Raw genomic sequence first — 288,358 nt, forward strand, 5'->3', positions numbered from 1 at the left:
GAAGAGGCAGAGACAGTGGGATCCATTTGCAGCTTTATTAGAGAGTAGTCAAGACAGGCAGGGTCAAACACAGCAGACAGGTGAACAGGCAAGGGTCGAGGCAGGCAGCAAGAATCAGGAATCAATAGACAATCCAGGTCAGGGCAGGCAGCAGAGAATCAGAAACGATAAACAGTCCAAGGTCAATAACAGAAATCAAACACGGGAATAAACGCTCAGAAATGATGGCCGGGGCAGAATCAAGACTTCGCATTGAATGTGTGTGTGGAAGTGGTTTATATGAGTGTGTGTAAATGAGGTGCAGGTGTGTAACGCAATCAGTCCCAGGTAAGCGGTATTATGGGAAATGGAGTTCAATGAGTAAAGTTAATATTCCGGAGAGGGTTCCCTCCGGTGGTGAAGAGGAGGCGGTGCGGAAGCCTGCTCTGTAACAGAGCCCCCCCTCTGCGAGAAGCTCCTGAGGCGGGAAGGCAAACGATGCCGGGGTCTTCTACGAGGTCGAGGGGCCGGTTTTTCCGGATGCATCCAATGAAACTCTTCTGTGAGTGTGGGGTCTAGGATATCTCCAGCGTTGACCCAGGATTGCTCCTCCGGACCGTACCCCTCCCAGTCAACCAGATACTGGAGGACGTTACCCCGGCGCCTGGAGTCCAGCAACTCATGCACACGGTACGCCTCCTCGCCATCAACCAGGATGGATGGGGGGTCTGGAGCCGCGACTCCCTCCTCCGACTCTCCTCTCGGACCACCGGCAGGTTTCAGGAGTGATACATGGAATGTAGGAGAAATACGGTAATTAGCGGGCAAATCAAGTCGAAAAGATACAGGGGAAATTTGTCTGAGAATTTGGAACGGACCAACATACCTGGGACTGAGTTTGCGACATGGAAGTCAAAGTCTGAGATCTCTGGTAGAGAGCCAAACCCACTGGCCGGGTTGATAAACTGGAGCGGGGCGACGGTGACGATTAGCCTGGACTTCTTGACGTCTGACGGCATGGAGGAGATGAGTGTGTGCTTGATCCCAGACCTCTTCACTCTTTTGTTACCATTCTGTGATAGATGGTAAGTCAGTGGGTTCACCGGACCAGGGGAAAAGTGGAGGTTGGAAGCCCAGGATGCACTTGAAAGGAGTGATGCCTGTAGCAGGTTTGACCAAAGAGTTCTGAGCGTATTCAGCCCAGAACAGATACCGGCTCCACTCGTGTTTGGTGTTGTTGACAATAGGAGCGCAGGAAGCGAATTACATCTTGATTAAGACGTTCTGTTTGTCCGTTGGACTGGGGATGATAACCAGAGGTAAGGCTGATGTTGACATTGAGGTGTTTGAAAAAGGATGTCCATACCCGGGAAGTGAATTGGGGTCCTCGGTCAGAGACTATGTCGTCAGGAAGGCCTGGGAAGCGGAAAACCTGGTTGCAGAGTAATTCAGCAGTCTCTAATGCAGTGGGGAGTTTGGGAAGAGGGATTAACCGGCAGGCTTTGGAGAATCGATCTACTATGGTGAGTATGGTGGTATGGCCTTGTGAAGGTGGTAAGTCTGTGATGAAGTCGATGGCTATGTGAGACCAGGGGCGTTGAGGTGTAGGCAGAGGAGTTAAGAGACCTGCTGGGAGTCGTCTGGAAGACTTGAAGGTATTACAAGTTATGCAGTTCTTGATGTGAGTTATGGTATCTGATTGTAAAGTTGACCACCAGAAGCGGTTCTGAAGTAGATGGATAGTAGCCGTGATTCCGGGATGTCCTGAGCTGGGTGCAGAATGTACTTGGTCGAGTAGTCATGAGCGCAAAGGTTCTGGAACATACAGAAGGTTTTCGGGGCATTCGGATGGAAGTTCTGCTTGGTGGTTGAACTGTTCAATTTCTGTGATTATGTCCCACTGTACCGGGGCTACCAGGAGACTCTCAGGAATGATGGTGTCGTTGGGGGGAAGTTGAGTGGGTTCTTCTGCTTGGCGAGAGAGAGCGTCTGCTTTTACGTTCTTTGATCCTGGTCGAAAGGAGACAGTGAATTGAAATCTGGTGAAGAATAGAGCCCATCTAGCCTGACGAGGATTCAGACGTTTAGCTGATCGAAGGTATTCAAGGTTCTTAAGATCAGTGAGGACAATGAAGGGTTGAGCAGCACCTTCCAGCCAGTGTCGCCACTCCTCGAGGGCGAGTTTCATGGCCAACAACTTGCGGTTTCCCACGTCATAGTTTCTTTCTGCTGAGGATAGTTTTCGGGAGAAGAAGGCACAGGGAAACATTTTTTCTGGGTTACCTTGGCGTTGAGACAGAATGGCTCCGACCCCGGTATTGGAGGCATCCACCTCCACGATGAATTGACGTGTGGGATCTGGGTGTCGAAGAATGGGAGCGGAGGTAAATTGGGTCTTTAGCTTTTCAAAGGCTTGTTGAGCTTCAGGGGACCAGGTCAGACGAGACGTGTGGCGTTTGGTCATGGTAGTTAGAGGAGTGGCTATGATGCTGAAATTTCTGACGAAACGTCTGTAGAAGTTGGCAAACCCTAGGAATCGTTGCAGTTCTTTGACGGTTTGGGGTAATGGCCATTCCAGTACCGCCTTGACCTTCTTATCATCCATTGCCACCCCTTCTTGGCTGATTACATAACCCAGAAATTAAGTGCTGGTTCGATGAAACTCACACTTCTCTGCTTTCGCGTAGAGTTGGTATTGTAGCAGATGTTCTAGGACCGTTCTGACATGGTGAATGTGTTCTTCTAAGGAGTTTGAGTACACCAGGATGTCGTCGATGTAGACAATCACCCATCTGTCCAACATGTCCCGGAACACGTCGTTCATGAACGATTGGAACACTGAAGGACTGTTAGCCAGGCCGAAGGGCATAACCAAGTATTCGTAGTGCCCGCTACTGGTGGAGAATGCAGTCTTCCATTCGTCACCCTCACGAATCCGAATTAAATTGTATGCATTGCGAAGATCCAACTTGGTATAATATTTGGCTTGTCTAAGTTGTTCGAGAGCAGCTGGAACCAAAGGTAAAGGATAACGAAATTTTACAGTGATGTCATTCAGTCCACGATAGTCAATGCAGGGTCTCAAACCACCATCCTTTTTCTTCACAAAGAAAAACCCGGCGGATGCTGGAGAAGTTGATGGTCTAATGAAACCCTTGGCTAGTTCCTCTTGGATGTAAAGTTTCATGGCATTAGATTCGGGTTGCGACAGGGGAAAAATTCTACCTTTGGGTGGTGTGGAACCTGGAGTGAGTTCGATGGCACAGTCAACAGAGCGATGTTCAGGAAGTTGAGAGGCTTTGTTTTTGCTGAATACTTCAGTGAGGTCTGCATATTCGGAGGGTAGTTTTACTTCTTGGTTATCAGGAGGGGACACGATGGAAACAGGTTGAGAAACTCGAGTGATTTTCGAGAGACAGTGTTCATGACAGTGCTCACCCCATTGTGTGATCTGGCCATCTCTCCAAGAAATGTGTGTATTATGGGTGCGTAACCAGGGTAGACCGAGAATAATAGAGTGATGAGGGGCCTGGATGACATAAAACTGAATGGTTTCTGAGTGCAGGGTACCGACGTGCATCTTGATCTCTTCAGTCAAACGATGAACTTTTCCTCCTCCGATGGGATGGCCATCTAGCGCCTCCACTGTCAGAGAAGACTCACAGGGATTTAATTTTAGTTGATGTAATGACGTGAATTCATGAGAAATGAAGTTTCCTGTGGCTCCTGAGTCGAGCATAGCAGTAGTGACAATAGTTCGGTTTTTGATGTGCAGGCGAATGGGTAACAGGATACTGGATGTAAATAAATTCTCTTTGGTGTGAGAACTCACCGATTGAGGTTTGCTGACAGGACGAACAGGGCAGGAAGCTTTCATGTGACCTGGTTGACCACAGTACAGGCAAAGACGGTTCTGCTGGCGACGCTCTCGTTCTTCAGGTGAAAGATGAGTAAATCCCAGCTGCATTGGTTTATGCATTGTAGTGGATTCGTGAGCGCTGTATAGAGGTGTTCTGACTCGGCGTCGAGAATGCATGAGATTGTCAACCTGGATAGTGAGATTGATGTATTCGTTCAGGCTCCTACCTTCATCTCGGCAGGCCAATTCAGACTGTAATTCGACTGTGAGACCTTTTCTGAACAGAGTTTTGAGGGTATCCTCTATCCAGTTGGTTTGTGCAGCGAGAGTGCGAAAAGTGAGAGCGTAATCAGCAGCGGTGTTCCTTCCTTGAGAGAGTTTTAACAATTGTTCTCCCGGATCTCCTTCTGCTGTGGAGTGTTCAAAGACATTACGGAATTGTTGAAGGAATGCTCTGAATGAGGAAAATGATGAACCCTCTGGTCTCCAAAGTGCCGTGACCCATTCAAGTGCCTTTCCAGTCAATACTGAACAGACAAACGCGATGCGTCCAGCATCGTTAGAGTATAATGAAGGTTGCTGATCGATATAGAGATTGCACTGTAACAGAAACCCCTTGCATTTAGTGGGATCACCGTCATACTTCTCCGGGAAGGCAAGACGAGTGTTGATTGAAGTCTTGACGGGATGTGCTGATGCACTCTGTGCTTGTTCCGAAGAAGCGTGACTAAAAGTTCGGAGAGCTTGTAGTGTTTGAACGAGTTCCTCAGTGAGGGAGGTAAGACGACTCAGCTGATGATGAGATAACTGTGATGCTTGAGCAGATAGTTCAGTGGTGATCTGCATGACTGCTGCTGGATCCATAAGTGGTGAAGTCTTCTGTTGTGAAGAGGCAGAGACAGTGGGATCCATTTGCAGCTTTATTAGAGAGTAGTCAAGACAGGCAGGGTCAAACACAGCAGACAGGGCAAAGCAGGCTAGGCAGAGACAAACCAGGTGAACAGGCAAGGGTCGAGGCAGGCAGCAAGAATCAGGAATCAATAGACAATCCAGGTCAGGGCAGGCAGCAGAGAATCAGAAACGATAAACAGTCCAAGGTCAATAACAGAAATCAAACACGGGAATAAACGCTCAGAAATGATGGCCGGGGCAGAATCAAGACTTCGCATTGATTGTGTGTGTGGAAGTGGTTTATATGAGTGTGTGTAAATGAGGTGCAGGTGTGTAACGCAATCAGTCCCAGGTAAGCGGTATTATGGGAAATGGAGTTCAATGGGTAAAGTTAGTATTCCGGAGAGGGTTCCCTCCGGTGGTGAAGAGGAGGGGGTGCAGATGCCTGCTCTGTAACAGAGGTACTTCACTTTTTAAAGGGAAGTATTAAAGGGAACCTATTATGCTAAATTCACTTTTACATGGTGTTTGAACACTGATGTGCGTCCACAGTGTGCATAAACAACCACCCTTTAATGTTAAAAAAAAATCTTTAACTTTCTAGAACTTTCTAGGACTGTTGAGAACTTTCTGGAATTTTCTAGAACTGATTTTCTAGAACAATACAAATCTTGGTATGCATATATAGGAGAGAGAGAGAGAGAGCTCAACTCAACTTGATACTTTTTGATATGTTTTTCAGTAGCAATATATAATATCACACAATATATTTGAGACTACCTTGCAGAAGAACAAGGCCATCTGGACCAATAATCTAGTGAAATGTCAGCAATCACATCTTCCAGAAGAGAAAGTGTGCATATAGAAAAATCTTTACTAGAAGAAAAGTGCAACTTGGCTTTCCTCTGTCCAGCAAATAATTGTCTTCAAGTAGCAATACTGAGCCTTCTCCTAATTACCATCATTTTAATTGAGGTTGACAGATAGTCTGTTCTATTCTCAGATGTGTAGCAGAATTTTTTTATTTTTTTTATTTTTTTTTACATTTTTTTTAAGAATAGCTAGTGCAGTAGTAATCCAGTTTAGCAGAGAAATGCAGATTGAGAGTGTGGAGCTGGCTGCAGGGCAACTGAGGCAGTGCCCCCTTAAAAATAAAGCATTGACACACATTTATTAACACTACAAAACAATTATTACAAAAATGTGAAAAGGAAAGTTTATAAAGTATTGAAGTGATGTTGTCCTCTGCATTTAACCTATCCAACACACACACCTGGAGCAGTGGGCAGCCATTCACTACAGTGCCCGGGGAGCAATTGGGGGTTAGGTGCCTTGCTCAAGGGCACCTCAGTCGTTTCCTGCTGAGTTTCCTTCCAGAGTTTCCAACTCTCTAACACTCTCTAACTATCCTGTTCCTGGAGATCTACATACCTGAAGAGTTCAGATCCAAACTTGATCCAACACACCTGTGCAATTATGAGAATCTGAGTGCTCCTCAAAATCTTAAATAGCTGGTTCCGTTGTGTTTGATCCGGGATGGAGCTGAATTTTACAGGAAGGTAGATCTCAAGGAACAGGATTGGGCACCCCTGCTCTAACCATTAGGCCACAACTGCCCCTATTTAATAGCCCCTATTGCTATTCAACAGGGATGCAAAAAGTTTTCAGGGGAATTGAAAGTGTGACATGAATGTGAATGTGGTAACTTACAGGTGAAAAGGGAGTCAAATGAAAGGTGGAAAGGAATACCTCCACTGGCTCATTACCCAGTCAAAAAACATACAGAATAAGTTTAAAAACGTACCACTTACACTGGTGTGTGTTTCTATATTCTGTTATACCTGTGTAAAAGATTTTAACCCTGAAGGCACGGAATATAGGCCTCAAAAGTTAAGCAAGTAAATATTATATACTCCAGCACAACTCTATCGATGAAATCGGAACCGCGTACTACCATTGTAAGAGCCATTTTGTCTTTATTTAAACCTTATGTAAGTGTGTGTCCAGTAGGGGTCTCTCTTTTGGGTAATTGGTTGCTGCATATAGGTAGGAACCTTCCTTCAGGTGACGTGTTGCTGGAGGGAAGGTGCACACAGTTTTTTGACCGCTAAGCTATGCTACACTGTATGCCATGCTGAGGAAATCTGTATTGGTGAAGGACTTGGAACTGTGGATTTATTGACTGTTTGTTGGACTCTTGCTTACTAGAAATGAGGACCAGTCACGGTAAAATAAATCTACAATGTAAGCATATTAACTTGGTGTGGACATTGCAGTGAATAACACCCAAGCGAGCGCGTCCATTAACGAGCACCTTCCAGCAGCCATCAGCTGCTTAAAGTAATTGACTTGGCTGCTTACAATAGTCAAAAAACTGTTTTTACTCAAAAGGAACTGAGTTTACCTATTTTTGCATTGGAGTCTCATCATCTGTTGAACGAGATTGAGTGGAATATTGGAGGAACTTTGTATCGATTTCGTTTACATCTGAGATCAGCTGCGGCCACGACAGGAGGACAACGCATATCTGTGGATTATATGTGTGCGTCTTTGCTTTTGGGTCGGGGACCATCTACCAGCGCATGGAAAGACACTGGAGCTGCTCTACAAACTTCAGCAAAGGAGCGAGCTTTTGTTCATATGGCGCCCAACGTGAAGAGGTATGTTTAGTAGCGCTACTTATTGTTGAATGGCCATTTAACTTTCTGTGCACACAACATGGGGACATAAATCCAATGCATTGGTGGTCAAAGAGTATAACTAACTTTGCGAACTAGATTCACTGTTGCTTCGACTGTGCTTTGAAAACGGTAGATTATGGAGCCTGCTGAAACTGAGCACAGGCCTATGGAAGCGCTTCAGTTGAACAATGGCGTTTTTACTGATGTTGATGTTCAAATGGACAAACAAAAACGTGTTGTGAAATTAACTCCTAAAGCGTTTGTAGAAAAGGTTGAAAGGTTGCAGAGTGATAGAAAATCTGTATTAACTAAAGCTACTAATTTAAGGAAAAAGATACAAGGTCTGATGCAACAAAGAAATGTAAAAGAGGTGCAAAGTGCTTTTGTTGATCTTTTGGATTTGTGTGATGAAGTAAAAGGTATTCATGGTTCTTTGATGGGTATGTTACCTGAAAGTGAGAAGGAAAAACATGACACATGGTTTAAGGCAAAAATGATTGTAAATAATGATTTTATTTCTGAAATCAAAATGTGGGTATCATGTAATGAAAATGTTGAAATTACTACAACTGAGGTCATGAATGACAATGTTGATGGGGTCAATCCAGATGATAGTATTTCAAATGTTGGTAGTAGACATCCAAGTAAAATGAGTACAAGCAGTAGTGTTTCTTCTGCCAGAATTATAGCTGAGGCAAATAAGGCTGCACTGCTTGCTCGTATGCCAGCTTTAAAGGAAAGACAGGACTTGGAGGAGCAAGAGCAGATGATTAAGAGGAAAAAGGAGCAACTGGAACTAAAAGCAATGCTATTAGAATCCAATGCTAAACTTGCAGTTCTAAAGGCCTCTGAAAGTCGCAGTGTTTCTAATGCCTCTCATGTTGTGAAGTCTCAATTGGAAAAGGAAGAAGGGAAAGCATCTGCAACCATCTTAAATCCAATGGCAGAGGAGTTTGAACTTGTTGGCTGTAGCAAAACTGCAAATAAAGTACCGGCAGTGGATCCCTCTTTGATGTCTTCTGTGCCCTATCAGGAAATTCATCAGCAGCCTTGGCATGAATGTATGGACTCAGAAAGGTGGAATTCCCAGCATGCATTAGGAGACACATCAGTTCAACCTCATAGACCCTTTGTATCTGAAATGATTCCTCGACCCACATCAGTTCAATATGGACAACAAGCATCTAAAATGATTCCTCGACCCACATCAGTTCAACATGGACAACAAACATCTGAATGATTCTTCGGCCACAAATGCAGAGTCAGTATGGTGACATTGGCACTATAATGCAAAGGCAAAATGAAATAACATCAGCTCTTGTCCAACAGCAACGTTGTTCCTCTTTACCAGCCAGAGATATACCTTTATTTGATGGAGATCCTTTTCAGTATGTTTCGTTTATCAGAGCATTTGAAAAGGGAGTGGAGGAGAAGACAAGCGGTAGTGATTGTTTATATTACTTGGAACAGTTCACCAGGGGGCAGCCACAAGAGTTGGTACGTAGTTGCCTGCACATGACTCCGGACCTTGGATATGCTAAGGCAAAACAGTTGTTGCAAGAACATTTTGGCAATAAGTACAAGATTGCCACTGCTTATCTGGAAAGAGCCTTGTCTTGGCCCGCAATAAAAGGCGAGAATGTCAATGCTTTGCAATCGTATGCCCTTTTTCTGCGTGGTTGTTGCAACGTCACTGAGGAATTGCAATACCTTCAGGAGTTAGATATGCCAAGCAATATGAGAGCTATTATGTGTAAATTGCCTTTCAAGATCAGAGAGCGGTGGAGAACTGTCGCACATAATATTCTGGAAAATACTCAATGTAGAGCTTTGTTCAAAGATCTTGTGAATTTTATTGAAAGACAGGTGGGCATCCTAATGGATCCTTTGTTTGGTGACATTAGGGATCTGCCAACTATCACAAGACCTGTTAATCGACCAAGGCTATGTCCAGAAGGCAGAGTTAAGGGAAACATCTTTGCCACTAACATTGCACCAGTGGAATCTGGTGAAACCTCTAAGAATATGAGGACAGAATTGCCACCAAATAAATCTAAAGTGATTCCATTATGTGTGTGGTGTGCTAAGCATCATGTCCTGGAGTACTGTCAACAATTCAAAGGGAAGAAGCAAAGGGAAAAGATGGACTTTCTAAAGGAGAAAGAGCTTTGTTTTGGTTGCTTAAATGCTGGGCACATGAGTCGTAAACGGTTGACTTGTAGGATATGTAGTCGGCACCATCCCACTGTGCTTCATGTTGACAGATATACGGCCAATTCAGAGGAGGCGGATGCATGCAAGTTCGTAGGATCTGCCGAAACATGTGGTCATACAGGGGCCGGAAAAGATCGCTGTCTGCTTTCTATCTTACCAGTTCAAGTCAAGGCCAGTAAAGGAGATCAGATAATCCAGACGTATGCATTCCTGGATCCTGGCAGTTCTGCGACTTTTTGTACTGAAAGTCTTATGCAGCGGCTTAACCTTTCTGGTAGAGGAACTCAATTTCTGTTACAAACTATGGGACAGGAAAGAGTTGTATCAGCATACGCACTCTCAGGTTTGGAAGTGTCTGGTATTGATGGTAACATCTTCTATCAGCTCCCACAAACGCTCACACAGAAACAAATGCCTGTAAGTTCTGACAACATTGTGTCTAAAGGAGATTTGTCTAAGTGGCCTTACCTGGCAAAGGTTAAAGTTGCCCGCATAATGGCTAACGTTGATTTGTTGATTGGAAACAACGCTCCTAAGATGTTAGAGCCTTGGGAAGTCATAAACAGCCATGGGAATGGCCCTTATGCTATGAGAACGGCATTAGGTTGGGTCATCAATGGTCCTTTGCATGCAGGTAGCTTTGAGGCTGAAGACTGTTCTGCAGTGGTTAACAGGATTTCTGTGTGTAGATTGGAAGAGATGTTGTTTAAACAATACAACCATGACTTCAATGAAAGAGCTGCAGAAGAGCAAGGATTGTCAAGAGAGGATATTAGATTTCTGGAGATTGCAGAGAGTTCTGCCAAGCTTCAGGACAACCATTATACCTTGAAGTTACCCTTTAAAAAAGAAAATGTGTATCTTCCTAACAATTTCTCTGTGGCAAAACAGCGGATACTTGGATTGAAGAGAAGATTCCAGAGAGATGATCAGTTTCATCAAGAGTATGTATCATTTGTAAATGAAATGATCAAAAATGGATATGCAGAGCAAGTGCCCACTCATCAGCTTAAACGTGAGAGCGGAAAGGTGTGGTACATTCCTCACCATGGTGTACGTCATCCCAAGAAGAGGAACTTGCGGGTGGTTTTTGATTGTGGTGCTGCATTCAATGGAACATCTTTGAATCAAGTCCTTTTACAAGGTCCCAATTTCACAAGCACATTGATTGGAGTCCTCTTGAGGTTTAGGCAGGAGTCTGTAGCGGTCATGGGTGACATACAATCAATGTTTCATCAGGTTCGGGTGGCAGAAGAGGACCGGGACTTTATCCGTTTTTTGTGGTGGCAGAACGGAGATTTTACAAAAGAAGTGGCAGTGTTTCGCATGAATGTCCATCTCTTTGGGGCTGTCTCTTCTCCGAGTTGTGCTGCCTTTGCTTTGAGAAAAACAGCTGATGATCATCAATCTGAGTTCCGAGAAGAGGTTGTTCAAACTCTCAAAGAAAACTTCTATGTAGATGATTGCCTTAAGAGTGTGGCTTCTGAAGATGAAGCAGTTTGTTTAGTTAATGATCTTTCCATTCTTTGTCAGCGAGGAGGTTTCACTCTGACAAAATGGAGTAGCAACAAGCGCACTGTCCTGCAAACCATTCCCGAGGAGCACCGAGCCAAAGAGTGGAAGGAGCTGGATCTGGACAGGGACAGCCTGCCGGTTGAGAGAGCACTTGGATTGCTGTGGTGTGCTGAAACTGACTCATTTAAGTTCAAAATGGAGGTCCAGGAGAAGTCCTGCACAAGACGTGGGATGTTATCAGTTTCCAGTTCAGTATATGATCCACTTGGATTTTTGGCACCAGTTGTGCTGCCTGCTAAGATCATGCTACAGGAGTTATGTCGGAGGAATTTCGGATGGGATGAGACTGTGCCCTACGACATTTTGCGTGACTGGACAAGGTGGTTGAAGGAGCTGAATGCACTGTCTGAATTCAAAGTTGAGAGATGCGTTAAGCCCATAAGCTGTGGGTCTTGCATAAATGCTCAGCTTCATAATTTTTCTGACGCAAGTGAACAGGGGTATGGCACGGTCACTTACCTTAGAATCCAGAATAGCAACGGTGACATTCATGTTGCCTTCCTCATGGGCAAAGCCAGAGTAACACCTTTAAAGGTCATCACTGTTCCCCGTTTGGAGTTAACTGCTGCTGTGCTTGCTGTTCGTGTTGACCTGATGTTAAAGAAAGAGTTGAGACTCCAGTTGCAAGAATCTGTCTTTTGGACAGACAGCACATCTGTGCTCAAGTATGTCATGAATGAGGACAAGCGTTTTCATACTTTTGTTGCGAACAGAGTCTCTATTATCAGAGAAAGCACAAAGACATCACAGTGGCGATATGTTGGCTCAAAAGAGAATCCAGCTGATGATGCATCCAGAGGAAGGAGGGCTGGAGATTTTATTAAGAAAAACCGATGGATAGAAGGTCCCAAGTTTCTGTACAAACCAGAAGAGGAGTGGCCCAAAAACCTTGTACACACTGCAGTATGGGTTGACGACCTCGAGGTCAAGAAAGAAGCTGTTGTAAATGTGGTAAATACTCAGGGTTCACTGAAGGGTACAGATTAGCTGATGGCTTACTTTTCAGATTGGAGGAAACTTCGAGTAGCAGTTGCCTGGTTGCTTAGGTTGAAGAGGATATTATTGTTGAGAAGAATTCGCAAGAGGATGGAGGCAGATATTGCTGTTGCCAACAAGCAAAGTGCCTTGGTGCAAGAGAGTCGAATAGTTAAAGGTGCAACAGGAGGACAACCTTTGTCAGCAGAAGATCGTATGGAAGCTGAGCTGGCCATAATTTGCTACTGCCAACAGCAAAGATTCCCTGAGGAAATCGCTGCTTTGTCTTCTGGAAAGGATATAGTGAGCAAAAAGAGTACCATCTATAAGCTGGACCCATGGTTGGATGATGGGCTTTTGAGAGTCGGAGGGCGGCTGACACAAGGCTCTTTGCCAGAAGACACAAAATATCCACTACTCCTCACTAAAGATCAGCATGTGTCTACCCTCATACTGAAGGATTTACATCAACAGCTTGGGCATAGTGGGCGTAACCACATGTTGTCTACATTAAGGAGGAGGTATTGGATCACAGGTGCCACCTCAGCTGTTAGAAAGATCATAGCAGAATGTTGTTTCTGTAAAAGATATAATGGCCGGATGATGGGGCAGAAGATGGCTGACCTACCCAAGGAGAGGATTTTGCCAGACCATCCACCATTTACCAACACAGGTGTTGACTATTTTGGACCAATAGTGGTGAAGAAGGGAAGAAGCACAGCGAAGCGTTATGGTGTTATCTTCACCTGCTTGGCCAGCAGAGCAGTTCACCTTGAATTGGCTACTTCTCTTGACACAGATGCCTGTATTAATGCTCTGTGCCGATTTATCAGTAGAAGAGGACAAGTGGAGCATCTTCTATCAGATAATGGTACAAATTTCATAGGGGCAAAGAGAGAACTTAGGGAGGCACTTTCATCATTGAATCAGGCTAACATTCAAGGAGTTTTATGCCAGAAGGGCATTAAGTGGAGTTTCAATCCTCCTGCTGGGTCCCATTATGGTGGGGTTTGGGAGCGAGTCATCCGCATGTTGAGGAAAATCCTCACTGCAGTTCTCCAACAGCAGATGCTTGATGATGATGGTTTCCATACGGTCCAGTGTGAAGTTGAGGCCATCTTAAACGATCGACCAATCACCAAATTGTCTGATGATCCAATGGATCTTGAAGCTCTGACCCCTAATCATATTCTGTTGCTGAAAGGAAAACCGACATTATCTCCTGGATTGTTTGATGCACATGATTTGTACATAAAAAGGTGGAGACAGGTCCAATACATTTCCGATCTCTTTTGGAAGAGATGGGTGAGAGAATACTTACCTTTGCTGCAGGAGAGGCAGAAATGGAATAAAACTAAGAATAGCCTCAAGCCTGGAGACATTGTGACCATTATGGATCCAACGGCGCCTCGAGGCTCCTGGCCACTCGGAAGAGTTTTGGAAACATTCCCTGACACAAAGGGGTTAGTTCGCTCTGTCCGTTTACAAACTAAGACCAGTGTTATAGACAGGCCTGTAGCGAAGCTTTGTTTTTTACACGAGTCTATTGGCTAAGGGGTTTTGTTATAAGTATCACTATTTGTATTTACGTGTGGCTCTTTGTTATGTGTTGGGAATTGGTATGTTTGATTCATCCCAATTAGGGGCCGGTATGTAAGAGCCATTTTGTCTTTATTTAAACCTTATGTAAGTGTGTGTCCAGTAGGGGTCTCTCTTTTGGGTAATTGGTTGCTGCATATAGGTAGGAACCTTCCTTCAGGTGACGTGTTGCTGGAGGGAAGGTGCACACAGTTTTTTGACCGCTAAGCTATGCTACACTGTATGCCATGCTGAGGAAATCTGTATTGGTGAAGGACTTGGAACTGTGGATTTATTGACTGTTTGTTGGACTCTTGCTTACTAGAAATGAGGACCAGTCACGGTAAAATAAATCTACAATGTAAGCATATTAACTTGGTGTGGACATTGCAGTGAATAACACCCAAGCGAGCGCGTCCATTAACGAGCACCTTCCAGCAGCCATCAGCTTCTTAAAGTAATTGACTTGGCTGCTTACAACCATACTACTCTTGATTTTTACCATATCTTTCTATGGCAAGAGTTTTTGGTTAATAACTAAGAAAATATTTAATTACTACAATATTAGTTTCTTGCTAGAAATGACATCAAAAGTAAGAAAAAATTTATTAAAATAAGTTGGTCAAAAATGTACATTCACACAAAACGTCTTGGTTACGTATGTAACCCTAGTTCCTTGAAGAGGGAACGAGACGCTGCGTCGAAACGCGGTGGGAACGCCTCTGCGTGATTGCGTCATGAAGCACGTATTAAACCAGGTCCAATGGCGTGACCGAATGTCATGTGACGTCATCGACAAGGAAACTATAAAGCACACCTTAACCAAACAGTGTCAGCTTCTGATAGGCTGAAGCAAGTCGATCACTTTCAAGGGAACTCGAGCTGCGTCGAAACGCTGTGGGAATCTGCATTTGACACTGTCGATCATAACATACTTCTTGACAGGCTGGAAAACTGGTTGGGGCTTTCTGGGATAGTCCTAAAATGGTTCAGGTCATACTTAGATGGGAGAGGTTATTATGTGAGTATAGGAGACCATAAGTCTGAGTGGACATCCATGACATGCGGAGTCCCTTGAAGGCTTGATTCTTACGCCACTCCTGTTCAACCTGTATATGCTCCCAATGAGACAAATAATGAGAAAGAACCAAATTGCTTACCACAGCTATGCAGACGACACACAGCTCTACTTAGCCCTATTGCCTAATGACTACAGCCCCATTGATTCCCTGTGCCAATGCATTGACGAAGTCAACAGTTGGATGTGTCAAAACTTTCTTCAGTTAAACAAAGACAAAACTGAAGTCATTGTGTTTGGAAACAAAGATGAAGTTCTCAAGGTGAACGCATACCTTCACTCTAGGGGTCAAACAACTAAATATCAAGTCAGGAATCTTGGTCACTAGAGTCAGACCTTAGTTTCAGTAGTCATGTCAAAGCAATAACTAAATCAGCATACTATCATCTGAAAAATATTGCAAGAATAAGATGCTTTGTTTCCAGACAAGACTTAGAGAAACTTGTGCATGCTTTCATCACCAGCAGGGTGGATTATTGTAATGGACTCCTCACTGGCCTTCCCAAAAAGACCATAAGACAGTTGCAGCTCATACAGAATGCTGCCGCCAGGATTCTGAGCAGAACCAGAAAATATGAACATACAGTATCACACCAGTCCTCAGGTCTTTACACTGGCTCCCAGTTAAATTTAGGATTGATTTTAAAGTATCATTACTGGTATATAAATCATTCAATGGCCTAGGACCTCAATATATTGCAGATATGCTCACTGAATATAAACCCAACAGATCACTCAGATCATTAGGATCATATCAGCTAGAAATACCAAGAGTTCACTCTAAGCATGGCGAGTCCGCTTTTAGCTATTATGCCAGCCGCAGCTGGAACCAGCTTTCAGAGGAGATCAGACGTGCTCCTACAGTAGTCACATTCAAATCCAGACTCAAAACACATCTGTTTAGCTATGCATTTACTGATTGAGCACTGTGCCGCTGTTCGTCCGACAGTTTGTACTGTACTGTATTTTATTTTATTTTTCTAAACCGTTTTAATTATTCTTATTTCGTTTTATTATTTTAATTTCTTCTATGTAAAGCACTTTGAATTGCCATTGTGTATGAAATGTGCTATATAAATAAACTTGCCTTGCCTTGCCTATAATGAGGTGAAAACCGTCTTCCCCACAGAGGGGGAATATTTATATATATATTTATGGGTGAAAACTCCTGCCTAGCAAATTCTAAGACAGACAAAAAACACCAGGGACACAATTTCACATTAAGTTTGGTTAAGGTGTGCTTTATAGTTTCCTGGTCGATGACGTCACATGACATTTCGTCACGCCATTGGACTGGTTTCATACGTGCTTCATGACGGAATCATGCAGAGGCGTTCCTACAGCATTTCGACGCAGCTCAAGTTCCCTTGAAAGGGAACTGACCACTAACCACAACTTTCAGATGCCATTTCTATTTTATTTTTAGCTCTGTCATGTCATATCCTGTAACTAGAATGCGCTTCCTCATTAACTTTGAAACAGGAAAAAGCATCAAGAAGACTTAACCCTCACACCTAAATCTTTTTCATTTACTTCTTATATTTCTCTTTTTATGACAGACCGCACTGAAACCCACTCAAAAACTACCCTTACGCCTAAAACACATTTTAATCTATAACCTACATACTGAAACCCACCTAAAACCTACCCTTATGCCAGAAACCCACTCAAAACCTACCCTTATGCCTAAAACCCCTTTAAATTGGAAACCTACATACAACAAATCGAAATAGAAAATAGAAGAAAATAAACATAATCCTAGGTATGTATTTGAAACGGTGGCTAAACTAACGAAAAAGAAAGCTTCAAGCCCAGAAGTTTCCAAGCAACACAGCAGTAATGACTTTATGAACTTCTTCACTTATAAGATTGATAATATCAGGGAGAAAATTATAACTATGCAACCGTCTACTACAGTATCGCATCAGGCAGTGCATTGTAGTCTCCCTGAGGAAAAATTTGATTCATTCGTTGCTATAGGAGAGGAAGAATTTACTAAACTCGTTAAATCATCTAAATCTACAACATGTATGTTAGACCCTATACCGACTAAGCTACTGAAAGAAATACTTCCAGAGGTCATAGATCCTCTTCTTAATATCATTAATTCATCTTTGTCTCTAGGATACGTACCAAAAACCTTTAAGCTGGCTATGATTAAACCGCTTGTTAAAAAAACGCAACTTGATCCTACAGAATTAGTCAATTACAGGCCGATCTCGAATCTACCTTTTCTGTCAAAGATATTAGAAAAAGCAGTGTCTTCACAACTGTGTTCCTTTCTTGAAAGAAATGATATCTGCGAAGATTTCCAGTCAGGATTTAGACCGTACCATAGTACCGAGACTGCTCTCGTTAGAGTCACAAATGATTTGCTCTTATCATCCGATCGTGGTTGTGTCTCTCTATTAGTGTTGCTCGATCTTAGTGCTGCATTTGACACTATCGACCACAATATTCTTTTAAATAGACTCGAAAATGATGTTGGCATTAGTGGAATTGCACTAGCATGGTTTAAATCATACTTATCTGACCGTTATCAGTTTGTAGCAGTAAATGAAGAGATGTCTCATCGATCACAAGTTCAGTATGGTGTACCACAAGGCTCAGTACTAGGACCGCTGCTGTTCACTCTGTACATGCTACCATTAGGAGATATCATTAGGAAACATGGCATTAGCTTTCACTGTTATGCCGACGATACTCAGCTGTATATTTCTTCAAAACCTAACGAAACTTACCAATTCACAAAATTAACGGAATGCATAGCTGATATAAAAAATTGGATGACTCGTAATTTCCTACTACTTAATTCTGAAAAAACAGAGATTCTAATTATTGGACAAAAAACTTCCTCACGTAATAACCTAGAATACTGTCTAACACTTGATGGCTGCTCTGTCGAGTCTTCGTCGTCGGTTAGGAACCTGGGTGTGCTCTTTGATACCAATCTTTCATTTGAAAGTCACGTGTCTAGTATCTGTAAAACCGCATTTTTCCATCTTAAAAATATGTCTAAATTACGCCATATGTTCTCATTGACAAATGCGGAACAATTAGTTCATGCATTCATGACCTCAAGGCTAGATTATTGTAATGCTCTACTGGGTGGTTGTCCTGCACGCTTAATAAATAAACTACAGCTGGTCCAAAACCAACGCATTCTCATCCTTGGGCATCATATACTGACGCTTTTGACATTTCGTCGACATCGAACGCACATGGCACCCTTTAGCGTCAATATGACACGCACAGAGCTTTGTTCGGTTATGGGTAGGTTTAGGTCTGGTGTAGGGTTAGGGTTAGACCGCTAGGAGGCGCCTTCTGGCCCATTTCTATCTGCGTCTCATATTGACGCTAAAGGGTGCCATGTGCGTTCGATGTCGACGAAATGTCAAAAGCGTCAATATATGATGCCCTAGGATGAGAACGGGCTGTCCAAAACGCAGCAGCTCGAGTTCTTACCAGAACCAGGAAGTATGACCATATAAGCCTGGTTCTGTCAACACTGCATTGGCTGCCTATTAAACATCGCATCAATTTTAAAATATTGCTGATCACTTACAAAGCACTAAATGGTTTAGCTCCGCAGTACTTGAGCGAGCTCTTAACGCATTATAGTCCTTCACGTCTATTGCGATCTCAAAATTACGGCCAGTTGATAATACCTAGAATATCAAAATCGACTGCTGGTGGTAGATCCTTCTCCTATTTAGCACCAAAACTTTGGAACAGTCTTCCTAACATTGTCCGGGAAGCAGACACTCTCTGTCAGTTCAAAGCTAGACTAAAGACACATCTCTTTGACCTAACATTCACATAATACATTATAGACTTCTATAATTCAATGTTAGGCTGCATAGATTAGGTCAGCTGGAACCGGGAACACTTCCCATAAATCCTGATGTACTCGTTACTTCATAAGAAGAATGGCATCTACGCTAATTTTAGTGTCTTTGCTAATCCCGAAGTTTTCCCGAAGCCTGCCGGATCCAGGCCGTATCCAGATCTGATGAAGGACCTTCGTCTGGACACGATCCAACGCAGTGCTGAAGTGCCAACTAGTCTCTCCCTATGGAGGATCCCTTTACCACTCTACAGATAAAGCGTTGTCGGGAAACTCAATTCGCGTACCTACCCCGAATTGATCAAATCAAATATAATTCTGTATCAAAAATTATAAGGAAACGCCAGTACTTTGTTTAGGCTTGGTTTGTAGGGAATTCAAAACCTGTGCACATATATTCAAACGCACATAACTATAGAACCAATTCTTAATGCGCATGTGACCGCCATCAGCATTTCTCACAGGTTCGCGTTTAAAGTCTATGTAGAGAGAATGGTGTCGTCTTAGCAGCCCCAAATTTAATAACAAATGATCGTTGCGACGGAAGCAAATCAGTCAAAACTAACTTTAGCTGGAAAATAACTTTATTAAAGAACTGCTATAAAGCCAAAACAATCTCTGTTACCTTAAATTATACGTTTATCTCTGTAAAGCTGCTTTGAAACAATCTACATGGTTAAAAGCGCTATATAAATGAAGATGACTTAACTTGACTTGACAAATCGGGTTTCCGGGGCAGAACGGGGAATGGGAGTCACAAGGTGACATATTGGATACGTGCTTCTGACGTCACACTTGGATGTGGGCCGGGTTGGATGTCCACCACAGGATGCAACGAGCACTACTTGCAATAACTGGATTCGGATGTCCTACATCTGTATGCTGCCAACGGAGGCAGCCTTTTTCAGCATTCAGACACAGCCTATATCTGCCCATAATAGTTTGTACTTGTCAGAATTTCTTAAGTTTGGTTGTAAGAAAAATCTGAAATTTAACATTATTTCTGTAGCTATTCATCGGTTTTAAATGTACTGGTGGTGTCAAAACACATGTATTACACATTCTGTTTGTCTCTTGTGAACACACTTGTACCACAGCTCAGCTGAATACATGTATTTAGGCGTATTCGACTTTAGCTGGATGTAACCGATCAATGAGATTTGCCACTTGCAGTTGGTGAGAAGTTGAAAACGCAGATGTCAGGTCGGAAATTTTTTTTGTCAACTGCATTAGTGGAAATTAAGCTTAAGCATAAGTTCTGCCAGGAAGACTTAATTACTATGTCACTTATTACCTTCACATCTATCCAATCATGTCCTTATACTTGCTGTATAAAAGATCGGTACTCACACATGTTTGAGTTTGCAGATGCTGACGCAACAATCATTATCTAGTCCTGTGTATACTTCATTTAGCCAAGGTTGCAAAACCAACTCCCTGTTACAAATATGGTAGAGCTATCACTTCCACTATTAAAGATTACTTTATAAATAATCTTCCTGATCAGTTTCATACCAGCCATACCAGATAGCTTAGAATAACTCGGTTGCAACAGAAACTGTTGACTCTCTCTTTTCCAGCACTTTAGATACAGTTGCTCCTTTGCACTTAAAGAAAATTAAGTAATATTGTCCAATGCCGTGGTACAATGAGCACACTCTTGCCTTCAAAAGAGCAGCCCCGAAAAATTTGACTCTCTTAGAAGAAAATGAACACAACCCTAGATATTTATTTGATACAGTGGTTAAATTAACGAGAAATAAAGCTTCAACTTCAGACATTTGCAAACAGCACAGCAGTAATGACTTTATTAAGTTATTTACTTGCAAGATTGATGATATTAGAGAGAAAATTATAACCATGCAACCGTCTACTATAGTATCGCATCAGGCAGTGCACTGTAGTCTCCCTGAGGAAAAAAATCTTTGCTATAGAAGAGGAAGAATTTTCTAAACTCGTTAAATCATCTAAATCGACAACGTGTGTTAGACCCTATACCGACTAAGCTACTGAAATAGAAGCTTTTAGAGGTCGTAGATCCTCTTCTTAGCATCATTATATCTTTGTCATTAGGATACGTACTGAAAACTTTTAATCTGGCTATTTTTAAACCTCTTATTAAAAAATGCAACTTGATCCTAGAGAATTAGTAAATTACAGGCTGATCTGTAAAAAGCAGTACCCTCACAAACTATGTTCCTTTTTTTAATAAATGGTCTCTGCGAAGATTTCCAGCCGTGCTTTAGACCGTATCATAGTACTGAGACTGCTCTCATTAGAGTTACAAATTATTTGCTATTATCATCCGATCGTGGTTGTACTGTATCTCTCTATTAGTGTTACTGAATCTTAGTGCTGCATTTGATACTATCCTATTAAACATCGTATGCATTTTAAAATATTGCTGATTACTTACAAAGCACTAAATGGTTTAGCTCCCCAGTACTTGAGTGAGCTCCTAACGCATTATAGTTCTTCACGTCTATTGCGGTCTCAAAATTCCAGCCAGTTGATAATACCAATATCAAAATCGACTGCTGGCGGTAGATCCTTCTCCTATTTAGCACCAAAACTTTGGAACAATCTTCCTAACATTGTCCAGGAAGCAGACACACTCTGTCAGTTCAAATCTATACTAAAAACACATCTCTTTGGCCAAGCATACACATAACACAGTATAGACTTCTATAATTAAATGTTAGGCTGCATAGATTAGGTCAGCCGGAACCGGGAACACTCCCCATAAATCCTGATGTACTTGTTACATCATAAGAAGGATGGCGTCTACGCTAGCATTAGTCTCTCTGTTTATGGGAGGTTTACCGCAGTCCGCCGTATCCAGATCTGATGAAGGACCTGCACCTGGACACGATGACAATGCAGTCCTGAAGTATCAACCAGTCCCTCCCCTGTGAACGCCTCCTTCCCTTCCCTTTACCTCAGTACAGATAAAATATTGTCGGGATAGTTCCAGTTCGCATGGCTACGCAGATGCAAAAAAAAAAAAAAAAAAAGTTTATTGAGGGTTGATTTGTAAAGGACTACACGCCTGCGCACATATATATTCAAACACGCATACCTTTGGACTGAACACGTAATGCGCAACGTCTGCGTTTTTGCGGGTTTGCGTTTTTGAGGTTTGCGCAGAGATAACGGATAATCGTTTACACCTTCTAACCTATTTCAGGGAGTGCGTTCTCGAGACACCAGGCACTGCTTTGTGCGGATGGGCGGCTGGAGCGTGTTTAGGGTTTTCCTGTTAGAACAGTGCTGTGTTAGCAGCCCCTAAGTTAATAACTAATGATCTTCGCAATGGAAGTGAATCAATCAATCAAAACTAACTTCAGCTGGACAATAACTTTATCCTAGAGCTTTTGTAAAGCCTAAACAATCTTTTACGGTAATTTCCTATTATCACTTCAAAGCTGCTTTGAAACAATCCATAATGTTAAAAGCACTATATAAATGAAGGTGATTTGACTTGACTTGACAACATCCAATGTAATTGTTACATCGTAAAATGTCACTTACTTACTTATGCCTATCACCCTTGCCAGGGTATGGGCCCCCAACCGCAGACCTCTAGAGTCCTCTGTCCTTGGCCATTCTTTCCAAATTGCTCCAGGTGTAGCCCTTCTTGGTCGGCCTCTTCTCCGCTTTCTTTGGGGGTTCCACTTCAATGCCTACCTGTTCATGTTGGTTGGTGGTTTACGAAGAGTGTGCCCTATCCAGCCCCATGTTCTCTTTCTGATTGCTTCTTCAGCAGGGAGTTGGTATGTCCTTTCCCAAAGGTTGGAATTGCTGATGGTGTCAGGCCAGCAGATCTAGAGAATCCTTCTGAGACAGCTGTTGATGAAGGTTTGGACCTTCCTGATGGTTATCTTGGGTAATCCTCCAGGTTTCAGCTCCATACAGCAACACTTACTTCATGTTAGAGTTGAAGAGGCAGATCTTTGTTTTCAAGGATATGTCTCTGGAGCTCCAGATGTTCTTGAGCTGTATGAAGGCCGCTCTTGCTTTGCCAGTCCTTGCCTTGACATCTGCATCTGTTCTGCCCTGTTGGTCAATGATGCTGCCCAGGTAGGTGAAGAACTGGACTTCTTCCAAGGGACTTCTATTCAGCATGACTGGATCCTTGCTTGTGGGTTTTATCTTGAGGATCTTAGTCTTATCTCTGTTAACATCTCTTCCATCTGCTCTTTATAGATAGAATTACAAGGTGGTCAACAAAGTCCAGGTCCTCGAGCTGGATCCACTTGGCTCTCTAGTGGATTCCTTCATAATCCAGTCAATGGCTAAAAGAATCAGCAAGGATGAGAACAGGCATCCTTGTCTAACTCCTATTTTCACCATGGAAGCTGTTGGTGAGCTACCCTCCATGGATAACTCTACAAGACTCTACATCATAAGATATTTTAATCAGGTTAACCAACATTACTTGGATGCCATAGTGTTGAAGGAGCCCCTTTGGAAGCTAGATCCAAGCTGTCAAACGTCTTCTCATAGTCGACAAAGTTGATATACAAGGAGGAATTCCACTCCAGCGACTGTTCGACTATGATGTGGAGCATTGCGAACATATCATTTATTAATTCATTAATTCAAGAAGAATATTGGGCTGTTTGTCTCATCCTTAGGATGAAATATTTTGACTGGTTTCTTAGTTGGGAACATTTAATATTCAACAATATTATTGATCTGACTGCATTAACACTTTAAGAAAGGGAACTGAACTGAGCTGAATTGACAATCTTTACAATGGAACTGAATCAACACTGAACTGACTTCAGCTGAACAATGACATTATTTTCTATTTTAGAGCTGCTTTACACCAGAATTGAACTCTGCATCATTGAATGATTATCCTCCTGTTGATCACTGTAAAGCTGCATAGGATAGCGCTGCAACCAACCAGAGCACCAGCGGAGCTAATTGATAGATTAAACTTTTGCCGTATCTGGTCGGCAAAACTACGAACACATCTTCCTTTTTTAAAAATGACTTAAGTGCTGTTCTTTGTTCTTTTCTCAAAGAAAAGCTTAACTCCAAGTCCTCCAGAGTCGCGGCCAAAGCCGATTGGAAAGACCACTGTTCGCCAGCAGCAGCAGCCATTCTTTGTTTTGTTGACAACTGTCGTCATTATGTTAAGCCCGCCCACCGACTCTATAAACGATGTGATTGGCCTGACTAGAGTTTGATTTTTCCAGCTCGAAAGTCAACGGAGAGTTGCTAGACTACCCTGGCTGCAAAATAAATTTTGCTGCCGCTAGGGTGCGTCTAGATTTCTAGGCTAGTGGTCCTCTACATCATTTCCTATTTTGTTTTTTTATGCATGTTTTTGCATGTTGGTTGCACCATATGACTTTGATTTGGCAAATGTTAATATTTTAACAAAACTCTTTTTTTAAGAAAGAATAATAAAAATACTATGCCAACTACATTAACTTTCACGCATTTGCCAGATCACAGTGTACATTTTATAAGGTCATACATTCCTGATGGTCAGTGAAACCAGTCACTGTTAAAGTATGTGACCTACATAAAACATAATCTCCATGCTGAAGTAAGCAACAACCCTGCATATGCAGAATAATGCGTTATTCAGACCTAAGCGCACATGCTGATATCCATTAGTACATCTCAGAGACCTGTGCCATCAGAGGAGGGCCACTGGGGGTCAGCAGCTAATTAGGGTACTTCAACTCTATAAAAGTCATTTGATGACACTGATGTGAGAGATTGATATTCACGCTTCACCTCTCTCTCCAACCACTCGAGCGTGTTGTTTACCTCCCGAAGCAATTAGACACCAAACAGAGACAGCAACTTATTTGCATTGAAGATACAATGCACCACCGTCAGTCTATCAGCACAATCAACAGCTTTCTAAACACTTTTAACAATGTCAGTTTCAACACAACATCAATAAAGAAGTTTGAATTCACCATAGTTTCCTCTGAGCAGTGTTTATCTGGTGGTTTAGGGAAAACTCCACATGCAAAAGCTCTGTACATTTTAAAAATCAGAAAATGGAATCAGGTAAATATAAAGAAAAGTGATGCACAAATATCCTTAGAAAATCTCATTATTCAGGAGCTGCCTAATTTCACTCCATGTGAAGGAGTGTCATGATGACATTGTTTGTCTCTGTGAAAATGTAGACTTGCTTTCTTTTTCTATTTTTCTTTCATAGAGTTACAGTGTCCTCTAGTGACAGAATAGACTTTGGAGCATTGGCAAGACATGACAATGTGTTGACTTTAGACATCAAATAATCTGTAGGTTATAAGTATTTCAAATGTAGAAGTGCCATTGTACCAGATAGTAACATAATGGTACTTTGCTGCAGTACATATTTACACACAAAAAAATACATTACAAAAATGAAATATAGGCTTCTATATAGTATTGAAATACTATATGTTCTATATGTTCCATGGTTTTTAGAAGATACTTACATGAATACAATGGTACTACTACGATACATAAAATACATGATACTGCCTCAGAACGTTTTAGTATTTTTGCGTAGCAATGAAATGCATTGGAGCATAAGCAACATAATATTACTATCATAGTACCATCAAACAACAATCTTTTTTCTTTTTCTTTTTTTTTTTTTTTTTTTTGTAAGGGTAAAAAAAAATGCTGATCAACTCACTTTTTAAATTTGTTTACTGAAGCAAGACCTGAAAATGCATTTACAAAAAAAAAAGTAAAAGAAAAAAAAAAAAACATTGGTGCTACCAGGGGCTCCTACCATGATGGTAGTCAGGGTTACTGTATTAGTTTTGAGTTGACTAAATCAAACCAGTCCAATCAGACTTTGTTGGTACTATGATGCTGATCATTAATTTACTCTGTCAACTCAGGCTTTGATCCTGAGTTTAGTTTAGGAGTTCAGGTGTGACATCAGAGGTGAACAGCCAATCACATACAGTGAAACTGCAATTCACTTCTGAGAGAAGCAGCACTTCTCTCCTCTGCAGAATATTACGAGATTGAACAAATAAATAAGAACATAAACAAATTTACACTGCAAAAAAAAAAAAAAAAAAAAAAAAAAATGTATATGAAACTAAACAGAACATGACAACTAAAAGATGGAAAAAAAATCTTGCTAAATCAGTGCAAGTAAAAGTTGTGAAGTTAGTTTATATAGTTGATATAGAGCGTATCGAACATTTAAGCTCACATGTAGTCATTTTCATAGCTTTATCTATTGATTCTAATGCTTATCAGGGCCCAAGCCCTGAAAGGGCGAAGGCCCTATTGTTTCCGTAAGGATTTTTATTTTTTTATTTTTTTTTCATAATTTTTTTTTGCCTTTTTGCCACTTTTGGGGCCCTTAACATGCTCAAAAACTCTTGAAATTTTGCACACACGCCAGAACCTGCGGGGCTGAAGCTGGTACCGGGGCGTGGCAGGGGGGCTCGACAGCGCCCCCTGGAATGGGGTCCGAAAACTTGGTCCATAAATCAAACACGCTTGCATGTAATAATATGAAACTCAGTACACATATAGATCTCATCGGGCCGAACAACTTTCGTGCTCTAAGTTTTACAAAAGCCCAACAGGAAGTCGGTTATTATACGTTGTTTGGAAAACGCATACAATGGAATGTGAAATACTCCTCCTAGGGATTTCATCCGATCGCCACCAAACTCGGTGAGAATAAAGTCAAGACATTGAGGATGAATTCTTGCGAACGGATTTTTGATATCTCGAACGGTTTGGCCGTGGCGAGGAAACGAATTTATGGCGAATAATGGGACACAGGAAGTGTGTTATAACTTCTGCATACATTGACTGATCTTGATGAAACTTCAGCAGTGTATTCGTTGTAAGAGGCCGATCACATGGATGTGACTATTGTGAGTCAAAGTTATAGCGCCACCAACTGGCAGCAGGAAGTGTGTCATTTTCAAAATGCTTTGAAGTCATCCTCTTAATTTTACCCGATTTGCTTCAAACTTTATGTGTATAATGTAAACACACGGCAGATGTAGACCTGTGAAAGGATTATTGATATCTTAGATACTGTTGCCGTGGCAACGCATCAAATTTTAATATTCTTTTCGGATGCGTTTGAGACTCTTAACATGCTTGAAATTGGATGAAACTCGACAGACACATAAGACTTATTAGCCAGTAGACATGTGAAAAGTTTCAGAAACGGGCGTGGTGAGGGGCTCAGTAGCGCCACCTTTAGTCATAAGTGGGGGGGTTAGTTTTATCAACAGCAACAAAACTTGGTATGTGTATTGTTCTCATCAAGATGGACAACTTTCTAATATACATTAACGATCTCCGACCAACAGGAAGAGAGATATTTTGGTTTGAATGTGGATTTTCTGAAGAATTTTCTCTCTGTGTCTCTGTGTGTGTGAGGGGAGGGGGGGATTTGACTATTGCTTTTATATTGTTAATCAAGGTTTCAGGGGCTTTTGGGGTCCTTAACGTGCTCAAAAACTCTTGAAACTTTGCACACAAGTCAGAACCCGTGGCAGGGGGGCTCAACAGCGCCCCCTTGAACGGTGTCCCAAAACTTGGTCCATAGATCAAAAACGCTTGCCGTTATTAAACATCTCAAACGATATTAAACATCTCAAACGGTTTTGCTATAGTGAGAGACTAAAGTAATGTACAAAAAGGAAACACTAAAAGCCTCATCTTCTAAAAATGTTATTAAACACCATTTATTTCTATATAAAAGTATAAAAATATCACAACTAAACCCATTTTATTCTTTTTTTTCAATTTAATAAATATTTATAATTTTAAAAATAGTAATTGTACTATTTAGTCCCATAAAAGTCAAGTCATACATAGGGCTATACTGCCCTCTTGTGTTCAAAATCAGGTAGGCCTATTGTATCTACATAAAAATATGCTAGGTATGTGACGGTGAGAATATTTTACCACCGGTTAATCGACGTGTGACACCGCTGGGGGCTTTTGAATTGCCAACTTAAAAATGAAAGTAAAATATGTTCGTCCGCACTGACATTGATAGTGGTTGAGCGAGCGTTTCAAATGAATTCCTATGGAAGTAGAAATTAACTGAAAAACGTTCACTCTGTTCTGCTCGTTCCTCGCCGTGGACGCACACTGTTATGAATGCCCGTGCAGCCATGAGCATTTTAGTTTAATTTTAAAATTAGCGCCTTTCGGGGGTGGATTGCTTGAAATTATTTTAAAAAAGCACAATGTTGTGTTTTATTGCGACTGTACACAAAGTTAACACTTTGCAGTTTGAATGTCGTCCTGTATAATGACGGAGTATGTTTTTAAGTGTCCACTGTTCAATCGCGCCCACGCCATACACACACACCCACACACAAACACACACACGTTTTACTATCTTTGTGGGGACTCTCCATAGATTTAATGATTTTTATACTGTACAAACTGTATATTTTATCTCCTTACACTAACCCTACCCCTAAACCTACCCATCACAGAAAACTTTCTGCATTTTTACATTTCCAAAAAAACTCATTCTGTATGATTTATAAGCTTGTTTACCCATGGGGACCTCTAGTTAGGTCCCCACTGTGACACGAGTCCCCATGAGTCTGTGTGCATTCAGGTTAAAGTCCCCACCGGGATAGAAAAACATGAACACACATACATACACACACACACACACACACACACACACACACACATTCCAGCATTGCAATCTTGACATTGCAGCCTGTTCATTATAGCCTTAATAAAATATAATAATAAAATGGTCAACCTAACATATAAAAATTACACTGCTCTAAATAGTCAGTAGTACAATTCGTACATTCACAGTAAGTTCACAGTCCACTGTGAATTTTCCAAGCACATTTTTGCGCATGTGAAGAGGATAATTTTTCCCTTCGATATTGGAACGTGAGTGAAGTACAAAGCATATAATAAACAATAGTTTAGCATCCAAAAAAAGGTAATTTTATATATATATATATATATATATATTTTTTTTTTTAAGTGACGACAAAGAATATTACTTGTCTGATATATATATAGACACACACACACACACACACACACACATATATATATATATATATATAGCTGCGAGCAGCGATGGAGGGCCCAAGCCGGTGACACCGCCACCTCGGTGCCTTTAGTGTAACTAAAGGCACCAGGGTGGCGGTGCCACCGGCTTGGGCCCGCAATCGCTGCTCGCAGCTATATTTTAATATTACCTTCAAAGAGGGTAAAAAAATAAGAAGATCTAGCCGTTTTTAAGGCATTTCTGTATGCAATAGTGCTGCCTTTCCACAAAATGTGAAAAACTTCGTTTTGTTTTTTTCCAGCTGCGCTTCATTTTCATTTTTCTGGCTGCTCTCTTGAGGGCCCCAGTGTGCTCATTGTACCACACTGTTGGAGACTAGATAATGATCTGAGAAGTCATCGCTCTGCTGTAGAATTTCAACGGCATCAACATAGGGGTGTGCGATATCACGGTTTTTGATCGCGGACGAATAACATGTCTCCATGATCTGCTTTTGAAGAAATCATGCTTAGTATCATGCTACATTCTATCAGTTGCAGTTCTGACGTCTCCGTCTCAACATACTGTACAATGCGACATACATTCACACATCACATGTTAACGCAGCGGTTGAGTTACACTCACGGGACACTGCAATTTACAAAAGTTCATTATTTGCATGTGCTTTAAAGCCTTGCGGGTTAAACATTTTATTTGCGTGCTGATAAGCTGTTCTAACATGCGCTTTCTTGGGCGCATACACTCGAAGCGCACATGCACTAAACGCCTGTTAGTTTAGTTTAGTTTAATTTAATTTTTAAAGTTTAATTTGAAGTCTTATTGCGCTAATACTGTCAAATACATGATTGGTTATTGTCTAAAGTGAAAGCAAACATTTGAGAGAAAATCAAGCGCGTGTTACAGTCTATGTATTAGATGCGTTGTTACGGTCTTAAAGTGACAGTAGCCTATTAGCAAACATGCTGCCACTTGTCCTTAAAGGAATAGTTCACCCAAAAAAGTTTTTCCAAACCTTAATTCATTTCTTTCTTGTGCTGAACACAAAATAAGATATTTTGAAGAATGTGGCTAACCAAACAGTTGCTGGTCCCCGAAAAACTCGGGGTGGAATTCCACTTGGGGGTTGGATTTAAAGTAATGTAATCGTCTGGTTTTTAGCCAGGTTTCTGTCAAACACAGCACATCTAGGTTATGATCTGTAATCATATAATTTACAATAAGCGCTTTTGAAGAAAGGGATCATGTATTCTGCAACCCAAGCTTTATCATATGTTAATCTGATTAGCCAGTCTGTCTGCTTCCTGACCTTGGCCTCAGTTAGTCAAGGTTCAACTCTAAGACTACGTGCCATATTACTACTCCAGGAGGGATGAATACCATCTATTTTCAACATGTCAGGTCTGCCTCAAAACTTTTCCAATTGTCTATGAACTCCATATTTATAGCACATGGTATTTTTAGAAATATCTTAAAGTGCCATGCAAATAATAAGTGCTACGGTATAAAGCAATTGTTTAAATGAACAAGACTTAAATGGCTTATTTATGAATTTATTAAAAAAAATAAAAAAGGACAATATCATTAACAGTTCTATTACCAAATAAATGACGTGGTATAGAAAAAAGTATTCCAAAATCTACCCACTGCAACCCAGAATAAACATAAATAAAGTCACTGTAAACAGTCATATCTACTAGGACTAATCAAAAGTATAAAAGTAAGAATCATAAAAAAACAAGAATAATTCCTAAAGTTCAGTAAAAAAAAAAAAATTATATTTCACTAGCAAATAGAATTCACTGAATTCTATTCCCCCCACCCCCAATAAATTAACACAAGTACAACAATCCTACAGCAATTATGGAGTTCCCACACACAAAAAATACAAAACTTAAAAAATAAAAACATAGTTGAAGCAAAACCATTCACTCAACACAAACAAAAGTCGGGGCAGCATCTCTTTTGGTTTCATTAGAATTTTAGAATAACGCACTTGTGGTTTCAAAACAACAAGACCCTCTAATGTGAAAAACAGACAAATACAGTTATATAAATACATCAAAATATGTTAAAACTGTTATAAAACATTCTTAGTTTATAAAAACATTAATGCCAAATAAAAGCCTGTGTAAAAACTTCAATAATTTAAACATAAAAAAAGCGAGCACTCTCACATTGTTTCAGCCCTGATCACACAATTTTTCTCTACTTTTTCATACAGTTTATTCATTTTGTTCATTTGTTCCAGCATCCATGAGTAATTATGCAAGGTATAATTCACTACAATGTATAAATACTATAAAAATGTATGTACAGTAACCATTATTGTAAATCTTCAGATTTAAGTTAGTGTTAAGTAATTTACATTATTTACAGAATTGACTTCTGTGGAAATGAGACTGGAGTGGAAGATATAGAGTAGCAGAAACCACAGAAGTCACACAGCAGTTGCCAGTCAGAAATGACAGTTACTAAGGCTTTGAAAAGTGCCTGCATTTGCCAGTCTTAGTCAATGTCACTGAGGTCACTAACAGGTTCATCTTGGACATGAGTCAGATGGTTCATGGCGCGGTTGAAGGCGGTCTGAACAGCTTTGCGGACGGCTGAGGTGCGTCCCTCCATCATCTTAATCTTGTCAATGGTTTTATCAATACCGAGAGGAACCATCTTGGATTTAGAAAGCCACTGCCTGGAAAAGGGAAACAGCACACAATCCTATTTTATAAAACTTCCCCAGACACAATTTGTTGCACATTTGCACATTTTGTGTATATTCATGTGATGCTTGTGTTTTCAGTGATTGGATCACTCTACCCCAGTAAAAGCCAGATATACAAACTGTGACACACTGTTATCTGATAATGATTAAGTAACGGAAACCACATTTAGAGGTAGTCTGGCAAATATTTTGACCACATTTAATGAATCCAAATGAGCTTCCTTCATCTGCTGTCAGCCTAATAAGTAATATGTAATGGGTTAGGATGGAAATAAAATGTAATGTTTGTTTAAAGTAAAGTAACTTTGTTCTTATGTTATTTGTCCTCATTTAATTGTTTCCTTGTTTAATTGCCTTTAATAATGGTTGAACTTTATATTAATTAGGCTAGTAGTTCTTGCTGTGGTATCAAAATTGGAATTGTGAATTCTGAAATTTAATTGAGTAATATTTATCATAAGTGCTGTTCATTTCTTTGAGTAAAACTTTTCTAATTACTGAGAACAACCGCACAATTTGACATTGTTGTCTGTAAAACAAGAACAAGTTAACTGCAGATGTGCAATACTTATATTTAGGGGTTTGAGCAAACTTCTAACACTAAGGATTAGTAATAGTGATGCTTGACTTCGCAAACACTAATAAATAACCTCTAAAAATCTCACCAGCTGCGTTTGTTGTCAAAGAAGAGAACAAGGTAAAGTTTCTCTTCGGACTTGTACTGCAACTGTTCTCCGATCCGTAGCACGTCCAGCGGGGGCATTGGGATAGAGACTCCATTGTGCTGGCACCCCACACGTGGCATATGAGGGTCTATGATCTGTAATGAAACCGTAACATTAAAGAACATGATGACAATCCTGGAAACAGTAAAATGACTAGGGCTGCCCCCTAATGGTTGACCAAGCGTTAGTCGATGAGAAAAGGCTTGGTCGGCAAAATTTGAATTAGTCGATTGGTCACATAATAAAAAGGCTCCACAGGAAGTGGCAAAGTCATGCAGTCTGTGACGGATAAATCGTTCACACGGCTGTCCATGTAGTAATTATATCGGGTAGGAAATCCAAAGTGTAGTAGCCTAACTTGAACCACTTTACATGACTGCTCACTTTAACATTAATCTAGATAAATGTGCACTATTATTATAATACACATATCCAATTACACCATCAATTTATTGTAGTCATGGAGTTTCAGATTTAAAATTTGTTTAATATGTATTTAAACGTACATCTCCACATTGATAGGGGGGCAGCAGAACAAAATAAGCAGTCACGTGATATCTGGCGGGCAACAAAAGCGGTTTGTGCATCCAATCGCACAACAACTATCTGGCATGTCGTGTACACCTCAAAACACCAACTTTTGTATATTAAAACTGGCAACGTCCTGGCAAGATCCTTGATTAGTTTACTGGTTTTCATTGCTAGAGAATGACTTCTTGCCCGCCAGCCAGTACAACTGACGTCACGTGCAAAGTATCAATTGGTCACTTATTAGTTTATTGCGTTAGTATGACTACAGGGAAAACTAAATGATCGGACAAAGTGGATTAGCGTCCCAATACGTTGGATAATTACTTCTCAAAAAAAAAAAAAAAATGCTGATGGAGGGCAGGTAACTGAGCAGACAAGTGTCACTCATTCAGAAGATGAGAATTCCTGATGTGAGCCGTCAGCTTCGCTGCAATTTGGAGTGGTTATGGAGTGAGATCCAAATCCACGTGAATCCCATTGTTCAATGGCGCAAGTAAGAAAAGCGCAAGTAAGAAAAACTCACTGTTCAGAGGGTCAAAGCTAGTCAACAGTCTAGAAAAATCAAGAGGATTTAGCATTTCCAATTAATGGATTAAATTACTATTAGGCTACTTTTTTAATTAAATTAATATTATAATTAATTTGCCCCACAATAAATTAACAGCACATAACTGATGTGCTACGAGGATAATAAAAGATTATTTAGATTAGCTTACTCCTTTCAAAAACAACTTGTTTCACACAAAATACTTCTCTTCTCATTTTTGTCACTATGGGGGCAACAAGAGGAAATAAAAAAATTAATTAGATTAATCTCTCATCATCTCTAAGAGAATATACGCCATTAATGCAGTGTCAGATGCCAAAAGCTCAGTCACTTTTTACTTTCAGTTCCTGTAGTGAATAATTGACTGGGGTTTGAGACTTCACTAGCATAACTAGCGCAGTGGTCCTCAACCTTTTTTGGGCCAGTGCCCCCGAGTGTAAAGGGACATGTTCAGCACATGCCAAAAATATGCTGATGCACACTGTCCGATAACTGATAACTAAGTGTCATGGTTTAAAGGGGACATCAGATGAAATTTTCACTTTTTCAGCTTTTTTTGCATTTAGTTTGCTTTTATAGCCAGTTTGTCATCAATCAATCAATCAATCAATCATTTTATTACTAAAGCACGTTTAACAAACACGAGTTGACCAAAGTGCTTTACAGACCCAACCTTATAAAACATATAGACAAACAAAACAAAAAGCACTAAATAAACCACATGTAGCTAAGAACAGTTAAAAGCAGCAGAGAAGAGATGGGTCTTCAACCTAGATTTAAAACACTAAATGGAATCACAGGATTTAATGTGTAAAGGGAGACTACTCCAAAGACGCGGTACTGCTACTGCAAAGGCACAATCTCCCCTGTACATAAATAAAAAACACCTTTAATACAATCCCCTTAATGCCCACCCACTGACTCAGACGCTCAAGGAGAATCCCATGATCCACTGTATCGAAGGCTGCACTCAGATCCAGCAGCACTAAGGCAGCACAGTTCCCAGAACCTACCGACAAAAGCAAGTCATTGGTCACCTTAAGAAGGGCAGTTTCTGTACTATGCTGAGGTCTAAAACCCGACTGGAATGTATCAAAAGTATTGTTTTTATTTAAAAAAAAGTTGAAAGTTGGTTAAGAACTACCTTCTCCAGCATTTTAGCATTTTTGAGGTAAGAGAATCAGGAGGAGCTTGAAAATGGCTTTGAACCTGGACAGAACTAGAGATGCTCGCTCTAATAACGGAGATTTTATCCATAAAAAAAACTGCAAAAAAAAATTCACAAGCTCTCTCTGAATTATCGAAAACAATAGGGCATGCAGGATTTAAAACTGTATTAATCACACGACATAATATTTTAGGACTGTACTGATTCTTAGAGATTAAATCGGAGAAATGCCACGCCTCAGCCACTTTGACAAACTGTTGATAGACACCAATACAGATTGTATGTATCTCATAAAGTATCTTAAATGAGATCTGTAGTCTATCTTATCTGTAGTCTACCGCCTGCCTCTATTTTTGTCTAAACAGTTGACTCTCAATCAATGAGCCAGGGCTGAGATAGTTTTTGATTTTTCCTGTTTCCAGGGGGCAATACAATCCAAAATATGATCACAGCCCATATTGAAATCAGATACCAGCTCCTCTAAACCCCGAATAGATGGACTGTACTCAAAAACTGGCATAAGGGCATTGTACTGGTCAGAAAACTTAGAAGCAGAATCAGCATTGATAGCCCGAGCTCGACTGGCACGGGCCCCAAAGGGGGCCCAACAAATGTGACATTAAATATAATAACAAAATTATCTGAGAGCCCTATGTTCTCAATAGTCAGCTCACCCACCGGTACACCCCAGGACAAAACCAAATCAACAGTATGCCCCTGCTTATGCGTAGCACCATCGACAAGACTGCATGAGGTTGAAAGAATCCAACAGTAACAAAAAATCTTCTCAGGGCAGCAAATATGAATATTAAAATCACCATATATAACAAGGCTATCACAACGAGTAATCATAGAAGATAAAAACTCCCCAATAATTAAAAACTCCCCAATAAGAATTCCCCAATAAAGTCCTTGTTATAATTAGGAGGTCTGTATATTAGTGCACAAATAACTGGCCTAATCAAGACTACTTTAAAAACTTGCACCTCAAAACTAACACACTGTTAACAGCCTGCATTTAATACAATTCTTAAAAATTGTCTCAATCCCCCAGCCCCGCCCCCCAGTCCTTGGAGAGTTCAGAGAATTATAGTCTCCAGGTGATGCTTCAGCGAGGGAGTCCCGGTTACAATCGCTGAGCCAAGTTTCAGTCATTAAAAAAAAAAGTGTTTTGTTAGATCTTGTATTGAAAAGGGCCATCTTCGCAATAGTACAGGCCAACTCCCTTCATTTCTGTAAAGACGCCAAATACTCCAAAAAATGAAGATTATCCGGGTTAACCCCCCTCTTCTTAACACAACGTTGCAAAACTTTGATCACAGTTGACAACACTCGGTTCTGAGGAACAACTAGCCTGGAAATTCAGACCCAAATCTGAAAGATTAAGGGTCTGGCATTGACTAATGAAAATCGGCCAGTCGATCTTTCAATTTGCAGTCGGTTTCTATGTAGGTAGCTAGCTATTTGAATAAGACCAACCACGACTGCTGACTGAGCGAGTTGTAGCCATTTTCTCCAGGCCCGAGCAGCTGTAGTGACATGAATGTCTCAAAAGCAACTCTGGTGTTTTGTTGTTGGATGCAAGAGTGAACATAACAGTCTTAATTTACTCCTGACATTAGAGCCACTGAAGACGCAGTGGATTCGTTTTATTTTTGAAGGGAATGCAAGGGATCAATACAAAAGGACATTACAAAACAGGTTTTGCTTAGTTGGAAGTTGTTACTCGAGGATGGATCAGTACCAACTGTTCGTGTTACAGCTTATAGTCTCTGGATCGATACTGGTCACGACAGTCAAAAAAAGGAGAGCGTGCACTTTTTTACAGTTCATAGGAGTTGTTTTACGGATATAAAGTTTACCAGTTTATTAAGCACCAAAAGGCATAAGGTGTGTATATATTTGTCTACTGTTAGCTGTAACGAGTGCTTATGTGTAATTCGCTGTGTATGTTGATGATAATGCAAGAGAGAAATAAAGATATAGAATATGGAAGACTTTATTGTGCACTTCTTGTACAGTGTATTCAGCTCTATGGTGATTTTCTGAAGTGTAAACGGACGCTTCATCTTTTTTGTGATATACAATAAACTTCATAAAACTCATCAGTAAAGTTTTGGCCATCATTCGGACGGGGTCCACTAAAACAGGCTAAAACAGTAATAGTGGATTAAAGCAAGATGACCACAAAGTTTATAACTGTAATTAAACTAAACTATACGTGTTCTATCTCCATATATTCTCTGGCTTTGTCCAAATCCGGTTTGAACTGAACACCGCTAATGACAGTTTCTGACATTTTCAGTGCATGATATTGTCCTGTTTTGATGAGCTCTTGAAGCTCCGCCCTTTTCTTGAAAGGGGGCCGGGAGCACCAGCTCATTTGCATTTAAAGAGACACACAAATGAATGATGTGTTTTTGCTCACCTCCAAACATGCTTTAAAAAAATGATCTGTTGGGTATTTTTAGCTAAAACTTACATTCACACTCTGGGGACATCAGAGACTTATCTTGTAAAAGGGGCATCCGATGTCCCCTTTAAAATGTTTTGCCATTGTTTCTAAGGCTTTATAATCGCATTCTAAAATATTACATTCTAAGAAAAAAAAAAAAAAAAGGTTAAAACCAAAGTTTCAAGTTAAGTCAAGATAAGATTCCAGCCAAATGAGTATGTAATCCAGAACTATTAAGAACCATTGATTACATGACAGCTGCCTTATAAGCCCAAGAAAATTTCAAAGTCCAATTGTTATATTTTGAAATATTATAGAAAGCATGGGAGATGCATTAGGAATGACCCGAAATTTCATCCCACAAAAAAAGGTCATCCAAAATTGCGAAAAAAAAAAATTGGCTGTTTTTTTTTTTTTTTACAGAAACCATTTCTTTAAAATCCAATAACAAAAACAAATAACATAAAAAGGATAAAAAGTGTGAAATTATCTGTTTTATGTAAACAGTGACTTACAGTTGAGACAGGCACACCCTCTCTCTCTCTGTGTGTGTGTGGAGAGAGACTCGTGGAGAAATCCAAACAAACAAGTTCAACAGGACAAAAATTCATTAAAGCTTATGGAAGCATATCTGTAGTAAAAATTTACTTTAGTTTCCATTCCTAATCGTTATTCCTAAGTTATTAGTGCTTCAATAAAAAATAAGTGTTTAATCTCACTTGTGCAAAGGCTGTTTAACATTAAATAAACGCTATACGTGATAGAAAAGAAACAACGTCACATGTTTTACTTGTGTCTGTAATGTCAAAACTTTGACAATTTTCAGTAATAAAGAATAATAAAAAAAAAATAACATGACAATTTACATGACATAACATGAAACGTTTTTAAAAGCAAATTTATGTAGATGGGTTTCATGAGTATCTGTAGATAGAAAATAAGAAAGCTTACAGGATGTGAATAAGGGAGGAAGAAAAGAAGAGAGAGAGAGAAATAGCTAGTTTCTACACGTGCACAATCAGACTCACCAGGGCAGGGTAGGAGGGGTATCCACTACATTTAGCCCAAACTAGTTTGAGAGGTTCCAGCATAACTGTGGCAGCACTAGTGGCCATCCAAATACTGCTGTTGCCAACTTCTATGAAAGCAGGAATATCAACAAAACATGTTATGATGGCACAAACATTCAACCATGATACTGACAATAACTACATAGTTAAGACTATTAAATATCCATTAGGTCTTAGTGATTGCCAGAAAAACAAATCTCAATATTTTAGATAATATCGCATAGTATTTACTAGGGGTGGAACGGTACATGTATTTGTATTGAACCGAAACGTTACGGGCGTCACGGTTCGGTGCATACATTTACACGGAGAATACACGGTATAAAAATAAATAAAACTTGCGTGCAAATTTAATTAATGTAATGCAGAACTACTGTTAGATACGCGGGTTCTTTAGGGACACCTAATCTGTAGCCCGCCTTAGCTCTGAAGCAGGCTGTGTGTTGTGTGTGAGAGAGAGAGGCGCGGGTGCGATCGAAAAGTCGCAAAGTGTTTACTTATATTTGTGTGCGTGTGTGTGTCTGTGAGGCGCGGGCGCGATCGAAAAGTCGCAAAGTGTTTACTTATATTTGTGTGTGTGTGTGTGTGTGTGTGTGTGTGTGTGTGTGTGTGTGTGTGGGTGGGGCGCGGGCACGATCGAACAGTGGAAACCTAAAAACATAACATTACTCCGTCATTTTGTTTATACAGGACATCATTCAAACTGCAAAGTGTTTAAGTTACTGTTAATTACAATTTTAAGGAAAACAAATATATTAATCTGAAATGTAGCAAATTAATTTTCAAATTAATTTTAATTTTTAATTCATTCAGGTACACTTACCAAACATATCTCAAGGTCTTTTTGTTAATTTAATTAATAAACTAATTATATAAAACTATTGTCAGTGCACTACAAATAAACTGGCTCTATGCCTTTACTTTATTAATAAAACTTATTTAAAAAATACAAGGCTTAAGACATTTATTTTCCTTTGGTGGAACAGCCTGAGGCATGCACAATAAAAAAAATTCCCTTCTGCATTTTTGTTTTGCTTTCCCTCCATTGTACCGAACTCGTACCGAACCGTGATGTCTGAACCGAGGTATGAACCGAACCGAGACTTCTGTGTACCGTTCCACCCCTAGTATTTACACTGAAATGTCATGACTTTTTTTAAACACTATCAAACAGCAACGATAGACAATTAGATTCATAATGTTACATAAAACAAAGTTAAATGTTTAAAATAATCAAGGCACATTTTTATGCATGCGGACATTTCTAATTATTAACTAGACAAGGAACTAGTGTGAGTGTGTGTAGTTTGCGTTGTAGAACAAAACATCAAAGTATCGGCAAGTTATGTTTACCACAGGCTTTGCTTTACTCAGAAAAAAGAAAAGAAAAAAACTGCATAGGAAAATCTCAAAGAGACCACTGGTGCATTAGTCTATCAGGTTCTGACGTCATCCCTGAACCACTCTATTTTCAGTGGCAATGATAAATAAAATAGCCGACTTGCTAATTCAATACTAACTTGTTTATAGAATTGTTGAAAAAAAAAAACAATATCACACTCATAATTGTGAATATCAACACAGCTGTGATTACATTTTTCATTGATTGCAATGGACAATTTGCACAGGTGTTAAACACAGGTGGCAAACACATCAGTAAAAAGAATAGCGATGTGGATACCTACCAGCAGCTATTCTAGCAGCTTTGGCGAAATTTCTACTCTCGATGCAAGCAATAATCTCACTCTTGTCCTCCACTGTGTTCCTCCGGATGAGGGCCGGCTTTCCCTTCCCACACTTCGGAAGATTAAGTGCGATACTGCTAAAGACAGATGAGAAAACATGATGGTGTGATGTGGGAGATGAGCTCAAAAAATTACAACAACAAAAAACACACATGAAAATAAGAATAGTGCAGGGATGCAGGGATACAGGGATGTGCATTTGATATATTTCTTTATGTGTGTGTGTGTGTGTGTGTGTGTGTGTGTGTGTGTGTGTGTGTGTGTGTGTGTGTGTGTGTGTGTACACACAATTATTGGGAACCCTTCATTTAACACTTTGAGCACCCTTCAATTGCCAAGAAAACAGCTCTCAATTCCCTCTTATAACACATTAAGTTGATGAACACATGGCAAGGGATTTGAGCCCATTCCTCCATATAGGATCTTTCTGGATCCTTCAGAGGTTTTATACTTGTTGACTCTTCTTCATCTCACCCCACAGGTTTTCTATGGGGTTTGGGCTAGGGGACTGCTATGTCCATGGTAAAACCTTAATTTTGTGGTCAATTAACCTTTTGGTTGTACTGTAGTTGATTTTGAGGTGTGCTTTGGACCATTGTCCTGTTGGAATATCCTACCAGTTATGCTTCCTTACATGTGTTGATATCTACCAGAGTTGATACCATGTGTCCTAACAAGTTTCCCCAGGCATTTGAGGGGGGTGGGGGGATAACCAAACATAAAGGCAGAAAAAAAACATATTTGGCAGAAAAAAAAATTGAAAAAAAAAAATTGCCAGACTAAATTTCATGTAGTCCACATTTATTTTTTGTCTAATCACTTCATTTGAAGGTTTAATTTTTGTGAATTTTTTGAATCAAAGACTAAGAGGATAAGACTAAGACGTAAAAAAAAAACTCAGTTCAATATTAGTAGAGAACACTTTATATTGTTGTTGTGTATTGTAAATGACAGATTCTTTTTCTCAAAAAGGGATCTCAAAAACATGGACTGAATGTGCCTGTCACATGACAAACATTCCCAGAACAGAGCACCCATAAGCCAAGATGGCAGTCTGCAGGTTGTGTATATTTTCAGGTATTTAGAGTTTAATCCCTTGGAAAGTAAGTATAAGATAATACCAATTATTTTGTCTACACAAGTGTATCTACCATTCATGTAAAAAATGGTTAACAAAAAAATAGACTACATGAAATAAGCACAATGCTATTGAAAGGAAATGGAGTATGTCACTGTCACAACAGTAAACTACCCACCTGTTGCTGGAAGACATGCTTGATTCAGAAGCACACCTGCGACGAGGCTCCAACTGCCTGCTAGAAGACAACTCCTTCTCCTGATTCAGGCCAAACCCGTTTGACAGCCCTGACAGACACAAGGAAGAGTGAGAGGGAGCACTTTTGTAAAATTAATTATTAAATTATTATTTAAATACTATTAAAGGGATAGATCACCCAAAAATTTTAATTAGCCCATGATTTACTCACCCTCAAGTCATCCTAGGTGTATATGACATTCTTCTTATCCATCATAAAATGTGTTAACAAAAGGCCTTCTGAAGCGATGCGATGCGTTTGTGTAAGAAAAATAACCATATTTAAAACTTTACAAACTGTAATCTCTAACTTCGGCTAACTTTCGTACGCACGTTCACAAGAGACTTGCGTTCCAGCATATGACGTAGGACGCAAGCGTAGCGTACATTCCGGTGATGAATGCGGAAGCGCAGAGGATAGAGCAAAACAAAACACCCGTCGCAAATTAAAGTCTAAAACCAGGGTGTTTAAAGAAAAATGTAGCTCAAACAATTTAATTCTTCACATGGATGTCCTTCGATGTCAACATACTTGGTTCTCGCGAGAACTAGCATATTCTCACCGGAGCATCCTACGTCATACGCTGGAACGCCAGTCTCTCGTGAACAAGCGTACGACAGTTAGCGGAGGTTAGAGATTCCAGTTTGTAAAGGTTTAAATATGGATATTTTTCTTACACAAACGCATCCCTTGTTTCCAGAAGGCCTTTATTAATCTCCTGCAGCCGTGTGGGAGCACTTTTATGATGGATAGATGCACTTACTTCAAAACAGAAACGGCCATTCACTGCCATTATAAAGCTTGGAAGAGCCATATACACCTAGGATGACTTAAGGGTGAGTAAACCATGGGCTAATTTTCATTTTTGGGTGAACTATCCCTTTAATTTGCATTTATATCAATCACAATGGTCTTGCCCATTTTGACTCTCTTCCTGCAGATTCTACCTGAATCCAGCCGTTTGATGGGCGATTGGTCCTCGCAACTGTCTCCATTAGCACTCCGTGGCCTCTTCCTGGTGTGGAGCAGCGTCTCCAGGCGTGGTATGACAACTGACAGGAATGTTTTTGCACCTAACCGAGAACTGCCCTTGGGAGTTTCACCATCATCCACGGGCTTATGAGGGCTTGTGCTTTTTGATTTGCGGAAAAGCACAGAAGTCCGTCGGTTTACTGGGCTTGATGGCTCGGCCAGAGTTGACGTAGCTACCACACTGACATCGCTGTCCTCTATCTGCAGATGGGAGTGTCCATTGAGTGATTGGGAAATGCTATCCTTGCCTCGTCTGTGTTTGTCGGAGCAGGATTCTATAGGTTTCAGGGTGGGTGGCTCAGAGTGACTTCCTGCGTTCATGAGGGGCAGCAGTGAAACAGATGGCTCAAGCTTAGGTGGGACAGATTTATCACCTGCCATGAAACAAGGAAATACTGTCACACACTGTATAAATTGCCAATGCATGGCATTTTTACATTTTCTCAGAAAAATGCAAGCTGTATTGTAGGTGGCTGACAGGACGATGCTATTCAGTTGCTTATGTGTGTTTTCGGTGCTATGCCATGCAGCTACTAGAGCAGGGTTTCTCAACCATCCTGCTCCTGGAAGGGCCAGTCATGCAAAGTTTAGTTTCAACCCTGATCAAACTCATCTGCTTGTGATTTTCTAATAATCCTGAAGACCTTAATAGCTTGTTCAGGTATGTTTGATTAGGTTTGAAGCAGGACAATGGCACACCAGGAACATGATGTTACAAAATGATGTTCCAAAGGTGTTCCAAAGAGTGTTCCACAAAAACTTCTTCTGTGATGTACAATATTGCAATATGAAAAAAAAAAAAAGAAAGAAAAAAAAAACGGTAATTTTCGCCAGGTGACATGAATAGCTCTATTTGGAAATAATCAATCTGATTCTGTAGGTGAATGCATCTGTATATATTTTAAAAAAAGATTAAAAAAATGAATTTATGAATTATTTCATTAAAATCTGATAATCACACTTACAAAGCCATATCCCAATAATTATTTTATTTCAATATATCGTGCAATTGTTAGGCATTTGCTTAAGGCGTTACAAGTGGGTTTTTTCCACCTCATAGGAAGAACAGTTCAGCCAAAAATGAAAATTTCCTAATTATTTACTCACCCCTAAGCCATCCAAGATATATATGACTTTCCTTCCTCACCTGAAGAGAAATTAAAGGAATAGTTCACTTAAAAATGAAAATTGTCATCATTTACTCAGCCACAAGTTGTTTCAAACCAACAAAAAATACAATGGGGTCCATCAACTGTCTGGTTACCAATTTTCTTCAAAATATCTTCTTTTGTCTTCAGCAGAAGAAAAAAAATTCATAGAGGTTTGAAACAACTTGTGGGTGAGTAAATGATGACAGAATTTTCATTTTTAAGTGAACTATTCCTTCAAGGTTTTGAAGGAAAACATTCCAGTTTTTTTCTCCATCTGAGAAAAGATGAAGTGAATGGTGCAAAACATAGTCTTACGTCACGAGTAACCATCCCAATGTGCTCATGTCACATGCGAGGCTCTGAACTCAACCCTCTCGTCTTGAGGTGAGTAAATAACCAGGAAATTTTCTTTTTTGGTTGAACTATTCCTTTAACTGATGCACATACTTCAACTTGATTTCCTGTTAAGACTGGACTCAAGAACATTTACAGCAATGTGAATAAAACAATTAAAACAATTACATTAAAACAATAAATCTACAAACCTAGACTAGAGACAACAAAACAAGGGGACAGAATTATCTCTTTTCAAATGATGGATTCCATTGTCGGGCCAACGGTTGATTCATATAAGGTCTTGGGAGTCTCTACTAATCTACTAATGAGTTTAATAAGGTGTGTTTGATATAGGATTCATACAAAGCTTTTAGTGTTCTCCAGTGTGAACTTCAAGACCAGGGTTGGGAACCACTGTCTAACAAGGTGAAAAATTCTAAGTCTCATTGATTAGAAAAGCATTATCACATCAGGAGACAAACAAGTAGTTGTTTGTTTGTTTATATTAAGTGTATTTTGGGGCATTTTTAGCTTTTATTGGACAGGACAATTGGATAGAGGGGGTTGGGATCAGAAAAGCTGGGACTTTAACTTGGGACAATGGTGATATGTCAAAGTGTTGCCCACAAGGCTTTGACAAATGTTTAACTGGTTAATAGCAAGAAAACTTCAAACCAAGATTTTTCAAACAAACCTTTTTGAAGGATATGGCCAGCTTGTTCCTCAGCATTCTTCAGTTCAGCAGCAGGAAGAGCTTTCCTCAAACTCAGCTCCATCCTCACGTCACCAATGATTTTCTTGAGCAGCTTCAGTCGTCTGCTCCGTGACGGGCTACATTTCATTGCTGTAGTTAGATCCAACTTTTCTAGTAGCTCCCTCAGCTGCTCTTCAAATGACATCTGCTCCCGATTGGCTGGAACCAATAAGCGGTCCACTGAAAGAAGAAGAATTGTTTACTTATTGATTTGTTAAAAACGTAGGGATGGGAACTGCAAGGAATTTAATGGTTCTGATTCCAATTCTATTCCGATTAAAAATTCCATTAGTGATTCTTAGTTTCAAGGGAGCAGTTAATTGACCAGTACCAGTCAGTACATTTACGAGTGATATTTATCAAGAAATGCCATTGCTTAGACACAAAGACATGGGACCCTATCATACATTTAGCGCAATGCGGCACCAGGTGCGGTGCAAGTGTTTTTTGCTAGTTTCAGCCCGACGCAGTTTTCATTGTCACGTCCTGCATCAAGTTGTTTAAATAGCAAATGCATTTCCGCCCATTTGTGCTGGTCTGAAAACGAGGTGTGTACAGGCCTACAAGTTGGTAAGTTGCTATTTTGAAGCAACTGAAATAGACTGCGGCAAAAAAAATTATTTAAAGAGCGCGTTAGTAATATGAGCCTATAGGCGGGTCCACAATGCGCGTACAATTTGTCCCGTAGACGGTCTGCTTGCACGCTTTAACCTCACGCACGAGCAGGTCCGTTTTCTCGCTAGAGAAGCATTCAGTTTTTCTGCTTGCAAATTCTGCCATGGCGCCGAGCGCAACTGTCTTTTAAAGGGAATGGGAGATGAGACTCTGATTGGTTTATTGCATAATTCCATTTTTCATGCAGGTTCACGTCATTTTGATATTGCAAAAACATTGTGGCTACGATAAATTGCCACAAGCACAAATTGTCACTGTGGCTGGTGGACAAAAAAAAAATGTGTACCCTGGGTGACCAGTAAGTTTGTGCATTTACCATCTTCCCAGGAGAAGGGTGCGGATGGCTCAATCTTGGGTTGTTTAAGCAGGTGCATGCCAGTTTCAAAATCGAAGCCGATTGTCTGAACATCTCGACGAGTTTTCCTGAGCACAGCTCCACCCTGGTCTCTCAATCTAACAGCAGCCCTGTAGAAAAATGAATCCTTGCCATTGTACTTCATGCAGTTTTCAATAATGAGATTGAAGTCTGCTTCAAATTCATCTAGATATTTGTAGCCTTGTGCATCAATGCGTTTGCTCATGGTGGAAAAATCCATTGGGTGTATGATGTGGTCCATATAGTCAGGCACCTGTGAGCAACACACACAAAATAAGGGTGAAATTCAGATCAGTGATAAAGACTCTCAAGCCTCTTCTATTTACCTGTATTTTCAAGTCATAGATCAATAGAAGAAACTTCATTCAATTTTGTAAGTGCTCTAAAATCAGATATGGCTGATATTCAGAATTAAGTAATCGAAATCAGATCAGTAAAGGAAAAAGTGGTATCGGTGCACCTCTACTAATGATCGAATTCATCATGCAGAGTGTTTCAGAGTGTTAAAAGCACCCAAAAAAAAAGCAAAAGTGACGAAAGAGGAGAGAAATGGAGAAGGGGGGCAGAGCGAGATTAGGAGGGAGAAAAGGACAGGAACAGTGTCAGACTGTATGGCAAAAGATTGTGTGTGATCCAATGTGTTGATATTGGTTATATTAATATTTACCAAACAAAAATACTGAACTGCTCATTCAGCTTTAATCAGCAATGGTTGAATGGTTGGTTTAATTAAGAAAGTACACTAAACTGATCATGAAAAACTCCTGGTTTGCTAAAATAATAAATGAAATTAAATATAATTAATTATGTATATACATATATAAATATAAAAATATTAATTTTATCAGCATGAGGCCGTAAATACTATACTTGATGCAAAAAAGTGAACGTTGTAAAACGATTTGTCTTTCGTGTCAGAACTTGCGTTCGTGCTACGCGAGTATGTCAGAAACAGAATAGGTCGGTTTTGCAAGAGCTAGAAATTATCTTCTTAACTTAATTTTTTTAAACAAGCAAACACAATGGATATATTAAAATAAACTACACAACACTGATAAAATAGTAGGTAAAAAATTAATCCGAGATAAAACATGTAAGATCTTACTTCACCTTTAAAGGGTCACAAAACGCTAAACTACATTTTCTAGACTTCAACAAGGTGTTTGTGCTGCATATCATTTAATACAATGTTAGCTTTCATTCATTTTAATTGTTTTTAACAGCATCGGTATAGATGATACTGGCCTTTATTCACAATATTTATTAAAAAAATGTAATTAAAAAAGTACTTAAGTGAAAATATATTCATGAATACAAATTTTAATGTTGGGTGTGATTAATCATGATTAATTACAGAAACATGTGCGATTAATTACTTTGCGATTCACATCAGTGACATCACTATTATTTTCATCTTTTTCTGTACATAAACATTCATCATTCAAAATGAATATACCGGTAATACAGCTGGTTGGACGCTATGGGGTGCTATAGGGTCATTTTTGTAGTTCAATAAGGCAAGGCTGCTCAAGTTCGAACTGACTTTTTTTTTTTTTTTTTTTTTTTTTTTTTAATACATTAAATAAACTTATAATTAATTTATTCTAAAAATAAGTGCAGCAAGATTAAATGAAAAGTGCTGTTCACCAAGCCTCTACTGTTTCAAGAGTTTGGTAATTCCTTTAATGGTCTTCAATGCGGCTAGATTGATACCTTCACATGGTTCACTCACTGTATTATTAATTGTAACCGGATCATGACCCACTGACTCTTCTTAAATGTGTCTCTGACCTCGCACAATTGTTCACATCAAATACAAATATTTGTAATTTTATCATTTTGATACGTTGTTAAAGAAAATCTGACTTTCAATACATTCATTTAGCTTAATTTATCATGATATATTTTCCTTATTAGGTAACTATTCTTTATTCAAAGCTTTTTTATTCATTGAGCTATTGATAGCAGCTGCTGTTAATAAGTTTTTATTCATATTTGTCCACTTTTACCCAATATACAGTCAACCCAAAATTTATTCAGACACCTTCAACATTTCCCACATTATCACAGTTTATTCACTATAGTTTAGAAAATGGTAATAAAATATGACAAGAACTCAGAGTTATCAAATCAGGTGATATTTCGCTGGTTTTGGCCATCTTTCTGTTAGACTGTGTCACAAATGAATTAGGTTGAATAGCTGTCGGCTATTAAATGTAAGTGTTTGAATAATTTTGGTCTCAAATTTTTATAAATTTTACTGGTAGTCCACTCTATGAAGAATTTTTGGGTATAATGCGTGATGCTTTATTTTGTTTACTTTATTTTGCTATTCTCACTTACATTAAATTAACTATTGAGAATGAGGACATGCGTCACTGTCGCTTGCTGTCACGTGACGAATTGAGCCCGCCCACCATTTTGGGAGGATACGCTATCGGTTGCTAGGGGCAACAGTGTAAGAGCGATACAGAGACGGATACAAATTGTAACGGATATACGGATACAAATTACGAGAAAATTAAGAAGAAATGGATAAGAATGTGGCAAAAGAAAAGGGTCCTTACAGGGAGAAACTTACTACCAATGTCAAACAGAGGTATTTAGAGAAGCTGGCTGATATTAAAAACGTCGACTCATACGAGCTGCCTGCAGCTGAATGGAACAGAGACCTAGACTCTTTACCACCTTGCACTTATATGGAAATAGCTAATTACTTGGTTTTTGGCATCAGCTATAACGAAAAAACTGTAACAAATGGTTCCTACGGTTTCCACGACAATCGTGTGAGACACTGGAGCAGTTTTTTTACACAGCAGTGTTTTCCAGGCATTCTAAAAAATAGTGCGACAACTCTACTACCAATACAAACAATGCACGGTTCTGCCGCGGGTATCCTCCCAAAATGGCGGAAAGGGGAGGAGACGCGGTCTCTGGGGGCGGGGCGCTGTGTCATGACGACATCTCCTCATTCTCAATAGTGTCCTGCACCCACGAGTAAAAAAATATATTAAAAAATATATCTTGTGTCTGAATAATTTTTGGTTCAACCGTATATTGTGCACCCTGATTTAGCTTATAAAATTCTCCAAGCAGATGTTTTGCTTGAAAAGCGTGCTTGTGCTATGTTTCTTTAAAATTTGCATTCGTTTTGTTATTTTCTTTGGACCACTTAAGTTACATTAAAATGTATAAAATACTTTTTGTATGTAGCCAATCTATGCAAAGTGAAATGCCTTCCGACTTCTTTTAAAGTTAAGGAAACTGCAGACCAACCTCTTTAATGCTGACAGGCTCTGCAAAAATGTGTGCCTGGTCTTTCTCCTGTAACTGATCAAGCACAGCCCTCAGAAGGACTGTGAAAGGAGTGAGTTGGAACTCCATTAAAGTCTGCTGGAGCTTTATCTGCAACAGAATCACACGAGTCATCATCCAAGAACATGCACATGCAAACAGTTAAACATTAGCAATATAAAAGCTTTATCTTGACGTAGGAAAGCATTAGTGTTCTCATACCTCCTCTCTCTTGAGTTTCTCTCTCTTCCTAATGAGCTCCAGCAGGAGTCGTGCTCGCTCAAGGTCAAGTCTCAACCGTTGCCACTCTTTCAGCTGCTCCTTCAATGCTCGAGTCTCCTCCTCTGACTGTTTCTGTCATTACAATGTTTTAAAGTTTGAAATAAACTATTATCAATAGGGGTGTAATGATACCCTCATGTCACGATTCGATATATATCACAATACTGAACTCACGATATGATATTATCGCGATACTCCAAGACATATGGTAAAAGGTTAACAAAAAATGTTGTGTTGATTCAAATGCTAAATTTGATATTACATTGTGGGTGTAAATGAATAGGCTTGGACTTGGTGCTGGAAACCCAATGCACAGGACAATAGAGGCACCAGAATAAAAATATTCATGATTCTGAAGCTGAAAATACTGAATTATTTTAGACGAATATGCATCCACCCTGTCACTGACTAGATATATTAAAAAATAATACTCTTTACTGGTAACATAAGACATTTGGCATTATCAGGACCCACAAATATACCCCCTTTGCATTATTATACATTACATTCAACATTATATATAGTAGTTTATTGTAGTACTGACACTAAAACTCTGTAAACTTTTTCCTCACAGTAATTTTTATCTTGGGTGAACTATACAAAATACATAGTCACTATCCACAATACATTTTCGTACTGCGATATATTGTGACACAATATATTGTTACAACCCTAGTTATTAATATTCAAAAATGTGCTTAAGCATTATTTACCGGTTGCGTATTTTTCTGGGAATGTAGGCTAGTTTGGAGGCGTCTGTTGAGTGGCACTCCATTCCTTGACTGTCTTTTAAGGGTCCAATACTTCAAGACCAGTTCGCCAAATGCTGTCTTCTTCTGTAAAGAAACTTGATTGAGGATTGTGTTTAACCTGTAGGAGAATGACAGTGTACAATGAAGTGAAATATTTTAAACAATCTTGCAATCTAGTAGCTAATGCTAAAAAGAGAGCATAGCACTGAAATGGCTTAAAAGGGTCTGATGATATCTCAAAATCAACAGATTCAAACATACCTTTCAGATGAAAAGCTGGGTACAGACACAGAGGGAACTGGGGCTACAACATCTACCTCATTGTTTTTAAGTCTCTTCTGCTTTTTTAATCCTGTCCTGTTGCTTTTTTTGTCCACCGACTGACAAAGTCTGTAATTTGTCTTAATGTCATTATATATTGTAAGAGGTCTTTTAACAGAGCCGTTTGGGGTGTGGGCCCCACAGTAAGCTGTCTTTTTTACTGACAAGGTTGGTAAACCTGAGTCAGTCAACTCTTTAATGGGCTCCATCTTCATAAAGAGACCAGCCTTCTGCGCACAGCTGACATGGAAAGCGGTGTAGCAGTTGGCTTTGTGGCACTGGATACAAGCCCCAACTCCTTTTTCTTTACAGAGGTAGCAGGTAAGCTTCCACCGAGCAGGTGGGATGTTTGAGACACCATCGATAGGCTCAATGAAGACCGTATTGGAGAACCCAACCTCCGGAACCCATAAAGCACAAACCACGTGTCCCCATTGGTCATCTTCCGTCTTTTTGACCGCTCCTCCCTTGTTAGGGCAGAGGATGCAGTTAGCGGGTTGTGTAGGAGACTGAAGACAATGTCGGCAAAGCCACTGGCCCTCTGGAATATACGGAACACCATAACAATCCTGATGAACGGCTAGGTTGCACATATCACAGAAGAGGATGGCGTTGCTGTCCATGCAATCTCCATCCATACATATGCAGCAAACAGCATCTTCATCAATTAAGGACTGGAGATTCTGTTGGCCCTGACTCTCTAAGAATGATTCTTTTTCAAAACGGTCAAGAAGGAATTCGAAGGCATTGGGGGAAACCTGGTCAAGGCCTTCGCACTTTCTTTTGTCGTTGACCAGCTCAAGCCAGGCATAGTCTTCTTCGTCCATATCATACTCCACCTCCTCGTTCAGCTCTTCTGAAGTTTTCTCCTCATACTTGTAGTATGTAGAGGGTCTGTGTGGGATTGCTGGAAGATTGTAATCCACTGTGCGGAATTTGGGCTCGGGAAGTGTGCCATCTTGCACCGAAGCCTTTTGCGCTGTGAAAGCGGCATTCTTTTTCTGCTGGTTGTTTCTGAGGCGAGCAGTACTTACCAAAACCTGCTGGTGTTTTTCAGCGTTCTCCTTATTGCTGGTGCACTCTATAATTTCCTGCGCCATGGGATCCTCATCCGTTATGATGTCGAGCTTGTCAAAGATGCTGATCCGGTGCAGCCAGCCATCGACTTCTAGTTCCACCATCGTCCGGGCCTGGGCGCAAGTCAGCGTCTCGTGGTTTGGGGAAAGTTTGATGGGACAAGGCAGCCGCTGGGGGGTGTATACTTTGTTGGGCAGAGATTTTCTTTTCATTGGGGATCCTTACAAAGCTGAAAAGAGAGAACTACTGTTATTCCTAACACAAAACAGTGCAGCAGAATTAGTCAAAAGAAGTCAAACCACGCTTATTTACTTGACTGCTTCTAAATAACTTATCCATGTCATCAAGGAGAAAGTTATTCAAACTTACTGGGTTGTCATGGTACAATGATAGCAATACCATGATACTTTTAATACATACCACGTCAGTGCAATGTATTTCTAATTATACTGCAGCTTTACCTAGGTATTATTCAGGTACGACAAGAGAACATTGATTACTAATGCTTCAAATCGAAGCATTTTCGAGATCATAGGTGAGAGTTTAGAGATGTACGATTCCAAACATTTTGGTCATTATATGTGCATTGCAAACATTCGATTAGAAGCTTCTTTTTTAACATCAGGGCCGCGTTTAGGGATCGTCTATCCCTTTAAATGTTGTCTAGGCAGGCATTTCCTTATGTTTTGAGACCATAACGATGCACATTCAAACGTTATCGCTTTATAACCCCATGCATTATTAAAACAGGTGCACCCCTGCAAATCGCAAAACATTGACTGATATTTTAAGATCATATTACCTCTGATGGATAAAGAGAGAAGCAGCTTTCTAACACGATGGCGAGATGGCCTGCAGTGATTCCGTACACAATGTTCTCATCCAAAGCCCACTGATTTAGTTCTGCATGGATAAATCTGGAATGCGACAGAACCTTAACCACAGCGGCCGCCAGGACTATAATACTGGACTAATAATCACTAGGAGAACACTTGGTTTAAGTGCCATTCAAAGGCAGGGTCGTTTCCTTCCCTGCAACGAGCGGTAAGTCGATGCGATTCTGCGCCTGCAACCAACAACAATGCGGATGGTTCACTACGAATGGACGTCCTACCCGCAACGCGCTACGTCATGACGTACAGGCTACATTACTTCATTGTTATTATATGAACATGATATTTCATTAAAGAAATGCACTTTATTTATTTAATATAACTTTTTAAATAGTTTTTAGTCGATAAAAAAATTGTTCTAACTTTCCAAAGAAAGAAAGCGCAAGGAAGGGTGATCATAAAACGTGTGACTTAGTTTTATTAATTTCGTTTATCCCTCAAACCGTATTCACTTTACAGCCCTTAATTCTGTAATTGTGGACAAATGTGGGCACGGGGGTCTCAGGTGTGATCCAACAATTTTTTTTAAATAAATGATATATCACTATCTTCGATAAAATAAAAACTATCAATTTATGGTGTTTTTTTTTATTTGTGAGGTATTTTTGAATTTATTTAAATTAATAATGCCATATTTTCTATTTAAAATATGCTTATTTTATGTTATATTTAATATTTTTTTAACTTCAGTAAAAAAAATAATTTCATTCAATTCAGATAGCTAAAACTTAAAAAATGAGGTGACTTTTGTGACATCTGGTGTCTTATGTTGGTATAAAATTTACAAAAAAAGCAATAATCTCAATTATTTCAATAGTAAATATGGCTTTAGTACTCAATGGCTGCATATAGGCTGAACTCTATAGAACTGTTATAATAAATGTAAGTTTTTGACTTTATCACAAGTTAGAACTGTAATTTAATATATATATATATATCTGTGTTAGGTGAGACAATACAAAAATGCAAAATATGCTTAGACAAATATGACCAAATATGACCAAATATGACAAATAAGTAGTAGACCATTTATTGTATATTTTAAACAAAAAACATTAAAAAAAAATAAAAAAAAATGTATTGGTACAAAACTGGAAAGAATAAATTACTTTGGTGACACCTGGTGTCTTCTGTTGGTATAAAATTAACAAAAATAAATAAATAAATAAATAAATAATATCAATAGCCACTAGATGGCTCTACTAAAGGGCTGCATGTAGGCTCTATAACTCTATAAAACACTGTTATTATGAATTTAACCACCAAGTTTTTGACTTTATCACGAGTTAAAATTGTAATAATATATATAATATATATATCTTTGTTAGGTGAGACTGTACAAAGATACCAAAATATGCTTAGACAAATATGACCCATCAAATATGATGCTATAAGGAAAATACAAAGTAGTTGATCATTTATCATTTATTTTACACAAAAACATCAAATTTCAATAACTCAAAAAACTAATTGGTACCAAACAGGTAAGAATAAACAATAATAACTCAAAAAAGTAAGTGTTAAGTAAGAATAAACAGGTAAGAACAAACAACAATCATAGTTATAATGTGTTCATGCACTTGTGCGCATGTGTGTGTTTGTGTGTGCATGTGCACAGGTGATTTTAGAAAATAAAATTAAAATTCAGTCATTGGCTCATTCAATACTTTGTTTTTATATGTGTGAGTGACTTTTTATAAAAAAAAAAAAAAACAGCTCTGTTATTGGCTCATTGAATGCTTGCTTTGTGTGTGTGTCTGTGTGTTTGTGTGTGTTTGTGTGTGAGTGTGTGTGTGAGTGTGAGTGTTTGCCACAATGAGATTGTTCATTTGTGTGTATGTATGATATGCATTGTGTTGGATCTAATGATTTTTTTTTTTGACAAAAATAATCCCAAATACGGGATTAAGGAGTTTTTTTTTTTCACCCATTTAACATTCTTGAATCGAGTCAATTTTTTTTGTGTGTGTTCAGGTGGCAAACTTAGGAAAAGTAGCCAAGTCTTGTACCGCTCAGATTAAGGAAAGTATTTTTAAAAAATTAATACAAATTATTTTGCCCACATTTGTCCAGATTACGGTTTTAGGGTTATACTACTCTTTTTTTATTTGCACTATTTATTTCTAATATAGCCATGGTTGTTGTTTGTAATTTTATGCATTTTTAATTGTTTCAACAACAACAAAATCCCCAAATCCCAACCTATTTATACATATTTATTTACATGTACATTTGTATCACTATCATAAACAGGAAATATACACGAATAGAAAGCTGGCTAAGGACAATATAGAGTTTATCTTAATCACCAAAAAAAAAAAACAGAAATTGTTTTAGTTTTTGTTTTTACCACTGCCCTTAACACATTTAAATATCAAAGGGTGTTTTGCCCCACCCCTTCTGGTGCCTGACTACCCCTGAGAGAGACCCTCGGGTCAAGAAACCCCGTATGTTTGCTTGAGTGAACAAGCTCTACTCTTGTCATTTTGTAGTTTTCATTGTCTGTGTTTTGATTGTCTAAGTCTATGCATGAGCATGCAAAACGGGGCATGCAAAAAGCGCTTCGTAATTGTATTAAAAAGATGATGACTTTTATTAGCCATGGAATAGATAGAATGACTGTAGTTTAATTTTATTTTGTAAACCCCACCCACCACATCGAAAGCCTCTATGACGCCAGAGATCCCCAGTTTCTTCCGTCTGACGCCGTGTGGCGCTACTACTGCGCACTGTTTACGGCACAGGAGACAAAGCAGCCAACTCAATTACAACACTGGATCAACCATACGCTTTACTTAACCATTTCACAGCCGAAACTCACTTAAGTAAACCTCAGGACACAAAGGTAAGCGATACGCATGTCATTAATCGAGTGTTTTATTTCGTCTTAGGCGCGTGCATGATTCTGGTTTAGATCCAGTGATCCGGGTAGTTCGACGAGCTTCTCTGTTTTGTGCGACCAGGATCCGGTTCTGCCTCATCAGGTTATGTCCTGTGTGGCCTAACGTAGCCACACCATTGAGTTGTCACTAAGTCAAATATCCTCATGCTAGGTCTTTAAATGGTTCAGTGTAGGCATTTTAAATCAACAAGCAGTCGTGTTTACTAAATAAATAAGAAGGAAATACAAGGAAATATATCGTGTCGGTTATATTGTTACGGCAGGAGAGAAGTGTTTTCCTGTTGTTTTGTCTGCGAGCTAATGCACTAACGTTAGCCGCTAGCATGTGTTGCTAGAGCTAGCGCATACATCTCGTCAGGTCGCGAGAGCGTGTGAGTAGCTCGAGCTTTCACTGCAACTTCCTCGATAGAAACGCCTCAGATTAACTGTACACGTTTTTTTTTATTAAATCTATATGTACATATAATTGCATTGTCATTATTATTACAGTATATGGTTGCCCAAGTGTAAAATTCTGGTTATTCGTTTATTTACACCCTTATGTATCGTGACAACTGACAGGAAGCGTAAACGTTATTTATTAGATCCTTTACATTCATTCGAATAGTAATAGTTTATTCAGAGTAAATATGGTTATTGGGTTCCTCTTAAAGTCCAGGATTACAAGCTCTTTAATAAAAAAACAAAGCAATTCAAGAAAGTAGGTATGTGTGAATATTACAGTAACTTATAGCTTCCTCCTCTGTGTAGTGCATAATTCATTACTGATGTTTAGGCACCCATAGCAAACCTTATGCAGGTTCATTTAGGGCTGCTGTGGTGAAGGAATTTACCTTGAGTATTCCCGCGATATTATCACCATTTTTTGTTATGATTTATACTTTTTACGATGTGGTCAGCAACCACGAAGGAGATTAAAAAATAAAACATTATTAGCTTATTAATAATCCAATAAATCTGAATGAACACGCAGGAGAATAGCGCAATCCACACAATGCATAAACGTGAAATGACCTGAAACACAGTGCTATAAACGGGTAAAACAAAGGAAAGTAAACTAGCCATGTGAAAGTAATATGTAACTATAGAAACAAACAGGACATAATCAGTATCCAATGAAACTGAAAATAAACAGAGTGGGGAAACAGGAACTAAAGGAAACAGAACAGAATGTCAAAATAAGGGTCCACATAACAACATAAACCAGATAATACGCTTGTTGGGTTAATGTTAGGCTATATGTATAACTGTTAGTTCCGATCCTCGAATCTGACTCGACGAGAGGCTTTCTAAGACTGCTGATATTTCTTAATAGTATCAAGCATCTGCACTCACTTTTGTCTTTTGGGAGAAATTTATGTAAAATCTGACATTCTCTGGTAGCGCATATAAGCCCTAAACTTGGCAATCAACTACGATCATTATAAACTAGTGTTGTCAAAAATATCAATATTTCGATATGTGTCGATACTGAAATATCTGAAACGATTCCAATTCTCCTTTCTGCAGTATCGATACACCGATACCAGCTGCGCTTTCTTGCTCTCCTCTTCGACAGGTCTGAATTTTGGCACGGGATTGTGCATAATTCTACTAATTTCAGCAGGTTTCGTGCGTGCACACACATACTAAAGCTGCCTCTGATATAAAAGAGCCAAAATTAGCTATTTTTTGTGGGTTATTAATGGTCAAATATAGCCTGGGAAAACCCAGACAACTTCCGGCAAATTTAGATTTGCTCTGCAAGTAGCCTAAGTCTGGCAAAGAGCTCATTCAAGTCCATTTCCCCATGCCGAGAAATCAAGGCACCAATCAGAAACGTTGAAGCGGGCTTTACACATGACGATCGCTCTGATTGGTTTTAGGTCTAGCCTATCCAGAGGCATTTGAGCGACGTCCACTCCGACGTCCGTTGGTGAAGCACACCAACTTTTAAATGCATTATTATATTCAAATTGCAAACACATGAGGACAGTCTCTATGAAAGACCCACTGGCAGATGAACGTGTTACTACATTTCTCTCCGAAACGGTAGGAAATTAAATTAGATTTAATAGAGGATTTTAACTGTGACAAGATGATTGACAGGGCAGTTTACATGACGGGATGCACGCGACAGATCCGTCCGATAAAGATGACGAAGTAGTATATCCCAAAGTTGCCTACTTTTTTGCTACACATTCAAAAGTAAATACATTTTCTTCACAAAAAGAGTACATATGGCGTAGTGTAACCAAAAAATATAGGCGAATTGGGACGCAGCATATGGCTTTACACATGACAATCTCTGATTGGTTTTAGGAGTTTTAGGTCTATCCAATTGTGCCCAGAGGCATTTGAGCGACGTCCGTTGGTGACGCCCCTTTGGAAATGAGTTATTAAAGGAGCTTTGCCAGACCATATCTCAGTTACTACTGAGAATGGTCTGGTTTTAACCAGGCTAGGTCAAATACACTCAAAATTGAACATTTTAAACAGCTCAAAATGCACTTTCAGACAGCAGCGAGTGTTTGAAATAACTTCCTTGCGATCCGATGGGGATTCTGATCACCGTATGAGGCAGAAATATAATTATATGCGATGCTAAAGGCTACTTATGTTAATCATTGCGATAACAACTACACATGTTAATGGAAAATACCTAAAGACTGCTTAAAGAACGTAGACAAATCAAATATGATTATAATTTTGTATTAATTTGGTTCCATGTTTTATCTGTCTCTTCCCTCCCTGTGCCTTGTTGATACTGGACTAATGCATCCACATATTGGCCTATGTCACACACTCCGGTTAACTCGTATAACGATGGGAGAGATCGCTCAAACCTCCTTACATCGCATAATTTCATGGAAAATGAATAGAAATGCTCAGAAATGGGATGTAAACATGATATTTTATCAATACTTTTCTAAATGTGTAAGGCTTTGGACTTAAAGGGATGGTTCGGAGTAATTTCAACCTACGGTCCTTTGCACCATGACCTTGAGCCAAACACCCCACCAGAAGCCTTTTTTCCCTTAGTCGAACATTATTAAAGTTAGAGCTTATTTAGAGATATCAGCCGTATGGCTTAGTGTAGGCGCTAATGGATCCAAGGTTGTATCTCGTAAATTACCCCACCAATAATGCCCGGAATGGTACCAAACTTCTACAGTAGTACAAATAGGTTCTGTACTCATAAAACGAGGCATTGGAAAGTTTGTAAGTACATCAGGAGTTTATGTAAATAACACTTGCCTGATGGCTTATGCTACAGCTAACCCGTACGTCAAGGTTTTAGTTTAGTTTAGTTTATTTTTTTATATAGCACATTTCTACTGCCTCAAGTGCAGCCCAAAGTGCTGTACAATTCCATCAATAAAACCAAACAAAGAGAATACAAAACATAACAACATAAAATTAATATATTTAGGTCTCTCCTGGGTCGGAATTAAATGCCAAACTATAAAAGTGCTTCTTTAAAGCCGTTTTAAAAGAATGCAACGTGGGGATGGAGCGGATGGCAAGAGGTAAGGAATTCCATAACCTAGGACTGGCTATCGAAAAGGCTCGATCACCTTTTCGCTTGAGTCGGGACCGCGGTACCCGGAGCAATAATTTATCTGCCGATCTCAGATTCTTTACTGGCTGGTGCAAAATAATAAGATCAGATAGATAGGAGGGTGCGAGATCATTTAAAATTTTAAAAATGAATATTAAAGTCTTGAAATCGATCCGAAATCTGATAGGTAGCCATTGAAGGGATGTTAGAATTGGGGTGATTCTATCGCTCTTTCTCGTATTGGTCAATAGTCTGGCAGCGGCATTTTGAACCAGCTGCAATCGGTTCAGCAATGACTGAGAGAGTCCCAAATATATCACGTTACAATAGTCCAATCTAGATAGTATAAAAGCATGGATGAGTGTCTCCAAATCCCTCGATGAGAGCATAGGTTTCATTTTCGCTATCAGTCTTAAGTAGTAGAAACTGCTTTTAACCACAGCACTCACTTCTTTTGTAAAATTTAATTCAGAGTCGAAAAATACACCCAGATTTTTTGCACATGGGTGAACATTTCTAGATAGTGGCCCCAAATAAGTAGAGATCAGTGGTGAAAAGCCAAAAGGGCCAAAAACAACAACATCAGTTTTGCTCTCATTTAAGTGGAGAAAATTCTTTTCAGAATTTCAGAGGTCACACCCACTGATTTGGGAAAAGCCTGTAAAATTCCTGGCAGAAAGCGATGCATAAGGATGTAGTGTTACAACACCCAGTTCCAGGAATGCACTAATAATTTTGCTCGAGGTCATGGTGTAAAGGACTCTAGGTTGAAATTACTCCGAACCATCCCTTTAAAACCCTTAATGGATTTGTTTTGTGCATTCCTGTGATTGCAAATAAATGGAATCAGGTGTAACTGAATAGGTATGTGTCCTCTTTTTATGTTAAATGGTAAATACAAATTTGATTCAGCATGAGTGATGTGCACTCCTGACACATCGATAAATTACTGTTACTGTAAAAAAAATGGAATCTTAAGTCTTTAAAGCTACAATATGTAATTTTTTCGCTGCCAGAGGTCGCATTTTCAAAACAATAACAAAGATGAAGCTTGATGACGGTATGAAGGAGAGTTGGAACTATGGGAGATGTCGTTTTCACCATCCAGAGATGTATAGAATTCACAAATCCTATAAATTATATATCAGCTAATAAATTAGTTTTTATTACCTGTATGTTTGATCACACTATGTTATCATCGTAATGAATTAGCTGCCAGGAACGTGAAATGTAATGCTATATTAGCCTGTTACTAATATGTGACTATTTTGTCAAATGATTTGGTGGGTGAATGCTGCGCAGTTTTACATGTTTAAAACAATCGTACTAAAAGTACATTTGAACAAACCCACAGTATTTGCAAGTAATGGCTAAATATTTTTGTGCAGCACATACTTAATTTCACTGCCATAGACTTGGTCACCAGACTTGATAAAAAGCGTTACTGAAGTACAAACAAAGCGCAATATAACTGTGGTGTACAATAAATAATATATATTTGCTTGCCTATCTATTAACACATGCGAGAGCGAAGTTTCTGTCGACAGATTAATCCAAGTTTGTCACGAGGCTCTCCCCATCCTGAAAACGCCACGCTGATATGGATCCTTGTTTTATTTCTCCTTTTTTCCCAAAGCCTGCTTGCCTAAGTTGATCTATGTTTACGTTTTTTTTTTTTTCTCGATTTTCTTTACTGTAATCGTGAACCATGATGACTGAACGACACAACAGCGGTGTGCGAGATGTTGTATCATAGATATGCTTACGGAATGAGGAACCAATGTATTGTATCTATGGTTTCTACAAGCAGAAACCGATAGAGCTTAGATCGGGCCCAACAAATCAAGCCCGACCCTACCCGAGCCCGAGCCAGTTGTGTCCGAGCCCGGCCCGGCACGTTCACTGTAATTATGAGCCCGAGCCCGATTTAAACCCGATCATTTTTAATATGTGGGCCGTTATAACCAGGGGCTGCGCCAGAATTGTTTTTAACGCAGGTGCTGCTAATTTAGGCTACAGGGGGGAGCTGCGCAGTTATAGCCTATATATTATATAAATACTATTAATAAATGAGCAAAAATTGGCCACTCAATATTAAATATTAAATTATTTTAATTATCACAATTATTTAAATTTTAATAAATTGAACAAGCACAACATTCAGCATTCAATCAAATATTCTTAAAGATTAATTTTTATTAATAATGTTACTTCAACATATTGTTCTTTCAACATAATATGTGTGTGAGCAACAAGCAAGATGTGCATTGTTAAATTCGGTGACAGTGCGAGTTTCTAATGGTGTAACTGTGCATTCACACCGGACGCGAACAGCGCGTCAAATTCGCGCTTGCCGCGTCTAGTTATACGCTTGACCACTTTGTGTGCATTCGCGTGTCAAGAGCGAAATTGACGCGCGTAAAATCAAAAGTTTGAATCGAAATTTACGCGCGTAAAATCAAGTTTGAATCGAAATTTACGCGCGTCAGAGGCGAAAGTTTCGAAACCTGTTGGCGGCCATCTTTATTTAGATGTTTATCGAGCATTAGCATTAGCATTAGCATTAATCGAGAGAGTCACCGCTCGTATATGCTCTGGAGAGCAGAAACAGCAGCGTAGTGGACATCGTCGCTGTTCTCGGGTCCACCAAACCCTCCGGAGGGTTTCAGGGGTTTCACAATTTGCTCCAGGAGGTAGGTTTGGTGTAGCCTGGTTCTACCAGACTCTCGTACATTTCATTTGTACAGAGAGTCTGGCCTCGCTCCATTGAGAAACGTTTACTTCCTTGAAGGCGGGTTCTCTGTTAAAGTTCAAAACTATTGGATCTGCCCAGAGTCACTCAGGATCTGCCATAGCCAATCGCTAACGTGTGGTCGTCCGAATGATCAGAGGATTATGTTTAGAATAAGATGTCTGTCTTTTATAAAGTTTATAAAGCGACGAGAATACTTTTTGTGCGCAAAAACAAACAAAAAAAAACGACTTTATTCCACTATTCATTTCCTTCTCTCTGGGCCTCGAGTCTTGATAAAGCAGCGCGTCTGTGTGTTGTACGTCACACGTAGGCTCACTATTGGCCGACGCTAGTCGTGTGTGATCACATCAACGTCGTCGTTCTCAGCCACTCCCTCTATTCGCTGATTGGTCCTACAAAAAATGTGTTTCTGGAAACCTAAGAATATACAGCAGTCCCAGACGTAGTACTGAAGGAAAATGAAATTGAGCGGAAGTACGTAGGAGGGCGGAGCCAGGCTAGGTTTGGTGGACCTAACGGTGAGGACGCTGACGAGGAAAGCGTAGGCCGTATAAGCCTCGGCCTCGAGTGGTGGTCGCTGCCTGACGAGCCCGCGCTGTACAGCCCGGCGCGAGGTTCACCCTCGCCCGCACCTAATCTGTGATTTATTTTTGTTTTGATAATAAATGGAGCTGCAGCCTTCAAAAATGAAACCTGTCCTGTGATTTTTTTTTTTTTACACACTGACTAAATTGTGTTTGTTGTCTTTACATTAGATTAATAATGTTTCATATAATCTAGAATAGATATGGAATAAATAGCATTCAATACAAAATGAGTATCTCTCATATATTGAAATCGAGTTTTATGTTTTTATTTGCTTTATTGTGCATTTTAGTCATATTACAAAATAATTTATTGAGGCCAAACATAAAATAACATTATAAACTGTCACTTCACCACGTGACAGCAGCATGCAAGCAGGCTCCTGATTGGTTAACGCGGCGCGAATTGACGCAGAAGTTCAGATTTTTCAACTCGGGCGGCAGACGCGAATTCGCGTCAAACGCGTGAATGCACAAATAGCACTAATAAAATCATTCGCGCTTAACGCGCCAGACGCTCAATTCGCGTCATTCGCGCGAACTTGACGCAGGAATTTTTTACGCGCGTAACGCATCTTTGCATTGACTTAACATTGAAATGACTCGCGCCTGACGCGTTAAACGCGTCCGGTGTGAACGCACCATAAGTGACCGCGACGCGCCGGCGACTCCATGTCATGATTATATTTGTCTGCTAAATTGTTTTTATGTATTAAATCTATGCAATTGGTTGATGAAAAATTTATTAAAATTAAAATACAATTTATACTAAACGAAATTCACTTTAAAGAAAAGCTTTCTTCGAAACAAAACTTAAACTTGAAACTAAATGTGCTTTAATTCAATGGCTAAAACACGTAGACTCTCTTTTTGTACAAATTGCAGCTCATTCATTTAATTCTGAATTTTGCACATGTAATTTGAAAGGCATTTGTTTGTGCATAGTAAAACATATCTGTAACATTTATCACGTTCATAATTGTGCGTGCATTTATTAATTATTATCTTAATGAATAATGCTACAAGGAAGAAGCATGTAAACTGCGTTTGTTTTTTCAGAAATAATTGAATGGATCGGAAAAGTAACAAAAGAGGACATCGAGGGCTGAGGCTGACTACTATAATAATTTCTGTCATGGCAAGACTGCTTCATGTGTCTTTCAGTCCCCGTTTTTTTTTTTTTTTTTGCTGTCAAGGCGAGCAGCGAGCCGCATTTAATGCACCAGACAAAGCCAACACGTGCGGTCACTCCCCACGACTAGTTTAAAATGTTTCCATACCTCCAATTTTCCTCCAAACTTGTTCAAAGTTAATTCGCCTGTTTTTTTTTGTTTTTTTTTCTTTGCTTCTTCAAGCACTTAAGCTACAGAATAGTACAGCACGCACAGCAGGTGTGATGCGTCACGCGTGCGAGACTGCGAGTGCGAGTGGACGAGACGCTGCGCATAACACGTGACGTGCTTTATCAAGGGCCCGACCCGACCCGGCCCGAGGACAGTGGTGTTAAATATCGGCCCGGCCCGCGGGTCGGGTCGGGTCGAGTCCGGGCTCGGGCTCGGGTAGAGAATCTAAGCTCTAGAAACCGAGGAAAGCGTGGATATTACGTCATTGATAGGCGACAATGACCAGGGATTAGCCATTGTTAAAAACTGGAATTTCTCTGGATTTACAAATCTTTTTGGGATAATGTAAGTACACTGTGAAAGTGGTTTTTGAATATTTTATTACAAAAATCGTACATATTGTACCTTTAAGTAAAGACCAAACGTTCTCTTTTGTCATGCTCATTTTGCGATCTAGCTAGTTTTCAGTCAGTCAGTGGAATGGTGGGGTTGTGTGCCCTGTTGTTAGCCCTGGCTCGCACTGGCATGCAGCTGATCATGCCAATGAAGCTTTGACTCTATGGCTATTCTGTAAACCTGTCAGTGGGTGGCGATAAATGAGTAGGCTATCTGTTGTACATCTTATTAGCAAGTCATTGACTCAACTGGTTTGTTAAAAACACAGAATCATTTACAATGAAACCGTGGATAGAGTCATGAAGATGAAGCTTAACTGGCATGATTATCAGGCATTTACAAAACATATATGGTACTTTAAATATGAAAATAGATAATACACATGAAATGATGGTGGAAATAAAATGTATAAATTAATATAAATTTACTTAAGTAATTAATACTGAGACACTTATTTAGGCAAAGAGCAGTAATGAATTGTTTAAGATTTGAAGCTAAAATTTGAGGACTTGCAACTTGACTTGGACGTGCCTGTCTTGACTCGTGACTTGAATGCAAAGACTCAAGACTTACTAGTGACCTGCAAAACATTGACTTGTTCCGCCTCTATTCATTTCAATGTTGGGCAGGTCATTCATGTATTATACCTTAATACATAACGCTGGGATACAAGCGTATCCCATTGATGTGCAAAGCAATATGATCATTGTGACTGATCCTAAATATTTATGCACCAGTAGTGCTGGCCATGAATAGTTATTTTTGAACTATTCATAAAAACTTCTGTTTTTGTCAATGTGTTATATCATGCATTTATCACACAGTACTTTATACTCTTAATTGTATTTTTAATACAATCTTAATGTTTTTCTATCTCTTATCTAATTTTGCAGATTCTACAAATGAAAACAAGTGATTTACACTATCCTAAATGGAGGTCAATATGTCTGTTGCATCTGGGCTCAGATATAACATGTTAAAGTAAACATCTGGATGGAAGGAAGAGCCACACCCATGACACTTGAACAGTTAAAAAGCTACTTTGAATAGAGAGGTTTTTTGTCACTGCAGAAATTCTTTCTGCAATAATGGACGGAGAGGACAGCCTCTCACAGAAGACTGAGGATGCAAGCCACGAGCATAATGGCTCCAAAGATAACAAGAGAATAGAGGCCAAAGGTACCTGTTTAAAAATCGCAGGGAAAGATGGTTATGTGTTCAAATCATACAGAATTACTCCTCAAGAGACATTGGAAGCAAAACCCCATACCTGTCCCTCTGAGACACTGGTAAAAGACTCTTCTTTGGTGTCTTTGTCATTTGAGGGCGCAGAGGAAGATGGATCTTCTGAGGTCGATGGGCTTTCAACAGAGGATTCACCAGCAGAAATTTGTGAAAAGCACGACTCTCAAACGTATCCAGCTATTTCAAATAAGAGCCAGAACATTGAAATAAATAATTCAGAAATTGAAACAAGTGTATGTATCAAAGCTGAACCAAATGAAACAGGTGAAATCTCTCAGGATGATGAAAAGTTATCATTTGATGGAGCCTTTGGCCCCTTTGCCACTAGAAGTTATGACGACGATTATGGTAACTTGTTCAGTGGGTACTCAAGTACTCTTTATGACGTCGCAATGGATGCTGTCACACAAAGCCTTCTATCATCCATAAGAAGTCCCCTTAACCCTAGAAAAAAATCTCCTGCTTGGAACCATTTTTTCATATCACCACGTGATAGTACCAAAGCAATCTGTATGTACTGTATGAAAGAGTTCAGCAGGGGTAAAAATGAAAAAGACCTCAGTACTAGTTGTTTAATGAGGCATGTCCGAAGGGCTCATCCCACTGTTCTTCTGCAAGATGGTGATTCATTAAATAATTTGTCCAATTCCTCATCTTTAATACCTCCCAATATATCACCAAACAATGAAGACCTGTCTGTAAGCATCAAGCAACCTACAGACAACCATAGTCCACTGTCCTCCAGTCTAGCTGAGGCCACAGACGTGGTGTCCAAAGACTCTTTACAAAAGGTCAAACCAAAAGCAGAAAAGAGTGTCAAGAGTGATTCTAGTGCAGTTCCTTCCCCACATTCCTTTAACAACCATAATGACGATGCCACAGATTTGTTGACTGAATGCCCTGGATCAGCCCCTAAGAGCTCAAGTTCTCGGCGGCGCTCAGCAGTTTGGAAACACTTTTATTTATCACCTGCTGACAGCTCAAAAGCAGTGTGTATTCACTGCATGAATGAGTTCAGTCGTGGCAAAAATGGGAAAGACTTGGGGACGAGCTGCCTTATTCGCCACATGTGGCGGGCCCATCGAGACATAGTCATTGAAGAAAACGGACAGGGCTCAAGCATTCCTCCGCCTTACACCACTCCGCCAACATTGCTGTCTCGCACACAGGACTCCACAGAGGTTAAAAAGGAATTCCTCTGTATCTCACATCGCCCTGATACCATATCAGATGAAGTGCCCAATGATGACAGTGAGCACATGACTCTTGAAGATGAGGCAAATGATTCTACATATCAATCTGGACTAGAGTCCTCACTTGATGCATCTTTTAGACTGAAAGGGGAAAATATACCCATGTCATCTTCTCCAGAGGAACACACTGAGGGGCACAACGTATCCCAAGATCAGAGCTCAGTTTTTCAACAAAACAAGAAAATAATGAAACGGGTGAAATCAGAAGTATGGCATCATTTCATTGTCTCTCCTGTTGACCAACTCAAAGCTTTGTGTCGATATTGTCCCTGTGTGATAAGCCGTGGTAAACGAGGGGACTTTGGGACAAGCTGTTTAATGAGACATTTGATGCGACGGCATCCTGATGTTCTCAAAACCCAAAAAAGCACAAGTGACAAAGTTTCCTCGCCTCGGTCACCTCATTCAGCTCCTGCTGCAGAGGATGACATGACGACAAATGCAACGGACAGCCCTGTTGTTGAGAACAAACCACACACCCTGCCTGTTTTCAGTAAAAAGACTTCAAAGCTATGGAATCACTTTTCTATTTCCACTGCGGACCCAACAAAGGTGGTCTGTTTGCACTGTAGCCGCACAATTAGCAGGGGCAAAAAGACAACCAATTTAGGCACTAGTTGCTTATTTAGGCACATGCAGAGATTTCATGGGCATGTGCTTGAAAATAATAGTAATATCTCAGGTGATGTGTCATCTGCTGAAATTCAAGTTAAGCAGGAGCTCATGGACATTTCTACTTATGGGGAGAATGCAGAAAAGTTCAGTGAATGCCACCCAGCTGCCAAAAAAATTACCAAACTCATTGCAGAAATGCTTGCACTGGATCTTCAGCCATCAACTGTAGTGGAAAATCTTGGCCTGAACCGGTTACTGGAATACCTCCAACCACAGTATTCTTTACCTTCCTCATCCTACTTCACCAGCACTGCAATCCCAGAAATGTATGAAAGCGTGAAAGAAGTAGTTCTGACCCACCTAAAGGAGGCCGAAGGTGGAATCATCCATTTCACAACAAGTGTTTGGGTGAGCAGCCAAACTCAAGAGTACTTAATTCTTACAGCCCACTGGGTAACATTTGAGTCTCAAGTTCTGCCTCAGGGTCAAGATTTCCACTGCTCGGCCCTCCTTGGTGTTTCCTCAATTGACTGTGACTACAATGTGCTGAATATACAGAAGCAGCTTGAATACCTTTGGGACACCTGGATTGGTTCCTCAGGCCTTAAAATTGGGTTTACTGTAACAGATAATCAAACTATTGGAAGCATACTAGAGAGCAGTGACCACACCACCATGCAGTGTTTTGGTCATAACATAGACCTCATTGTTAACGAAGCCATAAAAAGTCAGAGGATGGTTCAGAACTTGCTCAGTATTGCCCGAAAAATCTGTGAAAGAGTGCATCGTTCTGCTAAAGCAAAGGAGAAGTTGGCAGAGCTGCAAAAAGCTTATCATTTACCTGAAAACCAGCTGGCTCAGGATGTTCCCTCTAAGTGGAAAACATCATACTTCATGCTTGAGCGATTAGTAGAGCAAAAGAAAGCCATTGATGAGATGTCAATAGAGTGCAATTTCAGGGAACTGATAAGCTGTGACCAGTGGGAAGTCATGCAATCGGTCTGCAATGCTCTTAAGCCTTTTGAGGTAGCCTGCAGGGAGATGAGCAATCGCACTGCAACACTAGGTCAGGTCATTCCACTCATTCACATACTCAACCGAAAGATAGATATGCTTTTTGATGAGACAATGGGTATTGATAATATGCTGAAGTCTTTAAAGGAGGCAATGGTGACTAGAATGTCCCCTACACTTCATGACCCCAGGTACATATGGGCAACCATGTTGGACCCGAGGTATAAGACCTCCCTCTTTACTGAGGAAGAAGCAGAGCAGTGTAAGCATGACCTCATACAAGAGCTTGAGGTGTCTGCATCTAATTCTGTGGAGACTAAGCCACCACTGTCAAATGGATGTAGTGAAATACCAGCTTCATCAAACAGCTTGGCCTCAAACAAAGAGAACCTCTGGGCTCTTATGGATGACATTAGACAAAAAATCAAGCAAGAGGAGAGACCAAAATCATTGGAGCTTGCTGTCCTGGAGTATTTGGAGGAAGACATTCTTGACCAGAGTTGTGATCCTCTGGATTATTGGAATCTGAAGAAGTTACTGTGGCCTGACCTTGCCAAAGTAGCTGTACGCTATGTGGGTTGTCCACCCAGCATTGTACCAGCAGACACACTTTTTAGCACATCAAGCGTCAACTGTGCTCTGAATCAGTCCAGACCATTGCTAGAAAATCTTGAAGGACTTCTATTTTTAAAGGTCAACCTTCCTTTGATATATTTTCAGTACTGATGATCATGTATTTATATTTGCAAGGATGTTTCTTAGACTCTGATGAACTCTGATGACCACTCGAGTAACTTTTCTGAGAAGGCCTAATTAACCACAATTCATTTTACTGCGGTTCATATTCAATACACAAGAGCATCTGAATATTTAACTGAATAAAAGACTGCTTTGAGTACTACTGTTGAGTACACTTGATAACTGGAGTCTTATTCCTGGTGAAAAGTGTTTTCAGGGAGGGAGGGTTATTTAGTTATAGGGGTAGTTATTATTGTTTGTTGCTGTACTGATTCTTTTTATTTTATAAAATGTATCTTTGTCTTCTCTCTCCTTGTGCCTTATACAAACTACTTCAGGTCAACATGCTGTAAATATTAATTGATGTGCAAAAGCAAGTCGTAGTCTTCTGATTTTAATGATTTTATAAAATTGAAACTACATGCTGAATACTGTTTTTATATAAATACATGACCCAAAATAAATGCTGTGACAGAGATGTTTTAAATGTATTTTATTTAATTCTTTTATTGTGATTTTTGTGGCTCATGGTACTGTTATAATTAGTTTTTTTTTTTTTTTTTTGCAGATGATTTTGTTTGTATTTGTTAAAAAATGTACATAATGCTGTACTTTCAGGTTGAAATCTATTTGAAAATTTGTCTCAAGCACAAATCTTTTTTTTATATAAATCTAAAGGGTTAAATTATGGGACATCAAGGAAGTGTACTGTACATTTTTTATAAATAATTTCTAAAATATAATTTGATAGAGGAAAAATTCAAACTGGAATAATTTAGGTTTTTTTTTTTTTGTGGTAATTTGTAAATAAAACTTTACACTTTGAAATCATGTTGCTTTTAAATTTGTTATTGTTTCAGGTTATTTTTCTTCTTCTTGTATAGTTTATTTATCACCGGATGCAGATATTTTCCAAATTTGGACGATCTTGCTAAATCTATTCTACATCTATTCTAATTCTAATCCAAACTGGGAAAAAAAATGTGGCGGTGTAATAGGGGAGGAAAAGGGGTATATTTTTTTGCCCTTTGTTGAGGAGGACAGTCTGACTGAAAAATCTGTATGACTTTCATTCTTCTGTGAAACATTAAAAATATATTTTTTTTGTCCATTCAGTGAATGGTCTCCAAAATGGTTTTGTGACTAACATTCTTAAAAATATCTTTTGTGTTCTGCAGAAGAAATTAACGCATGTTTGGAATGACACAAGGGCGAGTATATGGAAAAAGAAAATGTAAATGGGGAACTATCCCAATAAATGTATTTATAAATCCAGATTTACATTATTATTCATGCAAAAGATACAGTTGAGACAAACCACTGGGAGGCATAGTAATTGCATGTTAAAAAAAAAAAAAAACATTTTGAACAGATAACTGCCATTGCAAAAACCTGTTTGAGCAGCCTCAATAAATATCAGAAAACCCTTTTTTAGGGCAGTTAAAATGTATGAAATTAAACCACAGTGAAGAGTGTTAAACTGCACTTACAATAAACTCAGGAATGTTCCCCTCAGTAAAACAGACTAACAACAGAATTCAGATAACCACTTTTGGAAACATTTTATTCAGTTTATTGTCAATTTCACTCCAAAGCTTTCGTTATCTAGGTTCATTATTTAAATGTCTTTCTAGAAGCACAAGTTTGTCATTTAGCTTGATTTTGAGAGGTGGAAAGTGGGACATCTCAAATGCAAGGCTTTGGAATCCTGGGATGAAGACCAAAGGGTTGTGAGAGTCTTTGAGCAGCAATATCTTGGTTGCATTCGCTTCCATTAACAGGTGTGTATACGTTTTTATAACTGGATCTTCAAGGGTCAAATCCTCATTTTTGTCATATCTAGGAAATTAAAGGAAAAACATTGACAAATCACTCATTGCACATAATTATCAAATTATCTTTGATAGTTTGATGGTCACACACCTCCAGTTACTATTTAGCTCCAGAAACCGTGAGACTCCCGTTTGTGCAGCAAGTACATCGATGTGTAATAACACATCTGTGAGGCAAGTATGCAACTTAATGAGATTGCTTAGATTGCAATAATAATTCAATATTAAATGAGCAATCAAAATCAACTTACTTGCTGTTGCTGGCTTTAATCTATGTAGCTCCTGCATTGCTTTCCCTCCTGGGTAGTTGTGATGGGAAACATACAGAGAAACACTTGTGTATACTCCATTTAACATCAAATGTCCTACCACAACTATGGAGCCAATTTTATACATCCATGACTTGTGGTAGTTCTTCAAACTGTAACAAAACAAAAAAGAAAGTATAAACATTTGTTCAAATGAAATACTGTAGGGTTGAATATTAAGGAAGACATTTGATCTTCCATTTCAAAAGAAGCGGGTCTGCTAATTATAACACATTAAGTACAGCAGGGCAGCTGTTTAAATGTCTCAGATTTGGTTTTAATCACATGGCAAAGGAAAGCAACAAAAAAAAAATAAGATTGCAACCAATGATCTGGTCTCTCTTCTCATGCTCATGAATTCTGCTACTCTATCTCTACCAGAGCTTCCTGTAAAACTGGGTTTCAAGGACAAATTTGACTTTTTTCAATACATTTCTACTGTTGGTGTGCTAAGCAAGTAGCCAGATGGTGGTGATATAAACAGTATATGAGCTATTCATTAACAAGACCTAATATTATTCAAATCTGATAATAATAATAATAGTCAAATTTGATGCTAATAAATACACAGCATATATTTGCAAAATGCTGTCTTGGCATTATATACATATTCATTTTACCTTATACTATCCTGTAATGCATGAAACGTCACTATATCATAATTTGCCAATACAGGCATATTTATTGAAAATAAGCTGAATGAGCAGCGCAGGACCAATAAGAGCAAAACAGCCTAATCTAAACAGAATATCAAGTAAAAGTAAAAACGTATTATAACATATATGAGGAGTTGTGTTAACTGAAAATTGTCCATCATTTACTGAAATATAAAAAACACTGATGAATGTTTGAAACACTAATGGATAATTTCAAATGCTTTGTGACAGAAAAAGAAAACAGTAACAGTAACACTTTACAATCTCAATGGTTAACATTAATGTATTAACTAAAATTAACTAACAATGAGCAATACACTTGTTACAGTATTTATTCATCGTTGTTAACATTGTAATTGTTCATTTTATCTTTGTGTTAGTTCAGTGCATTAACTAATGTTAACAAATACAACTTTTGATTTTAATAATGTATTAGTAAATGTTGATATTAACATTAGCTAAGATTAACAAATGCTGTAGAAGTATTGTTCATTCTTAGTTAATGTAACTAATGCAGTTAACTAATGTTAATAAATGAAGCCTTATTGTAAAGTATTACCAAACGTCCAAAATGTCTTTTTTATTGTCATCTTTACGAGGTGCATAGTTTTTTTGTTTGTTTTTTTGGTCGAATTAGTTATTCATTTAATTAGCAGTAATGCAACAGGTTTTTTTACGGATCTCACTTTTTTTGTGCATGATCAGAAAAGGAATCTCCAAGTTTTTAATGACAGCATGATTGGATCTGCTCCATCTACAATGATCCTTTTGAAATCAGATTCTAAATTAAAATAGCACTGTCACCGGATCATCATGATGGCAGTACAGACACATCATTGATTCTAAATGCGAGTGAAACTCAAAGTGGTGGTTATGTGAAGCCATACGCATGTCGTATTAAGTGCAAGAAAGAGACTTTTCTTTTCATTATTCTTTTCCCTGTGAAGCTGCTTTGATACTATATGTGATGTACAAAGCACTATAAGTAAAACTGAATTGAATGACTGTGAAACAAATGCACTTTAATGGGGTCATGAAATGCAGTTTCAGATTTGTACACTGTTTCTCAAGGTTAGCGTATAAAGTTAAGGTTTTTTGCACTATGAAAATGGAACAATATTTGTAAAAATTATCATTGTCCATCCTCAGTTGTGCGTGGCAAAAAAAATATATATACTTAGCAGTGTTGCATTAGAAAACAAAATACTTGGCACTGTCATCTTTCCTTTTATTGAAAGAAATATTTTGAAAAAAACATGTTGAGAATAATCTCCCGATTTCATATCCATGCATTTCAGGAGGGTAGAAAAGGATCATTCAAATTTTAAACTGGAGAGTTAGTTTCGAGTTCTGAAAATTGCAGTATGTTTTATTGTAGAGTAACCACTTAAATGTGTTATTATCAAGAAAATTGATTCTCCAGTTCATGACCCCGTTAACAGGTACTGTCAAAACATGTTCAGCTTACATGTAGGAACAACCGCAGGCAGCAATCATGTTGAACACGGGGAAGGTGTAGATGATAAAGCGGAGCTCCTTGTGGGGCAGAAAAGAGTACAGCAGAATGAAGCCTACGGATACAATGAGCAGTTTTCTTGTCCGTCTGTCCAATAGGCCGAGTGGGATGAAAAGTATTGTGCTGCCGAGAGCTCGAGGGAGAGCAGAGTAAAAGTACCACAGAAAAGGGAAAGTTTGAGGCACAGAAGAAGTCAAGGAAATATACAACATTTTAACAGGAGACAGAATCATGAAGAAATACTTTTTTTTGTGTGTGTGAAATATTACCCTAGTGAAAAAAACCTATACCAAAAGGCATTTATTTCATACTAAGTATACTACAAACCATTAACATATTTACTGACATATCGCTTGAGACTTACTGATATAAATATTGTAATTAAACTTTATTTGGAGAACTTATTTATTGCACAATGCACCTTTCTTAATATTAAGCCTAAAATTTGCTTAATGTCACTATTAGTAAGGATAGTATGATTCCTGTATAACATCAGTCTTTAAATGCAAGATATTTAACGTGCACCTGAAGTATAATTGCAATAGTTCCACTTTAGCACAGTCAAATATACTAAAGTATAGCTTAAGTTGGACCTCAGTACTATTTCAGTATAACTAAAGTGCATTAAGTACAAAATTAGTTGTTCCAATTTAGCAGACTTTAAGTATACCAATTTAGTATACCAAAAGTACAATTGCAAGGTATTTATATTAAGTACATGAATATGTAAATGTATTTGTAGTATACTTAGCATTAAATAAATGTATTTCAAATGCATTTTACTATATTTATTTTTCACTAGGGTAGTAGGCCCAAAAATTAACATTCTGGGTAAATGGTGACAATCTCACGTTGCTCCATGCTGCAGTTTGCAAAAGGATATTCCCCAGTTGGAGCTTTTATTCATTACCGTGTTGTACCACAGTACCTGACCCTCAGGCCAGAGCAGCTTATTCCAGAAAACTGTGTCAACCATGACAGTGAGACCTACAAAAGAAATCAAACACACTTTAGTCTGTGTCCACGCTTTGATGAGAAATACAACATCCGAACATAGAAAAGTCTAAATTTAGTGTGTAGGCTACTAAAAAGTAGACAAAATATTAACAGAATTAACAGAATTTATGCATCACTGACCCAAAGATAAAACACCAGCAGGTATGGCATGGTAAAGCAGCTGCAGAAAATGGAGTTTCCTGCTCAGGAGTGACATCAACAACATCAGGCCAAAGAGGAGACACAATTCAGAGCGGAACACAATGATGGCCAAAGCAGAGAGCCAAATGAAGGAACCGTGTCTCTGGGCCAGCCAAGATGTGAACGCCAGCAGAGCTATTTAATAAAACACAATTTGGAGAAACTTTGGTATGCTTAAAGTGCATAATAATGCCACACATATGAATAGAAAAGGATGTTGTTACAATGCCATTTTTATGAATATGATTCTTATGGTGTTGTTTTAGCCACATACTGCAAAGGTCTGGGATTGACAACCACATTTCTAGAGTGAAGAATATAAATATTCAGATTTAGATGACTATATAAGCAGCGCTCATTATCGCAACAAATTAATTGATAAGCTCAGTCGATTACCTTAAAGGTATAGTTCACCCAAAAATGAAAATTAGCCCATGATTTACTCACTCTGAAGTCATCCTAGGTGTATATGACATTCTTCTTTCAGACGAATACAATCGGAGTTATATTAAAAAATGTGCTGGCTCTTCCAAGCTTTATAATGACAGTAAATGGCTGTTTCTGTTTTGAAGTAGATAAAAATGCATCTATCCATCATAAAAGTGCGTCTATCCATCATAAAAGTGCTCCACACGGCTCCGGAGGGTTAATAAATGCCATCTGAAGTGAAGTGATGTATTTATGTCAGAAAAATATTAATATTTAACGTTACAAAGTAAAATTCTAGCTTCCAGCCAAACGGCCATACGCAGTTTACTTACGCCTAAAGCGCAACTTATGATGTCAGAAGTAGCATAGTGCATCATGATGTAGCGTAAATATCAGCAGTACATCGCATTACTCGCACAAGTTGTGCTTAGACTTAAGTCGAATCTGTATGTTCGTTTGGCCGGAAGCTAGTTATTTTACTTTATAAAGTTTTAAATATAGATATTTTTCTTACACAGACTCACCGCTTCACTTCAGAAGGCCTTTATTAACCCCCCAGAGCTGTGTGGAGCACTTATGATGGATAGATGCACTTTTATGGACTTCAAAACAGAACCAGCTATTCACTGCCATTATAAAACTTGGAAGAGCCAGGACATTTTTTAATATAACTCCAATTATATTCGTCTGAAAGAAGAATGTAATATACACCTAGAATGAGGGTGAGTAAATCATGGGCTGATTTTCATTTTTGAGTGAACTATCCCTTTAACAAACAATTACTGTCCATTAATTATAATATAAATATTGTACTCAAAGCCTAACAAAGGACAATGACAATTCACGCAATTAGTAGTAAACATAAATGTGTTATATAAAGTCATGTTGCTTTAGCTTTGTTTTTTAAACAAAGGAATGAAATGGCTCCTAGAAAACTCTAAATATTGCTCCATGATATTGGCCAAACTCTACCTAAGAACCCTATTTACTGGCTGTGTTATATGCAGACTGTACCTAAAGGCAAAACGATCACATTTGGGAGGGTTCTGGAACTGTAAAACATCAGATGGAACTGACTAGCGCAGATGAAGCAAAACAGACTGGCCACCATTGACCCAAACTGCCTCCGGACCTCTCTCTGCATCTGACATAGTGACAGAATCACACATAGTCCAAGAACTCCTCTCACTGCGGAACAGAGAACAACAAAGTTGATGAAACTGGAACAAAAACAATGTTAAGCTACAAATTGTGATATCAGATATACCTAGGATTTGAGTGTAAAACTTTGGTGCTTGCAGGAGGGAAAGCACACACTTCATTGGTGCACTGAGTGCTGAAATGAACAGGGGTCCAAGAAACGTCCGTGGAACCACACCAGGAAACTCATGATGATCATACTGGAGAAACCGTAATAACAAGGAATTAATAGAGACTTGATGCACATCCAAATTCACGTACTTATGCACTATTCTACACCATTTTGTAGAATAAATAGAGTGAGTAGTGCATTCAACATCACACTGAAAAAAAAAGTGTGGAATGTTGTAGTATTAGTTTATATTATATACATGTCCAAATATACTTATTAGACCCACATGAGGAAAGTAGAAATTATCATTTTGGACATAACTTTAGTCCTCATGTGGGTCTAATAAGTCTAATGTTAAACAACATAGAATTGTCAATGTACTACACTGCAATAGTTATTTGGACATGTATACATACAAGTCTCTGGACATGTTCCACTGTAATAGCATGATTTTCTATTCAAATATTTGTATTTTCAAATAACGTACATTGTACACATATGGTATATGAATATAAATCAATCTAGAGCATATTACAATCTGATAGTACCATGTAGGCTAGCCTTCCTCCATAGTACTTTTCACGGAACTCTTTCACTAAACTGTTCAAAATCTATCTGTAATCTTACAAATATATGTAATCAAAAATCACGAGCGTCTTGAGTTTCACGCTCTAAAACACAACTTATCAAACAGAACACAACCCAGGAAAAGCGTCGCTTTTGATATGAGCTTACCTTTTCTAATTCAAATCCGTGATACAGAACATCGTGAATTGCTTGTAAATTAAAACTTTCTTCAACTTTAGTGTAGGGACAGGTAAACAAATGTAGAAATACAACACCGATCATAAAAATTAGAAGACGATGCTCATTCATCGCTTCCTTCCGCGCCATCATAGCGCGAATACCATGGCGAATACACGTCCTTCAGCGCGTGCGCAGACTTCTGAGCTTTAGAAATGAGTGGGTAGAATAGCATTTTGACAGCAAAGATTCTGAAATGGGCGGGGCTTATAGCAGACCGAAAGTTATTTGTGATTGATCCGGTATGTTGGATCTAAATATACTCTTTGCTTTTGTATTCAGTTCAGTGCATATTAAGGTTAGACAATTTCATGACATGATAAACATGATATATAAAATAGTAATACAAGTAAAAAAAGGGGGGAAAGTAAATAATATAAAAAGAAAAAGAAAAGGGAACAGGTATGAGATCATCATATAAATTGCATAAAAGCTTCACATAGAGACCTAGTGCGTTTTGCTTTACTATTTTTCAACCCAAGTAGCCTAGCAACTCAATATAATTTTTCATATCTATCTGAAATAACAAAAAGTAGTTTTTTCCTTTAGCCCATTTTTGTTTATTACAGTGCTATGCATAAGTTTAGACATCCATACTAAAGTTGACTAAAAAGAGGAATAAAAAATCATCTTTTGGAAACTGAACTTAATGCCTTAATTAAAAAAATTAGGAAAAATCCAACCTTCAAGGACACCAATTTTCTTTGTGAATGAATAATGTATCGTAAATAAATAAATGTTCTTCCTTAAAATACAGGGTGCATAAGTTTGGACACCCCTATGTTAAATTCCCATAGAGGCAGGCAGATTTTTATTTTTAAGTATTTTTTTTATTTTATTTTTAGGATACAATGCATCCTGATAAAGTTCCCTTGGCCTTTGGAATTAAAATAGCCCCACATCATCACATAGCCTTCACCATACCTAGAGACTGGCATGGTTTTATTTCAGTTAGCCTAATAGCTAGTTTGATTTGCATTGAGAGATGATCTTATGGAAAGTACCCCATGCCAATCTCTAGGTATGGTGAAGGCTATGTGATGATGTGGGGCTATTTTAACCCTTTCACGCATAGTGGTCACTACAGTGGACAGCTATTAAAAATGCATTTTCTTGAATTTGCACGGGTTTTTATGGCAAAGTTGCACATCAGCCTCTTCATTGGACCCTTGTGCATCATCCTATAAATTGCAACCGAGTGGCGAGCCTTTGTATTTCGATTTTTTCCCCCTCCAAACCAAGATGGCCAAGGGTCAGTCAGACATGCCAAGTTGCTCCAGAATATCCACCCATTCCTTCTAATCTAGGAGACTCTTGTAGGTAAAAAAAATATTGCAGCATCAAGCAATATCTAATGAGTCATATCACAGTAAAATTTTCCAAGTTTTGATTTTAGATTCAGAGAAAACTCTGATTAATCACATGTCCACTGTAGTGGACGTCATGCATCAACTGCTATATTTCAGCTACAATTCATAATTATAATGTGAATATTGTTTTTGAAATTTAAAACTTAAAAACTTAATCTGCAGTGACTTTTTTTACTGTAAATAAATGTATTTGTATTATTAGAAAATAATTTTCATTGACATCGAAAAAAGTCATGTGATTACATAATGTATGACACTTGTAAAGCATTACTTTATTTGTTAGATCAAAAAGTAATCTGATTTCGTAATGCACGTTATTGTAATGCGTTTTTTTACTCATAACATCAAAACGTAATCTGATTACGTAATGCATGTTACTTGTAATGCGTTTCTTTACTCATAACATCAAAAAGTAATCTGATTACATAATGCATGTTACTTGTAATGCGTTTCCTTACTCATAACATCAAAAAGTAATCTGATTATGTAATATGCGTTATTGTAATGCGTTTCTTTACTCACAACATCACAAAGTAATCTGATTACGTAATGCATGTTACTTGTAATGCGTTTCTTTACTCGTTACATCAAAAAGTAATCTGATTAGGTAATGCACATTACTTGTAGTTAATTACTTGTTAGATCAAAAAGTAATCTGATTAGGTAATGCATGTTACTTGTAATGCGTTACCCCCAACACTGATCATTTCAGATGAGATTGAAAAAAAAAACGTATCGCTAGGTTTTCTCAGAGGAGGGCTATGATAGAAATGTGCATTGTCCATCTTGAACATAATCAGAATTATCAGCTAATAAGGGTAAATCTCCATACTCTGGTGCACTGGAGGGAGCATCTGAGTGGTTTCCACACTTGTACCTTGACAGGCTGTAGAAAATTCTGATGGAATCACGTCCTCATGTTCTGATATCATAGATACGCGAAGTGCAACTTGTATGAAGTTGTATGAAGCCTTTGCAATATTTTGCATTTATATTTTTTGTATATATTTTATAGTTTTCACATGATTTGATATAATTGTATTGATTAGTTCGTTAAATTCACATACTTTATCTTTTTGATTATTGTCTTATTTAATACAGTATATCTTCAGTTTAAACCATAAACGCATGCTGTCCACTCAAGTGGACATCTGAAGATCTCTTTGAAAAATTTGTAAAAAAATAAAATAAAAATCAATTCTTGTTTTTCATGCCCTAAGAGCAATAAAAACACATAGGAAAAAAATCCTGACTGAGGATATCATAATGCATGCATGAAAGGGTTAATTCCAAAGGCCAAGGGAACTTTATCAGGATGCATAGTATCCTAAAAATAAAATAAAAAAAATACTTAAAAATAAAAATCTGCCTGCCTCTATGGGAATTTAACATAGGGGTGTCCAAACTTATGCACCCTGTATTTTAAGGAAGAACATTTATTTATTTACGATACATTATTCATTCACAAAGAAAATTGGTGTATGGTGTATTGGTGTATTTATAGACATGTCTATTCCGTATGTTTGGAAAATAATATTTATTCATATAATAAACACAAAATCACTTTCAACTGTAAGAACTCTCAGCGACTGTCTTCTTCTTGTTTGTTATTGTTTGTCAACTCTCCAGGCTATGCTGAGAATCCATTGGTTGTGTAACCTGCATATATGGGCTCCACGGATTGGTCCCCAAACCAGACCCAAAAAATTGGTGTTTAACACTGAGTACTCCAAAAAGCTTGGAAGAGCAGGGACATATTGACATTACAGAAGAACAACTTTCAAATGAATGAATGAAACTCAAGGTGAAGTTGTAAGATGATGTAACTTTGCTGTGCTTTTCACAATTCCATTGTCACAAAGCAAATTGACAACGACTTCAGCAAGACTTCCATTGCTGGCACTTTTGAAATTATTTTATAATGCAAAAACCCATATGTATTCATGGTTTAATTATAGGATTAAACCTTTCTATAAAAGAGCCTGGTATAGCCAGGATCAAATTAATTGAGTCTTTCTGATGTTCTAAACTCTAAACTCGATTCGCTTAGCTTTATCCTGTCGCGTTACGTGTGAAAGGGCCTTAAGGCTGCAAAAAAGATGTCTGCCCAAGTGAGGTGTGTTTTTTGCTTAGTGTTGTTGCATTTTTATTTTTATTTTCTCAGGTTGAGGCTTTGAGAAAACTTTTAAAGCAATGTGGCATAGACTCTAAAGGCTGTAAAATGGATCTTCTCCATTTGAGGGTGAGAGAATGAAAACAAGGAGCACTTGTTGAGAAAATTTGGGGAGAGTCTGGTATTTCATTCTTGATGTGATGAAAATTTACAGTACTGTATATCAAAGTCACAATGCTTCTAAATTTCTTTCCAAACTGGCACCCCTGTTCTTTTTTTTTTTTGTACAGTATATGTCCTTTTGTACAGAGCCCTTCTACCAGTCACTATAATTGTGTGTTCTTTTCCTATTTCCAAGTGGTTGGGCCTTGATAATGTTTCCTTGTGGGTTTGTGAACTCTGTAAAATTCAACATTAGAGCGAAAAGCCTACGAGATTATGCAGGTATGTTGTTGTCCTTGTAACATTTCCCAAATGTTGTGCACAGGGATTAGTTACATATACCAATTTACGTGATCCTGATGCTACCCTGGAAAAGTGAAACTTCATGTCAATTTACCATGGTTAATGTTGAAAAAAGTCCCACCTGATGTCAATGGTCATCCATCAACAGGTTCTGCTGAGCTTTATGTGCTGTATGATACTTCTCATCAGACAAAAGATAAAGATAAACACCACCACAATGAGCAAATAAATCAGAAGGCTCTGGAGGACTTCAAACTAGTTTGTCAAGGGGACCTGACCTTTGACTGTTCTGGGAAGGCAATTTTATGTGTTTATTTCATAATCGTTTTGATATTCTATCCCATTTTTGTTAAATGTGACAACACAGAACTCTTATTTAAATTTTTGTGCAGTTTATCCAAAAATGGGTGTGAGCATTCAAAGTCAGTATGTATCTAAAATTCTTGTAAATCGGACTAGGCTATCCACATTGCTAAGAGTTTTAAAAGTACAGTAATATTATATGTACTACTTGTCTGTGAATGCAGTAACTTTGGCTTCTGGATGCAGTGACAGGATGCAGAAATATGTGCAAGCCCTTTTAAGCCATTATGTTTTGCAACTTATCAGTTTTTTTCACTTTTTAAATGTTGGGTTGTGTTTGACTTCATGTTTTAAAAAAATATATTTTGATGTTTGGGTGAACTATGTTCTGGATGAGAGTGAAATCAGTGAAAGATGGTCATGCTTGATCAGAGAGGATCTCATTACATTGGGGAAAAGAAAGGAAATGGATTCTATGGTGAGTAATGAGTATGATGTGTACATTAACTTGTAGAGTTTTTTTTTTTTTTTTTTTTAGAAATGTGGGGAATCTCTCATCATTTATAGGTGCTTGCTTGAGGCTTGAGAAGGCAGTGATACAGAAGCAGGGAAGTCCAGCCTTTATGCTGTGACCCTTTGAGTAGTCGAGTAGTTGAGTAGTAAGTGCTTCCATATAAGATATATCTATACAATACAATTTCAAATTCAAATATGACCATATCTTTTACAGGACATTATCTTCTTTGTGATGGATATGAATATTTGCAAACATTTGATGCTGGTGTCAAACTCATTGCTTGGGCTGCTCTCTCTGTAGGTTATGAAGGCACAAAAGATAGACATTTTCTTTTCTTGAACTCCCTACATTCGATGCAGGTACAAGGCTTTGGACCTGAGCCTTATCGAATCATCCTAACACTCGCATGTTCCCCTGGCTTGTCAACACTGTTTAAACTCTTGTTATTAAGCGGTCATGTTCCCCTGACTTTTCAATACAAGTAATCACTATTTTTCCATCATGATCGTTTGTTGAAAGCAAGGTGTTCAATATATCTGTTTTCTTTTTTCAATTCTAAAACAGGTCTAAAAATGTGTTCAGAATTACTTTGGCTGCATACAGTATTTGACATATTTTGTATGTTTTTGACACTGATTTGTAACATTACCAAGGCTGTGGGACACCACCCGACTGGTTCCTGGACCATGGACAGAGTATTCTGGTCTGGATCTAAAGGTATGTAACCGTCATTTGCTGAAAATGTTTATGCAATTATAACCATTTTCATTGAACATGTAATTTCAACAAGAACGAAACAAGAATATGGCATTGACTAAAATTGGCAACCACCACTAGCTTTCAGTAGCAAAGCTGTGTTATTTGTACAACTCACATGGCAGAGGTTGAAAACAAGTTTCTCCTGAATGTTGTGTTTGCGCAATCTCTTACCAGAAAGTTACAGTATACAGGCACGTCTGCTTCATAATACATTAAAAAGCAATCTTTGTGGGCAAAAGTGCCACCCTCGCCTTGTGATAGCTTGGAATTTCAAGGGGAATCATATATATGTGTTTAGATGTAGGTCAGATATTCAGACATCAGATAGATTTCTAAACCTGAAGAGCTTAATTCGCTGGTTCAGGTGTTAAGCTGTGTTTATGCTGGCACAAAAAATCTTTACTTACATCTTTGGAATTTGTTGCACACGTGTAAACACAAAAATCAGCATGATTTTAATCATATATATCTGATATCTGAACATCTGACCTACATCTAAACACATATATCCGATTCCCCTTGAAATGTATGAATTTATTACACATACATATTGGTCTATTTTTTTTAAAACATCAAACATATCAACAGTTAAAAAAAGTTTAAAAGGTACAAACATAAAAGTAAAGGTAAGTATCAAAGTAGTAAGCTACATTCATGTTTTACCTTAAAAAAATAAGGCACAATGAGGTCTTTGACTTCTTGTTTTAAGCTTCACAGCTCAACCTTAAACACTTTACAATAAGGTTACATTTGTTAAGTTACTTTATTAGGTGTCATGAATTAACAATGAACAAACACGTTAAACAGAATTATTAATCTTGGTCAACGGTTCGTGTTAGTTAAGTGCATTAATTGATGTTAAAACGTTAAAATATATTAGTATGTATAATAAATTCATAAATACTTGTTCTAAAGTGGCTTAGTGTTAATTCATATGCTAACCTTAGTTTAAGAAATATAGGCTAAGTTATTGCTTCAGTCATGTTCTTTTAGAAGGAATGAAAGTTTTCTTAATCGATTTTTAAATGTATTGTTGAACATGGCAGGTTGAATACATAATTTGGTTGTATTTTATAGTCATCTCACCTCTAATATAGTACTTTATATAATACGGGTTGTTTCAAAGCTGCTTTACAGTGACAAACAGGAAAATAATGATTAAATGATGCAAACAGAATTCAGTTCATTTCAGTAGTGTCATGGTCAATTCAGTGTTGATTCAGTTAAGTTCAATACTTGTAAAGTTATAGAGAAAAGAATGATGTCATTGTGTGGTTATGATTTAAGGCTGCATCACAATTCACAATATTACATCTCCAGCTCTTTCTGCTTGAATATCGGGATACATCAGTATAGTAATGTAGTAAGTTAATGCTAAGTAATGTGATTCCAATTCAAGACTTGCCTGAGACAGTCATACAGCCTTAACGCTAGACGGCGAAAGTGAAAGGAGAAAAAGCGAGGAAATGGAAGTAGAAGAAGAGCGGTACAAGTGACGACATCAGCGATTCCCTAATTGGTTGTTTCGTTGGAGGGGGCGTAACTTGTAGGGGCGTGGTTTGTAGTGCTGCGTGCTTGACGCATTCGGATACGATTGAGCGTGGAGGCAATTCATTGGCTCGTACGTTGATGGGCAGGAAAACTCTCCAATTAGATAAAGACACAATGTTACCGAAGGGCTGACGCGGAAATCTGAATCGAATGTCTAGCTGGTGTAGCGGCATGGAAATATGTAAAAGTGACATTCTACACATCTTTATTATTAACGTGTCATAATTTCAGGCATTAGATGTTAATTCAGGGCATCTTAACTAGCTGGAGACAAGCCCATAAAAACAGCGTTTTATTACTGGACAGCATATGAGCTAGACCACACACTTGATGAAACCATGTTACTCTCATATAATATTTTTTACTTGATGTTTGTTATTTTGTTTCTATCACTTGGATCTACCCATACAAAGGACTTTAACGCATTATGCTCAACATGCAGACAATTAGTCGACAATTTTGACAAGGTATGTACTATCCATCTCCATACATAGCCTATCTAAAATAAAGATAGCACATTTAAAGCGACACATTTCATTAATTAAAGTTTGTTTTAAAATGATTAAACAATCCATACTGTTCAGAAAAGTGTTAGTTCGTAGAAAGTCTGGCATCAGAGATGCTTCATTAATTGAAATGGCATTCAGATTTGTTAAAATGGGATGCAAGTGTCCAAATATTTTTCTTTAGGTTCACTTTAGATGTTAAGTGTTAGCCTATGCATTTTTTGCAGGGTCTTGAAAAAACAGCGAATCAAAATTTTGGTGGTGGAAACACAGCATGGGAAGAGCGAAAACTCTCCAAATACGAGTCGAGGTGAGAAGAATAACGTTTGACAACACATCTCAAAATAACATTTACTTGTGTGCACTAATGAAAATGCACTACTGTAACTGTCATTGACTAAAATGTGTGTTTTCTTCAGTGAGATTAGGCTGATGGAGATCCTGGAGGGCGCCTGTTACAGCAGCAGTTTCGAGTGCAACCACATGTTGGAGGAAAACGAGGAACACTTTGAGACATGGTGGTTCAAGAGGTCAGGAACTCAGATGGAGAATTTGTGGCATAGTAACTGAAGACTTCATTCTCAAGGCTGAGGTATACTGCGTGCCGTCACGTCTCGTGCACTGTTGAGTAGGCAAGCCTTTCTGAGCGTTCTTCATTTGGCCTGTTTGCACTACAGCTGTTTTGTGATGCTAGAGCTGTTGTGTCAAGTATAGGTCTACCGCTCTCTGAAAGACAAAGCAGCAGCATCACTGTATACTTGGGTACGGTGACCAGCTGTCTTGCATTTTGTGATTAGGAGCCTGCATTTCAATTAGGCCTGTATTATTTTTTTTCTTCCCTGAAAAAAAAAAAAATTATTTAAAAATCAGTCTTTCTAAGGCTTCTAGGCTATAGTCCTCCTCAGTATTGAATGAGACGGTCTAGTAAGGGTGGATGTCATAAAGCTTTTCTTCCTCGGCAGTCACGGTACAAAAAAACTTTATATGAATTGAAATGAAAATTATATGAAACATTTTTAACCTTTATCCTTCCCTCGCACTTTTTAACAAATCTTTCCCTTGTAAGTCAAAATGACCCGAAGCTCTAAAATTATACTTAATTTTTTTGTTTTATTTTCGTCCAGAAAGCTTATTTTATTTTATTTTTATTATATATATATATATATATATATATATATATATATATATATATATATATATATATATATATATATATATATATATATATATATATATATATATATTTTTTTTTTTTTCATTTAAATTACTAGAATTGATCAATAATAAATAAATAGTAATTTAAGTACATTCCTCACATTCCTTTAACTTAAATTTAAACTAACTTTCAATTTCATGCATAAACCTTTAAATTCAGCTCAAAATATCTTACATTGGGTGTCTTTGCCGACCTCTTGTGGAAAAAAATTATATAACATGATATTTCATGACTAGTGCCACTAGACAGCCTTATAGCTCTGTCTATTTGGAGCAAATAAGCTGTTCCGCTGGGTCCTAGAGTCAGTTTCTTTCAGTATGCATTCAGGTACACATGTAGACATTATAAAATAATTTTTTGGTAAAGTTCTAGCATTTTTAGCTTGAATTTTGAGCATTTTGGGTTTTTTTTATGTGTTTCTGAAGCATTCCATTCATTCCTAAGGGGGTCAAATTGATCTGCAAGGGAAGGACAAAACTCCTAATCTGTTAAAGTTTTTTTTTGTATTCGTGGTTCAAGTGCGACAAGAGTCCTAGGGTCTTGGACCCTTCTGATGAACACTCAACTTAAAAAAAAAAAAAAAAAAAAAAAAAAAAAACTGTAATTGAAAAAATACTATACTGAAACTTACTACTGCTAAATAATTTTCCTGTAATTCTTTTTCATGAATTGGAATGTGTGCAAAGGATTGTGGGTGATTGGAGGAGCCTTTGTTTCACATCGTTCATTCAGTGCCAAGTCCTTCTCTCTGAATGATGTGAAACAAAGGCTGCCTTCCAAGGATCCTTAGAATTGAGACGGTCTTCAGTGTCTCTTGATGACGTTGTAACCTAGAAATGGAGCCTTACTAGGATGCAGCCTTCTGATTGAGAAGCATAAATTAAATTGTTTTAACAGACATTTTCTCATTAAGACCTGCTTCTTATTGTGTGTAATCATGATTGGCAGATCAGGTAAAAAATGTAAAAAATCAATAAAAACAGTCACCATGTTTTTACAAAGCTTGTCTGCATATTGACTGTCTGCACAGACTCTGTTAATGTCATTTTTTCACGAGACTGTACGGCACGCCGACAACGGATGTATACTTTGGACTTCGGTCTCATTATTGAAAGCATCTATTTATTAAATGCATTTTAGTTATTTAGTTAGTTATTAGGTTATTCTATCGAATTAAGAAATGAAGTCTTAACAGAATTGTTTGCATTTCTGTTGCAGAAAAACAAAACACCCAGATCTGTTTAAATGGTTTTGTATAGAGACCATCAAAGTATGCTGCCCTAAAGGCTCATTTGGTCCTGACTGCAACAGTAAGTGAATTAAGCCTGACTGTGTTAGGCTACAAACACTTGTATTTTTACTTAATTTGTACACTGCTGTTCAAAGGTTTGGGATCGGTACTTTTTTTTTTTTTTATGTTTTTAAAATAAGTCTCTTCTGCTCACCAAGGCTGCATTTATTTGATTAAAAATACAAAACAAACAGTAATATTGTGAAATATTATTACAATTTAAAATAACTTTTTTTATTATTTGAATACATTTTAAAATGTAATTTATTCCTGTGATGCAAAGCTGAATTTTCAGCATCATATTACTCCAGTCTTCAGTGTCTCATTATCCTTCAGAAATCATTCCAATATCATGATTTGCTGTTCAAGAAACATTTCTGATTATTATCAATGTTGAAAACAGTTATGTAAAAAAAAAATCAGGGTTCTTTGGTGAATTGAAAGTTCAAAATAACAGCATTTATTTGAAATGGAAAGCTTTTATAACATCTGTCTTTACTGTCACTTTTGATCAATTTAATGCATCCTTGCTGAATAAAAGTATTAATTTCTTTCAACAACAACAACAAAAAATTCTTACTGACCCCAAACTTTTGAACGGTAGTGTTTGTTACAAAAGCTTGATTTTTGTAATGCTACAAAAAATTTTTTCAACATTGATGATAATAATTATAATAAATGTTTCTTGAGCAGCAAATCAGCATATTAGAATGATTTCTGAAGGATCATGTGACACTGAAGACTGGAGTAATGATGCTGAAAATTCAACTTTACCATCACAGAAATAAATTACATTTTAAATGTATTCAAAACGGAAAACAGTTATTTTAAATTGTCATATATCACAATATTACTGTTTTTTTTTTTTTTTTTTTTTTTATAAATGCAGCCGAAGAGACTTATTTTAAAAACATAAAAAATCTTACCGATCCCAAAGTTTTTAACTCCAGTGTATATACTAAACATGTTCTTGGATTACTGTAATCTCAGTACTGAAGAAAGACAAAAGAGTAACCATTAAATCTGTAATCCATTAATCTTGATACAGGTAGCTAGCTATAAGCTGACGGAAATGGGATATAAACCATATTTCATAGCTTTTGCATCCAAAAGTTCTTGGAACGCATGCAATTGAATTTGTGTAGATAGAAGAGTTTCCATTCATGGACTTATGTTGTTGGAGACTTTAATGCTCAAATCTTGTGATGATGAAAGTTTATCTTGTAAAAAAAAAAATTATTATTACTTATTTTGCATTATTTTAAGGTTGCGTTGGAGGAGCGGAAAGACCGTGCCATGAGAACGGCAAATGTGATGGAGACGGAACAAGGGCTGGAAATGGGAAGTGCAGTTGTGATAAAGGATATGAAGGAGAGTTTTGTCTGGACTGCAGTGATGGATATTTTAGTGAACTGAGGAATGATACATTCTCCTTGTGCAAAGGTACACAAAATAAACAACTTGATTACCCTCATATGCAGTGGCTATAAAAAGTATACATACCCCTACTAAAACAGCTTGTTTTTGTGATAAAAAAAAAAATGAAACAAAGATAAATCATATCAGAACTTTTGTACCTTTAATGTAAAAAAACTGCAACCTATGCAATGCTACTGAATACCAAAGTGACACATTTCTGAGAAAAAAACAGCAAAAGAGATTTGCAGTACAGGAGAGTTTTTCTCTCTCAAATACTACACACACACACACACACAATTTGTTTTTTACACGTATACAAACCACACTCTGACATCCATACAAACACACACAATATACAGAAGCAGAAAACAGGAATAAAGCAAGTATTTGCTTTATAGGCCAAACACTGAGAATATGGCTCCATCTGGTAAAAAAAAATTGGAGAAATGTTATTAACAAATTTATTCACAAATTAGTCTATTAACAAAGACTGCACCATTTTATAGGTAAATGGCCCTGGGATTAAAATTTCAGTTTTTATGGGCTTCAATGGGGACCTAAAATAGATTTATTAAAGGAAATGGGGGTGAAAAAAACACAGGCAAAAAAAAAAAACAGAAGATGACAAAAATGTCCAAAAGGTCGCACAAGGGATAAAAGACTGGCATAAGTGCAAATAAAAAAATTAAAATGTACCTGTTGAACAATGTTAAGGTGGTTTTATCCACAGAACATCCAATGCCACACTAAACAAACGACATAGCCATGATTTTACACGCTGCAATATATTAGGTGGTGGTATGCACCTATTTTCTTGCAAGTGAAACGTCTCATCCGTCCTTCGGAAAAAGAGTGGGGGTGTAACCCTGGCATCCTGGCCAAAATTTGCCCCTTGGCCTCTATCCATCATGGCCTCCTAATCATCCCCATATACAATATATATACTAATTGGATTCATCACTCTCCTCTCCATCAATAAGCTGGTGTGTGGTGGGAGTTCTGGCGCAATATGGCTGCCGTCGCATCATCCAGGTGGATGCTGCACATTGGTGGTGGTTGAGGAGATTTCACCTGTAAAGCGCTTTGAGTACCCAGAAAAGCGCTTTATAAATGTAACAAATTATTATTATTATTATTATTATTATTATTATAAGTGTTCCTTGAATTGCCAACTTAATTTTTGTTCACTACTTGAAAAAAGTGAGTTGCCTATTGTGCTAGGAGAGTCAGTCATCCGCTGAGCGAGGAGAGCATGTAAAAATTTTACGGGCTCTACAACGGTTGTGATATGACGTCAAACTCTGTGGCACCTTTTAAAAATAAATAAATTCTACATAAACAATCCAGAATGTAAAAATATACAATCTACTTTACTACAAAAAGTTGCGAATTGATTTGAATAAATAATGACAACAACATATTTGACTGATCATTAAATAAATGTTTGAAACGAACAATGATGAATTTGGTGTAATTTGTTTCCAATTGGGACTGGGGAATCCCCGGGTGAACATGCGCATTGCGTGAAAAACAGTAAAAAATGTTGAACTTGAGACAGATATGGAGTCGTCAAATTTTAAACACAAAAGTGGCTTTCAAAAGCGCAAACGAAAAGAGGAATTTGATAAATTAATTAATAAATTAACAAAAATAGGAATAGGAAGCTTCTTTTAAAAGATGATTGAGATGGAGCAAGAGAGTGAAGCGAGGAAAGCACCTGAAGCGACCGTTGGTATATGATATCTTAAGGATATGATCGACAACTTCGCACAGAGGAAAGCCTGGAAAATGCAGCTATAATGTAAGCGAGCATCTCTTTTTAGCTATTTGGACCTAGGCCTATGTGTATATAGCAGTGACAGTAACAGTAACAATGTGTTATTATGGTGCGCCGTCACCAGCAGTTTTTTTTATTTTTATTTTATTTTATTTGGTGCGCGTAGCGTCATCGTGTTGTAGTAGGGGGGCCCGCCTTGATAATCCTGCTTAAGGGCCCGGTGTTGGCTCGTTACGCCACTGCATGAGCTTGTGTTTCCAACATTCGCATGCTTTTGAATGCAAGTCAATAAGGTACTGGCAATAATTTAGTGACTTCCCGTGACTAGTCATTAGTCTTAATTTTGACTATCTCCACTTGTTGATGATGATGACCATCTCCACTTGTTGATGATGATGACCGTCTTTACTGTGGTCCATATATCTAATGCCTTGGAATTTTTTGTAGCCTTCAGCAATGAGATTCCATTGATGCTTTGTAAGCTCATTGTGGCCCATGGATCTTGTAGTTGCATGCAACCAAGATTATGTCAGAAAAATATTACTAGGAAAAACTTATATACCTGTCTTCACCTGAAGTGACTATTCCACATTAGGTTGATGATTAGTGCAAAGTTGCAAAAGTTCTGATATGATTTATCTTTTTAAATTTTACAAACTAGGTATTTTAACAGAGAATTGTAGACTTTGTATATCCACAGTATGTTCTATTAAATGTTCTAGTATGTCCCAGTTATAATATTTAATATTATATATTATTATATATTAATATGAAATTGAGTTTATCCATATACTTTGGGTTCCAAAAGTGAGACCACCTTGAAAATATGGAATTTAAAATCTAAAATCTGGAAAAGGTTTTAGAATTTTGAAAAATCAAATACAAAAAATAGGTGAATTGGTGCATTCTGTTATTAAAGCAAATGGTAAAGCCATTATGATGTAAATTTGTCAATGCAATTTTTTATGATTTATGCTGATGATATTTGTGACTACTTTTTTTTGCAGTTATGTATTTGTAATTTTATTTATTTATTTATTTTTTGAGAGTGCCATGAGTCTTGTGTTACCTGCACTGGAGGAACCAATCAGGATTGTAAAGAATGTAGGAATGGTTGGGAGGAAGACCAAGGAGGAGCATGCATCGGTAAGAAAGCTTCTCATGATGGCCACAGTGAACCCATGACTTGGGGAATGTATTTTTTATTTATTTTTTTACTTTATTTAGTGCCTGCAAAACGCATGGAAAACTCTGCATGTGCTTTTTTCTAGTTCTGTTTTAAAATATTTCATTGATACAGAGAGTATAGTCATGTGCTGTCATCCATTTATTATTCTGACCCATTTATATATCTTTTTTTATTATTATTTTTATTGGAGACATTTGTACAGTAATATGATAAATTGTAATACTTTAAAATAAACGAAAAATATTTTTGGTGATTTCCTGATTTGTTTGTGAAAATGTTTGTACACCGATTTCACACACAAATTTGTGCGTGAAATCTGAATGAAAAATGTGACCTTTCTCTAAAAATTATGTTGGAACCTTGTAGGGCTGCATGATTAATCGCAATTAACATGGAAATCGCGCTTAACCGTTTTGGATTATTGTGATTATGAAATCGCAAAGGCTGCGATTATTTGTAATGCAGAGCTTGTCAGTGGCGTACGGCTCTGTGATCCGTAGTAAATGCTCCTCCATCTGAAAGCATGCAAGTTTGAGTCGCTTATAACGTGCATTTTAAAAAGCAACACGCGTCAAACATCTTTCCAAACATGAGAAGCATTTATGAACCTCTTGTCCAACAAAAGACAACATTTAATAAATCAATCAAAGCATTTCAATCTTCTGTTTATTCAGCTACAGCGATAGTATGATGCCCATAGGGATTTCCTGGAATGACGTGTGTTATGTACTTCTGAGGGACATATTTGGCGTGTTTACGCGAGAGCGCCTTCTGGTGTTCAGATGAAGCAGCATTTACTACCGATCAGCCGTGCTGCACTGACAAGCTGCGCAGAAAATAATTGCAGCCTTTGCCAAATCGCTTGCGGTTTAATTTCGATTAAACGTGCAGCCCTAGAGCCTTGTAAGAAGCCCAGTTTATTAAAGTCTTTGTACATTTTTAGATGTTTAATATTTGTGATTGTGTGATTCTACGTCTCATATTTGTCTTTACCTGTATTGGTCCTGCATTTTCCTCATTTTTCTAATTTTCTTTATTGCAGACATCAATGAGTGCACCAAAGAGTCAGCTCCATGCACAGATAACCAATACTGCTTAAACACAGATGGTTCATTCTCCTGTAACGGTTTGTTGAAATAATGATAATTATGTACCCTGTATTACTTTAGCTTTATCATTAATCACGCCACTAAAATAAGGTGTTACTGTTATTTTATATCCCAGCATGCAATACCAGATGCTCCGGTTGCAAAGGACCTGGTGCCAATAGCTGCCTCACCTGTGCTGATGGCTATAAGGATGAAGAAGGCACCTGCACAGGTATCACTTATCTTCATGCTCATAAACATTGTGTAACATATCTTACCTGGGTTTGCTTTGTCTCACATGGTAGAACTTTAATGGCAATGATTGGAGTTGGACCATTAGGGGTGTGCATTGGCACTGCCCTCACGATTCGATTCGATTACGATTCACCAGGTAACGATTCGATTCAATTCGATTCTCCGATGCATTGCGATGCATCAAAATTCTACTGCACACAACAAGGCAAAATTTTCATCAGTCATGTGGCAATACAAGCAGTCAGATATTGAACAACAGATTTTATTGGCTGCTATGTGTGTATTATCACTCTCCTGTATCTTTGACATAAATGTCATTAAATAAAATAAAATTGAATGGTTCAGGGTATTGAATATGGCATTTTCAAACCTGAAAAAGAAAGCATAAATCACTGCTTTCAGTGCTTTGAATGCGAAATGTTTCTCTTCTCTCTGCTTGAGAACCATTTGAAATTAAATTTCAACTTTATTGTCCAACTCAAGGACAGAAAATAAACAGTGTAGGGGTGTAACGGTTCAATACGATACACTTGTGTCACGGTTCGGTACGTTTTCGATACAGCAAAAATAAAGAAATGCCAGAGAAATTTCCTTGATTTTTTTTTTATTCTTTTTTTATTAGAGCTAACATCATAAAGTATGATATGTTTTTCTTTGAGCAATGATGGAGCTATAATTGACTACTCTTATGAGCATATAAAACAAAACTCCTTGGAAAAAAATAATTTTGTTTAGTTCAGATTAACATTTGAGGGCAGCAATGTTATTCATAATGTCGAAATAAATCCGACATAACGTTACTTGAAAGCATTACTTGCATTTAGCCTGTAAATAAAAGCATTAGCCTGTACTATTCCTGCCAAACTTCCAAAGTTGCAGTTAGTGTTAATATTGCAGATCTGTGGACACTGGATTGTTCATTCATGTCACAATGTTTCTTCCTGGCTTCCACGTCAGCGCTGTTTGATCCGTTAATAACGGAGAAATGTGAATGTTTCTCACTAGATCTCGCAGCGATGTTATTACTTTAGTGGCGAGTTCAAATGCTTTCTTTACTGGATCTCTAGCGCTGTGTAGTAGCCTATAAGATCGGCTCGCGCTGCGTTGGTCCAAACTGATAAACAGTCCGTCACGAGTAGCTCAGTTTCGTTCCGCTTACATTGCGTTTGCCATTTGATGTTGTGGTCGCGCCAGCGTCTACATTATGAGCGCGCTCGCGACGCGCTTACATTTGAAATAACCGTTCGGTTTGAAAATGCGTGCCTTGTACCGAACGGTTTAATACGAATACGCGTACCGTTACACCCCTAAAACAGTGACATAATCGATTATGGCACTTTGCCGCATCGATGCTGAATCGTGCATGCCCCGCATTGCGATGCGTCGCCGAATCGATTATTGTTGACACCACTATGGACCATACACTCTTTCATGCCTTCGTAGATATGTGAACAATTGGAAGCAGTGTGTATTATAGAACAGCAAGGAGTGTGTTAAGGTTAAAGGAAGCATGTGCTAGTGTGCTGCTGGTTTTAGACCAAGTCCACAGTGAATGTTCACTCTTGGTGTGAATAGCTACTTGCACTGTTATTATTTACTTACCCTCAAGTTATTGCAGAATACAAAATGTGATCATTTAATAGATATCCTTTTGGATGAATTCAATACAATTGCATTAGATGGTGACTTAACTTAACACTTACTTTAATAAAGTACCCATGAATGTCAGCAAAAAAAGTGTGATGGTATCGCTGATCATTTTCCAAGTGCATTGATATCAGGCTGTTTTCAACCAAATTTGATCAGAGCACATGGAAAACTATAAGCTGCATGTACTTTATTGCTGACAGTCTTGGGTGCTTTTAAGCGTTTAAGTGAATGTACTGTCATTGGATTGAATTCAACCAAATAAATATTAATTAAATGTATGGAAGTAAAATAATGACAAATGTTTTTGAAACAAAAAAGCTTGTTGAATTGCACTACTTGAAAAAATATGCATTGCATTAACCTTGCTTGCATTTTTATGGGCTGAAATTCAACATGGGTGTATATTTAAGCTGTGAATATTTTAATTCAAAACACTTCACACATGTTTTCATTAATAAAAATTCAATAATCCATATTCACCTTTCAGATTTCACTTCCAAAATATTCATTCTGTTTAAAAATAGAACCTATGATATTCGACAGGCAATTTTCGGTCCATTTTATGTCGCTTTACAAATTCGCTTCCACAAATTCAGTGGTTCAAATTCAACAGAAAATTCAACATTTCACATCCGGAAACGGCAGGAATTTAAGTAGATTCCCGATTGACAATCTCCATAGCTGTTAGTCGACCTCACCTGCAGGAGGTGCAAGCGGCTGTTGACGAAGAAAACTATAGAGCAAAGGGTGAGAGAGTCAGTCATTCATTCATAAAAACGGATTTACAGAAATGGAGCAAGCGGTAAGTATTTGTGATGATGATCAGGCCCGGGTATATAGAAAAGCTGATAAAGACACAAAGGCGGTGTTAACATTTAAGTCTTCACAGTTAGTTTTGCACATGTAAGCAGCCTCTACCGTGAACTAGATTATAATGTTATTCCCCGATGCTGATGTACAGATAAAACGTTAAATCTGAGGTAATAGACATATATTTCTCTCGGTTGTTTAGTTTTCTTAACTTTATATTGCGGTGATGTGCTGCAGTACTAGTGTTTCCCTCAATATGTCATTCTCCACGATTCCCCTGCGGTCAGGACACTTAACACTAAATGGACTAATACAGTAATAAAAAAAGACCAAACTCGCACCTTATTGGGGATGTAGGCTATACCAGATGTAGGAACAAGGCAAGTGGACTCAGAATATGAACGTACGTGCAAAGTTTCACGCTGAGTGATTCCCAGTGAAATACTGGCATAAAGTTGGCTTGACACCGGATATTCGACATTCGCACAGTTAGGGACCGTCTCTAAAGTTACATATGACATTGCTACACATGTTTCTAACTTCAATAGCATTTGAAGAGAATGACTTGGTCATAAAACCAACTGTAAAGTGCCAGGCATGATGCACACCTTCATTCAAAATATCTGCTGTGTAGTATTTCCCCAAGCTTCAACTATGCCAGTACCAGGATTATTTTGCCCTGCACAAGCTATATTTAAACTATTAACTATATTTTGATTAAAGAAAATTATGCTTTTTTATTTTTTAAAAAGGTTTTAGCATTGTGACCTTTTAATAACAAATAAAGAACCCTCCCCACTCAATGGGTCTCATTCACTAATAATTGCGTGGATTATTTCGTATTTGTACGAACAGGAGAACTTCTCACGAAAAATCTCTGCCCAATTCACAACACGTGCTTACGCACATGAATTTGTTCTTAATCTTGTTGTATTTTTAGTGAATTTGGAGTATTGTAAATGAGTGGCATGAGGTTAGTCATTTGCATAAAACGCGTCCAGACCATCTCTATATAAAGACTTTCTGCACAACCTTTCCTTTACAGCCTTTCGTCACTCATATCGTCAAACATATGCCGCTCTCTGCAGAGCCTCGACCAATGCCAAGTGTCATTCTCAAAACCAGTTCAAACACAATACTAAACACCTTTTTATACAGACCCAGATTGCAGACCTCTCATTAGCCAGCTGTACATGTGCATATATCTTTTCTTTCTCTTCTCTTTTCTTACTCTTTCACTGTATGATAAAATATATGAAAGATTGCTTTTTGCCTGTGTGGGGTTTCAGTTCCTAAAAAAAAATTCCCCCCATAAAATAAGAGCAAAGTTTTTGGTGAATCATGATTTGTTTGTGAAAATATTCGTACACCGATTTCAAATTTGCTGAATGAGACCTATTGATTTTGAGCCAAAATGTGACCTCACTCTTAAAATTATGTTGCAACCTTGTAAGAAGCCCAGTTTATTAAAGGTCCCGTATTATGCCCCTTTTCACAAGATGTCAAATAAGTCTCTGATGTCCCCATAGTGTGTATGTGAAGTTTCAGCTCAAAATACCCAACAGATCATTTTTTACAGCATGTTTAAATTGTCATTTTTTGGGGCTCAGAAAAACACGCTGTTTTAGTGTGTGCCCTTTAAATGCAAATAAGCTGCTGCTGGACGACACAGTCTCTCAGGACAATTTCATCTCACGGAATGATGATAATATCAGAAACTCTCAGTAACAGTGTTCAGTTCGAGTCGGACAATAATGCCTACAGAGTCAGAGTGCTGTATAGAGATGAAACGGGTATAGTTTAGTAGTTTAAGTACGGTTATTATAACGTATTTGTCATCTGCTTGTATGCATCCATTATTTATTAATAGCCTACAAGTCTGCTGTCTGAACGATGATCAAACATATACTGATGAGTTTAATAAAGTTTATTGTACATCACACAAAAGATGAAGCGTCAGTTTTACTTCAGAAAATCACCGTAAGAGCTGAGTAAACACAGGAAGTTATTAGAAGTGCGCAAGTACATAAACGAATTTCGGTAGAGTTGAGGGAGCATTCCTGTGGGCGGATGTTAGTCAAAAAACGGTTTTAATGACGTCATTAAAGAAGGAAGTAGAGGGATGTAGTCCAAACGGGCCGTTCGATGTAGTCAACTTCTGTTAAATAAAATATCTCGCTTGGCATTGAACTTTGAGCTTTATAATTTTACAGATATTATTTATACTCCAACAACAACATTACACACTAACTAAAGTTTGAAACATGGGGTCACGAAGAACGGGACCTTTAAACACTTCGTAAATTTTTGGATGTTTAATATTTGTGATTGTGTGATTCTACGTCTAATATTTGTCTTTACCTGTATTGGTCCTGCATTTTCCTCATTTTTCTAATTTTCTTTATTGCAGACATCAATGAGTGCACCAAAGAGTCAGCTCCATGCGCAGATAACCAATACTGCTTAAACACAGATGGTTCATTCTCCTGTAAAGGTTTGTTGAAATAATGATAATTATGTACCCTGTATTACTTTAGCTTTATCATTAATCACGCCACTAAAATAAGGTGTTACTGTTATTTTATATCCCAGCATGCAATACCGGATGCTCCGGTTGCAAAGGACCTGGTGCCGATAGCTGCCTCACCTGTGCTGATGGCTATAAGGATGAAGAAGGCACCTGCACAGGTATCACTTATCTTCATGCTCATAAACATTGTGTAACATATCTTACCTGGGTTTGCTTTGTCTCACATGGTAGAACTTTAATGGCAATGATTGGAGTTGGACCATACACTCTTTCATGCCTTCATAGATATGTGAACAATTGGAAGCAGTGTGTATTAAAGAACAGCAAGGAGTGTGTTAAGGTTAAAGGAAGCATTATGTGCTAGTGTGCTGCTGGTTTTAGACCATGTCCACAGTGAATGTTCACTCTTGGTGTGAATAGCTACTTGCACTGTTATTATTTACTTACCCTCAAGTTATTGCAGAATACAAAATGTGATCATTTAATAGATATCCTTTTGGATGAATTCAATACAATGGCATTAGATGGTGACTTAACTTAACACTTACTTTAATAAATTACCCATGAGTGTCAGCAAAAAAAGTATGATGGTATCGCTGATCATTTTCCAAGTGCTTTGATATCAGGCTGTTTTCAACCAAATTTGATCAGAGCACATGGAAAACTATAAGCTGCTTGTACTTTATTGCTAACAGTCTTGGGTGCTTTAAGCGTTTAAGTGAATGTACTGTCATTGGATTGAATTCACCTAAATAAATATTAATTAAATTAGGTTTTGTGGAATGCAGATGAAAGAAATCATACAGCTTAATCAACATTAGGGTAAGTAAATGATAACACAGGCTAAATTTTAAATGCAGTAGCATACCATATTCTTAAAAGATGAAGAAATTGCAAAAATGGTCATAGTTTTATAGTATTAATTTTTGGGTGAGCAATTCCTTGAGCATTTGGTTGTACCACCACTGAGGTTTTCAAAAGAAAAGCAACATTTCTACAGTGATGTTTAGCCTTTTTTCAATGTCTGGGAACCACACAGATACTAAAAGCATGTTTAGAATGAGACTAGTTAGAGTAAGAGGGCAGATTTCCACCCAAGTTTTACGAATAAATGTATACTTCTATAATTTTGCTCTTTCATTTCAGAAGAGAACAAGGATGTGCCTGAATTTAATTCCGAAGGTGTCCAAACTGGTGAGTCGCCTGAAAAACATGAGGACCTCTGATGTCACATGGCTTGGATGCAGAAAACGACCACCAGGACACAAAAAGAGCCAAGAGACCACTAGTATCTGCACCAGTTTATACTGTTAGCTCTTCATCTGCAATAATCAAGACTGAAAGGCACTTACTTCTTAATGAGCAAAGTTTAATCAAGATGCATTTACAGATACATCTGTTTTTTTTAACTTATATGCTGATTTGGATGTTGTTTGGATGTTGTATTTTTCTTTTTGTTTGTTTTGTCTTGAAAGTGAAATAAAGTCAAACTAAATCATCCATTTTCAAGAGGTCATATTTAAGCACAGACCCTTTTTTTTACAAACCATATTGGAAGTGTTCACATGGTTGTGAACAGAGCTTTTACCATACACTAACTTTAAAAATGGTGTATCATTGCTCTAACGTTTAAATCATTAAAAATATGGAAGGTTTATTTTCAGTCTAAATGAAGTGAACATATATGCAGCAGTAAAAACTTGGGGGAAAAAATGATGTAGCCTAAGTAGTGTCTGGTGTCTTGGGCCAGATCCAGTGTCTTGGCTAAAGGCAGGAAAACACTGGACAGGTAGCCAGTCAATCACAACACACATAGTCAGACTACAGGCAATTTGATGTTTCCAATTCACCTGACTTTCATGTCTTTGGATTGGGGAAAACCAGAGTACCTGGAAATATTAAAAAGTTGGAAAAAAATATTGAACAAATAAACATGCATTAACAATCTAAAAATTGCAACAGAAGGTTTGTATTCATATTTGTAACTTTTACAGTTGTATAATATAGTCTTATACACTGTCCCATTTTGTGCAATCTTTGTGGGTCCAGTAGAAGTAAATGGGGTTTTATATAACAGAAGAAATTTAATACAATGGTGTGCCACCCGACAACTTCTTGTGTGGTGGTCATGTATGATAGTGATTTCACCCGACATACATAATTTCTATGCTGAGTCGGAAAAAGAAAAGAGGGAGGCTGGGAGTGTGTGTGTGTACAGGTTTGGCTATACTTGTGGGGGCCAAATGTCCTTATATAGTGAAATATTATGACAACTGACTAGTAAAGACATTTTACGGTCCTCACTAATTAGAAAGGCTTATAAATGATTTAAATTGTAAATCTTATAAACATTTTGATTTTGCATGTTTGTACAGTAATCAATATGTCTATGGAAAGCCATAAAACAGAAACCCAACACGTAGGATGTTTCTTTATAAAGCTGGATTTAAAGCAGTGGCAAGCAAGCAGGTGAATCATAATGAAAATATATAGTAAAAAATTCCTTTGTTTGTGTTTTCAGTAAAATATTATTTCGTCAAAATTATCTATATGAGGATCCTTCTTTAACCATCTGTATATCATATATCCATTTCTGGGTAGTAATTGATTATGTAGGAAACTCAGAAGCGAAGACCAGGAGATACTCAAGTCTAACTAGGGGGACTTTACATTGTAGTTTATATACCTTTCAAGGGGGAGGGATTTACATAGAGGTGGCATGTAAATGAGTCAGCTTGTTACCTGATCTCATCAGCATAACAGTGTCATTCAAATGCATAGATGATAATCCAATCAGCCTGACAAGATCACCCATACCTTCACATGATATCATAGCTTAACTTGGGACAATGGGACACTGTTCAGGAGGTGCATAAAGCAAAACCGCGTTTTTCGCTTGATATTTGCATAAAGTCGAGAACTGCCCAACCGGTGCGTGTCCACTGGCGCGGAGCGAGCGGAGCGAGCGTTTTCAATTCATTCCTATGGAAGTTGAGCTTCACGCTCGCGCAGTGCATTTTGGGATTGCCAGCGGACCGGAGAAACTTGGCCATTCTATCTTGAAACTTGAAACTATCCTACTCTAGCCTGTTAGTCCTCTAAAAAGTTCTATAACATTGAGGAAATGCAGAAATTATTTAGAAACGCACAACAGCAGCTAGCCTACGTAGAGATTAAAAAAATAAATAAAAAATTACTATCGCTTTGGCGCCCCACTATGGGGCGCCGTTTGTAAAGCGGCTCACGCTGAAAATAACAGCAACATTTGGTCACATTTAGCTTCAAACAATGTTTAAAAACTGGTATGAGTTTTTGACGGTCACTTTTTACCACATTTACAACAATATTTGTCAACTTAGAGATATTTTAAATAGTTAAATCTAAATATTAAATGTTACACCTAAATGTTAAATAATAAATCTAAATGCTAAATCTAAATCTAAATGTTAAATCTAAATATAAATGTTAAATCTAAATGTTAAATGTTAAATGTTAAATCTAAATCTAAATGTTAAATCTAAATATTAAATCTAAATCTAAATGTTAAATCTATGTCCAAGAGTCCATTTCCTCGGATGAGATGGTTTTTATTCGTTATTTGACACTATAAACCATGCTATAAACACACACTGACCACCTCGAGCTTTTATTTTGGCACTTCCTGTTACCGGCATTTTGAATTTGCATATTTGTTTAACTAATATGCAAATTCAAAATGCCGGTAACAGGAAGTGCCAAAATAAAAGCTCGAGGTGGTCAGTGTGTGTTTATAGCATGGTTTATAGTGTCAAATAACGAATAAAAACCATCTCATCCGAGGAAATGGACTCTTGGACATAGATTATCGTGATAATAACTACCTAAAATAATAAACACGTTTGGAGAAACTGTATTTGAAGAGTAGGCTAGTGTCACTTTTATGAAAAGTGCGGGACTTATGACCTGTAGCCATAATAGCCAGCCACTAGGGGGCTCACTTTGACAATGTCATGTCATCGCTCTGTCATCATCACGAGACTACAGTTTCTCCAAACGTGTTTATTATTTTAGGAAGTTATTATCGTTATATTATAGTTATTATTATGAGATGGTTTTTATTCGTTATTTGACACTATAAACCATGCTATAAACACACACTGACCACCTCGAGCTTTTATTTTGGCACTTCCGGCATTTTGAATTTGCATATTAGTTAAATATTTAGTTTCACCCAAAACATTTAGATTCAACATTTAGATTTAGATTCAACATTTAGATTTAGATTTAGATTTAACATTTAGATTTAACATTTAGATTTAGATTTAACATTTAGATTTAGATTTAACATTTAGATTTAACATTTAGATTTAACATTTAGATTTAGATTTAACATTTAACATTTAGATTTAACATTTAGATTTAGATTTAATATTTAGATTTAACATTTAGATTTAACATTTAGATTTAGATTTAACATTTAGATTTAGATTTAACGCCAAAGCGCCAAAGCGATAGTAATTTTTTATTTATTTTTTTAATCTCTACGTAGGCTAGCTGCTGTTGTGCGTTTCTAAATAATGTCTGCATTTCCTCAATGTTATAGAACTTTTTAGAGGACTAACAGGCTAGAGTAGGATATTCATAAGATTCCATTATATAATTTTGACATGGGGGGGGGGGGGGGCAGCAGGTACGAGTCGAAAAAGATGGATAAAGCAAAAAAGCTGTCAGGACTAAAAATAGAAAAAGAAAGAGGGAAAAGGAGATGGCATGTCAATTGATGCGCCAGCAGCTAAATAAGTGGATGGTCAAAAAGGCAACAGGTAGGATTTAAAGGTCCCGTTGCATGCGATTCCATGTTTCAAACTTTAGTTAGTGTGTAATGTTGCTGTTAGAGCATAAATAATATCTGTAAAATTATAAAGCTCAAAGTTCAATGCCAAGCGAGATATTTTATTTAACAGAAGTTGACTACATAAAACGGCTCGATTGGACTACACCCCTCTACATCCTGCATTAGTGACATCACCAGAACCGTTTCTTGACTAACCTCCGCCCACAGGAATGCTCCCTCAACTCTACTGGCTACTTGCGCACTTCTTATAACTTAGGCTACTGTGTTTACTCAGCTCTTACGGTGATTTTCTGAAGTAAAACTGACGCTTCATCTTTTGTGTGATGTACAATAAACTTTATTAAACTCATCAGTACATGTTTGATCATCATTCAGACAGCAGACTTGTAGGCTATTAATAAATAATGGATACATAGCCTACAAGCAGATGACAAATACGTTATAATAACCGTAATTAAACTACTAAACCATACCTGTTTCATCTCTATACAGCACTCTGACTCTGTAGGCATTATTGTCCGACTCGAAATGAACGCCGTTACTGAGAGTTTCTGATACTATCATCATTCCGTGAGATGAATTTTTCCTGACAGACTGAGCGCGAGCTCATGAAGCTCCGCCCCCTGTGTCGTCCAGCAGCAGCTCATTTGCATTTAAAGGGGACACACTGGAACAGCTCGTTTTTCTGAGCCCCAAAAAATGTCAATTTAAACATGCTGTAAAAAATGATCTGTGGGGTATTTTGAGCTCAAACTTCACATACACACTCTGGGGACATCAGAGACTTATTTTACATCTTGTGAAAAGGGGCATAGAACGGGACCTTTAAAGTGTGACGTCCACGCATGTAGCCTAGGCTTCCCAGTGAGATTCCGGAGGGCGACGTTCTTTTTGGGCCGATACATCTAATAGGCTATTTATTTTTATTTTTTTTGTCTTTGTCTTAACGGCCCATAAAACTCGTACATCGGGGACCCATTCGTTTTGTTTGGTTTTGCTTAATTGGCGGTGCTGGGTTAGTGCTGTTGTAATGCATTGGTAAAAAAAAAAAAAAAAAAAGTCCGCGTTTTTTTTTTTTTTTTTTTTTTACATTTTGCCCATTGGTTATTTTCTTGATTGACACTGGGCTGGCCCAATCACATTTTTAATGTGAAGCATAGAAATTAGTACAAAACTAATTATGAAAGTTTCCTTTATTTTTCAGTGCATTTGTTTTACAATATATAATCCAAAATTGTTGCTGCATACCCCTGCAGCAACACTGGGAAGTTGCGCCCCTGGTAATATGTCATGTGTTGTTGTTCATCTGAGGTTGTATTTACCCAATTTTAAGACCAGCCAAGATTTTTTGATTATGTCCTGATATATCATCAGTTCCTGCGTAAGTCCCACGCAAGCTGTCATCGTATAAGCCGCACAGAAAACAGATCACATGACTTCTAATCCTTGGACTATTTCCGCTTTGGTTCAGACACTTACTGGAGAATTTGTGAAGCGAACACGATTCCATTCCACGTGTCGCAGGGCTGTGCTGGTGCTGGCGCCAGCTGGTGGGGTACCACCGTTCTAATCGTGCTGGTGGGGGACCATCGGGCAGAAGGAGACGCACGGACACGGCTCTCCGCAGACATGTTCACGCGCGTCAAATCCGCAGTGGCCAGCTTTATGGGTGGAATCATGGCCGTATCGTCTATTAATAATAGTGACCGTTCGGGTGGCTCGGACCTGCCGCTCAAATACCCCTACATGAGACCGAAGTTTCTAGGACTGTCGCCGGATGAGATCGAGTGCTCGGCAGATCACATCGCTAGACCTATCCTGATCCTGAAAGAGACGCGGAGGTTGCCGTGGGCGACGGGATACGCCGAGTAAGAGCAACTCGTGCATGCCTTCCAAAATTACACTATCACATGAACGCTAATGCACCGGTGTGACATGGTTAACACGCAGTTATGTATGATGATAATAATAATTAAGTAATACACGTGCAACTTTTTGTCGCAAGCATGCATTCATTCATTCATTGCTCTGTGCAGTTTTAGGTAGCCTATAGTGTCAAATAATGCTTATTGAATATAGGGTAGGATGGGGGAAGATGCCCCCCTTAAGTACAATTTGAATGTACTTTTAAATCGCAACATATTTAGATGTGCATGTGCAGCAGGAGGATGATGCATCAGCCAATGTGTTATTATAATTAATAAATAGAAACATTTCCTAATTTTGTTGTTATAAGCACAAATGTAAAATATTGGAATATTGGCCCCTATACTGGGGGTAAGTTGGCCCCCTACCTGGGGTAAGAAGCCCCGCAGGATATACTTTTGCAGAATGCATAAATTACTTTTTATATAATTATTAATTATTGATATTTAAAGTGTCATTAATGTAAAATACTAAATAAACAATTGGATTTTTTTTTTTGACAATGTATTATGTATTAGAAACGCAATGAATGCAAATTTAATGATTTCGCTCAGCTAAACCTATAGGTTTTAGTGAAAGCAAAGATTTCTGAAATGTACAACTAATTCATGGAAATACTGAATCTTACTCCAAGAGTCTATTTTATCTTTTTACTTCAAAATAAAAACTAAAACTTTTACTCCACAAATCTAAAAACATTAATGTTTTCACAAATCCCCCATTAACGAATAGACTGAACTTGAAGTAACTGTAGAACACTATTTTCCAGAGACACAAAATTAGATTTCACAAAATTCAAATAACCTCAAAACTTTTTCGACTGACTAAACATTACAAATGCTGATATTCAGATTAACTGACAAAATTAAAAATAGCGTAGCCATTCATCAAAAGAGCTGAGATGAGATTTTGTGTCATCTAAGATCAGGAGAAAAAATTAAGGTTTATTAAGGTAAATTAAGATTTTATCTTACACCTATACATAATTTAGAAGGAGAATTGTCAGTGAGCAAGGGGTGTAAAACACTTAAATAATTGACCTTAATTATAGATATGGTAGCCAACCCACTCAAAACTCATAACATATTTTTGATTATGTAAATCAACATTAAATTACAATTTAGCTTTTTGTACTCCATGATAGAATATCTAAACAAGCTCACATTCATAACTGAAATTTATATATCAATTAATCAATTCTATAATGTTAAAAGTTAAAGGCAAGGAAGGGAGTTTAACAGAAACATAAAGGGATAGTTCATCAAGCAAGCAAATTTTATTTATATAGCACTTTTCTAAACAAATCAATGCAGTTCAAAGTGCTTTACAGCCAAAAAAGAAACCCTAGATACAATAGATTAAAAAAAAATAAAAAAAACCTACTCTTGCTCTTAAGAAACCTGATCCCCTGGGGGAAAAAGCTGTTCTTCAGTCTCGTGGTCCTTGCTTAGACATTTCTGAATCTTCCAGATGACAGTGGGCAGAACAATCCTGCAGAGGGATTGGTACTGTCCTTCACAATTGTGGTTGCTCTCTTAATGCACAGGACTTTGTATATTTCCTCTATAGATGGAAGTCTGGACACAATGATGTTCTGTGCAGACTTTATCACCCTCTGTTGCGCCCTCTTGTCAGCGGCAGAACAGCTGCCAAATCAGACTGTGATGTTATTGGTCATGATGCTCTCCACTACACATCTGTAAAAATTCCTCATGATGATCTTACTCATTCCAATTTTTTTAAGCCTTCTCAGGAAGTGTAGACGTTGTTGGGCCTTCTTCACCAAAGAAGTGATGTTCTGGTTCCAGGAGAAATCATTAGTTATGTAAACCCCCAGGCACTTGAAGCTTCTATTTCCACCACCGCTCCGTTAATGTGCAGTGGAGGGTAAATCGCAGGAGATTTCCTGAAGTCTACAAATGCTTTTTTTGTCTTGCTGACATTAAGGTACAGATTGTTGTTTGTGCACCACAGCTCAAGGTCTCTCGAGTTGAGAGACCTCCTCTGTTTCCCTTCTCTGTCACCCTCTCTGTATGCTGTCTTGTTGTTACGTGAGATTAGTCCCACCACTGTTGTATCATCAGTGATCTTGATATATACAGTCATGGGTGAGTAGTGTGAACAGTAATGGGCTGAGAACACAGCCTTGAGGAGCTCCGTTGTTCAGAGTAAGAGAGTGTGATATATTCTCGTGGATCTTTACTAACTTAGTAATCGATAGTAAATAGTAATCGATTGTCGAGTTCACACGCATAGGTTTAGTTACCTATGATCATGCGCGTGAACTCGACAATCGATTACTATGGACTTCGACCGAAAACAGGAAGAAAATACAGGTATGTGCGCTGGCTGAAATAACATCATATTTATTAATATCTTTCACATCTACTGCAGACAGATTCACCCGTGATCACTCTGAAGGAATCACTCACATTAGCTGTGCACTTGTAATGACATATCAAGGATGTTAAGAGGCTAAAAGCAGGTTTAAAACTTGCCCCATTGAAGTCAACAGGGTGCAAATTTTAAAAAGAGGATAACACGGTGTAGGCAACACCGATTTTTGTCGGTGTTCTCTGTATTGACAGCACTCCAAATTTACAAAAAAATTAGCTCAATGTTAAAATTGACCGGAGTTCTCCTTTAAATGCTGAACTGAAATCGATGAAATTTTTTCTGATATACGTGTTCTTGTGTTCCAGATGTGAAAGAGCCAGGTTGATGACATATGATATGGCATCTGCAGTAGAGTGGTTGTGTCTGTAAGCAAACTGTTAGGGGTCAAGTGTAGGTAGGATGATGGTCTTGATGTAAGTCATGACCAGTCGTTCGAAGCACTTCATGGTGATTGACGTGAGTGCCACAGGTTATTGGTGATTTGTTTTGGTACAGGATTGATGATGGAAGTTTTGAGGCATGCTGGAACCACAGACTGTGCTAGCGAGATGTTAAAGATGTCTGTAAGCACCTGTCCTGGAATCCATCTTGGCCCGTAGCCTTGCATTGGTTCACTCTCTGTAGAGTCCTTTTTACCTCAGTTGTTGTGAGGGACAGCACACGGTCGTCCGCTAGTGAGATTATTTTCGTGACTGTGGTGCTGTTGGATTCCTCAAAACGAGCAAAAAAGATTGTTCAATGCATGAGGGAAAAAGGGATCATTAACAGAAGCATTGTTGTAGTTTTTGATCTTGTAGTCAGTAAGTTCTTTTAGCCCTTTCCATATCTGCTGGGGGTCATTAGTCTCCAGGTGTTCCTGGATCCCGTGGGAGTATGTGGCCTTGGCTCTTTTTATTCCAGCAGGGAGGTTGTTCCTTGCTTCCTTCAATGCTCCTTTGTCACCTTGCCTGAAAGCAGCATCTCGTAGTTTGAGGAGGGAGCAGAACTCTGCATTAAACCAAGGTTTCTGGTTTGGGGGTAGCATTATTTTTCTGGAGGGAGCAACATCATTAACACATTTGTTGATGTAACATGTAACAGACGAAGCATATTCTTCAATATCTATCACACCGTCAGATGTAGCAGCTTCTTTGAACAAGTACCCATTGGTGCAGTCAAAACAGTCCTCCAGAGCTGATATTGCTCCCTCTGGCCATCTTCTGAACAGTTTTTTTACAGTCTTTTATACACTGTTAACCCTTGCTGTAAAAAAGGCCAAATTCTGACAATATCATTTTCCATTAAAACAGTAATATACCGTAGAAAACAAAAACAGCCTACAGAATATACTGTAAATTAACTCACAAAAGACACTCAGAGGCTGTTTTCCCAATCACACCCATGTTTATCCTCAATCACTATTCCCTACATTAGTTCACTAATATAGTCCACTTGACAGAGTGAATGAAAAGAAGTGAGTGAATTGAGACTGACTTCCAGCCACCGAGTGTGAAACCAGTTTAACATTATTTCTTTCGCACATGTGCAAAAGTTCTTGTTGAGAATTAACAGATATTTAGTTGGTGATATTTTATTGAAAATAATAAAGTTTGTAGTCACCATGATGGAGATCAGTATTTGCTTTGGTCTCTTGACCCTTGACTTTATAATGTTAGTTTTTCTCTGGCTGCTTTAACTCTGAGTTTATAAAACACATTTGTTATGGCAAGAAAAAGCCAAGAGGAAGTTGATCAGATGTTTTAGGCTGTTGAAATGATACCATAATCATCCTAGACATGTCTGATTCTCTGATCATAACCTGTATATATGTTTTGAATTTATGGGTATTTAATATTTATCATATATCTGTTAATCTACAACATGAAATCTGTTGTAAATTAGCAGTTATTCTGAAGGATATTGAAATCATTGAGTGCATTAAAACATTTTGAATTCCTGCTTAACTTAGACACACTCAGACACCAACAATCAGCATATGAATCTCAACAACGGTGACAATAAAAAGTTTCATGTCGCAATGCATGCTGGGTTCCAGGATAGTATAAAACTCCCAGCATGCACTGCTGCATGAATAAAAAAAATTATTGCCACCATTGTTGAGATTCATGTGCTAATTTTTTATATCTCTGTGTTTCTACAATACTGTGTAGCTCTGTTTCTTTGGTTGTGCATGATGTGTTTAAAAAATTCATTATTGTAACTCATTGCTGTAGTTTAACAGTGGTGCTAATGTAACACTTTTGCTACATGATTAAACTCTGAATGAGATTAGTGAATGAACAGGCTAAATGATGGTTTTGGCATCAAAATCAATATAACTGCAATCATTCACTAACCATGTGTGTATGCACATTTGTTATCTGCAAAAACACAGTTTAAGCAGCAAGAGAGAAACTAATGTTATTAAGTCAAGAGTCCAGAACTCAACTAAAGCAAACACTGATAATGGTAACTTCAAAACAAACATTTTCTGTAGATGAATGACAGAAATAAAGTCATACTGGTTAATAATAAGTGTAATAATGCGTAATGGCTGGAAGTCAGTTGTAGTTATTGTGTTTCTCTATTTTCTGTTCTTGTGTTCCACTTTCCTTCAGTGAATCTGCTTGTTAACAGCAGGTGTTCATCACTAATGCTCAACAATCACTTACATATTCTATCACTCCCTCCAGGAAATAAACGACACCACGGTTACGGTTCTGGTTACTGATGGATTTATTGCTCTTGTCATCCTTTTGTCCGCCATCACATTCACCATCAATGAAATCCACCGTCACTACAGTATGACAATGTAAAGATAATCACGTTCACATACACTATAAAGAGGTAAATACAAATACACTCGGGAAATACAAACGTAATACACATACCTCGCTGGCTGCACACAACCAAGAGGGAAATGAGTTCACTTGAAAATACCCGGTTCAAAAAACAAAAAAATGAAAAACATCTTCTTTACTTCTTCACTCAAAACACGTGTAACTTTAATCCACACACGGAGAATAATTTCTGACCAAATATGTGTTTTTCCTGTTGCACCTTTTAAAAGTGTCAGAGTACAACGCAAAATGTACTTTAGTTCCTAGTTAACATCGACACTCAATATTCATGAATGGATTAAACAAATATAACAAAAACATGTTAAATAACAGAAATAATATGTATGGCAGTTATATATTCACTTAATTATCTCACTGCAGCACTGCGTCAATGTAACTTTTTACTCTTTGTAGTGTGGATTTTCCTGTGGGGTTGAAAGGGTTGGGCTGGTGTAAGAAAAAAAGACACACCCACAAAATGTATTTTAACAGTAATAAACTGTAAGTTATAAAACTGGTATATACTGTCGCCAGTAGTTTACTGTAAAATTTATTTTTCTGGGTCACCATTGTGCTGAAGAGTAGAGCCTGTGCTTCAGTCCGGGAGAAGATCTGTAGACATTGATAACATTCTGCATGTTGCTTGTTTAAAAGGCAGTGACTGTGTATTTGTGGTCCAGTGGAAATTGTTTTATGTTCAGTAGTTTTTTAGTGGTCTCAAATGAAATAAGTTCTAGTAGTGGGAAGTTCGGATCATTTTACTGACTCGGATCTTTGAGTCTCATTCAGCAAAAGAACGAATCTTTTTTCGAGTCATTTCGTTCATTTCAGCATAATATAATTAAAATAGCATGTTAAATATTCCAACACATCTACTAGACATCTACTAGACATGCCATGATGTCATCTAGTACTTACGAAAATGTTGATTACATTTGTAAAAGGAATAAAAATAAACTATAGGGTAATACACCCAAAGCCAAATTATAAGAAACCGAAATGTTTTATTAATTGATTAGTTGTTGGGTCTTAAGTTCATGCTATTTCAGTCTATATTAGTTCACCTCAACTCCTGATCCCGGACGTTCTTTCCTTTGCAACTTCATATGTATCACGTTTGTTCTCCTCCTCTCGTGTCTCGAGACATTAGTTGTCGACTCGTCAGTGTCCGACTCTGATCTGTCTGCTGGGCCGTGCCATGTGTGATACAGCAGGGCCGGAAACAGAAACGATTAGTTCATCTTTTGAGTCTCGAGTTCGGGTTCGGGTCCGAGTCTTTCGTTCTTCCTGTCAGTCCTATAGAGGCTATGCTGTCAGTACCGGAAAGAGAAAAGATTAGTTCATCTTTCGAGTCTCGAGTTCAGGTTCGGCCGGGTCCGAGTCTTTCGTTCTTCCTGTCAGTCCCATAGAGGCTATGCTGTCAGTACCTGAAAGAGAAAAGATTAGTTTCGAGTCTTCGGGTTCGAGTCGTTCGTTCTTCAAGCCACAAACCCATAGCACTATGCAGAAACAGAAATGATTAGTTCATTTTTTCGAGTCTTCGGGTTTGAGTCATTCTTTCTTTTGTCACGTGTCCGCTGATATCTCGCATCAAATACAACATAGATTCGTAGTATTGACTGCGTCTGAATATATATTGTTTTATATTTAGGAATTAAAATACAAAATATGTGCAATAAACATTATCTGAAAAATAAAAGTTGCAGCTTATTATTGCCCCTGTCTGTCTCTTTTCTAAATGTTTCTTGTGCATCTGTTTTATTATTATTATTATTATTATTATTATTGTTCTTGTTGCTGTTATTATAATATATTATAATAATAACACACATTGTTATATATATATATATACATACATATATATGTATATATGTATATATATATATATATATATATATATATATATATATATATATATATATATATATATATATATATATATATATATATATATATATATATATATAGGTCTATAATCTATATTCTGTCCTCTGCATGCGTGTGCGTTGGGCATGCATATACAGTTAGCTAAACATTGTAACGTGATGAAGAGGCTTCAATGACCACTCAGAGGATGTCAATTTTCTTCTTTACTTGAGTGTTATCATGTTATTTCTCTCACTGTTACATTACTTTGTGAAACTGAAAAAGAAATACAAAAATGCTTATTTAAATATAAAGAAACAATATACAAAAACTCTTTACACAATGTTTACATTAATATCGTAAAATTACACTAGATGTTAAGTGATCACATGGCGATCTCCTGAAATGTCCGCATAATGCCTGCGTCACCACTAACGTGCGTCTAATATATACATTTTAATATGGTACAGACACAAAGTATATAGAATAACAATTATATTCAATAAACTTACAAGCAAAGCTTCTCTGGACTTTACACAACAAACTGGAATCGGAAGAAAAGAGAACGCGATCTCTCTGCTGCGCAGAACTGGAAAATGGCTGTTGAGCTTTGCATGATTGTAGCTATGAAGCATAACAAATAAAGTTTTTCCAAGAGAAGTTTAACTAAACCTATGGCAAACAGCGCCATCTAGTGGCGAAAAATGATTAATGTTAGACATGACATAATACTCCCCGTCTGGTATTAAGCATAATGCCATTCTTGAATTCTCAACCAGTGAATACATATACACAGGGTAACTTAACACATAAGCAAAACAACCTCTGTAATAGGTCTTAAGAATGTCTTAGCAGTACCACTCTTAGTGACTTTCAGCTCCAGTTTTCTGACTCTGCTATCTGTGCCAGAAATAGCTTTGGTGACCAAAGCCATTGGCCATTCATTCCTTTTCACCTGATCATCTTTCATGAGGACCAGGTCTCCTTCTTTGATATTAGGCTTGTTGTCTTGCCATTTCTTGCGAGACTGAAGGGATGCAAGGTATTCTCGCCTCCACCTTTCCCAGAATATGCTGGCGAGATATTGCACTCTTTTCCACTGTTTCCGATATAGGTCGGTACCTTCAAAGGGTCCTGGAGGTCCGTACGGGGTACACACCTTTTTGGTGAGGATCATTGCTGGAGTGAGGAGAAGAGGTGACTCAGGGTCAGTTGAAATGGATACGAGGGGTCTTGCATTGATAATAGCACACACTTCGGCCATTAGAGTTGACAGCATTTCGTGAGTCAGATGCGAGGAGCTGATTTGAGGAAGCATGAAGTCTAAGATCCGTCTGGAAAGTCCGATCATCCTCTCCCATGCTCCTCCCATGTGAGATGAATGAGGTGGATTAAAGATCCATTTGCAACCTTCTTCACTGAGGTATTTGGTCACGCTTGAATCTTTAGTCGAGACCACAAGCATATTCAGCTCTCTGCAGGCTCCTTGGAAATTAGTGCCACAGTCGGATCGTATAATCTTAGCCGGGCCTCGCATGGCGAAGAAGCGGCGAAGCGCGTTAATGAAACTTGATGTGTCCATTGACTCTATCAGTTCGATATGAATGGCTCGCACGGATAAACGTGAAGATTACTGCCCATCTTTTACTGTAGGCCTGACCTCCACGGGTACGGCGTGCTGATACATTCCAAGGGCCGAACACGTCCAAGCCGACATTAGTAAAGGGTGGTTCTGTGCTGATGCGGTCAGGAGGGAGGTCTGCCATTTTTTGTTCAGCTGTTTTACCTCTCTGTTTGCGGCAAATGACGCACTTGCGGAGGATACTGTTGATGTGTCTTTTTGCTCCAACTATCCAGAATCCTCCAGTCCGGATTTCTCCTTCTGTGAAGATTCGACCTTGATGATTTACTTTCTCATGGTGATGATTTATTAGGAGGGTTGCTATGTAACTATGGCCAGGTATGATGAGAGGGTGTTTCTCACTGCTGAGGAGTGTGGAATGTTCCAGTCTGCCTCCAATTCTTAGAAGTCCATCCTCCAGGACAGGGTTAAGCCTCTTAAGGGAACTCTGCTTGAAAACATCTCTCTCATTTTCCAGACAAGTGATTTCTTCTTTATAAGCTTCTCGTTGTGCACTCCTGATGATGACCCTTTCAGCTCGAGTCAGTAACTCGGGCATGTACGAACTTTTGCAGTGGTGCCAGCCGCAACACATCTTTTCTTTGTTTCTGAAAGACTGAGCGATGTGTATAAGAGAAGCTACGGCTCTTCTTAAGGATCTCCAAGATGAAAATCTTTCAAAGCGGTGAGAACCAAGATCAGAATCAGGGTTTAAGCATGTGGTGACATGTGCTCGCACTTCCACGTCTGTATCTGGGTCAATAAGATTGTAAGGAGCTTCTTTCACCGGGGTGGTTGCAGGATGCTGCAGAAATGAAGGACCGGTGAGCCAGTTTGTTTCAGTCAGACGGCATGCAGGAACTGGTCTAGTAGCAACATCTGCAGGGTTTTGTGAGGTTGGAATGTAAAGCCACTGTTCTGGGTGACTGAATTTTCTAATTCTTTGAACTCTGTTACTGACGTACACGTAAAAGCGTCGGGTCTCGTTGCAGATATACCCCAATACAACTTTGCTGTCTGTGTAGAACAGTAGGGTGTCTGGTTTGATGTTTAGCTCCTGGATGATTTGTTCAGCTATTTCGACTGCAAGGACGGCCGCACACAGTTCAAGTCTGGGAATCGTATGTCCAGTCTGTGGGGCTAGCTTGGCTTTACCCATAATGAATCCAACTTGACACATCCCATCGTGATCCGTTACCTTCAAATATGCGACAGCAGATATGCTCTGAACGGATGCGTCTGAGAAGACGTGAATCTCCTTTTTTACTGAGTGGGAAATGGACATTAGAGTGTAAGTTCGGGAAATGTTTAGTTGCTCTAAGTCTTGCAACGAGTCCTTCCAAAGGTTCCATTCAGTTTTCTTTTCGGCTGCGAGGGGGGCATCCCAGTCTGACTTCCCATTCGAAAGTTCACGAAGTAGCAGTTTCCCTTGGATTGTGATTGGCGCCACCATGCCGAGAGGGTCAAACAAGCTGTTCACAGTTGCCAGGACTCCTCTGCGTGTGAATGGCTTGTCACTGAGGTTGACGTGGAACGTAAATGTATCCTTCTGAAGGTCCCAACTCAAGCCAAGACTGCGCTGCAAAGGGGGTGAATCAGTGTCTAGATTCAAATGTTTTAAGTCTTTGGCATAGTCGGCTGGAGAGAATGCATGCATCACAGCTGGGCTGTTGGATGCTATTTTGTGGAGTCTTAAGTTAGAGATAGCGAGCATATCTTTGGTAGCCTTAAGCAAACTGATAGCTTCGTTGATGGAAGGAAGTGACTTTAGTCCGTCATCAACATAGAAGTCTCTTTCAACAAAACGTCTTGCATCTGCACCGAACTCTAATTCACCATACATGGCAGCACGTCTGAGGCCATAAATGGCAACAGCTGGGGAGGGGCTATTGCCGAAGACGTGGACTTTCATGCGGTATTCTACCATGCTTTGAGAGATGTCGTTGTTCTTGAACCACAGAAAGCGGAGAAAGTTCCTATGATCCTCTCTGACGATGAAACTGTGGAACATTTGCTCAATGTCCGCAGTGATGGCTATTGGCTCGTGCCTAAATCGTAGTAGGACTCCTAGCAGACTGTTGTTTAAATCTGGGCCTGTTAACAGCACATCGTTCAAAGACACGCCATGGAACTGGGCGCTGGAGTCGAACACTACACGAATTTGACCAGGCTTGCGTGGATGATACACACCAAAGGAAGGTAAGTACCAGCACTCCTCCCCAGGGTTCACAGAAGGAGCTGGCTCGGCATGATTGTTATCAAAGACCTTCTGCATAAACTCTACGAAGTGCTCTCTCATCTCAGGTTTCTTACGTAGTGTGCGACAGAGAGAGTTGAAACGGCTCAGGGCTTGCTCTCGGTTGTTTGGAAGCCGTTGTCTAAGTGCACGAAAAGGAAGGGGTGCTACCCAGCTGTTAGTGTCATCCATGAACATTTCTTTGTCCATTAACTGAATGAACTGCCTATCCTCAATTGAAGGGGCTATTTTTTCATCATCTTCCGTTCTTTCAAAGACTGAGGTGGCTATTGAGCTGGGAGAAAATTGGTGAAGGAGAGAGGCTTTAACACTTGGCTGTGCAGTTAACTTCTCCTTGAGGTAGAGTTTATTGGGACACGGACTAAAGTAAGATGGACGCCCGTCTTCTAGAATGTTCGTGTGGTAAACATTAACAGTTGAAGGCTTGTGAGCAGCACCAAGACACACCTCACCAACCACAACCCAGCCTAGGTCCAGTCTTTGAGCATAGGGAGCATTTTGTGGCCCATTACGTTGCTCTCTTACCTTGTGGACTTGAAGGATATCACGTCCAAGAAGGAGAAGTATTTGAGCATTTGGATCTAGAGGAGGGATGAGATGAGCAATAGATTTGAGATGTGAGTGGTGTTTTGCTGCTTCAGGAGTGGGTATCTCTGACCTGTCTTCGGGCATGTAGTTGCACTCAATGAGCGTAGGGAGTGGGACTGAAAGACTGCCATCTAAAGGACGTGCGATGAAGTCCACAGCCCGCCTCCCAGACATTTCTGTGACTCCGGCGCATGTGCGCAGAGTGTAGGGAAATTCTGTGCTCTTGAGATTGAAGAAGTCGAAAAACTCTGCTCTAGCAAGTGATTGATTACTTTGATCGTCAAGAATAGCATAGACGTTCAGTGATTTGTCTGGCTCTCCCTTAGGGTGAACTTTGATAAGACAGATTTTTGAACAGGACCGTGAATCATTAGTTTCCCCGCAGACCTCGGTGCATTTAGAGTTAATGTTAGGGTTTGCACTTTCTCTCTCCCCGCCATGCTCTGTGCTGGGTGCTTTCAGTGTCCATGGAGGTGGTCCAGGATGAAGGGCTGTGACATGTTTGTTACTACCACACTCTGTGCACTGTATGACAATTTCACAGTCTTTGGCCACATGGTCATTCGAAGAACAACATCTGAAGCAGATATTATGCTCCTTCAAAAACATTTTCCGTTCCTCAATGCTCTTAGCTCTAAAGGTTCTGCACCGTTTTAAGGGATGGGTTTTTTTGTGAATGGGGCATTGTCTGTTTATATCAGGCTTACTATTCGGCGAATCAGAAGAGCTGGTTGTTTGTACAATCTCAGTTTTGTGAGTAGAGATGAAGCTTTTCAGTGGTCCGCCTCTTCTTACTGAGTTTTCAGGCTTTACAGGGGCAGTTGGAGATGAATAGAATGCAAAACTTGGATCGTTGCGCATGTAGGCTTCCTTACATACAAAGTCTGTGAAAAATGTGAATGGAGGAAATGGTACCTGGAACTGAAGCTTGTATTGGGACCCTTGGGACATCCATTTTTCTTGGAGGTTATGAGGAAGTTTGTTGACAATAGGTGCCACGCCCCTCGCTGTGTCCAGGAAAGAGAGCCCGGGTAAGTAGCCTCCAAGCTTTGCCGACTCCACTTCTTTGAGCAGATCTGCAAGTTCTCTTAACTTTTGGGGTTCTCTATTGCTGATTTTAGGAAAACAATCCAGCTTATCAAAGAGTGTTTTCTCAATTATTTCAGCACTCCCAAAGCTTTCTTCTAGACGGCACCATGCCATTCTACAACCGGCTGCTGGATCAGCAACATGAACAGCTCTCACTCTTTTGACTTGTTCTGAAGACTGTGGTCCTAGCCACCTTGACAGAAGATCAAGCTCCTCGCTAGGGGTGAGCGATAGTCCTTCTAGAGCATTCATAAATGATGACTTCCAGGCCAAGTAGTTTTCCGGTCGATCGTCAAACTTACTAAGCCCTGAGTTCACAAGCTCACGACGCACCAGGTATCTGGCTATTTCACTCATACCTGCATGATCTGTGGAGGGTGGCTGTTGCGTTGAACCGCTGAGGAAGGAAGTTTGAGGTTGGTTCACTTTTTCTGAAACCGGAATTTGTCCATAGGCTTTGTTATGAGAGAATGATATATATGGCAGGTTGACAGGAGTGTGCAGGGGAAATGATAACTGGGTGGTGGGCATTCTAAGTTGGCTTACTATGAATGGCTTAGGAGTTGAAATGTAGTTTAGTGTTCCAACGTTCTGTGTGGCATTGCTCGTGACAGCCGTGGTGGGCAGCGCAAGCGAGATCATGAACTGTTCGTGATCACGGGAGTCTGACTCTGCTTTAACATGAGGGAGACGATGAACTTGATCCAGAAAGACTGTCCACATAGTCCTTTGTACGCTTTTCAATAGTTTCCTTTGGAAACGCTGTGATGTCAGTCGCCGTATTAATTTCTCCTGACTCGATCTCTGCTGCAGCCGCTTCAAGAAACTCAGCCTCTGCTGCTGCCGCTGCAAACTCCTTTTTATGCTGTAGTGATAACAGTTCAGATTCCAGTCTAGCTCTTTCTAGCAGTACCTCAGCCTCTCTTTCCACAAAGTTTGTACGCGCTCTCACTGCTTCCGCTTTAGCTCATGCCGTGGTTGCCGCCATACTCGCAGTGGACGATCTTGAGCTCTTGGAAGATGCAGATATCACCGATCTGGTTTCCAGTTGACTGAGTGAGACATGTGATGTGGTCAGCTGTTGCTCTTCAGCTTTCTCTTTAACATCCATCTTGAGTTAGTTGTGATGGGTGGAATAACTGGATAGCTGTCCTTCTCAGAAGTGTTGTATTCTGCCCGTCGTGATGCTTTTTCACTACTGTCCTCTGCATGCGTGTGCGTTGGGCATGCATATACAGATAGCTAAACATTGTAACGTGATGAAGAGGCTTCAATGACCAATTTTCTTCTTTACTTGAGTGTTATCATGTTATTTTTCTCACTGTTACATTACTTTGTGAAACTGAAAAAGAAATACAAAAATGCTTATTTTAATATAAAGAAACAATATACAAAAACTCTTTACACAATGTTTACATTAATATCGGAAAATTACACTAGATGTTAAGTGATCACATGGCGATCTCCTGAAATGTCCGCATAATGCCTGCGTCACCACTAACGTGCGTCTAATATATACATTTTAATATGGTACAGACACAAAGTATATAGAATAACAATTATATTCAATAAACTTACAAGCAAAGCTTCTCTGGACTTTACACAACAAACTGGAATCGGAAGAAAAGAGAACGCGATCTCTCTGCTGCGCAGAACTGGAAAATGGCTGTTGAGCTTTGCATGATTGTAGCTATGAAGCATAACAAATAAAGTTTTTCCAAGAGAAGTTTAACTAAACCTATGGCAAACAGCGCCATCTAGTGGCGAAAAATGACATGACATAATAATCTATGTTACAAAGGTGTAGGTTTTAAACTTTAGGTGACTAAAAAATCACTAAAATAAACAGATTTTTATTCATTAATAACACAATGACAAAAAAAATCATATAACAACTCAATAGAGAAAAATAAATTACAGTGGATTCAAAATTAGTAATAGTCTAATTGACTTGAATTTGTGAAGTTAGACTTGAATAGTCAATATATTTCCCATATTTGTATATGTCTATGATATTAACTGAAAATTATAATCCACTGTGTAAACAAGTCTCGTTTCCCCTATCATACGAATAAAGCTTTGCATTAACCAACTCTTAAATATCACATTCAATGTTATAGAAAATAATCTTAATGACAGAAATTCACAAATATAGCTTATATACATTTGAGAACAGAAACGCATCACGTAACTGTTAAAGTAAAAATAAAATAAAAAAATAACTATGCGCTTGTTTGTAAAAAGGTTGTGAATTAGTATTCAATATGGTGACAAGTCACGTGACAAAAGAACAAAGGACTCAAACCCGAAGACTCGAGAGATCAACTAATCTTTTCTCTTTCCGGTACTGACAGCATAGCCTCTATGGGACTGACAGGAAGAACAAAAGACTCGGACCCGTTGATTCAGAACCCAAATATTGCGTAATACGCATGCGCGGTCAACACAAAATGAACGAATCACTCTCTGAGACAACTCGGTAGTCCCGAGTCATATTAAAGATTCGTTCAAAATGAATATGGTGGCAATCTTTTATGTTTTACGCGACTTAAATTTACGATGTAAAACACAATGTAAAAAAAAACCCGGTGAAATTTACAGTAAAAAAACGTCAGCTTGGTTGCCAGTATTTTACCATAAAAAATATATATAGTAGCAACCTTACTTTGGACTTAAATTTACAGCAAAAAATAAACCAGTACTTAAATGTGTGGTAAAAAAAAACATCAGCTGTGGTTCCCAGTACTTTACAATAAAAAATACAGTTGTAACCTTTTAGTTTTCATGGGACAACCCTTATATTTCATTAACCAATAAACGTTATCATTCAATTGCACTAAAGTATTCAAATCTGCTTTATACCTTTGTAATATACTGATTACCTCCATAATAATAAAGGCGGTAAAACATTAATCCACATGGTCATTCAGAGCTAACCACCATTAGTTTTCTACAAGCTGAGGCACGTTAATATAAAGAAGGTGCTCAGTGTCATACACATGAATACAAAACACCATCATGGTGACACATGACTCCAAATAATGCCATACACATTCATTAAACAATATAAACCCCAAATGTACATAACTGATAACAAAAACTAAGAAGAAACATAATTACTTAAATGATATAACATCGAATGTGAAGTGTCACGCAGGGAATTCTGGCAATGTCAATATAGAGAAACAACAAGAACAGAAAAAAGAGAAGCGATGAGCAGAAACACAAGAACTACAACTGACTTTGGCCACAGCCTTAGATCAACTGAAGATAAAAAACATTAAATCTCTCAAGATCTCATCAGAGGAGGATTAAACAACTCCACAAACAGCATTACAATCTTCACTTATTACTAACCAGATTGACTTTATTTATTTCATACATCTACAGTTCTGTTTGAGAATTAACAGAGGTTTAGATGTTGATTGTTTAATTTGAAGGTACCATGGTGATCAGTGTTTTCTTTAGTTGGGCACTTTACCCTTGACTTTCTAAAATTAGTTTTTCTCTGGCTACTGAATTTCTGTTGATAAAACAGGTTGGTTATGGCAAGAAAATCAGAGAGAAAATAAATCAGGTGATGTTGTTTATGTATTAATCATCATGTAGTGGCCTGATTCACTGAGCTCATATAGGGCCTTATCTTTGATTATATGGGTCATTAATTTTACATCATGTTTGATTTACTGTATTTTTCAGATACACACAGACATTAAGACATCAGCATATGAATCTCAACAACGGTGATGATAAAAGTACAGTGCATGATGGGATCCATCATTCAAAACTCATTAATATCTCCCAGCATGCATTGCAGCATGAATACATTATGCTGAATTGCTAGCATTCCGTATTTTCTTTTATTATTATTGTCTGCTTTTATTTTTGTTGTTGTTTTTGTTGCAACTTTTTAGTAGCTTGTTTTGTGAAGTTCAGAGTTTTATCTGATTATTTTGTTGATTCTCACCGTTGTTGAGATTCATATGCTGATTCTTGATGTCTGTGTTGGTCTAACTTATATGGCAGTTCTAAACCTGTTTGTACACCATGTGTTTTTAAAGTTCTTCAGATTATCTGTTTGTTACTGCTGGCTCCTATGTGGTAGTCTCACAGAGCTATTATACTCAAAAACATGATATATATTAGTATTTAACATACTTCGTACAAGGAAAGATAAGACTCTTAATGAGATCAGTGAATCAGGCCGCTATGACGATTATGTCATCATCAATAAACAGCTAACAGCACATCACAGTTTCTCTCTGATTTTCATGCCATAAAAGATGGTTCTCTTACGAGAGGTTCTCTCGTATTGCGTAAGTAGCTTACGCATCGGGAAAGTCTTCTTTCTTCGAGATCTGAAGCCAAAAAATTATCCTTAATTTTGTATTCATTGTCAACGCAGTGCAGCAGCCGACAGACCTAGGCAGGCTGTATAAGCGTGCTCATTGGCTGCTCGGCTGCAACTGCTTAAGCCTATCGGTGAGCGCTCTGAACGCGGCAACCTTCTAACCGTCAGAATGGGCGTGGCCAGCGTGTATATATTCAGCGCTCACAGGCTAAAATTCTGATTTTCTTGTCTTCAGCGAAGCACTTCGCATCGCTGGATCTGGAGAAGCCGCCGCCGTTGAAACCAGCGACCAGCAAGCCTAGGACAGCGCCTGAAGAAGCCGGCCGCCTTCGCCGCCTTCAGCCTTCCGTGCCTGCTATCCTGCTACGCTATCCGGCGTCATATCCTTTTCACTGCTGTGTGTTCGCCTACTGCAACACACCCTCTCCTCTAAAAGAGCACGGGGCGTTTTTCTAAAAATGCCCCGTTTTTCTTGCGGCACGTGCCACGCCCCGCTCAGCAACGGAGACCGCCATCCCATCTGCGCTCTCTGCCTGGGCCGCGATCACACCGCCACCGAACTCTCCACGGGCGGCTGCCCCGAGTGCGAGGAACTTTCAATGTCGACCCTGCGGGCTCGGCTTGAAGTTTTCGACCAACATGTCTCCACGCCCGTCCCTGCTGGGCCGCGCAAGAAGAAGCGCCGCTCACAGCGACCGCCGGAGACCAACCAGGCGCACAGAAGCTCGCCGGAGTCTCTCCCTCGAGTTTCTCCCTCGCCTTCCCCGCCCCCCCTCACGGCCGCGCAGCCGCCGGCCCTCGCCCGCGCCTCCGCCGCTTCAGGGGATGAGGCGGATGTGTTTGGTGAACGCGCCGCGGACAGCTGTTCTCTCCTGGCCTCTGACAGCGAGGAATGGTCCACTGCCTCCTCGTCAGTCCAGGATTCAGGCCGATCTCGAGCGGGCGAGGACGCGGAACTCTTACGCCTCCTCACGCGAGCTGTCGAACAGCTGGGCCTTGACTGGTCTTCCCCGGAAGAGCCAGCCCCGAACAGACTCGACGGCTGCTTCCTTCACCAACGCCGCCGACAGCCGGCGTCCAGAAAAGCACCCTTCCTGCCTGAGCTTCACAGCGAGCTCTCTAAATCGTGGAATGCTCCATTTTCCGCGAGAGTGTCTTCACACGCCTCATCGACGCTCTCACAGGTTGACGGCGCCGCTGAGAAGGGGTATAATTCCATCCCCCCTGTGGAGGAGGCGGTCGCAGCGCACCTTTGCCCGCCCTCTCGTTGGCGCTCAAAGGCTGCCCTCCCGTCCAAAGCATGCAGGACCACTTCAGCCCTCGTCGGCCGCGCTTTCGCCGCCGCGGGGCAGGCCGCATCAGCACTCCACTCTATGGCAGTACTGCAGATCCTCCAGGCTAACCTCCTCCGTGATCTGGACGAGAAGCGCTCGGAGCCTGCTTCCCTCACGGATTTGAGGAGCGCTACGGACCTTTCCCTTCGCGCCACGAAATCCGCTGCCCAGGCCATTGGAAGGTGCATGGCCTCTGTCAGTTACAGAAAGGCATCTCTGGCTCACGCTCGTGGACATGAGGGAGTCTGAGCGCGCGGTGTTTCTCAACGCCCCCCTCTCCCCCACCGGCCTGTTCGGCCCAGCGGTTAGCGGGATCGTCGACCGCTTTTCGGAGGTGAAAAAGACTACAGAGGCAATGAATTTGTTTCTGCCTCGACGCTCCAGGCCTGCTGCACGCCGTCCTTCTGACCAGCCTGCACAAAGCTCTGCCCAGCGTCCAGCTCGACCTCCGTCCTCGCAGCGACGACAGGGCGGCCGCCCTCGTTCTCGCTCGACCAGCCGCGCTAGACCGCCGCCTCCCCGGGGACCCCGGCAGAGGATCGCGGTGAAGCCTGAGCCTCCAAAATCCTCCTAGCCCGAGGAGAGAAGCGACGATTGGGTCCCGCCGCGGCCGGACCGTCGTCAAAGCTTCAAGCTCTGTCAGTCCCCGTTGCCACGGTTACTGCAGACACTCATTTCGCAGCCAACGAGCCGGTGAACTCACCCTCTCGCCTGCACACAACCGCCGTTTTCACGGCGACCCAGAGAAATCTCAAAGAGAGTATTATGCCTGGTCGCGCGCCTCGCGCTGTAAGTGTTTCAAATGCAGTAAATGTGCCCACTTATCTGTGTTCACCTCTGCACACAAGCACTGTAAACCCCGTGTCTCTCACAGAGTCCACTCGCATAAAGCTGGCACAAGCCGCTCGAGTGTTAAAAGTAGGTCACGTGTCCACCCCGCTGTGCCCACACCTACTCACTGCCCGCTCTGTTACACAACCCCTCACAACCGGTCAGGTTATAAACACGGATGCTGTGCCCGCTTCCACGCGCTCACACATCCGCTCTCTTACTTCGCCCCCGACGCCGCCTTCGAGCGTCGTGCTTCACACTGTATGTTCCCCGTCAAAAGCCACCGGGACGCTGTGTGTAAAACGGCCAGTCACCGCTGTGAGCGACCCGCCGTATCCAAGCACCAAGAGCGCGCGCGTCACGCCCGCCCCTCCGTTTCGAGCTCTCGAGCCCGCGATCAGCGGCGATCAGAGCCCGGAGGCTATTCTGCCCCTGCCGAGAGCGTGGGAAGCTATTCCAGGCGCGTCAGAATGGGTGCTGAGCACAGTAAAACGAGGCTATACTCTACAGTTCGCTCGCCGCCCTCCGCGCTTTCAAGCGCGTGTCGAGACCAGAGTGAATGGGGAAGTAGCACATCTACTTCGAGCAGAAATAGCCACACTTCTGTGCAAAAGGGCAATAGAACCGGTTTCCCCTTCCATGAGCGAGTCGGGCTTTTACAGCCGTTATTTCCTCGTTCCCAAGAAGGACGGAGCTCTCAGACCAATTCTAGATCTGAGACGTTTGAACAAGGCTCTTATGAAAAGACCGTTCAAAATGCTCACAACCAGACAAATCCTCGCGCAAATTCGCCCGAGGGACTGGTTTATATCTCTCGATCTAAAAGACGCATACTTTCAGATCCAGATAATACCCCGTCACAGGCCATTCTTGAGATTCGCCTTCGACGGTCAGGTATATCAGTACACCGTCCTGCCGTTCGGCCTGTCTTTGGCACCCCGCACATTCACGAAGTGCATGGACACGGCTCTCGCTCCCCTGAGGGGTCGGGGAATGCGAATTTTGAACTACTTGGACGATTGGCTGATCCTAGCACAGTCAGAGGCCGAACTCATCGCCCACAGAACAGTGCTTTTAAGCCATCTGGACAGCCTGGGGCTTACGGTCAACTGGACCAAGAGCTCGCTCGTGCCCAGTCAATCAACCTCTTTTCTGGGTTTGGATCTGGACACTGTAGCGATGACGGCCCGCCTGTCGACACAGCGCGCGCGCTGCATTCGACGCCTGGCCGCGTCCCTCCGGCCGGGCAGCACCGTACCTCTCAAAACATTTCAGAGGCTACTGGGTTGTATGGCCTCAGCCGCAGCAGTGCTTCGGCTGGGTCTTTTACGAATGCGCCCGCTACAATGCTGGCTGAATGCCCGAGTGCCTCACAGAGCATGGGTTTCCGGCGGTATTCGCATCAGAGTGACTCAGAGCTGCGTTTCAGCTCTGAAGCCCTGGTTAGCGGCCGACTGGTACCAGCGGGGAGTGACAATGGGAGCTATCTCACACCGCAAAATTATCTCGACGGACGCTTCCACCTCAGGCTGGGGCGCTCTGTTCGAGGGCAAACCGGCTTTTGGCCTATGGTCAGACCGGGAAAATGCCTCCACATAAACTGTTTGGAGATGATAGCGGTCGAGAACGCGCTCAGTGGTATCCTATGTGAACCGACAGGGCGGTGTCAGATCCAGGAATTGTTTCCTGTTTCCTATTTCCCGTTACGCACTGTTATCGGTGCTGGCCCGCGCTGCTGGCCGCCCGCATTATTCTCTGCCGCGCGGGAATTTTTCTCTTAATGTGAGACCGACTATGTCGTTTTCTCCTACCCTTATGAGTGCTTATGTACTGTATGGGCTCGCTCCGCCGGCCCTACTGTTTGTACTGTTATGTTTATAGACCGGCCGCGCCGCTCTATTTCATATGCTGCATGAAGTGCATGTACTACGCTGGCCCGTCTCTCCGACCGGCCACATTTCCCAGCAGAGTGTTTTCCCCAGTTCCCCTGGGATTCATGGGCTGGATGCTCGGCGCACACGGCGTTGACAAAGGGTTCCCGATGCGTAAGCTACTTACGCAATACGAGAGAACCTCTCGTAAGAGAACGTACTCGGTTACTAATGTAACCTCGGTTCTCTCTAGAAGAGGGAACGAGTATTGCGTAACCTGCCGTGTCGCGCCACGAGCTTTTGCGCTTCAGACTGCGAAAACCAGAATTTTAGTCTGTGAGCGCTGAATATATACACGCTGGCCACGCCCATTCTGACGGTTAGAAGGGTGTGGAGGGCGCGAAGCGCCCTCATTGGTTGCCGCGTTCAGAGCGCTCACCGATAGGCTTAAGCAGTTGCAGCCGAGCAGCCAATGAGCACGCTTATACAGCCTGCCTAGGTCTGTCGGCTGCTGCACTGCGTTGACAATGAATACAAAATTAAGGATAATTTTTTGGCTTCAGATCTCGAAGAAAGAAGACTTTCCCGATGCGTAAGCTACTTACGCAATACTCGTTCCCTCTTCTAGAGAGAACCGAGGTTACATTAGTAACCGAGTACGTTTTACAAATATGCAGTTAAAGCAGTCCGAGAAATTCTAAAGTTAGAAAGGCAAGGGTCAAGAGCCCAACTAAAGCAAACACTCATCTCCATAATGGTGACTTCAAACTTTATTATTTTCAATTAAACATCAACGTCTAAACCTCTGGTAATTCTCAATAATAACTTTTATGACAAATTGGTTTGTAATACAATATTTTTAAATTACAGGCAACCACAACTGGCAGGTTTTTTTTTTAATCATAAACTGTTCAATGCCATAAAACCTGAAGTATTTCTACCGTATTTTTTACGATAAAGTTCTGGCAACTTTACAGTTTTTTTTACAGTGTACTTCCAAAAACTTTAAAAAACATTTTGCTTGTTTAAATGAAGCGACTCACAGCATTTTAAAATAAACTCAACTCAGACTTTAAGTTTAGTTATCAAACTGTTATCTTACCGTTATTTGAACCTTCATCGCTGTTTAAAGACCGCAAAATTATCAAAATGGGCTGTGATGTGCTCATTTCTTTGATGTGTGTGGAAGTTACCCTAGTCACCATCGTCATATCCAGTCTCATGTCACTCCCCAGAGCTCAGACAGTCCTCCAGCCCTGCCGCTGCTGGAAATTTGCTGTCCTGCTACATACCCTGGAAATGCCCTGCCAGGTCTCGTTCCACCTGTTGGCTCCGCCCTGGCTCCTCCCACCTTCGGCTCCTCGTCCAAGTGTCTCCACCGGGTTCCCTCTTCCCATCGGCTATCCGTTGGTCTGTCGTGGCTCTGTCTATGCCACGGACACCTAGGCCCTCCGCTGCGCTCTGTCTCTTATCCCCTACGGCTAGAGCGGGCTCTTTCTTCCCTTCTGGTTCGCCTCTGTCCTCTGTCTCACCAGCGTCGCCCCATCCTCGGATTCTCTGAATATTGAATATTCATCTTCTGTGTCCACGTCTTCCTATCTGCACACACTATCGTTTTGTAATTTCATGGAAATTTTATATTTAGTATGGCACTTTTGTTGCTGTTTTTTAACTAATTTGTGATTGTCTATTTTTAAACATTACCCTATTTAACATTAAAATGAAAGTGACACTACATCTATCTGTTTTGGTGTTTGTTTTTCAGAGTAATAAATGCAGGTAAAAGTGCTCTGAATGAGGACCAGGCATGCTGTGAGGTTCTACTGGTTAAGAAGAAACCCATAGGATCCTTGACACCCAGAAAGACATCTACAAGTAGAAGGAGGTCGTCCCTTCCCAATAGTGTTGGCATGGGAATGTGGGAAAATGATGTAAGTGATTGTTTACTGTACCAGGTACACTGAATATCTATTGAACAACAATGTTTTTTCAAAAGAGCCTATTTTTTATTATTAATAGGGTTGGGGAAAATCACACATATCTATATTTTAACACATTAAAAATAACAGATGCAAAAAATTCCTGAAATAGCTATGCTAATGTCTTTTCCTAAACCACACCTTCCACACCAGTATATCATATAATTTTCTACGTCAGGGTTTATTAACATAATTGAGATAAATAAGAGCAGCACAAAACTGACTGCGCAGACAAAGATCAACGCCACATTATCGCCTCTTTGACCCACCCACTGGCTGCAACACAGTACTGTTCCTCTAAGTAGCATCCTCCAAGTGTCCTGATGTGGTTGAGGCAAGGAAAATGGAGTGAGGATCAATGTTCACAACCACCAATTTATTGACCGAACAGGAAACACTCAAAAGACATCACAACCAACCTAAAGACAAAAGGAACATAATCAGGCACAAAAGAGAACTGAAACAGCTTTATAAATCAAGACAGTGATTATAAACGTTCAAATTCACACCATTGTTCTAAGTAACATGGAATTTATACATTTTGATTAAATAAAGCAGGCAAGGATTTATTTTAATACTTAAAGTAACTGATATTTTAATACTTGTTTTATATGCAAAAATCTGAGGCTTAAAATCAGGGTAGAAAATCTATCCAACAATCCATACATCAACACATAAACACCAAAGATATCTGCCAGGCCAGCCTTCTAAAGCTGGCAAGAAGCAGGTATGCTAATGGAACACCGAACACGTCCGGCTGATGATGAATATGGTGATGTGAGATGAGACTATTTTCACGGTAGTTCAAGAGAGTGAATCAAGCAGAGGACATATTATCTGTTGTTGCTTTTCATTTACCTTTTCATGACCATAAAACTTGTTGGTCAATTCTTTTTGCGACCCTGCTGACCCAATGAGCATTTCATTGTCCGATGGCCACGCCTTAATTTGGAATATTCTATAGGTTTGCATCCTTTGCATTTCATACAATTCGACTCTAGAATTACTGTAAACCATGGAATATTGGGGCTTATTGCTTTAATATATCATAAGGAAATTACTGAGCAACTGCTGTTTGCTGTGTGTGTTGTGTTATGTAGGCTTGTATTTGTCCACAAGACTCTCAAGAAGGTCTGATCTTCCATTACTGGGCACTGTTTGATGGTCATGCTGGTTCAGGAGCAGCAGTGATGGCTTCTAAACTTCTACACCAACACATTGTGGAGCAGCTCCAAGGTGTACTGGAGGTCCTATCTAACCTGGCGTCTCTTCCACCAACTGTATTGGGTGATGAACCCAACCACCAGCCATCCCCATGCACACATCGGGCCCTCAACCGGGCTGCATCCCTACATGGGGCCACTGGTACACCTGGCTCCCCCTGCACACCTCCAACACGGTTCTTCGTGGAGAAGAAGATCCATCATGAAAGCCTTGTAATTGGTGCCTTGGAGAATGCCTTCAAGATTATGGTGAGGTCCAACTCTGTGTAGTTTCCACAAAATTACTTGATGTGGTTTGAGTTACATGAGTTAGACATAACAGAGTTTTCCAGTTCCAATGGTATTAGACCGGAGAGAATGAAATAGCTGTATAAAATTAATCTTAATGTATTTATTTATACTAGGTGCAAATAGCCGCTTTGTTGGACCTTACAATGCATCGTATTGTCTCATGAATAATTGTAAGCACAGTTATAATACATTAATGCTTATCTATTTATTGTTACACCTTTAGAAAGTATAATACATGACAAACAACCAATTTCAGATATATCAAGGAAATATGCAAATATTAAGATGCATTTTAACTTTGATTACATTTATTTATTAAAATAGAATGCATTATAACATACATTATGAATACATTTATAGTGCATTATACAAAAACGGGTGGTTTCCTGGACAGGGTTTAAATTAAGACAAGAGTAGGCCTTAATCGAGAATAGTTAATCGTGGTTAAAAAAAATCGATTACTGAAACAGATTAAAGTACAGATTAAAAACATCTGAACTAAAATAAACAAGATTCATTTAAAACAAACTGTGCTAATCTGATTTAGCACAATCTGTAAAACATGGAATGATCCAAGAAAAGCTTCAAATTGCATGGAACTAAGATAATCCAAATTTTCCTTGGCAATGGTAGCAGAAAAAAGTCTGCTATCAAACAAACTTTACGGAACAAGACAAACATTTTTTAAGGCAAATAACAAAGAACAACAGCACACATCATCTGTGGAATTGTAAGCTCGTGCTCAATCGGTCCAAAACCGGCATCCGATCAGTGCGGAAGGTCTCTACGTGTTACTGTCTTTTCTCGAGGCAAAGTATTTTTTTATTAAATGCAATACATTTGAAAATGTATATTCTCGTTATTTCATCTGACTCCATAAATGAAAATGTTTGAATGATATCTGTGCATCATTAAATGTAAGCGAATGTTTGGCTATTCTTTTTAACTCTTTAATGAAAATAATGTCAGTTAGAATAATCAAATGTAACAATTTATTATGTCAGGTAAATGTATCAAGCCAATTTCATCATCAATTCAAAGATAATCGATACAAAACATCAAATTCTCTGGAATAAAGAGAAGAGATGCGAACCCAACATTATACATGAAGCTGAGAGTCTTACTCACAGCCTCACGGGCTAATCTGAAATACAGAAAGGCCCCGACCCAACATTAAGATACATGATGCTCAGAGTTTACTCTTAAGTAAGAGTCACTCTTAGCATCATGGGCCAACTTGAGTTACAAAAAGGCCCTGATCTTCTCGTTGCATTCCATTATATAGACAGAACCTCTTTCACATGGAAACATCTTCTAACAATGTAAATTTGCATTCAGAGGTTACACCTTTTGGGCGTGTGAGACCATTTGCCAGGAGATCACCTTCCTTTGTGTGCCAGTTATCCCTAAACTCTTAAAAACCTAATTACCTTTTTGTTTTACTTATTTGGAAATGAGACATTTGTACCAGTCGCATTTCAAATTATTTATTTTTTTTTTTATAGACATTTCAAATTATACCAAAATGTACAATACTCGATGAAAATCATTCACATTAAACTATATATTTTCTTGGGTGAATTCAGGTGATCTGAGCATGAGAGAAAGGGGGTGAGGGATGAGGGAATGAAATGTAGATTAGGATGATTCGGAGGTGAGACTTTTGTCTCAGATGGTGAGTTCAAATGGTAATTTCCAGCAAGATCCTGTCTTCTCAGGGTCTGGTGTCGCTCCTTACCCAGACTGTCCGGCATTTTCTAATTTCCCAAGTCTTACAGAATCAAAGAAAAAGAATGCAAATGAACACACATATACAAAAACAATACATGAACTTCAGTAAAGTTATCAGCTATCATGTATCAGCTTTATTACCTTACTGTTTTGTGAAATGTGGGTTGACATTACAGTAGTCAGAGAGATTTAAGACTTAAAATAAAGACACTGACCAGTTGGATGAATTACTGACAGGAGTAATATAGAGCCGGCAACCTTTGGAGAACATACCAAGGGCCTCATTTATAAACGTTGCGTACGCACAAAAGAATATGCAATAATTGGTGTTTATAAAAAGCAACCTTGACGGAAAAATGTGCGGTCCTTCACGCAAACTCTGACCCAGGCGTACGCACAAAAACGGGTGAAATGAGAAATGGCGACACCATCGGTAGATGGAAGAAACACGTGAAAGTATGTGCATGTGGCGCATCAGTGTCCCCCCCCTCCGCCTCAGTCACCACTCCACTTAATAGGGATTCCCCAATAATTGCCACCAGTCTCTCATCAAGAGGGGTCAGCTCCGGTGTCCCCTTTCCCCTACTCGTGGCAGACACACTCTGGAGATGGAGCGCTAGACGCTTTTTTGCATCGACTTTGATGTCCGACCATTTCTTTTTTTATTTCGGCCACGGCCCGAGGTTGTGAGGTTGCAGCATTAACGGCGTCTGCAACCTTTTGCCACTCAAGTGCCTTTTTGGCATTAGTAATGCCCACACTGTGCCCTCCAAACAACATTTTACTCCTCTTTTCTACCTCGCCAACGATAATTTCTACTTCACATTGAGTGAAGTTACGTTTCTTGGTTTTCCTCTCTGTGTTTGCCATGATTTCTCAATCGATGAATATTAACTTGTGGGCGTTTCACGGACTATTTATGGACAACTATGGGCGTGACATGAAGCCGCAAAAGCTGCGCTACATTTAGAATTGATTGTGATTTATTAAGGGAAAACTGCGTAGGATGTGCGTGCGCACGGTTTTATAAATCTAAATATTTCTGTGCATACGCACATCCTATGTTTCATCCGTACGCCACTTCAGACGCAAATCCTATGCAAATTGTACTAAATTCCTTATACATTTGGTATTGGTAGCCCTTTAATTTGTATTACGCTGTTACGCACGAACAGCGCGCTGACGTGCATTCCGCCAGAGCGGTTTCAGTTTTCTCTTAGTTTCGTTTCTGCCGCCATCTTCTACGAGTGGTAAATGTGCGTGCATGAATACTAAACCACATTCTACCACCTCAGTTATAGCTAATGGCTGTATAATGTTGGACATGTGTATTGACACATCCTGAAGAGATAAACAGTTAACAATCTTCTGTCTCCTGTCATACTTCTTGCCGGGGTTCCGTAGTGGACTAGCCTTCCACCTAACTTCCCAAAATAGAGTCCTTTACATTTGGTCCTTCAAGCCGGATGCTATAGCCACTACGGTGACATGGAGCCACAGAGAACATGTTATTCTCCAGATACCACGCATCCTGCTCAAATGCAAGCCAGAGCGCGTCAGATCCCTTCATATCTGCAAGCTTATGAGGTAGCCTTGCCTAAATCCCTTCTGCCAGTTACTGGGCCTCACGAGACATATCAGCAGCTGAAGATGGATCATGCAGCGGCACCGTTGACCTTCAGTGGGCAGGCCGAGCCCGCCTCGACTGGGGTCCAGCCGACAAGACACGAGTTATCATCTCTGCAGTATGGACGAGGTACTGCCATAGTCAGTGGGGGAAGTATAGATATGGGGCTCAGCAGCCTGGTGGAGCAGCTAGATGTTGGTAGATCTCCTTCTTCTTCTTATTACACATCTCCAGTACCACAGCACCGAGATAACAGCCAGTTAGAGTGTGAGTCATCAAGTAGTGGCACTGTTTCTCCATTTTCCGAGCGAATGGAACAGGCTCAAGCTTACTCACCACCCATTGTCAGGCCAAAGGCTACTGCAGTTCCTGCCATCCCGTTACTGAATACAGAGACGCTCATTCCATGCCTTGGGGTGCCCAGGGAACCACATCAGTCTGTATGGTGGCAGACAGCTCCGACTACAGCTCATATAGTGTACAGCACACCTACATCACAACCCTTTATTCAGATGCCAGCAGCTGCATATGCGAGACTGACAGCAGTGGCATGCAGTGCAATATCCTCTCCTGCTTCCTATAATCTTATATCATCTTTGCCGCAAACCATCACGTCATTGAAGATACCTACAGCCACGACAATACAAAACACTCTGGTGCCACCAGTTTACCAATTACAGATCCCTGCACATAGCCAACCAACACATGTGCCACACCCGTATCAGCCACCACCCATGGTCACAGGATATTACACACCGCAGCCCTCCATTCAGTCATCAGTGCAGAACTGGCATCCTCCTCCAGTTGCATCCACTATGCCATATCTGGCCTCACACGCACGTCCAGTATATCAGCCAGTACCTGCTGCACCTCCACTCCAACCAGTCCCAGTCCCATCGCTACCAAAACTTGTGAATGACAGTGAAAGAGAGTTCACAGATCTGAAAATAGCCCTTGATAATCTGCTGAACCCCCACACTGAGCTCACAGAACATTACAAGTATCGCGTGCTGATGGAGCAGTTGGTCCTTGACGAAGCAAAGCTGATAGCCCAAGCATGCCGTCATCACCCTGCACCTTACACAGCAGCCATGGCAGCCCTTCAGCGCCAATATGGCCAACCTCACCAGCTTGCACAAAGTGAAGTTGCGGCTCTAATGAACTTACCAGATATCAAGGCTGGAGATTCAAAAGCATTCCAGAACTTTGCTCTTAACATTGATCTTCTGGTGGATATGCTTATGTCTTTAGAGGGACCACAAGGAAGAGAGCTTACCTGCACCGGTCATGTTGACAGGTTGCTTAGTAAACTCCCTAAACACTACAGGGATGGATTCATAGAGCACTTACAACTAAGGGGAAGACTGAACACGGACAGTCTTAATCCATATAATTTGCACGATCTTGCAGAGTGGTTGAAGGTCAAGGCCGAAGCCCAATGGCTTTCATCAAAGATGGCTCAACGCTACCACACTGAGAAGGCTCCAGCTCCACGTAGAGAGCGTCCAGCTATTATTAAGCCACAGACTCGGGCCATCTCCGTTTATCATGGTAGTAATCAGCCCAAGGAGGTTAAAGAAGTAAAGCATGTCCGAACAGAGGCTCTTCCAAACCAGCAACTAGTCCAGAGAACAAAGCGCCTGTGTTTGTTCTGTCATAGTGAAGAGCACTACCTCTCTCAGTGCAGTGAGATCACTGAATGCCCACCTGAGCGACTTATCAAGTGGATAAAAGAAGGTAAGAGATGCTGGAAATGCGGACGCACCAACCACAATTGTAATGAGTGCACATTGAAAAAAACATGCGGAGAATGTGGGGACGTGCATCTTAGAGTTCTTCATCGCATAGCACAGCAAGGCCCTCCAGTGACCGCATCTATGTGACACCACCTAGCCATACAGGACGGGTCTTTCTAAAGGTCACCCCCGTGTTACTGTGGAAAGGTGAGAAGTCTATACAAACCTACGCGATCCTTGATCCTTGCATTATTCTTCCCGCAGCAGTCCAGCAGCTAGGCCTACAAGGAAAGAAGGAAGTTATGGCCCTTCGTACCATTCGTCATGATATTACCCAGCTGGAGGGACAGTCTGTCCAGTTTCAGCTCTCATCCCAGTCCAGGCCAAAAGAGAGGTACAACCTTGCTGGTGTGTTCTCTGCACCTCTCCTGACCTTGACTGAGCAGACGTACCCTAGCAAGAGACTTCAGAGGAGTTACTGTCATCTGAGGGGTATTCCTCTTCCATCATTCAGCAAGATTCAGCCCCTTCTCTTAATTGGATCTGATTACCCAGGTCTAATCACTGCAAAGGAGCCCACCAGATTAGGCCCAGATGGCGGACCAGTTGCTGTACATACGCAGCTCGGTTGGGTTCTCCAGGGACCAGACGGGCTTCTTCCACACCAAATATCACCTCAACAGTGTTTGCTCACTTCCCTTTCATCAGTGCGAGATCCTATACTCCAAGAAGTAGAAAGGCTGTGGCAGTTGGACATTCTTCCTTACCGCAACGAGAAGCTGGTAATGCGATCATGACAGGACCAAGTGGCCATGGAACTACTGGAGAGCAAAACTCAGCGTGTGGAAGTGGATGGAATCTGGCGTTATGCTACCCCCCTTGTACGCTCTCCAAATGCACCACCATTGAAGGGTACTAGGGAGTCAGTTCTACCCAATCTCAGGGGTACGGAGAAACGCTTGAGCAGGGATCCAGAGAAGGCTAAGGTTTATGAGGCTGAGATCCAGAAGCTCTTGGATGCAGGATATGTTGTTAAGGTCCCGCCAGAACTTCTACATATGGATAAGGAATCATGGTTCATCCCACATCATCTTGTCCACCACAATGGTAAGGATAGACTAGTTTTCAACTGTTCCTTCATCCATCAAGGTCTCTCCCTCAACCAGCAGCTCCTTCCTGGCCCATGCCTTGGTGCTTCATTACTGGGAGTTCTCATTCGATTCCGACAGCATCCAGTTGCTATCAGCGGAGACATACGTGCTATGTTTCATCAGGTGAGACTCCTGCCAGAGGACAAACCTCTTCTGAGGTTAATCTGGCGAAACATGCGGAAAGAAGATCAGCCTGATATCTACCAGTGGGAAGTCTTGCCTTTTGGAACAACCTGCAGCCCATGCTGTGCGACCTTCGCACTGCAGAAGCATGTCAGTGATCAGCAGGCAGGCGACGAAGGAGTAAGACAGTCCATAGAACAGAGCTTCTATGTGGACAACTGTCTACAGAGTCTTCCCACTGTGGAGCAAGCCAGGCAGTTAGTCGACAAGATGAGATCCTTTCTTGCATCTGGGGGGTTCGAAATACAGCAGTGGGCCAGCAATGTCCCCTCAGTGGTCGAGCACTTACCAGCAAATGCGAAATCACAGAGTATAGAGCTATGGCTGCAGAAGAATCATTCTGACCCTCAGGAGCCGGCTCTAGGTCTGATGTGGCATTGCCTCAATGATCGTCTGGGTTACAGACACCGCCCGACGACAGAGTGTCTCCCGACAATGAGACACATCTACAAAGTCCTGGAATCTCAATATGACCCTTTAGGGTTTGTCAACCCCTTCACCACCAGGGCTAAAGTTTTAGTCCAAAAGCTCTGGGCTAAACCGAGAAGCTGGGATGACCCAAACCTTCCCACAGATCTGCTTGAGAGCTGGAGAGCATGGGAACATGAGTTACCTAACCTTGCTATGGTTGTGTTTCCCCGTTGTTACATCCCTTCTCATTTCAAGGTGGAGGCGTCCCGATTCAGCTTACACATTTTCTGTGATGCCGCCGAAGTGGCATACGGAGCAGTAGCATACCTGCTTATCGAGCAACAGGGTGAAGTCCACACTTCCTTCGTGATGGCCAGGTCAAGGGTAGCTCCAAAGCGACAATTGACAATGCCGCGGTTGGAACTTTGTGCAGCCTTGGCGGGTGCACAGCTCGCTAAGCTTCTATTGCAAGAGCTGACCATTAATATTGAGTCGACAAAACTCTGGACTGACTCTACTACCGTCTTGACCTGGATACAGTCTGAGTCCTGCCGGTATAAAGTATTTGTCGGCACTAGAGTGGCCGAAATCCAGGAATTGACTGACCTGTACTCATGGAGATATGTGGACTCAGCAAACAACCCGGCAGACGACATCAGCCGGGGGAAGACATTGGTAGAGCTGGCAACTCCCAGTCGGTGGAATCAGGGACCTCATTTCCTCCGTGGATCACCAGATCAGTGGCCAGCTATACCCCCTATGGAGAATCGAGATGATTCCTCAGAAACCAGAAAGACTGTATTCTGTGGACTAATTGTAGATGACCAAAGTCCGCAAATGCCCGACGCAGCTCAATTCACCTCCTGGAAAGCCTTGGTTAAGGCAACATACCAGTCCCTTTACGGGGCGGCCAACTTAGATGCAGGAACTCAGAGCCCTGATTATCGGAGCGCTGAAGCATTTTTGTTAAGTCGGTCTCAGGTTGAGTCCTTCCCTCTAGAGTTCAAAGCCTTGAAGGCAGGCAAACCAGTGGCCCCTTCCAGTCGTCTGAACACTCTGGCACCGGAGTTTGATCAAGCATTAAGTCTAATTCGGGTTGGAGGTCGGCTCCGGAGATTGGAAGGCCTGAGTCCAACCGAGTCTCATCCGGCAGTTTTAGACCCCCATCATTCTGTTACCAAGCTCCTTATCCAAGACTTTGATGAACGCTTATTTCATCCCGGTCCGGACAGAGTTTTTGCTGAGCTCCGTCGTCACTACTGGGACCTGAGAGGCAGGCAAGCAGTGAGGCAACACCAGAGGGGGTGCGTTCAATGCCAGAGGTGGAGGGCTAAGCCAACAGTACCCATTATGTCTGATCTACCCTTGGCTCGTCTACGACTTCATCAACCACCATTCTTCTCGACAGGTGTCGACTGTTTCGGGCCCTTCATTGTCAAAGTAGGCCGCCGTTCAGAGAAAAGATGGGGTGTGATCTTCAAATGTCTGACTACCCGCTGCATACACCTTGATCTCCTCAATAGCCTGGATGCCGATGCCTTCTTACTTTCCCTGAGACGTTTCGTGGCACGGAGGGGTACTCCTTCGGAAATTCTCTCTGACCAAGGGACTAATTTCAGAGGTGCCGAAACAGAGCTGAGAGAAGCCTTCAGGAAAATGGAACCTCAACTGCAGGAACGGCTGGCTGACCATCAGATCACTTTCAATATGAATCCTCCTGCGGCACCGCATTTTGGCGGCACATGGGAGCGAGAGATCAAATCTGTGAAGTCAGCCCTGCAGGTTGTTGTAGGAAGCCAATCCCTGCCTGAAGATGTCTTGCACACTGTGTTAGTGGAGATAGAGGGTATCCTGAATAGTAAGCCACTGGGTTATGTCTCGTCTGACATTGCAGATGTGGACCCAGTCACGCCCAACTTTCTCCTCATGGGGCGGCAGGACTCTTCGCTACCCCAAGTGGTCTACACTCCAGAACCTCTGTCTAAGCGTCGATGGCGCCATGCCCAGACTATAGTTGATCACTTTTGGGCATACTATACCCGGCATTACCTACCTAACCTCAAGCCTCGTCTTAAGTGGCAGCGTGAGATTCAGGATCTGACTCAGGGTACGGCGGTAATGGTGGTGGACCCACAACTGCCTCGTGCTCACTGGCCTGTTGGTAGGGTTGAGAGTCTGGTTCCCAGCGAAGACGGTCATATTAGGTCAGCAAAGGTCAGAATAAAGGATCGTCTGTATCTTCGACCGGTGGCTAAGCTAGTTCAACTCCCAGCACTCCCGGACGGTGATGAAACCGATGTTAAGAACTAAGGAATTTATATCTTCTACATTTTAGCTATGCTAATCTGGGGGCGGCTGTACTAAATTCCTTATACATTTGGTATTGGTAGCCCTTTAATTTGTATTACGCTGTTACGCACGAACAGCGCGCTGACGTGCATTCTGCCAGAGCGGTTTCAGTTTTCTCTTAGTTTCGTTTCTGCCGCCATCTTCTACGAGTGGTAAATGTGCGTGCATGAATGTAAGTTCATTTATCCTTATATTTAGCTGTTATATCGAGATATATTAACACTTTCATGTAGCAGCTGTACATCCGATTGTTGTTGTTATGTTCATATCGTGATTAATGTGTTCGGAGGCGAGTGATGTCAGTGTAATTCACGTGTACATGTTTAGCGCTATTTGCCGCGTTGTGGACAATATAAACATGTATAGATGATGTATACTGAGGTGAATCTTTGTTTACTGTATTCATACATATTCTTATATATATTTATTTGTTCATTTCAGACTAAACCACATTCTACCACCTCAGTTATAGCTAATGGCTGTATAATGTTGGACATGTGTATTGACACATCCTGAAGAGATAAACAGTTAACAATCTTCTGTCTCCTGTCATACTTCTTGCCGGGGTTCCGTAGTGGACTAGCCTTCCACCTAACTTCCCAAAATAGAGTCCTTTACACAAAGTTTTTATAAATGAGGCCCCTGATGATGACCATGATCTCCTAGAGGAAGACTAGAGTTTCTTCGGGTCTGATTTAAGGCTTAAAGTAAACCTATCAGGAGGTTTATATATGTATGTATGTGTGTGTGTGTGTGTGTGTGTGTGTATATATATATATATATATATATATATATATATATATATATATATATATATATATATATATATATATATATATAGTTCTAGTCTTCCTCCAGGAAATCAGCTTATTAAACTGGACTAGACTAAGTCAAAAAATAAAATTACAACTTGCTCACTCATAAAATAAACAACTCACTAAACGACCTGATCATGTCCGAATCAAACTTGAACTTCAAATTACTTAATTTTTAATCGCTGAACACATGCTGATGTACTTCTGGCTAATGTAGTTCTAATGTAGTTGTCACAACAAATGTTTGTCAGTTCTTGTTTTGAGCCTTGTTTGTGAAGTTTTTCGGTTCCTGTCATTTTTGAGTTCCTATTCCCTGTGTTTATTTCCTGTCTCAGTTTGTTTCCATAGTCATGGATTAGTTTCTTATTAAATCATTATGTTCTTCTGTGTCTAGTTTAGTTGCTCATTTCTAATATATAGCCTGTGTTTCTGTTTCTTCGTTTGTCGGTTATAGTCTTTGTTTTTGCAAAGCTGTGACACTGTGTTTGTTTGACATCTCATTTTGATTTATTAAAATTTCTGCAAAAGATCCCCATTTCAGTTCTCCTTCTTCCCAACCTGCACAGTTACAGTAGTATATACATTTAAAAAAAAAATAAGAAATTTAATGTATCCTTTATTTTAGCAAGATAGTTTCATTAAGATTTAAAATTCCTGGCCGAAATGGCAGCACAAAAAGTTTCACATAATAACAAAAAATAATAATAATAACAAATACATAAAATACAACACAAAACAAACAATGCAAAAATACAATTTTATCCAGCACTATATTGTGCTTTTGTGAAATGGTGTGCATTCACATGAGATGAAGACTGTATCAATAAGTGTGTGTGTGTGTGTGTGTGTGTGTGTGTGTGTGTGTGTGTGTGTGTGTGTGTGTGTGTGTGTGTGTGTGTGTGTGTATTAAAATTATACAAGGTGCAGGTCAAACCTCTCAGTGTATTTCACCATGCTGAAATTAAGTGATTGGCTGTGTTTAGCTAAACGTCGAAGAGAATTCTCACGCTCATTGTTTGCCACCACTGTAAATAGGCAACACTGTGCTTCTAGCGTATATATATATATACACTAGTAGCGTAGCATGGTTATGCAAAGAGTGAAAATTAGACAATGGAACATTCTTATTATCATGCTTTACCAGCGTCAACAGGAGAATCAGTACCTGTACTGTTGAATGTCTGAAGTCAGAAAGTCTGGCAAAGACAAAAAAGAAAGAAAGAACAAAGTAGAAAATGAGAGTAAACAGCGAGATGGTATACACAGTGACTGAGTATAAAGTGTAGACCTTACATGTAGACTACTCGCTAAAACTCACTGGTTTAATTGTAACCATTGTACATTAAACTTTGAATTTCTTAACAGATTACCTCAATTGTTTTACATTTTGCCAACTTATTCAGGTTTACAGTGTAGAGAACTGAACAATCAGGCATTTTGTAACTGGCAACACCTGTAACCATGGCAAAAATCACTTTAAGACTGATCTCAAGTGGCTTTTTGTTTTTATTAAGTAGCAGCAAAAAAAAAAAAAAAATGGTAAAAGACAACACTATTCAAGAAATATTTTAATTTCCTGCTAATAATTACAATAATGATAATAAATATAATAACAATAAATAATTGTTGCGACATGTAATATTTCTCATTAGCCTAACTTTTTATTTTTGATACATAAAATGTATAGAAATCTGCTGATGTGTGGCCAAAGGTGTGCATACTGTATATTAGATATTTTTCAACGATTTTAAACATAGTTTATCCAAATACATTTAGTAACAGTTTATTTTATAGTAGCTTTTCTTTCTTTCATCTCCATGTCTCGATGATTTTGTGTTTATTTCAGGATGCCCAAATCGAGAGGGAAAAATCTATATACAACATCTCTGGTGGCTGCACTGTGCTTGTAGTTGTCTTCCTGCTGGGAAAGCTGTATGTTGCCAATGCTGGAGATAGCAGGTAATACATATTTGAGATATTTATACACATGTTTGTACAGGTTTGATCATTTCCATATGTGTGTGTGTGTGTGTGTGTGTGTGTGCGTGCATGCGTGCGTGTGTGTGTGTGTGTGTGTGTGTGTGTGTGTTTTACCCCTCAGAGCCATTATAATCAGAAATGGAGAGATAATTCCTATGTCCACAGAGTTCACCCCTGAGTCAGAGAGACAAAGACTTCAGTTCCTTGTAAGTTGTCATTCACTCTTCATCATTAATAATTTTATTAAGTGGGGAGGAAAAAGTACATCTCTTATAAACCTTTACAGAATGCTGATCTGATCCAATCTGAACTAAGAAAGTATGAAGTTATGTTTACCACTGGCTTTATTTTAGTCATAAATTGAAAACCCCCACTATAAAACACCATTAGTAAAATCTCAAAGGAACCAGCAGTGTTCTGATGTCATGCCTGTGCCACTCTATGAAGTTTAAGTGCTTGGATTTACCACAGTTATAGCTGACAGGATAACTTATGATGTTTCGTGTAAATGAATTACGAATGAATGTACCATTATAGAAATATAGAGCTGAGTATCATCGGCATAACAGTGGAAGCTAATTCCATGTTTCCTAATGATATCTCCTAATGGTAGCATGTACAGAGTGAACAGCAGCGGTCCTAGTACTGAGCCTTGTGGTACGCCATATTGAACTTGTGATTGATAAGACATCTCTTCATTTACTGCTACAAACTGATAACGGTCAGATAAGTATGATTTAAACCATGCTAGTGCAATTCCACTAATGCCAACATAGTTTTCTAGTCTATTTAAAAGAATGTTGTGGTCAATGGTGTCAAACACAGCACTAAGATCGAGTAACACTAATAGAGAGACACAACCACGATCGGATGATAAGAGCAAATCATTTGTTACTCTAACGGCATCAACATCTATTCCATGTGATAATATTTCTATCTAGAGTATGATCTATCTAGAGTATGATTACGACGATGAGTAGGTCCTGACACGTGTTGTATAACTCCAATTGAGTTTACAATGTCTTTAAATGCCAAACCCAATGCATCTTTTTCATTATCGATGTGTATATTAAAATCACCAACAATTAGTACTTTATCTGCAGCCAATACTAACTCTGATAGAAAGTCCGCAAATTCTGTGATAAAGTCTGTATGGTGCCCTGGTGGCCTGTATACAGTAGCCAGCACAAATCTCAAACGTGATTTATCATTTATACTATATATTTTTACATTAAGCACTAACACTTCAAAAGAATTATATTCGAAACTTGATTTCTTAGTGGTTTTGAAAATATTACTATAAATTACTGCAACACCACCCCCTTTGCGTTTAAGACGAGGTTCATGTTTATAACAGTAATCTTGCGGGGTGGACTCATTTAAAGGTGAACTAAGTAACTTTTTTTACCTTAACTGAACAGCTTCGGAGTCATTGGAATGGTTATATTACTTATTTCGGGTTGAATGGTGGTCGTTTCGCACCCCCCTGGTGCCCGTGAGCAGAAAATACGCACTTGCAACTTTGAGCCGGCGGGCCGGCGGGCCGCCGGCCGCCGCGTCAGGAAGTATCGCGTGATATCAGGTCTCGCGATGTAAACAATTGCTTTACGGCCAAAAGAAATCTGCTAAAATGCTGTCATTATTGCGCTCCCTCACGCTGTCCGAACCCGAATGAAGAAGACGTTTTAAAGAATGTCCCATCTGCTTTGATGTCGTTGATCTATAGCCTCTGGTGTCTGAGAATCACCAAAGAGTTTTTTCAACAGTGTTGTCAAATATCTATTCCGAAGCTGTGGGGGGAGCTCTAGAGAGAAACCTGCGAGCAAAAAGCGAGAATACAGCGAAGAAATCCCGAAGCTACTGAGTGCTGCTTTAAAGTAATGTAATCGTTGAGTCAAGAAACTGGGGCGTGTTCAGCGACATGGTCATGCCTCCTTCCAAGTGACGTCATCAGCTTGAGACGCAGATCAGCACAGATAAATCCCAATGGTTGAGAGACGTGCATTTGGATAGTTTCCTTGTACTTGTACCTTTTACTAGCATTAAAACATGCATGATTTTGTTTTGTTAACTAAATGTGTATTAAAGTCCCCCTGTAGTCAATAATTGTATCCCTTAAAACTCATCTTTGATCACCAAAATGACATATATATAAAAATAAAAAAAAATCCTGTTAAAGAAATCATGCCTTAAAATAGCTTGAATATAACTCTATGGCTGCATTCCAGTTAGTTTTTTTATGCCCTTCCCTCACTAACTTCCCTCAGTCTCGTTCACTCAGATGTACGTCATTGCTTACGCTGCACGAGTGTCCACTACAGCGGGACCCTTGCAATGTGCTGAATTGGAACGTCCTAAGCCCTGGATCACTTTAATCCACTATGAAGTTGATATATGCAACATTCTATGTGTATATAGGTGTGTTTGGGTTATTTTAAATAAACTTTAAATATATATATATATATATATATATATATATATATATCATAGAGTTGTTTGTGGTGGTGGTAAATTAAACGTGATATGCGTGATATATCACAATAGCATTGTATTGTGGAATATGGAGCTGCCTGAAGTGTACATATAAAGTAGATTCGCTCCCAGGGTCTGTCCATATATACTTCACTTGTCCACTTCACGAAGTGGACCACACTTCAAAATGGCGGCGGGGAAGTTTGCGAGTGCGTGTCTAAAAGTGGAGTGGAACACAGCCACTACCCTTGCCTCATTTAGTATACGCGGAACTATAAATATGCAAATAGCCCCTCCTCCACTCACTCACACCAGCTCAGAGACTCGGTTTGATTGGTTACAAGGTAGTTTGTGACTTCAGAAACACCACCGATTTCAAACCGCGTCTTTTTTTCACTGCAGTTTTAAGGAGAAAATACTCAGCAATGGAGTTGACTTATGAATTTGCACATGGTTTGTCTTATAGCATATTGAAAACACCACATAGACATATAAACAACATTAAAACTTGATTTTCACCACAGGGGGACTTTAAAAGCGTTTGCTTAAGTTATAGATCATGTTAAAGTGGTGTTTATTATTAGCCGTAGACAACTCGCTAACATGAACTGTTCTCTCAGTGTGCACACTTTTATAGCATTAAAATGTTTCGTTTTGTTAACTTAATTTATATTACAGCTTTGCTTAAGTTAAAGAAGTTAGAGATCAGTTAAAGTGGTGTTTATTGTTAGTCTTTGAGGGTACTTGCTAACTTGAACTGTTTGAAATAGCCAGCCTCTGCTGTTCTTTTCACTCAGTGTGAGTATGCACACTTTTATAGCATTAAAATGTTTATAGTTTCATTTTATCAACTAAATGTGTATTACCAGTGTTTGCTTAAAACCTGTTACACCGCAGGAGGATGCCTGGCGCACTCTTTATTTACATTACTTCAAAGTTACTGTTAATGTATTTTAATTAAATTTTAATTTAAAATTTTTATATTTTAATTTTAAGTATTTTAATTAATTTTAATTATTATTTAATTAAATGTATTTAATGTAATTAACTTGAAAGACTATGCATCATTAAAAAGGTTTAAGACTCAAGACTCTAAGACCTGTATCAGTGTAACCAGTTGTGGTACTTCTTTATATGCAAACAAAAGATAAGAAATCCATCTATCCTAATCTCTGGTGTTGTTCTGATACCCTCCATTTTAATAGTTCTTTGTCTTTGTCTATTGATAGTCTTGGCGACTCAAGCTAAAGTGAGCAAGTTATTTTTGATACTAGTCTTTCATTTGGGTCTTTTGTTCAGAGTACAGTTAAATCATCCTTTTTTCACCTCAGAAACATAGCAAGATTGCGTCCTATACTAAATTTCTCAGTAGCTGAAAAGCTGATAAAATCCTTTGTCGTCTCTAAGACAGATTACTATAACACCCTTTTAGCTGGAGTCTCTAAATCCACACTAAATAAACTGCAATATGTACTGAACTCGGCCGCTAGGTGTTGTGTTCTGTGTAATTGCACTAGAGGGCACTAGTGAGTTCAAGTGCAGAGAAGAAAAAGAGAAAAGAAGAGAGGAAGGAAAAAGTAGAGTAGTCATGGTTGATATGAGTTTGTGAAGTAGTGTAAAATAAAGAAGTTAATTCATTCTACTCACCTCGTCTCTACGTTGCTGTTCTAAAGTGAACTGTTTACATATTGCTGAACTAAAATACAACAATTGGCGACGATGGCGAGTCTTCCCACACCTGCTCCGTTTCTGCCATGTGCTTCTGATCCACCGATACCCTTCTGCACGTGGAAAAAAATCTTCGAGAACTACATGCTGGCTATTAACGCGTCAGGAGACTCCTGGACGGCGGCTCGACGACGCACAGTTCTTTTACATTGCTTGGGGACAGAAGGACAACGTATTTTCTACACTTTGCCGAATACGGGTACGACTTATGATGACGCAATGTCCGCGTTGGAAGCGCATTTCATTCCGAAAGTCAACGTGGTTGTTGCACGTCACCAGTTCAGACAGAGAGCTCAACGCGCGGATGAAACGATTGCGCAATACACTTCAGCCTTACGAGAATTGGCAGTTGATTGTGCTTATGGTACAGTAAAGGATGAAATGATTCGGGATCAGCTCATCGAGAAAGCGTACGCTACAACGGTGCGCGAGAAACTTCTACTGGATCAGCCCGCTTCGTTGGAGGCTGCTGTTACTGTTGCGTGCCAGATTGAACATGCGTTGCACAACGTATTAGAGATTATTACTACTTAGAGTAGTATTACTACTTAGAGATACTGCTCCGGTACAGGCGGTGAGTTCAAAGACTTCTCATTACCAAGCGACTTCACAAGATAGACCTAAAATTAAACCGAGTAAACACACGGCGTCACAGCGTGCTTGCTACAGATGCGGCTCTAATAAGCACTTGGCCAACTCATCTGATTGTCCAGCATCTAAAGCTAAATGCAATTCATGTGGCAAAACAGGACATTTTGCGAAAGTATGCCGTTCGACATCATCCGTTCGCGCAGTTCTGCCCGAAGTACAAATATGCAGTATGAACTGTGAAAAATTTGATGACAGGATTAAGTGTTGTGTGCAGATTTCTACTGACACAGGGCAGTCTATGGAGACCGAGTTTGTTGTGGATACAGGCTCTGTAGTTTCGATTTTGCCAGAGACTGTGTACAGGCATTATTTCAGTACATCTCCACTGTCTGCGCCGAGTGTCCAATTGGTCACGTACATGAGAGGACACATTCCAGTTCTAGGATGTCTTACAGCTAATGTGTCATTGCATGGAGTGTCTGCTACCGTTCCACTATACGTTGTGAAAAACGGATCTGCCTTATTAGGCATGGATGTGCTTAAAGCACTGAAATGTACAATCAACCATGACTGTACTGTTACTGTTTCTACTAATTCTGCTTCAGTCCACAGTGTTGCAAATACTGAGCCTGTGGGGTGTGTGAAAGGCTTCATGCATAAGGTCAAAGCTCGTGATGATGCGGTACCAGTTCAACAAAAACTCCGTCGACTTCCCTTTTCTGTACGTAATGCAGTCTCAGAGGAACTACAATCTCTGCTGAATCAAGGTATTATCGAGCAAATTGATGCTTCTCCCTGGGTTTCGCCAATAGTAGTCACTACAAAAAAAGGAGGAAAAATTCGACTTTGTGTTGATCTTCGTGAACCGAACAAAGCACTACTAGTTGACAAACACCCATTACCCCATATGGAGGAACTATTGAGTGAGTTGAGGGGTGCAGCTATATTTTCGACTATTGATTTAACATGCGCGTACCATCAACTACCCTTACATGCTGACAGCCGTGACTTAACTGCCTTCATCACGCATGATGGTCTTTTCAGATTTCGTCGTGTTCCTTACGGACTAGCTTCTGCTCCTTCAGCTTTCCAGAAAATGATGGAGACGGTTCTAAAAGGTGTTCCAGGTGTAAGAAACTATTTGGACGATATAATAGTTTACGCCGCTTCACAGATTGAACATGACAAAACCCTTCACACTGTCATTCAGAAATTGGCAGATGCTGGGTTGACACTGAACATGCAGAAATGCACATTCAACAAGACCTCCCTCAAATTCTTGGGTCATGTGATCTCAAAAGAAGGAATCTTACCAGATACTGCTCACATCGAAGCTATAGTCGATGCTCCTACTCCACACGACTTATCTTCTCTTCGTTCGTTCCTTGGATTGATCTCGTGGTACAGTAAATTCTTCCCAAACTTTGCCACGGAGGTGGAACCATTACGTGCTCTTTTGAGAAATGCTCATGAAAATTTGTTTGAATGGACTGCAGAAGCAGACCGATGCTTTAACAAACTGAAAGCTATACTGGTGGAGAGCCCAGTGCTTGCACTTTTTGACCCTTCTCTTCCTACGATCGTATCAACTGATGCTTCGGACTATGGCCTTGGGGGAGTTCTGACACAACTCCATGCAGATGGTGTAGAACACACTGTCGCTTTTGCTTCACGTACGCTTAGCGCGGCCGAGAGAAAATACTCTACAGTGGAAAAAGAGGCTTTAGCTTGCGTGTTCGCTGTAGAGAAATGGCGCCCGTACTTATGGGGTCATCACTTTACGTTACGTACTGACCACAAAGCATTAACTACTTTGCTGGCTACAAAAGGAATTGGACGTGCTGGAATGAGAGTAGCCAGGTGGTCAGCTCGGTTACTGTGTTTTTCGTATGACATTGAATACCGCCCTGGTGCTCAAAACCAGGCCGCAGATTGCTTGTCAAGAATACCCTTACCGGTGACGACTGAGCACATTGAGGAACCAGAAATGGTTGCCGCAGTCCTTGCAGGGTTACATTCAGTATCCATGGAGGATTTCACAAAGGCTTCCGAATCTTGTTCTGAGCTGAGTTTACTTAGAACGCAAATACTGAATGGATGGCCACACAACAAGACGGATGTAGACCCAGCTCTATCATCATTTTTCTTCATTCGGGATGAACTGTCTGTATACAACGGATTGATCATGCGAGGTGAACATCGTGTCGTTGTTCCTGTTTCTCTTCGTTCAACCCTGGTTAAGCTGGCTCACGAAACACACCAAGGTTTGGTCAGAACCAAACAAAGGCTTTGTGAACTTTACTGGTGGCCAAAAATGGATGCGTTAGTTCACTCAGTAATTTCAACCTGTCTTACTTGTCAACTGAACGATAAATCTGCAAAGACAGCTCCTGTTCCATTACAGCCTGTAGATTTGCCGGATGGACCTTGGCAAAAACTGGGTCTTGATATCGTCGGACCTTTCGAACATGCTGTATCAGGTTGTCGTTTCGCAATTTCTTTGGTGGACTATTACAGCAAGTGGCCAGAAGTTGCTTTTTCTTCACATGTCACTACTGAGGTTGTTACGTCTTTCTTACACTCTGTGTTTGCACGAGAAGGAAACCCTTTGTTTGTGGTTACAGACAATGGACCTCAGTTTCTTTTTTCAGTTTTTTCGGATTTCCTTTCTGAACGTGGTATCAAACACCTGCGTACAAGTGTGTATCACCCGCAAGGAAATGGTGCAGTTGAACGTTGGAACAGAGTACTGAAAGAGTGTATCTTATCGGCGGAACAAATGAGAAAAGCTTGGAGACCGTCAGTAGTTGAGTTTCTTCAGAGTTACCGTGCTACTCCTCATGCTACTACCGGTGTATCCCCATCTGAACTTTTGCATAACCGGAAACTGAGAACGAAGGTAGACATTTTTCCTGTGAGAGAGAAAAGTGACAAATGTGCTGATGTACAAGAGGCTGTCAAAGAAAGACAGGAGAAAAGTAAGAAATACACAGACAGTAAGAGGAGAGCCAAACCTGTTTCTTTCAAGGTCGGGGAACAAGTAAGAGTCAGAAAGCCAGGTCATGTTCCTAAAGGAAGTCCTAAGTATACCTTACCTTTGTCGATTCGTGAAAAGATCGGACCAAGTTCATTCGTGCTTAGCGATGGAAAGAAATGGAATGGACTGAGACTGACAAAATTCCCAGATCAAACTGAAAAAAACGGTTCAGGGATCCAATCTGCCTGCTCAAAATCACCCAGTCACTCTCAGGAGGAGTGAAAGAGTTGTTAAACCACCAGTTTGGATGAAAGACTTCATAAAGTAGTGAAGTCAAAAGACAACATTATTGTGAAAAAAAAAAAAAAAAAAAGTTGAAACCACATGTACTTGTTCTTTGGTGTTAAGGTACTTGATTGGTATTTAGAATGGTATTTCTAAATAATACTGCTTAGGTTAATCAAGAGGTTTAAATAATGACTCACAGTGATGCAGAATGTTAAGAAGTGTTACTATAGTATTGCTGATGTCTTAAAACATACGGCCTTATGGGTTAAATACTGAATAAGTCACCTACTGACTTTATGTAAGGGGGGAATGTTGTGTTCTGTGTAATTGCACTAGAGGGCACTAGTGAGTTCAAGTGCAGAGAAGAAAAAGAGAAAAGAAGAGAGGAAGGAAAAAGTAGAGTAGTCATGGTTGATATGAGTTTGTGAAGTAGTGTAAAATAAAGAAGTTAATTCATTCTACTCACCTCGTCTCTACGTTGCTGTTCTAAAGTGAACTGTTTACATATTGCTGAACTAAAATACAACACTAGGGTATGTATCTATTACTCCAGTTTTGGAGTCCTTACACTGGCTCCCAGTCAGATTCCGAGTTGATTTTAAAATTTTGATGCTGACATATACAGCATTGCATGGCTTGGCTCCACATTATTTATCTGAATTGTTCAATTCCTATACCCAAAATCCTAGACTGCCATCTTTACAATACAACTTGTTGGTTGTTCCTCATACATGCTTACACTCTATGGGTGACAGGGCTTTCTCTTCATATGCTCCTGACCTTTGGAATTCTCTGCTTAGGGAAGCTCAGAACTATGACAATTTTATTATTTGAGCTTTGTATTTCTTATTTTGTCTACAGCATTTGCAGAAGTTGCTTTTAAAGGCGCTTTATAAAATAAAGTTTATTATTATTATTATTATTCATGCCCAATTGCTTGTACAGTGACCCTTATCACATTAACTATGAAATTAGTTCCTTGATCAGAGATCATTTCAAAAGATATGCCTACCCTTGAGATCAAATCAATTAATCATTTCACAATTTGTTTAACCTGGATGGAAAGAAATGGGTACACTTCAGGATATTGCGTAATCGCAAATTACCAGAGAAAATTGGTTACCTGAACTACTATTCACTAAGGCACCAATTATGTCCATACATATCCGATCAAAATGGGTACCAATGATAGCTAAAGGCTGTAGATAACTTCTGTCTGCTTTACGGACAGGAGCTACCATCTGGCACTCAGAACAGGTCTTACAATATTCTTGTACATCCTGATAAAATTAAGGCCAGTAGAATCGTTGACTAATTCGCTCATAAGTTTTCTGCTGACCTAAATGTCCTGACCAGGGTATAGTATGACCCAGATGTCAAATCATCTTATGAAGTTCACTAGGAACTACTAATCTGGGACTCTCTGTATTTGACACATACAAAAGATTGTCTTTTAGGATGCACTGATCCCCACCAAATTGTGGCACACCCACAGGTTTACCATCTTCCTCACAATTTTTGGAACAGAGGTTGTAAGGGAACATCTGACCTTTGCAATTCCCCCAAATTGTTTGGGACTTGCCATTGAGATTCCATCAGATCAAACACCAGGGAGACTTGGTAAGATATCCTGGGGATTATCTCATATCCCTATGTTTTTTTTGTTTGTTTTTTTGCCTTCGTTGTCTTTTACTTTTTTAACCTTCACCCCAGGTTCAAATAGGTCTGCATGGGCATTAGGAAAGGGTTGTAGACCTTGGGTCTGACATCGGATAACCAGTGCACAAGTTTTGGTCATTGCATTGACAAGCTCAGTTAAAAAAGGAAAATCATCACCTAACACCACATCATATGCCAGGTTGTCAATCACCCACCCTCAGCAAATATGCCTGTTCATTAACAACAATGGATTATATCTCCATAGTTTAAAATTTCAAAATTCAGTAAATAAGATTTTACTAAGGTTTGAGTACTACCAATATCTACAAGAGCTTGAGCAGGATGACCATTGACTGTTCCTGATATAATATTTCTATGTTTTTCAGTGTGTAATGAAGTATGTTGTTATGGGAAGAAGGAGGTGGGAACCGGTGAACGTTCACAAACTTTAATTCCCAATATAAACACAACGCGAACAAAACGAAAGTAAAGGCAGCAGCCCCTCACGGTCGACTGCCGCACACACATAAACTAAACATAACGTAAATGTCCAGGCCTGGTCCTCTCTCGTCCTTCACTGTCATCGCTCCTCCTTTTATGCTTCTGAAACTCCTCCGTGAGAGATACGAGACCGGTGCAGCATGCAGGTGGCGCTCATCATCAATCATGCCACCGGCCTTGCGCTCAGCCCCACCTTGCTTTCCACACAGTGGATTTCAACAGTTCAATGGACCACTCATCTCTGGGGACATAACACGTGTTAGTTACTTTGGGTTTTCTTAATGGGCCAAGGAGATGCCTTATGCCCAGGTTGCTGGCAGTAAAACAGATCAGGGCCCCATAGCAACTGTAGAATTTTTAACTACTACAGTCTTATTAATGGGGCTCCTCAGTTTTACACTTACCCACAGTAACTAAGTCCGCCATATATCTCTCTGCCAACCTTGCAGCTCCAATTCCAGTCTGAGGTTGATTTTCTTTAAACCAAATCCTCATATCTGGATGACGCATCCTCAAGTACTGCTCAAGAATGATAGTCTCTCCTATCTGGTCTTAGACTTAATTTCTGGTTGCATCCACCTTTTGTACAATCCTTTGGTTCAATTGTAGGTCTCTCTGACACTCTCACCAGATGGCACTGTGAGATTCCTGAAGTTACGTTGTACTCCTCTGTTACGTTGTACTTGGCCAGTACTGCAGCATTGATGTCCTTATAGAAAAGCCAGATCGTTGTTCATCCATCATAGCATATGCTTCCAAGGCCTTGCCTTTCAACAAAGTGACCACTCGAGCCGCCCATTAATCCATTAGCCATCCCCAAGTTCTTGCAATGCGTTCAAAACGAATGAAGAAACTCTCCACAGAAGAAACTCTTCCTCTATGAATTCAGGGATTTGTGGTTCATGATATTGTCTATAAGGTACAGCCGGTGATTGAGTTATAGCTTGTATGCTGTCAAGAGGGTGAGCTTGGGCTGAATGTGACATCATACCTTTAAATGGTGGTGGAAAAGTCCTTGGTGTAGGTAAGGGGTGGGGAGTATGTTGGATAACTTGTTCTTCAAATCTTTGAAGCACAAGTTTGAAACGTCAACACCACTAGCTAGTGGACACTAGCTCACGGATCCCGCTAAACATGGCTGTGTCTTTGTTGCACTTCACCTCCTTCTTTCAGGGAGAGGACAGATCATTGAGGTTGGCGAAAACCACGGGTAAGTCAACTTTATGGGGTGACGTCACATAGGCGACATGTAGTCTTTCTCGTTATGTCTTTTCCACAACTGCTAGCCGAAGAATCATACCATATACTGTCAAACTTGTAACATGAAAAGTTATATAAAAAATTCACAGACAACATATGTTCACATTCATGGCAAAATTCAAACGGGACCAGAAAATAATTATTTTCTCCCATTCACTTGCATTGACGATTTTTCAACCTAGAGGTCCAGCGGGGTTTTACGGAAGGGGCGGGACTTACCAGCTTCTATTCTCTCTCTTCAGGATTAAGCAACCCCTCGAACAAGCCTTCTACATCTTCTACTTTGCCTACTCAGACGCCTTTTCAAGACGTTTCTGCACCAACGGTTTCCTTAAACTTCAACTTATCCACAGCGGCTCCTGCTCAAAATTTTGGTAGGCGTTTTGTTTCACCAGCCGCTGTTATGGTGTCACCTCACCTAAGAAACAACATCATCCAAGGTAAGGATGTTAATTTGGCTACTTTACTGCTTCCTTCACCCGCTGCCGACAGGAAAATGGTTGACTGTGGTGACGTGGCAGTTCTTCTTAAAACCTCTGATCCTCGCCTTCAACGCAATCTCTCACTTGGAGAATTTGTAATCTCTTTTTCAGCATCTACAGAGACATTTTGTGCCAGAGTTATCCAGAGAGAAGGGAAGAGCTAGATCTATACTTGTCAATGATCGCGGATTTCAGCCAAAGATATGGGGGCACGTTGTTTTACGAATATCACAAGTCCTTTTCTGCTAAATCTGCTTCCTTCATCTGCCTCTTTAATTCAAGACTAGACTGGTCAGTTACAGACACTGAACTGCTCGTCCGGCATTTCGGCGGCCAAAAAATCTTGGCTTGCGCTATTTGCAGCGTGCACGGTCATTCGGCTTCATTTTGCCCCAAAGCATTCGCAAACAATGATCCGGCTACTGTCCGTGGTACTGAAAACGTAAGAACCCCTTCAAGCAGCAGAGGTCGCCATATTCCACTTTTCAATGGTGTTCCTGTATGTTCTCGATTTAATGAATCTGTTTGTACATATCCTAATTGTAAATTTGCTCACATTTGTAGTTCTTGCAAGGATCCGCACCCAAAATCTGTCTGTCCACGCCGGTACAGACCTGCATCCAAAGGGAAAGCCCCAATACAGAAAAAATTCTGAATAGTCACCCATCTACTCCTATCAATATCCCGAACCTTTCAAGTTACCTTTCTTCTCACCCTGATCCGGTTTTTGTGGATTATTTAATCACCGGCTTGTCCCAAGGGTTTCGGGTGGGAGTTCTTTCACACCTCTCTGCCTCTTTTGTTGCAAAAAATTTGCAATCAGCCAGAAATGAACCCGACGTGGTTTCAGCACTATTAGAGAAAGAGGTTAATAAAAGATATGTTATTGGCCCTTCCTTTTCGGATCAATTCTATCGGGATAGCAACGCGTAAATATTCTGGCAAAAAAACGGCTCATATTTTACATGTCATCTCCTCATTCCTCTAACGTTGCAAGCGTTAATGAATGTATTCCTCTAACTCCTTTCTCTCTACACTATGCTTCGGTTGACAATGCAATTCAGTTAATCAAGTTAGCTGGCCAAGGTGCTTGGTTAGCTAAGGCTGACATTACAGACGCTTTCAAAACCATGCCAATCCACCCTTCTGACTGGCATCTTTTTGGAGTTAAATGGGCTTCAAAATTCTATTTCGCTGTAAGATTCACGTTCGGGTGTAGAAGTAGCCCTCACATATTCAACAGTCTCTCCGAAGCTTTGTGCTGGATCCTACTGAACGTCTGTAAACTTCCCTTCGTTTTGCATTTACTGGACGATTTTTTGTTGATCGATTTTCCAAACTCTCAATCTCCCACTCTCGACATACTTAAACAAGTATTTAGTGATGTTGGCGTTCCCCTCTCTGCAGAAAAAACACTGGGCCCCTCTACTTTGCTCGAATTTCTAGGCATTTCTCTCGATACGGTCAAAATGCAAGCTTCTCTTCCTCACGAAAAACTCCTAAGGATCAGATCCTTTCTGGAACTTTTTTCCTCCTTACGTGTCGTTTCTAAACGTGACAGACTTTCCCTGCTCGGCCACTTAAATTTCGCCATGAGTATAATTCCACAAGGAAGGGCTTTTATTTCTCGCTTGCTAACACTGGCTCATTCTACGCAAAACCTAATTGATTCGATTCAGTTAGATGAAGGATGTTTGTCCGATATAAAATTTTGGACTCGTTTGATAAATGATTGGAACGGCATTTCTTTTGTTTATAATGATGCTTTCGAATCATCAGCAGATTTACATCTATTTACTGACGCTGCCCCGTCCATCGGATTTGGGGGTTTCTTTCAAGGTCAGTGGTTCGCAGAGAAATGGCCAATCGCATTTCCCGCATCTACTTCTGGCTCAGTATCTTCCACGCTCTACGAGCTTTATCCACTCGTTATAGCAAGCGTAATTTGGGGTCCAGCGTGGTCAAGGAAACGCATTATGATGTTCTGCGATAACGAAGCCGTTGTTGCCATCATTAATAAAGGCAGATCATCTTGCCAGATGATTATGCCTTTTGTGAGACGCCTTATCTTGCAATCAGTCGTTTTCAATTTCATCATTAAGGCTGTTCATATACCCGGACATTCCAATGTTATTGCTGACGCTCTTTCTCGTTTTCGTTTTCAGACCTTCAGACGGCTTTGCCCTTCAGCCAATACGGACCCCACACCTTGCCCTCACCTATCGGCAGCAATGTTAAATTAGACGACTTAGTTACTTCAGCGAGACAATATATGTCTAAAGGAGTAGCTCCTTCTACTTTTAAAGCTTATACTTCCGCTTGGTCTTCTTTTTTAATGTTTTGCTTTTCTTTTCAGATTCCTTTATTTCCCATTTTGCTAACAACTCTCTGTTCCTTTCTTGTTTTTAATTTCGAAAAACGCAATCTTAAACCTTCTTCTATTCGCAGATTACTTGCAGGCATTCAATTCTACGCAAAATATTTTAATCCCGATTATCCAAGTCTTTTCTCTGCTACTTCTATTCGGCTTTTGCTCAAAGGTATAAGTAAATCCTCTAGTAATTCTCCAGACAAACGATTGCCAATTACTTTGCCCTTATTGCAAAGATTAATCACTTCATTACGTAACAGACTTTTTCTACATATACTAATATTTTATTAGAAGCCGTGTTTCTAACTGCTTTTTACGGATTTATGCGTCCGGGGGAATTTACTTCAGCAACCAATCATTTCAATCCTGCCCATGGTCTTTCTTTTTCTGATTTACGCTTTTCACCTAATTTCTTTACACTTTTTCTCAAGCACTCTAAGAGTGATTCTGAAGGTTTTGGTGTTACTCTAACAATTTCTAAAATTAACAACAATTTCTGCCCCTTCTCATCTATGCTTAAATTTCTTCAAATTCGCCAGAGATCTTCAGAACTTTCCCCTCTATTTATCCTACTTAACGGAGCACCCCTTTCTAAAGCCTGGTTTAGGAATCACCTAGTTTCTGTCCTCAAAAGCTGCAGCCTATCTCCCTCCCAGTATACTGGGCATTCCTTCAGAATCGGGGCAGCCACTACAGCAGCTGAACGTGGCATATCTACTGCAGCCATCAAGATCCTGGGCAGATGGTCTTCCTCTGCATTCGAGTCATATATTAGACCTGATCCAAGAATCATCCTCGAAGCTCAGCAAGCTCTCCAATAATGGTCCTAGTAAATTCCTTCGCAACTACTGGTGGTTGGTTTTTATAAAAAAAAAAAACAAAAAAAAAACTTTTATATGTGGTCTTTAAATCTGTGTGGCCCTGCGGCCTTGTCTCTGTGGTCTAACAGACCGTGTGGCCCTGCGGCCTTGTCTCTGTGGTCTAGCAGACCGTGTGGCCCTGCGGCCTTGTCTCTGTGGTCTAGCAGACCGTGTGGCCCTGCGGCCTTGTCTCTGTGGTCTAGCAGACCGTGTGGCCCTGCGGCCTTGTCTCTGTGGTCTAGCAGACCGTGTGGCCCTGCGGCCTTGTCTCTGTGGTCCAGCAGACCGTGTGGCCCTGCGGCCTTGTCTCTGTGGTCTAACAGACCGTGTGGCCCTGCGGCCTTGTTTCTGTGGTCTAACAGACCGTGTGGCCCTGCGGCCTTGTCTCTGTGGTCTAGTAGGCTGTGTGGCCCTGCGGCTTTGTCTCTGTTTTTAAAAATAGCTATCAGCCACGTGGCGTTCCATGTTCAAGCTTATCAAGTTAACTCTTGTTCTTCTATTTTCTAGGAACTTCAGGACACAAGACTGGTGGGTATACTTTATTTTTCGTTTTGGGGGTTTGGTAGGCTCCGTCCAGGTGGAAGCATTCTTCGGCTGCGCCCCTGCCTTGATCTTCAGGCAGGATATGCAGAGTCCGGACCCTCAGATTGCGAGCTACGGACGGGGCCTACGCCAAAGAACTTTATTGCTTGCTGGGTCGCTAATAAATGGTTAATTGTCACAGTATTTAGTCTCCCGAGTCTTTCTGGTAGAACTACTACTGACTTCAGACACAGACTTTGATGAAATCAACTGAAGATAAAAGAAGACATTACATCTCTCAAGATCTCAACAGAGGAGGATTAAACAACTCCACAGACAGCATAGCAAGTTACTAGATTGACTTTATTTCTGTTAGACGTCTACAAAAGTTTTTATTGAGAATTAACAAAGGTTTAACTGTTATTCGTGTTTCCATTAGTTGGGCTCTTATCTTAATAAGTTAATGTTAATGTTGTTAATGGTTTCAAAGTCATCATGAACTAGCCAGATTCACTGATGTCATTTGAATCTAACAAGCGTGTCGTGCCATTAATACTTTTACATTATAAACCTTTACAACAGCAATCAGTTAGAAGATTTTAACAAACATGAGCACAAAAAATTGGCCTATTCTGACACACACAGACATCAACAATCAGCACAATCAACAATGGTGACAATCAACAAAATATTTAGATAACCAGATCAACTCTAAACATCACAAAAACTCTACTAAATGTAACAACAAAAACAACCGCAAAAAATACAAGCAAACATTTAGATTTAAACAAAATAATAGGACAATTTAGCTGCATAATTTATTCATGCCGCAATGCATGCTGGGGGTTTTGTACTATGCTGGTACCCAGCATACATTGCAGCATGGCACTTTTGATTGTCACCATTGTTGAGATTCAAGTGCTGATTATTGATGACTGTGTGTGTCTGCATGTCACTGTAGATAATTTTTTGTGCTCAAGTTTTCTTACTGATTGTCGTAATATGTTAGTTTTCATGCTGCAGTAACACAGGGTGTATAACCTTAATTATGTTAATGGAACAACACATTCCAGGGGTGTATAGTCCAGGGGTTAGAAAGTAGAAGTCCTGCCATATGTTTATTCCACCCATGAACTCAGCCAGCTGATTTCACTAACTGGTTCTATCTCCTGGCTGAATTAGCAAATCCAGGTGATTGGAACAAAATACTGAGGAGGACTTTTACTTTCTGAAGCTAGACTTTACACCTCTGGCCACATGTCAGCCAAGAGCAAAATAAATAAACCAGAACTGGACCTGGAGCAGAAACACAAGAACTAGAACTGACTTCAGCCACAGCCTACGCACAATCAGGGTCACACTCTGGATTTTATACTGTCCTGGGGTGTCCCGATGTGTGAGCTGGCTATAGAAAATAATGGGCTCTCAGATCATTTTTTTATTATGTTTAATGTAATTTTTGCTGGGCCTACTCCACGCCCTGAGTCAGTCGGCTATCATGCTTGGTCTATTAATGCTCTGTCAGCCTCTGAGTTTTCAGAGATGTATAATTCCCATATGCAGGCATTAACCGTCAATTTTTCTCCATCTAGTCTGGGTTTAGATAAGTTGGTAGCTGACTTTAGCACAGAGTGCAATGATATTTTGTACTGCATAGCTCCATTTAAACAGGTAAAACAGAAAGCTATATCTCAGTCCTGGCCTACACAGAGAGTTGTTTAATTAGACAAAAATGGAGAAAATTGGAGAGGAAATGTAAAAAAGACAGGCTCCAAGTGTCGTATGAGATACTCAGAGATGGTTTGTTAAATAGAACCATTCTCATGGAACCATCTCATGGAACCATTATAGTCTGTGTAAGCAGCCAAGTCTATGTCTATTACTTAAAGAAGCTGAGGGCTGCTGGACAGTGCTTGTTAATGACACGCGCATCAAAAAACTGTGTTCACCTTCTCTCCAGCAACACCTGTTACCTGAAGGAAGGTTCCCACCTATATTCTGTAATAGAAAGACCGGACACACACGTACTGTACATGATAATGGCTCTTAAAGGTCCCGTTTCTCGTGTGTTTTTGAAGCTTTGATTGTGTTTACAGTGTGCAATATAACGTGTTCATTTTCACACAATTTACTTATCTGTATACCGCTGTTTTCACTGTCCTAAGAACGGGCTGATGACTTCCTTGTTCTATGAAGTCCCTCCTTCAGAAATACGTTACGAGTTCTGATTGTGCCAGCGGTTCCTGTGTTGTGATTCGACAGCAGCTTAATGCACGTTGCCCGGAAAGGTCACGCCTCTTACCATAACGTGGAGATGCATGCGCTCAGTGCCCAAAAGGTGATTGGACTCCGGGATGAAGATAACAGCGTCTCGACGACATGGCGACAAACACACTCTACAAACGCATCTCTTCCTCTTCTCCGTGGGAGCGCAACAAGACCACACCCCCTTTTTTGTGTATTCCTGTGGGCGGAGATTAGTCAAAAAAACTGTTCTAGTGACGTCATTAAAGAAGGAAGTAGAGGGATGTAGTCCAAACCAGCCATTCGATGAAGGCGACTTCTGTTAAATAAAATATCTCGCTTGGCATTGAACTTTGATTATACTAACAACAACATTACACACTAACTAAAGTTTGAAACATGGGATCACGAAGAACGGGACCTTTAAAGTCTGAAAGTTTTATTTTAGGTAATACATACAGTCCTGGCGGCTTGCGCTAAAGTGGTGCTGCTCATCCTATTTACATGGAAGAACCTTGCTGTGGAATTAGGGAGCTCTATTTTCTCCTCTCTGCCTATCTCCTCTGGGGTTCCTCAATGTTCTTTTGGCCCCGTCTTGTTTTCTCTATATGCTTCCACTGGGATTAATCTGTCAACTGTTAGAGGATAATGCTGCATTTGATTACCAGGAAATACACAAACAGATAAAATGTAGCCTTGAATTCACTGTAAATCATTTGGATAAAAGCCAAATATGCTAATGTAAAATGTAATGTAAATATTGGTTTAGTTGGGCGGCTCGAGTGGTCACTTTGTTGAAAGGCAAGGCTCGAGTGGTCACTTTGTTGAAAGGCAAGGCCTTGGAAGCATATTCTAGGATGGATGAACAACGATCTGGTTTCTACAAGTACATCACTGCTGCAGTACTGGCCAAGTACAACGTAACAGAGGAGACACATCGCCAACGCTTCAGGAATCTCACAATGCCATCTGGTGAAAGTGTCAGAGAGACCTACAATCGAATCAAAGGATTGTGCAAAAGGTAGATGCAACCAGAAGTTAAGTCTAAGGACCAGATAGGAGAGACTATCATTCTTGAGCAGTACTTGAGGATGCGTCATCCAGATTTGAGGATTTGGGTTAAAGAAAATCAACCTCAGACTGGAGAGGGAGCTGCAAGGTTGGCAGGACTTTGTGGATTTAGGTACTGTGGGTAAGTTTAAAACAGAGGAGCCCCATTAATAAGACTGTAGTGGGGAAAAATTCTACTGTTGCTATGTAACAGTCCATCAACGTTGGACTGTTACATTTTGTTGGCATAGTTTGCAAAGTCTCTGTTTGCTGTTTGAGTGTTAAATGATTTCTCTCTTTGTATTTGTTTTTAGGGTTTCATACAGCCCCATCTGTTAGGAGGAGAGTTCACACACTTGGAGTTTCCCAGAAGGGTGCAAAGGAAGGAGGTGGGCAAGAAGATGTTGTACCGAGACTATACCATGACTGGCTGGTGAGGTTATTATATTTTATGTGTATATATTTATGTTTGCTCCATCACTATTGTGGCAGAGCTAGTCGTGCCCCTTAAGAGTTGTGCAGAAGCTGTAAATATATTCAGTTAATGAAATCAGAAATTGTGCAAAGTTTTTTTTTTTTTTTTTTTCAGGGATTAGAAACAGAAACAATAAACAGTCAAACCAAAAATTATTCAGACACCAGATATAATTTTTGTTATTTTTTTACTAGTGGGTGAAGGACACATTAGTTAATTTATGTAAGTGAGGATAGCTAAATAAAGTAAACTGTGACATTATTATACCCCAAAATTCTTCATATAGTGGACTACCAGTAAAATTTATGAAAATTTGAGACCAAAAATTATTCAGACACTTTGACGTGACCATGTTTTGCTTTAGTGTTTTTTTCTTTAATTGCTAATGCAACCTTTTTACACCACAGACTGAACAAAATTAAGCATTGTTTGGTAATTGGTTGACCTAAATTGGTATTATCTAATTCTGTACTTAAATTGAACCTAATTAATTTGTGAAACAGTCTAATAAGGATGGCCAAAAGCAGTGAAATATCAACTGATTTGATAACTCTGAGTTCTTGTCATATTTTATTAACATTTTCTAAACTATAGTAAATAAACTGTGATAATGTGAGAAATGTTGTAGGTGTCTGAATAAATTTTGGTTTGACTGTATATATGTATTTATATATACAGTAAATTTATTTATATATTTTTTTTATTCTTGTCCTGGCATTCCAATGACTGCTTTTTAAAAGAAATGTGCATAGACTATAGGCTCAGTAAATCAGCACAGACCACTAAAAGAACATTTTAACTAGAAAGATTAATATTTGAACCAACTCTTACATTGACAAAAATTGCTTTGTTGATTAAAAATCACTCTGGTAGCACGTTATATATGGTACCTCTCATAATTGTCAGCTTTCGGTAGCAAAGCAGCCCCCCGACTAAGCCTGGTTTCTCCCAAGGGTTTTTTCTTTATTCTGTCACCTGATGGAGTTTGGGTTCCTTCTCACTGTTGCCTCTGGCTTGCTTAGTTGAGGACACTTAATGTTCAGCAAAATGACTGATTTGACTGCACCAACACTATTGGATGAGAAATCAACTTAGCTGGATGATGAACTGTTTTCTGCAGAGCTGCATTATAGCTGAATTGAACTCCTTTCATAATTGGTGTAATTTACAGTTATTGAATCAATACTGAACTGATTTCAACCGATTTACTATTGTCTTTTTAGAGCTGCTTTACAGCAGTTGAATTCTGTTTGCATTATTGAATAATTTTTTTTCCTGTTTATCACTGTAAAGTTGCTTTGAAACAATCTGTATTTGCATATCAATATATATAAATATATAAAGCACTATACAAATAAAGGTGACTTGACTTACAAAAATGTGAGGAAATGGATCTAAATGCAGTAGCATCAGATTTATAAATACAAAATTCAAACCAAAACACTCAGGGCAAAACTGAACAAAATGTGACGAGAACTGTTCTTTCAAACGATACCTACCTTTTGACTCTCCTTGCTATAGTTTTGGAGTTATTATGATTATATCATTTTTATATAGTTTGGGGCAAAATTTGCTGTTTCAGTCTTACCAGTTCATTTCTCTGTGTGTGTGTGTGTGTGTGTGTGTGTGTGTGTGTGTGTGTGTGTGTGTGTGTGTGTGTGTGTGTGTGTGTTTGTGTGTGTGGGTGTGTGTGTGTGGGGGGGAGGGTGTCTTTTTTGCACTCTTGATGTTCTAGAGTGTCACCCCTTATTGCTGTAAACTTTTTTTCAGCACAGTGGCTGATCTGTAGCTTGTACCACCAAAAATTTCTCTGAGTTTTCCTATTTTTTCGTATTTCCCATTCATTTCCTATGTCGCCCGTTTTCGGGCGGGAGTAAGCTAAGTGTGACTTTTTTTTACGACCCTTTAACATATCAGAATCATCTCCTTGATTTTTTTCTGTGTTCATATAGGTAATAAAAGAAAAGTCACCAAGTTTTACCCCCATCCGATGAAGCAAAAAAATTAAACAATTCGAAACGTTCAAGTTTTCGCCCGTTTTCGGGCGAAGAAGCCCAGAGGGTTAAACATTGTTGGAAGCTAAATGTGACAAAATGTTGCTGTTATTTTCAGCGTGAGCCGCTTTACAAACGGCGCCCCATAGGCATGTCACATCAAAAGTTAGGGCGTCAAAAAAGGAAAGGAAAGAGAAGACAGAGAACGCCGAAGTCGACAGTATGTCACACAGTTTTTCAAAAAGAAAGGTATCTTGCCCTATTCCTGTATTCCAAAACTTTCAGAGTTACCTATTTTCGTTGCTACATGACCTGCTTTTATCTAGCTAGCTTAGTAAAATAATTACTGAACTATGATTTACATCCAACAATAATAACATCTCTGGTTTATCATGTCTCTACACCATAGACTGTAAAAAATAGCTACACAGATTCAGCGGCTGCTGCACATCCACGTCCTCCTTCTCCCCCCCGTGTGAAATTCGCGTCCGATATTTTAGCACGTTAAAAAATAAATACAACCTCACACTGCCTCCGAAACTTTCGTCCGTCAAAAAAAAAAAAAAAATCGGATCGGGTTCGATTTTCTGCGTTTTTCGCATCCGTAACAAGGGTTTGAATGGTGTTTTGACAGTTTAGAGCAGGGGTGGGCAAACTACGGCCCGCGGGCCACATGCGGCCCGCGGGCCACATGCGGCCCGTTAGGCTGTTTAATCCGGCCCGCCGAGTATTTAAAAAAATTGTCTTAAGATCGCATTAATTTTGCCTTTTTTCTTGCAATACTTTGCGTTATATATTTATATATATATATATTGCGTTGCATATATTTGACAATCGGAATATCAGATATTGCATGCCATAGCTAACAAATGTAAAAAAGGAAAAATGACATAAAAGCAGATCATCATTCATTCAGCGCTGTTGTGGCTGCGGTGTGTCACGTAACAAGCAATGACGCGTCACCATGGAAACCAAACAGACAGCGCCTTAAGCGCATAGACTTGTTGCACGTTAATGTTTTTTCCTTTTTTGGAAACTCAATGAGAAAAAAAATGTTTGGTAACCGCTTGCACACCTTAGTTTTTCCTTTGATTTGTCTGCTATTTAGTTTCTTTGCTCCTCTGGATTTGTGGATGTATCCTGCCCGATTCCGTTTACCGACCTATCGTCCGGCTTTTGACTTCGCTCCCCTGTCTGCCATACAGAACCCGTTTTTTTTTTTTTTTCATTAAATGTTCTGATCTCCCTTTGCCTTTTATGTTTTATTTTATTATTCTTAAAATAAATTTGTATATTCGTTTATTTCCACAAATGTATGACTTTTGGAAGTGCAAATTGCCATTCAGTTTTAATAAAGTTGAATTAACGTAACCTGTAATTTTTACTCTTCTAAGTGTACACTTGCAGATGTTTTGTTTCTAATTTACTGTTAGGCCATTAAATAATAATAAGGATAAACAATATTTAAAAAGTATAGGCTATAATTATCTAACATCTTTAAAAATTAACATCAAAACATAACATGCTAAATGGGGGATATCTACCATAAAAAAAATTATTGTCAGAATGTCGTCTCTCAGTTGTTGAATTTCGCACAGACATTGCCACAACATTGTCTGTTTGCTCAGCCCGATCTTATGAAAGTGCGAATACCACGAATTGTATTTGTAGTGCATAATATGTTTTCGCGTGCATATGATATGCACTTTATGGCGTGAAATAGGCACGCACTCCACACCCCTAATCCTAACCAAGGGGTTTACAGTGTGTAGCATGCACGCAAAAAAAAAAAAAAAAAAAAAAAGATTTTTGGGCCGGCTACTGCTACTGGGCCGGCCCTCTGTCAAATTTTTAAAACCCAGTGTGGCCCTTGAGCCAAAAAGTTTGCCCACCCCTGGTTTAGAGCCACAGAATGACGGATACGAAAAAACGCATCGATTATGTCAAACTTGACGTTCTTAATATGAATAAAATGCCCCAGAAAAAAAAATCTAAAAAAACGAATAAAACATGTCTGTAGTAACCATTGGCTATAAGGAGTTTACAAAATAGATATTTTAATATTTTATATTATGAAAACTTAATAGGCCAATAGAAATAATATGGTTATTACGTGTGTGTTTGACTTATAAGTCAAATTTGTATAAATACAATTTTTTTTTCTTGTTTTGTAGGCTTTGTACTCATGTTTAGACATTTTAACTACGCAATGTGCTAAGTATCTTTTTTAAAGTATACAGGGCATGTTTATTGGGTTAAATTGTATCTGTAAAAAATGTAGGGGGCCCAGAAATTTTGGTTTCCATAGGGCCCAGAATTTCTGGCGGCACCCCTGCCTGTGCTTCAGTTCTGGATGAGCAGAGAAACACCGATGTTATGCTGCATGTTGCTTTATTCAACAGGCAGTGATTGTGTGCTTGTTGATTATCTATTTGTTAAGGTCTTCAACTCATTCATGTGTGATGTTGTTAACTAACACTTATCTGCAAGAGGACTGAGTTAAATCAATGTTTTGTTAACTCATTTAAATGAATTACATTTTTTAGAAAAATATTTTTTTAGTGGACTCAAATGAAATAAGATCACAGTATAAATATGAAATGGCAATTGATCAATTTAAGATAGAATCAGTTAAATCAGTTTACAACATCATGACATCTTGACGTCAAATAAATGTTGAATTCACATCAAATACCAACAAACAAAGCATGACATCAAAATAACATCAAAATGACATCAGCAGAGGTCAAAATCTTGACATCAAATTGACATCGACACTTTGACGTCAATATGACTTTCATTTTTGACCTATTTCGTGACGTAATTTTGACATCAGTGTTTGATGTCACATTGATGTTAAATTGACATCAAATGCCCACTGGGTTAATAAGCCTGTTAACAAGTAGAATCACTGAAGGAAAGAAGAGAACAGAAAAATAGACGAGCAGAAACACAAGAAGTACAACTGACTTCCAGCCACAGCCTTAGATGAAATCAACTGAAGATAAAATAAGACATTATATCTCTGTAGATCTCAGCAGAGGAGGATTAAACAACTCCACAATCAGCATTACCAGCTTTACTTATTATTAACCAGATTGACTTTGACTGTCATAAATGACAGTCTGACATAAATTACATATTGACTTTTTTATCATAAATGAGGTCCCCAATAAACTCCTTCCCACATAGCAACATTGTGACGGCCCAGATCCCGCCCACATCTGGCACATGTGGAATGATGTTCTGGCCCACATGCAGCGTGGAATGACGGCCCTTGGATGGCCCACTCCTGTTTGCCAGATCTGGGCCACAAGCAGACAGACGTCTACAGAAGTTCTTATTGAGAATTAACAGAGGTTTAACTTTAAAGTGTATAATGTGTTTCCATTAGTTTGGCCCTTAACTCTTATTATATTTATTGTCTTTTTCGGCTGCTGTGACAGTGTGTCAAACACATTTGCAATAGTAAAGGAAGCTAAAAAAGAAAAAAAAAATGAGATCAGGTAATGAACGTTACCTGTTGATGGTTTTAAAATCATCATGAAAAAACCTGATGTTGTAATTTGAATCTAAAAAAGTAGTCGATTGCCGAGTTCACGCGCATAGGTTTAGTTACCTATGATCACGCGCGTGAACTCGGCAATCGACTACTTTGGACTTCCACCGAAAACAGGATGTAAACACAGGTATTTGCGCTGGCTTAAATAACGTCATTTTTATCCATTTCTTTCACATCTACTGCAGTCAGATTCACTTGTGTTCACTCTGAAGGAATCACTCACATGACCTGTGCACTTGTAATGACACATCAAGGATGTTAAGAGGCTAAAAGCAGGTTTAAAACTTGCCCCATTGAAGTCAACAGGGTGCAAATTTTAAAAATAGAATAACTTGGTGTAGGCAACACAGATTTTTGTCGTTGTTCTCTGTATTGACAGCACTCCAAATGTACAAAAAAATGAGCTCAATGTTAAAATTGACCGGAGTTCTCCTTTAAACCTTTATTAATTCTCAATAAGAACTGTAGACGTCGTCTAACAGAAATAAAGTCAATCTGGTTAGTAATAAGTGAAGCTAGTAATGCTGTTTGTTGAGTTGTTTAATCCTCCTCTGCTGAGATCTACAGAGATATAATGTCTTATTTTATCTTCAGTTGATTTCATCTAAGGCTGTGTCTGAAGTCAGTTGTAGTTCTTGTGTTTCTGCTCGTCTCTTTTTATGTTCTCTTCTTTCCTTTAGTGATTCTGCTTGTTATCAGGCTTATTAAAGCTGTGATGACTCCACATTTAATATACACAGATTTTGTGGCTCAGATACGGTCCAGTTCTGGTTTATTTATTTGCTCTTGGCTGACATGTGGCATTGCTATTGCCTGCTTGTGGCCCAGATCTGGCAAACAGGAGTGGGCAACACAAGGGCCGTCATTCCACGCTTGCATGTGGGCCAGATCATCATTCCACATGTGCCAGATGTGGGCTGGATCTGGGACGTCACAATGTTGCTATGTGGGTATGTCTTGCTGATTTTCTAAGCTTTAGCACTCTTCAAGGACTCACAGATCCATTAAAAATACTTTTATCTACATATTGTTTACACAAAGTTTAAAAGGGTCTTGCACATGTTTTGGAATAGATTGATTGTGAATTAATTACATATTGTGCTGATTAATTGATGAAAAATTGGTTACTGTTAGATGAGAAAAGCATTGAATAGACATTTCAAAAAGTAACTTCAGAAATATATTTCTATAAGTAATTATGAAACAAAGAAGGACATACAAGAAGCCATGGTAACAAAGGAAACCTGAAATAAACACAGGAAACAAGAACCTAGAGACACCAAAAACTATAGAGCTGCCAATCAAATGAAATTAATATAGATATAATTTTTGCATTTCAGAGGTGGCACAGAAGTTGCATCTGAAGTGGCATTTAGATGTATTTTGAGATGTATTTACACATTTTAATGCATATCAGAAGTGTCATAAATGCATTTACACTGCCTTCCTTTAAGCAGTTCATTCAAACAGCTGATTCATTCTGAAATGAAGCAAATGACTGGCTTTACTGAATTGGTCATCGAATTGACTCACCTGATTCACTAAAAAAATTGGCAGCTCAACTTTAGACCCATATATATTCTATGGCCTTTGATTCTGGGTGATTGATGGAAGTTGCTGGTTTATTGTCCTGTTGTACATGTTATGTTTGATGTTTTTTCAACAAATTTGGTATTGTTTTGGTATGATATTTCCTTTTTTTATTGTTTTCACTTGTTGTATATATATATATATATATATATATATATATATATATATATATATATATATAGTTCAAAATAAATATATATATATATATATATATATATATATATATATATATATATATATATATATATATATATATATATATAAAATAAAAAAAGATTTTGCTATATATATATATATATATATATATATATATAGCAAAACCTTTTTTTTATCTGTTCCATAAATAAATTGTCATTTGGCTGCATTACTGTCTAGTATGTTTGGTACTGTGATATAATGAAATAAGTGCTAACTTTATGAACTTGACAAGATAAAGAATCAATGGAGCGGCTTTCTCTCTTTGGCCCTTTCTACACTGTTTTCTGGGCCAGCTGATGAATTGTACATACATTCAAATTCGATACCCTTAAGTCCTACTTTATTTTCTGCTTTTTGTCTTAACAGGGCTTATAAAACCATTGAGGATGAGGACCTCAGATTTCCTTTGATATATGGAGAAGGAAAAAAGGTAACAGATGAGAGAGTGGGATGGAAAAAAAATAAAGCAGAAAAAGTAAATGAACACACAGGAGATGACAACTGTATCAGAAGTGTCAAAACAAAATTTAGAAAGAAAACCCCCAGAAGGAAAGCTGGTACCTCTGCCCATTCCTAGATGCCCCTTGTCTCATGTGGGTATTGACTTCATGACTGATTGCCTCCTTCAAATTCCCATACTTGTGTTTTGTGATCGTGGATTTCATGTGATATGGCTGGGACAAGTTCCGACCACTTTTTGCCAATTCTTAATTTTGTTGTAATTCATATCACCTGAAAAATGTGTTAATAACGATTGTGCATAAATTTCAGGACAAGCTGTTCAAAGGCAATAAATAAACCCACTCTGTCCAGTAGCAGATTTCGTTGACAGAAATAAAGGTTGTTCTGTTCCAATGCCTGGAAATGCCTGCCTCTTGTACATCTACTGATAATTCAACTCTGTCCAGAATGTGTCGAAATGGGTGATTCATACTGTACAACATGTTTACCTCATCGGGGTGGTGCTTTGGGGTCTCATGTCCCTTTTTTCAAAATGAATCAAAAGTGCCCATCTCAACATTTATCAACAATTATATTGTGGTCAATAAAACAAAATGCATTTGAATTGAATTATTATGACAACGTAGTACCGAATAGCTCAAAAGCTACATATCTGACGTCAAGATGGTGCCACGGATAGCAAAGCATAGAATATGAAAAAGACACACCAAATTACCAACAAAAAATACAATGCAGCACAAAGTATAAAGACAGTATAAATATTTTTCATAAAATATGTTTAAATTCAACTCAACAAACACGCAAATCTTACTATTACATCCTTACGTGGTAAAGATAACATTGTGGGTGGAACTAACAAAACTGACGAATAATATTAAACTTTTCATTTTGAAAAGCAAATGGCATGCACCTATAGGAAGAGGGAAAGCTATGAAACTGATTGCAATTGACCATTGCATTTAATCATTATTTTAACTAAATATACAAAGCTATAGTGTGATAAGATGTTTATTATTATTACTTATTAAATTATTTCATATATCTATTTGGAAAATTACCATGTTCCTCAATTCAAAGTGAGCTGGCCCATGCCCACCTGGGCCCACCCATAGCTTTGCACTGGGTTACTAAATTGATAAGATTTATTTTTTATTTATTTAGTTAGGAAATTTTTGTAATACAGCCCCAACCAGCCCAAGACTGGTTGCCCACTGATGCTAAGCAGGGTTTAGCCTGGTCAGTACCAGAGCATGTGAGCGGAGTGGAGCATGTAAAAAGTTTGAAAAAGTACCTTCAGAGTGGTACCTTCTCAACGCTGCTGAGAGAGCCATTTATATCCTAAATATGTGCTGCGTGGTTTCCTCTCAATAACAAAAACAATCAACAAATATGACAGCGGTGAAAAAAACAGTAAGCATTTGATCATAGTGATGTGGGTTTGTATAAACATCTAAAAATTAATTGCTATTCAATTAAACAATTCAGCACTCCAGTCAAGTCACGTTTTATACCACTATATACATAGCCTTTTGCTTTAAAGCCACAAATATCATAACTATCTATATAGACATACTGTAATTGAGACAATTATTGTAGAAATTCATTAAAAACAGAAAGACGTATTGTTTCGGCCTTACTCAAAGGAAACATGGTAGTTTGTTATGCACTTCAATCCAATCCACACCTGACGTTCTTGGTTTGCTTCTTATTTATTAAATCCAGGCAATTGGTTGATGAAACATTGATTCAAATTAAAGCAACAACATGTAACTTTTCAACCTTCATAATATATTTCCAAGACCCTTGTTGTGATAGTACATCGACTTACAATAGGTTGAATGAGACGTCTGCCAGAGCCTGACGGGGTCTGTATCGCTTTTACTGGCACTATGTAACTTCGGGGTGCGGGTAGTAACCAGCGCTCAAAAAGAACTACAAAATTCGACTGCTTTACGGCATACGTCACTTTGCCCACCACTTCCTCAAATGTGGCCAACCAGCGCGTTTGTTTTCGTACGTCTGTTTTCGTCATGGCTGAAGCAGCAGCGAAACGTAAGAAGTCCAAGGTTTTATCGGAGTAGAGTCGAAAGAGGAAAAGGGAGAGTGATAAACTGAAAGGCAGGACGAGGATCAATATGGGTCGAGCGTTTGCTCGCTGGCGTTAGCTTATGGAGGAGGAGAGTTACCAGACCGATGCTGACTTGGCCGTCATGCTGTTGAACTAGTAAGTAACTGTAAATTGCTTGCATACTATCTTTAGTTTTTCTAATCTGTTGTCTGCCTGGCTACGTTATGGAAACTATCTGGTCCTCCATTTATTTATCTTCATGAATCAGCTAGTAGATGAGCGAATTATCAATCTGGTAGCTAGTAAACACTAACATGGTAGTTTTAGATGGTTAGGATGCTATCGCTATCATTCTCGTTCAGATTTGAGCATTGCAATCGACATGCAAATCGCAAATGTTTGAGTTAAAATGTTTAGTCTACTAAACATGTATAAATTATGAAAGGGGGAAGATAATATTATCATTGCCCATATGAAAAAAAACCTGCATGCTTCATATACAGTAACCGTAAATCATTTTACTACAGCGGTAATGGACAATTCCGCTTCCAACCTGTAGGGCGACCGTAGAGGAAAAGTTCCATGTTGTTGCTTTAAGATATAATTTATACAAAATGAAATTCACTTTAAAGAAAAACAAAACTAAATGAAGTGGTCAAAATCATGTCTGACCCACTCCATCTCCCCACATATTGCACATCTTATGATGTAGCCTCATGTGGTTCACTTTTCATAATCAACGTAGAAAAGACATTTAAAAAAATGTTTGCCTATTATAATATTTAAACATAAATATGAAATGAAATCTGTTTTCTTTAATGGCTACAACACGTATAGTACAATACAGAGAAATTTCACGAAGGAGCAGGATTTGAGCGAACGTCATTTTACCGGCGAGTGTGAGCGGTTCATGAGTGGAGCGTTAGTGAGGCCAGCAGGGGGTGCTCTCCCTGTGGTCTGTGTGGGTCCTAATGCCCCCAGTATAGTGATGGGGACACTATACTGTAGCAAGCTCCGTCCTTCGGGTGAGACGATAGAAAACCGAGGTCCTGACTACCTGTGGTCATTAAAAATACCCTCGCACTTCTCGTAAAGAGCAGGGGTGTAAATCTGTTGTCCTGGTCAAATTCCCTCCATTGGCCCTTATCAATTTTGGCCTTTCTAATAATCCCCATCTACTAAATTGGCTCTATCACTCTTTCTCCTCTCCATCAATAGCTGGAGTGTGGTGAATGCACTCACGCCGTTGTACTCTGGCTGCAGTCCCATCATCCCGGTGGATGTTGGGTGTGGAGAGACCTCTGACCCTAAAGCACTCTTGGTGTGCAGTAGTACATAAGAAAAGCGTTATATAAATGCTTCATTCGTTCTTTCATTCATTCATAATATAAGCCTATTTTTTCACTGTATATTCCTATATACTTTTCTAGTCTTGTGAATTTATGCTTATTTTAGATACTTGTGCTGAATTTTTATTATTTTTCACACACAGGCACGAGTGATGGCCACCATAGGTGTGACTCGTGGTTTAGGAGATCATGACCTCAAAGTCCATGACTCCAACATCTATATTAAACCCTTTCTGTGCTGCTTTCCAGAGGTGAGCTACTTTTTCGTTAAATTCAAATTAAACAATTATTAGAAATGTTTTGTAGAAAATCCTTATGGCATGTTGATTATTAAGCTTTACACATTGTGTCACAGCCGAATGCAAATAATGGTGAGGAAACAGATCTAAATGCAGCAGGATAAAGGTTTATTAACAAAGAACTAGAAACAAAACACTCTTGACTAAAAAACATGAACAAAACAACCAGGTATAGTGCAACGATAATGGACAACTGAACTGAACAAAACACAGGGCTTAAATACACAAAGAAACTTACTAACAAAATAAACATCAGGTGCAAACAGTAATCAACTCAATGGAAAAACCATTGAAACAAACTTAAGCATAGCGTCAGTTCTGGCAGGTCACGTTAGTCAAGCTCGCATCAGCTGACTCTCAGCTGATAAATGTCTTCCTATTAGGAATTTGACGCCTATCACTGTATACATATATAAGCTCCTTCAGTATCCTTCAGTGGGTGAAAGAGGTGACATCAGTGCTTGAAGCAGGAAAAAAGTGCTGGTACTCCTGGGGGGTTGAAAGCATGCTCCGGGGGCAATGTGGGCGGTCAGAGTAATGGCAACATGTAAGAAGTGCCGACCTGAGATGTGCCAATTATAAACTTTAGTTACGATACAACACTGGCCCCCCGTGACAATTCCGTCAACTGTGCAGACATACTCTGTCAGTTTAAATCTAGAGTAAAAACTATTTTTTTTACCTACCATACACTAGGGCTGTCACTTTACGTTCGAAAATCGATTGCACAATCGATCGGACCAACCAACACAAGTTTCAAAAACGAAAACAGGGAATCGATTTTAACGGCCTTCTCTCGGAGCGCGTCCAGCTCGTCACGATTCGCCTGCAGCGAACGCGCGTCACACAGCGACTGCAGGCTCTGACACACACACACACACACACACACACACACACACATAACAGCAAATCATTCTTCTGCATAATGTCTCTTTTTACTACAAAACTGTGAATTCTGCCGGTATTCAGACAGTCTCATGCATAGAGAATACAGATTCGGGCTATGGTCTACAATCTCCTACGGAGGTGAAATTTGTTTGACATTTCTAACCGTAAACACAGGCATGTTGAAGACTGCAGTGATGTTTGTCAGTGATGTTATGGCAGTCTGATTATTGTTTTTCGAGAATGTTGCGCTCCTGTTTGTCATTGTGCACGAAACTTCTCGCCAATAAATCATCAGGAATATTTGCTGACTCAAGTGCGGCGCGCCCTCTTTACGTTCGTCCTAATGCCTGTTAGTTGTCCGTGGATTTGCCTATGTTTGGCGTTTGCAATGGAAACGTTTTTAGACATGGAAAATCGATTTTACAATCGATTCAATGAACACTTATGTCGCAAAAATCGAACAGGATTTTTTTCACAAAAGTGACAGCCCTACCATACACACAGTGGTGGTTCTACATTGAATTACACCCTGGGCGAGACCCCCTTCGAGCCCGTGCCAAAAACCGCTACTGCATACACATAACACATTATCAACTTTTATAATTCATTGTTAGGCTGCATAGTCCCGGTCAGATGGAACCGGAAACACTTTCCATGAATCCTGATGTACTCGTTACATCATAAGAAGAATGGCGTCTACGCTAATATTAGTCTCTCTGTTTATCCCGAGGTTTACCACAGTCCGCCGGATCTAACCCGTATCCAGATCTGAAGAAGGACCTGCGCCTTGACATGACGACAACGCAGTCCTAAAGTGTCAACTAGTCTCTCCCCTGTGAAGGCCTCCCTTCCCCTCCCTTTACCTCTGTACAGATAAAACGTTATCAAAATGATTCCAGTTCACATGGAGATGCGGAAGCGACAAAAATTCTGTATTATAATTTTTCAGGCCAGACAAGTAATTTGTTGAGGTCAATTTGTAAAGAAAGACTACACGTCTGCGCACATATATATTCAAACGCGCACATCTATAGACTAAACACGTAATAGGCCTACGCATGTGCCCGCCGTCAGCGTTTTCACAGGTTTGCGCTTTTTGAAGTTTGCGCAGAAATAACCTTTTTTTTCATAATTTTTCAAGACTTGAACTTTGGATTCTATTTCAAGGTTTGCGTTCTCGAGCCACCGGGCACTGTTTTGTGCAAATGAGAGGGCCGGAGTGCATTAAGGGTTTTCTGTTAGAAAGGTGTCAAAGTTAATAACTGATGATCTTTGCAACGGAAGTAAATCAATCAAAACTAACTTTAGCTGGACAAAAACTTTATTCTAGAGCTGCTGTATACATTCAAACGTGCACATTTATAGACTAAACACGTAATAGGCCTACGCATGTGCCCGCCGTCAGCGTTTTCACAGGTTTGCGCTTTTTGAAGTTTGCGCAGAGATAACCTTTTTTTTCATAATTTTTCAAGATTTCTGTTAGAAAGGTGTCTAAGTTAATAACTGACGATCTTTGCAACGGAAGTAAATCAATCAAAACTAACTTTAGCTGGACAAAAACTTTATTCTAGAGCTGCTGTAAAGCCAAACAGTGTCTGTTACTTTAATTTCCTATTATTACTGTAAAGATGCTTTGAAACAATCTATATTGTTAAAAGTGCTATATAAATGAAGGTGACTTGACTTGACTTGACTATTGACCACAACATTCTTTTGAATAAACTCTTTTTAAAATAAAATTTTAATTATTAAAATTAAAAACATAAAAATTATGTTGGCATTAGTGGAATTGCATTAGCATGGTTTAAATCATACTTATCTGACCGTTATCAGTTTGTAGCAGTAAATTAAGTAGTCTATTGAGGGTTGGTTTGTAAAGAAGGACTACACACCTGCGCACATATATATTCAAACGCGCATACCTATTGACTAAACACGCAATGCGCATGTGCACAGCGTCAGCGTTTTCACAGATTCGCTTTTTTGAAGTTGACATGGAGATGATAATGTTTTTCAAAAATTTTCAGCGCATGCACCTTGGAACCTATTTCAAGGTTTGCGTTGTCAAGCCACCAGGCACTGCTGTTGTGCAAATGAGCAGCCGGAGCGCATTAAGGGTTTTCTGTTAGAGCGGTGTCGTGTAAGCTGCCCCTAAGTTAATAAATAATGATCTCTGCAACGGAAGTGAATCAATCAAAACTAACTTTAGCTGGACAATAACTTTAATCTAGAGCTGCTGTAAGGGCAAAACAATCTGTTACTTTAATTTCCTATTATCACTGTAAAGCTGCTTTGAAACAATCTATACTGTTAAAAGCACTATATAAATGAAGGTGACTTGACTTGTACTTTCTTATATGTAGGCAAAATTAACACACAGTTGTGATCGGCCGAGCCCAATGGAGGATAGTGGAAGTGATTTGTAAGCGTCCTTAACTGACCCATAACACAAATCTATAAATTTTATTCCATCGGATTGGGCAGGTGACGTATTGATAAAAGTGTGTAAGTGCTTTTTTCAGTGATACGTGATTAAAAGTACAGAGCTGCAGATGTGCGGTTCTATGTGCGGTGAGGGTGCCTGCAGTGCACAGCAGCTGCACAGGAGGAGATGGCTCTCCATGCATTCCTGCAAGAGAAGCATGTTCAATTATCTGCCCCATGAACACTGGCTCAAGCATTGGCAGAGGCAGAGCAAACAGAGTCTGTATTCATGACAACATGACCAGTCGCCCCTTTTATGTCGTATGGGTGACCTCAGCAACAAGACGAGAGCAGAGAACCGCCCTGGGCCAATCGGAATCTTAGCACTTTTTCTCTTGGCCAATCGGAATCTTAGCACTTGCGTCAGAATCTTGAAGCACACAGCGTCAACTGAGCTCACCATTGGATGAGACGCCTGGCTACCACGCGAGTTTAATGGAAACTCATAACGTGAAGGAATCTTATACCCAGGGGGCAAAGGGGGTTTAGCAGACATGGGCTGCTGTAAAAGGTTGTCATATAAAAATGAAATCTATAATGTCTGAGGATCACAACCTGGGTGGCCAACCCGGTCAACAAGCTGCTGGAAACTTGTAATTAGGGTCAAAACAATGCTACCTCAAATTCGGCTTTAACTCCCAGAATCACCCAAACATGCTAAAACGGTTTAATTATATTCATGAATCGTGAGCCATATCTCCCTGATACTTTATGCTAGAAACAAACTGAGCACACCTTTAGAAAGAGTGGAAGATAAGCTTTCATCTGATGCCTTGATTGTACATGTAATTAGAATGTAAGAGTTAACAATGCCTCTTAATTCATAGGTAGGCAAAAAAAAAGAAAAAAATATTGAACATTCCATTTGTAATCGGTAGCATTCTTTTCCCCTTTGTTGTTGTTACAATAAACAAATTACCATGTAAAGTTAACTTTTACTGGATGAAATCATATTTTTATTTTTTTTTACTAACCAGACAGTCCTCATGGCCCATAACACATTTAGAGGGAATTCAATTTCAAGCCTATAATAGCCTGTCAATTCAAACAAGATCCAAGAAAGAAGTTTACCATTAACTGGTGTTAATTGTATACTGCTCTGTTTCTGTATGTACAGTATATCGTTTGCATATTTATGCAATATCAATTATTTGTATTGCAATGTCTATTTCTAATATTCTTTCACAAGTGGGATAGCTTTATTTATTCTATTAAAATAAAAAAAGGGATTTGAGGATTTTGGGTTAGGCTAGTGTTCAATCCTGGTGTTTGGAGTGTGAGACAAAGGTACTGACAACTAAATGCTGAAAGACTAAAACACACAGGAGTCATGTGTGGAGTAGGTTTAAAAGTATTTACTGATTAAAACTGTTACATTAAGTAGCAATTTGTACCAAAAAAAAAAAAAAACAAAAAAAAACAGACAAACAGATTACAATTCAGGGTGATAACTAATTTCTGTAATAATGTTTATACAATTTGTTTAGCTGTTTCGGAATCACCGCTGCTGTCGCTGCTCTCTAGTGTTTCAGCATGCTGTGTCCTGCTACATTTGGTTGCCAACCCCTAGCAACGGCATCCTATGTAGCATGGAGCAGTTCTTCTGACAACCTTTAACCAGAGATGGGCACAAATACATCAAAAAGTATTTAATTAAAATACAAGTAATTTGTAATTTGAAAATACAAAAATATATTTTTTACAGTCTTCTGTAGTGTAAGTGTGGCGTTAGGTACATGTAAGAGTCTAGAATATTGCAATATTATTGTTTAGTGCAGAAGATGCGCTTTTAACGTACATGTTGCCACATACTGTCATAATAAAATATAATTACGCATATAACACTATATTTGTATTATTTACACAAAAACTAGTTAACGCTGCTGTGAGGGTGTTTCTAATAGCGCGGCTGACAAAGTTGAGAACTCTCTTTCTTCCGACTGCCATTATCTATTTTTTTACTCTTTTTGAAAGTTGTGAAAACACTGTTGTGGCCTTTTTCTTTTGCTATTTGAGCAAATTGGACTCACAAAAATATATATTTAATGTAGTCTTTCATTCACTGCTATAGAAGTTAACCCAACTATGATGCCTTACACTTCTGAGAAACCCAGAAATGTGAACAGGGTCAATAGGATGTGTCACATCACGTGATTTACTTGCCAAAAACTGTGATAGGCAATTTGGTAGTCCTATTTGTATTTTATGTCTATGGTCTTAGGGATAGTTCACCCAAAAAGGAAAATTAGCCCATGATTTACTCACCCTGACGTCATCCTAGGTGTATATTACTTTCTTCTTTCACAAGAATACAATCAGAGTTATATTAAAAAGTGTCGTGGCTCTTCCAAGCTTTATAATGACAGTCAATGGGTATATTTTTCATCAAAGTGCATCTATCCATCATAAAAGTGCATCTGTCCATCATAAAAGTGCATCTGTCCATCATAAAAGCGTATCTATCCATCATAAAAGTGCATCTGTCCATCATAAAAGCATATCTATCCATCATAAAAGTGCATGTGTCCATCATAAAAGTGCATCTATCTATCATAAAAGTGTGTCTATCCATCATAGATGTACTTTTATGCATGGATAGATGTACTTTTATGATGGATAGATGCACTTTTATGATGGACAGATGCAGTTTTATGATGGATAGATGTACTTTTATGATGGATAGATACGCTTTTATGATGGACAGATGCACTTTTATGATGGACAGATGCACTTTTATGATGGATAGATGCACTTTGATGAAAAATATACCCATTGACTGTCATTATAAAGCTTGGAAGAGCCACGACACTTTTTAATATAACTCTGATTGTATTCTTGTGAAAGAAGAAAGTAATATACACCTAGGATGACGTCAGGGTGAGTAAATCATGGGCTAATTTTCCTTTTTGGGTGAACTATCCCTAGGACCATAGACATAAAATACAAATAGGACTACCAAATTGCCTATCACAGTTTTTGGCAAGTAAATCACGTGATGTGACACATCCTATTGACCCTGTTCACATTTCTGGGTTTCTCAGAAGTGTAAGGCATCATAGTTGGGTTAACTTCTATAGCAGTGAATGAAAGACTACATTAAATATATATTTTTGTGTTCCAATTTGCTCAAATAGCAAAAGAAAAAGGCCACAACAGTGTTTTCAAAACTTTCAAAAAGAGTAAAAAAATAGATAATGGCAGTCGGAAGAGAGAAAGTTGTCAACTTTGTCGCAGCCGCGCTATTAGAAACACCCTCACAGCAGCGTTAACTAGTTTTTGTGTAAATAATACAAATATAGTGTTATATGCGTAATTATATTTTATTATGACAGTATGTGGCAACATGTACGTTAAAAGCGCATCTTCTGCACTAAACAATAATATTGCAATATATAGACTCTTACATGTACCTAAATATATTTTTGTATTTTCAAATTACAAATTACTTGTATTTTAATTAAACACTTTTTGATGTATTTGTGCCCATCTCTGGTTAAAGGTTGTCAGAAGAACTGCTCCATGCTACATAGGATGCCGTTGCTAGGGGTTGGCAACCAAATGTAGCAGGACACAGCATGCTGAAACACTAGAGAGCAGCGACAGCAGCGGTGATTCCGAAACAGCTAAACAAATTGTATAAACATTATTACAGAAATTAGTTATCACCCTGAATTGTAATCTGTTTGTCTGTTTCGTTTTTTTGTTTTGTTTTTTGGTACAAATTGCTACTTAATGTAACAGTTTTAATCAGTAAATACTTTTAAACCTACTCCTACTCCTGTGTGTTTTAGTCTTTCAGCATTTAGTTGTCAGTACCTTTGTCTCACACTCCAAACACCAGGATTGAACACTAACCAGCCTAACCCAAAATCCTCAAATCCCTTTTTTTATTTTAATAGAATAAATAAAGCTATCCCACTTGTGAAAGAATATTAGAAATAGACATTGCAATACAAATAATTGATATTGCATAAATATGCAAACGATATACTGTACATACAGAAACAGAGCAGTATAAAATTAACACCAGTTAATGGTAAACTTCTTTCTTGGATCTTGTTTGAATTGACAGGCTATTATAGGCTTGAAATTGAATTCCCTCTAAATGTGTTATGGGCCACGAGGACTGTCTGGTTAGTAAAAAAAAATCAAAATATGATTTCATCCAGTAAAAGTTAACTTTACATGGTAATTTGTATATTGTAACATATTGTATATTTTTGCCTACCTATGAATTAAGAGGCATTGTTAACTCTTACATTCTAATTACATGTACAATCAAGGCATCAGATAAAAGCTTATCTTCCACTCTTTCTAAAGGTGTGCTCAGTTTGTTTCTAGCATAAAGTATCAGGGAGATATGGCTCACGATTCATGAATATAATTAAACCGTTTTAGCATGTTTGGGTGTTTCTGGGAGTTAAAGCCGAATTTGAGGTAACATTGTTTTGACCCTAATTACAAGTTTCCAGCAGCTTGTTGACCGGGTTGGCCACCCAGGTTGTGATCCTCAGACATCATAGATTTCATTTTTATATGACAACCTTTTACAGCAGCCCATGTCTGATTTCCTAAAAAACAGGTGTTTTGCCCCCTGGGTATTATGTTAAATTCGAGGTAAGTCAAGCTTTTTGCAGCAAAAACAACAGCTATTTGTTTTATTGATTCAATTAACGTCATCCTCCGCTTTTTTTATGTGATATAATTTACAATAATATTGTATTGTCGTCATACCTATGAATTACGTTAAGTTATGCTAAAAGTGGTACCGCCAGACCCGGAGATCGGCTGAATGGTTTCCAAAACGGTAAAAAACAATTGTTTTACTCAAGGGGAGGTGGAAAATGAGCTTAATTCCCCAAATGGTGGAATATCCCTGTAACATTAGCCAGGCTTATCGTTAGCCGGGTGCTCTGCCCTGAGTTCCGAGATATACGGCTACTACTCGAATTCTGAGCTACCCTGAATATTAGGTTGTCGTGTGCGCTCACGCGTTAGGCAGTCATTCGTGATGTGGGTAAGTTAAATGTGACTGTTTACTGATAGAGAGTAAGTGCAACCGTGTTAATCTCTTGTTGCATGGGATGCGCCGCATACCTGGTAAACAGTAAATTCTAACAACATAGGGCTATTTAGATAAACAATCGGTTGGGCGTGTTGTTTTAGGCTACTACACCAACAGCAAATTTCTGTATAATAAAGGGCTACATTTTGCACCCAAGTCTATCATTTGAAATCTTTACATTGTATTGTAGCTCAGAATTCGAGTATCTCGAAACACCGATCAGTCCTTGGACCGATGAGATTGGCTAATTTATCCTGTGATTTTCCATTTCAGAATGAGGGAGCTTAATGAGGAGGACTCATTATATATAGCACAGCTAGACTCAGCAGGGAGGTGCAAGTGGAGCTGGGCATGGCTCAAGGTGGAAGTGAAGCAGGAAGTGAAGGGAGTTGCGCATACACTACCACTTTCATTGTGTTTCAAAAAAGTAGATAAGCCCCCGCCCCAGCCCCCGCGACACTGTCACCTTTTTTACTCTGAGGAGTTTGCAGGTCTGGAGTTGACGGTGGTAACAGGTGTTTTCATCCATGAGTTTTGGTTGGCAGCAAGAGAAGATGCTTGTATTATGGGACTAGACTTTGTGACACTGAGTGGGGCCTGTATAAATGTGGCCAGAGCTTACCTTCAGATCGGTCGTGAAGTCATTCCTCTACAGAATGGGCAAAGGGCAGTTGATGTGCCCTCAGGTCAAGCGAGAGGGGAAGCAGCTGGGCAGAATAGTTGAGCACCCGCATGGAAAGTTACCCCCGTCGATTTCAACATCACGCCAGCCCAGTTCACCGCGCCAGTGCCCTCCCCATCATAAGGAAATGTACAGGCCTTTCAGGAGCTTAATCCCTGACTTAATCCCTTGCCAGCGTCAGCAGTTGCAGGTACTGCTTGAGCGCAACCAGGACATCTTTGTGGCAGGAGGGGCTAGTACAGCAAAACATAGATACCAGCGCAGCGCCACCTATCCCTGGGGTCCCTGCGACCCCACCGGCTAGCACTGGCCAAACAGACCACAGCAGAGCAAAAGACGTGAAGATGGAAAAAGCGGGAGTTATTGAGCCACAGCCCGTGGGCAGCCCCCACCGTGCTTGGCAAGTCAAGTCACCTTTGTTTATATAGCGCTTTTTACAATACAGATTGTTTCAAAGGAGCTTCACAGTGATAATAGGAAAATAATGTAACAAAGATTGTTTTGGCTGTACAGAGGAAAATCGTTTGTCGTGAAAACATTTTTTTCGATGAGCCCTTCGCAGGGGATAGTCTAGTTGACATGGTCTCTGCTGACACTTCAGGGCTGCGTTGTGTTCGTGTCTAGGTGCAGGTCCTTCATCTGATCTGGATACAGTTTGGATTCGGCTGAGAATGGTAAACCTCGGGATAAACAGAGAGACTAATATTAGCGTAGATGCCTTGTTTTTCCCGAAACATTATGAGTTAAGTATACCTTCTGTAAGTCATACATTCGGAAGGTTGGTCTGGACCTTATCTTAGCTATACCTTATCACTGTTAACAGGTGGCCACCACAGCAAAAAACTTTTTTACATCTCAGTCTATACGAATATAATTCTGAAGTTAATACACCCAGTGTTCAATTAGGCTAATTCAAGTGTTTTCATGCAAAGAATAAAATTGTCATTACACTGATTGTTCGCTTTAAATTATATTATCCAAAGGTACAGCTGGCAAACCATTAGGCAGTTTGGCTAAGGCTTATGAGTCTATTTAAAGGGAATGATTTTGGTGGGGAATTTGCTCAAACTATGGCCGCGATACAGAGAATAGTTGTGCTAAATCAAAGACAGCGCTGTCCGCGGAAGGCCAGTGAAAGCATGCTGCCAGTTAAGCCCTATTCGGACGCTAATTAGTTCTCATGGGGTTGTAAGGTATTTTCAACATATACAGGGGTTAGCCGATGATTTTATTGCCGTCCGAATCCAGAATGTCAGTGTTTTTCTCCCACCGCCCGCACAAAAATCCCCGGCCAACGTCGGCAAAACTACCTACTGTTTTTTGACTAACACCAAGGTCGTGTGGTGATTTAACTGCCGTCTGAATCCACATCTCTGATTTTACAAGAAGAGATCACTTCAAAATTCACTGTTTAAATGCTTTTTAATCACTGCCGAGCAAAGTACATCTGATGCACACTTTTATTACTGAAATGCTGAAAAGTATACAAGAACCTCAGCGAACAAAAAGGAAATAGAGAAGAAAGCACATTAACATTTGAAATGGGCCGTTATTGTGGCAGCAATATATGATACAATTTTAAATTCCTAATAAATGCAATTTCAACTATTTCTGAAGTACTTCTTTTATACAGAACACCTTTCTTACATAACGCAGAGAAGCAGCCCCTGCATGAGTGAGTAATTGATTCGCGAGCCATCGATATCAACAAATTCAGCACCACAGCCACGGACAGCACCTGGTAACATCGCACATATAAAGGTATATCTTAAGCAACCTCCTAAGGTTGAACAGGGGAACACGCCTAGAAATGGTCTGAACACAGTCCAGTGCCGGCCCGAGCCTTTTGGGGGCCCTAAGCAGAATTTGATTTGGGGGCCCCCTCCCACCACGCGGAGTCACCTGTGCTTGACGATTATTGACAAAAATGTTACGCTATTATGTTAAATTATAAATTAATACAATGAGGTTATGTATTAATACAAAGTAAATACTTAAAGTCCCTGTAAAGTCAAAATTAAGTATGTGTTCTGAGTTTGTCACACCACAGAAAAATGTGTTATTAGCCACCCAGTCAAATTTTAATGATAAAAAAAGCCGGCAAGTACATCAAATAAGCGATCAAAATCTTGAAAAAATGAGCAGTAGTCTCTGCTCTCAAACGCTGGGGGCGTGTCCGCTGGCTGCGCTGAAACCACGCCCACTCGCGGGAAAGCTCGCTGCCGTCGACTCACAACAACACTCAACTGTCACCGCTACAGCCGGAAAGGATGCTCCTAGCAGCTTAATTTGTTTTACAAAGCCATACATGTTCGAGCCTGGACTACCTACTATAATTATGACATAAGCACACAAGGCAACTTACACTCATTGGTGGGCACGCACTGCCGACGATGGCACCAGTTGTCGGCGCGACGGGAGGATGAAGGCCGAGGCGGGAGATAGTCGGTTCGGCCACATTCACCAGTAACAGCGGATTATCAGTGAATGAATCCCAGTTGTCTGCGACGAAAGTTTATAAAACTATCCCGTGTAAAATGATCACTACAGAGGCGGGTTTTGGCGGTGATCCTCAGCTCTCCATCATGTGGCTCTTCACAAAATTAATCCACCTCTTGTTGATATGATAGTTTTTCGGAAATTTAAATAAGGACACCGATCTGTTTTGTACGTGATCGCATCCAGGTAATACGCATTTCCGTGACGAAGGCATAGCTAGCTAGCAAACTGTAGGATGTAGTAAATAATCGTACTGACAGTAACTCGCGATTGAGTTGCAAACTGATGTGAATGGGGCTCCAGTGCGTCATCAAGTAGGGGCGTGTCCAATAGCTCAGGGGGCCTCAGTGCGTCATCGAGCCCCCGTTTTAGCCCCGCCCAAAAAATCCGGAACACAGCAACGGTGAAAAACTGTTTAACGGTCTAACTCCACAATTCAGTACTTCACAGTGCACAGTCTTTGTAATATGATTTAGCAATACATTTCTAACATTTATAATGTGTTTAGAACTTTTTTTTTGAATTGCCTTTACAGGGACTTTAATAAAAAATAAGATACTTAAAAAAGTTGTAACTTTTTCTTTACTCTTTTACTAACTCTTTGAAAGTTCTGAAAACAAACTGTCACAAAACATATTAAATAAATTATTTGCAAATTATTAATCATATTTATCCTCCAACGTTTTTTAATACTTTGCAGTTTGAATGATGTCTTGTATGAACATGACGGAGTATGTTTTTATGTGTCCACTGTTCGATCGCGCCCGCGCCTCACACACACACACACACACACACACACACAACATATTCCAGCATTGCAATCTTGACATCGCAGCCTGTTCATTATAGCCATAATAAAATATAATAATAAAATAGTTGACCTAACATAAAAATTACACTGCTCTGTTTAAATAGTCAGTAGTACGATTCTTACATTCAGCGTAATCCACTGTGATGTTTCCAAGCATATTTTTGCGCGTGTGAAGAGGATGATTTTTTCCCGTCGATATTGGAACGTGAGTGAAGTACAAAGCGTATAATAAAGAATAGTTTACCATCCAAATACAACGCGAATGTTGAAACATTTTGATTCTAATGAGAGAGATACGTGAGCCCAACGACGCTTACTTTCACTATAAATTATTTAGTTTTGGCTTGTTTATAGTTATTTTTTTATTCTTGTTCTGTTCTGAATATCATTCAATTTAAAGGATAAATCATTGATTTAAATGTCAATCATGTGAGGCAAATCAAATTTTTGTGACATGGCTTAACATTACCGTGAATGCGCACGAATTGTCTAAGCACGTGAGGTTATGCGCATGACTCAAACACTGGCAGACACAGCAGCAGTTGTAGGCAGGTATATTGATCATGAAATAAGAATTTTCTTGTCTTGAATTATTAATTCATTCATTAATTTATGTCACTTGTTTAAGTTAATTAATATGTATAAAAAAAAAACTCGATTGGGGGCCCCCTGGTGGGGTTTCCATGGTGTTAATTGCTTTTTACCATGCACTGTTTTGCAATGAACACATTAGCGGCGACCAACTGTGGCAACATCCCTGTCATCTGATGTCAGCTCAGCTCCTGGAACTGGTACATGGTCACTATTGGTCCGTTTTGGTTCCTTTTTCTGTGACACACCACAGAGCTTTGTTATAAGTTGCTCCATAAACTCTTTATGGGACAAGTTACCATGTAGCTCTTTGTGCACAATGAAAGAGTTGGTGAAAGCAATGTTCAAGAAGTATAGAAAGATCTTTCTGCACCACTTCATGGTTTTGTGCTGTACAATGTAGTACTGTAACAGCTGATCAGACAGGTCAACACCCCCCATGTGTTTGTTGTAGGCAGTCACAGGTGCAGGACATGGAAATGTCTTTGTCCTCCATGTATCTTGTGTTTTCACCCTCCTCTGCGCAGTGTCTGCTGTATAAGCAGGATGGATGGTAGAACAGACAGATACCTCTCATGTGTCCATCCACTTCACAAATACACAAGTTAACGCCCCAAATCACGGGCGGCGCCATAACTGTACACAAATGCACTTCATTTCCGCCGGAAGTGGTTTGCGCAGGGTCTGCCGGTGTAAACCTTTTACAGTCTATGGTGTAAACACAGCGATTAATTGACCATTGTAGCCTAGGCCTGTCTTTTTTATTGTTGGTATCCGAACTACATCATAGGTAGGGATGGGAACTGAATTCGCATGTTTAACTGAAAGAACGAGCAGAGAGAGAGACCCGGTCGCGCGCGCGCACTCTCTCTCTTCGGAGCCAGGCGAAAGTGTAAACAAGTCTCACCGTCTCCAAACTAAGCGCTGTCTTGCTCTCTCTCCCGTGCGCATATTAATCAAAATAAAACGACATGATAGTAAAAGGTCGGAAGACCAAAGTTTTATGTGGAGCATTTTTTTTTCCTGAATTACCGCTGGGTGTGAATTGTGCTAAAATACGTTGCCTTATCTTCTCTGAAATGCGTTCTGCACATTCAGCTGCCATAAAAATCACACTCTTTTTTTTTATTTATTTATTTTTTTTTTATTGAAGATAATCAATAATACAATCAGAGAAGCAAAAGTTAAAGAAGTACATAATAAAAGAGAGAAAGAAAAAACAACACACACAATATATATATATATATATATATATATATATATATATATATATATATATATATATATATATATATATAAAATAAATAAATAAAATAGCACAGATAATGAGCAAAACACAAGATTACTAATCAAATAAACACATTAAACATAGTACAATTAGCCACAGTTTTAACAGCTTTTTTGTTTTGTATGGAAGAGATGGTAGAAATATACTGTTCCATTTCAGTTTTTAGCACCGAAAAAAGTGTTTTTTTATTAGTGAATTTGCATTTATGTATATGAAATTTGGCAACAAATAAAATTAGGTTTACTAGAAAGAGTGCATCATTGCCCTTCCCACAGTCACTAAAACAACCAAAAATTACATTTTTGTAGTACAGGGAGAACTCAGGAAGAATATTGTCAACTAAAAAAGAATTAAAGTCTTTCCAGAGCATATATGTGAATTCACAAGACCAAAATAAATGTGAAATAGTTAGTAATACAGGAGGAATAGAGACTAGGTCCGCTTGAAACAAGGATCTAATTTTGAAGTTCGATGCTTTATAAGAAGAGAAACAGACTTTACCTAACGGAAGTAGAGTTGGATCTGGAGGTGGCATTGATAATGGCAGAGAGATATCAATTGACCTGAAAAACATACGAAGACCTGAGGGCACAGCATCAAAAACTATTGAAAATTCTTTTGGGCTTACTGGAATCTTATATTTGGCAAGAAATTCTGAATAACTGTATAGTAGTCCATTCTTATTAAAGAGCTGACTGACTAATAAAATACCGTTGTTGAACCAATTATCGTAAAAAAGTGACTTGTTCTTATAAACAATATTAAAGTTGTTCCATATATAACACCTCTGTGGAGAAAAGTTGTGCTTGTAAAGCAAAGCCCATGCTAAAAGAGCCTGTTGATGGAAATTGGAGTGTTTAACTGGGATTTTTTGTATTTTATAGTTACAGAGCAGAATAAATTTTAGGCCACCTAACTGAGAAAAGACATGATGAGAAATAAAATTCCAGATGGAAGTAGGGTGTTTGAGATATTGCTTGATCCAATTTATTTTGAATGTGTTGTTGAGAGAGCTAAAATCTATTAAATTTAAGCCCCCTTTGTTGTAAGAATTCAGAACTACAGACTTACAGTACGAATATAGTGTTTTATTTTTCCATAGAAAATTAAATAACATCTTATCGACAGATTTACAAAAGGAGTTATCTACATGTAATGACTGAGCAGCATAGGTTAAACGAGAAATAACTTCCGCTTTGGTGATTAGAACTCTGCCTTTAAAAGAAAGATCTCTTTGTAACCATCGGTTGAAAACCTTTTGAGTTTTTTCAATGAGGGGAAAAAAGTTTAACTTACCTCTAGCTTCTCTATCTTTAGTGATATGAACACCAAGATATGTGACTGAATCTCTGACAGGGATATTGCACACTACGGAAGCAGAGCAGTTATTCACTGGTAACAGTTCACATTGAGATTGAGGGTGAGACCGGAAGCTTTGGAAAAAGAGCGAATCAGGTTAATCGCAACTGAAACCTGTGAAGCATCTGCCAGAAACAGGGCTGTATCATCCGCCAACTGACTGATTAAAATATGATTATTTGCAACACTAATGCCTTTAATAGGACTGTTTTTAATGTGTAAATTAAGAAGTTGGGCAGGGAGAAGGAACAGGTAAGCAGAAAGAGGATACCCTTGCCGTATTCCACGCTTTAAATCAAACCTTGGGGATGTACCATTGCTTAATTTAATAGAACCGTTTCCATTAGTGTACAAAGTTTGGACCGATCTGCAGAAGAACTGACCAAAACCAAACTTTTTTAGGGTTTCCATTATAAAATCGTGCTCTAAGGAATCAAAGGCTTTATAAAAGTCTAAGAAAAGAATAAAACTGTCTTCATGAACTAGCTCAGAGTAGTCTAATAAATCTAAAATCAATCTGACATTATTTGAGATATGTCTATTTTGCATGAACCCAGATTGGCTCTCATCAATAATAGAGTCTAGTACTGACTTCAGTAAGTATCAGAGCAAAAATCTTATAGTCATTATTTAATAAGGAAATGGGGCGCCAATTATCTAACAGGAGAGAATATTTCTTGGGCTTAGGAATGAGTGTAATTAGACCCTGACTTAACGTAGGTGGTAAGGAACCTCTATAAACACTCTCAGCAAAAACTTCTTTTAAAAATGGGGCCGCTAGGCTCAGAGAAAAATGCTTATAAAATTCGGCAGTAAAGCCGTCCGGTCCGGGTGATTTATTAATTTTTAGTTGATTAATGGCATTAGTAATTTCATTTAGAGAAATAGAGGCATCGCAAAAGTCACAATTGGCTTCAGAAATCTGATTGATATTAGGAATAGAATTAAAAAAACTTGTGGTATCTTGAGGACAATATCTTGAGGTGTAAAGATCACTGTAAAAACCAGCACAATACTTGGCAATTTTCTTTGAATCGTCAGTAATTGTTCCATCAATTCTTAATTGCTGAATGGTGTTATTTTTTGATTGCTGCTTTTCTAGTCTAAAGAAATATGCAGAATTCTGCTCGCCCTCTTCGAGCCACTTACGGCGAGATCTAACAAAAGCACCTTCCGCTTTTCGTTTATATATCTCTTCCAACCTATGCTGCTGATTAGTAAGCTCCAACTGTTCTGACTCAGTAAGTACATCTAAAGGCTTAGAAGTTAAGGATGCAATTTTAAGTATAGTGTCGGTTTCCTCTGTTTTTCTTTTTTTTAGCTAAATCACTACTGTATTTCCTGAGAAATTTAGCAATTTCGTACTTTAACAACTCCCAGTTTATGCTGAAAAAATTCTCATTTTGAGCTTTGTCCCAGTAAAGCCGAATAAAACTCTCAATCTTAGAAGTCACTTCCTTGTGTTTAAGGAGTGTACTATTAAGTTTCCAATAAGAGGTTTTAGGAGAACCGGGAGAGAGAGAAGGAATGAGAATTTGAACAGTCTTATGATCAGTTAGGGGCGATGGTAGAATGTTCGCAGCTACATTTTTCAGATCCTTGGATATAAGCCAGAAATCAATGCGAGACTGCCTTGCTAACGATTTGTTGCTCCATGTATGATTTCTGTAGCGGGTGAGTATCTCTCCATATGTTGGTTAAATTAAAACTATGTAAGAGCGCCTTCACATAAATATTAGAGGAGTCCGCATTCCTTGCAGGCAACCTATCCAGGCAATTATCTAACACGGTATTAAAATCTCCGCCCAAAACGATAAAAGAATTTGGGAATTTAGATAACCAGTAAAGGAGTCGTTCTTCCAATTTATCAAAAAACTGTTGTTCTCTGTTTGAGAATTGAAGCCATAAGCATTAACTATAATATAATTTACGCTTGCAATTTCTAGAACTAGAATTATGTAATGACCGCTTTTGTCACAGTCAGAATTTAAGACTTTTCCACTAAAGCGGTTTTTTAAAATACAAACACCAGCTGAGCGCTCAGATCCGTGAGACAGCCACAGGTCACCGGTACAGGTCATATCTGGATGATCTCTTGTCGCAGATCCTGCTGATCGTTCTCTTCTAGGCTGTAGAGCTTGAGATTCCAGCGTCGGGAGTACGCTTCTAATTGAGAAACACGCTGCTCAGTCTTGTCAGTATTTACTTTGCAAGCCTCAATCCGCGATTCACAGCGATCAACTCTCTCTTTAACGCTTTTTACTTCAGCACAAACAGCATCAAAGGAATCTTTAATACCGGCGATCTGCTTGGTGTTTTCTGTAACTGCCATCTTCACGTCGGCAATCACCATGGAGTTGTCACTGACCAACTTTTCCAAGGCATCTGACCTGTGGTTTATCAGCTGAGAGAGGGAGGAAAGCTGGGAGAGGATTGCGTCAGTTGTCGTATCTTCCACACGTCTCCATTTAGGTGCAGGTGATTTAACCGGGGTGATGGGAAGTGTCGGAAAATGATCATCCACTAACGAGACCTTCAGTACCTCCGTGTCTGACTCGAGGTAGTTGTGCATGTTGTCAATGAGCATATTGTTTGCATCTCATTGTTTGCTCAGTGGGAACTAACGTTTCAGCCATGTTGGTAACGTTAGAACACGCGCTAGCAAGCGCTTTTTTAGCGCCGCTCTTCCTCTTCTCCTGAGGCTTAATTTTACCAGCAAATGTAACCAGAATACAGCCCGACAAACGCGGTACATGAAATAAAAGCAAAAAGTCAGTTTTGTATACACTTTAACTATATGGAAAACAGTTCGGTTTGCGGAGCTCAGAGAAACACGTCCATTCAGAGCGCCATCTTGGTCGACCCCCTAAAAATCACACTCTTAATAAACGTAAAAACCTATCCAGTGATGTAATGTTTTCTGTGTTGACACAAACCTTGTGGGATTTCCATGTTCTAACTGCTGGGATAATCACACAATGCCTATGACATGTCCAATTCGCGAACTAATGACTCATTTGAACCGATTCATTTTAATGAATAGTTAAAACCTGTCTATGTTTTTTTTTTTTTTTTTTTTTTTTATTAACGAAGCAAATACAAACAAATCAGGTACAATGTAAAAGTCTTACTACGAACTAACAGTGCACATCCTAGAAAATAAATAAATAAATTAAATTAAATAAAAAAGAACAGAAGAATATGGAGCATGTTATAAATGGCACAAATGGCATTTACATATTCAAAAGAAAATTAATTAAAAGGGCAATTATTCAATAAGATTGTTTATAAAAGAAGCCAGTTTCTCAGCATTCTTGTTATTAATCATTAATGCTGTCTATGGTTAAAACAACTGATCTTTCCAACTGAACTCACGAGACGTCTGAATCGATGTATAACTAATCGGTAACACTTTACAATAAGGTTCCATTTATTACAGAAATTACATAAAAAGTACAGTTTTTTGCCGAAAAAGCATATGAATACTTTTTCCACACAGTGCTATCAGGAATCGATAAGAAAATCGTAAAAAAATGTAAACAATGGAGTGCATGGACATTGCCTCTTCGTAGCTGGTTTGTGGTCGTAGCACTCTCTATCTAACCAATCGTTCAGGTGCTTTCTCGAGTGTTTGCAACCAACTACCGCACACGCCGTTCCCGAATCACTTTTCTTCATGTTGTAATTGTTATATCCTCTTTGTCACTGCGATATCAGTGCTTTGTCGGCACAACGGAGCTAGCTAGCAAAACAAACCAAGCCCGCCAGAACGGAAGTGGATTGCATTGATGAGAGGAGTTTAGGATGTAGAGTGGAAACGGCTCAAAAACCTGTGTATACAAGAGGTCCATCCCGAATCCACCTGATGGATCCCCTGGCAGATTTTTTAGAGAGTGAATTAGCTGCATTCTGAGGGCAGTCCTTCCTGTTGTCCCTGTAAGTCCCACATGCACCAAACTTCATTGCAAACAAGTCTTTGAGGAGCTTTGGACTTGTATAAATATTGTCCATGTACACATGGTACCCAGAACCCAAAAATGTGTGGTCTAAAAGAGATGTTACAGCATCATATGACAGTCCATGGCCTGTGGGAATGTTGTTCTTTCCTGTGTACACAGAAAAGTCCACAGTGTATCCATTCGATGAGTCTACAAGAACAAACAACTTGAAACCCCATCTGGCTGGCTTGGCTTTCATGTACTGCGTCATACCCGTATGTGCATTGCATGCCACCATTCTTTCATCCACAGCTAAGTTTCTTTTAGGATGATAGATGGATTTACAAGCATAACGGATAGTGTCCATGAGAGGTTTGACCCTGAAAAGACGGTCATGTTCAGCTGTGCCCCTCTTTCTGTCATTATCCATATCTGCATCTGGGTGACTCATGTGCACATTCCATGAAATGGTGCGGTATCTGTCCCGGGACATAACTGTAGCTGGAAAGGGTACGGAGAAAACACTGCTTTGCCGCCAGTAGTCCCTGATGGAGCTGACCTTCACCATGGCCATGTAGAACAGCAACCCAATGTATCGGTACATCTCACTGATGCTGATATCTGTCCATTTATATTTGCAGCCCTTTGCAGTTGCCTTGGCAGCCTGTGATTGTTGCCAAGCCAGCCATTGATGTTGTGGCACAGAGTTGACACAGCGCTTTCTGAAAAAAATTGTTTGAATAGACTCATGGGCGAATGTGAGTCAATAGAGTTCAGTTGCGGACTTGCGGTCCAGTTTCCCGTGCAGGACGGAATCTTACAGTCTGTGGAACCATGTCAACATCAGTCTCTGTTTTCCATGCCAGAGTGGACTGCCTTTTGCTTGCCTGCCTTGGCTCTCTTCGGGACAGGTGCTTGGACATATTCATTGTCACATCTGTAAAAAACAAAACAAAACAAAACAAAACAAAACAAAAAACACTGTGAGCAGGCTGATAACACAATCAAAGACACTGTATTATTATCATTATCGATCACTAATGGCCATGGATAAAAAAAGACAACAGTTTTTGTAATATCACACAAGAATATGTACTTTTATATTATGACGATGTAAACACAATTATATTTCATCTGTAAATATTACGTTTGTGGACTTACTCAGTATGATTCTCGATCGCACTGAAAACTGAACGACACCATCGTGCACCTCTGCAAGATGCTGGAGAAGGAGAGCTAGATGCAGCCACATTCCTAAAAAACAACAACAACAACAACAACAACAACAACAACAACAAAAAAACTGTTAGCATACATTATCCAAAGTAAACTGATGGGCAATTAATTGTTATGGACGCACAATGTATGTATATATCTGTTTATGGTCCATAGGACGGAGAAATATCTATTTATGGGCCGTAAACCGCGTCACCGCGAGTATCTGTTTATGGGCCATATAGACCGCACGCAATGAATGGATCGTTCGCGAACTACACATCGCTACATTTCAAACACTTACACCTGTATTCACAAACATCTGTGCATAAGGCAGTATTGAAGCATGATAAGCAGTGTCATAGTCTAACCAAAACCATACATTTATATATATAATGTCTAGTATTTAGACAGTAGACGTAGGCTATCACATATTTTACCGGAGGCTGAAATATATTTAGACTAAATCACATTACACTTAAGCAGATAGGCTATTCGCAAATAAGCTACATTAAACATAAGGCAGTATTTTAGCATGATAATCAGTGTTATAAGCTAATCAAAACTGAGTAAAATATATTTAATATACAAATATGTTTAGAGAGTAATATCACATTGAAAAAGTTTACACTTGAGCATATACACGAATGTCAGGGATATTGTAAGGCAATCTTTCCTGTAAGATGTCAAAAGCTATCCAAAACTAAGCAAAATATAGTCTGAAAATTCATATGAGTTCTATATTATCAGAAAAGGAATTATATAACAGTAAACAACTTACTCCGAACTTGTATCCTCGGCGGGATCAATTCGCTCTTGAAAATGCACCCGTTTGTCGTCCGAGTTGCAATCTTCCTCTGAGGAAAAGATGAATTCTTCCTCGCTGTCCAGAATCATCTGAAGGGCGTCTTTATCTGGGAAGCGTGCCATACTCAAAACGCGATGAACTATCAGTGAATCGGATGAAGAAACTGTTTTTATGGCATTGATCGGGGGGCATGTGCGATGCATAGATCACCTAAACTATTTACCATGTGAATAGCGCCGGGAGCGTGGCGGCCTCAGCTCATTAAGCTCTTATGATTCACACTGAATGAAGATGAACTTTCTTTGCAGGTTAAAGTGTATAACCTGACACAATATGTGCATGGAGCAGATGATGTGCTAGTCATGGGAACTGATGGCCTGTGGGATGTCCTTTCTAATGAGGAAGTAGCAGAGACTGTCACCTCATTCCTGGCCAACTGTGATCCCGATGACCTTAACAGGTTTTTATGGTTTTGATTATGTGCCCTTATCTGTGCCCTGTCATGCATTATAATTAATCATTATGGCACAAGACTTTTGACTTTTTGTTTTTATCTGGTTCTTCTGTGGTAGGTTATATATGGCACTTTGAACTGAAATAATTTGGCAAAGTGATGTGAAACTCTAGCCTGGCAAGCCAGACCTACATCAAGATGTTAGGTCTGGCAACTCACCATAGACACGGGTCAATCCGAGGGGTGGGATAAACGGCTGTCTTTCAAATTTTCTCTGCACAATAGGACAGCGCTTCAACCAACCAGAGCGTTTTCCCAACAGCGGAGCTAACGTTAGTTGATAGATTCAACTTTTGAATTGGCCGGCAAAACTACGAACACGTCTTCCTTTTTTAAGAATGACTTAAGTGCCGTTCTTTGCTCTTTTCTCTAAGAAAAACTTAAAGGAGAACTCCGGTCAATTTTAACATTGAGCTCATTTTTTTGTACATTTGGAGTGCTGTCAATACAGAGAACAACGACAAAAATCGGTGTTGCCTACACCGAGTTATTCTATTTTTAAAATTTGCACCCTGTTGACTTCAATGGGGCAAGTTTTAAACCTGCTTTTAGCCTCTTAACATCCTTGATGTGTCATTACAAGTGCACAGAAAATGTGAGTGATTCCTTCAGAGTGAACACGAGTGAATCTGACTGCAGTAGATGTGAAAGATATGTATAAAAATGATGTTATTTAAGCCAGCGCAAATACCTGTGTTTACATCCTGTTTTCGGTGGAAGTCCAAAGTAGTCGATTGCCGAGTTCACGCGCATAGGTTTAGTTACCTATGATCACGCGCGTGAACTCGGCAATCGACTACTTTGGACTTCCACCGAAAACAGGATGTAAACACAGGTATTTGCGCTGGCTTAAATAACATCATTTTTATACATATCTTTCACATCTACTGCAGTCAGATTCACTCGTGTTCACTCTGAAGGAATCACTCACATTTTCTGTGCACTTGTGTGACGGCCCGAGTGGTGGCCGCACAAGAGCGGTAATGTGGATGTACATGCACGCACATACACACACGCCAACAAGCATACATTTACATAAAGGATTTACATTTTAAGAATTTTTATTTAAACTTATTTTGTTATTTATATTAATTTGTTTCAGTATAATGATGGATCATAATAATCACACAAAACAAACCATATTAATTATTTCTTTATTGTTAGGTTTTCACATGTTTACATTTATAGCACATTTTATATACATTGTTACTGATTTGAAGTGCACACAAATTAGTTACGTTGTATATGTTACTTATATTTGTTTCTATTTTGAGTTTAAGTTTACCGTTTGTGAGGAACTTCAGACATGGTCCGCTGCAGCCGCATCCTGGCGTAACAAGGATTAGAGTCCGGGCAGGAACAGAGAATTTAAACGTTATTGGTTCCGCCCGAACATACCATTTGCTGGAATTGCCCGGGGAAGGAAGAAACGTTAATGTCTTTGTCAATTGATTTATTTGGTTGTACATTTATAATATTTGATTACATTTTGCTTTCCTTATCTTTATTTATTGTATACCTTTGTTTGATTTGACTTTGATTTACTTATAGTTATATGTTGAATGTAAAGTTGAATTGTTTCCCCTCTTAATTTGTAATGGGCCCATCCTTTCCTTTATAAGCTGTTGCTTTGTTCAATTGAGCAGGTCAGTAGTTTTAGTTGTTTGTTTGTTTTTTTTGTCTAATTGTTTGATCTCATTTTCTGTTTGTTTATTTTTATTGTAAGAAGTGTATGAGTTTGTAAAGTTATTTTTTTTCTTGGGTTCAAATAAAGACCCATTTTCTTTTGCAAAGCTTGTGTTCCTTGTTCTTGCCTCTTGGTCCCTCACAACTTGTAATGACACATCAACGATGTTAAATAGGCTAAAAGCAGGTTTAAAACTTGCCCCATTGAAGTCAACAGGGTGCAAATTTTAAAAATAGAATAACTCGGTGTAGGCAACACCGATTTTTGTCGTTGTTCTCTGTATTGACTGCACTCCAAATGTACCAAAAAATGAAAAAAAAGTTCTCCTTTAACTCCAAGTCCTCCAGAGTCGCGGCTAAAGCCGATTCGAAAGACTGTTCGCCAGCAGTAGCAGCCACCATTCTTTGTTTTCAAGTAGCAGGGAACCATCGCAACTCTGTCGTCATTATGTTAAGCCCGCCCCGCCTACTCTGTACACAATGTGATTGGCCTGACCCAATTTAGGTTTTTACAGCTCCGAAAGTCAACGGAGAGTTGCTAGACTACCCTGGTTGCAAAATAAATTTTGCTGCCACTAGGGTGCGTCTAGATTTCTAGGCTAGTGGAACTCTGTTAATTTGCTGTTAAGACCTGGAACTAGCGACATACTGTAGCAATCCAGCTCTTAATAAACAATCACTGCTTGGCCAATCACAATAAAGCATTTAGAAGTGCTATGTATATTCATTAGTTAGTTACTAATTTATTTCACTTCACAGATGCTTTGCCAAAGCAATGGTGAATATCACAACATTAGAAACCTTTTATGTTTTATGTATTTGTTTTGTTTGTTTTTTTGGAGAAATGTACAAATATTTTCAGATCATTATAAAACTGTGGCGGGACTCCAGAGACTGCGTAGATTATATCAAGTGCAAATAGCCTTGTATTCGTCAAATACTTGTTGGCTGAGGCTATTTACACTAACTCCGCCTACCACTGTCTGATTGAGCCAGACAAAATTACCAAAAGAAATCCCAGAGATAACTGGAGCAGTGGTGTAGAAAGTAAGGCAGGTGGATTCGTGACCAACCCGAGTTCGAATAAACTTTTTTCCGAACTCATTCTCCTCTTTTCCATCGTATATCAGCTGGCATTTAATTTATTTAAAAATTAAGAAATTATTTTAAAAATGGAAATAAAGTGCCAAACGTGGATTAATAGTGGAAATGTAGTGATATAACGGGAAGATTTAGAAGTAGGTATAAGGGAGGGCTTTCGGGCAGGGACAAGTAGTGTCAAATGTCAAATTTAATCATTTAATCAAATTTAATCATTTTATTGTATTCTGGTTTATAATATAGTACACTGGGGTGCAAATAATATCTGCCATTATTTGCATGAACTATAAATAACATATAACAACTATTTACACTTATTAGTGTGAATAAAATACTGCTATTTTCACTTAGTGTAAAGAAATTACTTTTGTTGTTATTTACATTTAGAGTATTTAGCATCTATTGCTTTTGCATATAGTGTATAAAAAATAACATATATCACTATTTACTCTTAGTGCAAATAACTGTTGCCAACATAATCATAATCATCATGTTCATAATCTAAGTCTATATATGCTTTAAGTGTGTGTTGTGACCACAGATACACAATGGCAGCCCAGGACCTGGTGATGCGAGCCAGAGGGGTTCTGAGGAACCAGGGCTGGCGAATCGACAACGATCGGCTTGGCTCTGGGGATGACATTTCGGTTTATATAATTCCCCTGATGTTTGGTAACCGTCAACCATAGTAGGTTACTGCCCAGCACTTCTTTCACACGTACCATGATATGTCTAAACTTACTTCCTCCCTTCTCTCTTTGGGTCAGTATAATGTGGTAAATGAGCAGTCATCTACAATAGTGACAACCATCACAACACCCAGGAACACTGTATTTCCTCTTCTAAGCATGCTAGAAATGTTAATACCTGAACCCCTTTTCATGTGACCCCAGACTGTTTCAGCACAGCCTTGGGAGTTTTTAGATTTTTTTTTCTTTCTTTCTTTCTTTCTTTCTTTCTTTCTTTCTTTCTTTCTTTCTTTCTTTCTTTCTTTCTTTCTTTCTTTCTTTCTTTTTTTTATCCAGGGTTATCAGTAGGGATATTTCTATATACCAAGTGTATATATATACATGTATATATTAGTGCTGTCAATGTTGCAATTAATTTTTCCAGTTTAACGTGTTAAAATATTCATAATTACCGCAGCATCAGGTTTTTTTTTCTGTCATCTTTTGGCTAGCTGATCACGCTCTTATTCATGCAAATGCTTTTAAACCATTCAAGTGTGACAAAAGAGAATACGGCGTATATGAATTTTCTGTTTATGTGACACACACACAACGCACAGAAAGACTAGTATCATGCAACAGACTGAAAGAGAATCGAGTTCTCTTTCACGCTTGAACGAACAATAACATACACAATTATGCCAAACTGTCCGTTTTGTCGAGTATCCTCATAAGACCAGTCTTAAATGAGTTAACCAAAGTCTGAAATAAAGCTAAAGAGTTGTGAGAAACTGGGACACGTGTGAGATCCACGTCATGTGCAGCAGCAGCACATCTTAAAGTGGACAGACACTAATTCTCTCTGGCATTATTGTTAAACAAAGAACAAAGGAAACAGAGAAAATTACTATAACGATTCATCTATATTTAATTTTTCATTTATGCAGTGCAGACTGTTTGATAACTTAATTTCAATTTCTCTATATTTTACATGGCACAGGTAAATATGATTTTTTTTATGGGTTTATGTGAGGACTGTTTTAAGTTGTTAAGTTAAGTTGTCTCCTGTTTTAAATTATAGCTTTCAATTACACTGTAATGTTGCATAGCTATAATTTATGTTAAACACTGAAAAAAAAATCAATTTCATTGAGACATCATGTAGCTGTTTTAGTATCAGTGAGACTGCCCTTCATTCATAAAAATATACTATTAAACAAGTATTTCAAATATAGACTACTGTCTTTATGTTGTTTCTACATTCATTTGGAGATTAACTGTGAAATTATTATATTATAAAATATTAAAACTTATAATAACTTATATTAAAAACTTTAATCACAGAAAGCGTGTGATTAATCTAGTTAATTGTTTTAATCGATTGACAGTACTAATATATAAATATGTTCTGTGGAACAATAATACACTTTTCCTTAGTGATATATAGAAGTGTATATAGAAAGGACAGTAACTTACAATCTGATTTTAATGAATTTGGTTGATATTTGGTAGCTATAAATAATTCTTAAACAGTGTGTTTTTGTTTTATTTTGTTTTGGTTTTGATTGTCTCCAAAAGTGTTGTACTGTAATAGTGTTTTCATGTTATTGGTCTGACATCATTCCTGTCCTCTATATAGGATATCTTATTTGCAATCAGATTCCTGTATGGAACTCGTTTGGTAAACCCACAGTACTTAACAGAATGTAAATTTAACTCATTTAACATAAAGTCCACAATCTGAACCACTATTACATTACAAATCTGAATCGCACCAGCATTAAAATAAAGGTTAAACTTTATTTCCATAGTCCACTTTAGACTTTTTTCTAACTATAAGTAACTTTGCAGCTACGTCAGCTCTCATCAATTTGCAATTACATGTCAACTTACTCTCATTAGATTATTAGTTGGGTTAGGGTGTAGGAACATTAATGAACAAGGCCACCCCAAATGTGCTCAGCAACACATTCCAGAGAACTCATCTCCCATTTCCAGCAGATATTTAATTGAACTCATTCCTTTGGCTTAAACAGACAGCAGTATCAACAAATAAGCTTTATTAGTCACTAAGATTTGATTTTACAGGTCTTATTTATCATGTATATTTTTATGTTTTCTGTTGAGTTATTCCTTTGTGGTAAACAGTGAACTGCAGCCTTTTTATTAACTTCTACCTCATTTACAGGAGATACCTTTGATATGTCTTTGATGGTTAAAAGATTTCCTGGAGGTTGATGTGACTTAGGGTGTTTTCAGACCTGTAGATTGTTTGCTTTGTTCAGAAATAGGGACTTCATTTGTCACAATGTTGCATTTGCAAATTGCAATGTTACAATATTGGTTCGGTTCGCTTTCACAAGGCAACATTTCAAGGTGTAGCAAAAGTGTTTATGCAAGTCATATGTGAGGAAAAACTGTCCTCTTATTCGTCAGGGTTTCCTCTGCGTCATCCGTCAAGACAGATTGACAAGCTCGCTTATATATATATATATATATATATATTGAATTATTTTTAAAACTATATATAATTTAGAGTGGGAATTAAGGCTTCGTCGGGACAGCATTCTTGCAATGCACAGAGAAGAGCAAATACACAACATTTTAAGGTGGAGAGGCGCTCTGGTTTTCAACCACAAAAACTCACAGAATCAGACAGTGCTTCTTTTTATATCACACGTTTTCCAGCATGAATTATGATACTGCTTGGTTTGTTGGTTAATTGGGTCGGATTGCTTTCTCACCTCAACCAAACTGCCCCAGGGTTCATTTTCTATCGGGCCAAGACCACCTTGTTCAGGCGATCTCGGAGCAATTGTTTTAGTTCATATCCGAGCGGGATTGCCATATTTCATATATGCCTTTTAGGACATTTAGGACTCCATTCATCCTCCGTTAAAAGTCACCATTTCTGTGCAACTTTATGAATGTGTGTGTGTGTTCATTAGATTAGTTTAGAGTAGTTCGATAACGTCTTATTTGATTTTACAGACAAGTGACAGTAATGCCATAAACTGTCCATTTTGTTACCTTGCTCGTATCAGTGGACACGACTTTATAATATTACACCTATTATCATTGGCCACAGGAATAATATTTTGTCTAGAATTGGTCAAATACTCTTCTTTCAACTTAACGGTGGACAAATAGTTGATAACGTGTTAAAGGGTTAGTTCACCCAAAAATGAAAATTTTGTCATTAATTACTCACCCTCATGTCGTTCCAAACCCAGAAGACCTTCGCTTCCGCATTCTACGTCAGAACGTAGGCTCACTATTGTCCGACGCAGGTCAGGTGAGCACCACATTTTTGGGGTTTTTGAACACAAAAAGTATTCTCGTCGCTTCATAATATTAAGGTTGAACCACTGTAGTCACATGAACTATTTAACTATGTCTTTACTACCTTTTTGAGCCTTGAAAGTTGCAATGACGTTGCTGCCTATGGGTGGTTCAGAAAGCTCTCAGATTTCATCAAAAATATCTTAATTTGTGTTCTAAAGATGAACGAAGGTCTTATGGGTTTGGAATGCCATGAGGGTGAGTAATTAATGACAGAAATTTCATTTTTGGTTGTTCTACGTGATCCCATGTTTCAAACTTTAGTTAGTGTGTAATGTTGTTGTTAGAGTATAAATAATATCTGTAAAATTATAAAGCTCAAAGTTCAATGCCAAGCGAGATATTTTATTTAACAGAAGTTGACTACATAAAACGGCTCGATTGGACTACACCCCTCTACTTCCTGCATTAGTGACATCACCAGAACCGTGTTTAGACTAACCTCCGCCCACAGGAATGCTCCCTCAACTCTACTGGCTACTTGCGCACTTCTTATAACTTAGCCTACTGTGTTTACTCAGCTCTTACGGTGATTTTCTGAAGTAAAAAATTACTATTACTCACATTAAAAACAGTATTAAAATTACTCCTCTTTTGTGTGATGTGTGTTGTGTGATTTGAAACTCATCAGTACATGTTTGATCATCATTCGGACCTGGTCCGAAACAGCAGACTTGTAGGCTCTTAATAAATAATGGATACATACAAGCAGATGACAAATCCGTTATAATAACCGTAATTAAACTACTAAACTATACCTGTTTCATCTCTATACAGCACTCTGACTCTGTAGGCATTATTGTCCGACTCGAAATGAACGCCGTTACTGAGAGTTTCTGATGTTATCATCATTCCGTGAGATGAAATTGTCCTGAGAGACTGAGCGCGAGCTCATGAAGCTCCGCCCCCTGTGCCGTCCAGCAGCAGCTTTTTAAACATTTGAACATGCTGTAAAAAATGATCTGTTGGGTATTTTGAGCTCAAACTTCACATACACACTCTGGGGACATCAGAGACTTATTTTACATCTTGTGAAAAGGGGCATATAACAGGACCTTTAATAATTTACTTACTGTATGAATTCGATTCTGATTCCCTGTGATTCAAATATTGCCTTTGAGTTAAACTGATCTGATTTCTCTTACAAGGGTTGAATCAATGAATGAATGAATGAATTAATGCATTTAGATAGCACTTTTTTCTTTTGTACTACTGTACACAGAGCGCTTTACAATCATATCAGGGATGCCACTTGAAAAATGCAAAGGCAGCCACGGCACCACACACCAGCTATAGATGGAGAGGTGAGAGATTGATCGAGGCAATTTAGTTAGTAAAATGTTGACACTTGCAAAATTACTTATATTCAGTTGGATGTCTATTGGGGGACCAGCAAAATAAAGTGTTAGCAGATATTAAGCAAACATTCTACTAATACTCTAATGACTGGTAGTTGGTGTGTAGAGTTACTTATAGTTAGTAAATGTCTAAAGTGGACTATCAAAATAAAGTGTTAATATCAATGTACTAATCCATCACCAGAATTTATATCAGGGAGAGTTTGAAAGTGAGAGGATGTTTCTATGTTTGCTGATATACATTCAGATGTTAAAATCTTTACTGTCATAACTTGAATAAGTATATTGTATTCAAGTACTTGAAACAAATATTTCTATTTTGAGTATGGTATACCGAGGACATTTCTTGCAATCTGGTCACCACATTTAAAGAACACAATAGTTTTTTTTACAATAGTTTTTGTCTTTTTTTTTTTTTTTTTTTTGACCAAGCTGATTTGAATTTTGATTTATAGATGTGAAGAGGGCCATTTTGTCTTAAATGTTTGCTCTTTACTTTATTTTGTGCTTCTGGAACACCTAAAATATTTGGTTTTCATTGCATGCCATAACATTTATTCAAAAACAAACAAAAAAATGTAAATACTAAAACATTTTTCCTTTTCAGGTTACAATTACATTTGCAACATGCTGTTGTGCTGATTATGCCTCAGTGTTTTTTAACTGTCACCTTGCTTTGTCATCTCCTATATGTTGTTTACAGAACTATAATAAACAACCCAGAGAACCATTTACATACTTGATTCACCATTGTGAAAGTGTAATGTATATTTTGTAACATGAAAATTAATTATATTTTTAATGTTTGTTACTTTAAAAACAAGAGACCACATATTTCTGTATTTCAAAAAATAAAGACTATGATGGTTTCTCTGTGTCTGTACTGGTATTTTCTGCAAATTAAGAATGTTAAATGTTCATTCTGTCACAGAACAAAATATAAAACAAAGACAAAAGATTAACTCAATAGCAGGGTTTATTGACGGTAGGCAGGAATACAGGAACACGTGTAAATAATAGATACAATGTAAGACACATGCAAGTAGATCACTTAGCTAGGGGATTGCAGGAGATAAACACAAGCAACAACTCAATGGGAGTTTACACAACGGAGAGTCAGTGCTGGTCATTTGGCAATGGAGGAGGAACAAAGAAACAACAGTGGAGTATTTGCATTACAAAGCAGATGCATTACAAAGAGATAAAAAAAGGTAAACAAACAGGAGTCTGAATAGTGGTGATACAATGATAAGACCTTGAAATAAGTTCACCAAATTAGCCAGGCTTATTTCAATTAGTCTGACTCATTGTCAAATTATTTGGTTTCATAATGCTAATTTAACATAGCTCAAGCTCAGTCACTCCAGTAACTTATGCTGGGAAACTAACCTGGTCCAGGGCAGGCTAACTAAGCCCGAGTTTTTACACAGTTCCGCTAACACTGACTGACAGGAACACAATGATATTACCACTGATTCTCTCGAATACCATTATTTGACTTCATTAACCACTATCAGTCCAAAATGAAACATACAGTATACAGAAAATCAACTTAAGGCTACAACGACAAATGATACAATATAGACCTACAAACGTGTTCAATAATATTGTATATGAAATGTTTGTTAACATTGTTTATATATACTATATACCGTATGTATATATATATATATATTTTTTTTTTTTTTTTTTGGGGATAGGCCTTATTGTGCATTATTTATCATTATTTGCCCAAAAATAATTTCTCAAGCCATGCGTTCTGCTATTATTATACACAAAGCAATCCTTGCTGTAGTTAAAACAGCATGTCACAGGAAAAAAAAATCAAAAGCATCGCATCCACTACAAATATTTCTATTTATTAAAATGTAAAAAAATGTTAACTTCTCTGTAATGATTTCATGTCATTTAAGTGCTTAACTCCATTAATGAGAATGGCATATTTAATCTAAATGTGTATATCAGATGTAAAACATAGTTTAAATAATTATTTTATTTATTTAAACTGTTATTGTGAACATGCCCTGTATTCATGATTAGGACTCATAATGAAGATTTAAAGTGGTTTTCCTTTATCTGCAGTCAGTCCCTCAGCTCACCATCAGTGTCGCCAAACTGACCCATGCGTAAAAACATTTTGGAGATCGAGCAGTTTGTGTGCAGGGGTCTTATAAAACTGCATAGCATCCTTACTAAAAGTGTATGTGCGCCAAAAATGGCTTACAACGCCTAGTTTTGCTATGCATATCCTCATCTGCCTATCATTTGCATATGTATACACGTGATACCATGTTTAACGGTACAAGACATTAGGAAAATATGAGATGCGTCACATTACATTGCTAAAAATCCTTGCCTTGTTTTTAAATAAATAATTCAAATAGTATAAAATACATTTCAGAGAGTTTTTCTCAATCTTTTCCACCTGCCAAATAGTATTTTTAATAGCTTTATATTTTCAATGTAAATAGATAAGCCTTATTGTGCATTATTGATCATTATTTGCACAAAAATATTTTCAGACCATGAGTTCTGCTATTATCATGCGCTAAGCAAACCTTGCTGTAGTTAAACCATTAAAGCATACCACAGGAAAAATGTTCAAAAGCATTGCATCCACTACAAATATTTATATGTATTAGAATATAAAAGAAAATGTTGTAACTTCTTGGTAATGAACTCCATTAATGAGAATGGCATATTTAAAGGGATAGTTCACCCAAAAATGAAAATAAGCCCATGATTTACTCACCCTCAATTGAGTAACTAGGTCTATATGACATTCTTCTTTCAGACATTATATTAAAAAATGCCCTAGCTCTTCCGAGCTTAATAATGGCAGTGAATGGCCGTTTCTGTTAAAATCACTTTTAAGTCCATAAATTAAATTAAATAAAATATAAAATCTATCATAAAAGTGCTCTGGGGGGTTAACAATGGCCTTCTGAAGCTAAGCAATGAGTTTGTGTAAGAAAAATATTCATATTTAACACGTTACAAAGTAAAATTCTAGCCTCCTGCCTAACGGCCATACGCAGTTTACTTGCGCTGTGACGTCAGAAGTAGCGTAGTGCATCATGGCGTAGCCTAAATATCCGCAGTACGTCACATTACTCGCATAAGTTGTGCTAAGACTTAAGTAGAATCTGTATGTTCATTTGGCCGGAAGCTAGTTATTTTACTTTATAAAGTTTTAAATATGGATTTTTTTCTTACACAAACTCACCGCTTCACTTCAGAAGGCCTTTATTAAAGGAGAACTCCGGTCAATTTTAACATTGAGCTCATTTTTTGTCAATTTGGAGTGCTGTCAATACAGAGAACAACGACAAAAATCGGTGTTGCTTACACCGTGTTATCCTCTTTTTAAAATTTGCACCCTGTTGACTTCAATGGGGCAATATTTAAACCTGCTTTTAGCCTCTTAACATCCTTGATGTGTCATTACAAGTGCACAGGTCATGTGAGTGATTCCTTCAGAGTGAACACGAGTGAATCTGACTGCAGTAGATGTGAAAGAAATGGATAAAAATGTTATTTAAGCCAGCGCAAATACCTGTATTTACATCCTGTTTTCGGTTGAAGTCCAAAGTAGTCGATTGTCGAGTTCACGCGCATAGATCACGCGCGTGTTTGTTAAGATTTGATTTATCTGTGAAACTCTTTCCACACTCAGAACAGGTAAAAGATCCTTTGACTCCAGTTTTTCCAGCACTTTTCTGCATGAAATTTTTTTCAGTCTGTGAAATTATGTTTCCATCTTCATTGGTGAAATGAGATCTTCGAAATTCATGTTTTAAAACATTCACATATCACATATCAGACATATCAGAGAAAACTATGATGCCAACATTTTAGTAGTCAGTACCAATACCAGTAAATAAATAAAATTAGTTAATTTAATGTTATTAATTATTATATATAATTGATACATTAAAATTTTAGCATTTAGTCTTCAAATATTGCTCAGTAAAGTAAATACTGAATTTAAAACATAATGGAAAAGTTAATAAAATGAAAAACAAAGAAACATACGATTCACAGTGTCAAACATCACACTTTTAGATTTATAAAAAATAAGCCTATATAATTAACTCATTTATAATTTGATTAAAATTAATTAAAATTATAAATGGGTTAATTATTAATTATAGGCTGAAAGCAAAGAACAATTCCTCCCTTTATAAACAATGAAGCTGAAACTTTAGCTCAGCCACAGCACAGTCTCTCTGACTGAGTGAACGGCCCTTATAATCAGAACATCTGTCTATATCGCACAATGAATCTCTTAATTACAGTATTTATACTTTGTTGGTTATACAAAACGATTTCACATGCAGAGCTCACGCAGCACAAACTCTGGCATGTTGACCTTATTCACAGCAGCGCCAGCTTTGATTTTTAATGTTTGTACTGTTATTTAATGTGTTTTTTGGATTGTTCTGCTGACTAAGCACTGCAAAAATATCTTTCCAAGAAATATCAGTAGACAAAAAACTCTAGACTATATGAGCTGTGGAAAATTATAAGTGATCTAAGAGCTTTATACAGCTTTTTACAGCGGATACCATTGAAAACAGCAAGTCTATCCCTTTCATGGGGAGGCTGCAGGCAGGAGCAGGGATAGGGATAGTTCACCCAAACTATATAGCCAAGGCCCCTGTTGTTCCTGGTGTGTCCAGTAGGGGCAGGAGGATATATGGTAAAATAACATCATTAAATCGACGCTCAACTTGCACATTAATCACCGTCCCATCCATAGACGTGGACTAAATAAGTGTTTTTTGTGAATTTAAATGTAACGTTATATTAAGATATCATATAGACAGTGTACTGATCTACACTGCAGATTAAAATATCTGTAGATAAACCTTATGTTTAATTACAGACGGCAAATGTCAGAAGGACTAGCCGAGGTAAGGCTGTTCAAGGTGGTGTTAATGAGTGCTGAGCGTCCGGTGATCGCCTGGATCTCATAACTCAGAAAACGTCAGGTAAAATAAAATAAACCACAAATTTGAGCTTTAACTACATTCTCGCCTGAAAAACTACATTTCGTGACACAATATGAGTTTTATTATTTAAACTAAAGGGATAGTTCATCCAAAAAATGAAAATTAGCCCATGATTTACTCACCCTGAAGTCATCCAGGTGTATATGACATTCTTGTTTCAGACGAATACAATCAAGAGTTATATTAAAATATATCCTGGCTCTTCCTAGCTTAATAATGGGAGTGAATGGCTGGATGACTTTTGGAAGTCCATTAAAGCACATCTATTCGTGATTAAAGTGCTCCACATGGATAACTCTGATTGTATTCATCTGAAAGAACAATGTCATATACACCTAGTATGGCTTCAGGTTGAGTAAATCATGGGCTAATTTTAATTTTTTGGGTGAACTATCCCTTTAAGCGGGATTTCTATTGACACTTGCTCAAGTATGTACAAGTCACCTCTGGGAGTCACCTCCCTCTACTGGACACACCAAGAAAAACAGGGGGCGTAAAGCCTGGGACTTTTATCTGCCTGCTCCAGGTCTGCAGCCTCCCCATCAGGGGCGGCGCCAGAGAATTTTTAACGCAGGTGCTATAGCTATATATATATATACTATTAATAAATGAGCAAAACTTGGCCACTCAATATTTAATATTCAATTATTTTAATTATCACAATTAAAGTTTTAATTTTATTAAATTGAACAAGCACAAGATTCAGCATCAAATATTCTTAAAGATTTATTATTATTAATAATGTTATTTCCACATAATATCTTGTTATTTCGACATAATATGTGTGCGTGCAACAAGCAAGATGTGCATTTGTAGATCCGGTGACACGCGTGCATTGATTTTTATTAATAAACTAGTGTTTTCTGTGTCAGTGTCGGCTGCAAAGATGAAGTTAACCATCGCCATCTCCGTAGTGAACGCGCCTATAGAGAGAAATGCACATAATGGATTACATAATCAGAGAGTAGCCTATTTCTTTTCGTTTGAATTGTTTTGTTTAACCTGTTAAGCTGCAACCCCACTTTTGAAAAATCCCCAGAAATGACATACCCAAACTGAAATAGATACAGTTCATGAACCCTTTGTACTAAAAGCACAAGTATGATCTCATTTGAAAGCTGACACCTGGCAGTTTATTGTAAATGTAGAATTAATCATTGTCATAATGAAAAAAATTGTTATAAATAGCTTTAAAGTTTTGTAAAGTTATTAGAAATTTATTTTTATGAAACATCTTCATGAAAATAAAATTGAAGTTGACCCTGTAGCAATCTAGAAATGCACTACAGCTAAAGCCACATGTCTAAACATTTTATGTTTAAAATCTGAAGATGATAAGTCTAAAACTCTGTATTTAGTTAATTTTTTTCAAGATAGAAGCACCTAGAGCTAGCTAGCATGTTAGCTTAGCACACCATCAATACATGACAATTTATGAGATTAAAACCATGTTTGTGCTCCAAACTTACTTTAAAACGCAAGTGAAGTGTTTTAAATAATCTTCTGTGATCTAATTTGACATCAGATAAAAAAAATCAGACAGAAAATATACTATTTGATCATATTCTGCACAATGATGGTCTATAGATTAGCATTACATTATAAATATAATCTATTATTATGAAAATACCTGGCATGGCTTGAAAAACACAGGTAACTCAATTATCATTGCAATCATGTTTATTGTCTTCAAAATAGGGCTGTTTTCGACTAAGGATTTTCATAGTCGAATCTGATTCGTTAGATTTTGCCGTAGTCGACTGAAAGTCGAACCTTTTTTTTTTTTTTTTTTTTTTTTAGATAGCAGCTAGATTTTTTCCATTTCAAACAAAAGAGCTAAAAAACACATATATATCACACATATATCATAACATTTCATAAACATGAGGAGCAATATGAGAGAGAAATTTGGTGATGGTTGTTTAGGTATATTAAACCACGTAAAGCTTTTTCACGCCCATGAGAACCGCGTGGAGTCAACTCACAGCCGCTCCGCTGCCCTGCTGAAAATGTGAAGCTGAAACGCTTAATATCAGATAACGTCCATAATAATTGGACTCTGGGTTCGATTTTTTGACCATTTTCAGTGGTTATGAGGAGCAATATGAGAGGGAAATTTGGTAATCGTTGTTTAGGTACATTAAACAACGTAAAGCTTTTTAACGCACATGAGAACCGTGTGGAGTCAGCTTTTTAACGCACATGAGAACCGTGTGGAGTCAACTCACAGACGCTCCGCAGCCCTGATAATTGGACTCTGGGTTCGATTTTTTTTTTACCATTTTAAGTGGTTATGAGGAGCAACATGAGAGGGGAATTTGGTAATCATTGTTTAGGTACATTAAACCACGTAAAGCTTTTTAACGCACTTGAGAACCGTGTGGAGTCAACTCACAGCCGCTCCGCAGCCCTGCTGAAAATGTGAAGCAGATTTTTGAATAAATTTTTATTTATTTACATTAGTAAGCTACAGGACATCGTCTTTCAAAACATGACCTGCGCGAAAGCGAAAAAATAAATTAAAAATGGTACCCAGCCCTTCTGAAAATGCGAATGCGTCTCTGTCCCCAGCACATTTCAAACCAAACTGACGCCCATGTATTCGACTATGAGGTTCATAGTCGAATCAGACCTCTCCGAATCGAATCGTCGAATCCTCGACTATTAGAAGTCAGCCCTACTTCAAAATATCTGTATCTGCATGATACAGCGCGATCTCTTGTTAGCTTTGTGTGTATCAGTGACGTCTTGGAATGTCACATGATTATGGCTCTTCTTCATGTTCCATATATGGGTTATTATTGTGCATATAGCGCCCTCAGGCTATTGGTATGAATTGAAAACACAGTAAATGAGAGAGCCAAACGCTTATAAAGATTACATCGACGCATTTGGGTATAAATTCAATAAATATTATTCCATCAATAGAAATCTGATGTAAATCTATGAGAATCTATCAATATTTCTCCAAATCTGCACATTTTTGAGCTAAAAGCCCTGAGGGACGTTGTTTTGTGTATCGCTGTCATGACGACAGCACGTATTTTTTTATGAATGAAAGCGGCTGACGCGCATAATTCATATTAAAGGTATCGATTCATTTTTTCATTTCATAACTCCTGACAGAAATTAAGAAATAACTGTCGCTATAAGTTTCTCAGAATACAATAGTGGTCAAATACTGAAACTTGAGTATTATATCTTTTTAATGATGTATAGTTTGTCAAGGTATAACATTAAATCTGATAGTAAATTTTAACTAAATTAAAAAAAAAACGCTTCAGTGCGCGGGCGCACTGGCAACGGTTAACAGGTTAAAGACATTTAAAGCTTTCTATATTTCTCATGTCTGTGAGGCATACGCTGAGTTTCAGTTGCGCTCCAGTTCATGTGCAATGCAAGTGACCGCGCTGGCTCCTCCATGTCATGCTATATTGTCTGCTATATTATTTATTAGATCCAGGCAATTGGTTGATGAAAAATGTATTAAAATTAAGATACAATTTATACTAAACGAAATTCACTTTAAAGAAAGGCTTTCTACAAAACAAAACTTGGTTACACTTTATTTTAAGATGTCATTGTTACAGTGTAATTATATATTTAAGTACTGAGTAATATTAATTAATTGTACTTACTATAGGGTTAGGGTAGGATTAGTGTTTTGTTGAGGGTTAGTTGCATGTAATTATGCATAATTTACTGTTATTACTACGGTAAGTACATGTAACAAGAACAATGTAAAATGAAGTGTTACCCAAAACTTAATGAAGTGGTCAAAATCATGTCTGACCCACTCAATGTCTCCCGATATATTGTGCATCCTATCTTACTCATGCTGTTCACTTTTCATAATGAAAAATGTATTAAAATTAAGATACAATTTATACTAAACGAAATTCACTTTAAAGAAAGGCTTTCTACAAAACAAAACTTGGTTACACTTTATTTTAAGATGTCATTGTTACAGTGTAATTATATATTTAAGTACTGAGTAATATTAATTAATTGTACTTACTATAGGGTTAGGGTAGGATTAGTGTTTTGTTGAGGGTTAGTTGCATGTAATTATGCATAATTTACTGTTATTACTACGGTAAGTACATGTAACAAGAACAATGTAAAATGAAGTGTTACCCAAAACTTAATGAAGTGGTCAAAATCATGTCTGACCCACTCAATGTCTCCCGATATATTGTGCATCCTATCTTACTCATGCTGTTCACTTTTCATAATCAACATAGATGGAAAAAAAATAACATTATAATATTTTAACAAATATGAAACTAAATGCGCTTATTTAATGGCTACAACACGTATAGTAGGCCTACAGACTCTCTATTTGTACAAATTAACGCACATTCATTTAATTCAGAATTTTGCACACACAAGTTGAAAGGCATTTGTTTGTGCATAGTAAGACATCTGCAACATTTATCAAGTTCACGGATAATTACGCGTGCATTTATTAATCATTATGAGACTAAAATCATAATAAAGTAGGCTAAAATCAGATGGGCCAAGCAAATGAACGCAACGCATTTAATTAGGCTACACGTTAAGCATTTTCCTCCCATAGAAAACCATTATAAGAAATGTGATAGAAAAATTAAAGAATAAGACATTAAACTGTATTTTAAACTAACCATGATTCTAACACCAATAACACAAACTTTCCTTCCTCTTTCTAGGTCTAACATTCTAACACTTGGAAACACATTGTACTAGAACGTTCTGTTCTAGTACAATGTTCTAGAACTATTTGAGTTATGGAAAAAATTGTCTAATGCTGACTATAACAGAATATACTGTCTATCCTGTCCCATGACATATTGAGTAATAAACAGAACTCTTAACCTTTACTTGTGTTTTTTCTGTGTTCCAAGATGTATTTGCATATGCCACTAACAGAGGGTGAAAAGGAGGGGGCTTGCATCTGTCTCTTAATAGAAGATGACAGCATTAAAGTCATGAGTTAGGCAGGTGATTTGGTTTCTGTACGTCATGTCTTTATCCTATATAACCTGATGTATTTTTCTATGTGGGTGAGATTTCTCTGAGAACTGCTCGAGAAACTCTCCCGGCCGTGATTAAAGCATTTAAAGGCCAGAGTTTGTCAGTCATTTATGCTGCGCAGCAACAAAACAAGTAAGTCAGGAAAGCGAATTAGTTAGAGTGGGACTCAGCCAGTTGTCGACTGAAGACGCAAGAGCTAGAGTATAAAGGTATTGGGTGTCGATTTGTAGACGCCCCAGAATAAGGTATTGGTGTCGATTTGGAGACGCCACAGATATTAAAGGGGTCATATAATGGTACATGCACTTTTACAAGTTGATTGCACTGAAATGTCTGTTGGCAGTGCCTGTACACAACCATCCTATCATGCTAAAAATCCATCCAGTGGTTTTGTTTTAATCTCCTTATATGTTTGACCCTCTCTGAAATCAAGCCGTTCGATATTGTGACGTCATAAGATCGTACGCCCCTCCCGCTATTGTGATTGACAGCTGTGTTGCAACACAAGACCCGCCCTGAGTGAGCTGTGACAGCCGTCGTCATAGTAGTCCGCCATTGTGGATATGCTGGAGCAGAATGGCGTCTAAGCGATTGTGGTGTTCTGTTCTTAGATGTAATAAGGAACACAGCAGTCATTTGGATGTTCCTAAATCCGAGCCGTTGAAGAAGCAGTGGCTGAGTTTTGTTTTTGAAGCGATATGCCCAAAGGATTGACGCGGGGATTCCCTCACGGGGATTCCCCACGATCATCTGTGCTTTCCTGTTTGCGTGAATCATTTCACACCAGACAGCTTCACAAAGAGAAAAAACGGATCGGCACCAACGTGTTCCTGCTGAACCTCCAGAAGATGTGAGTGTAATGTTTTATTAACCTTTATATTAGTATTTATATTAATCTTTGCGAAATTTGCAAACCTTGCTGCAGGCTTCACGATGAATGCGTCTAAGGTTTACACTCAGGGTACATTACAGCATGTTTTCTATGTACGACGTTCTCAATATAATTCATAATCCCACGTTTATAACGAATAACACGTGGTTATTGTGTTAGATACGGTCAGAGAATGTCTAATACGGTGTACGCACAGAACAGAGGGGCGGGGTGAGCAAAGCTCATTATCATTTAAAGACACATGCACTGAAACGGCGTGCTGAAAACAGAGCTGTTTTTGACCAGGTAAAATTAGTGTTTTCTTACAATACTAATGAGAATTTTTAATTAAAGTATATTACAAACTTTTAATTTAGACCCTAAAGAATCATATTAGCTTGTACAAAAATGGCATTATATGACCCCTTTAAGATCAGTTGGGTGTCGATTTGGAGACGCCCCAGATAGTTAGGTTTAGGGAAAAATCTACCACAGAACGCAGATTAGAATGTCCCCTTATTATGTCGAAATAATGAGTTATGTCGAAATAACGAGATATTTTGTTGAAATGACGACTCAATATCTCAAAATAACAAGATAAGTTTTCTTTTTTTCTTCTTCACCATGCGGTTCAGGCTTCCATAGAATACGGCCTGAATATAACTGCTTCCAGAAATTATTTTTGGGGGTGCTGTTGGGGTGCTTTGGTCTTTCTTGGGGTTGCTGAAGCACCTGCTAGCCCCTCCCTATAACACCGCCCATGCTCCCAATATAGAACAGCCTTGCTTTCATGCCTGTCATGGCGCTGCTCTACACAAATCACATGGGTGTTAGGTTTTTAAAATTTAAGTAGGTCTATGAGGTTTCAGATGTATTGTTATATGTCAGTTTTCACCTTAATGTTCCTCAACCAACCTGTTTGTTCCTCTGTCTCTTCATCTTTTATTCGACAGGGTTCCTCCTCAAACTCCATCTTTACAATAGTGGGTTTCTCCTCAAACTCCATCTTTATGGTATGTCAGTAGTTTCTCCTGGACTAATTCCTCCTGCTTGCTTCTTTTGTCCTGTGGGAAGATGGGAATATTCCCCAGCATTTAAACTCTAATGAACGGCTAGGTGTGAATTATAGTTGCTGTTGCTCATTTAGCAGATGCTCATCACACTTACACTCGCTCTCAATTAACCAGCTTTAAGTGTTTTGCTCAAACAACTGTTTAGAAACAATTCAACTCATCTAGCTGATTTTTATGTCGCTCTGTTATATTAGATATCATTTATTATAAAAAAACTGTTTAACAGTTTTCATTTGTTCATTACATAAAATGAAAACACAACTCAGAATATTCACTAATTGTAATGTGACAAAACAGTCAGTATAACGAGTTTATGTTTCACAGGGGTAATGTACAACATCAGTCGGTTCATTTGAATTAAGTTCTGAGTGATTCACTAAATGAACAGACTCATTTCAGTAGTTTGGAATTAGATTTCTCCTAATAAATGATAAAAATTAATGTACTTACAGTCTGAAACACAGCAGATGTATCCACCTTATTCTGCTCAGTCTAAACAATGCGCGCTGCCATGACGACGACTCCGGTTGCCTACTTCCGTTCGTAGCGCTTGACCTGTACCAAAGAGTATAGAAGTAACAAGAGGCGAAACTCAATAGAACGTTCCATTGCAACAAACTCCCCCATGCGCAGAGCTGCAGCGCCGCCATCTTGGACTGAACGCAACACAGCTGTCATAGGATTGAACGATACCGGTTCAAATTCAAAAGCGGTTAAATGAACTAAAAAGTAGTTTCTAGTTTTTAATATCTCTAGAGCAGACATCCCATGTCTCCCGGAAGATCCGGGAGTCTCCCGCATTATTGATAGCGGCTCCCTGATGCCCGCAAATTAGCTATAATCTCCCGTAATCTAGAGCGAGCGAGCAAGAGCGCGCAGCTCCAAACCGTGTAAGCTAGAGAGCACACGGCAGAAAGGGCGAGGAAGCGAGATATCAACATATCAACCTAAAATATGGAACACAACTTGTTCAGATTTTTTGCTTTCATTTTCTTGCAGTTCTAAAGTAAAATATATTTTGTAATATATATATTTTATATAAAATATAAATAATTATATTTTTTAAATTTGTACATTTTAATAAACTCAAACTTATATAACTTTTTTCTGTTTCACTTTCATAATTTATTTCACTTCAACAATAATCTGACAAATTAAAACAAGACCAACCATAGGTCTAAATTCCAAAGCATTCTTGAATTAACGTTACAACCATTTAAGTTTGGATAGTGATTTTCATGTTTATGCGAAAAAAAGGTGACAGTTAAAGGGTTAATTTAGTGATAACAATGAATTAATAAAGCGATCATTTGCCAGGTTAGGTGTTCATATATCTCTGAAAGTAAGTTATACGATTTAAAAAGCACATTTCGAGTCTTGACAATTTCGACCAAATACATAACATTAGCAAACTGTTACTGCGGTTATAGGATAGCTTACATTAACGTTACAGCACCTGTTATCGTTTACGTTAGCTCACTTTAAAGTTAATAAAACCTTTTACTTTACCTCTCTGGATCTTTGGGGAATCTATGAAATGCTAGTTGATTGGTTGTACACTAGTTGTTGCAGTTGATGGCAGAACACTTTTTTTTTCTTTGTTTCCAATTATTTCCAGACATAATGTTAATGCTGTACAGTAGTTGTGCTAACGGTAAAGCCGTTGGTTCAGTCCAAAATGGCGGCCGCGCTACCGAAGCGCCACCTAGTGGCTGTTGTCAAAACTGCAACGGAGTTTCGCCTCTTGTTACTTCTATACTCTTTGCCTGTACTAGCAGCGAGAGAATGAGTTCAAGCTCCTCATGTGCTGTTGTTGTTTTTTAACAATTCAAAGAAGATTCCAAACTTTTTAGAAACTGAGTGTTTCGAGCATACGATAAGAAGGAGATAATGCCCATGTCCGGTTCCGTATCAGATACATTCAATAAAGTAAACGTTTAGAGTGGTTAGCGTTAAAACTGAACTTCGCTCGCTACTAGTACAGGTCAAGCGCTACGAACCGGAAGTAGGGAACCGGAGTCGTCGTTATGGCAGCGCGCATTGTTTAGAGCAGAATAAGGTGGATAGCAGAATGAAAGGATGTGTTCCACCAGAGACAATTTATATAAGAGACATGCCACTTCCTCAATCCTCAATAGAACTATATAAGGAAAACCCGTAACGGCAAAGATGGCGGTTGTATGAACATGTCCCGCCCCTCCCGCTGGAAAGCCAATCATCTGCTTTGAACAGTCAAGCCGCGAAACATTTAAACCTATCGTCTGGTTCCACTGACGCATGCGCACATTTGAGGTTTTGCGACAGCGGAGACGATTTGGGGACAGCGAGTTGTTGTGTGTGCAAGATCAGTGACAGGGCGCATATTTAACTGAACCATATGGAAAGGACAAGCAGAGAGCCCCGGTCGCGCGCGCGCACCCTCTCTCTCTCTTTCCGAAGCCAGGCGAAAGTGTAAATAAGACTTCACCGTCTCCAAATTAAGCGCTGTCTTGCTCTCTCTCCCGCACGCATATTAAATCAAAATAAAACGACATGATGGTAAAAGGTCGGAAGACCAAAGTTTCATGTTGGAGCATTAGGAGATTTTTTCCCCCTGAATTACCGCTGGGTGTGAACTGTGCTAAAATACGTTGCCTTATCTTCTCTGAAATGCGTTCCGCACATTCAGCTGACATAAAATTACTCTAAATAAACGAAAAAACCTATCCAGTGATGTAATGTTTTCTGTGTTGACACTAACCTTGTGGGATGTCCATGTCCTAACTGATGGGATAATCACACAACCGTATGACACGTCCAATTCGCGAACTAATGATTAATTTGAACCGATTCATTATAATGAATAGTTAAAACTACAGATCTACATTGTTATTACTGATAAAGTGCAAACCTGCTTATATTTAAATAAAGGAGAACAATATTGACATTGAATATGCATGCACAACACCGGCATTCTGGATAGAGACGTAAATGAAGTTGGTGTCGTGAACCCTTGCGCATGCGTAGTAAAAGTATAACCTGTGGGGAAAAAGGCGTTTTAAACCTTATTTTGGGGCAAAGTCATCAAACTTTTTCAGCGATTTTTATCATATTTTACTGCTGTTTCTATACATGCAGTTTTTATGTCCCAGTGACCAGTGAAAGTGCAGTTCTGACTCTCTGCCCATTTATTGGACTTAATTTTAATGTTAGATGGTAGGCCTGATTTTGGTCCTGATTTTTCCACGTAACAAATTTGCTGCAGTCAATCAGTAACTCTTTCTCCATAGCAATCTGTAGTAGGCCAAGTGATTCATTATTTCATTAATTCGTTAAGTAAATAGCCTACACAACATGAATTACAATGCCTAGAAATCTCCCCAAAAATCTCTTCTTGTTTTTCCAGTTACATTATCAATGGATATTTGCCTTTTTCTCCCCTTTTTCAATTTTACTTTTGCTAAATTGTGACTTCAGAAACATGCAGAAAATATGCTTATTTTTTTTCTATATTTTTGCTTAGTAGGCTATAACTTTTATCGTTATTCTAGATTCCTGTGAAGGATCTTGAAAAGCGCTGCTGCTCGCGAGCCACCCCCGTCTGCTGCACTGAAAATGAACTGTCTTCTCGTGGTTGTGGCTGCCTAGGCTACTGTACCATGTAAAATGAACAACAACAAGGATATAGCTATATATTAATAAAATAAAGTAAGAATGTATAGGTAAATACAAATAAGGGCAATGTGCCAAATCACACCCAGGCCACCGGGATTTCACTTTTCCCGGCTGCTCCCGATGGCCAGTCCGAGACTGCCTTATAATTTAGCACAGACTTTTAATAATAAAATTGATGGCACTTCGGGTGAAAAATGTCGTCCTGTGTTCCGTCTTTTAAACTTCTCCTCAAACGTGCATGCAGTGTAGCCTAAATTAAAAAAAAGCAGTTACATCAATGAAATGATGGTAAAGTTAGTCCACGGCCACACCCCCGTGCTAATGGTACCGCCCACGGCACAAATTACAAGACGAAAAATGGAAAAATAGAAAATCGGTTAGATTTCATTTATTCGAATTTATTCGTTTGTCACAATTTAGCAAAAGTAAAATTGAAAAAGGGGAGAAAAAGGCAAATATCCATTGATAATGTAACTGGAAAAACAAGAAAAATGAATGTCTGGTTTCAATTTTTCATTTTTGCATTTGCACTGTAGGCTATGGTCTGAAAACTGAATTGTACTTTTTCGTTCATTCATTATTCTATTTAGGAATGAAAGATGAAATTTAAAAAAGGGTGCAGGTCCGTGTACTTTTTGATCATTTCATTTCCTGTTTGGAATGGAATAACGATAAATTAAAACAAACTCGTTTATTCGTTTTTTAATTTAGTTTAAAAAATGAAAAATTCGATTTTGACTCGATGTTTAATTTTTCGTTTGTGGTTTACAAATAGTTTTATGGGTTCGATATTTCATTTGCACACGTGGGCGGCGCCGAAACGCCCATTTCATCTGATTGGTCAAAACGCTACACCTTCAGTAAGCTACGAGCTTTTCTTTCTGTCAGGCAGAGTCAGTACGACAAATCATCACGCACTATAATAAAATAATGTCTGAAACCACCACTCACTTGTAACTACGCACAATATTTGAAGCAGAATATGTTGCTGCTCACGTAATTCGTGCTGCTGCTACTTGCAAGCGACCCCATTAATGTGAGCCACAGTATAGCCTATGACAGATTATTTTAGCATGATATTTCCCATTGATAAATACAGTGCAAATAGTTCCGTCTCTTTGGATAAAAGGGAAGTGGAAATAAAAATTAATAATAGGCAGAACGGTACCATGATATGTCCGTAACATGTTCGTAGATGACCTACCCATAACTGTTACATTAGAGGGGATAACACAGTTTGTACAGTATAAAAATTATGTCTAAGGTTCCCATAAAACATGAAAACCCAACAACCTAATGGGAATATATCCTTGTTGTGTAAAACATCTGTTCATAATCTGTGATTACACAATTCCAATACGAATAGCACCGGGAGGCGTCTGGAATAACTGCAATGATCAATCCGCATTTTTAAGACAGTTAATTTTACAGTAGGCTCATATTCAAAATGTCCTTGTCGTATACCGCACGACCGCACAAATGCGCTTCCTTATAGCAGACCACCGTTTTAAATAACAGTTTAAAAAAGATGGTCTGTTATAGTCTGTTATAGTCAGACAGACAGACAGACAGACAGACAGACAGACAGACAGATAGATAGATAGATAGATAGATAGATAGATAGATAGATAGATAGATAGATAGATAGATAGATAGATAGATAGATAGATAGATAGATAGATAGATAGATAGATAGATAGATAGATAGATAGATAGATAGATAGATAGATAGATAGATAGATAGATAGATAGATATCATATATATATATATGGGCTATATATTTAAGTAGCGATAGTTCATTCTAAGTTTACTCAAGTGTAAGAATGTGACTAATAAACTTAGGCCTACTAACACTATATGCATTATATTTTGAAAAAGAAGTAGATTATCTTAATATCAAAACCTTACATTTTCTCTGGACTCAATGATAAATACATGTCTGACCGTGTCGGACATAAATAGGTTAGCCTACGTGTCCGACATCTAGTGTATATATCTATTATGGGGCGCCGTTTGTAAAGCGGCTCACGCTGAAAATAACAGCAACATTTTGTCACATTTAGCTTCAAACAATGTTTAAAAAACTGGTATGAATTTTTGACGGTCACTTTTTACCACATTTACAACAATATTTGTCAACTTAGAGATATTTTAAATAGTTAAATCTAAATATTAAATGTTACACCTAAATGTTAAATGTTACATCTAAATGCTAAATCTAAATCTAAATGCTAAATCTAAATCTAAATGTTAAATCTAAATCTAAATGTTAAATATAAATATAAATCTAAATGTTAAATCTAAATATTAAATCTAAATCTAAATGTTAAATCTAAATGTTAAATGTTAAATCTAAATCTAAATGTTAAATCTAAATATTAAATCTAAATCTAAATGTTAAATCTAAATGTTAAATCTAAATGTTAAATCTAAATCTAAATGTTGAATCTAAATCTAAATGTTAAATCTAAATGTTAAATCTAAATCTAAATCTAAATGTTGAATCTAAATCTAAATGTTAAATCTAAATCTAAATGTTGAATCTAAATGTTTGGGGTGAAACTAAATGGCCCTGTCCCAAATGGCACACTCCGGACTTGTGGACTTCCTCAGAGTCCACACTTTGGTGACGTCATGTAGTGCAGACCTATAGGGCCCTTGGCGCGAGTCCACGAGGGCGCATTGAGAGGTATTTTTGGGACAGACTCGATCGTCATGCCGGAAATAACGGCCTGTTTTTTTTTTTTGTTTTTTTTTTTGTTTTTTTGCATTACAATATAAATCATTACAATGGAAATAATACAAAACAATGAACATGAACATGTGGGGATACAGAGAAAATGAAAGTAAATAATAACAGTAAATAAAATATTTTTACAATTTATATAAAACTTGTTCTATAATACAGGATATTTTCGAAGCTCTTTTATTGGAGGGGATTTTTTGAAGTGAAGAATAACTGTAAATCATAAGCAAAAAATTTGCAACTAGGTTTGAATTTAAGGTATATTGCTTTGTGAATATGATATTTACCCATCGTACAGAAAAAGTTTAATATATCATCTAGCTTTTTATTTTCAGAGACATCAGAGTGAAAAATAACCTTACTGACAGAAATATTACAGGTCTGGTTGTTGTTGGACAGGAGAAATCACATTTTTTGCGCTCCAGCGTCTCATCTCCACGTCCACTACACAGCCTAATTTTACAGTTCTATATTTTGATATTGTGCATATCACCTGGGCATTAGACAATAGATTCATCATGCTTATTTAAATGATGTATACAGTTGTACATAATAATACATAATGTTACATTTGAACTAAGATTGCAATTTTAAAACATAATGAAAATGTGCATGAGTTTCAGATGAATTTACAGGTTTCAATATTCATACTATGTTTACATATGACTCAGTAAAGCCCTGATATTCGGTTCTATTTATTTAATGAATCATAATGTGATCGTATTATTCAACGCACTATTATTATGTTTGAGACATCAACCACTGGTCGATGACCATAATGTTTGTATAAACTGTAGGGAACAACTGGTAAAATGTACATTTAGGTCATAAAAACTGTAATATTTTCTTCTCAGCCATGTCAACAATTATCCGTGAGTGGAATCTCCTCCCATCCATTGTGTGATTGGCCTTTCGCAAGGATTCCTGGGTAGTTAAAGTGCGTGAAGCCTGCTTCTATGCGGGCTTCGCGGAAGACCGCTTCAAGGGTACAAAGGGGGTGCTGCTGAGCACACTTCAGAGCGGTAAAATGCTGAATGGGACAGTCTACGCGCAATTCAAGTCCACGAGACCGAAAGTCCGCATGAAGTGCGCCATTTGGGACAGGGCCTCTGTCCCAAAAATACCTCTCAATGCGCCCTCGTGGACTCGCGCCAAGGGCCCTATAGGTCTGCACTACATGACGTCACCAAAGTGTGGACTCTGAGGAAGTCCACAAGTCCGGAGTGTGCCATTTGGGACAGGGCCATTTAGTTTCACCCCAAACATTTAGATTCAACATTTAGATTTAGATTTAACATTTAGATTTAGATTCAACATTTAGATTTAGATTTAGATTTAACATTTAGATTTAACATTTAGATTTAGATTCAGCATTTAGATTTAGATTTAGATTTAACATTTAGATTTAACATTTAGATTTAACATTTAGATTTAGATTTAATATTTAGATTTAACATTTAGATTTAGATTTAACATTTAACATTTAGATTTAACATTTAGATTTAGATTTAATATTTAGATTTAACATTTATATTTATATTTAACATTTAGATTTAGATTTAACATTTAGATTTAGATTTAGCATTTAGATTTAGATTTAGCATTTAGATTTAACATTTAACATTTAGGTGTAACATTTAATATTTAGATTTAACTATTTAAAATATCTCTAAGTTGACAAATATTGTTGTAAATGTGGTAAAAAGTGACCGTCAAAAATTCATACCAGTTTTTTAAACATTGTTTGAAGCTAAATGTGACAAAATGTTGCTGTTATTTTCAGCGTGAGCCGCTTTACAAACGGCGCCCCATAATCTATGACTTCGCACGACGGTGTAATTTACTTCCGGGTAAAGATAGGATTAGTCAAATGAAATACAATAAACGTACAAATAAATATTACAAATTAAAAAACGATCGGAAATGTCGTCCAATTTTCTTATACTATTATTTGATAACAACAATACATTTGGAAAACAAAATACAGCAATTTCTGCTTTTTTTCTTTTAAACAAAAAACAAAGCTGCACCCTTTTTTAAATTTCATCTTTCATGCCGAAATAGTATAATGAATGAACGAAAAAGTACACGGATCCAACTCTGCCATGTCCTCTATCGGTAGGCTATGCAATGGACACTGATCGAATCAAATTTCGACTTTTTTTCTCGAAACACGACTTTATTCTTGAAATTTAATGAGTTTATTCCCAAGATTGTATTTCGACTTTTTTTCTTGAAATTTAACGAGTTTAATCTCGCATTATAATGACTTTAATCTCTGACTTTAAAATTTAGATGTTTTTTTTATTATTATTATTGCTTGGCCCTAATCCTCTTCCGTACTATGACGCCACATTGAAAATGAATGGGGAAAAGCGGAAAAAATGAAAGAAAGAAAAAATAATTTGTAAAAAAAAAAAAAAAAAAAAAAATCTATTAATCCATCATAAATCTGAATATTTCCACACCACAATGAAGGTATGGTACTAGAGCATAAATGTAATGTGGAACGAACCTGATCACACACCTACACACACACAAAAAGGTGTGACTGAAATAGAGAGCATTTTTACAGAAATTGGCCTATAAAATCAATAATTCCAGCATAAATCTAAACATTTTCACACATCAATGAAGGCCTGGTACTAGAGCACAAAAGCAACGTGTAACAAACATGATGATACACAAACACACAGGAATGTATTCACTCTTCATGTTGCTTTTTTTCTCTTCTTTTCTTTCTTTATTTTTTTTTTTTTTTTTACTTTTAAAAATGTATTTCTTATTCTAAAGTTAATTATTTTATAAATTTGTATTATTGAAATAAATAATATGTGATTATGAGTAAGTTTTGTCTTTTAGTGGCAACTTATGTAGCATTATTGCAAATTTATATGGCATTATTGCAATAACAAGACACTTCAAAAGACCTTAAACACCACAACAACAAATCTAAATTTTGACAAAAATACTGATTTAATGTTTATATATATATATATATATATATATATATATATATATATATACTGTATATAGTCACAAAATATTCATCATAGTTAGCCACATCCAAAAAAATGTATGGATCTCTGTGGACCTCTGCTGAACAGATATGGAAATTACCCCTATTTATTTTTTTTAAATATATTCCCTAAAGATTTTTCTCCAACCAGCAGATGGCAGAATTCTGCCTCTAACTCCTAGATCAATATCCAGAAACAACTCATATTTAATTTTGATCATCATTTTGAATTTTCTATTCAGGCTGAGGAATTTTGCAGTAAATGGGTAAAAAAAGATTTCATATCCCCAAAACACAGCATAAATATATAGATGAGAAATAAACAAAAATAAATTATCTATATTTTGTATTCTTAAAATGTACATTTTTGGTACAATCACTCTATAAATGTTTGGGGTCATTTTGACTCCAAAGACAATGAGTGTAAACAGGAAACGAGGAGAATTTTAGTTTTATTTGTCGGCTGTATTATTCGATTAACTAATAGTGTTTTCACAACAATGTATGAATAAAAATGGAATACTGCATTGTAAGCTGTAGGCACACACACAAAATTGTAAGTCCAAACAAAATCACACAAGGCAAAAAGTTTCTGCTGCACTTCTCTCTCGAGGTTGAAATTATATCCATTATTATTATTATTATGGATTATACTTATAATAATTATATTACAGTTTTTTACGATTGCTATGACAGATTTTTCAATACATTTAACAATTTTCCAAAACTCTTAACACAGTTAGCACTACATCCGTCTGTGTAAGCTATACTATTAACACATTTCTTGTTGCTTTAACACAAAATGCATACAGTTAACACAATTTTAAAATGCTTGAACTTCTTTTACACACAAGCTCAAACAAGACCAAAACAATGGATTTTTACTGCCAAATTTACCAATGCTTTAACACTGTATGTCAGAACAGATAACACCATGTTCTAAACCTAACCTTACAGGCTGAAGTCAAGGTAAACCGCTGTTTATATTGTGAACTGAAACACAAATATATCCCCTGTATTTTATTCTATTCTTACTGAGAAACAGCTGATTGAATTATGCAAATAATTAGAAGATGACTCTTTTTTTTTTTTTCCTTCTGGTGCTTTTTCTGTTCGTATATTTTGTATTTTCACATTATTCCATTGCTAGTGAGAAACAGCTGATTAAAGTTATGCAAATATGGGACAATGTGGCATTCCACCATTCCCGTCTAGTCACAGCCTGGTTTGACGCCCATCAGAGGATGATGTCCATTTTCCTTGCCCCTTACTTCCCTTTCCTCAACCCCATTGAGGAGTTTTCTCAGCCTGGAGATGAAGAAAGGTTTTTGACCATAGTCCACAGGACCAAATGTCCCTCCTATATGCAAAAGATTCTGCATACCAAGACATCACAGCTGAACACTGCCAGGATAAGGCAAGCCAAAAGATTCTTCCCAAGATGCCTTGCTAGGGAAGATATCAGGTGTGATGTGGATGAGAACGTGGACAAATGCAGAAGACCGTGCAGAAAGATGGCTTTTTCTGTTTGTATATTTTGTATTGTCACATACAGTAATACTGTAAATGGCAGCTATATTGCATATTTTTGTTATCTTGCAGAAATGTCCTGTTGCAAATAAAGCCGTTACTGCAGCAAATCTGTCTCAGTCTTCTTTTTTTCACAAACCATACATTCTATAAAGCTACTCTAAGAAGGGTCATTTATTTTGTTGTATTGAATTTCTGCTGCAAAAAAAACAACAAAATGCATGCATTTACATTACAAACTAAACCAAAATATAGAGACTTCCAAAAAAAAAAAAACTGCAGTGCAAAACACAATCTATGATCAATACAATATACTGTCTGTTGTATAAGGGCATACCTGACACATATAAAATAATGCAGTTTCTGTAATTTCAGCAGATGATAGTGTTTTTTTTGTCATTGTGTTATGATTGACTAAATGTTCCTGTTGGAAGAGAACATATGTTAGTGTTTTGAATAATTATTTGATTTTGAAACATGTTTGCAGTGTTTTGTTAGACATAGTGTATTGTGTTAGTGTATTATTGTATTTTGAAAATTAGTTTTGGAGTTTAGTTTACAATGTGTGATTTTGAGCATGAAATTAACCGTTTTGCCAAATGTGTGTTTTGGGTGTGTTGGTGGGTTAAGAGTTTAGGAAACTTGTTAAATGTATTGAAAAAACTGTCATAGTGATTGTAAAAAACTGTATATTAACAAATGTAGATATGTGAAGTGATGTTTTGATCAACATATCATACAATGCTTATAAAATAATAATAATAATAATAATAATTAGACATAATACAGTTTTTTACGCTTGTTTACACACTAAAATAAAAATTTCCACACAATTTGCAAAATTCTACTCCAAGGAGCAAAACATCTCCACAGATTTGCACAACATTACACACAGTGATTTGTAAAACTCTACACACATTTTCACACCTTAGACACAGTTAAGGATTGTGAGGTTACTTCCTTGTCATTACAAAGCCCCGGATTGCCAATGACAACACTAATGAACGAATTGGATAAACACAACCACCAGGTGTGGAAGCACACATGTGCTAATTTGAAAACGCAGCACTCAGGTGTGCTATAAAAGGCAGCAGGTGAGTTCACCTGTCTTCAACAAAGATGGAAGGAGCTAGAAGAAAAAGAAGAAGAGTGAGAATGAGAGGGGGAGCTCAAAGAGGAGATGAAGGAGGTAGAAGAAGAGGAGAAGGAGATAGAGGAAGAGGCCTAGGTAGAGGAAGAGGAGAAGGAGGTAGAGGAAGAGGCCCAGGTAGAGGAAGAGGAGAAGGAGGTAGAGGAAGAGGAGAAGGAGGTAGAGGAAGAGGAGAAGGAGGTAGAGGAAGAGGCCTAGGTAGAGGAAGAGGAGAAGGAGGTAGAGGAAGAGGCCCAGGTAGAGGAAGAGGAGAAGGAGGTAGAGGAAGAGGAGAAGGAGGTAGAGGAAGAGGCCCAGGTAGAGGAAGAGGAAAAGAAGGTAGAGGAAGAGGCCTAGGTAGAGGAAGAGGAGAAGGAGGTAGAGGAAGAGGCCCAGGTAGAGGAAGAGGAGAAGGAGGTAGAGGAAGAGGCCCAGGTAGAGGAAGAGGAGAAGAAGGAGATAGAGGAAGAGGCCTAGGTAGAGGAAGAGGTAGGGAAGGACTTATGCCATTGAAGACATAGCCTGTGATGTGGATGAAATCTTATGGCCTGATCCTGCCAGACGGAGAGATGATGATTAGTTACAGTATTCTTGTTGCTTTTACAGTAGTTTTTCTTCAGAGTCAAAGTGTATGTACTTCACGCAGTAATTTTTATTTGTCTACAGATTTTATTTGTTTCATTGATTTCATTGTTGGTTGATTACTGTAACTGATTATGGTAAGAAATACTGTGTAAGTATTGAAATAAATACTTGAAATATTCAGTCTGCAGCATCAGTGTTGTGCAGTGCTTGGTAAGTTTATAGTAGGCCTATTTGCGTACATTCTCCCTATATCTCAATCTAATCATGAAGAATGTTGTGGGTTTGTCACTATTTTTTTTTGTCATCTAAATTATCCCTTACATAACAATGTCTGTCCAAAAACCTAGCACATGCTATTTCCTAAAATTAGTTTTTTTACAAATGTGTTTTATATTTATCACAGCTGTGTGTAACTGGCTGCAATAGTGTCTGATCATTGAGGACTGTGTTGGTTAAATGAAAACTAATAGCATTTTCACAAATATGTGTATATTTTTTGACTGAAGTGTGTATGTTTTGACTGAAGTGTGTCATTTTGCAAACAATCTAGGAATTATGCAAATTGAGTGTGGTGTTTGGATAATTGTGATTCTGTTTTGAAAAAAAGAACCCGGTTTTCAAAATTGCGTGTAAACAATTGAAAAAAACTGTAATAATTCAAAAGGTATATGTTTCTTGAAGACATGAAATTGATTCAACCAGATTTTTTTTATTTATTATTCAACATTGAATTTTTTTTTTTTTTTTTTTTTTTTTTTTTTTACTGTTTAGCATTAAATTGTGTCAAAGTTTAAACAACAACTGACATTATTTCAAACCATATTTCAACTTTGAAGGTCAGTCATGTGCCAATTAGGACTGAAAAAATCAGTCTGTACTGTTAAAGAAAACAAAACATGAAACTGCACTTTATTCTGTACTCCTGTATCATATGCTGCAAATATGACTTCTGAATTTACATTGGATTTTCCCTTCAGAAACATGAATTTTCATTCTATCTTTCTTTACATGGGCTGTTTCATCATCTGAACTGTGCAATACAATGCAATGCAATGCAACAACACACGTTATGTCTTTAATGAACATGGGAAAGAGTTAATTCTGGTGTGAAATGCAATGCAATACAATGTAATGCGAAATGTGCATAACCTATATGTTATTCTTCAGTGCACAACGTTAGATTGTTTGTGCAATGCAATACAACAACACACATATCTCTTTAATGAACATGGAAATTAGTTAGTTCTGGTGTGCAATGCCATGCAAAAAGTGCATAACTTATATGTTATTCTTCAGTGCACAATGTTAGATCGTTAGTGCAATGCAATGCAATGCAATGCAATGTAATGCAACACACGTTATCTCTTTAATGAACATTGGAATGATTTAGTTCTGGTGTGCAATGCAATGCAACGCAATGTAATGCGAAATGTGCATAGCCTATATGTTATTCATCAGTGCACAACGTTAGATCGTTTGTGCAATGCAACGCAATGCAACAACACATATGTTATATCTTGTATGAACATGGAATTGAGTTAGTTCTGGTGTGCAATGCAATGCGAAAAGTGCATAACCTATGTTATTCTTCAGTGCAGAACCTTAGATCGTTAGTGCAATGCAATGCAATACAATGCAATGTAATGCAACAACACAACAGACGTTATGTCTTTAATGAACATGGGAATGATTTAGTTCTGGTGTGCAATGCTATTCAAGAAGTGCATAGCCAATGTTATTCTTCAATGCACAACGTTAGCTCGTGTGTGCAATGCAATGCAATGCAATGCAAAAACACATATATTATCTCTTTAATGAACATGGGAATGAGTTAGTTCTGGTTTGCAATGCAATGCAAAAAGTGCTCCTTTTATGCTATTCTTTAATGATGCATGCACGAGTTAACGTTGTTTTAGTGTTTTTGTTTTTGTGTGCAATTTATTTGTGTGCAATGCAATGCAAGAAGTGCATAGCCTATGTTATTCTTCAATGCACAACGTTAGATCATGCGTGCAATGCAATGCAACACACATATGTTATCTCCTTTAATGAACATGGGAATGAGTTAGTTCTGGTGTGCAATGCAATGCAATGCAAAAAGTGCATAACTTATATGTTATTCTTCAATGCACAACGTTAGATCGTTAGTGCAATGCAATGCAATGCAACAATTGTTATCTCTTTAATTAACATGGTAATGAGTTAGTTCTGGTGTGCAATGCAATGCGAAAAGTGCATAAACCATGTTATTCTTCAGTGCACAACGTTAGATCGTTTGTGCAATGCAATGCAAAAACACATATGTTATCTCTTTAATGAACATAGGAATGAGTTAGTTCTGGTGTGCAATGCAATGCAAGAAGTGCATAGCCTATGTTATTCTTCAATGCGTTGTGCTGTGTGTGTTAGATCGTGCGTGCAATGCAACAACACTCGTTTAATGAACATGGGAATGATTATTTTCTGGTGTGCAATGCAATGCATGAAGTGCATAGCCTATTTTATTCTTCAGTGCACGACGTTAGATCGTTAGTGCAATCAATGCAATGCAATGCAATGCAACAATTGTTATCTCTTTAATTAACATAGTAATGAGTTAGTTCTGGTGTGCAATGCCATGCAAAAAGTGCATAACTTATATGTTATTCTTCAGTGCACAATGTTAGATCGTTAGTGCAATGCAATGCAATGCAATGCAATGCAATGTAATGCAACACACGTTATCTCTTTAATGAATATTGTTATGATTTAGTTCTGGTGTGCAATTTTGAGGACACTTTGACCACAAATATGTTAAAAAGGTCAGATATGGACATCTATATGGTTTATGAAGCATCAGAAGGAGTATGAATAGAAAGCCCAAGATCGAGGACCTTTGGCCAGAAATATGTTCAGGAGGTCAAAATGGACCTCTGAATAGCTGATTTATCATCAAAAGGAGTCTATAACTTTATATAAGTTTGAAAATGTTTGAGGACACTTTGACCACAAATAAATTCATAAGGTCAGATATGGACATCTATGTGGCTTCTGAAGCATCAGAAAGAGTCTATGAGTATGTATAGAAAGCACAAGATCGAGGACTTTTGGCCAGAAATATGTTCAGGAGGTCAAAATGGACCTCTGAATAGCTGATTTATCATCAAAAGGAGTCTCTAACTTTTATATAGTTTGAAAAATTTTGAGGACACTTTGACCACAAATAAATTCAAAAGGTTATCCATAAGCCATATAGATATCCATATCTGTATGGATATCTATATGGCTTATGAAGCATCAGGAGTCAATGAATATGTATAGAAATCGAGGACTCTTTGTCCAGAAATATGTTACTTTGGTCAAATATGGACTTCTGTATGGCTGACCTAACATCAGAAGTCGAAGAGCATCAGTCACAACTGATGTTAACTTTCTATACATACTCTTCGACTCCTGATTGCACACCAGAACTGAATGTATAGGTTAATGTGCAGTGAAGGGAAATCATTGCCTAGCTGTTGCTTTACAATGGACACTATTAACTCATTCCGTTGGGCAACGATAGAATGCACTGAAGAATAAACATATATATAATGCACTTTTCGCATTGCATTGCACACCAGAACTAACTCCTTCCCATGTTCATTAAAGAGATAACATTTATGTTGTTGCATTGCATTGCACAAACGATCTAACGTTGTCCACTGAACAATAATGTATAGGCTATGCACTTCTTGGATTGCATTGCATTGCACACTAGAACTAATTCATTCCCATGTTCATTAAAGAGATGACATCTGTTGTTGCATTGCATTGGACAAACGATGTAACGTTGTGCATTGAGGAATAACATATAGGCTATGCACTTTTTGCATTGCATTGCATTGCAAACCAGAACTAACTCCTTCAAAAGTTTATTAACATTTTGCATTGCATTGAACAAACGATCTAACGTTGAGCATTGAAGAATAACATATAGACTAGGCTATGAACTTTTTGCATTGCACACCAGAACTAATTCCTTCCCTTGTTCATTAAAGAGATAACATTTTGCATTGCAATGCACAAACGATCTAACGTTGTGCACTGAAGAATAACATTTATGCACTTTTTGCATTGCATTGCATTGCACACCCGAACTAACTCGTTCATTAAAGAGATAACATATGTTATGCAACATTGCATTGCTTTGCACAAACGATCTAACGTTGTGCATTAAAGAGTAACATAGGCTATGCACTTTTTGCATTGCATTGCACACCAGAACTAACTCCTTACCATGTTAATTAAAGAGATAACATGTTGCATTGCATTGCACAAACGATCTAACGTTGTGCATTGAAGAATAACATAGGCTATGAACGTTTTGCATTGCATTGCACACCAGAACTAATTCCTTCCCTTGTTCATTTAAGAGATAACATTTTGCATTGCATTGCACAATCGATCTAACGTTGTGCATTGAAGAGTACGATAGGCCATGCACTTTTTGCATTGCATTGCACATTAGAACTAACTCCTTCAAATGTTCATTAAAGAGATAACATTTTGCATTGCATTGCACAAACGATCTAACGTTGTGCATTAAAGAGTAACATAGGACATGCACTTTTTGCATTGCATTGCACATTAGAACTAACTCCTTCAAATGTTCAGTAAAGAGATAACATTTTGCATTGCATTGCACAAACGATCTAACGTTGTGCATTGAAGAATAACATATAGGCCAAGCACTTTTTGCATTGCATTGCATTTGCACACAAGAACTAACTCCTTCAAATATTCATTAAAGAGATAACATTTTCTATTGCATTGCACAATAGATCTAACGTTGTGCATTGAAGAATAGCATATAGGTTATGAACTTTTTGCATTGCATTGCACACCAGAACTAACTCCTTCAAATGTTCATTAAAGAGATAACATTTTGCATTGCATTGCACAATCGAGCTAACGTTGTGCATTAACGAGTAACATAGGACATGCACTTTTTGCATTGCATTGCACATTAGAACTAACTCGTTCAAATGTTCATTAAAGAGATAACATTTTCCATTGCATTGCACAAACGATCTAACGTTGTGCATTGAAGAATAACATATAGGCTACATGCATGCATTGTATTGCATTGCACACCCGAACTAACTCGTTCATTAAAGAGATAACATATGTTATGCAACATTGCATTGCTTTGGACAAACGATCTAACGTTGTGCATTGAAGAGTAACATAGGATATGCACATTTTGCATTGCATTTCATTGCACACCAGAACTAACTCCTTCCCATATTAATTAAAGAGATAATATGTTGCATTGCATTGCATTGGACAAATGATCTAACGTTGTGCATTGAGGAATAACATATAGGCTATGCACTTTTTGCATTGCATTGCATTGCAAACCAGAACTAACTCCTTCAAAAGTTTATTAACATTTTGCATTGCATTGAACAAACGATCTAACGTTGAGCATTGAAGAATAACATATAGACTAGGCTATGAACTTTTTGCATTGCACACCAGAACTAATTCCTTCCCTTGTTCATTAAAGAGATAACATTTTGCATTGCAATGCACAAACGATCTAACGTTGTGCACTGAAGAATAACATTTATGCACTTTTTGCATTGCATTGCATTGCACACCCGAACTAACTCGTTCATTAAAGAGAAAACATATGTTATGCAACATTGCATTGCTTTGCACAAACGATCTAACGTTGTGCATTAAAGAGTAACATAGGCTATGCACTTTTTGCATTGCATTGCACACCAGAACTAACTCCTTACCATGTTAATTAAAGAGATAACATGTTGCATTGCATTGCACAAACGATCTAACGTTGTGCATTGAAGAATAACATAGGCTATGAACGTTTTGCATTGCATTGCACACCAGAACTAATTCCTTCCCTTGTTCATTAAAGAGATGACATTTTGCATTGCATTGCACAATCGATCTAACGTTGTGCATTGAAGAGTACGATAGGCCATGCACTTTTTGCATTGCATTGCACATTAGAACTAACTCCTTCAAATGTTCATTAAAGAGATAACATTTTGCATTGCATTGCACAAACGATCTAACGTTGTGCATTAAAGAGTAACATAGGACATGCACTTTTTGCATTGCATTGCACACCAGAACTAACTCCTTCAAATGTTCAGTAAAGAGATAACATTTTGCATTGCATTGCACAAACGATCTAACGTTGTGCATTGAAGAATAACATATAGGCCAAGCACTTTTTGCATTGCATTGCATTTGCACACAAGAACTAACTCCTTCAAATATTCATTAAAGAGATAACATTTTCCATTGCATTGCACAATAGATCTAACGTTGTGCATTGAAGAATAGCATATAGGTTATGAACTTTTTGCATTGCATTGCACACCAGAACTAACTCCTTCAAATGTTCATTAAAGAGATAACATTTTGCATTGCATTGCACAATCGAGCTAACGTTGTGCATTAACGAGTAACATAGGACATGCACTTTTTGCATTGCATTGCACATTAGAACTAACTCGTTCAAATGTTCATTAAAGAGATAACATTTTCCATTGCATTGCACAAACGATCTAACGTTGTGCATTGAAGAATAACATATAGGCTACATGCATGCATTGTATTGCATTGCACACCCGAACTAACTCGTTCATTAAAGAGATAACATATGTTATGCAACATTGCATTGCTTTGGACAAACGATCTAACGTTGTGCATTGAAGAGTAACATAGGATATGCACATTTTGCATTGCATTTCATTGCACACCAGAACTAACTCCTTCCCATATTAATTAAAGAGATAATATGTTGCATTGCATTGCATTGCAGAAACGATCTAACGCTGTGCACTGAAGACTAATATTTAGGGTATGCACTTTTTGCATTGCATTGCATTGCATTGCACACCAGAACTAACTCCTTCAAATGTTTATTAAAGAGATAACATTTTGCATTGCATTGCAAAAACGATTTAACGTTGTGCTTTGAAGAATAACATAGGCTAAATCCAGCATTGTATTGCATTGCACACCCGAACTAACTCGTTCATTAAAGAGATAACATATTTTATGCAACATTGCATTGCTTTGGACAAACGATCTAACGTTGTGCATTGAAGAGTAACATAGGATATGCACTTTTTGCATTGCATTGCACACCAGAACTAACTCCTTCAAATGTTCAGTAAAGAGATAACATTTTGCATTGCATTGCACAAACGATCTAACGTTGTGCATTGAAGAATAACATATAGGCCAAGCACTTTTTGCATTGCATTGCATTTGCACACAAGAACTAACTCCTTCAAATATTCATTAAAGAGATAACATTTTCCATTGCATTGCACAATAGATCTAACGTTGTGCATTGAAGAATAGCATATAGGTTATGAACTTTTTGCATTGCATTGCACACCAGAACTAACTCCTTCAAATGTTCATTAAAGAGATAACATTTTGCATTGCATTGCACAATCGAGCTAACGTTGTGCATTAACGAGTAACATAGGACATGCACTTTTTGCATTGCATTGCACATTAGAACTAACTCGTTCAAATGTTCATTAAAGAGATAACATTTTCCATTGCATTGCACAAACGATCTAACGTTGTGCATTGAAGAATAACATATAGGCTACATGCATGCATTGTATTGCATTGCACACCCGAACTAACTCGTTCATTAAAGAGATAACATATTTTATGCAACATTGCATTGCTTTGGACAAACGATCTAACGTTGTGCATTGAAGAGTAACATAGGATATGCACTTTTTGCATTGCATTGCACACCAGAACTAACTCCTTCCCATGTTAATTAAAGAGATAATATGTTGCATTGTATTGCATTGCACACCCGAACGAACTCGTTCATTAAAGAGATAACATATATTATGCAACATTGCATTGCATTGCACAAACGATCTAACGTTGTGCATTGAAGAATTACATATAGGCCATGCACTTTTTGCATTGCATTGCACACCAGAACGAACTCCTTCCCATGTTCATTAAAGAGATAACATGTTGCATTGCATTGCAGAAACGATCTAACGCTGTGCACTGAAGACTAACATTTAGGGTATGCACTTGCATTGCATTGCACACCAGAACTAACTCCTTCAAAAGTTTGTTAAAGACATAACATTTTGCATTGCATTGCACAAACGATTTAACGTAGTGCATTGAAGAATAACATAGGCTAAATGCATGCATTGTATTGCATTGCACTCCAGAACTAACTCCTTCCCATGTTCATTAAAGGGATAACATGTTGCATTGCATTGCATTGTACAAACGATCTAACGTTGTGCATTGAAGAATAACATATAGGCTATGAACTTTTTGCATTGCATTGCATTGCACATTAGATTTAACTCCTTCAAATGTTCATTAAAGAGATAACATTTTGCATCATATTGCACAAACGATCTAACGTTATAGAGTAACATAGGACATGCACTTTTTGCATTGCATTGCACATTAGAACTAACTCCTTCAAATGTTCATTAAAGAGATAACGTATTGCATTGCACTCCAGAACTAACTCCTTCCCATGTTCATTAAAGGGATAACATGTTGCATTGCATTGCATTGTACAAACGATCTAACGTTGTGCATTGAAGAATAACATATAGGCTATGAACTTTTTGCATTGCATTGCATTGCACATTAGAATTAACTCCTTCAAATGTTCATTAAAGAGATAACATTTTGAATCACATTGCACAAACGATCTAACGTTATAGAGTAACATAGGACATGCACTTTTTGCATTGCATTGCACATTAGAACTAACTCCTTCAAATGTTTATTAAAGAGATAACATGTTGCATTGCATTGCACAAACGATCTAACGTTGTGCATTGAAGAATGACATATAGGACCATGCACTTTTTGCATTGCATTGCATTGCACACCAGAACTAACTCCTTCAAATGTTTATTAAAGAGATAACATTTTGCATGGCAGTAGATTTAACGTTGTGCATTGAAGAGTAACATATAGGCTAAAGGCATGCATTGTTTTGCATTGCACACCCGAACTAACTCGTTCATGAAAGAGATAACATATGTTAAGCAACATTGCATTGCTTTGCACAAAACGATCTAACGCTGTGCATTATAGAGTAACATAGGACATGCACTTTTTGCATTGCATTTACACATTAGAACTAACTCCTTCAAATGTTCATTAAAGAGATAACATGTTGCATTGCATTGCACAAACGATCTAACGTTGTGCAATGAAGAATAACTTTTTGCATTGCATTGCATTGCACACCAGAACTAACTCCTTCAAATGTTCATTAAAGAGATAACATTTTCCATTGCATTGCACAATAGATTTAACGATGTGCATTGAAGAGTAACATAAAGGCATGCATTGTTTTGCATTGCACACCCGAACTAACTCGTTCATGAAAGAGATAACAATTGTTATGCATCATTGCATTGCTTTGCACAAACGATATAACGTTGTGCATTGAAGAGTAACATAGGCTATGCACTTTTTGCATTGCTTTGCATTGCACACCAGAACTAACTCCTTCCCATGTTCATTAAATAGATAACATGTTGCATTGCATTGCATTGCATTGCAGAAACGATCTAATGCTGTGCACTGAAGACTAACATTTTTTTGCATTGCATTGCATTGCACACCAGAACTAACTCCTTCAAATGATTATTAAAGAGATAACATTTTGCATTGCGTTGCACAAACGATATAACGTTGTGCATTGAAGAGTAACATAGGCTATGCACTGTTTGCATACTTGCACACTTCCAATGATTATTAAAGAGATAACATATGGTATGCAACATTGCATTGCTTTGCACAAACGATCTAACGTTGTGCACTGAAGAATAACATTTATGCACTTTTTGCATTGCATTGCATTGTACACTAGAACTAAATCCTTCAAATGTCCATTAAAGAGATAACATTTTGCATTACCTTGCACTGAAGAATAACATTTATGCACTTTTTGCATTGCAATGCATTGCACATTAGAACTAACTCCTTCCAATGATTATTAAAGAGATAACATTTTGCATTGCGTTGCACAAACGATCTAACGTTGTGCATTGAAGAGTAACATAGGCTATGCACTGTTTGCATTGCATTGCACACCAGAACTAACTCCTTCCCATGTTCATTAAAGAGATAACGTTGCATTGCATTGCATTGCAGAAATGATCTAACGCTGTGCACTGAAGACTAACATTTAGGGTATGCACTTTTTGCATTGCATTGCACACCAGAACTAACTCCTTCCCATGTTCATTAAAGAGATAACGTTGCATTGCATTGCAAAAACGATTTAACGTTCTGCTTTGAAGAATAACATAGGCTAAATGCATGCATTGTATTGCATTGCACACCCGAACTAACTCGTTCATTAAAGAGATAACATATATTATGCAACATTGCATTGCACAAACGATCTAACGTTGTGCATTGAAGAATAACATATAGGCCATGCACTTTTTGCATTGCATTGCACACCAGAACTAACTCCTTCAAAAGTTTATTAACATTTTGCATTGCATTGAACAAACGATCTAACGTTGAGCATTGAAGAATAACATATAGACTAGGCTATGAACTTTTTGCATTGCACACCAGAACTAATTCCTTCCCTTGTTCATTAAAGAGATAACATTTTGCATTGCAATGCACAAACGATCTAACGTTGTGCACTGAAGAATAACAATTATGCACTTTTTGCATTGCATTGCATTGCATTGCATTGCATTGCATTGCACACCCGAACTAACTCGTTCATTAAAGAGATAACATATGTTATGCAACATTGCATTGCTTTGCACAAACGATCTAACGTTGTGCATTAAAGAGTAACATAGGCTATGCACTTTTTGCATTGCATTGCACACCAGAACTAACTCCTTACCATGTTAATTAAAGAGATAACATGTTGCATTGCATTGCACAAACGATCTAACGTTGTGCATTGAAGAATAACATAGGCTATGAACGTTTTGCATTGCATTGCACACCAGAACTAATTCCTTCAAATGTTCAGTAAAGAGATAACATTTTGCATTGCATTACACAAACGATCTAACGTTGTGCATTGAAGAATAACATATAGGCCAAGCACTTTTTGCATTGCATTGCATTGCATTTGCACACAAGAACTAACTCCTTCAAATATTCATTAAAGAGATAACATTTTCCATTGCATTGCACAATAGATCTAACGTTGTGCATTGAAGAATAGCATATAGGTTATGAACTTTTTGCATTGCATTGCACACCAGAACTAACTCCTTCAAATGTTCATTAAAGAGATAACATTTTGCATTGCATTGCACAATCGAGCTAACGTTGTGCATTAACGAGTAACATAGGACATGCACTTTTTGCATTGCATTGCACATTAGAACTAACTCGTTCAAATGTTCATTAAAGAGATAACATTTTCCATTGCATTGCACAAACGATCTAACGTTGTGCATTGAAGAATAACATATAGGCTACATGCATGCATTGTATTGCATTGCACACCCGAACTAACTCGTTCATTAAAGAGATAACATATGTTATGCAACATTGCATTGCTTTGCACAAACGATCTAACGTTGTGCATTAAAGAGTAACATAGGCTATGAACGTTTTGCATTGCATTGCACACCAGAACTAATTCCTTCCCTTGTTCATTTAAGAGATAACATTTTGCATTGCATTGCACAATCGATCTAACGTTGTGCATTGAAGAGTACCATAGGCCATGCACTTTTTGCATTGCATTGCACATTAGAACTAACTCCTTCAAATGTTCATTAAAGAGATAACATTTTGCATTGCATTGCACAAACGATCTAACGTTGTGCATTAAAGAGTAACATAGGACATGCACTTTTTGCATTGCATTGCACATTAGAACTAACTCCTTTAAATGTTCAGTAAAGAGATAACATTTTGCATTGCATTGCACAAACGATCTAACGTTGTGCATTGAAGAGTAACATAGGACATGCACTTTTTGCATTGCATTTCATTGCACACCAGAACTAACTCCTTCCCATATTAATTAAAGAGATAATATGTTGCATTGCATTGCATTGCAGAAACGATCTAACGCTGTGCACTGAAGACTAATATTTAGGGTATGCACTTTTTGCATTGCATTGCATTGCACACCAGAACTAACTCCTTCAAATGTTTATTAAAGAGATAACATTTTGCATTGCATTGCAAAAACGATTTAACGTTGTGCTTGAAGAATAACATAGGCTAAATCCAGCATTGTATTGCATTGCACACCCGAACTAACTCGTTCATTAAAGAGATAACATATATTATGCAACATTGCATTGCTTTGGACAAACGATCTAACGTTGTGCATTGAAGAGTAACATAGGATATGCACTTTTTGCATTGCATTTCATTGCACACCAGAACTAACTCGTTAATTAAAGAGATAATATGTTGCATTGTATTGCATTGCACACCCGAACTAACTCGTTCATTAAAGAGATAACATATATTATGCAACATTGCATTGCATTGCACAAACGATCTAACGTTGTGCATTGAAGAATAACATATAGGCCATGCACTTTTTGCATTGCATTGCACACCAGAACGAACTCCTTCCCATGTTCATTAAAGAGATAACATTTTGCATTGCATTGCAAAAACGATCTAACGTTGTGCAATGAAGAATAACTTTTTGCATTGCATTGCATTGCACACCAGAACTAACTCCTTCAAATGTTCATTAAAGAGATAACATTTTCCATTGCATTGCACAATAGATTTAACGATGTGCATTGAAGAGTAACATAAAGGCATGCATTGTTTTGCATTGCACACCCGAACTAACTCGTTCATGAAAGAGATAACAATTGTTATGCATCATTGCATTGCTTTGCACAAACGATATAACGTTGTGCAGTGAAGAGTAACATAGGCTATGCACTTTTTGCATTGCTTTGCATTGCACACCAGAACTAACTCCTTCCCATGTTCATTAAATAGATAACATGTTGCATTGCATTGCATTGCAGAAACGATCTAATGCTGTGCACTGAAGACTAACATTTTCTTGCATTGCATTGCATTGCATTGCACACCAGAACTATCTCCTTCAAATGATTATTAAAGAGATAACATTTTGCATTGCGTTGCACAAACGATCTAACGTTGTGCATTGAAGAGTAACATAGGCTATGCACTGTTTGCATACTTGCACACTTCCAATGATTATTAAAGAGATAACATATGGTATGCAACATTGCATCGCTTTGCACAAACGATCTAACGTTGTGCACTGAAGAATAACATTTATGCACTTTTTGCATTGCATTGCATTGTACACTAGAACTAAATCCTTCAAATGTCCTTTAAAGAGATAACATTTTGCATTACCTTGCACAAACGATCTAACGTTGTGCACTGAAGAATAACATTTATGCACTTTTTGCATTGCAATGCATTGCACATTAGAACTAACTCCTTCCAATGATTATTAAAGAGATAACATTTTGCATTGCGTTGCTCAAACGATCTAACGTTGTGCATTGAAGAGTAACATAGGCTATGCACTGTTTGCATTGCATTGCACACCAGAACTAACTCCTTCCCATGTTCATTAAAGAGATAACGTTGCATTGCATTGCATTGCAGAAATGATCTAACGCTGTGCACTGAAGACTAACATTTAGGGTATGCACTTTTTGCATTGCATTTCACACCAGAACTAACTCCTCCTAACTTTTGAACTTATTTGTGGTCAAAGTGTCCACAAAATTTTTCAAACTATATAAAGTTATGGACTCCTTTTGATGATAAATCAGCTATACAGAGACTTCTTTGACCTTTTGACTTGCTGAACATATTTCTGGCCAAAGAGTCCTCGATCTTGGGCTTTCTATACATTCTCATAGACTCCTTCTGATGCTTTATAAGCCATACAGATATCCATATCTGACCTTTTGAACTTATTTGTGGTCAAAGTGTCCTCAAAAATTTTCAAACTATATAAAGTTATAGACTCTTTCTAATGATAAATCAGCTATTCAGAGCTGCCCTTTTGACCTACTGAACATATATCTGGCCAAAGAGTCCTAAAAGATTAATACAATACATTCAGACTGATATCTTCGGATGTTATATCATCCTGACAAAAGTCCATATTTGACATACTGAATTTTTTCTGGACCAAGGAGTTCTCGAAACTTGACCTTTCCATATTTACTCGTTGACTCTTTATGATGTTACGTCAACCATACAGAAGTCCATGTTTGACCCAAGGAATACATTTCTGGCCAAAGAGTCCTCGATCTTGGGCTTTCTATACATACTCATAGACTCCTTCTAATGCTTCATAAGCCATATAGATGTCCATATCTGACCTTTTGAACTTATTTGTGGTCAAAGTGTCCTCAAAATTTTTCAAACTATATAAAGTTATAGACTCCTTTTGATGACAAATCAGCTATACAAAAGGCCCCTTTTGACCTCCTTAACATATTTCTGGCCAAAGAGTCCTAAAAATTAATACAATCCATTCATATTGATAACTTCGGATGTTATATCATCCTGTCAAAAGTCCATATTTGACATATCAAATTTTTTTCTGGCCAAGGAGTACTCGAAACTACCTTTCCATATATACTCGTTGACTCTTTCTGATGTTACGTCAGCCATACAGAGGTCCATTTTTGACCCAAGGAATGTATTTCTGGCCAAAGAGTCCTCGATCTTGGGCTTTCTATATATATACTCATAGACTCCCTGTGATGCTTCAAAATCCATATAGATGTCCATATCTGATCTTTTGAACTTATTTCTGGTCAAAGGGTCCTCAAAATTTTTCAAACTATATAAAGTTATAGAATTCGTTTGTATTCGTTCCTATATAGTTTGAAAAATTTGGAGGACACTTTGACCACAAATAAGTTCAAAAGGTCAGATATGGACATCTATATGGCTTATGATGCATCAGAAGGAGTCTATGAGTATGTATAGAAAGCCCAAGATGGAGGACTCTTTGGCCAGAAATATGTTCAGGAGGTCAAAACCTCTGAATAGCTGATCATCAAAAGGATTCTATAACTTTATATAGTTTGAAAAATTTTGAGGACACTTTGACCTCAAATAATTTGAAAAGGTCTGATATGGACTTATGAAGCATCAGAAAGAGTATGTATAGAAAGCCCAAGTTTCGAATACTCCTTGAACAGAAAAAAATTCAGTATGTCAAATGTGGACTTTTGTCAGGAGGATATAGAATAAGAAGATATCAGTCTGAAGATATCAGTATTAATCTTTTAGGACTCTTTGGCCAGAAATATGTTCAGTAGGTCAAAAGGGGACCTCTGAATAGCTGATTTATCATCAGAAAGAATCTATAACTTTATATAGTTTGAAAACTTTTGAGGACCCTTTGAAGATATCAGTCTGAAGATATCAGTATTAATCTTTTAGGACTCTTTGGCCAGAAATATGTTCAGTAGGTCAACAGGGGACCTCTGAATGGCAGATTTATCATCAGAAAGAATCTATAACTTTATATGGTTTGAAAACTTTTGAGGACCCTTTGACCACAAATAAGTTCAAAAGGTCAGATATGGACATCTATATGGCTTTTGAAGCATCCGAGGGAGTCTATGAGTATATATACAAAACCCATGATCGAGGACTCTTTGGCCAGAAATATGTTCAGGAGGTCAAAAGGGGACCCATTAACAGCTGATTTATCATCAAAAGGAGTCTCTAACTTTATATAGTTTGAAAAATTTTGAGGACACTTTGACCACAAATAAGTTCAAAAGGTCAGAATGGACATCTATATGGCTTATGAAGCATCAGAGGGAGTCTATGAGTATGTATAGAAAGGCCAAGATCGAGGACTCTTTTGCCAGAAATATGTTCAGGAGGTCAAAGGGGACCTCTGAATAGCTGATTTATCATGAAAAGACTTCTATAACTTTATATATTTTGAAAAATTTTGAGGACACTTTGACCACAAATAAGTTCAAAAGGTCAGATATGGACATCGTCTCCGGTTACTTATTGTAACCTTGTTCCCTGAGAAAGCGGAACGAGATGCTGCGCTGCTCAGCGCATTGGGAACATATTTTATCGTGACCAGCTGTGAATAGTGTGTATAACACGTCGATGGAATTGACCCGGAGGTAATATAGCCTCGGTCGGTGACGTCATCGGCGTGCCCCCGCGACACGAGGCTATAAGTAGATGAGCCACAGGTGCATCGTCAGGATATTTTGTCTGAAGAGCAGTCCCGGGACATCTTCAGCACGGCAAAGTAGCGCAGCATCTCGTTCCGCTTTCTCAGGGAACAAGGTTACAATAAGTAACCGGAGACGTTCCCTTTCGAAAGCTACAATCGATGCTGCGCTGCTCAGCGCATTGGGAACGAGAATACCCACGCCGCCGTGCTTGAACATGTCTGGACTCCCACGGTTGTGCAGGTGTGTTTCACAAGAACGTAAGAAGGCCTAGACATTAGCTTGCGATGTTGACTCAAGGATATGAGAGCCCGGAGTGGAATGAACATCCAAACTATAAAATCTTATGAATGTGTGCGGAGAGGACCAACCTGCCGCATCACAAACATGTTGCAAAGGGGCCCCCCTTGCCAGAGCACTAGAAGAGGCGACCCCCCTGGTGGAGTGAGCTCTAAGACCTATAGGCGAAGTTTGCCCACGCGCCTCATAAGCAAGAGCGATAGCATCCCTGACCCAATGAGACATAGTCTGCTTGGTAGCAGCTCCTCCTCTGTTGCTGCCCCCATAACAGACGAACAATTGCTCCGACTTACGCCACTGGCTAGTGCGGTGGACGTAAGCCTGAAGAGCACGGACTGGACACAGCCTATGAGATCTCTTCTGCTCCGGCGTTGAGAACGGCGGGGAGCAGAAAGCCTCAAGAGTGAGGATGTACAGCCGAAAACGGAACCTTAGGCAGGTAATCAGGATGTGGATGCAAAATCACTTTCACCATACCTGGGGCAAAGTCTAAGCAGGATGGCGAGATAGACAGAGCCTGCATATCCCCAATTCTCTTCAAGGAAGTTATTGCCATCAGAAAAAACATTTTTAGAGTCAGAAGTTTATCAGACGCTGATTCTATTGGTTCAAAGGGGGTGTCAACCAGACCCTCAAGAACTATAGCTAAATCCCATGAAGGGACCTTGGTTCTTACTGGAGGCCTCAGTCGCCTGGCTCCCCGAAGGAAGCGTGAGAGCAGAGGGTGTCTCCCAAGTGGCGCCCCGCCAACTAAGGCGTGGCAAGCCGAAAGAGCGGCCACATATACCTTAAGAGTGGCAGGACATGTGCCTGTTGATAATTTCTCTTGCATGAAGTCCAGCACTGAAGCAATCTGGCAGTTAACTGGATCTACATTGTGTTCAACGCACCACCTTTCAAAAACACCCCACTTAATAGCATAACTTCTTCTAGTAGAGGAAGCCCTAGCACTCAGAATGGTCTCAATAACATCCGATGAAAGCCCAGTGTCTCTTAATTGGTTCCCATCAGGGGCCAAACATAAAGATTCCACAGGTCGGGCCTGGGATGGAATATCGTGCCCTCCGCCTGAGACAGAAGGTCCCTCCTCTCCGGAATCGCCCACGGCGAGCCGTCGAGGAGAGCTATTATCTCCGAGAACCACACTCTGTTCGGCCAACGTGGCGCTATCAGCAAGAGGCAAGACCCTTGTTGGCGAACTCTGGCTAACACTCCCGGGAGCAGAGAAACTGGAGGAAACGCATACAGGCGCATTTTGGGCCATGTGTGCGCCATCGCATACAGACCCAGGGGGGCTGGGTGACTCAGAGAGAAGTAGAGGGGACATTGCGCTGTCTGTTGTGAGGCGAAGAGGTCCACCTCCGCTTCGTAAAATTTGGTCCAAATCTGTTTCACTACTTCTGGGTGGAGCTTCCACTCCCCCGTCGGTAGTGTCTGTCTGGACAATAGATCTGCTCCCACATTCAAATGCCCTGGGATGTATACTGCCCTGAGTGACAGGAACTTGCCCTGGGCCCAGAGAAAAATCTGCCTCGCTATTCTGTTCAGGTTGCGTGAGCGCAGACCTCCTGGTGATTTATATACGAGACTGCTGCTGTGTTGTCCACCCGCACTAGGACATGACAGCCCCTCAATTGATGGAGAAAATATTTCAGAGCCAGAAATATGGCCATCAGCTCGAGGCAATTGATGTGCCAATCGAGCTGATGACCCTCCCATTCCCCTTGAGCTGGACGGCCATCCAAGACCGCACCCCAGCCTGTCAGGGAGGCGTCTGTCGTTAGCAGTTTGCGACGACACGGCGCCCCTAAAGTGGGACCCAAGGCGAGGAACCGGGGTCTGAGCCACAGAGATAGTGTACGAAGCCCGCGGCGCGTCACTTTTATTAGCCTTTGAGGATTGGCTCTTGGATGAAAACCTCTGGCTTTTAGCCACAACTGAAACGGTCTCATGTGCAACAGCCCCAGAGGAATCACCGTGGAGGCTGATGCCATGAGACCTAACATTCTTTGATACTGTCGAACAGTACGATCTTGGCCTAGCTTGACTTTGGTCATGGTCTGCCGAATGGTCTCGATTCGAGCGGGAGACATTTGTGCCCGCATCGTAACCGAATCCCAAACGATCCCGAGATAATTCGTTCTCTGAGCAGGAGAAAGAACACTTTTCTTGGTGTTGAGTTTCAGCCCTAGAGAAACTAGATGAGCTAACACGATGTCTCTGTGTTGGAGCGCCATCTCTCGTGATTGTGCTAGTATTAACCAATCGTCTATGTAATTCAAAATGCGAATGCCCTGGAGTCGTAATGGAGCCAGTGCTGCATCCATGCATTTTGTGTATGTGCGGGGTGACAGTGCTAGACCGAATGGAAGAACCCGAAATTGGTACGCTTCGCCCCCGAAAGCGAACCTCAGGAATTTCCTGTGTTGTGGCAATATTTCTATGTGAAAATATGCGTCCTTCAGATCGATCGTGACGAACCAATCGTGATGTTGTATTTGCGACACGACCGTCTTGACGGTTAACATCTTGAACTTGAGTGCTTTCACTGTGCGGTTTAAGCCTCGAAGATCTAAGATTGGACGCAACCCCCCATCCTTTTTGGGTACCAGGAAGTATCTGCTGTAATAACCTGACTCCCTCTCTGGAAGAGGAACACGTTCTATGGCCTCTTTGCTCAGAAGAGTTTGCAGCTCTTGCGACAGTACATGCATCTGCTCCGGTTTCACGGTGGTGAAAATCACGCCGTTGAAACGCGGAGGACGACGAATAAATTGGATTCTGTATCCTAACTGTACTGTGCTTAATACCCACGCAGAAACGCCCGGCAGAAGTTCCCACGCTGCCAGACTTTCTGAGAGTGGTATTAATTTTAATACTTCCTTTTGAGGGGATATTAGATGTTCCATGTCCGGAATGACAGCCGGAAACAACGGAATATCTAATATTTCACTGGAAACCGCTGCCCCCCGAAGCACGAGAGGTGGCGGGGATGGAGAGGTTTTGTGAGGGTAGCGGGAAGGGACGAATAGATTTTGAACGCGCCCCATCCCGCGGGGGACTACCCCCACTAGATTGGGCGCCAGACCATCAGGACTTCCTCTTTCTATTGATGATAGTCCTGAGGTCTGGCTTGGGAGGCTGCTGAGCCTGGCGAGTCTGCCTCCAGTCTCTCTGAGGGGGAGCGCGACTCGCCACGCTCTGCTTTTTTACCTCCCTGACTTTTGAAGGACCGGGGCGGGGCTGGGTGGCAGACGGCCCCTCCCCTTGAGTGCGGCGAGGAAGAAACTGCACAAACGCTTCCTCGTGTTTCTTGACTTCCTTAAAGCGTGTGACAACGGTGTTAACCGCGTCACCAAACAGCCCAGATGGAGATACGGGAGAGTCAATAAGAAACAAACGATCTTTTTCCTTAATCCCTGTCAGATTAAGCCACAGATGCCTCTCCGTGCTGACCAAAGCAGACATAGAACGGCCGATGGAACGGGCCGTCTGCTTGGTCGCACGGAGAGACAGATCTGTGGCAGCTTGTCATGGAGGTCCTCGAAAAAGGGGAGAGACTGATGTAATGTTCTCTCCCCCCTGCCACCGGACAGAAACCTATCCTCAAGCTTACTGGGTTTGGGGGTCTCTTGGTCGCGTGGCCAGTCAAGCTGTAACCTGGCCACCGCGCGAGTCACCACCTCTAGCAATTCCTCGACAGATCTTTTTTCACGGGAGGAATGCTCAGAGGCTGGCTGCTCGTTATGATCTGACGAACCAAGAGATATATCATCCCCCTCGTGAACCGAAGAAGCACCGGAGCGCGCTTCGAGATCACGGGAAGGGATGTTAGGATCTGGTGACGCAGCAAGCGAAAGGGACGGACCCGTCTCTTGCTCGTCATGCAGATCCATACGAGAGCCCCACGATGGTAATGCGGGTGCGGACTGGAAATAGTTCAGACGGGAGCGGAGCATCTTAACTGTGAGCTGATCACAATGCTCGCACCCGCCCTTCTCTATCGCCAGTACCGCGTGCTCTTCCCCCAAACAAACAAAGCAATAATCGTGTGTATCCAGCTCAGACATGGGGCGGGAGCATGGAGGAACACAGCGCTTATTGCTTTGTTGACTCATTTCACTTCTTTTTTTACTTTTTAAACTCTATGATGTAGCGAGAGAGAAAAAGATTTTTGAAATGAGAGAGATGAAAATTCTGCACACTGCCTGTAGTAAACTAACTCCTAGCAACAGATCTGTATCAGAACGAAGGTAGAGAGAGTTTCAACGCACACACTGCACAGTAATGGTCTGAAGACAAAAGACCTGACGATGCACCTGTGGCTCATCTACTTATAGCCTCGTGTCGCGGGGGCACGCCGATGACGTCACCGACCGAGGCTATATTACCTCCGGGTCAATTCCATCGACGTGTTATACACACTATTCACAGCTGGTCACGATAAAATATGTTCCCAATGCGCTGAGCAGCGCAGCATCGATTGTAGTTTCGAAAGGGAACTATATGGCTTATGAATCATCAGAGGGAGTCTATGAGTATGTATAGAAAGCCCAAGATCGAGGACTCTTTGGCCAGAAATATGTTCAGGAGGTCAAAATAGGACCCTTTGAATAGCTGATTTATCATCAAAAGAATTCTATAACTTTATATAGTTTGAAAAATTTTGAGGACACTTTGACCACAAATGAGTTCAAAAGGTCAGAGATGGACATCTATATGGCTTATGATGCATCAGAAGGAGTCTATGAGTATGTATAGAAAGCCCAAGATCAAGGACTCTTTGGCCAGAAATATGTTCAGGAGGTCAAAACCTCTGAATAGCTAATTTATCATCAAAAGGATTCTATAACTTTATATAGTTTGAAAAATTTTGAGGACACTTTGACCACAAATAAGTTCAAAAGGACAGATATGGACATCTATATGGCTTATGAAGGATCAGAAGGATTCTATGAGTATGTATAGAAAGCCCAAGGTCGAGGACTCTTTGGCCAGAAATATGTTCAGGAGGTCAAAAGAGGACCTCTGAATAGCTGATTTATCATCAAAAGAATTCTATAACTTTATATAGTTTGAAAAATTTTGAGGACACTTTGACCACAAATGAGTTCAAAAGGTCAGAGATGGACATCTATATGGCTTATGATGCATCAGAAGGAGTCTATGAGTATGTATAGATAGCCCAAGATCGAGGACTCTTTGGCCAAAAATATGTTCAGGAGGTCAAAACCTCTGAATAGCTGATTTATCATCAAAAGGATTCTATAACTTTATATAGTTTGAAAAATTTTGAGGACACTTTGACCACAAATAAGTTCAAAAGGACAGATATGGACATCTATATGGCTTATGAAGGATCAGAAGGATTCTATGAGTATGTATAGAAAGCCCAAGGTCGAGGACTCTTTGGCCAGAAATATGTTCAGGAGGTCAAAAGAGGACCTCTGAATAGCTGATTTATCATCAAAAGAATTCTATAACTTTATATAGTTTGAAAAATTTTGAGGACACTTTGACCACAAATGAGTTCAAAAGGTCAGAGATGGACATCTATATGGCTTATGATGCATCAGAAGGAGTCTATGAGTATGTATAGAAAGCCCAAGATCGAGGACTCTTTGGCCAGAAATATGTTCAGGAGGTCAAAACCTCTGAATAGTTGATTTATCATCAAAAGGATTCTATAACTTTATATAGTTTGAAAAAATTTGAGGTCACTTTGACAACAAATAAGTTCAAAAGGACAGATATGGACATCCATATGGCTTATGAAGCATCAGAGGGAGTCTATGAGTATGTATAGGAAGCCCAAGATCAAGGACTCTTTGGCCAGAAATATGTTCAGGAGGTCAAAAGGGGACCTCTGAATAGCTGATTTATAATCAAAAGAATTCTATAACTTTATATAGTTTGAAAAATTTTGAGGACATTTGACCACAAATGAGTTCAAAAGGTCAGAGATGGACATCTATATGGCTTATGATGCATCAGACGGAGTCTATGAGTATGAAAAATAAGTTCAAAATCGAGGACTCTTTGGCCAGAAATATGTTCAGGAGGTCAAAACCTCTGAATAGCTTATTTATCATCCATCAAAAGGATTCTAGAACTTTATATAGTTTGAAAAATGTTGAGGACACTTTGACCACAAATAAGTTCAAAAAGTCTGATATGGACATCTATATGGCTTATGAAGCATCAGAGGGAGTCTGTGAGTATGTATAGAAAGCCCAAGATCGAGGACTCTTTGGCCAGAAATATGTTCAGGAGGTCAAAACCTCTGAATAGCTGATTTATCATCAAAAGGATTCTATAACTTTATATAGTTTGAAAAATTTTGAGGTCACTTTGACAACAAATAAGTTCAAAAGGACAGAGATGGACATCTATATGGCTTATGAAGCATCAGAGGGAGTCTATGAGTATGTATAGGAAGCCCAAGATCGAGGACTCTTTGGCCAGAAATATGTTCAGGAGGTCAAAACCTCTGAATAGCTGATTTATCATCAAAAGGATTCTATAACTTTATATAGTTTGAAAAATGTTGAGGTCACTTTGACCACAAATGAGTTCAAAAGGTCAGAGATGGACATCTATATGGCTTATGAAGCATCAGAGGGAGTCTATGAGTATGTATAGGAAGCCCAAGATCGAGGACTCTTTGGCCAGAAATATGTTCAGGAGGTCAAAAGGGGACCTCTGAATAGCTGATTTATCATCAAAAGAATTCTATAACTTTATATAGTTTGAAAAATGTTGAGGACATTTGACCACAAATGAGTTCAAAAGGTCAGAGATGGACATCTATATGGCTTATGATGCATCAGACGGAGTCTTTGAGTATGAAAAATAAGTTCAAGATCGAGGACTCTTTGGCCAGAAATATGTTCAGGAGGTCAAAACCTCTGAATAGCTTATTTATCATCCATCAAAAGGATTCTAGAACTTTATATAGTTTGAAAAATGTTGAGGACACTTTGACCACAAATAAGTTCAAAAGGTCAGATATGGACATCTATATGCTTTATGAAGCATCAGAGGGAGTCTATGAGTATGTATAGAAAGCCCAAGATCGAGGACTCTTTGGCCAGAAATATGTTCAGGAGGTCAAAAGGGGACCTCTGAATAGCAGATTTATCATAAGAAAGAATCTATAACTTTATATAGTTTGAAAACTTTTGAGGACACTTTGACCACAAATAAGTTCAAAAGGTCAGATATGGACATCTATATGGCTTTTGAAGCATCTGAGGGAGTCTATGAGTATATATACAAAACCCATGATCGAGGACTCTTTGGCCAGAAATATGTTCAGGAGGTCAAAAGGGGACCTCTGAATAGCTGATTTATCATCAAAAGGAGTCTATAACTTTATATAGTTTGAAAAATTTTGAGGACACTTTGACCACAAATAAGTTCAAAAGGTCAGATATGGACATCTATATGGCTTTTGAAGCATCTGAGGGAGTCTATGAGTATATATACAAAACCCATGATCGAGGACTCTTTGGCCAGAAATATGTTCAGGAGGTCAAAAGGGGACCTCTGAATAGCTGATTTATCATCAAAAGGAGTCTATAACTTTATATATTTGAAAAATTTTGAGGACACTTTGACCACAAATGAGTTCAAAAGGTCAGAGATGGACATCTATATGGCTTATGATGCATCAGAAGGAGTCTATGAGTATGTATAGAAAGCCCAAGATCGAGGACTCTTTGGCCAGAAATATGTTCAGGAGGTCAAAAGGGGACCTCTGAATAGCTGATTTATCATCAAAAGAATTCTATAACTTTATAGAGTTTGAAAAATTTTGAGGACACGTTGACCACAAATAAGTTCAAAAGGTCAGATATGGACATCTATATGGCTTATGAAGCATCAGAAGGATTCTATGAGTATGTATAGAAAGCCCAAGATCGAGGACTCTTTGGCCAGAAATATGTTCAGGAGGTCAACAGAGGACCTCTAAATAGCTGATTTATCATCAAAAGAATTCTATAACTTTATATAGTTTGAAAAATTTTGAGGACACTTTGACCACAAATGAGTTCAAAAGGTCAGAGATGGACATCTATATGGCTTATGATGCATCAGAAGGAGTCTATGAGTATGTATAGAAAGCCCAAGATCGAGGACTCTTTGGCCAGAAATATGTTCAGGAGGTCAAAAGGGGACCTCTGAATAGCTGATTTATCATCAAAAGAATTCTATAACTTTATATAGTTTGATAAATTTTGAGGACACTTTGACCACAAATAAGTTCAAAAGGTCAGATATGGACATCTATATGGCTTATGAAGCATCAGAGGGAGTCTATGAGTATGTATAGAAAGCCCAAGATCGAGGACTCTTTGGCCAGAAATATGTTCAGGAGGTCAAAACCTCTGAATAGCTGATTTATCATCAAAAGGATTCTATAACTTTATATAGTTTGAAAAATTTTGAGGTCACTTTGACCACAAATAAGTTCAAAAGGTCAGATATGGACATCTATATGGCTTATGAAGCATCAGAAGGATTCTATGAGTATGTATAGAAAGCCCAAGGTCGAGGACTCTTTGGCCAGAAATATGTTCAGGAGGTCAACAGACAACCACTGAATAGCTGATTTATCATCAAAAGAATTCTATAACTTTATATAGTTTGAAAAATTTTGAGGACACTTTAACCACAAATGAGTTCAAAAGGTCAGAGATGAACATCTATATGGCTTATGATGCATCAGAAGGAGTCTGAGTATGTATAGAAAGCCCAAGATCGAGGACTCTTTGGCCAGAAATATGTTCAGGAGGTCAAAAGGGGACCTCTGAATAGCTGATTTATCATCAAAAGAATTCTATAACTTCATATAGTTTGAAAAATTTTGAGGACACTTTGACCACAAATGAGTTCAAAAGGTCAGATATGGACATCTATATGGCTTATGAACCATCAGAGGGAGTCTATGGGTATGTATAGAAAGCCCAAGATCGAGGACTCTGGCCAGAAATATGTTCAGGCGGTCAAAAGGGGACCTCTGAATAGCTGATTTATCATCAAAAGAATTCTATATCTTTATATAGTTTGAAAATTTTTGAGGACACTTTGACCACAAATAAGTTCAAAAGTTCAGATATGGACATCTATATGGCATATGAAGCATCAGAAGGAGTATGTATAGAAAGCCCAAGTTTCGAATACTCCTTGGCCAGGAAAAAATTCAGTATGTCAAATATGGTCTTTTGTCAGGAGGATATAACATCCGAAGACATCAGTCTGAATGTATTGTATTAATCTTTTAGGACTCTTTGGCCAGAAATATGTTCAGTAGGTCATAAGGGGACCTCTGAATAGCTGATTTATCATCAGAAAGAGTCTATAATTTTATATAGTTTGAAAACTTTTGAGGACCCTTTGACCAGAAATAAGATCAAAAGGTCAGATATGGACATCTATATAGATTTTGAAGCATCAGAGGTAGTCTATGAGTATATACAGAAAGCCCAAGATCGAGGACTCTTTGGCCAGAAATATGTTTAGGAGGTCAAAAGGGGACCTCTGAATAGCTGATTTATCATCAAAAGAATTCTATAACTTTATATAGTTTGAAAAATTTTGAGGACACTTTGACCACAAATAAGTTCGAAAGGTCAGATATGGACATCTATATGGCTTATGAAGCATCAGAAGGAGTCTATGAGTATGTATAGAAAGCCCAAGATCGAGGACTCTTTGGCCAGAAATATGTTCAGGAGGTCAAAGGGGACCTCTGAATAGCTGATTTATCATCAAAAGGATTCTATAACTTTATATAGTTTGAAAAATTTTGAGGACACTTTGACCACAAATAAGTTCAAAAGGTCAGATATGGACATCTATATGTCTTATGAAGCATCAGAAGGAGTCTATGAGTATGTATAGAAAGCCCAAGATCAAGGACTCTTTGGCCAGAAATATGTTCAGGAGGTCAAAACCTCTGAATAGCTGATTTATCATCAAAAGGATTCTATAACTTTATATAGTTTGAAAAATTTTGAGGACACTTTGACCACAAATAAGTTCAAAAGGACAGATATGGACATCTATATTGCTTATGAAGCATCAGAAGGATTCTATGAGTATGTATAGAAAGCCCAAGGTCGAGGACTCTTTGGCCAGAAATATGTTCAGGAGGTCAAAAGATGACCTCTGAATAGCTGATTTATCATCAAAAGAATTCTATAACTTTATATAGTTTGAAAAATTTTGAGGATACTTTGACCACAAATGAGTTCAAAAGGTCAGAGATGGACATCTATATGGCTTATGATGCATCAGGAGTCTATGAGTATGTATAGAAAGCCCAAGATCGAGGACTCTTTGGCCAGAAATATTTTCTGGAGGTCAAAAGGGGACCTCTGAATAGCTGATTTATCATCAAAAGAATTCTATAACTTTATATAGTTTGAAAAATTTTGAGGACACTTTGACCACAAATAAGTTCAAAAGGTCAGATATGGATATCTATATGGCTTATGAATCATCAGAGGGAGTCTATGAGTATGTATAGAAAGCCCAAGATCGAGGACTCTTTGGCCAGAAATATGTTCAGGAGGTCAAAAGGGCACCTCTGAATAGCTGATTTATCATCAACAGAATTCTATAACTTTATATAGTTTGAAAAATTTTGAGGACACTTTTACCACAAATAAGTTCAAAAGGTCAGATATGGACATCTATATGTCTTATGAAGCATCAGAAGGATTCTATGAGTATGTATAGAAAGCCCAAGATCGAGGACTCTTTGGCCAGAAATATGTTCAGGAGGTCAACAGAGGACCTCTAAATAGCTGATTTATCATCAAAAGAATTCTATAACTTTATATAGTTTGAAAAATTTTGAGGACACTTTGACCACAAATGAGTTCAAAAGGTCAGAGATAGACATCTATATGGCTTATGATGCATCAGAAGGAGTCTATGAGTATGTATAGAAAGCCCAAGATCGAGGACTCTTTGGCCAGAAATATGTTCAGGAGGTCAAAAGGGGACCTCTGAATAGCTGATTTATCATCAAAAGAATTCTATAACTTTATATAGTTTGAAAAATTTTGAGGACACTTTGACCACAAATAAGTTCAAAAGGCCAGATATGGACATCTATATGGCTTATGAAGCATCAGAGGGAGTCTATGAGTATGTATAGGAAGCCCAAGATCGAGGACTCTTTGGCCAGAAATATGTTCAGGAGGTCAAAAGGGGACCTCTGAATAGCTGATTTATAATCAAAAGAATTCTATAACTTTATATAGTTTGAAAAATTTTGAGGACATTTGACCACAAATGAGTTCAAAAGGTCAGAGATGGACATCTATATGGCTTATGATGCATCAGACGGAGTCTATGAGTATGAAAAATAAGTTCAAAATCGAGGACTCTTTGGCCAGAAATATGTTCAGGAGGTCAAAACCTCTGAATAGCTTATTTATCATCCATCAAAAGGATTCTAGAACTTTATATAGTTTGAAAAATGTTGAGGACACTTTGACCACAAATAAGTTCAAAAAGTCTGATATGGACATCTATATGGCTTATGAAGCATCAGAGGGAGTCTATGAGTATGTATAGAAAGCCCAAGATCGAGGACTCTTTGGCCAGAAATATGTTCAGGAGGTCAAAACCTCTGAATAGCTGATTTATCATCAAAAGGATTCTATAACTTTATATAGTTTGAAAAATTTTGAGGTCACTTTGACAACAAATAAGTTCAAAAGGACAGATATGGACATCTATATGGCTTATGAAGCATCAGAGGGAGTCTATGAGTATGTATAGGAAGCCCAAGATCGAGGACTCTTTGGCCAGAAATATGTTCAGGAGGTCAAAACCTCTGAATAGCTGATTTATCATCAAAAGGATTCTATAACTTTATATAGTTTGAAAAATGTTGAGGTCACTTTGACCACAAATGAGTTCAAAAGGTCAGAGATGGACATCTATATGGCTTATGAAGCATCAGAGGGAGTCTATGAGTATGTATAGGAAGCCCAAGATCGAGGACTCTTTGGCCAGAAATATGTTCAGGAGGTCAAAAGGGGACCTCTGAATAGCTGATTTATCATCAAAAGAATTCTATAACTTTATATAGTTTGAAAAATTTTGAGGACATTTGACCACAAATGAGTTCAAAAGGTCAGATATGGACATCTATATGGCTTATGATGCATCAGCCGGAGTCTACGAGTATGAAAAATAAGTTCAAGATCGAGGACTCTTTGGCCAGAAATATGTTCAGGAGGTCAAAACCTCTGAATAGCTTATTTATCATCCATCAAAAGGATTCTATAACTTTATATAGTTTGAAAAATGTTGAGGACACTTTGACCACAAATAAGTTCAAAAGGTCAGATATGGACATCTATATGGCTTATGAAGCATCAGAGGGAGTCTATGAGTATGTATAGAAAGCCCAAGATCGAGGACTCTTTGGCCAGAAATATGTTCAGGAGGTCAAAAGGGCACCTCTGAATAGCTGATTTATCATCAAAAGAATTCTATAACTTTATATAGTTTGAAAAATTTTGAGGACACTTTGACAACAAATAAGTTCAAAAGGTCAGATATGGACATCTATATGTCTTATGAAGCATCAGAAGGAGTCTATGAGTATGTATAGAAAGCCCAAGATCGAGGACTCTTTGGCCAGAAATATGTTCAGGAGGTCAAAACCTCTGAATAGCTGATTTATCATCCATCAAAAGGATTCTATAACTTTATATAGTTTGAAAAATTTTGAGGTCACTTTGACCACAAATAAGTTCAAAAGTTCAGATATGGACATCTATATGGCTTATGAAGCATCAGAAGGATTCTATGAGTATGTATAGAAAGCCCAAGGTCGAGGACTCTTTGGCCAGAAATGTTCAGGAGGTCAACAGACAACCTCTGAATAGCTCATTTATCATCAAAAGAATTCTATAACTTTATATAGTTTGAAAAATTTTGAGGACACTTTAACCACAAATGATTTCAAAAGGTCAGAGATGGACATCTATATGGCTTATGATGCATCAGAAGGAGTCTGAGTATGTATAGAAAGCCCAAGATCGAGGACTCTTTGGCCAGAAATATGTTCAGGAGGTCAAAAGGGGACCTCTGAATAGCTGATTTATCATCAAAAGAATTCTATATCTTTATATAGTTTGAAAATTTTTGAGGACACTTTGACCACAAATAAGTTCAAAAGGTCAGATATGGACATCTATATGGCATATGAAGCATCAGAAGGAGTATGTATAGAAAGCCCAAGTTTCGAATACTCCTTGGCCAGAAAAAAATTCAGTATTTCAAATATGGACTTTTGTCAGGAGGATATAACATCCGAAGACATCAGTCTGAATGTATTGTATTAATCTTTTAGGACTCTTTGGCCAGAAATATGTTCAGTAGGTCAAAAGGGGACCTCTGAATAGCTGATTTATCATCAGAAAGAGTCTATAATTTTATATAGTTTGAAAACTTTTGAGGACACTTTGACCAGAAATAAGATCAAAAGGTCAGATATGGACATCTATATAGATTTTGAAGCATCAGAGGTAGTCTATGAGTATATACAGAAAGCCCAAGATCGAGGACTCTTTGGCCAGAAATATGTTCAGGAGGTCAAAAGGGGACCTCTGAATAGCTGATTTATCATCAAAAGAATTCTATAACTTTATATAGTTTAAAAAAATTTGAGAACCCTTTGACCACAAATAAGTTCAAAAGGTCAGATATGGACATCTATATGGATTTTGAAGCATCAAAGGGAGTCTATTAGTATATATAGAAAGCCCAAGATCGAGGACTCTTTGGCCAGAAATATGTTCAGGAGGTCAAAAGGTGACCTCTGTATAGCTGATTTATCAATCAGAAGAAGACTATAATTTTACATAGTTTGAATATTTTTGAGGACACTTTGAGCAGAAATAATATCAAAAGGTAAGCCATAAGCCATATCTGTATGGATATCTATATTGGCTTATGAAGTATCAGGAGTCAATGAGTATGTATAGAAATAGAGGACTGTTTGGCCAGAAATTCGTGACTTTGGACAAACATGTACTTACGTACATCAGGAGTCGAAGAGTATGTATAGAAAGTTAACATCAGTTGACTGAATGTATAAGTAAGTAGGTTAATGTGCAGTGAAGGAAAATCATTACACTAGCTGTTGCTTTACAATGGACACAATTATGGGAGTTAGTTCTGGTGTGCAATGCAATGCGAAAAGTGCTTTACTATATGTTTATTCTTAAGTGCATTCTGTCGTTGGGCAACTTAGGAATGCACTGAAGAATAAACATATAGATAAAGCACTTTTCGCATTGCATTGCACACCAGAACTAACTCCTTCCCATGTTCATTAAAGATATAACATTTATGCATTGCACAAAGGATCTAACGTTCTGAATATAGGCTATGCACTTCTTGGATTGCATTGCATTGCACAGTAGATCTAATTCATTCCCATGTTCATTAAAGAGATAACAAGTGTTGTTGCATTGCATTGCACAAACGATCTTACGTTGTGCATTGAAGAATAACATACAGGCTATGCACTTTATGCATTGCACCCCAGAACTAACTCCTTCCCATGTTCATTAAAGGGATAACATGTTGCATTGCATTGTACTGCACAAACGATCTAACGCTGTGCATTGAAGAATAATATATAGGCTATGCACTTTATGCATTGCACACCAGAACTAACTCCTTCAAATGTTTACTAAAGAGATAACATTTTGCATTGAATTGCACAAACGATCTAACGTTGTGCACTGAAGAATAACATATAGGCCATGCACTTTTTGCATTGCATTGCATTGCACACCAGAACTAACTCCTTCAAATATTTATTAAAGAGATAACATTTTGCATTGCATTGGACAAACGATCTAACTTTGTGCATTGAAGAATTACATATAGGCTAAATGCATGCATTGTATTGCGTTGCACACCCGAACTAACTCCGTCCCATGTTCATTAAAGAGATAACATATGTTATGCAACATTTCATTGTTTTTGCATTGAAGAGTAACATAGGTTATTCACTTTTTGCTTTGCGTTGCATTGCACACCAGAACTAGCTTCTTCCCATGTTCATTAAAGGGATAACATGTTGCATTGCATTGCACAAACGATCTAACGCTGTGCACTGAAGAATAACATATAGGCTATGCACTTTTTGCATTGCTTTGCATTGCATTGCACACAAGAACTAACTCCTTCAAATGTTTATTAAAGAGATAACATTTTGCATTGCATTGCACAAATGATCTAACGTTGTGCATTGAAGAATGACATAGTTGACATAGCTAAATGCATGGATTGTGTTGCATGTACAGCCGAACTAACTCCTTCCCATGTTCATTAAAAAGATAACATATGTTATGCAACATTGCATTGCTTTGCATAAACGATTTAACGCTGTGCACTTTTTGCATTGCATCGCATTGCACACCAGAACTAACACCTTCAAATGCTTATTAAAGAGATAACATTTTGAATTGCATTGTGCATTGCATAACGTTTTGCATTGAAGAATAACATATAGGCTATATGCATGCATTGTATTGCATTGCACACCCGAACTCCTGCCCATGTTCATTAAAGAGATATGTTATGCACAAACGATCTAACGTTTTGCATTGAAGAGTAACATTGGCTATTCACTTTTTGCATTGCATTGCATTGCACACCATAACTAACTTTTCTAACATTTGAAGGAGTTAGTTCTGGTGTGCAATGCAATGCAGTGCAAAAAGTGCATAAATGTTATTATTCAGTGCACAACATTAGATCGTTTCTGCAATGCAATGCAACGCAATGCAACACGTTATCTCTTTAGTGAATATGGCAAAAAGCTAGTTCTGGTGTGCAATTCAATGCAATGTAAAAAGTGCTATGTTTCTCTTCAATGCACAACGTTAGATCGTTTGCGCAAAGCAATGCAAAATGTTATCTCTTCAATGAACATTTGAAGGAGTAAGATCTGGTGTGCAATGCAATGCCAAAAGTGCATACCCTAAACGTTATTCTTCAGTGCACAACGTTAGATCGTTTCTGCAATGCAAATGCAATGCAATGCAACATGTGTTATCTCTTTAATGAACATGGGAAGGAGTTAGTTTGGGTGTGCAATGCAATACAATGCATGCATATTTACCCTGTATGTTATTCTTCAATGCACAACGTTAGATCGTTTGTGCAATGCAATGCAACATATTATTCATTTTTGCATTGCACACCAGAACTAACTCCTTCAAATGTTTATTAAAGAGATAATATTTTGCACGATCTAAATTTGTGCACTGAAGAATAACATATAGGCTAAATGCATGCATTGTATTGCGTTGCACACCCGAACTAACTCCATCCCATGTTCATTAAAGAGATAACATATGTTATGCAACATTTCATTGTTTTTGCATTGAAGAGTAACATAGGTTATTCACTTTTTGCTTTGCATTGCATTGCACACCAGAACTAGCTCCTTCCCATGTTCATTAAAGGGATAACATGTTGCATTGCATTGCACAAACGATCTAACGCTGTGCACTGAAGAATAACATATAGGCTATGCACTTTTTGCATTGCTTTGCATTGCATTGCACACAAGAACTAACTCCTTCAAATGTTTATTAAAGAGATAACATGTTGCATTGCATTGCACAAATGATCTAACGTTGTGCATTGAAGAATGACATAGTTGACATAGCTAAATGCATGGATTGTGTTGCATGTACAGCCGAACTAACTCCTTCCCATCTTCATTAAAAAGATAACATATGTTATGCAACATTGCATTGCTTTGCATAAACGATTTAACGCTGTGCACTGAATAACATTTATGCACTTTTTGCATTGCATCGCATTGCACACCAGAACTAACACCTTCAAATGCTTATTAAAGAGATAACATTTTGAATTGCATTGTGCATTGCATAACGTTGTGCATTGAAGAATAACATATAGGCTATATGCATGCATTGTATTGCATTTCACACCCGAACTCCTGCCCATGTTCATTAAAGAGATAACATATGTTATGCACAAACGATCTAACGTTTTGCATTGAAGAGTAACATTGGCTATTCACTTTTTGCATTGCATTGCATTGCACACCATAACTAACTTTTCTAACATTTGAAGGAGTTAGTTCTGGTGTGCAATGCAATGCAGTGCAAAAAGTGCATAAATGTTATTATTCAGTGCACAACATTAGATCGTTTCTGCAATGCAATGCAACGCAATGCAACATGTTATCTCTTTAGTGAATATGGCAAAGAGTTAGTTCTGGTGTGCAATTCAATGCAATGTAAAAAGTGCATGGTCTATGTTTCTCTTCAATGCACAACGTTAGATCGTTTGCGCAAAGCAATGCAAAATGTTATCTCTTCAATGAACATTTGAAGGAGTAAGATCTGGTGTGCAATGCAATGCCAAAAGTGCATACCCTAAATGTTATTCTTCAGTGCACAACGTTAGATCGTTTCTGCAATGCAATGCAGTTCAATGCAATGCAACATGTTATCTCTTTACTGAACATGGGAAGGAGTTAGTTTCAGTGTGCAATGCAATGCAAAAAGTACATAAATGTTATTCTTCAGTGCACAACGTTAGATCGTTTCTGCAATGCAATGCAATTCAATGCAATGCAACATATTATCTCTTTACTGAACATGGGAAGGAGTTAGTTTCAGTGTGCAATGCAATGCAAAAAGTACATAAATGTTATTCTTCAATGCACAACGTTAGATCGTTTCTGCAATGCAATGCAATGCAATGCAACCTGTGTTATCTCTTTAATGAACATGGGAAGGAGTTAGTTCTGGTGTGCAATGCAATGCAAAAAGTGCATAAAATGTTATTCTTCAGTGCACATCGTTTGTGCAAAGCAATGCAATGTTGCAAAGCATATGTTATCTCTTTAATGAACATGTGAAGGAGTTAGTTCGGGTGTGCAATGCAATACAATGCAAGCATATTTAGCCTGTATGTTATTCTTCAATGCACAACGTTAGATCGTTTGTGCAATGCAATGCAACATATTATCTCTTTAGTGAATATGGCAAAGAGTTAGTTCTGGTGTGCAATTCAATGCAATGTAAAAAGTGCATGGTCTATGTTTCTCTTCAATGCACAACGTTAGATCGTTTGCGCAAAGCAATGCAAAATGTTATCTCTTCAATGAACATTTGAAGGAGTAAGATCTGGTGTGCAATGCAATGCCAAAAGTGCATACCCTAAATGTTATTCTTCAGTGCACAACGTTAGATCGTTTCTGCAATGCAATTCAATGCAATGCAACATGTTATCTCTTTACTGAACATGGGAAGGAGTTAGTTTCAGTGTGCAATGCAATGCAAAAAGTACATAAATGTTATTCTTCAATGCACAACGTTAGATCGTTTCTGCAATGCAATGCAATGCAATGCAACATGTGTTATCTCTTTAATGAACGTGGGAAGGAGTTAGTTCTGGTGTGCAATGCAATGCAGTGCAAAAAGTGCATAAATGTTATTATTCAGTGCACAACATTAGATCGTTTCTGCAATGCAATGCAACGCAATGCAACATGTTATCTCTTTAGTGAATATGGCAAAGAGTTAGTTCTGGTGTGCAATTCAATGCAATGTAAAAAGTGCATGGTCTATGTTTCTCTTCAATGCACAACGTTAGATCGTTTGCGCAAAGCAATGCAAAATGTTATCTCTTCAATGAACATTTGAAGGAGTAAGATCTGGTGTGCAATGCAATGCCAAAAGTGCATACCCTAAATGTTATTCTTCAGTGCACAACGTTAGATCGTTTCTGCAATGCAATGCAGTTCAATGCAATGCAACATGTTATCTCTTTACTGAACATGGGAAGGAGTTAGTTTCAGTGTGCAATGCAATGCAAAAAGTACATAAATGTTATTCTTCAGTGCACAACGTTAGATCGTTTCTGCAATGCAATGCAATTCAATGCAATGCAACATATTATCTCTTTACTGAACATGGGAAGGAGTTAGTTTCAGTGTGCAATGCAATGCAAAAAGTACATAAATGTTATTCTTCAATGCACAACGTTAGATCGTTTCTGCAATGCAATGCAATGCAATGCAACCTGTGTTATCTCTTTAATGAACATGGGAAGGAGTTAGTTCTGGTGTGCAATGCAATGCAAAAAGTGCATAAAATGTTATTCTTCAGTGCACATCGTTTGTGCAAAGCAATGCAATGTTGCAAAGCATATGTTATCTCTTTAATGAACATGTGAAGGAGTTAGTTCGGGTGTGCAATGCAATACAATGCAAGCATATTTAGCCTGTATGTTATTCTTCAATGCACAACGTTAGATCGTTTGTGCAATGCAATGCAACATATTATCTCTTTAGTGAATATGGCAAAGAGTTAGTTCTGGTGTGCAATTCAATGCAATGTAAAAAGTGCATGGTCTATGTTTCTCTTCAATGCACAACGTTAGATCGTTTGCGCAAAGCAATGCAAAATGTTATCTCTTCAATGAACATTTGAAGGAGTAAGATCTGGTGTGCAATGCAATGCCAAAAGTGCATACCCTAAATGTTATTCTTCAGTGCACAACGTTAGATCGTTTCTGCAATGCAATTCAATGCAATGCAACATGTTATCTCTTTACTGAACATGGGAAGGAGTTAGTTTCAGTGTGCAATGCAATGCAAAAAGTACATAAATGTTATTCTTCAATGCACAACGTTAGATCGTTTCTGCAATGCAATGCAATGCAATGCAACATGTGTTATCTCTTTAATGAACGTGGGAAGGAGTTAGTTCTGGTGTGCAATGCAATGCAGTGCAAAAAGTGCATAAATGTTATTATTCAGTGCACAACATTAGATCGTTTCTGCAATGCAATGCAACGCAATGCAACATGTTATCTCTTTAGTGAATATGGCAAAGAGTTAGTTCTGGTGTGCAATTCAATGCAATGTAAAAAGTGCATGGTCTATGTTTCTCTTCAATGCACAACGTTAGATCGTTTGCGCAAAGCAATGCAAAATGTTATCTCTTCAATGAACATTTGAAGGAGTAAGATCTGGTGTGCAATGCAATGCCAAAAGTGCATACCCTAAATGTTATTCTTCAGTGCACAACGTTAGATCGTTTCTGCAATGCAATGCAGTTCAATGCAATGCAACATGTTATCTCTTTACTGAACATGGGAAGGAGTTAGTTTCAGTGTGCAATGCAATGCAAAAAGTACATAAATGTTATTCTTCAGTGCACAACGTTAGATCGTTTCTGCAATGCAATGCAATTCAATGCAATGCAACATGTTATCTCTTTACTGAACATGGGAAGGAGTTAGTTTCAGTGTGCAATGCAATGCAAAAAGTACATAAATGTTATTCTTCAATGCACAACGTTAGATCGTTTCTGCAATGCAATGCAATGCAATGCAACCTGTGTTATCTCTTTAATGAACATGGGAAGGAGTTAGTTCTGGTGTGCAATGCAATGCAAAAAGTGCATAAAATGTTATTCTTCAGTGCACATCGTTTGTGCAAAGCAATGCAATGTTGCAAAGCATATGTTATCTCTTTAATGAACATGTGAAGGAGTTAGTTCGGGTGTGCAATGCAATACAATGCAAGCATATTTAGCCTGTATGTTATTCTTCAATGCACAACGTTAGATCGTTTGTGCAATGCAATGCAACATATTATCTCTTTAGTGAATATGGCAAAGAGTTAGTTCTGGTGTGCAATTCAATGCAATGTAAAAAGTGCATGGTCTATGTTTCTCTTCAATGCACAACGTTAGATCGTTTGCGCAAAGCAATGCAAAATGTTATCTCTTCAATGAACATTTGAAGGAGTAAGATCTGGTGTGCAATGCAATGCCAAAAGTGCATACCCTAAATGTTATTCTTCAGTGCACAACGTTAGATCGTTTCTGCAATGCAATTCAATGCAATGCAACATGTTATCTCTTTACTGAACATGGGAAGGAGTTAGTTTCAGTGTGCAATGCAATGCAAAAAGTACATAAATGTTATTCTTCAATGCACAACGTTAGATCGTTTCTGCAATGCAATGCAATGCAATGCAACATGTGTTATCTCTTTAATGAACGTGGGAAGGAGTTAGTTCTGGTGTGCAATGCAATGCAGTGCAAAAAGTGCATAAATGTTATTATTCAGTGCACAACATTAGATCGTTTCTGCAATGCAATGCAACGCAATGCAACATGTTATCTCTTTAGTGAATATGGCAAAGAGTTAGTTCTGGTGTGCAATTCAATGCAATGTAAAAAGTGCATGGTCTATGTTTCTCTTCAATGCACAACGTTAGATCGTTTGCGCAAAGCAATGCAAAATGTTATCTCTTCAATGAACATTTGAAGGAGTAAGATCTGGTGTGCAATGCAATGCCAAAAGTGCATACCCTAAATGTTATTCTTCAGTGCACAACGTTAGATCGTTTCTGCAATGCAATTCAATGCAATGCAACATGTTATCTCTTTACTGAACATGGGAAGGAGTTAGTTTCAGTATGCAATGCAATGCAAAAAGTACATAAATGTTATTCTTCAATGCACAACGTTAGATCGTTTCTGCAATGCAATGCAATGCAATGCAACATGTGTTATCTCTTTAATGAACGTGGGAAGGAGTTAGTTCTGGTGTGCAATGCAATGCAGTGCAAAAAGTGCATAAATGTTATTATTCAGTGCACAACATTAGATCGTTTCTGCAATGCAATGCAACGCAATGCAACATGTTATCTCTTTAGTGAATATGGCAAAGAGTTAGTTCTGGTGTGCAATTCAATGCAATGTAAAAAGTGCATGGTCTATGTTTCTCTTCAATGCACAACGTTAGATCGTTTGCGCAAAGCAATGCAAAATGTTATCTCTTCAATGAACATTTGAAGGAGTAAGATCTGGTGTGCAATGCAATGCCAAAAGTGCATACCCTAAATGTTATTCTTCAGTGCACAACGTTAGATCGTTTCTGCAATCCAATGCAATTCAATGCAATGCAACATGTTATCTCTTTACTGAACATGGGAAGGAGTTAGTTTCAGTGTGCAATGCAATGCAAAAAGTACATAAATGTTATTCTTCAATGCACAACGTTAGATCGTTTCTGCAATGCAATGCAATGCAATGCAATGCAACATGTGTTATCTCTTTAATGAACATGGGAAGGAGTTAGTTCTGGTGTGCAATGCAATACAAAAAGTGCATAAAATGTTATTCTTCAGTGCACATCGTTTGTGCAAAGCAATGCAATGTTGCAAAGCATGTGTTATCTCTTTAATGAACATGTGAAGGAGTTAATTCGGGTGTGCAATGCAATACAATGCATGCATATTTAGCCTGTATGTTATTCTTCAATGCACAACGTTAGATCGTTTGTGCAATGCAATGCAACATATTATCTCTTTATTGAACATGGGAAGGTTTTTGATCTGGTGTGCAATGCAATGCAATGCAAAAAGTGCATGGCCTATGTTACTCTTCATTGCACAACTTTAGATCGTTTGTGCAATGCAATGCAACAACAGATGTTATCTCTTTAATGAACATGGGAAGGAGTTAGTTTTGGTGTGCAATGCAATACAATGCATGCATTTAGCCTATATGTTATTCTTCAATGCACAACATTGATCGTTGAGACAAAAGATCGTTTTGTGCAATGAAATGCAAAATGTTATCTCTTTATGAACATGGGAAGAGGTTAGTTCTGCTGTGCAATGCAATGCAAAAAGTGCATAAATGTTATTCTTCAGTGCACATCGTTAGATCGTTTGTGCAAAGCAATGCAATGTTGCATAACATATGTTATCTCTTTAATGAACATGTGAAGGAGTTAGTTCGGGTGTGCAATGCAATACAATGCATGCATTTAGCCTGTATGTTATTCTTCAATGCACAACGTTGCAACGTTTGTGCAATGCAACAACATATGTTATCTCTTTAATGAACATGGGAAGGAGTTAGTTTTGGTGTGCAATGCAGGAATAGAAGTGCATATATTTTTCTTCAATGATAGATCGTTTGTGCAATGCAACAACATATGTTATCTCTTTAATGAACATGGGAATGAATTAGTTGTAGTGTGCAATGCAATGCAATCCAAGAAGTGCATAGCCTATATGTTATTGTTCAGTGGACAACGTTAGATCGTTTGTGCAATGCAATGCAACAACATGAATGTTATCTCTTTAATGAACATGGGAAGGAGTTAGTTGTGGTGTGCAATGCAATGCGAAAAGTGCATTATCTATATGTTTCGGTATTCTACGGTGCATTCTATCGTTGTCCAACGGAATGAGTTAATTGTGTCCATTGTAAAGCAAAACCCAGTGCAATGATTTTCCTTTACTGCACATTAATTAATCTACTTATACATTCAGTCAACTGATGTTAACTTTCTATACATACTCTTTGACTCCTGATCAGCCAATACAGAAGTCCATATTTGACCAAAGTAACATATTTCTGGTCAAAGAGTCCTCGATTTCTATACATACATCATTGACTCCTGATGCTTCACAAGCCATGGATATCTATATGGAAATCTATTTGGCTTATGGCTTACCTTTTGAACTTATTTCTGGTCAAAGTGTCCTCAAAATTTTTCAAACTATATAAAGTTATAGAATTCTTTTGATGATAAATCAGCTATTCAGAGGTCCCCTTTTGACCTTCTGTCCAAAGAGTCCTCAATCTTGGGCTTTCTATACATACTCATAGACTCCTTCTGATGCATCATAAGCCATATAGATGTCCATATCTGACCTTTTGAACTTATTTGTGGTCAAAGGGTCCTAAAAATGTTTCAAACTATATAACGTTATAGAATTCTTTTGATGATAAATCAGATATTCAGAGGTCCCCTTTTGACCTCCTGAACATATTTCTGGCCAAAGAATCCACGATCTTGGGCTTTTGTATACATACTCACAGACTCCGTCTGATGCATCATAAGCCATATAGATGTCCATATCTGACCTTTTGAACGTATTTGTGGTCAAAGGGTCCTCAAAATTTTTCAAACTATATAAAGTTATAGAATCCTTTTGATGATAAATCAGCTATTCAGAGGTTTTGACCTCCTGAACATATTTCTGGCAAAAGAATCCTCGATCTTGGGCTTTCTATACATACTCATTGACTCCGTCTGATGCTTCATAGGCCATATAGATGTCCATATCTGAGCTTTTGAACTTATTTGTGGTCAAAGTGTCCTCAAAATTTTTAAAACTATATAAAGTTATAGAATTCTTTTGATGATAAATCAGCTATTCAGCGGTCCCCTTTTGACCTCCTGAACATATTTCTCGCCAGAGTCCTCGATCTTGCGCTTTCTATACATACTCATAGACTCCTTCTGATGCTTCCTAAGCCATATAGATATCCATATCTGACCTTTTGAACTCATTTGTGGTCAGGGTCCTCAAAATGTTTTAAACTATATAAAGTTATAGAATTCTTTTTGATGATAAATCAGCTATTCAGACGTCCCCTTTTGACCTCGTGAACATATTATTTACCAAAGAGTCCTCGATCTTGGGCTTTCTATATATACTCATAGACTCCCTCTGATGCTTCAAAAGCCATATAGATGTCCATATCTGACCTTTTGAACTTCTTTCTGGTCAAGGGTCCTCAAAATTTTTCAAACTATATAAAGTTATAGAATTCTTTTTATGATAAATCAGCTATTCAGAGGTTTTGTCCTCCTGAACATACTTCTGGCCCAAGAGTCCTCGTTCTTGGGCTTTCTATACATACTCATAGACTCCTTCTGATGCATCATAAGCCATATAGATGTCCATCTCTGACCTTTTGAACTCATTTGTGGTCAAATGTCCTCAAAATTTTTCAAACTAAAGTTCTAGAATTCTTATGATGATAAATCAGCTATTCAGAGGTCCTCTTTTGACCTCCTGAACATATTTCTGGCCAAAGAGTCCTCGATCTTGGAGATGGTCCTCAATGCAGAGCATAAAATCCAGGGGGAGGAGTTGGATAAAATCCAACTCCTCCCACCTTACATATACCTAAACCTACCCGTCTCCACCCCCTGATCCCTAAACCCACCCCTAAACCTACCCATCTCCACCCCTAAACCTACCAATCTCCACCCCTTATATAAGATCCGACTCCTCCCCTCGGATCTTGTGTACTGCATTGAGGTGCTACTGCGATCTTGGGCTTTCTATACATACTCATAGACTCCCTCTGATGCTTCAAAAGCCATATAGATGTCCATATCTGACCTTTTGAACTTATTTCTGGTCAAAGGGTCCTAAAAAGTTTTTAAACTATATAAAATTTAGATTCTTTTTGATGATAAATCAGCTATTCAGAAGACCCCTTTTGACCTACTGAACATATTTCTGGCCAAAGAGTCCTAAAAGATTAATACAATACATTCAGACTGATATCTTCGGATGTTATATCCTCCTGACAAAAGACCATATTTGACATACTGAATTTTTTTCTGGCCAAGGAGTATTCGAATCTTGGGCTTTCTAAACATTCTCCTTCTAATGCCTGATAAGCCATATAGATGTCCATATCTGACCTTTTGAACTCATTTGTGGTCAGGGTCCTCAAAATGTTTTAAACTATATAAAGTTATAGAATTCTTTTTGATGATAAATCAGCTATTCAGACGTCCCCTTTTGACCTCCTGAACATATTATTTACCAAAGAGTCCTCGATCTTGGGCTTTCTATATATACTCATAGACTCCCTCTGATGCTTCAAAAGCCATATAGATGTCCATATCTGACCTTTTGAACTTCTTTCTGGTCAAGGGTCCTCAAAATTTTTCAAACTATATAAAGTTATAGAATTCTTTTTATGATAAATCAGCTATTCAGAGGTTTTGTCCTCCTGAACATACTTCTGGCCCAAGAGTCCTCGTTCTTGGGCTTTCTATACATACTCATAGACTCCTTCTGATGCATCATAAGCCATATAGATGTCCATCTCTGACCTTTTGAACTCATTTGTGGTCAAATGTCCTCAAAATTTTTCAAACTAAAGTTCTAGAATTCTTATGATGATAAATCAGCTATTCAGAGGTCCTCTTTTGACCTCCTGAACATATTTCTGGCCAAAGAGTCCTCGATCTTGGAGATGGTCCTCAATGCAGAGCATAAAATCCAGGGGGAGGAGTTGGATAAAATCCAACTCCTCCCACCTTACATATACCTAAACCTACCCGTCTCCACCCCCTGATCCCTAAACCCACCCCTAAACCTACCCATCTCCACCCCTAAACCTACCAATCTCCACCCCTTATATAAGATCCGACTCCTCCCCTCGGATCTTGTGTACTGCATTGAGGTGCTACTGCGATCTTGGGCTTTCTATACATACTCATAGACTCCCTCTGATGCTTCAAAAGCCATATAGATGTCCATATCTGACCTTTTGAACTTATTTCTGGTCAAAGGGTCCTAAAAAGTTTTTAAACTATATAAAATTTAGATTCTTTTTGATGATAAATCAGCTATTCAGAAGACCCCTTTTGACCTACTGAACATATTTCTGGCCAAAGAGTCCTAAAAGATTAATACAATACATTCAGACTGATATCTTCGGATGTTATATCCTCCTGACAAAAGACCATATTTGACATACTGAATTTTTTTCTGGCCAAGGAGTATTCGAATCTTGGGCTTTCTAAACATTCTCCTTCTGATGCTTCATAAGCCATATAGATGTCCATATCTGACCTTTTGAACTTATTTGTGGTCAAAGTGTCCTCAAAAATTTTCAAACTATATAAAGTTATAGAATACTTTTGATGAAAATCACCTATTCAGAGGTTTTGACCTCCTGAACATATATCTGGCCCAAGAGTCCTCGTTCTTGGGCTTTCTATACATACTCATAGACTCCTTCTGATGCATCATAAGAGATGTAGATGTCCATCTCTGACCTTTTGAACTCATTTGTGGTCAAATATCCTCAAAATTTTTCAAACTATATAAAGTTCTAGAATTCTTATGATGATAAATCAGCTATTCAGAGGTCCTCTTTTGACCTCCTGAACATATTTCTGGCCAAAGAGTCCTCGACCTTGGGCTTTCGATACATACTCATAGACTCTTTATGATGCTTCATAAGCCATATAGATGTCCATATCTGACCTTTTGAACTTATTTGTGGTCAAAGTGTCCTAAAATTTTTCAAACTATATAAAGTTCTAGAATCCTTTTGATGATAAATCAGCTATTCAGAGGTTTTGACCTCCTGAACATATTTCTGGCCAAAGAGTCCTCAATCTTGGGCTTTCTATAAAAACTCATAGACTCCTTCTGATGCATCATAAGCCATATAGATGTCCATATCTGACCTTTTGAACTTATTTCTGGCCAAAGAGTCCTCGATCTTAGGATTTCTACACATACTCATAGACTCTTTCTGATGCTTCATAAGCCATATAGATGTCCATATCTTACCTTTTGAACTTATTTGTGGTCAAAGTCTCCTCAAAATTTTTCAAACTATATAAAGTTATAGAATCCTTTTTATGATAAATCAGCTATTCAGAGGTTTTGACCTCCTGAACATATTTCTGGCCAAAGAGTCCTCGATCTTGGGCTTTCTATACATACTCATAGACTCCTTCTGATGCATCATAAGCCATATAGATGTCCATCTCTGACCTTTTGAACTTATTTGTGGTCAAAGTCTCCTCAAAATTTTTCAAACTATATAAAGTTATAGAATCCTTTTTATGATAAATCAGCTATTCAGAGGTTTTGACCTCCTGAACATATTTCTAGCCAAAGAGTCCTCGATCTTGGGCTTTCTATACATACTCAGAGAATCCTTCTGATGCTTCATAAGCCATATAGATGTCCATATCTGTCCTTTTGAACTTATTTCTGGCCAAAGAGTCCTCGATCTTAGGATTTCTACACATACTCATAGACTCTTTCTGATGCTTCATAAGCCATATAGATGTCCATATCTTACCTTTTGAACTTATTTGTGGTCAAAGTCTCCGCAAAATTTTTCAAACTATATAAAGTTATAGAATCCTTTTTATGATAAATCAGCTATTCAGAGGTTTTGACCTCCTGAACATATTTCTGGCCAAAGAGTCCTCGATCTTGGGCTTTCTATACATAAACATAGACTCCTTCTGATGCATCATAAGCCATATAGATGTCCATATCTGACCTTTTGAACTTATTTGTGGTCATTGTCCTTAACATTTTTCAAACTATATAAAGTTAGAGAATTCTTTTGATGATAAATCAGCTATTCAGAGGTCCCCTTTTGACCTCCTGAACATTTCTGGCCAAAGAGTCCTAGATCTTGGGCTTTCTATATATACTCATAGACTCCATTTGTTGCTTCAAAATCCATATAGATGTCCATATCTGACCTTTTGAACTTATTTCTGGTCAAGGGTCCTCAAAAGTTTTTAACTATATAAAGTTATAGAATTCTTTTGATGATAAATCAGCTATTCAGAGGTCCTCTTTTGACCTCCTGAACATATTTCTGGTCAAAGAGTCCTCGACCTTGGGCTTTCTATACATACTCATAGAATCCTTCTGATGCTTCATAAGCCATATAGATGTCCATATCTGTCCTTTTGAACTTATTTGTGGTCAAAGTGTCCTCAAAATGTTTCAAACTATATAAAGTTATAGAATCCATTTGATGATAAATCAGCTATTCAGAGGTCCCCTTTTGACCTCCTGAACATATTTCTGGCCAAAGAGTCCTCGATCTTGGGCTTTCTATACATACTCATAGACTCCTTCTGATGCTCCATAAGCCATATAGATGTCCATATCTGACCTTTTGAACTTATTTGTGGTCAAAGTGTCCTCAACATTTTTTTAACTATATAAAGTTATAGAATCCTTTTGATGATAAATCAGCTATTCAGAGGTTTTGACCTCCTGAACATATTTCTGGCCAAAGAGTCCTCGATCTTGGGCTTTCTATACATACTCATAGACTCCTTCTGATGCATCATAAGCCATATAGATGTCCATATCTGACCTTTTGAACTTATTTGTGGTCATTGTCCTTAACATTTTTCAAACTATATAAAGTTAGAGAATTCTTTTGATGATAAATCAGCTATTCAGAGGTCCCCTTTTGACCTCCTGAACATTTCTGGCCAAAGAGTCCTAGATCTTGGGCTTTCTATATATACTCATAGACTCCATTTGTTGCTTCAAAATCCATATAGATGTCCATATCTGACCTTTTGAACTTATTTCTGGTCAAGGGTCCTCAAAAGTTTTCAAACTATATAAAGTTATAGAATTCTTTTGATGATAAATCAGCTATTCAGAGGTCCCCTTTTGACCTCCTGAAAATATTTCTGGCCAAAGAGTCCTCGATCTTGGGCTTTCTATACATACTCATAGACTCCTTCTGATGCATCATAAGCCATATAGATGTCCATCTCTGACCTTTTGAACTCATTTGTGGTCAAAGTGTCCTCAAAATTTTTCAAACTATATAAAGTTATAGAATTCTTTTGATGATAAATCAGCTATTCAGAGGTCCTCTTTTGACCTCCTGAACATATTTCTGGTCAAAGAGTCCTCGACCTTGGGCTTTCTATACATACTCATAGAATCCTTCTGATGCTTTAAGCCATATAGATGTCCATATCTGTCCTTTTGAACTTATTTGTGGTCAAAGTGTCCTCAAAATGTTTCAAACTATATAAAGTTATAGAATCCATTTGATGATAAATCAGCTATTCAGAGGTCCCCTTTTGACCTCCTGAACATATTTCTGGCCAAAGAGTTCTCGATCTTGGGCTTTCTATACATACTCATAGACTCCTTCTGATGCTCCATAAGCCATATAGATGTCCATATCTGACCTTTTGAACTTATTTGTGGTCAAAGTGTCCTCAACATTTTTTTAACTATATAAAGTTATAGAATACTTTTGATGATAAATCAGCTATTCAGAGGTTTTGACCTCCTGAACATATTTCTGGCCAAAGAGTCCTCGATCTTGGGCTTTCTATACATACTCATAGACTCCTTCTGATAGATCATAAGCCATATATATCTCCAAATCTGACCTTTTGAACTTATTTGTGGTCAAAGTGTCCTCAAAATTTTTCAAACTATATAAAGTTATAGACTCCTTTTGATGACAAATCAGCTATACAAAAGGCCCCTTTTGACCTCCTTAACATATTTCTGGCCAGAGAGTCCTCGATCTTGGGCTTTCTATACATACAGACTCCTTCTGATGCTTCATAAGCCATATAGATGTCGACATCTGACTTTTTGAACTTATTTGTGGTCAAAGTGTACTCAAAATTTTTCAAACTGTATAAAGTTATAGACTCCTTTTGATGATAAATCAGCTATACAGAGGTCATCTTTTGACCTCCTGAACATATTTCTGGTCAAAGAGTCCTAAAAGATTAATAAAATACATTCAGATTGATATCTTCGGATGTTATATCATCCTGTCAAAAGTCCATGTTTGACATACTGAATTTTTTTCTGGCCAAGGAGTACTCGACACTACCTTTCCATATATACTCGTTGACTCTTTCTGATGTTACGTCAGCCATACAGAATTCCATTTTTTACCCAAGGAATGTATTTCTGGCCAAAGAGTCCTCGATGTCGGGCTTTCTGTACATACCCATAGACTCCCTTTGATGCTTCAAAATCCATATAGATGTCCATATCTGACCTTTTGAACTTATTTCTGGTCAAAGGGTCCTCAAAATTTTTCAAACTATATAAAGTTATAGAATTCTTTTGATGATAAATCAGCTATTCAGACGTCCCCTTTTGACCTCCTGAACATATTTCTCGCCAGAGTCCTCGATCTTGGGCTTTCTATACATAATCATAGACTCCTTCTGATGCTTCATAAGCCATATATATATGTCCATTTCTGACCTTTTGAACTCATTTGTGGTCAACGGGTCCTCAAAATGTTTTAAACTATATAAAGTTATAGAATTCTTTTGATGATAAATCAGCTATTCAGACGTCCCCTTTTGACCTCCTGAAAATATTTCTCACCAAAGAGTCCACGATCTTGGGCTTTCTATATATACTCATAGACTCCCTCTGATGCTTCAAAAGCCATATAGATGTCCATATCTGACCTTTTGAACTTATTTCTGGTCAAAGGGTCCTAAAAAGTTTTTAAACTATATAAAGTTATAGACTCTTTCTGATGATAAATCAGCTATTCAGAGGTCCCCTTTTGACCTCCTGAACATATTTCTCGCCAGAGTCCTCGATCTTGGGCTTTCTATACATACTCATAGACTCCTTCTGATGCTTCATAAGCCATATATATGTCCATTTCTGACCTTTTGAACTTATTTGTGGTCAAAGGGTCCTCAAAATATTTTAAACTATATAAAGTTATATAATTCTTTTGATGATAAATCAGCTATTCAGACGTCCCCTTTTGACCTCCTGAACATATTTCTCACCAAAGAGTCCTCGATCTTGGGCTCTCTATATATACTCATAGACTCCCTCTGATGCTTCAAAAGCCATATAGATGTCCATATCTGACCTTTTGAACTTATTTGTGGTCAAAGTGTCCTCAAAAATTTTCAAACTAAATAAAGTTACAGACTCCTTTTGATGATAAATCAGTATTTCATGGGGCCCCTTTTGAACCTCCTGGCCCCTCCTGAACATATTTCTGGCCAAAGAATCCTCGATCTTGGGCTTTCCATACATACTCATAGACTCCTTCTGATGCTTCATAAACCATATCAAAAGAATCAAAAGAATCAAAAGAATTCTATAACTGTATATAGTTTGAAAAATTTGGAGGACACTTTGACCACAAATAAGTTCAAAAGGTCAGATATGGACATCTATATGGCTTATGATGCATCAGAAGGAGTCTATGAGTATGTATAGAAAGCCCAAGATCGAGGACTCTTTGGCCAGAAATATGTTCAGGAGGTCAAAACCTCTGAATAGCTGATCATCAAAAGGATTCTATAACTTTATATAGTTTGAAAAATTTTGAGGACACTTTGACCACAAATAAGTTGAAAAGGTCAGATATGGACATATATATGGCTTATGAAGCATCAGAAGGAGTATGTATAGAAAGCCCAAGTTTCGAATACTCCTTGAACAGAAAAAAATTCAGTATGTCAAATATGGACTTTTGTCAGAAGGATATAGAATCCGAAGATATCAGTCTGAAGATATCAGTATTAATCTTTTAGGACTCTTTGGCCAGAAATATGTTCAGTAGGTCAAAAGGGGACCTCTGAATAGCTGATTTATCATCAGAAAGAATCTATAACTTTATATAGTTTGAAAACTTTTGAGGACCCTTTGAAAATATCAGTCTGAAGATATCAGTATTAATCTTTTAGGACTCTTTGGCCAGAAATATGTTCAGTAGGTCAACAGGGGACCTCTGAATGGCAGATTTATCATCAGAAAGAATCTATAACTTTATATGGTTTGAAAACTTTTGAGGACCCTTTGACCACAAATAAGTTCAAAAGGTCAGATATGGACATCTATATGGCTTTTGAAGCATCTGAGGGAGTCTATGAGTATATATACAAAACCCATGATCGAGGACTCTTTGGCCAGAAATATGTTCGGGAGGTCAAAAGGGGACCCATAAATAGCTGATTTATCATCAAAAGGAGTCTATAACTTTATATAGTTTGAAAAATTTTGAGGACACTTTGACCACAAATAAGTTCAAAAGGTCAGATATGGACATCTATATGGCTTATGAAGCATCAGAGGGAGTCTATGAGTATGTATAGAAAGCCCAAGGTCAAGGAGTCTTTGGCCAGAAATATGTTCAGGAGGTCAAAGGGGACCTCTGAATAGCTGATTTATCATCAAAAGAATTCTATAACTTTATATAGTTTGAAAAATTTTGAGGACACTTTGACCACAAATAAGTTCAAAAGGTCAGATATGGACATCTATATGGCTTATGAAGCATCAGAGGGAGTCTATGAGTATGTATAGAAAGCCCAAGATCGAGGGCTCTTTGGTCAGAAATATGTTCAGGAGGTCAAAAGGGGACCTCTGAATAGCTGATTTATCATCAAAAGAATTCTATAACTTTATATAGTTTGAAAAATTTTGAGGACATTTGACCACAAATGAGTTCAAAAGGTCAGAGATGGACATCTATATGGCTTATGATACATCAGAAGGAGGTTATGAGTATGTATAGAAAGCCCAAGATCGAGGACTCTTTGGCCAGAAATATGTTCAGGAGGTCAAAACCTCTGAATAGCTGATTTATCATCAAAAGGATTCTATAACTTTATATAGTTTGAAAAATTTTGAGGACACTTTGACCACAAATAAGTTCAAAAGGAAAGATATGGACATCTATATGGCTTATGAAGCATCAGAAGGATTCTATGAGTATGTATAGAAAGCCCAAGGTCGAGGACTCTTTGGCCAGAAATATGTTCAGGAGGTCAAAAGAGGACCTCTGAATAGCTCATTTATCATCAAAAGAATTCTATAACTTTATATAGTTTGAAAAATTTTGAGGACACTTTGACCACAAATAAGTTCAAAAGGTCAGATATGGACATCTATGTGGCTTATGAATCATCAGAGGGAGTCTATGAGTATGTATAGAAAGCCCAAGATCGAGGACTCTTTGGCCAGAAATATGTTCAGGAGGTCAAAAGGGCACCTCTGAATAGCTGATTTATCATCAAAAGAATTCTATAACTTTATATAGTTTGAAAAATTTTGAGGACACTTTGACCACAATTAAGTTCAAAAGGTCAGATATGGACATCTATATGTCTTATGAAGCATCAGAAGTAGTCTATGAGTATGTATAGGAAGCCCAATATCAAGGACTCTTTGGCCAGAAATATGTTCAGGAGGTCAAAACCTCTGAATAGCTGATTTATCATCAAAAGGATTCTATAACTTTATATAGTTTGAAAAATTTTGAGGACACTTTGACCACAAATAAGTTCAAAAGGACAGATATGGACATCTATATGGCTTATGAAGCATCAGAAGGATTCTATGAGTATGTATAGAAAGCCCAAGGTCGAGGACTCTTTGACCCAGAAATATGTTCAGGAGGTCAAAAGAGGACCTCTGAATAGCTGATTTATCATCAAAAGAATTCTATAACTTTATATAGTTTGAAAGATTTTGAGGACACTTTGACCACAAATGAGTTCAAAAGGTCAGAGATGGACATCTATATGGCTTATGATGCATCAGAAGGAGTCTATGAGTATGTATAGAAAGCCCAAGATCGAGGACTCTTTGGCCAGAAATATTTTCAGGAGGTCAAAAGGGGACCTCTGAATAGCTGATTTATCATCAAAAGAATTCTATAACTTTATATAGTTTGAAAAATTTTGAGGACACTTTGACCACAAATAAGTTCAAAAGGTCAGATATGGACATCTATATGGCTTATGAATCATCAGAGGGAGTCTATGAGTATGTATAGAAAGCCCAATATCGAGGGCTCTTTGGTCAGAAATATGTTCAGGAGGTCAAAAGGGGACCTCTGAATAGCTGATTTATCATCAAAAGAATTCTATAACTTTATATAGTTTGAAAAATTTTGAGGACATTAGACCACAAATGAGTTCAAAAGGACAGATATGGACATCTATATGGCTTATGAAGCATCAGAAGGATTCTATGAGTATGTATAGAAAGCCCAAGGTCGAGGACTCTTTGGCCAGAAATATGTTCAGGAGGTCAAAAGAGGACCTCTGAATAGCTCATTTATCATCAAAAGAATTCTATAACTTTATATAGTTTGAAAAATTTTGAGTACACTTTGACCACAAATAAGTTCAAAAGGTCAGATATGGACATCTATATGGCTTATGAAGCATCAGAAGGAGTCTATGAGTATGTATAGAAAGCCCAAGATCGAGGACTCTTTGGCCAGAAATATGTTCAGGAGGTCAAAACCTCTGAATAGCTGATTTATCATCAAAAGGATTCTATAACTTTATATAGTTTGAAAAATTTTGAGGACATTTTGACCACAAATAAGTTCAAAAGGACAGATATGGACATCTATATGGCTTATGAAGCATCAGAAGGAGTCTATGAGTATGTATAGAAAGCCCAAGGTCGAGGACTCTTTGACCAGAAATATGTTCAGGAGGTCAAAAGAGGACCTCTGAACAGCTGATTTATCATCGAAAGGATTCTATAACTTTATATAGTTTGAAAAATTTTGAGGACACTTTGACCACAAATAAGTTCAAAAGGACAGATATGGACATCTATATGGCTTATGAAGGATCAGAAGGATTCTATGAGTATGTATAGAAAGCCCAAGGTCGAGGACTCTTTGGCCAGAAATATGTTCAGGTCAAAAGAGGACCTCTGAATAGCTGATTTATCATCAAAAGAATTCTATAACTTTATATAGTTTGAAAAATTTTGAGGACATTAGACCACAAATGAGTTCAAAAGGACAGATATGGACATCTATATGGCTTATGAAGCATCAGAAGGATTCTATGAGTATGTATAGAAAGCCCAAGGTCGAGGACTCTTTGGCCAGAAATATGTTCAGGAGGTCAAAAGGGGACCTCTGAATAGCTCATTTATCATCAAAAGAATTCTATAACTTTATATAGTTTGAAAAATTTTGAGGACACTTTGACCACAAATAAGTTCAAAAGGTCAGATATGGACATCTATGTGGCTTATGAATCATCAGAGGGAGTCTATGAGAATGTATAGAAAGCCCAAGATCGAGGACTCTTTGGCCAGAAATATGTTCAGGAGGTCAAAAGGGCACCTCTGAATAGCTGATTTATCATCAAAAGAATTCTATAACTTTATATAGTTTGAAAGATTTTGAGGACACTTTGACCACAAATGAGTTCAAAAGGTCAGAGATGGACATCTATATGGCTTATGATGCATCAGAAGGAGTCTATGAGTATGTATAGAAAGCCCAAGATCGAGGACTCTTTGGCCAGAAAAATTTTCTGGAGGTCAAAAGGGGACCTCTGAATAGCTGATTTATCATCAAAAGAATTCTATAGCTTTATATAGTTTGAAAAATTTTGAGGACACTTTGACCACAAATAAGTTCAAAAGGTCAGATATGGATATCTATATGGCTTATGAATCATCAGAGGGAGTCTATGAGTATGTATAGAAAGCCCAAGATCGAGGACTCTTTGGCCAGAAATATGTTCAGGAGGTCAAAAGGGCACCTCTGAATAGCTGATTTATCATCAAAATAATTCTATAACTTTATATAGTTTGAAAAATTTTGAGTACACTTTGACCACAAATAAGTTCAAAAGGTCAGATATGGACATCTATATGGCTTATGAAGCATCAGAAGGAGTCTATGAGTATGTATAGAAAGCCTAAGATCGAGGACTCTTTGGCCAGAAATATGTTCTCAAAAGGGCACCTCTGAATAGCTGATTTATCATCAAAAGAATTCTATAACTTTATATAGTTTAAAAAATTTTGAGGACACTTTGACCACAAATAAGTTCAAAAGGTCAGATATGGACATCTATATGTCTTATGAAGCATCAGAAGGAGTCTATGAGTATGTATAGAAAGCCCAAGATCGAGGACTCTTTGGCCAGAAATATGTTCAGGAGGTCAAAACCTCTGAATAGCTGATTTATCATCAAAAGGATTCTATAACTTTATATAGTTTGAAAAATTTTGAGGACACTTTGACCACAAATAAGTTCAAAAGGACAGATATGGACATCTATATGGCTTATGAAGCATCAGAAGGATTCTATGAGTATGTATAGAAAGCCCAAGGTCGAGGACTCTTTGACCAGAAATATGTTCAGGAGGTCAAAAGAGGACCTCTGAATAGCTGATTTATCATCAAAAGAATTCTATAACTTTATATAGTTTGAAAAATTTTGAGGACACTTTGACCACAAATAAGTTCAAAAGGTCAGATATGGATATCTATATGGCTTATGAATCATCAGAGGGAGTCTATGAGTATGTATAGAAAGCCCAAGATCGAGGACTCTTTGGCCAGAAATATGTTCAGGAGGTCAAAAGGGCACCTCTGAATAGCTGATTTATCATCAAAAGAATTCTATAACTTTATATAGTTTCAAAAATTTTGGGTACACTTTGACCACAAATAATTTCAAAAGGACAGATATGGACATCTATATGGCTTATGAAGGATCAGAAGGATTCTATGAGTATGTATAGAAAGCCCAAGGTCGAGGACTCTTTGGCCAGAAATATGTTCAGGAGGTCAAAAGAGGACCTCTGAATAGCTGATTTATCATCAAAAGAATTCTATAACTTTATATAGTTTGAAAAATTTTGAGGACACTTTGACCACAAATGAGTTCAAAAGGTCAGAGATGGACATCTATATGGCTTATGATGCATCAGAAGGAGTCTATGAGTATGTATAGAAAGCCCAAGATCGAGGACTCTTTGGCCAGAAATATGTTCAGGAGGTCAAAAGGGGACCTCTGAATAGCTGATTTATCATCAAAAGAATTTTATAACTTTATATAGTTTGAAAAATTTTGAGGACACTTTGACCACAAATAAGTTCAAAAGGTCAGATATGGACATCTATATGGCTTATGAATCATCAGAGGGAGTCTATGAGTATGTATAGAAAGCCCAATATCGAGGGCTCTTTGGTCAGAAATATGTTCAGGAGGTCAAAGGGGGACCTCTGAATAGCTGATTTATCATCAAAAGAATTCTATAACTTTATATAGTTTGAAAAATTTTGAGGACATTAGACCACAAATGAGTTCAAAAGGACAGATATGGACATCTATATGGCTTATGAAGCATCAGAAGCATTCTATGAGTATGTATAGAAAGCCCAAGGTCGAGGACTCTTTGGCCAGAAATATGTTCAGGAGGTCAAAAGAGGACCTCTGAATAGCTCATTTATCATCAAAAGAATTCTATAACTTTATATAGTTTGAAAAATTTTGAGGACACTTTGACCACAAATAAGTTCAAAAGGTCAGATATGGACATCTATGTGGCTTATGAATCATCAGAGGGAGTCTATGAGTATGTATAGAAAGCCCAAGATCGAGGACTCTTTGGCCAGAAATATGTTCAGGAGGTCAAAAGGGCACCTCTGAATAGCTGATTTATCATCAAAAGAATTCTATAACTTTATATAGTTTGAAAGATTTTGAGGACACTTTGACCACAAATGAGTTCAAAAGGTCAGAGATGGACATCTATATGGCTTATGATGCATCAGAAGGAGTCTATGAGTTTGTATAGAAAGCCCAAGATCGAGGACTTTTTGGCCAGAAAAATTTTCTGGAGGTCAAAAGGGGACCTCTGAATAGTTGATTTATCATCAAAAGAATTCTATAGCTTTATATAGTTTGAAAAATTTTGAGGACACTTTGACCACAAATAAGTTCAAAAGGTCAGATATGGATATCTATATGGCTTATGAATCATCAGAGGGAGTCTATGAGTTATGTATAGAAAGCCCAAGATCGAGGACTCTTTGGCCAGAAATATGTTCAGGAGGTCAAAAGGGCACCTCTGAATAGCTGATTTATCATCAAAATAATTCTATAACTTTATATAGTTTGAAAAATTTTGAGTACACTTTGACCACAAATAAGTTCAAAAGGTCAGATATGGACATCTATATGGCTTATGAAGCATCAGAAGGAGTCTATGAGTATGTATAGAAAGCCCAAGATCGAGGACTCTTTGGCCAGAAATATGTTCAGGAGGTCAAAAGGGCACCTCTGAATAGCTGATTTATCATCAAAAGAATTCTATAACTTTATATAGTTTAAAAAATTTTGAGGACACTTTGACCACAAATAAGTTCAAAAGGTCAGATATGGACATCTATATGTCTTATGAAGCATCAGAAGGAGTCTATGAGTATGTATAGACAGCCGAAGATCGAGGACTCTTTGGCCAGAAATATGTTCAGGAGGTCAAAACCTCTGAATAGCTGATTTATCATCAAAAGGATTCTATAACTTTATATAGTTTGAAAAATTTTGAGGACACTTTGACCACAAATAAGTTCAAAAGGACAGATATGGACATCTATATGGCTTATGAAGCATCAGAAGGATTCTATGAGTATGTATAGAAAGCCCCAGGTCGAGGACTCTTTGACCAGAAATATGTTCAGGAGGTCAAAAGAGGACCTCTGAATAGCTGATTTATCATCAAAAGAATTCTATAACTTTATATAGTTTGAAAAATTTTGAGGACACTTTGACCACAAATGAGTTCAAAAGGTCAGAGATGGACATCTATATGGCTTATGATGCATCAGAAGGAGTCTATGAGTATGTATAGAAAGCCCAAGATCGAGGACTCTTTGGCCAGAAATATGTTCAGGAGGTCAAAAGGGCACCTCTGAATAGCTGATTTATCATCAAAAGAATTCTATAACTTTATATAGTTTCAAAAATTTTGAGTACACTTTGACCACAAATAAGTTCAAAAGGTCAGATATGGACATCTATATGGCTTATGAAGCATCAGAAGGAGTCTATGAGTATGTATAGAAAGCCCAAGATCGAGGACTCTTTGGCCAGAAATTTGTTTAGGAGGTCAAAAGGGGACCTCTGAATAGCTGATTTATCATCAAAAGGATTCTATAACTTTATATAGTTTGAAAAATTTTGAGGACACTTTGACCACAAATAAGTTCAAAAGGTCAGATATGGACATCTATATGGCATATGAAGCATCAGAAGGAGTATGTATAGAAAGCCCAAGTTTCGAATACTCCTTGGCCAGAAAAAAATTCAGTATGTCAAATATGGACTTTTGTCAGGAGGATATAACATCCGAAGACATCAGTCTGAATGTATTGTATTAATCTTTTAGGACTCTTTGGCCAGAAATATGTTCAGTAGGTCAAAAGGGGACCTCTGAATAGCTGATTTATCATCAGAAAGAGTCTATAATTTTATATAGTTTGAAAACTTTTGAGGACCCTTTGACCAGAAATAAGATCAAAAGGTCAGATATGGACATCTATATAGATTTTGAAGCATCAGAGGTAGTCTATGAGTATATACAGAAAGCCCAAGATCGAGGACTCTTTGGCCAGAAATATGTTCAGGAGGTCAAAAGGGGACCTCTGAATAGCTGATTTATCATCAAAAGAATTCTATAACTTTATATAGTTTAAAAAATTTTGAGGACACTTTGACCACAAATAAGTTCAAAAGGTCAGATATGGACATCTATATGGCTTATGAAGCATCAGAGGGAGTCTATGAGTATGTATAGAAAGCCCAAGGTCAAGGAGTCTTTGGCCAGAAATATGTTCAGGAGGTCAAAGGGGACCTCTGAATAGCTGATTTATCATCAAAAGAATTCTATAACTTTATATAGTTTGAAAAATTTTGAGGACACTTTGACCACAAATAAGTTCAAAAGGTCAGATATGGACATCTATATGTCTTATTAAGCATCAGAAGGATTCTATGAGTATGTATAGAAAGCCCAAGATCGAGGACTCTTTGGCCAGAAATATGTTCAGGAGGTCAACAGAGGACCTCTAAATAGCTGATTTATCATCAAAAGAATTCTATAACTTTATATAGTTTGAAAAATTTTGAGGACACTTTGACCACAAATGAGTTCAAAAGGTCAGAGATGGACATCTATATGGCTTATGATGCATCAGAAGGAGTCTATGAGTATGTATAGAAAGCCCAAGATCGAGGACTCTTTGGCCAGAAATATGTTCAGGAGGTCAAAAGGGGACCTCTGAATAGCTGATTTATCATCAAAAGAATTCTATAACTTTATATAGTTTCAAAAATTTTGAGTACACTTTGACCACAAATAAGTTCAAAAGGAAAGATATGGACATCTATATGGCTTATGAAGCATCAGAAGGATTCTATGAGTATGTATAGAAAGCCCAAGGTCGAGGACTCTTTGGCCAGAAATATGTTCAGGAGGTCAAAAGAGGACCTCTGAATAGCTCATTTATCATCAAAAGAATTCTATAACTTTATATAGTTTGAAAAATTTTGAGGACACTTTGACCACAAATAAGTTCAAAAGGTCAGATATGGACATCTATGTGTCTTATGAATCATCAGAGGGAGTCTATGAGTATGTATAGAAAGCCCAAGATCGAGGACTCTTTGGCCAGAAATATGTTCAGGAGGTCAAAAGGGCACCTCTGAATAGCTGATTTATCATCAAAAGAATTCTATAACTTTATATAGTTTGAAAAATTTTGAGGACACTTTGACCACAAATAAGTTCAAAAGGTCAGATATGGACATCTATATGTCTTATGAAGCATCAGAAGTAGTCTATGAGTATGTATAGGAAGCCCAATATCAAGGACTCTTTGGCCAGAAATATGTTCAGGAGGTCAAAACCTCTGAATAGCTGATTTATCATCAAAAGGATTCTATAACTTTATATAGTTTGAAAAATTTTGAGGACACTTTGACCACAAATAAGTTCAAAAGGACAGATATGGACATCTATATGGCTTATGAAGCATCAGAAGGATTCTATGAGTATGTATAGAAAGCCCAAGGTCGAGGACTCTTTGACCCAGAAATATGTTCAGGAGGTCAAAAGAGGACCTCTGAATAGCTGATTTATCATCAAAAGAATTCTATAACTTTATATAGTTTGAAAGATTTTGAGGACACTTTGACCACAAATGAGTTCAAAAGGTCAGAGATGGACATCTATATGGCTTATGATGCATCAGAAGGAGTCTATGAGTATGTATAGAAAGCCCAAGATCGAGGACTCTTTGGCCAGAAATATTTTCAGGAGGTCAAAAGGGGACCTCTGAATAGCTGATTTATCATCAAAAGAATTCTATAACTTTATATAGTTTGAAAAATTTTGAGGACAATTTGACCACAAATAAGTTCAAAAGGTCAGATATGGACATCTATATGGCTTATGAATCATCAGAGGGAGTCTATGAGTATGTATAGAAAGCCCAATATCGAGGGCTCTTTGGTCAGAAATATGTTCAGGAGGTCAAAAGGGGACCTCTGAATAGCTGATTTATCATCAAAAGAATTCTATAACTTTATATAGTTTGAAAAATTTTGAGGACATTAGACCACAAATGAGTTCAAAAGGACAGATATGGACATCTATATGGCTTATGAAGCATCAGAAGGATTCTATGAGTATGTATAGAAAGCCCAAGGTCGAGGACTCTTTGGCCAGAAATATGTTCAGGAGGTCAAAAGAGGACCTCTGAATAGCTCATTTATCATCAAAAGAATTCTATAACTTTATATAGTTTGAAAAATTTTGAGTACACTTTGACCACAAATAAGTTCAAAAGGTCAGATATGGACATCTATATTGCTTATGAAGCATCAGAAGGAGTCTATGAGTATGTATAGAAAGCCCAAGATCGAGGACTCTTTGGCCAGAAATATGTTCAGGAGGTCAAAAGGGCACCTCTGAATAGCTGATTTATCATCAAAAGAATTCTATAACTTTATATAGTTTAAAAAATTTTGAGGACACTTTGACCACAAATAAGTTCAAAAGGTCAGATATGGACATCTTTATGTCTTATGAAGCATCAGAAGGAGTCTATGAGTATGTATAGAAAGCCGAAGATCGAGGACTCTTTGGCCAGAAATATGTTCAGGAGGTCAAAACCTCTGAATAGCTGATTTATCATCAAAAGGATTCTATAACTTTATATAGTTTGAAAAATTTTGAGGACATTTTGACCACAAATAAGTTCAAAAGGACAGATATGGACATCTATATGGCTTATGAAGCATCAGAAGGAGTCTATGAGTATGTATAGAAAGCCCAAGGTCGAGGACTCTTTGACCAGAAATATGTTCAGGAGGTCAAAAGAGGACCTCTGAACAGCTGATTTATCATCAAAAGAATTCTATAACTTTATATAGTTTGAAAAATTTTGAGGACACTTTGACCACAAATGAGTTCAAAAGGTCAGATATGGACATCTATATGGCTTATGATGCATCAGAAGGAGTCTATGAGTATGTATAGAAAGCCCAAGATCGAGGACTCTTTGGCCAGAAATATTTTCTGGAGGTCAAAAGGGGACCTCTGAATAGCTGATTTATCATCAAAAGGATTCTATAACTTTATATAGTTTGAAAAATTTTGAGGACACTTTGACCACAAATAAGTTCAAAAGGACAGATATGGACATCTATATGGCTTATGAAGGATCAGAAGGATTCTATGAGTATGTATAGAAAGCCCAAGGTCGAGGACTCTTTGGCCAGAAATATGTTCAGGTCAAAAGAGGACCTCTGAATAGCTGATTTATCATCAAAAGAATTCTATAACTTTATATAGTTTGAAAAATTTTGAGGACATTAGACCACAAATGAGTTCAAAAGGACAGATATGGACATCTATATGGCTTATGAAGCATCAGAAGGATTCTATGAGTATGTATAGAAAGCCCAAGGTCGAGGACTCTTTGGCCAGAAATATGTTCAGGAGGTCAAAAGGGGACCTCTGAATAGCTCATTTATCATCAAAAGAATTCTATAACTTTATATAGTTTGAAAAATTTTGAGGACACTTTGACCACAAATAAGTTCAAAAGGTCAGATATGGACATCTATGTGGCTTATGAATCATCAGAGGGAGTCTATGAGAATGTATAGAAAGCCCAAGATCGAGGACTCTTTGGCCAGAAATATGTTCAGGAGGTCAAAAGGGCACCTCTGAATAGCTGATTTATCATCAAAAGAATTCTATAACTTTATATAGTTTGAAAGATTTTGAGGACACTTTGACCACAAATGAGTTCAAAAGGTCAGAGATGGACATCTATATGGCTTATGATGCATCAGAAGGAGTCTATGAGTATGTATAGAAAGCCCAAGATCGAGGACTCTTTGGCCAGAAAAATTTTCTGGAGGTCAAAAGAGGACCTCTGAATAGCTGATTTATCATCAAAAGAATTCTATAACTTTATATAGTTTGAAAAATTTTGAGGACACTTTGACCACAAATGAGTTCAAAAGGTCAGAGATGGACATCTATATGGCTTATGATGCATCAGAAGGAGTCTATGAGTATGTATAGAAAGCCCAAGATCGAGGACTCTTTGGCCAGAAATATGTTCAGGAGGTCAAAAGGGCACCTCTGAATAGCTGATTTATCATCAAAAGAATTCTATAACTTTATATAGTTTCAAAAATTTTGAGTACACTTTGACCACAAATAAGTTCAAAAGGTCAGATATGGACATCTATATGGCTTATGAAGCATCAGAAGGAGTCTATGAGTATGTATAGAAAGCCCAAGATCGAGGACTCTTTGGCCAGAAATTTGTTTAGGAGGTCAAAAGGGGACCTCTGAATAGCTGATTTATCATCAAAAGGATTCTATAACTTTATATAGTTTGAAAAATTTTGAGGACACTTTGACCACAAATAAGTTCAAAAGGTCAGATATGGACATCTATATGGCATATGAAGCATCAGAAGGAGTATGTATAGAAAGCCCAAGTTTCGAATACTCCTTGGCCAGAAAAAAATTCAGTATGTCAAATATGGACTTTTGTCAGGAGGATATAACATCCGAAGACATCAGTCTGAATGTATTGTATTAATCTTTTAGGACTCTTTGGCCAGAAATATGTTCAGTAGGTCAAAAGGGGACCTCTGAATAGCTGATTTATCATCAGAAAGAGTCTATAATTTTATATAGTTTGAAAACTTTTGAGGACCCTTTGACCAGAAATAAGATCAAAAGGTCAGATATGGACATCTATATAGATTTTGAAGCATCAGAGGTAGTCTATGAGTATATACAGAAAGCCCAAGATCGAGGACTCTTTGGCCAGAAATATGTTCAGGAGGTCAAAAGGGGACCTCTGAATAGCTGATTTATCATCAAAAGAATTCTATAACTTTATATAGTTTAAAAAATTTTGAGAACCCTTTGATCACAAATAAGTTCAAAAGGTCAGATATGGACATCTATATGGATTTTGAAGCATCAAAGGGAGTCTATTAGTATATATAGAAAGCCCAAGATCGAGGACTCTTTGGCCAGAAATATGTTCAGGAGGTCAAAAGGTGACCTCTGTATAGCTGATTTATCAATCAGAAGAAGACTATAATTTTACATAGTTTGAACATTTTTGAGGACACTTTGAGCCGAAATAATATCAAAAGGTAAGCCATAAGCCATATCTGTATGGATATCTATATTGGCTTATGAAGTATCAGGAGTCAATGAGTATGTATAGAAAGTTAACATCAGTTGACTGAATGTATAAGTAGGTTAATGTGCAGTGAAGGAAAATCATTACACTAGCTGTTGCTTTACAATGGACACAATTATGGGAGTTAGTTCTGGTGTGCAATGCAATGCGAAAAGTGCTTTACTATATGTTTATTCTTAAGTGCATTCTGTCGTTGGGCAACTTAGGAATGCATTGAAGAATAAACATATAGATAAAGCACTTTTTGCATTGCATTGCACACCAGAACTAACTCCTT

At 38.4% G+C, this 288,358-nt stretch overlaps 5 protein-coding genes across 13 annotated transcripts; 3 read left to right on the forward strand and 2 right to left on the reverse strand.

Moving 5' to 3' along the window:
* Positions 1-30,206: 30,206 nt before the first annotated feature.
* Positions 30,207-52,153, reverse strand: brd1a (bromodomain containing 1a). Of its 3 annotated transcripts, none has more exons than XM_081363290.1 (13): positions 51,818-52,153; positions 49,879-51,244; positions 49,579-49,735; positions 48,806-48,937; positions 48,566-48,694; positions 45,230-45,542; positions 44,179-44,418; positions 41,913-42,371; positions 40,906-41,014; positions 39,590-39,726; positions 37,863-37,972; positions 32,074-32,228; positions 30,207-31,378 (listed from the first exon to the last, which is right to left on the reverse strand). In XM_081363290.1, exons 2-13 carry the CDS (start codon positions 51,225-51,227, stop codon positions 31,195-31,197), a joined length of 3,474 nt encoding a protein of 1,157 aa, XP_081219416.1. In that variant the 5' UTR covers positions 51,228-51,244; positions 51,818-52,153; the 3' UTR covers positions 30,207-31,194. The 3 variants fall into 3 exon arrangements, with proteins under 3 accessions (XP_081219416.1, XP_081219417.1, XP_081219418.1); XM_081363291.1 differs by having other exon boundaries at positions 30,225-31,378; positions 39,590-39,723; XM_081363292.1 differs by having other exon boundaries at positions 30,225-31,378; positions 37,859-37,972.
* A 2,433-nt stretch (positions 52,154-54,586) lies between these two features.
* zbed4 (zinc finger, BED-type containing 4) lies at positions 54,587-69,633 on the forward strand. Of its 2 annotated transcripts, XM_081364033.1 has the most exons (3): positions 54,587-54,780; positions 58,262-58,319; positions 64,323-69,633. In XM_081364033.1, exon 3 carries the CDS (start codon positions 64,518-64,520, stop codon positions 68,280-68,282), a length of 3,765 nt encoding a protein of 1,254 aa, XP_081220159.1. In that variant the 5' UTR covers positions 54,587-54,780; positions 58,262-58,319; positions 64,323-64,517; the 3' UTR covers positions 68,283-69,633. The 2 variants fall into 2 exon arrangements, with proteins under 2 accessions (XP_081220159.1, XP_081220158.1); XM_081364032.1 differs by lacking the exon at positions 58,262-58,319 and having other exon boundaries at positions 54,607-54,753.
* Positions 69,634-69,833: 200 nt separating this feature from the next.
* On the reverse strand, positions 69,834-76,546 carry alg12 (ALG12 alpha-1,6-mannosyltransferase). The gene is made up of 9 exons (XM_081364034.1): positions 76,280-76,546; positions 75,500-75,632; positions 75,247-75,420; positions 73,744-73,938; positions 73,489-73,593; positions 72,559-72,781; positions 70,378-70,547; positions 70,218-70,293; positions 69,834-70,133 (listed from the first exon to the last, which is right to left on the reverse strand). The coding sequence occupies exons 1-9, from the start codon at positions 76,439-76,441 to the stop codon at positions 69,896-69,898; spliced, it is 1,476 nt and encodes a 491-aa protein (XP_081220160.1). The 5' UTR covers positions 76,442-76,546; the 3' UTR covers positions 69,834-69,895.
* Positions 76,547-83,496: 6,950 nt separating this feature from the next.
* On the forward strand, positions 83,497-99,104 carry creld2 (cysteine-rich with EGF-like domains 2). Of its 4 annotated transcripts, none has more exons than XM_081363200.1 (12): positions 83,497-83,607; positions 83,840-83,893; positions 84,160-84,242; positions 84,352-84,462; positions 86,367-86,458; positions 87,706-87,882; positions 90,683-90,781; positions 91,867-91,950; positions 92,049-92,144; positions 97,038-97,121; positions 97,220-97,315; positions 98,304-98,657. In XM_081363200.1, exons 4-12 carry the CDS (start codon positions 84,365-84,367, stop codon positions 98,381-98,383), a joined length of 906 nt encoding a protein of 301 aa, XP_081219326.1. In that variant the 5' UTR covers positions 83,497-83,607; positions 83,840-83,893; positions 84,160-84,242; positions 84,352-84,364; the 3' UTR covers positions 98,384-98,657. The 4 variants fall into 4 exon arrangements, with proteins under 4 accessions (XP_081219326.1, XP_081219327.1, XP_081219324.1 ...); XM_081363201.1 differs by having other exon boundaries at positions 83,517-83,613; XM_081363198.1 differs by having other exon boundaries at positions 83,546-83,893; positions 98,304-99,104.
* A 4,341-nt stretch (positions 99,105-103,445) lies between these two features.
* Positions 103,446-198,243, forward strand: LOC308689812 (protein phosphatase 1H-like). Of its 3 annotated transcripts, none has more exons than XM_081363830.1 (10): positions 103,446-103,859; positions 126,707-126,872; positions 128,021-128,392; positions 140,284-140,396; positions 140,539-140,623; positions 159,737-159,855; positions 167,608-167,671; positions 171,264-171,371; positions 193,356-193,507; positions 196,890-198,243. In XM_081363830.1, exons 1-10 carry the CDS (start codon positions 103,621-103,623, stop codon positions 197,035-197,037), a joined length of 1,566 nt encoding a protein of 521 aa, XP_081219956.1. In that variant the 5' UTR covers positions 103,446-103,620; the 3' UTR covers positions 197,038-198,243. The 3 variants fall into 3 exon arrangements, with proteins under 3 accessions (XP_081219956.1, XP_081219955.1, XP_081219957.1); XM_081363829.1 differs by lacking the exon at positions 196,890-198,243 and adding an exon at positions 194,836-195,351; XM_081363831.1 differs by lacking the exon at positions 128,021-128,392.
* Positions 198,244-288,358: the final 90,115 nt, after the last annotated feature.

The sequence above is a fragment of the Scardinius erythrophthalmus genome, assembly GCF_964197995.2.
Source record: "Scardinius erythrophthalmus genome assembly, chromosome: 4".
Classification (NCBI taxonomy): domain Eukaryota; kingdom Metazoa; phylum Chordata; class Actinopteri; order Cypriniformes; family Leuciscidae; genus Scardinius; species Scardinius erythrophthalmus.

What these genes read in the sequence shown, in the direction of transcription:
- brd1a (XM_081363290.1), bottom strand. Translation starts at nt 51,227, where the DNA reads ATGAAAAGAAAATCTCTGCCCAACAAAGTATACACCCCCCAGCGGCTG. An exon ending in CATCAAACGGCTGGATTCAG is followed by an intron (nt 41,015 to 41,912) that starts GTAGAATCTGCA and finishes TGTGTCTGTCAG; the next exon opens with GGCTGTCAAACGGGTTTGGC. An exon ending in AGCATGTCTTCCAGCAACAG is followed by an intron (nt 39,727 to 40,905) that starts GTGGGTAGTTTA and finishes ATCTGTCTTTAG; the next exon opens with CAGTATCGCACTTAATCTTC.
- zbed4 (XM_081364033.1), top strand. Translation starts at nt 64,518, where the DNA reads ATGGACGGAGAGGACAGCCTCTCACAGAAGACTGAGGATGCAAGCCAC.
- alg12 (XM_081364034.1), bottom strand. Translation starts at nt 76,441, where the DNA reads ATGATGGCGCGGAAGGAAGCGATGAATGAGCATCGTCTTCTAATTTTT. An exon ending in TGTGATCGTTTTGCCTTTAG is followed by an intron (nt 73,939 to 75,246) that starts GTACAGTCTGCA and finishes TTTATTAAATAG; the next exon opens with CTCTGCTGGCGTTCACATCT. An exon ending in GCCTGCGGTTGTTCCTACAT is followed by an intron (nt 70,548 to 72,558) that starts GTAAGCTGAACA and finishes GTTTTGTTACAG; the next exon opens with TTTGAAGAACTACCACAAGT.
- creld2 (XM_081363198.1), top strand. Translation starts at nt 83,765, where the DNA reads ATGTTACTCTCATATAATATTTTTTACTTGATGTTTGTTATTTTGTTT. An exon ending in TGGTTCATTCTCCTGTAACG is followed by an intron (nt 91,951 to 92,048) that starts GTTTGTTGAAAT and finishes TTTATATCCCAG; the next exon opens with CATGCAATACCAGATGCTCC. An exon ending in TGAAGAAGGCACCTGCACAG is followed by an intron (nt 92,145 to 97,037) that starts GTATCACTTATC and finishes TCTTTATTGCAG; the next exon opens with ACATCAATGAGTGCACCAAA.
- LOC308689812 (XM_081363829.1), top strand. Translation starts at nt 103,621, where the DNA reads ATGTTCACGCGCGTCAAATCCGCAGTGGCCAGCTTTATGGGTGGAATC. An exon ending in GACAAAGACTTCAGTTCCTT is followed by an intron (nt 140,624 to 159,736) that starts GTAAGTTGTCAT and finishes ATTTGTTTTTAG; the next exon opens with GGTTTCATACAGCCCCATCT. An exon ending in GATCCCGATGACCTTAACAG is followed by an intron (nt 193,508 to 194,835) that starts GTTTTTATGGTT and finishes TTCTATTTTGAG; the next exon opens with TTTAAGTTTACCGTTTGTGA.